This window comes from Pavona decussata, unplaced genomic scaffold (genome assembly GCF_977016875.1).
Source record: "Pavona decussata unplaced genomic scaffold, jaPavDecu1.1 SCAFFOLD_215, whole genome shotgun sequence".
NCBI classification, from domain to species: domain Eukaryota; kingdom Metazoa; phylum Cnidaria; class Anthozoa; order Scleractinia; family Agariciidae; genus Pavona; species Pavona decussata.
The window spans coordinates 2047675-2332518 of record NW_028145620.1 but is presented as its reverse complement, the minus strand read 5'-3'; the positions used below and the strand labels follow the sequence as shown (position 1 = coordinate 2332518).

Here is a 284844-nt window from a genome sequence, read left to right as displayed (position 1 = left end):
TCTCAGTTCTTCATCTTCTTCTTGCTCGGTGCTTTCTTTGAAAGTATCTTAAAACGTTTTCACTCACCACACAAGCTAAAGAAAGACGCATTTTTCCCGTTGTCTCAGTTGTTGCCAAAAGTTGAGCCATGTCCCGCTATTGCATGTACCATCGCTTCTTGCAAGAAAACCTTTCGAATATGTGATTTTTATGTATCTTTTTATCCTCAGCAAACTATTGCTATAATGCCACTAGTGGTGTACATGAGTGGACTGGTAACTACATTTTTCAGCAAACCATTGAACAAGTTTCTTGGAAGAAAGGTTAGTGGCTGTGTTATCTATCATGCGCGTACTGCTTCGACCAAGTGACAAAAAACTACATTTAGTCCCGATGTATAACGAGGGCGAGAAATGTTGTGTAATAGTAGTACTGAAATGCTTAGTACTGAAAATTATGGCTTTTTACCATTTTATTTTCACTAGAAGTAAGTTACTGCATTGTGACTGATTGGTGCACGTGTAAAAGGTTTAATTCCTTATGTTTTTTGTAGATTGTTTTTCTTGGAGGACTTATCATCGTAATGGGAACAAGGTGAGCTGTAAACTAACTGACCCGAAAACTATAATAGGAAAACTTTTGCGCGAACGATGAAATTCAGTAATGTAGGCCACCTTCTGACGGAGGGAAACATTAATTTGGCCCGCGTGAAATACGCCTGATTATTACATAGATCTTCCTTGCGTTTGACTAAGGAATCCCCGGAGCAATCTCGCTTTCTTTCTAGTACAAGGCTTTTAATGCATCAAATATTTTTGCTCGCACGCGATTGGTCTAAACGCGTCACGTGACTGAATATGCCCCTGCTAAAACTGGGGGAATATCCTAGTGATATTCCCCAGTTTTCAAAACTTCCCACTGTCTTGTTATCATGTCTGACGTTGAAAATACGTCCTCCGCCTGTCGCTTGAGAAGGAACTTGAACCTGCCAAGACCGCAATGATGGTGTTATTCTGTATCCAAATCTAACCTCTTTTTCAAATTATGCAGGTTCTCAGTGGAAACTGACTCCTCCTTACCATGCTTAGCTCAGATCAAGCGTGTTATTAAGCACTCCTTAGAAAAGCCTACTTCAACTATATTAATGTATCAGTTTTTGGTAATTTTTTTTGTTGGCGCACTGTTTGGAGCAACACTTCCAAAACAAAATAAATTTTACCACGGTCAGGCAGTGCAGAAATTCTCATGCCGTGAAGTAAGTGGAAACTGAAATCGGATCACATAACTCCGATGGCTTTAAACAGGCTATCTCGAGGAAAAACACGTTCAAACTTTTAAAGTTTTTTCCTTTTTTGATGTGATCAATAGTTTGTGGATGTGGTTCATTCCCCCGCACAGCAGTCAGATTTATGGCGCCAGTGCAACGTTGGGAATTGGTGGCTCAACGCTGTTGGTTACTGTATTAACAATGCTGGCTCAGGATCTGATAGGAGACAACGTGGTAAGAAAACTGTCAGCTTGCCGCGGAGCCGCGGCAAGAGTGGACGCGCTAACAGTCGCGGGTTGTTTGAAGGAACACACAAAATTCTAGATTGCATTTTCTTGCAAAATTTTTATCATTGTAAATTCGTCCTAACTTGGTTCAAACATTGTAGACAAAGAAAAATATTTCTAGGACAGTCGTGTGTTTTCGGCCCACTGCAAAGCAACCATTTGTCAGTGTTCGTGTTTACAGTTGCTTCTTACCATTTTTTATGTTGTTAAAATCGCCAATTCCAGGTTTCCTCTCATCGCAAAGTGGCTACCATTTTTTCAAAATTTATACTACGACTGTCGACAGCCTCGTAACACTTTCGCAAAAAATCCCCGCTGCTAGTCTTCTCTGAAATGAGCTGCACTTGTTCAAAATTGCAAAACATTTAGCATATGATAATATGCATCAATATTGAATGGCCTTGCCCACTGTCCTGTATTTTAGACGCCAGAGATTACGTTTGGTCTTGTTTTACTGGTTACAGATTGACATAACATTAAGTCCTTCGACTGAAGTAAACACTGCACCATGCTCGATTATTGAAAGATGCTTCTGGCCCAGAAGCGTCTCTCGAGACACTGAGCCCGGTAAACCGAAAACCTCCATGTCGCAAGGAATAGTTTACCAAGTCATAATGACTAGTTGTAGAGGTGTTTCATTCAGTAGTTTAACAGAGGTGTCTTTTAATTTTCAATATCGTTCTAAACATTTCAGGAAACCGGAGCCTTTGTATATGGAGCCATGAGTTTTCTTGACAAGATGTCAAATGGAATCGTAATACAGATCATTCAAGTGTTATATCCAAGGTCAGGCCAGTTAGTGTTTAAAATAATCGGATTCAAGCGGGTTTTCAGTGCCATTTAGTGTGACAAATACAACACAATGAAATACTATAAATGATAACTAAAAGAACAAAAAAACGTAACTACAAGACTGCTTAGAAACTTGTTATCTCGTTGTTAAACTCAAAAGAGTATTCTTTACAAACTCAGTTGTTATCTCTTTCAGTTTTAAAGTCACAAATTTTAGACTCAAAAAGTATTTTTTTCGTAATAGCTGGATAATGCAGATACAGTCTTATAAACAAATATGCATACACTACAACTTCAAATCACCAGGCTGGAGAAGAGATGTATTCTGATGCCTTTTATTTTAGCGTTTACTTATAGGTTGATTGCATGTGACGTCATGGCGACCATGTTGGTGGTATGGAAAAATGAGATTTTTCTCCTCTGGGAGTTAATTTCTATTTTTATGCAAACTATGTGAGCAAATTTTCTTTTGTTTTTACCACCAACGTGGCGGCAATGCAATCCACCTATAATTCGCCAAATTCGTGCGAAATTCTAACGCACTCGAAAAATTAAGCAACGCCATCATTACCTCATGACCAATCCACCTAGTAACGCTGAGGCACAAATGAATATGCACGGAACTAGCTACTTTATTACTTACTATTTTATTCTTTGATTTATACATGGTACATTGATACATTGGACTGGCGCGCAAATAGCCAAGCTAATCTAAGCGGGTCAGTCAAAGATTATGATATTATTAATAAATGATAAAGTACAGGGAAAAGAAGAACAAGGAACGAATTATTACTTACATTGCTTACGTACTAAGGATTGTAACTTACATACTAAGTAAGGATTATTACTTACTGCTATATACATACTATTGCTTATTACTTACTTTAGATTTAACTTTTGAAATGATTTGAGATATAATGATATAGGAATTTTCTTCCTTTAAAATTTCGTTAAGTGTAGTTCTGAGTTTTCTATTGAAGGCTTGTTTTGGCTAGTAATGTGCTTACTTCTTAGTTATGTTCTTCTGCTTATACTGCAAGCCCACTAACTCTTTGGGACAAATTATTTTCGTCAGCGCTTGTACATTAGCAAGCGCTTGTTCTGATTGTCTCGCATGCGTGCGACTCAAAACGAGAAAGAATTGCTTCTTGCGCGCTGATGTTTGTTTCGTTAAACAGGGATGATGCTGGCGGTCTGTACTACAGGGAGGTCATGGTGTTCGTATCAGGAATAGCAGCAGTCGTCGCTCTTTTAACTCTGCTCACACTAATAAAGAGAAACGTGGGCCAACCTCCTGAAGGTACGTACAGAACAAGTGATGACACAGGCGATTCATTATCCGGGAGGCCTATAATGGAACCATGTTTGACGGAAGTGCTCCTTAGCCCGCTAAAAATTATTTTTATAACTTGTCATGTGTGCAGTTTCCGTAGCCCCCTAATGCATATTTTGTAATCGCAATTGTTATTTTTAGCGTACACATTTTTTTTACTATTCTACTGTTTTGAACAGTAGTATATGAATCGTAATTTTTTTTTCTATTATTTTTTTATCACCGTGGTCACTGGTCTATACATAGCACGAATTCTCTGGTTTGCTGATCGTACATTTAAATGGGGAACTTTCGAAAGATAAATGACTCAAACCTCAGTTGACTTGAGCTCTCACTGCATTTCTCGAACCAATTTAAGTTTCCTTTGACCTGAGATTCCAGCTCTCCGTTTTGCTTTTTACTGAGTTCTGTTCTGTCCTTGTCTGCGGATTTCGGTGATGATCATTTTTTTTGTCGGTGTACTGCCCCAGGCCCAGGGCTTGTCCTGCTTTTCTTTTAAATCTGTATCGGCTTTCTATCTGACAGCCATTTTTCGATCTCAAAGAGCCCTGCAAACCAAGCTGGAGCATTGATTATACGTTTACGTCTTCAGGGACATGAATCTTGCAGCTTCAGTGCTGAGCCTTAAACCAGGGCTTTCTCTTTATCGAGTTTAGTTCCCTATATTTCAGTCTCACATTGTCTTTATTTTCGTCGTAACAGAAGGCCGAGCTGCAGCAGATACGTGGCTGCAATCTGGTTCGTGGTCTCTGGTTTGTTCCAAAGGTCCCTGTATTCCGTGCGAGGCCCCAGTTCATTTGGCCCCAGGAACAACAACCTCAGAGTGCCCCTCAGAGTCAATACCTCTCTATGGTTCAATGGACCTCAGTTGAAAGGGACTTGGAGAAACAGTTTCTGAAAACAGCGACCATCCACTCCTCTTAGAAGCAACGAAAGTGTTGGCTATCTCTCAGCGGATTCTACTTTCCCAAAACTGACACCTTAAGCTTCTGTGTTGAAAACAGTCGAGACATGTATTTTAATGCTGCGTAAACAACAAACAAACATTACTGGAAAAAAAAATAGAAAAAATCTTAAACCAGAAAAACTACATTGACTAACACAACAAAACATAAAGATAACTTCTGGGTCAAATAATAGTCAGTGTTATCATGATTTACTAGCAGCTTCCAAGTTTGTTTTACATACTTCTATTTGGAATCCTGGCAACCAAAACGGCTTGTAAGCCCTTTCATAAAAAATGGGGTCAGTAGTGGATCTCCAATACTGTTTGATTCGTTGTAATTTGCTAGTTTTTTTATATTTCCTTTCTTTCTACTCATATGAGTACAATAACATGCTCGAATTGATTTGCTCAGCAAGTCTAAGAACAACCTCGTTCCCAGGGTCTCTCCTCTTCCTGTCCTCCCTCGCCCTCTAGGAAGGACGGGAAGATGTGAAAACCTCAGAACGAGGTTGGTTTTGGTACTCTTTCGACGAACGGTGTGAGGGCATCCTGTGGTACAACATATTAAATAGTAAACTAATAACTTTCTCAACGACAGGGGGGAAGGGTTTTAGCATCAGAGATTTGGGTGAGCTGTTTGGAGATTTATTGCTGACTGACCAACAATTCCTCGTCCTCATTTCTACGTTACCCAATTATAAGAAACCTAGGGATAATATTTGCATATAGGTTTTACGAGCTTGTGTGAGACTTAGTAGACACAAGTGGAGCTCACAAATTAAAGAAAAAAAAGCGAGCGTGAAGATCTCAGGGACCGTCTGTACTTGACCGCGAAAGGAAGCGACGGACTTTCAGAAAGTCCAACCTACTGTAGTTCTCCTGGGCCCAGTTGTTCGAAGCCCGATTAAGCTAATCCTGGATTAACGTGAACTTTGATTCGAGTTTAATAACTGGTCAATAAAGATTCTTCCAAAAGAGTTTGGCCCTCAGTTTTGACATAGCTTTTTCTTTACCTTTAGCTTGAAATTAGGCTTCAAAATCACTTTTAAAGAGCGAGATGAAAACCTCAATTAACTTTTAATCGTAGATTAGCTTTAATCGGCTTTCGAACAACCGGGCCCAGGTCCCTCCTCTTCACTTACCGGGACGTGAAGAGGAGGGACTCTGGAAACGAGGTTGCAGAAAGTCCCGAAGGTCCCAGGGATGTTTAACTGACTAAACACACCTCGCTACCTTATGAAATCCTTTATGTGTAAGAACTACACTTCAGTACAAAATGAAGAATAAAAATTTCGGCAGTGATTTGAAAAAGAAGTCATTAAAGGAGAAATATTCTGTTCTTAAACGCAATGATGACACATACATACATGCATAAACTTTATTTTCACTCGAATTTGAGAGTAGCTGATAGCAAGTGTCTTCGAGCAGAATTAAAAGAAATACATATACAAAAACCAAACAAAAAAGGAAAATAAAATGTGAACTAGAATGCGGGAGATCTAAGAGTAATTAGTATAAATCTACTAGTGTTCTATCACGAATGCCGTTCTCTGATTGGCTACGCTACTCGCTATCTATTCTGTGATAGATAGTGAGTAGCGATTTTCAACAAAATGGCGCCCGCTTCTTCGCGTTTTCGAAGTGTCTGCGATGAGGAAATAGATCATTTACTTGTTTAGTTTTGAACGGCTAGTAGATTTATACTAAAACAATTAGATTATTCGCTCTCGATTTCTATGCGTGATAGTTGATTCGGGCTTCGCCCTCATCAACTATCACGCGATAGAAATCTCGAGCTCATAATCTAATTGTTAAATATAAGGATTAACATATTAAAATCTACAATAATAATAATAATAATAATAAATAATAATAATAATAATAATAATAATAATAATAATAATAATAACTTTATTATTGTGTCACAAAAGGAATGTAGCTGAGGGGAGAAGTCCCCTCTACTAATAGTGGACACCTAACTAAATAGCGTATTTTAACTCTAGCTAAAAAAGAAAGAAATACAATGTATTGAAATTTACATCGTAAACCATATTGAAATATTGAAAATTTTATATACGTTAGATGGAAAACTCGTGTAAACGACAGTCATTCTCGGCATAGGTTGCAGCCTCGACAGTTACTGACATTTGCAGCTAGGGCGGTAAGGTCCTGATTACGTGTGACTCTTTTAAATAGCTTCAGAGAGGGTTGATATCTTATTCTAGGAGTGAGATCATTCCACAGTTTAGGCCCTAGGTAACGAAGTGAGTGTTTTCCATATGTCACCGAAGAGAATCGAGGTTGAACAAATTCTCGTTTCCTTAAGTAATACGAGCCACTGTCTAATTGGAAAAGATTACAAAGTCTCTTTGGCAGTAATAACTTTGTTTATATAGCGCCATTCCTACGCTAGCTTGTGGCGCTTTACAAATATGTGTACTAAAACAATACTGTTCATTTCCGTACAAATTCGTTGTTTGTCTGGAATGGCTTCACAGTTTTGCAGTTAAAAAAAGAGTTCAAACCATCATGGCTGTGGTCCTAGGTTTAGGCAGGGCGAGAATATTGCTGCCCCGAAGGTTGTAACTAACAAAGCGGAGGCTCAGAAACAAGTTACCCTGTATCTTTGTGTTTTTGTAACGCTTTGGGACAACTTGTTTTCTTCAGCGCCTGTACATGAGCAAGCGCTTGTTCTGATTGTCTCGCATGTGTGTGAGCTCTGAGCGCTGTTAAGCTGAAAATGGGAACAGGAGTGCTTCATAGCGCTTGTGCTTGCAATATTGACCACGGTGATATTTTCGATAGTAAAATTTTCAATTTTCGGAAGGATCCGCTTGGCGGGACTGGACCAGTCTATAAAATGAAAGAATGCGCTTCTTCTTTCCTCTTTTTTTAGGGTATCAGTAAAAAGAGGGAAATGTTACTGCCAGCTTAAGTGCAATCGAAAGTCCCCAGTTATATTTCTCGCATCACAGTAAAGTGGTATCGAAAAAGGATTTTGAGTAGCTGACACGGGGAATTGGAAGCGGTATTGCAAAAAAAAAAAAAAAGAAAAGAAACCCTCTCTAATCTCAAAGCTGAAAATTATGTATCGAATTTCACTTCCTTGTCTGTGAAATTGTTCAAATCATTGCACCAAGACCCGTGTCTTCGAGAAGGTTTGAGCTCTTTTATACCAATGCCATTGCATTTCACCTCAAAATCAATATTTTGGAATATTAATTGGAAGCTTGATTGTGTACAGGTCAGAAGTTGCAGCTAGCTACCTCAGAACTGTAGCGGATCACCGTGAAAAACAAGCAAGCTGAGCTGGCAAGTGGTACAATAAGCAGCCGGCTGGTGTCACAGGACACACTCTACTGTATTTTTTCGGCTACGTCTCAGTTGGCGCAGGACGTAATGAGGAAGTAGGGCAGTTTTGTGGTATTTTAATTATGACTTCCCGTTTCAGCGATGCAAACAAATCCTTGAAGCTAAAACCGGGTAACAGGTCGATGATCTCTTTGTTGTATCAAAAAATTGCATTCCTAAGATCTTCCGTCGCGTTCCTGATTTGCTGATATCACTAGGGCCGAAAGCCGATTAACGCTAATCCACGATTAGAGGTTAGTCGAGGGTTTCATTTCGCTTGTTAAAAATGGTTCTAAAGGTTAATTTCGAGCTAAAGGTAAAGAAAGGTCGAAGTGAAAACCGAGGGCCAAAAATCTTTTGAAATAATTTTTATTGATTAGCAATTAGACTCGAGTCAAAGTTTGCGTTAATCCGGGATTACCTTAATCAGGCTTTGAACAACTGGGCCCTGGATGCTAAAACCAAACCCCCCCCCCCCCCCAAAAAAAAAAAAAAAAAAAAAAACAATAAAACAAATGATCCGCTCTTGTCGAAATATCAGGGCCGCTGGAGATATGGAGGCTTAGCTTAACCGAAGATCCCAAACGCATTCATTTTGTATGGACTGGCCACAATTGATCTTGCGCAATGATCGGACTAAAGCTATCCTGACTCCAAAATGACCAGCTTTGAGAAATTTAGCTTTCTGTTAATTTGCTTTAGCACGCTGCAACAAAAGGCGGGGGGGGGGGGTGGGGGGCCAGGGGGCCAGGGGGGGGGGGGGGCGGTGTATAGGCTGCAAAATAGTCGTAGGCCATCATAACAGCTACTGAGTAATATAACATTTCACTATAAGAGTAAGAAGAAAACAAAATGACGTTTACTCGTTGCAGTCCCGCCAACAGCTCCTTAAATTTTTGCATACTTGAATGGTATAAAACTTCTTTAGCAACATTAATTCTGTTTTAAGTTTGTTCTTGTTTTATAAGTAGTGTCTAGGATGCCTTGTAACGTTATAGAGCAGTTTGCATTAAAATTTTGTAGATTTCAGAAGATTTATAAGCAGTCAAAATATCGCACACAACGACTTACGGTAAAGCTCATGTTAGCAGGCTTTCCAGGTTGCACAAACTGGCGTCTCTCGATCACCATTATATCTTCTCGAATCTTCAAACTTCCTAGCTTACACCATTTGTATTTTATTTCTACCCGTAATAGAAGAGAAGAGAGAATTAGATTAGAATCAGTTGGGATGAAAACGAGGCTAGCTAATCACGAGTTTTGATCGGACGGCTAAAAGGGTAATTTTATTGCCCAATATAGCTGCAAAAAGCTAAGTAAAGATGGAATTAAACGGTTACAAATAATTATTTAAAATGATACTAATGAAAAGTCAAGCAGAAACGTGTACAGAAGCCATTCTTCACTGAGCCCCTGAAGAACCTGGAGAAGGTTAGCCGATTTAGTAACCAAAATATTGGGCAATAAAAATTACCCTTTTTAGGACCTTTTAAATAGCTATCCGATCAGTCCTTGTATTTCGTTTTACGTTTTACTTAATATTGCCTAGCCTGATCAACACAAAGATCCGGCTTCACTTTGCTGCTGTTTGTACAAGTTGTCCTTGCATTATTCAAGAATCACGAGTTTAATGTGTGAGCCGCAGACCACCAGATCGTACGATCCTTGAACAAAGAAATCAATGCTTCTCTTGATGATAACAAGTCATGTCATGTGAGAAGACGATTGACGCAATTTGTTTGTTCGTGTTGTGTGCATGCGGCGTTCGCGCAAAAAATAGCTTACCGTGACAATAGCCCCATTAAAAAAGAAACAGAAAGTGATTTTTTTATTAATAAAAAGGTAGCGAAAGCAGTATCTGATTACAGCGTGAAAAATGTAGCTGGGGTTAATTATGTGATCGCTCTTTGCAAGTCAAAAACAGAGGAGACTTCAGAGATAATTGTAAGGAAATTATACGGAAAAATACGTAGAAAGTCCCCCCACTCCCACCCCCCACGGGCTGTTTTTGGTCACCGTACTTCTGATCTTCACGTGACTAATGGCAGGATGATAAATAAAAGGGCGACAGCTCAAATATCCAGTTGTAAAAATATGTCCTGGAACAAAACTAAAATAGTGTATATAACTTAACTGAAACAGAAAGAAGTAGAGCGACTGAAGAAGTTAGTCGGCGATAGAAAGTCCAGGTAAGAAATTCTGTTGGGTAAGAATGATTTCGTGACACAAATTTCTTACGTAAGCTTTAAAATTTGAGAAGCGGGTTTATAGTTTTCCTTGTTTTTCGCAATTTTAAAACATTTTACTATTTCTTGGTAGAAACCTACTTCACTATGGCTCAGTGCATTGAAGGGAAGCGAAAAATGACATGGAGAACACGAATTTCCTACGGTGTCGGTCACATTTTAAACGATTTGTGTGCATCTATGTGGTTCACCTATCTTCTCGTCTACCTACACAGAATAGTCGAGTTTTCTAACGTGGCATCCGGCACCTTACTACTGATCGGACAGGTTGCCGATGCTCTCGCCACTCCGTTTGTTGGAGTGGAGTCAGATAAAACCGGCGACTGCAAATATGGCCGAAGAAAAGTCTGGCATCTTGTTGGCGTTTTGTGCGTGGCTTGTTCGTTTCCATTCATTTTCAATCTCTGCATTGGTTGCGAGAATGCATCAACTTGGGCTCTTTTTATGTATTATGTGCCCTTTATTGTGATATTCCAGTTTGGCTGGGCATCTACGCAAATCTCTCATTTAAGCTTGATTCCAGAACTGACAGATGAAGAAAGCGAGAAAGTCACTTTGAATGCAATTAGGTGAGCTGATCAATGTTTACTAACATCAGGAATTGTATATAATCCTTGTCTTGTCAGTTAAGTTACTAATAACACTATCAAGGTACACTTTTGGTAGGGAGGAAGGGCTGGGGGGGGGGGGGGGGGAGTGGGTTTTGCTAAAAGCAGGCCTTAGATGGCCCGAGGCCAACCTCAAAACCCACAACCCTGTGGCCCACGGAGTGTCTACATTAACCGAAGACTGAAGACCGAAGACCGAAGACTGAAGACTGAAGATCGAAGACCGAAGACCGAAGTTTTACCTGCCTCAAACTACAAAATGAAGACCCTCGCTAAAACGCTTTATTTGACGTTAAAACATTGAAATCAATGGGTTTTCGTTTTGTAGTTTTGCCCGCCTCAAACTTCAAACGAAGACCCTCGCTAAAACGCTTTATTTGACGCTAAAACATTGAAATCAATGGGGTCTTCGTTTTGTAGTTTTGCCTGTCTCAAACTACAAAAGGAAGACCCTCGCTAAAACGCTTTATTTGACGCTAAAACATTGAAATCCGTGGGGTCTTTGTTTTGTAGCTTTACCCTCCTCAAACTACAAAAGGAAGACCCTCGCTAAAACCCCTTGTTTGACGCTAAAACATTGAAATCGATGGGGTTTTTATTTTGTAGTAATATGCTCGATGTAACAAGCCTTTATACTAATATGCTGTAGGAGGAAGGAATCCAAACAGTATACAGAGCATACATTCTTTCTATAATGACCAACCTCCTATCCCCACGCGGTTCTTGGAAAAAGCGCCTACAAACGCACGGAACTGCCATGGGAACAAAAATGGCAGACTGAAGACAATTTTTTTATGGGCAAAGTTGAACCAGAACTCCTTCAAACCGCTCGTTTGGAAATGATATATCAACGATATCTTCTCCCTCTGGGATATCAGCAGAGAGGAGTTAAAACAGTTCATTGAACAAGCCAACAATCACCACCCTACCATCAAATTCACGGCTGAAATTTCTGAAACAGAAACTACATTCCTGAGGACACTGTGGTTTATAAAGGCGACAGATTCGTTACCGAATCAGTGCTCGATGTACGCACTCGCTACAAAGCTACTGAGACATTCCAGTACACACATTTCTCCTTGTGTCACCCACCAGGAGTAAAAAGAGGTTCATTAAAGGATAGGCCCTCAGACTTCTCCGGTCAAACTCAACAAAAGAACATTTGAAGAAAGAATCAAACATTTCGAATCGCAACTTATCGAGAGGTGCTATCCACATCTAGTGCAGAAAACTCTCTCAGAAGTGAATTTTGAATAGAAAACAGGCCCTTTAAATGGATAACTGGCATTTAATAGAACGACAACCATTGCTCAGAGAAATTTACAAAGAACCCCCTCTAATTTCATACAAAAGAGGTAGCCAAGTTCTCTCAAAGATATACTCGTGAGAGCAAAACTCTAAAAGCGGCTAAAAGCACGCACGTATGTGAGAGTCGTGCAGGCCTGTCACTATTTATAAAACGAAGACCCCATCGATTTCATTGTTTTAGTGTCAAATAAAACGTTTTCGGGGAGGATCTTTGTTTTGTAGTTTGAGGCGGTCAAAAATACAAAACAAAGACCCCATTGATTTCAATGTTCTAGCAGGGGTCTTCGTTTTGTAGTTTGAGGAGGGTAAAACTACAAAACGAAGACCCCATTGATTTCAATGTTTTAGCATCAAATAAAGCGTTGTAGCGAGGATCTTCGTTTTGTAGTTCGAGGTGGGTAAAACTACAAAACAAAGACCCCACTGACTTCAATGTTTTAGTGTCAAATAAAGCGTTTTAGCGAGGGTCTTCATTTTGTAGTTTGAGGCGGGTAAAACTACAAAACAAAGACCCCATTGATTTCAATGTTAGCGTCAAATAAAGCGTTGTAAGCAAGGGTGACTTCGTTTTGTAGTTCGAGGTGGGTAAAACTACAAAACTAAGACCCCACTGATTTCAATGTTTTAGTGTCAAATAAAGCGTTTTAGTGAGGGTCTTTATTTTGTAGTTTGAGGCGGGTAAAACTACAAAACGAAGACTCTATTGATTTCAATGTTAGCGTCAAATATAGCATTTTAGCGAGGGTCTTCGTTTTGTAGTTTCAGGCGGGTAAAACTTCGGTCTTCAGTCTTAGGTCTTCGGTCTTTGGTCTTCGGTTTGTAGACACCCGTCTACACTAAGTTCAAGTTCACAGCCTGGGAGCCTGCAGCCCAGTCCAATTGGACCACGGTCTGGTCTATATATTTTTTGGTCTGTGGTTAATTAAAAGTGCATGCTTAGATGTGCGTCAATGTGTGACTGTAGTTGACTGTGGTCTAAATACTTGTAAGCAATTCATTAAATAACATCATTTTGGTTTACTGAATGCATGATTTTTAAAAAGGTCTTGCAGTGACTGTATCAAGTTTTGCTTCGGCAAATTTAAGGCCACATTGCTGGAGCCCTCAAAGGCTAAACCCAAACCAAAAAAAGTCAAAAAGCCCACAACGTATCCACACATTGGCAATAAACATTAATTTGCAAAAACTACTTAATATAATAAACTGAGTTTTTTTGCATACGTTTTTTCTCGGAAACGAAGAGCAATCCAACGGAAAAAAATACAGGGCAATGTTTGTTAACTAAAACGAAGCCCACATGCAAAAATTGAGACAAATCCGAAAAAAAAAACAGCCCAACATTCGACATAAGGCGGTTATGCATCCAGCCCTTCAATTGATACTAGACAAGAGATACATGAGATAATTCATTTTGCAATAACTGTCAAAATCTCGCATGGTGATTTGGCTCGTAGCTATTGTATATAAGAGTACAGACAATAAAAAAATGACATCAGATATAATGTAAGCACTTTCTCAATGGAAAATAAAACCAATTCCGCCCATACTTTTGCCATGTTCTTGTAAAATCAAATCAATGGCAGTTTTCTATGGTCATACTCTTATAGACCTTCAAATGACACCATAAAATGTTCAAAATTGGCAGTAAAACCACTTGCCTGGGACTTGTGGTTGCGCTTGAGTTTTGAACATTTTATTCTGTAGGCCAATCTGTGATATCAACATAATTATGTATTTAATACAAAATTATTCCTACCAATGTACATGTAAAGAGGATCAAATGTGTTTTCCTGAGCAAAATGCAACTGATACAAGGATTGCAGAGGATTGAAATGATAATGTATACCACAGTCACATACCGATGCACATCTGAGCAATGCGCTTTTATTAATACAGGCAGTACCATTAAATTATGACCAAATCTTTGGACTGTGGGCTGTGGACTGGGCTGCGGGCTGGTGGGCCATGCACTGTGACATGGGTCACAGGTTGCTGGACCAAAAAAAGTGGGCTGCCAGGTCTCTGGTCTGCTTTGTTGGCTGCACATGCAGCTGATGGTCTTACCTTTTGCTTAAATTCATGCTGGTTAACTAAAGATGTGTTTTTACACTTGTTAAATTCTTGAAAAAATTATGACTGAAATGGCTGAAAATAGCATTTTCTGAGCATCTTGTTTTCAAAAATATCTGGTTCGAGGGGGGGGGGGGGGAGGTGTGGGGTGGGGTGGAAAATGTACCCAGACTCCCGTAGTGTTATTATGTAATGTTTAAAAATCGAGCAGGAGTGTTTTATTGGGATTTAAAACCAGGAGGCGCAGCCGAGTGGTTTTAGACCTGATAAAACACCTGTGAGTTTTTTGAACGGCTTCAAAAACATTCCTGGAAAAGCGTGTGTCATTACTGACAGTTCATAACAATTATGCTTTTGTGAACATTGGAAATCAGAATACGAGAAAAACACCGCATACTAAGGAGGGGTGTTTTATCAGCTGATAAAGCACTGCATACTAATAACCTGAGTGTTTTATCAGCTGATACTAATAAGGAAGGGGTCTATTGACATAAAGTCACTGCACATGATGTATTATCGACCATTTGATAGTTTTTGAAGTTGTTTGAAAAAAAAAGTATTTTTCTTGCAGTGGTAATAAAATAATAATAATTATTATTTTATAAGCACTACAAGAAAAAAACTTTTATTGAGCATTAATTTTCTCTGTCCCTGCAGGTATGCTTGTACAGTCTCATCCAACATTTTTGTGTTCCTGGTAACTTGGATTTTTATAAGTACAGTAGGCAAAGGAACAGAACAACTCAATCCTTCTGACTCAACAGCTTTCATGGTCAGTCAACTATTTGATCAAGTTTACTTAACTTACTAATTAGCTACCAATAAATCAGGGTCCGAAATTAACTTTCTGAAGCATCAGTGTCAAGTGGCGACTAAAAATATGAAATATTGATGTTTTGAGCAAAACATGTCATCGCCAGAGATGGCAATATTTTGATTAATTTTAATAATAATAATTAAAATAAATAATTATTGTAATAACCCTATGTACGTCGTGTGAGCTCGCTTGTAGAATTACCATTTCAAAAAAGGTGGTGACTGGTTCCAAAAATTCTTAGCATAAGAAAACCCTAAAAATGCTCATGAAAACACACAGAAAAATTCTAAAACTTCAAACCTACCAACACAATGTTGTTTGTACAGAGATCTATGGATTTCACAGGGGGAAAAAATGCTCTGTATGTGCCTATTGGCCTATAATTTGTTGTAAAATGTCAGTCTCCATCTTTTTCTGTACAGTGGATTGAAAATATTAACGATACGTACTGATCTGATAAACCCACCCCCAAGTACCAATTTCCTATTTCAAATTAAATTCTTAATAATTGAGAATTTAATTTGAAATAGGAAATCAAGTAATATGGTTTAAAAGATTGTAATATTTCTTTTCAGTATGTTGTATTTATTGTGGTGGGAACTGGTGTGCTCTTCATGCTGATTTTCCATGTTGGATTGAAAGAACCCCCAAGAAGTTGTACACATGCTCTTGCAAAAGTAGGAAGCAAGAGAAATGCCAGCAACTGGATCCACTGGTTTAAAGAGGTCCAGTTCTATCAGGTTTGTATCAAGACATAATCTGGGTTTTACTTACACTGTCTTAAGTCTAATGGACTAAATTGTCAAACCATGGTACATGTGTAAGCTATATGTACATTATGAAAGAAATGTGATGGTATATTTCCAGCCTGGTGAATGAATGAGAATGATGATTATTCCAGAAAGTGACGCAGGCATACTCGGTAAAAAGAAATCCAAGTGCTCCTATCAGGAGTCGAACCTAAGACCTTCCGATTACTAGTTCGGATGCTCTACCACTGAGCTACAGGAGACTGGTGGGACCTAAGGCCATTAAACTAGGTTCATGGGACAAACATCCTGCATACTGCTAGGATTTGAATGTCAAACGTGTGGTATATGAAAGAAATGTGATGGTATATTTCCAGCCTGGTGAATGAATGAGAATGATGATTATTCCAGAAAGTGACGTAGGCATACTCGGAAAAAAGAAATCCGAGTGCTCCTATCAGGAGTCGAACCTAAGACCTTCCGATTACTAGTTCGGATGCTCTAACACTGAGCTACAGGGGACTGGTGGGAGCTAAGGCCATTAAACTAGGTTCATGGGACAAACATCCTGCATACTGCTAGGATTTGAATGTCAAACGTGTGGTATATGAAAGAAATGTGATGGTATATTTCCAGCCTGGTGAATGAATGAGAATGATGATTATTCCAGAAAGTGACGTAGGCATACTCCGAAAAAAGAAATCCGAGTGCTCCTATCAGGAGTCGAACCTAAGACCTTCCGATTACTAGTTCGGATGCTCTACCACTGCTCTACATTATGTACATTACGCAAAGCTAAGCTCAGTTGCAATGTGTTTTCAATTATTTATTTCTCATATACTAAACATTCAAATTGGTAATTTTGGCTTGTTAAATGTGCAGTAGACCATTTCCTGAAAGAAAAAGGGGGGAGAGTTTTCCCCCCAGTAAGGTCAACCCTGACTGACGTTGTTGTATGGTTCTAATCAATTTAATTAATAATGGTTTGGCTGCTTGGGGCCAAGCTGTCAAATCCCATCTACAAAAACTCCTTGTGCTACAAAACCCCTCCCTCGGTTGATGTATTTCTCTGAACCCAGAGCGCATGCGGTGCCTTTATTTACGTCCTCAAAAATCCTCCCTTTAAATAAGTGATACGTTGAAACAGTTTCCGCAATAATGTTCGACGTCTCATGTTTAAGGTGGCTGAACACAGTTTTTTAGTGTACAGGTGTTAGAAGACGTTATTTGGAAACTATGTATTTCTGGATGCCCAAAATTGGTATGGTGTAAGACTAACTAAGAAAGAATGTATTTTCGTACGTCTTGTTGAGCTAAATACCATTTCCATGGCAACGCAGCAAACAATTAAATGTCCATAAATAGTAGGTTTCCTTTATTTTTAGAAAATGTACTCATTAGATTTTTTCCATTTTTTGTATCCAGAAGAACTCACAAAACACTGACACAGTTGCGCTATTTTCATGTAATTTTAACAGAGAGAACTCCTGTAAATATTGATTTTGCTTTTTAATGTTTTGGGAAGATACCCTCAGTTAGATTTAGGCTTCTCTTTGTAGGCGAGTTACGCTTTTAGGGAACTTTTTTCATGCCAAATTTCACGAAATTCTAATGAGCGGTTCCTTAGAAAACAGTTCATTTCCACGAAAACAACCAGTCGCAATGTTTTGGTCAAATGGGCATGCGTGGCTTTAATTGGGTTTCATGGCCAAGATGAAAAGCATGCAAAAGGTCTTGGTGAATGGCTTTTTAGCTCGGAAAGAAAAGAAAAAGAGTCCGGAAACGAGAAACTTAACCTTATTATCAATTTCATGTGAAATTGAGGGATCACTTTATCGACCGCCGTATTTGCGAACCACAACCCTAGCGCGCGCCTAATAGCATCACTAGCAGAATCTGTAAAGCGTGCGCAAACTGTGTTCGGCCACCTTAACTGTTCCCACTAACATTAGTAATCTCTTCATTAAAGCTAATGAAAAGCATAATCATGAGACCAGGTTCACTTCCTCCGACAATTTTTATATTAACCTGTCAAGACTGAAATATCAAAACCAAGGTTCTTTTGCTAGGTTCATAGCAGCTTTGGAATTCCATTTGCAATGAACTTCGTCAACTCCCCAAGAGAATTTTCAAAAAACTTTCTCTTTATTAGAGGCCGAGGACGATTATGATGAATCGCCCATACTGCTTAAAAAATAGCAAACTATCAGACGGACACACAGTTTAATTTATAAAGTATACTGAAAATCTTATTTAGTTTATAGTTTCGCAGCCAAATTTACTTGTTACAAGTGGTTGATTTTGTGAATGCTATTTATTTACATTTGTACATATTATTTATTTACGTAATTTATCACTGACTGTCGTACCCCTTATCTCCGCAATTTATCACTGACTGCTGTACCCCTTATCTGCGCCCGCCTCGACTAGCACCTGCTATTTGCGGGTGGAAATGGACCTTATGTAAATGACACTTACTGTTGTTAATAATTATAATAGTGTAATAATTATTGTTTATTGTCTGCAGGTTGCTGCTCTTTACATGTGTACTCGTCTTATTGTAAATATTACACAAGTTTATATTCCAATGTACACTCTGGAAACATTGTCTCTTAGCAAGGTTTGTACTATTAATAACTAAATTATTTAGGCCAATCAACTGTTGATATTATTTTTAATTACAAGTTTTCCAAGAGAGAGTTGTTTAACTTGCCAGGCAACCACTGGGCAACAGGTAACTTAAGCTTGGCAAAAAAAATGCTGATGTTCCTTACATACTAACGTACTAGGCTTTCAAACTTCCCATAATTAAGTGGACACCTTTGGTTCTACACTCAAGATGAAAAGGACTGGGCCTGGAGCAGAAAGGGGGCATTGGATTGCAATTTTTCAGAATTCAAAACATTTGGCCCCAAGGCACCATTTCCCTTGACAGAAAGGCAGGCCCAGACCAATGTTTGCCCACTGAAATCTTGATACATGTTTGTTCTCGAAAGTATGATTTGGATTGAAAACTAGGAAATTTCTAGTAGCATTCTAGCTATCACATGGCCAAAGAACCTACATGTAACTAAAATATTATTATCTGTTGTTTTTGTGTGTTCTAGGACACCATTGCCAAGATACCCCTTGTTGTCTACATAAGTGGTTTTACGTCAACATTCCTTTCCAAACCATTGAACAATTGCTGTGGAAGGAAGGTACTTGAATGTATATTTATTTACTAAGTTTCTTTATATTATACATGCACAATTTAGAACCCTCAGCTTCATGTGGGAAGCGGGAACGTGCACACTTGGCGAATGCCACTGAATTTAATCGCCGATATCTGATGTCGCAATCGCTGCACCGGGAAGACCTGGCAATTTTCTCTGATCATGGCGATTGGCGTATAAAATCGCCAAGTGTGTCCACAGGGGGCCCACACAAACTGTGTGACCGTTTGTATTTTGAATTTATAGAGGAAATGTATGGGAATGTCAAAAATCTTTGTATTATCGTATTAGATTGCGATAAATATGCTCATTTAACATCAAAATAAACGTATTTTAACCTTAAATGTTGTGTGTTGTCGTTCTTGAGGTTGAAGACGGCGATTTTAGCGATTTGAAGGGTTTGGCGTTGGACGTTCACTCGAGTGTTATAGTAGAGAGACAAGGGAGGAAAGATCCCAGTTGGACCGGTCCAGCGCCGAGCCGAAATTCATGAACAAATCATCATCGCACGGGTTCCAAACCACGCACCTTTCATCTCGTACCATTTGATATGAAATCCATCCAAAACTTTTATAGGTAGACCTAAAATGAAAACGAAAAATTCAGCAATCCAAGCTCGATGGATGCGTAGCTGGACTTTCGTGCGCCGACTGAAAACTGTCACGCTTTTTGTTCCTCGCTGATCGGATGATTTCAAAGGGCATTGATTTCAAACAGCGTGACAGTTTGCTGTTTGCTCGTCGCTGATTGGATGATTTTAAAGGGCATAGATTTCAAACAGCGTGACAGTTTTCAGTCGGCACACGAAAGTCCAGCTACGCATCCATCGAGCTTGGATTGCTGAATTTTTCGTTTTCATTTTAGGTCTACCTATAAAAGTTTTGGATGGATTTCATATCAAATGGTACAAGATGAAAGGTGGGACTTTCAACTTACCTGGTGCGTGGTTTGGAACCCATGCGATGATGATTTGTTCATGAATTTCGGCTCGGCGCTGGACCGTTCCGACTGGGAGCTTTCCTCCCTTGTCTCTCTACTATAACACTCAAGTGAACGTCCAACGCCGAACCTTCAAATCGCTAAAGTCGCTGTCTTCAACCTCGGGAACGACAACACACACGTAGTTACTAAAACAAGGAATGACCTAAAATGACATAAAATGATCTAAAATGATATTATTATTTTAATTTTATAACAAAGACTAGTGTGCAGCACAACGGAAGACTTCTTGTAGTTGTATACTTTTCGTTTATTTCTGACGCGTTCCGTCTCTATCGGAGACTTCTTCAGGGAAATTCCCGATAATTACTGTACCACAACCACGGCTTTGATTGATGCAAAGTGTCTAGTTTCTCCCCAGCAACATGGTTTTGATTGGTGCGAAGTTCCAAGTTTCGCTCAGCAATGTGGTTTTGATTGGTACGAAGTGCCTAGTTTTTCCCCAGCAACGTGGTTTTGATTGGTCGAGGCGAAGTTCTATGTTTCGCCCAGCAACGAGGTTTTGATTGATGCAGCTATTTTATATGGAACTGATGCAGAGTTATCTTTTATTCATGGGCTACCCTTGACTTGACTTGCGTGCGTGTTTATTTAAGGAGATTGATGCCCAGATATGCCTTTACATTGTTTACAAAGCATTTTATCAGTGTTTACACAAGAATTTAGCCTTGTCGTGTGGCTTTTAATGTGCGACCGGAAAACGAACCCGAAAAAATTGGTCAGTGCCGATATTTTTCGGTCTTTCGGACCGACCAAAAAAAAAAAAAATTCGCTCTAGTGCGGTTTGTTTACGCAACTTTGTCATCGAATCGGCTTACATGCAACCATGATTCGGTGCTGCAGTTCACAGCAGCTTTCTGGTATCAGCCTTTACTTTGGTAAGCACTCACTTCTGTAATTCTGTAATTTTATCTTGGTTTCACTTCATTTAGATCATTTAAGAATATTTCAGATTTATTTCAGATCATTTTAGGTCATTTTAGGTCATTTTAAATTATTTTGGTCATTTTAGATCATTTTAGGTCATTCCTTGTTTTAGTAACTACGCAACACACAACATTTAAGGTTAAAATATGTTTATTTTGATGTTAAATGAGAATATTTATCGCAGTCTAGTATGATAATACGAAGATTTTCAACGTTCCCATACATTTCCTCTATAAATTCAAAATACAAACTGTCACACAGTTTGTGTGGGCTCCCTGCGATTTGTTGCCGGCTTAAGTGGCCTGCAGGGCTGGCGCATATAAGCAACTAGGAGTATTATTGCTACTACCCTCACTAATCCCCCACCCCTGGATGGGATCCTAGTCCATTGCAGGGTCACCCCCAGCAGTATGTCATTGGCAGTGTGTGACAGTCTTTGTTACCCATTTTTACACCTGAGTGAAGAGAGAAAATGTGGAGCAAAGTTTCTTGTCTAAGAAAACAACACAACAGTGAAAAGACTACCCTAGTCTTGAACCACCAACCCTTACCACTCGACTGCATGGACTCCGTTTAAAATTTCCACCAACACTTTCTACACCCTCTTGGAGCACTTGGTTGTAAGTCTTTAGCCTAATTTTTTCACACATGGATCTTTCTAGACGAAATTTCACTGTGTGACCAGAAACTCAAGTGAAAGCTTCTCATTAGAGCACTACAAAATAATTTTAACAGTAATTATTATTATAATTATTTTTGTATTAATGAAGGTCAAGATTTAATGTTGACTTTGGGCAATTTTGGAATTAGTGGATTAATGGGAGTCTATTGTGATTTGGAAATTGAATTCTTCATAAGTCTGTAGTTAGCTAATAATAAATGTATTATTATTATGGTCCTAAAAATGGGCTGCTTGTATTTGGTTGAATATATTTTTAAAATGTTAATAAATGTGCCTCTTTATTTTTATTTTAAGGGTACTTTTTTCCTAGGCCTTATCCTGATTGCAGGGACAAGGTATGCCTGAGTGTACGAAAGCACTTCATTAATTTGTTGTATTTCTAACAATTTAAGTGTTTTTTGCTAGTCTTGTTGTAAGTGGCTTTTTGCCTTAAAATCCAAATTGCTCCACATAAGGATGATTTAATTATATTGTTGTTAGAAACTTAGATCTGTATGTTTGTGTAAAAAAACATAATTTTATTCTATTTCTGGATAATTTCTCTACAGTGTATGGATGTGGTTTCTTGGGAAACACGAACTCCCGGCTACATATGGTGCTGCTGTTTTGCTGGGTATTGGTGGTTCCACTCTTCTAGTTACAGCCTTGACGATGTTGGCAGATCTGATTGGACAAAATGTGGTAAGTTGGTTTAATTTACTTGTCATGTGGCTTAAATGTAGTTTTAAAGTGCTACTGTGATCAAATTTTCACCTCTTGAATTTTAAGTTTTATCACACAGAATTCTAGGAAAGATTGAAAACGCCTTTTACCATTTCTTAATATCTGCATTGGTTCCGCAGATATTTAACTCTGAAAAATGTGTAAAATATGTAAATGAGAGGACTGATGAGTGTCTCCTTGAAATGCTCGGCCCACCTTGCTCTCTGCTCTTCCTCTGTCGCGATGGCATTCCCGTTCTTGTCTTTCACAGGACGACTTGGGTTGCTGTTCTTTCCAGAGAGTGTCCTGGTGATCTCGTACAGTCGCTTCATGTTGCGCTGATATGCTGCAGTCTCTGCCTCTTCAGTGAGCTCCTCTATGAACTTTCTCTTGTCGCTCCTTGCGCTGCGCTTCACCTCCTTGTTTGTCTCCCAGTATCGCCTCTGCAGTTCTTGTTTCTCTGCTTGATCCTGCGTCTGGTTGATCAGGTCTTTCAGTTTCTTCCTCTCTGTGATGATGGCCCAGGTGTCTGTTGTCAGCCACTCCTTGTGTTGCCTTGTTTTCTTCCCCAGGACTGTCGTGCATGTTGCCTTCCAGGTCTCTCGGAGGCTGCTCCATTGCTCTTCTATTGTCTCTTCTTGTAGGTTTGTAAGTACACTGAACTTGTTTCTCAGTTCTATCTTGAACTCCTCTGTCTTTGCCTTTTCCTTCAGAGTGCGGACGTTGAACTTGAAGGCCGGTCTTCCTGCCTGATCTCTGTAGGCTTTCAGCTTTACTCTCACAACTGCTACAACCAGGTGATGGTCTGATGCTGCATCTGCGCCGCGCTTCACTCTCACGTCGTGTAGACTCCGTCTCCACTTTCGCCCGATGGTGATGTGGTCAATCTGGTTCTCTGTTCTGCCATCTGGGGAAATCCACGTGGTCTTGTGGATGGTCTTGTGTGGAAATAGAGTTCCTCCAATGACCAGGTCGTTGAAGGTGCAGAACTCGGTGAATATCTCTCCGTTCTCGTTTTGCTCTCCTGTGCCGTGTCTTCCCATAGTCAGCTCTCTGTCTGTGTTGTCCGTGCCTACTTTGGAGTTCAGGTCTCCCATCAGGATCTTCATGTCTCTTTTTGGTGCTCTGTCTATGACTGCTTGGATCTGGTCGTAAAACTCTTCTTTCTCCTCCATGTCTGCCGTGTTGGTGGGGGCATAACACTGGAAGATGGTGACTTTTCTGCCTTTTGAGTTGAATCTTGCTGTGAGGATCCTTGGTGACACAGGTTCCCAGGACAGAAGTGCTTGCGTTGCCTCAGGTGTCATCAGCAGCGCTATTCCGTACATGTGTGGTTGTCCTTCTTCTTGCCCCGAGTAGATGATGGTGTCTCCACTCGTAAGTCGTGTTCTTCCACTTCCATTCCACCGTGTCTCACACAGGCCTAGGATTTTCAGGTTGTATATTATTCATAATATTTGATTAAAATTCGGTTAATATTATGACGTCATCACTTGGCTAATTTGCATATTTTAAAAACTTGAATATCTCTGGAACAAAAAGAGATATTTAACAATTATTCCACGAGCGCGCGTTGGATATGAGATGATAGATAGCCAACGAGGCACGTAGCACCGAGTTGGCTATAATCATCTCATATCCAACAAGCGCAAGTGGAATAATTGTTTTATTAAAAACAATTGAGACATATCGCTAGATCTTACTGATTTTGCTGTGCAAGAACAACCAGCAGACAATTTAATGGTCGCCATATCTCGGCCATGGTATAATGGCTCATATACCATAGCCGCTAAGCCAATCAAATCCCTCGAATTGCATTATACAATGACCCAGTTTTTAATAATTGAAAATAGTAAACAGCATTCTTCATCTCGTGCAGACTTCTTGTTTATGTTTTAAAATGGCTTAGATTTGAAAGACGCGAATTTCGTCATAGTAGTACTTTAAAAGTTCATTTTATGGATGAAGGCTTACGAGGGAGGTCTTGAACTGACTGGGAATGTTGTAGCGAGTAACAGAAATCGTACCCAGAGTAGACAAAAATGTGTAACTTGTGATGAAAATCTGTTTAATCAGTTCTTTGAGAAAGGTGCAGACCGCCATAAGCTTGTGTTTTTTTTTTGTATTCATTTCTAATTTGAATGCTTATTGTTATGTACTTATGTATTGTTTTTTACTTCAGGAAACTGGTGCTTTTGTCTATGGTGCTATGAGTTTTACTGATAAGTTATCCAATGGGATCGCAGTGCAGCTGATTCAGATATTTCATCCATGCAATTCAAGTGGAAAGTAAGTATAATTTTCTGTTGTCATCTTTTCTCTGTTGATCTTGAGAACTGAATTTTCGCATTTTAGTGAGCAGCAGGTTACTTAAGGTAGAGGGTTGTAAACCTCAGTGTAGCTCTGGAATAAGGGGAGTACTGGAATGTTCATTGTCATGGAAACCTGCTGTGATCTGCTTGATCCTCAGCAGAAAGCATGGAGCAGTTGCAACACTCGGGCTTGGTTTCTGCAGAAAAAAATAATCAGATTGACGAAATGGATATGAGTCAGAAACTTTGTCCATTTCCCAGAAAAATTGCAATCGATTGCTGATACGGTCTTGTGGGAAGCCTACAAGAAACACAGACTTTTGACAGAAACAGTTTTGAAGACAAAACTGCAAAATGTGGGACAAAGCAGCCAAAAGAAACAAAGAGAGATGAATTCAAGTGAACTTGTTTGAATCATTTTCTCTTTAGTTGTATCATTACTGTCTCATCCACCAGCATTTTAAAAACACTTAACATTCATACCAAGGGATGTCTTTCTCGTCCTGTTTGATTGGGCAAATAATTTGTTTGCACAGCTGTATGAATTTGAAATATTTCCTGCTTGAACAGGAAATATCAGCCTGGTTGTCCATCAATTGCATCGTGCACTGGTAAATTTCCTCTGGACGTGCTGTTTGTTACATGTACTTGTAATAACTTGTAATTTCATTTCATCATGGTGGTATGAATTGAGCATATTAGTGGGGTGGGGTGGGAGGATCTGTTCAATCCTGGACCCCCCCCCCCCTTCCCCCTCCTTTCCATCCCCTCTCTTTGTACTTTTTCCATCATGACGATGCAATGCAGTGTTGCACAATTCATTGCCCATTGTTTCCCACGTTCCAGCCTTTCTATTCCTGTCTTCCTGCCTTGTTACATTACAAGGAGTTACTTGTTTTCTTGGCTGCCTTTCGGTATCTTTGATACGGCAAGGCCACCTCGACATTACAGTACAATGTGCAACAATTTGTGTGATCAGTAATTGCACGACAAAATCATATTGATTACTACACTCCGCAATTCCCCTTCAGGCTTGATACCGAGGGCTTTTAAGTATATATATGAAGTGAATAACAAAATGATTACGAAATAACTGAATGAGGTAACATATTATTTTAGAACGAATAAACATATCAACCAATAATGAAATATCTGGGTACATAATATAAATTTGAAGCACATAAATGAATTAGTTAAATTGTATAAAGGAATTAGTTAAATTGTATATTAAATTGTGTAAAGTGAAAGTACTTGCAGTTGCGATAAATGGGATAAACAAAATTAAACGGAGTCATCCACTGACGTTAAATCAGGTACCAGCATACATAACCACTGAAAGCTAGTTTTGTTAACTTTAAGCGCACTAACAACTTTTATATCCTTCCGGCTTTTGGTCCACTGGTACCTTTGGAGAATTCTGATATGCAGCTATATTTGTTAGCTTCCTTTTATAAACTGCCTGGAATGGCCGGAATCCAGATGCCCCTTAAGAAAATATGGTAACGAATAGAAACACTTACAGAATTTCGATTTGGGGGTTTTTCCATCATAACCATTATCGTTACTGCGTCAACTCCAGTCCTAGCACCACAGCATTTTTTCATCTTGGATGCAAAGGCTTTTTACTTGAAACCAAGGGCGACAGTGATCGAACTACAACATGTGGTTTTCAGTCCTCCCTCCTTCTCCGTTCACTTCCACGTAAACAAGAATAATCTTTGACTCCTTGGGAAGACGACTCAAGGTCAACACCCTGGCCAGTTGTGAGAAGAAACAAAGTTATCATCAACAGCTTCAGTGCTGATCAACCATCCGCGTTTGTTCCTGTGGCCTGTTGTTTGTTTGTTTGTTTGTTCGTTTAACTTGCCTTTATCTGTTTCGTATCAAGTCAATGTCAAGCTGCTAGTGCAAACAGTCGCCTTGTTAGAGTGAGAATGCTTGTCAAAGGACAAGTAAACTTGCCTCACCAGGAAATGTTACCTTCAATAGCTTTCGGTTCAGGGGTGTTCTGTCTATGACTGGAGCCCTTGGACAATACCCCCCTTGTTTTCAAATGTATTGATGGCATTCGAAAACAATCGCCTTAATCAATAATGCAATTGATAGAAATCCATGTTATCGAAATGATATTTTGGATTATCGATTGTTCATCGATTGGCCAGTACCAATCGTTTTCGATTTTCTATACGTCGTTGGAGATAGATTGATTGATTGATGGATCGATTGCTAATAATCGATTTTCATCAATTCGTCTCTCCTTCAACCTTGTCGTAAGAGTTAGAAACCGCGTCAGTGGCTTCTACAAACAATTGTTATTAAAAACGCGCACTTGTTTCCTGAGTATAGTAAAGAAATAGACAGTTTACAGACCAGATAGGCAGAGGTCATTTAACTCAAGTGGGATACCAAGTTATTGTATTGTGATGATGTTATTGACGCTACTTTGCTTGCTCTCTGCCTCTAACTTGTGACTCATGTCCAATCACCAATCACTGCTGACTAACTGGCGCAGATGTGTATTAGTTAATTCATGTTGCATTTTCCCGTTTTATCCGCTGTTGGGGTTCAAGGCATGGAGGATTACACGATTCCTGGAGTGGAAACTCTACAGCTCTACCCACTGGACATGCACATGGTGCAGTGCACCCTCACATGTACGAGTTTGTCAGAAAAGTTTATTTTGGTAGTTTTCGCTGTCATGACGGAATTACTTTGTGAGGTTTTCCGTCAATCCGTGTTCGGGGGGAGGGGGGGATAGCCTGCGAGCAAGCTCTCTTAGGGGTGGGGGGCGGGAGGGGGAGGGGGAATATGTGACCAACCCAGAGGGCGTCTGTGAAGGAGGCTTGTCATGATTTGGCTTTGCTTCAATTTGAACGTTGCGTTTCTACCATGGTAAATTTAATTCGACTTGCATGTTCCTCTGTCGCTTTGTTAGACTAAAAGATGCAGCATCGTTCTAATGCATCAGTCAATTCCAGCTGTGCCTCCCCCCCCCCCCCCCTCCCGGGCCGACCCCCGAGAATTAGGATATTTTGAAAATAAGCTGACAATGCCCCACAGCCGGGACAAAACGTTGTTCAAATGCCCCGGGGCAGGAGCTCAAAAATGTTTTGTTTTCTTCCTTTCGCGACTTACTTGCAATAAAATCTAAGGTAATTCAGGCCAAATGTAGTCCCAGCTAGGTCTTGTTTCCCGTGTTTAGTGCCAAACAGGTCATTCTGCAGCTCTAGCATCCCATTTACGTCCTATCTAGACGCATTCTAGAAGAACCTTTCTGAATTTGCCAATGAATTGGTCATTAGAAGAAGCGAAAATTTTATCAGGTAAAAAAAGTGAAATGGTCAGATGCTCCGGGGTAATTTGGTGGAAGGCTGATGCCCGACCCCCCGGATGGACAGTGCGGGAAAATGCCCCACTATTGCCCGGAGGGGATGGGCACAGCTGGAATTGACTGATGCACAAACGTCAAACTTCTGCTATGTTGGATCAAATACGATCTGCAAGAACGCATGCAATTTACAATGTCTGAAGCAGGCGACATTTTTTTGCCGAACGTAATTGTATTGCATTCTATATGATAGACATTCGACGTTTAAACTCTCACCCGACTCTGGTTGTCCGGCCAAATCGTAAGCTTTGATTGGTAAAGTAGTTTTCTAACGAAATAAACCAAAATTGACGTAACCACATCTCACCAATCGCGAGTCAAATAACGCAGATGGTGAACCAATCAGAAGTCGAAGCCAAAACACGAAGCTGGTACCTAACACGGTAAACGCGCATGCGCGACATAAAGCCATGTCTGGCTTTAAATTTACTTCTGGCTTCGGGTTTAATGAACAAAAACAACAGCGTGCATGCTTTGACTACTAAGGGTTTATTGCACAATAATTTAAGCGGTATTAAATCTCGATAAACGAAATGAGAGCAATGGAACTGGTTCTTAGTGAAGTGAGAAGAGCACCTTTCTTTCTCTGTATTGTTTGGGATTTTTGTCCTGGTCAGTATGATCTTCGCCTGTTTGTCTGTTCATTGTAGCATCTCGATTTTACGCACAGACATAAAAAGTCGAACAACTCGTAGGCTGAAGAGTACTGAAACCCTTCCATAACCATAGAGGTGCAAATTACGGAATTAGCGTATGCAGTGAAGGCCTCGGCTAAATACGCATTCGACTGCAGCAAGAACTATTTAATTAGCTAATTTATTCCCTTTTACTTCTGTTGATCTTTTCAGAGTCTGTTGTCCGGATTGTGATTTGTATTACAGAGAAGTGATGGTCTTTGTTACTGCAGGGGCGACCATTATTTCGCTACTGGTTCTTCTGACGATGTTAAAGACAAAAATCGGTGAATTTAAAGGTAAAATCACTGTTACCCTGCGTTATTCCTAGTTTCCTTCGTAGCCGTTTTTAGTGTCGTCACGCAACGTAGGAGGGAGGAGCGTTGCGGGACGACACTAAAAGCGGCTTCATTTATTATTTTTCATTCTTTGCTTGGAGGGACCCTGTCGCCCAGAATTTTCGCATGAGTGTATTGTCCTCAGCTCAACCCACATATGGCACCAAGTCCGAGAATCGAACCCGTGTCACTTTGGTGGGAGGCGAGTGTTCTTACCACTGTGTCTTTCCTGTGTATTTGTAACAAGACTACATTCTGGACGCAGTTAAAAGGGGGTTGTCTGTGTGTCATAGCCTGGAAATCCTGGTATAACATCAAGATAAATTAAGCTTATTCTTACAGTGCGGAAGGTAACTCTTAGTGAACGGAAAGTTCGTAGGTGATGAGTGTCACTTGAAAATGTATATCTGATTGGATTGATATTAAAATAAATATCAAAAAGTGTCACTAATGGTCAAAAAACCATCTGTTAACCATAAATGACACTTTTTGATGTTTATTTTAATATCAATCCAGGGTAATTCAGAAGGTTATTTTCTCCCTTTTTGGTTTTGCTTTGCTACACTGTGTGATTGGTTAAAGAGAGCGCGCCACTTTTTAAACCCTTGGCGCTTGGCGCTATTTATTGTGTTACTATTTAAGGAGGCTGGCGACAGTTTTTCTGGCTTCAGAGTGGATCTTTTCAAATTAAAATTGTCCACAGAAGGCACGCTTCGATTCCCTGCACTACTTTTACAACCTATGATCAAATTTTAGTTTTTCTTTGGTTTCCAAGTGATAGCTGTTACCATAGCAACGGTAACGCAAAGTCCTTTATTTTAAGCAGCGTCGGCTATCTCGAAATCTAGTCAGACAGTCAGACACTTTCCAACGAAACTAACATGAACTAGTCAAGCTAGACAACTTGTGGGCGAACTTAGAAAAGAATCTGTAAGAGCGTTTTCTGTTAGAGCACCTTCTCTCTTCCGCCCAGTTTTGTTTTATCATAGCAAAACAATCTAAACGTACTTTAAGCCTCTTTGGTGGTTTCGGATATAAAGATATTTGCGTCGTAAAAACGGTAAACTAAAGCACAGAACCGTGACGCTGGTAATTTGTATAACGTGGAGATATTTCAAAATGCCCTTATTACAAAGTTCTATTTTAAATTGTAAAGGAAGTTAAAATTGACGTTTGAAAACGGTTTAGGTTCAAGAAACTTTTCGGGTGTTAGTCGAGAAGGTTGAAACTCAAAAATTGTAAAAAGTTTTACTTTGACTATACGACTGGCAGCAAATGGATGAAATAGTTAACAATAATGGTCAATTACTTTTAAAACGGGAAAAATTAGAGTCAACAGAAAAGTTCTGTTTATTTATTTAATTATTTATTTATTCATTTATTTATTTATTGCAGATGGTGGAGAAGTAGACGGGAACGTTCAAGATGCGCTTCTTGGTAATTCATCATCGGTCAGTACAAGCGTGTCGAAGCCTGTTGGATCTCCCAGGACCCCGTGTCTAATGTATGAGCCAACGACTCCGCCTAAATACGGCTCAGTGCACAGCCTGCCCGCTGATTTACCATGTTCGATACAAGAGGACTTTTCAAACGATGAGAACTCTGATAGAAAATGCGAGCGGTGACACAGTGAACAATGTGTTAACTGAAGACCCACTCCGCCGTGGAGAAGTGGACGCTTTTTAAGGCCAAACGACGTAATTTCCACGAATTTTCAGAATTCTCGATTTATTTCCAGTAATTCCTCTTTGCTGTCACCGGACCTTCAACCCGTCCATAAAAAAAGGCTTGTCTGTAATACCGTGATGCCAGCAAGATACAAGAAAAATAGCATTTTGCGTAAGCGAAAACGTCAGCGGGGTCTTTGCCGTTTTTTGTGCGGAATATTGAGAGTATTTTCCATATTTGGATGAGATTGAATATATTTAAGGAGCGGGATGGAAGGGGGAGAACTCTTTCGCCCGCTTTCAAAATACAATTGAAATGATGGCACATTATTTAGAGCTATACAGCGCATTTATTAGCATTTTACTTTATGATAGACGAGAAATTGTAAGTAAGAGCGTCATGCAGGGCAAACTGAAAGTGTTCAACGCTTTTTCATATTCAAGCCGTCGAAACCGAAGTCGCGTCAAGAAAATTCGAAGGAACATCAGTCGTATACTGCATGCTGAGCGAATTTTCAACTTTGTAATGTCAGTTTCGTGAAAAGTTGTCGCGGTGGTCGCGGCCAATCGCGAAGCGCGTTTTTAATCTTTCCTAGCGTGCCTTTGCTTAATCTACGTGAAGACCTTGCCGTGTGCAATTGATTATCGCGTAGGTCGCTTTGTGACTACATGTGAAATGTGGGTCACTGCAAAAAGAGCCAGTCTGTATGCAGAATTGTTTTTACATCAGAAGCTGCTGAGTGGCACAATTTTTCTGGTAATGTTTTCTAACATTTTGTATGGAATCTTGTTCCTTGTTACAGAGCTTTTTTGATAGAAGTCAATTAATTTTTAAAACTGCGCGGGAAATTGCGCGAAAATTTTAAATATCTGCTGGTAAAATATAAAATGAAATTAAAATTATGAAAAAATTGTTATCAGAGGGACGACTGTAGCTTTATGAACAATGGGCGATTGTTACATTGTAAATTTAATGGAAGTGATATGGGCTTTAATAAAACAATAATAAAAAAGCGAAAGAAAACGATATGCTTTGACTTTTATCTTCTTCTAGCATAAGTCTCTCAATTCCGAAAAAAAGAAAATGGCCGACATATCACACAACCTCCCAAGAAGAGAAGGATGTATTATTCAGTGACTGACAGGCGCACTCGGAAAAAGGATAACCAGTGCCCCTATCAGGAGTCGAACCTAAGACCTTCCGATTTCTAGTTTGGGAAGTTACACGTTTCATCCTCAACCTACGTCGACTTAATAAAACTACCATGGAAGAAGGAGTTCAGTTGCACAGTTGGGTGTCTTGAGCTAAAGTCAAGCTAAAACGTTTTACGCATGGTTGGGATTTTTGTCAAATAGAACAGGAGGGATGAAAGAATCGAATTTCGCGACAGCATCCTTTCATTGAGCTGCGCATTCCCTAGAATGACTTCCCGAACGGCAAACTGGAGCACTTGAGCTCGGAAAACGAAGGAAAGCAAGTTACACAACGGAAACACTGTGAAACGTAGGCAGCCCACTTACTGGGAACAACCGATGACACTGCTCACCTCTATGCGGTCTGTTTTTAACTCTAGTCGACTTATTCCAGGAAATTTTCTTGACAGCTTCTACTTCGAGCTAGCGTCAACGCATTTAGGGTAAAGAGCGGGAAACAGGGGCGAAGGGCTTGATGGGAAGGATGCGACTGAAACGCCACAAAACCATGCGCACCATGTTCGACTTAAGAGAACCGGTTTCGCGTTTTTTGAAGGGCGATATTTCCCGACACTAGATTTTCCCAAATTCAGAGAATTCGTTTAGATTTTAACAAATATGAATAATTATTTTTATAGATTATTTTTTTCGCGTCCTCCAGTTTTGCCATGGCAAAGAGACGCGCAAAGTAATGTCTGGAATAGCGTAAGTTGCATTTGGGTGCATAAAATTGAAGCCATAGGAAAAAATTCATTTAACATATTATTAGAACAGGATAAAGAGGCTGAGGAAAGCCACAAAAAAAAAAAAACAACTCACCAGAAGAGGAAAAGGAGGAATAAGGGTGGGTAGAGGGTGGGGAAAGATGAGGGATCGAGAGATGGGGGAGGGGGGGGGGGGTGACAACACCCAAGAATGAAGATTTCCAGGATAACGTGCGTAGCAGGCACCAAAAAGGGGGAGGATGGTGGGGTTAGCGGGAAGAATTAAAGGACTCCACATAAGGTAAGTTGTACTAAAAACTACCACCATTCAACAACAATAACAACGACAACAAAAATAGATTTGAGAACAAAAGTACTTTATATGCTGTAAACTGGGGGTCAGTATCCCATAATGAGAGTCTGCATGGAGTTAACTGACAGCTGAGAATTGGCAAAAACTGTTTAACTGTCAGCAGAGAAATGATGGGATTTTTAACTGACAGCTGAGAGACGTCAAGGAGACTGTTTGCTGAGGTGACTAAACTTTGCCTAAGTGTCGTGTGAATTTTGCGCGATTCAGGGCACCTTGAGTTGGCTGTCTTGGTGGGGTTCTCACGGCGAGGGAGCCACGCCACCTACTGGGCGTTAGCGGAGCGGGGCAGCACGAAAAGGTGACTTTTATTTCTTTGTTCTTCGCTCCAATTTTTCCAATGACTTGTTTGGCTCGCCGCCTCCAAAACTGCTGCTTCGCCTCACTCGAAATTAAAGCCAAGCAAGTCAGCCCCGATCGAGGGTTCATTTAGAGAGTACACACTTCGGCTATTTTCAGGTGAGGGTTTCGGGCTATGGAAATTCATAGCAAAATATATTATTACATTTATTCCATTGCGTATATGTCACACATTCACATTCAAATCCTAGCAGTATACAGGATGTTTGTCTCATGAAGTGAACCTATTTTAATGGCCTTAGCCCCTACGAGTCTCCTGAAGCTCAGTGATAGATCATCCGAACTAAAGTAATCATAAGGTCTTAGGTTCGACTCTTGATAGGAGCACTCGGATTTCCTTTTTTCGAGTTTGCCTGTGTCACTTTGAATAATACATGATTCTCGAAATGAGATATGGTACAGCATGGTAATAGTTTGTTAACTCAAAGAATAAAACACTTATCAAACTGAATGAGTTCTTGTTTACTATTCTATAATGTTTTTAGCGCATGAAATAGCTTCCACCCTTGAATTGAAAATTCGAGAAGACACAGACTTAGCCTCCTGATTTTGCATATTTGACTGTCGTCTTTAAAATGAACTTGAGCGAACCTCCAGTACTGTCTAAAAAGTTGTCTATGTACAGAGTTTACATTCAGTCAAATATTACGAGCTAATTTACTAAAACCAATTCACAGATTTCATAACCACCATGAGCAATTTTTCTTTTTCTTTTCGCCCAACAGTAAAAATTGCGAACTTATTTGCTAAAAACAGTTCACAGATTACATAACCACCATCAATTATTTTTATTTTTATTTTCACCAAAGAGTAAAAAATTGCGAACTTATTTGCTGAAAATAGTTCACAGATTACATAACCACCATCAGTTATTTTTATTTTTCTTTTCACCAAAGAGTAAAAAATTGCGAACTTATTTGCTGAAAACAGTTCACAGATTACATAACCACTATCAATTATTATTTTTTTTTTTTCACCCAACAGTTCAACTACTCCGTTTATAACGCGAAGGCCCCCTGTTGATTGCTTAAAATATCCCCTCGCGTCGAGTTTGTAGTAAAAAAGGCAAACGAATAGACGACTTAATTCACTCTTTTCTGGCAAAGAATAACCGGGGCATATTTCAGATGTGCTCCAGGGTTTAAATCGCAGGGTAAGTCATTCCACTTCCCCGCTCTACTGTCGGCGCCAAACATGTGTCCACACTTCTCTGCCAATGTGTCAGGTTGCCCTCTCGCCCAAGCAGTGTATCCTTGGCTTAGTGGAGTATCGTCAATCCAGTAGAACTTTTTGTCGGCCTTGCGCAATGTGCCAAGCCACGCACCCCATGCTGTGAACGTTTTCTGCTTCTTCACCAAGTTAAATATGAAGGTATTTTCAGCGGCAGATCTGATTATTGCCAGGTCTCCGCCAAGCATCTGACAGGTTCTCCGAGCGTCGCTCCATTTCAAGGTTGGAATGTTGATGATCAGGAAACGCGAATTTCCGTAGCGAACCCATCCGTCTTCTCGACAAACTGTTGAAGGAAAAGTATCAAATCAACTCGAAAGACATACTAAGCTTGGCATGCCAGCATGTGAAGAATTTTGAATCAATGAATTTATCACCTCCAATAAAAAACAAAGTGGGAGTTTAACCCGGAATAAAGGCAACACTGAAATTTTGTAAAACTAATACTGTCGTTCATTATTTACCTTCAGCCTGAGATTTCTTATACAGAGAGTCGATTTTGTAGTTCATGTCGGTCAATAGTTTTCGGTCGACCTTTCCAAGACCCCAGTTGTTGATATTAAACGTTTGATCCATCGGCTGAGGCGGCTTATTACCAAGGACTGAGTTATTAGCCTTTCCGTTTTGAGGTTTGCCGTTTGCGAAACCAATTGAAACCAGGATATAAACGATGAAAACGAAGCTTGATTTTCGAAGCATGCTTGAAGGAATTGAAACCGTTTCTGTGAATGTGTTCGCTGAATGTGTGCGACTTTTGGATTGATAATGCAATGATAGAACTAATGATTTTAGCGGCGCCCAATAAAACTGACGTGTACAGGAGGTAGTAAAACAAGAACAATTTCAAGTCGATTAAGTTCACTAAACATTCATTCAGTGAAAATTAATTTTCTGATCAAAACTAATCGTTATATTTAGGTTTCATATTGGATAAGTTCATTGCATTCGTTAAAGAGGAAAGAAGATATTAAAGTGAAGGCAAGACCCACTGTTTTTCAACGCTGTTTTGAGCGGCGTGTAACAATTCACTCGTGATCACATATTTCAGTGATCAGGCAGGGATCACAAGCTGACATGGTTTGCAAATCGGTCATAGTCGAGTTGTTGTATAAATTAAAGGTATTTATTTTATTATGACAACAAACAATTTATACATGTATTGTTAAGATTACATTTTCAGGTGTACATGCAGATCGCCTTAGGAGGCACCAGGCGCATAAGTCGCGTGATTAAGGGCCTGTTTACAGTGAGGGAGGGTTACTCTCCTCAATTTTTGGGTTGTCCGCGGAGTAATATAATTTATTCGTTTCTTTTTGTTTCATAGACTATTGTCAGGGTTAGGTTTATTGTTGAGGATGTTTTGTTTCCTTTCTTTTACCTCAGCTGTGAGGAATAAATTATATTACACTGGAGATGCGCCCAATTTTGTTTCTCGGTTTCGTTTGCATGGGAGGTGGGGTAACCCTGTCTGCTTGCTATGGTTAACCTAGGAGGGTCAACTTTTAGTTTATGTGACTGAAGCTCAAGATAGGGTTACCCTCCTAAGTTTAATTTAGGACGATCAGAATGCTGTCACACTCCCGCCAACCGAATCCCGACCATAAAATAAGGAGGCGAAGCAACCCTCTAGCCCAGTCCCTCACGTTTTAACCTTCATGTGTCACGCAGCGCCTGTTGATTATCGGTATTCGTGGTGGTAGTTGAAACGCAATGTGTTCACTTTTGCCTGGAGACATTTGAATAGCAGCTGATCGGATAAAGACGTATATCAGAAAAACTTCACTGGAATATTCTCACTGGTTAAGTGAAGTAGGAAACTCCAGGATCTATGTAAAATTAGGTGAGTGCAGAGAGACAGACTCTAAGTTTACTTGAGTTTTATACTACCCTGCTAACAGAGGATTTTCCTTTTGCTAAAGAAGCCAGACTGACTACGGGAAATACCAGAGATGCGAACAACTTCATAGATGCTAAACGTTTTGCTAGAAAGAAGCGCTCTGCAAGCAGGGTGGCAGGACTGTTTTCACACAAGATTTGTTGGGCTTTGCAGTTCGATTCCCGGGGCCGGTTATGTTTTCTGACGTTTTGTCATATTTTCTATTGAATCTTGTTCCTTGTTACAGAGATTTTTGGACAGAAGTCAATTTTAAAACTGCGCGAGATATAGGGTATTGCGCGAATTTTTTAAATAGCTACTGGTAAAATATATAAAATGAAATTAAAATGGTGAGAAAATTGTTATTAGAGAGGGAGACTAGCTTTATATTTGATAGAAAGAGAGGAGGGATGGAATTGATATGGACTGAAATAAAAAATAACTTAAGAAAAGCTGAAGAAAACGATATTTTTTTTATTTTTACCGCCGTCTAGAATTAGTCTCTCAATTCCGAAAAAAAAAATGGCCGAAATATCACACAACCTCCCAACTCTAAGGGAGGAGAAGGATGTATTATTCAGTGACTGACAGGCGTACTCGGAAAAAGGAAATCCGAGTGCTCCTATCAGGAGTCGAACCTAAGACCTTCCGATTACTAGTTCGGAGGTTACATGTTTCATCCTCAACTTACGTCGACTTCAATGAAACTACCATGGAAGAAGGAGTTCAGTTGGGTGTCGCGGGAAATATTTCAGACAAGTATGTATATATATTTTTAATCAGCTTTATTGGACACATCAAAACTAAATACAAGAAACAAAATGAGTAGTCCCAAATATGCGGAAAGTCGAAGATTACTCATGGTATGACTGTTCTCGGGTCTCGAGGCTTCGAGTTTGATAACTAAAACATTTAGGTAAAGATATTGAAAATGTTTCGGAGGAATTTATTCGTACGCCGACTGATTAGTTTTCCTTAAAAATGCCGTATAACTTCGCGCCCTGTTTGGCTCAATGCAAAGCCGACGGGAACCGCTCCTCAGTTTAGGGCTGCTCAAATTTTAGCGTCATACTTTTGCCAGCTTCAAAATGGATCGGGTGTGTATGGAGTGTGTTTTGCGTGAGACCTTAACATTAATTATTAGCCAGCACTGATCGGCAAACCTCCAAAAGGTACTTTTGCGCTATTCAGGGCCCTTGCGAGCTGGCTCTCTTGATGGGGCTCTCATGGGAATCTCTCGGCGAAGGAGCCATGCCACGCAAAGCGACAAAAACACGTAAACTGTGTAAGCTCGTGGTAACGGCCTATGCCAAAATGTTTTGAGCGCATGAAATATTTTCCCTTGAATTAAAAACGCAAGAAGACACAGACTTAAGCTTCGGATTTTTCAGATTTGACTGAGAAAGAAAAAAAGAATTTGCATATTTTCAAAAGAAAATTAGCTGGCAATGTCAGAATAAACCAGAGAACTGAACTCTAAATGCAACATGTGATATGTATTGAAGTGAAAAGAATCGCAGTCAAATTTCATGTTGGCGGCTCAGGTCGGTGAGAATAGAAAATGAGAAAGCGAACCGGGTATTTTTGCTTCACGAAAGAGGAGAGAGTACTCTTTACTCCCTTTATAACTAATCAAATCGCGGAAAAATGCCAAAAAAAAAAAAAAAAAAAAACTGGACTGCCCGAAAGTCTGTGCTTTTGCCTGAAACTGAGGCCCCTGCATGGTGGAAACATGTCATTTGTCAGTTATTCTTTGTTCAGAATCACCAGGCTGAGAAAAACCGAAAGAAAACTCAACAGAAAAGGATAAAAATGAAACCGCTCGAATGGAATCGGAGGGGAACACACTAAAGCCAAGAAACCAGGATCCCTGAGATCGGATGTGATAAAAAGTGGAACGGGAAACCCACCGGAGGAGAGATCAGCAAATTGTATCCAATTTTCCCCCACACTGCGTGCGAACTGTTATGGTAAAAGTCAGTCGATTGGGAATAGCGTTTGTCGATAACCGCCAGAAGCATATCATTGGATTTTCAACTGCGACTGAGTCTTTCTTGTTTTCTCTCCCAACTTATAAAAACAACTAGATCCTGATAAATCTGTACAAATCAAATTGACTTATTTTGAAAGAGCCTAGAACTTTCTTTAAAGTTTGGTAACAATACTGAAACTTTTTCACTCCATCATCTTTAAAATGAACTTGAACGAACTCCTAGTAGGCTAAAAAGTTGTCTATCAGTAGAGTTTACATGTAGTCAAATATTACGAGCTAATTTACTAAATTCACAGATTACATAACCACCATCAGTTGTTTTTAATTTTTTATTCACCCAAGAGTAAAAGATTGCGAACTTATTTGCAGAAAACAGTTCGCATATTACATAGCCACCATCAATTATTTTTATTTTTCTATTCACCCAAGAGTAAAAAATTGCGAACTTATTTGCTGAAAACAGTCCTCGGATAACATAACCGCCATTAGGTATTTTAAATTTGTCTTTCTATTAACCCAACAGTTCAAGTACTACGCATAAAGTGAAGGCCCCGTGTTAATTGCTCATAACATCACGTCAAGTTTACATTAAACTTTCAACTTAATTCGCTTTTTTCTGGCAAAGAATAACAGGGGCAAACTTCAGATATTTAGGATTTTTATCGCAGTGTATGTCATTCCACTTCCCCGCTCTACTTTCAGCGCCAAACATGTTTCCACACTTCTCACTCACATCGCCAGGTTCCCCTCTCGCCCAAGCAGTGTATCCTCGGCTCAGTGGAGTATCGTCAATCCAGTAGAACTTTTTGTCGGCCTTGCGGACGAAACCAAGCCACGCACCCCATGCTGTGAACGTTTTCTGCTTCTTCACCAAGTTAAATATGAAGGTATTTTCAGCGGCAGATCTGATTATGGCCAGGTCTCCGCCAAGCATCTGACAGGTTCTCCGAGCGTCGCTCCATTTCAAGGTTGGAATGTTAATGATCAGATAACGCGAATTTCCGTAGCGAACCCATCCGTCTTCTCGCCAAACTGTTGAAAGAGAAGTATCGAATCTGAACTCGAAAGCTATACTACGCTTGGCATGCCAGCATGTGAAGAGATTTGGATCAATGAATTTATCATCTCCAATAAGAAACAAAGTGGTTCCAATAACCCTGAAATACTGAAAAATGTTGTTAAAATAATCGTTCATTAATATTTACCTTGACTGGGGCCTTGAGATTTCTCATACAGAGACTCGATTTTGTATTTCATGTCGGTCAATAGTTTTCGGTCGACCTTTCCAAGACCCCAGTTGTTGATATTAAACGTTTGATCCATCGGCTGAGGCGACTTATTACCAAGGACTGAGTTATTAGTCTTCCCGTTTTGAGGTTTGCCGTTTGCCAAACCAAATGAAACCAGGATATAAACGATGAAAACGAAGCTCGATTTTCGAAGCATGCTTGAAGGAATTGAAGCCGTTTAGTAAAGTGATGCGTTTGCTGACTGTGTGCGACTTTTGGATTGATAATACAATGATTTAGCGGTGCCGAACAAAGCTGACGTGTACAGTTGGTAAAACAAGAACAAATTTCAAGTCCAAGTTTATTAACAATCGGGGAGAATTTATATTCTGATCCAAAACATATCGGTTAGGCTTCGCATTGGATAAGGTTGTAGCAGCCGCTGGAAAGGAAAGGAGATATTGCACGTTAAAACGTGCAAGGCGTTACTGTGATTGCAACAACATAAACTTAGTTCCAAGCAGTTCTGAGCAGCGTGTAATAATTCACTCTTGATGGCATACTCACAGACATAATGATCACAGACGCGATTTGCAAATCAATTGACAGTCGAGTTGCTTGAACTTTGTAATTACATACTAATTAACAGTACTACATGTAGTGTTTACTTAATTCTGACAACAAACACAATACCATATTACCTAGTCAACGTTCAGGGGCGCTCCAAACACAAAATCTAGTACAAAAACTGAGGAAGTTGAATTGTCTTTTCCTTCCTGTTTTCGAAGATTGTTTTCTCGCCTTTAAAATGGATATTCGGTATACGCAGAAGTGTTAGTAGGTTTCATTGTCGTCCTCTCATTCACTATTTTCGGCGATCATTCTGAGAACCAAAATGTAGAATTACCGTGGCTAATGAGTGAAAATTATAATCTACTCGATGCTATAATCTTTTGCGCACCAATTATTGAAATTAATAGATTTGTGTTCAGGTGACGACTATATCAAATACTACGTAGGAGCTTTTTAAAGTAAATCAGCTTTAGTCAAACCCAATTCTGTTATTGAAGCGAATAGTTCTCCCTTATCGGGAAGACGTTCCAAGAACAAAATTGAGCACGCGATCCACCGATGGAATTCAGTGGCCAGCATCGTAGGTCGTTCTCACTTGTTGTTACCGGACATTGGGTCTTCCGTTTCCTAATGTTTACCACTCCTCAACCGGTAAATCGTACTCTAAAACGCCATCTTCCTCTGGTGTTTGTTTACTGAATTTTGCTGTTCGTCTTCGGAGAATTGAAAATTGGAGAAATTGGATCCAAAAGGTCTTGTTCAGACCAGGGCTTACGGAAAAGTGCAATAGATCGCCATAGGAGGCGCCAATGGAAGTGATAGACCGCGAAAGAATCGTGCATGATACTCTGGATAATACGCAGCATTCACGAAGATGACAGCTTATTTTTTTTTTCCGACACCCGTTTACTCAGGGAAAATTTATTTTAAAAACCCGCCGGGAGATCCAATCCCGCCTCGTAAAATCATACGAATCCCGTGTCCCATTCACAATTTTTATCCCGAGCCGCGCCTCCCCCCACCCCTTTTTACGCGGGATGCCCTGAAGGGGCATACCGTGTCTAAAAACGGGTCGATTTCTTTTTTTACGCGGGATGCCCTGAGGGGGCATACCGTGTCTAAAAACGGGACGATTTCTTTTTTTACGCGGGATGCCCTGAAGGGGCATACCGTGTCTAAAAACGGGTCGATTTCTTTTTTTACGCGGGATGCCCTGAGGGGGCATACCGTGTCTAAAAACGGGTCGATTTCTTTTTTTACGCGGGATGCCCTGAAGGGGCATACCGTGTCTAAAAACGGGACGATTTCTTTTTCCTCGTAGCCACAAATCTGTATATTAATTTATTCATTAAACTCTCCCCTCTCCTACTCGGGATGTATTGTTCTGATTGTCTTCAACAAAAGCAGGCCAATCAAAATCCATTCTTGTCGCTTATATTGCGAGAGAGGGGACCCACTCAGCCCTACCTGTGTGACGTCAACGCATCATTTGATATATTTATCAAAAACAGATTAAATTTGTGGCGCGATATTGTTAACATGTTGTGGACTCAAGTGTGCCGTTTTCAAACGGAAATTTCACCATTTTGAAGCGGTGAATCGAAAGAATAACTTCTAAGAAGCACCCGACCTTTAAAACGGTGGAAATTGGTGAGTTCCTGGCGAAGGAATCGTGCTTTGTTTGACAGGCTTAGACGACGACGCGAGACTGACAAGAGGTCATTGAGAAGCTTATGTTATCGTAATGAAATTTCACCAATTTCCGCAGATAGTCTGAGTCGCGTAACACAAGGAAAATAACGTAACGCGATCGTCGTGACTCAAACTGTTCCATTAGCAAGGATAGTTTTATCAATCGGCGAAGCATACAGTTGGAATGAATGAATCAGCCCCAGCATCACGCGTAATGCCAGTATAGCAGGCATCTTGTTTTTTTTTCTTCCTCGTAGCTACAAATCGGTACATTAATTTATTCATTAACCTCACCCCTCTCCTACTCGGGGTGTATTGTTCTGATTGTCTTCAACAGAAGCAGCCCAATCAAAATCCATTCTTGTCGCTTACATCGCGAGGGAGGGGACCCACTCACCCCTACCTGTGTGACGTCAACGCATCATTTGATCTATTTATAAAAAACAGATTAAATTTGACGCCATATTGTTAACATGTTGTGGACTCAAGTGTGCCGTTTTCAAACGGAAATTTCACCATTTTGAAGCGGTGAATCGAAAGAATAACTTCTAAGAAGCACCCGACATTTAAAACGGTGGAAATTGGTGAGTTCCTGGCGAAGGAATCGTGCTTTGTTTGATAGTCTTAGACCACGACGCAAGACTGAAAAGAGGTCATTGAGAAGCTTATGTTATCGTAATGGAATTTCAAAAATTTCCAGTGAAAGTCTGGGTCGCGTTATACAAGGGAAACAACGTAACGCGATCGTCGTGACTCAAACTATTCCATTAGCAAGGATAGATTTATCAATCGGCGAAGCATACAGTTGGAATAAATGAATCAGCCCCAGCATCACGCGTAATGCCAGTGTAGCAGGCATCTTGTCTGTCTAAAATCCCGAATCCCGGCCTCAGATATACCAGATCCCCAACCCGTAAACCTTTTATTGACCCTGAAATATTCTGAGCAGGTGGAAACGTGACTAACAAACCCTCTGGCCCAGTCCCTCACGTTTTAACCTTTATGTGTCACCCGGCGCCTATTGATTACCGGTATTCATGAGTTGTACAATTTGTTCACTTTTACCTGGAGACATTTTAATAGCAGCTGATCGGATAAAGCCGTATATCAGAAGAACTCCACTGGAATATTCTCACTGGTTAAGTGAAGTAGGAAACTCCAGGATCTATGTAAAATTAGGTGAGTCAAGGGACGCAGACTGTGAGTTTACTTGAGTTTTATACTACCCTGCTAACAGAGGATTTTCCTTTTGCTGAACAAGCCAACTGCGGGAAATACCATAGATGCAAACAAATTCAAACATGCTAAAAAAACTTGCTAGAAAGAAGCGGTCTGGAAGCAGGGTGACAGGACTGTTTTTGTATAGGATTTCTTGCGTTTTGCAGTTCGCTTCCCGGGGCCTGTATGGTTATGTTTTCTAACGTTCTGTCATATTTTCTATCGAATCTTGTTCGTTGTTACAGACATTTTGGAGAGAAGTCAATTTTAAAACTGCGCGAAATATTGCGCGGAATTTTTAAATAGCTACTGGTAAAATATATAAAATGAAATTAAATTTATGAGAAAATTGTTATTAGAGAGGGAGACTGTAGCTTTATATTTGATAGAAAGAGAACAGGGATGGAATTGATATGGACTGAAATAAAAGAATAATATAAGAAAAACTGAAGAACATGATATTCTTTGACTTTTACTATCGTCTAGAATTAGTCTCTCAATTTCGAAAAAAAAAAAGAAGAAAGAAGATTGCCGAAATATCACACCACCTCACAACTGTAAGTAAAGAGAAGGATGTATTATTCAGTGACTGACAGGCGTACATGGAAAAAAGAAAATCCCAGTGCTCCTATCAGGAGTCAAACCTAAGACCTTCCGATTACTTGTTCGGATGCTCCACCATTGACTGCAGGAGACGCGTGGGAAATAAGACCCAATAACCTATGCGGTTCATCATGGGACAAACATCCTGCTGCCAGGGTTGGAATGTCAATGTGTGTCATATGCGTAGTGGAATAAATGTGACGGTATATTTTAAGCCTTGGTAAATAAATTAGGATGATGTGTTATTCAGTGAGCGAATGGCAGGCATAGAGTACTCGGTAAAAGGAAATCCTATTGCTCCTATCAGGAGTCGAACCTAAGACCTTCCGATTACTAGTTCGGGAAGTTACATGATCCTCAACCTAGGCCGTCGACTTCAATAAAACTACCATGGAAGAAGGAGTTCAGTTGGGTGTCGCTGGAAATATTTCAGACAAGTAGATGTGTTTTTTTAATCACCTTTATTGGGCAAATCAAAATAAATACAAAGAGCAATACAGAAATACAAGAAACAAAATGAGTTGTCCCAAATCAGTGCGGAAAGTTGAAGATTACTCATCGGGTATGACTGTTCTCGGGTCTCGAGGCCTTGAGTTTGATAACTAAAACATTTACGTAAAGAGATTGAATATGTGTCTGAGGAATTTATTCGTACGCCGAGCAGGGCTGAGTTTCTCGAAGCATGGTTAGCGCTAACCATTGGTTAAGCTAGAGGTATTAAAACCTATAGGTTGTCATGGTATTAACCCGGGTTAGCGCTGACCATGCTTCGAGCAACTGGCCCAGGACTCCTGCGGCGACTGATTAGGTTTCATCCGGACTTCCTTTAAAACGCCGTATAACCCCTGTTTGGCTCAATGCAAAGCGATATAGGCAATCCGCTCCTCAGTAGGAGCTGATCATATTTTTAGCGTCATACTTTTGCCAGCTTCAAAATGGATCGGGTGTTTATGGAGTGTGTTTTGCGTGAGACCGTAAGATTAATTATCATGAGTGCATCAGGCAGCAGTGATCGGCAAACCTCCAAAAGGTATTTTGAGAGATTCAGGGCCCTTGCGAGCTGGCTCGCTTGGAGGGGCTCTCACGGGAATCTGTTGGCGAGGGTGCCAGGCCAAGCTATGCCACGTACGGGACGTTGAGCGGAGCCCGGCAAACGGTCAAAAACACGTAAACTGGGTAAGCTCGTGTTTACTATTCTATAATGCTTTGAGCGCATGAAATAGCTTCCCTTGAAATGAAAAATGCAAGAGGACTCGGGCTGTAATAGGCTCCTGATTTGCAGTTTTCACTGAGAAAGAAGAGAAGAATTTGCATATTTTGAAAAGTAAATAAACAGACAATGTCAGAATAAACAAGATGAACTGAACTCTGAATGCAACGTGTGATATTTATAGAAGTGAAAAGAATCGCAGTCAAATTTCATGTTGGCGGGGTCGGTGAGAGTTGAAAATGAGGAAGCGAAGCGGGCTCAGATCGCGAAAAAAAAAAAAAACAACGCAAAAAAAAAATGTATATATGACTACGCGAAAGTCTGTGCTTTTGCCTGAAACTGAGGCCACTGGAAAAATGTCATTTGTCAGTTATTCGCTGCTCAGAATCACCAGGCTGAGAAAAACCGAAAGAAAACTCAACAGAAAAGGATAAAAATGAAACGCGGCAAGGGAGGGGAACACACTAAAGCCAAGAAACCAGGATCCCTGAGATTTGATGTGATATGTAAAGTGAAACGGGAAACCCACCGGAGGAAATTGCATCCAATCAGTTCCCCACACTGCGTGCAAAATGTCGTGGTAAAAGTCAGTCCAATGGGAATAGCGTTTGTCGATAACCGCCAGAGGCATATCATTGGATTTTAAACTGCGACTGAGTCTTTCTTGTTTTCTCTACCAACTTATAAAAACAACTAGATCCTGATAAATCTGTAAAATCAAATTGACTGCATTTTGAAAGGGCCTAGAACTTTCTTTAAAATTTGGTAACAATACTGAAACTTTTTTCACTCCGTCATCTTTAAAATGTACTTGAACGAACTCCTAGTACTAGTCTAAAATGTTTTCTATGTACAGAGTTTACATGTAGTCAAATATTACGAGCTAATTTACTAAAACCAATTCACAGATTACATAACCACTGTCAGCTATTTTTATTTTTTTATTCACCCAACAGTAAAAAATTGCGAACTTATTTTCTGAAAACAGTTCACAGATACCATAACCATATCAATTATTTTTGTTTTTCTATTTATCCAATAGTAAAAAATTGCGAACTTATTTGCTGAAAAATTTTCCTATTCACCCAACAGTTCAACTGCTATGCATAAAGCGAAGGCCCAGTGTCGATGGCTTAAAATATCGCGTCGAGTTTACATTAAAAAAGGCAAACGAATAGCCGACTTAATTCGCTTTTTTCTGGCAAAGAATAACCGGGGCAATTTTCAGATTTGAAGGAGGTAAATCGCAGAGTAGGTCATTCCACTTCCCCGCTCTACTTTCGGCGCCAAACATGTTTCCACATTTCTCATGCGCATTATTAGGTTCTCCTCTCCCCCAAACAGCGTATCCTCGGCTTAGTGGAGTATCGTCAATCCAGTAGAACTTTTTGTCGGCCTTCCGGACGAATCCAAGCCACGCACCAAATGCTGTGAACGTTTTCTGCTTCTTGACCAAGTTAAATATGAAGGTATTTTCAGCGGCAGATCTGATTATGGCCAGGTCTCCGCCAAGCATCTGACAGGTTCTCCGAGCGTCGCTCCATTTCAAGGTTGGAATGTTGATGATCAGGAAACGTGAATTTCCGTAGCGAACCCATCCGTCTTCTCGACAAACTGTTGGGAGAGTAATTATCGAGTTAACTCGAAACTTTGGCATGCTGGCGGGCTTGAATCAATGAAAATATCATTTCCAATAAGACAACAAAGTGGTTTTAATTAACCCGGAATAAAGGCAACTCTGAAATTTTGTAAAACTACTGACTCATCGTTCATTATTTACCTTCAGCCTGAGATTTTTTATACAGAGAGTCGATTTTGTAGTTCATGTCGGTCAATAGTTTTCGGTCGATCTTTCCAAGACCCCAGTTGTTGATGTTAAACGTTTGATCCATCGGCTGAGGCGGCTTATTACCAAGGACTGAGTTATTAACCTTCCCGTTTTGAGGTTTGCCGTTTGCGAAACCAGTTGAAACCAGGACAAAAACGATGAGAACGAAGCTCGATTTTCGAAGCATGCTTGAAGGAATTGAAACCGTTTGGTAAAGTGATGCGTTTGCTGACTGTGTGCGACTTTTGGATTATAATGCAATGATAGAACTAATGATTTAGCGGTGCCCAATAAAGCTGACGTTTACAGTTAGTAAAACAAGAACAAATTTCAAGTCCAAGTTTATTAACAAAATCATAGCCTGCGACCACAGACGTGTTTCCGGCTGTCGCTTCTCTCCGCCGAAAAGTTCAGTTTCGACGGAGATCGATAGAAGTGACCGCCGGAAATACGTCTGCGGTCGCAGGCTACTGAAAATTAATATTCTGATCCAAAACTAATCGTTAGGCTTCATGTTGGATAAGGTCGTAGCAGTCGCTGAAAATTTTAAAGAGAAAAGGAGATATTAACGTGCAAGGCTTCCCACCGTTACTGTGAATGCAACATTACCTTAATTCCACGCAGTTCTAAGCAGCGTGTAACAATTCACTCTTGATCACATAGAAACAGACGTAATGATCATAGGGATCACGAGGTGACGCGATTTGCAAATCAATCGTAGTCGAGTTGCTTAAACTTTGTAATTGCATAAATTAACAGTGTTTATTTTATTCTGACAACAAACACAATTTTTTTATTGACGAGTCAACATTCACAGGCGCCCCCGACACAAAATCTACAAAAACTGAGGAACTTGAGTTGTCTTTTCCTTGCTGTTTTCGAAGATCGTTTTCTCGTCTTTAAAATGAATATTCGGTATACGCAGAAGTGTTAGTAGGTTTCATTGTCTTCCTCTTATTTACTGTTTTTCAGCGATCATTATGAGAACTAATTACCGTGGCTAATGAGTGAAAATTATAATCTACTCGATGCTATAATCTTTTGCGCACCAATTGTAATGTGCACCATTTATTGACATTAATAGGAAATTTTTCCAAGTGATGGCTATCAACTACTACGTACGAGCTTTTTACAGTAAATCAGCTTTAGTCAAACACAATTCTGTTATTGAAGCGAATACTTCTCCCTTATCGGGAAGACGTTCCAAGCATAAAATCTATTATAATACAGGTTTTATTTTCTACCAGTGTTAAAGAGAAATTAAGGCAGTCTGAACCTGGTGTTGGTTGCGGTTTTGGTTTCTTGAAAACTGAACAGTAACAGCAATTAAGTAATTAACCTTACTGCAAATTTTTACTTTCCTAGGTTTTGCTAATTTTATGGCATAATAAATGGTTTATACAGAGCTTTTACAAAAAACATTCAATTCTATTTGATTCTACTTTTATGCATGCTACATTTCTATTGTAGCCTGTATACATTTTGAAGACAAAAATGCAATCTATTTTGTATTATTACGTAAAAGCTGAATAGAGCAATGAGTTCTTGTAGTCTATTGCCATGGACTCAGTTCAATATTATGATACATTCAGCGACAATTGTTTTGCGGTGGGTTATAAATTCCTGCTAGCTAAATTTTTGCTTGGATAGAGAAGTGTCCTAATCTCACTGCCATTCATTGATGATTGAGTGTTGACTTTGTGAAGTGAGTAAAAGTTTTGTGTTTCATTTTTATTAGTTAATTTAATTAAGTTGATTAATTAATTAATTAATTAATTAATTACAACTGACTCATAAATTAATTGATTAATTAATTAGTTCGAACGTAAATTTATTTAATAAATTCAATTAATATTTAATTTATTAAAAGTTATTTAAGTTACACACTTCCTGGGTGGCGCAAAAAGTAATGTAAAAATTGCTTTGAAAACCAGCCTTTCTTTAGTTGTGCTGGCTCGGAAATAGCATCCCCCAAACGGTTCCTGGCTGGCAACTTCATTTAGCTATCTTCTACTAGCTGGCGGTGCGGAGCGGCTATTATTTTCCCACGGTTGTTAATTATTAACTATTTATGTCTTATTAGATGTCAATTAATAGTTTCGAGCAACAACAAGTCAATTTTGAAAATTTTCTCGTTGTGGACTCCTGGATAGACCTGACAGAATCGTGCAAAATGTAGATACTCTGGATAATACGCAGCATTCACGAAGATGACAGCTTAATTTCCTTTTCCAATACCGGTTTGCTCAGCTAAAATTCATTTTAAAAACCCGCCGGGAGATCCAATCCCAATCCCGCTTCATAAAATCGTACGAATCTCTTGTCCCATTTATGATTTCTATCCCGAACCTCGCTACACCCCCCTCCCCCTTCCCCTACCCCGTTTCCGTCTAAAATCCCGAATCCCGGCCTCAGATATACCAGATCCCCAACTCATAAAACCTTTTATAGACCATGAAATATTCTGAATATTGTCAGGAGTGAGCATGCGGAAGCGTGACTCACGAACTCTCTGGCCCAGTCCCACACGTTTTAACCTTCATGTGTAACGCACGCCTGTTGATTACCTGTCCGTGGTGGTGCTTGTATTAAAAGCAATGTGTTCACTTTTGCCTGGAGACATTTTAATAGCAGCTGATGGGATAAAGCCGTATATCAGAAAAACTCCACTGGAATATTCTCACTGGTTCAGTGAAGTAGGAAACTCCAGGATCTATGTAAAAAAAGGTGAGTGAAGAGAGACAGACAGTGAGTTTACTGGAGTTTTATACTACCCTGCTAACAGAGGATTTTCCTTTCGCTAAACAAGCCAACTACACGAAATGCCAGAGTTGCGAACAACTTCATAGATGCTAAAACACACTTGCTAGAAAGAAGTGCTCTGCAAGCAGATTGACAGGACTGTATTTACACAGGATTTCTTGCGTTTTGCAGTTCGCTTCCAGGGGTTATGGTTATGTTTTCTAACGTTTTGTCATTTTTTCTATTGAATCTTGTTCCTTTTTACAGAGATTTTTGGAGAGAAGTAAATTGTAAAACTGCGCGAGATATTGCGCGAAAATTTGAAATAACTAAGTACCGGTAAAATATATAAAATTAAATTAAAATTATGAGAAAATTGTTATTAGAGGCCGGGGGCGACTGTAGCCAGTTTTAAATTTGATAGAAAGAGAACACACTAAAGCCAAGAAACCAGGATCCTTGAGATCAGATGTGATATAAAGTGAAACGGGAAACTCGCCGGAGGATATTACATCCAAGTTTTTACCACACTGCGTTCGAAATTTCGTGGTAAAAGTCATTCGGTTGGGAATAGCGTTTGTCGATAACCGCCAGAAGCATATCATTGGATTTTCAACTGCGACTGAGTCTTTCTTGTTTTCTCTCGCAACTTATAAAAACAACTAGATCCTGATAAATCTGTAAAAATCAAATTGGCTGCATTTTGAAAGGGCCTAGAACTTTCTTTAAAATTTGGTAACAATAATGAAACTTTTCCTCTCCGTCATCTTTAAAATGAACTTGAACGGAAGAAGTCTAAAATGTTTTCTGTGTACAGAGTTTATCGTCAAATTTGCAAACTAATTTACTAAAAACCAATTCACAGATTACATAACCACCATCAATTTTTTTTATTTTTCCATTCACTCAACAGACAAAAATTGCGAACTTATTTGCTGAAACAGTTCACAGATTACATAACCACCATCAATTATTTTTATTTTTCTTAGTATTCGCCCAACAGTTCAACTACTACGCATAAAGCAAAGGTCCTGTGTTGATTGCTTGCGGCAAGTTTACATTAAAAAGGTAAACGAGTAGCCGACTTAATTCGCTTTTTTCTGGCAAAGAATAACCGGAGCATATTTTAGATTTGCAGGATTTACATCGCAGAGTAGGTCATTCCACTTTCCCGCTCTACCGTCGGCGCTAAACATGTTTCCACACTTTTCTGCCAGTGCGTTAGGTTCCCATCTTCCCTTAGCAGTGTATCCTTGGCTTAGTGGAGTATCGTCAATCCAGTAGAACTTTTTGTCGGCCTTGCGGACGAAACCAAGCCACGCACCCCATAATGTGAACGTTTTCTGCTTATTGACCAAGTTAAATAGGAAGGCATTTTCAGCGGCAGATCTAATTATGGCCAGGTCTCCGCCAAGCATCTGACAGGTTCTCCGAGCGTCGCTCCATTTCAAGGTTGGAATGTTGATGATCAGGAAACGCGAATTTCCGTAGCGAACCCATCCGTCTTCTCGACAAACTGTTGGGAGAGAAATTATCGAGTTAACTCCGCGAAACCTTGGCATGCTGGCAGGCATGTAAAGAGTTTTGAATCAATGAAAATATCGTCTCCAATAAGAAAACCAATTGATTTCAATTAACCCGGACTAAAGGCAACTCTGAATTTTTTGTAAAACTAATACTGACTGTCGTTCATTATTTACCTTCAGGCTGAGAATTTTTATACAGAGAGTCAATTTTGTATTTCATGTCAGTCAATAGTTTTCGGTCGATCTTTCCAAGACCCCAGTTGTTGATACATCGGCTGAGGTGGCTTTCTACCAATGACAGAGTTATTAGCCTTCCCGTTTTGAGGTTTGCCGTTTGCGAAACCATTTGAAACCAGGATATAAACGATGAAAACGAAGCTCGATTTTCGAAGCATGCTTGAAGGAATTGAAGCCGTTTGGTAAAGTGATGAGTTTGCTGAATGTGTGCGACTTTTTGATTGATAATGTGCACAAAGTTAGCGGTGCCCAATAAAGCTGGCGTGTACAGTTGGTAAAACAAGAACAAATTTCAAGTCCAAGTTTATTAACAATCGGGGAGAATTAATATTCTGATCCAAAACATATCGGTTAGGCTTCATATTGGATAAGGTTGTAGCAGCCGCTGGAAAGGAAAGGAGATATGCACGTTAAAACGTGCAAGGCTTCCCACCCTTACTGTGAATGCAACAACATTACCTTAATTCCAAGCAGTTCTGAGCAGCATGTAATAATTCACTCTTGATGGCATACTCACAGACATAATGATCACAGGTCATACGGAGCGGACGCGATTTGAAAATCAATCATAGTCTAGCTGGTTAAACTTTGTAATTACATTCTGATTAACAGTACTAGTGTTTACTTTATTCTGACAACAAACACAATTTTTTTATTGCCGAGTCAACATTCAGGGTCGCCCCCAACACAAAATCTACAAAAACTGAGGAACTTGAATTGTCTTTTCCTTGCTGTTTTCGAAGATCGTTTCTCGCCTTTCAAATGAATATTCGGCCAGTACACGTAGAAGTGTTAGTAGGTTTCATTTTCGTCTTGTCATTCACTATTTTCCGCGATCATTCTGATAACCAAAATGTAGAATTACCGTGGCTACTGAGTGAAAATTATAATCTACTCGATGCTATAATCTTTTGCGCACCAATTATTGTACACCACTGAGTTATTGACTGAAATTAATAGCTTTGTGTTCAGGTGATGACTATATCAAATACTACGTACGAGCTTTTTTAAGTAAATCAGCTTTAGCCAAACCCAATTCTGTTATTGAAGCGAATAGTTCTCCCTTATCGGTGGCACCGATGGAATTTAGCCAGCATCGTACGTCGTTCCGGCCTCCTTGTTGTTACCGAACATTGGATCTTGCGTTTCCGAATGTTTACCACTCCTCGAACGGTAAATCGTATTCTAAAACACCATCTTCCTCGGGTGTTTGTTTACTGAATTTTGCTGTTCGTCTTCGGAGAATCGGAAATAAAAATTGGATCCAAAAGATCTTGTTTAGACCCAGAGCTTACGAAAAAGTGCAACAGATCACCCTAGGAGGTGACAATGGAAGTGATAGACCCCGAATGAATCGTGCAAAATGTAGATACTCTGGATAATACGCAGCATTCACGAAGATATCGGCTTTTTTTTCCGACACGGGTTTACTCAGGGAAAATTCATTTTAAAAACCCGCCCGGAGATCCAAGCCCGCCTGGTAAAATCGTGCTAATCTCGTGTCCCATTCATAATTTCTATCCCGAATCTCGCTCCCCGCACCCCATCCTCCTCCCCTCCGCCTTCCCTCACTCCTTTTCCGTCTAAAATCCCGAATCCCGACCTCAGATATGCCAGATCCTTATGGACCTTGGAATATTCTGAATATGCCACGTCAGGAGTGAGCAGGGGAGGCGTGACTCACGAACTCTCTGGCCCAGTCCGTCACGTTTTAACCTTTATGTGTAACGCAGCGTTGATTACCGGTCAGTTGTGGCGGTAGTTGTAAAGCAATGTGTTCACTTTTGCCTGAAGACATTTTAATAGCAGCTGATCGGATAAAGCCTTATATCAGAAGAACTCTACTGGAATATTCTCACTGGTTAAGTGAAGTAGGAATCTCCAGGATCTATGTAAAATTAGGTGAGTGAAGAGAGACAGACTGTGAGTTTACTTGAGTAATATACTACTCTGCTAACAGAGGATTTTCCTTTTGCTAAACAAGCCAACTACGGGAAATACCAAATTCATAGATGCTATTAAAACACTTGCTAGAAAGATGCGCTCTACAAGCAGGGTGACAGGACTGTATTTACACAGGATTACTTGCGTTTTGCAGTTCGATTCCCGGGGTGATGGTTAGGTTTTCTAACCTTTTGTCGTATTTAATTTTCTATTGAATCTTGTTCGTTGTTACAGAGATTTTTGGAGAGGAGTCGATTTTAAAACTGCGCAAGATATTGCGCGGAAGTTTTAAATATAATAGCTACTGGCAAAAGAGAGAGGGAGACTGTATAGCTTTGTATTTGATAGAAAGAGAACAGGGATGGAATTGATATGGACTGAAATAAAAAATAATATAAGAAAAGCTGAAGAAAATTATATTCTTTGACTTTTACTACCGTCTACAATTAGTCTCTCAGTTTCAAAAAAAAAAAAAAGAAGAAGATTGCCGAAATGTCATATAACCTCACAACTGTAAGTAAAGAGAAGGATGTATTATTCAGAGACAGGCATACTCCGAAAAAAGAAAATCCCAGTGCTCCTAGCTGGAGTCGAACCTAAGACCTTCCGATTACTAGTTTAGGAAGTTACATGTTTCATCCTCAACCTACGTCGACTTCAATAAAGCTACCATGGAAGAAGGAGTTCGTTTGGGTGTCGCAGGAAATATTTCAGACAAGTAGATATATTTTTTAATCAGCTTTATTGGACACATCAAAATAAATACAAAGAACAAAACAGAAATACAAGAAACAAAATGAGTAGTCCCAAATATGCGGAAAGTCGAAGATTACTCATGGTATGACTGTTCTCGGGTCTTGAGGCTTCAAGTTTGACAACTAAAACATTTAGGTAAAGAGACTAAATATGTGTTTGAGGAATTTATTCATACGCCGACTGATTAGTTTTCCTTAAAAATGCCGTATAACCTCGCGCCCTGCTGATCATATTTTTAGCGTCATACTTTTCCCAGCTTCAAAATGGATTGGGTGTGTATGGAGTGTGTTTTGCGTGAGACCTTAATTATCATGAGCGTATCAGACAGCACTGATTAGCAAACCTCCAAAAAGTACTTTTACAAGATTCAGGGCCCTTGCGAGCTGGCTCCTTTGGTGGGGCTCTCATGGGAATCTCTCAGCAAGGGAGCCATGCCACGTAAACTGGGTGAGCTCGTGGTAACGGCCTATGCTAAAATGTTTTGAGCGCATGGAATAGCTTCCCTTGAATTAAAAACGCAAGAAGACACAGTCTTAGGCTTCAGATTTTGCGGATTTGACTGACAACCAAGAAAAGAATCAGTGCATATTGTCTAACGAAAATTAGCTGGCAATGTCAGAATAAACCAGAGAACTGAACTCTAAATGCAACATGTGATATGTATAGAAGTGAAAAGAATCGCAGTCAAATTTCATGTTGGCGGAGGTGGGTGAGAATAGAAAATGAGCAAGCGAACCGGGTTTTTTTTTGCTGTACCAAAGAGGAGAGAGTATTCTTTACTCCCTTTATAACTACTCAAATCGCAGAAAAACGCAAAAAATGATTGGAGTGCGCGAAAGTCGGTGCTTTTGCCTGAAACTGAGGTCACTGGAAAAGTGTCAATTGTCAGTTATTCTCTGTTCAGAATCACCAGGCTAGTTAAAACCGAAAGAAAACTAAACAGAAGAGGATAAAAATGAAACCGCGCGGCAATGGAGAAGAACACAGTTAAACCAGGAAACTAGGATCCCTGAGATTTGATGTGATATAAAGTGGAACGGGACACCCACCGGAGGAGAGATCAGGAAATTGCATTCAATTTTTCCGGCTTTTTCCGTGAAAAATTTTATTGTAAAAGTCAGTCGATTGAGAATAGCGTTTGTCGATAATCGCCAGAAGTATATCATTGGATAATCAACTGCGACTGAGTCGCTCTTGTTTTCTCTCGCAACTTATAAGAACAACTAGATCCTGATATATCTGTAAAAATGAAATTGACTGCATTTTGAAAGGGCCTAGAACTTTCTTTCAAGTTTGGTAACAATACTGAAACCTTTTTTACTCTGTCATCGCCAGAAGCACGCCATTGGATTTTCAACTGCGACTGAATCTTTTTTTTTTCCTAACTTATAAGAAACACTAGATCCTTATACTGAATGTGTACAAATCAAATTGACTACATTTTGAAAGGGCCTTAAACTTCAGTCTTTAGAGTCAGTTGGTAACAATAATGAAACCTTTTTCAGTCAGTCTGATCTTTAAAATGAACTTGAACGAACTCCTAGTAGTCTGAAATGTTGTCTATGTAGAGAGTTTACATGCAGCCAAATATTACGAGCAAATTTACTAAAACCAATTCACAGATTACATAACCAGTCAGTTATTTTTATTTTTTTATTCAACCCAAGAGTAAAAAATTATGAACTTTTTTGCTGAAAACAGTTCACAGATTACATAACCAACATCAATTATTCTTATTTTTCTATTCACCCAAGCCAGAGTAACAATATGAATCGCGAACTTATTTGCTGAAAACTGAGTTCACAGATACGCATAACCACTATCAATTATTTTTATTTTTCTATTCACCCAACAGCAAAAAGTTGCGAACTTATTTGCTGAGAACAGTTCACAGATTACAAAACCGCCATTAGTTATTTTTATTTTTCCCTTCACCCAACAGTTCAACTACCATACATAAAGTGAAGGCCCCCTGTTGATGGCTTAAAATACCGCGTCGAGTTTATATTGAAAATGCAAACGAATAGCCGACTTAATTCACTTTTTTCTGGCAAAGAATAACCGGGGCATATTTCAGATGTGCTGCAGGGTTTAAATCGCAGAGTAGGTCATTCCACTTCCCCGCACTACTTCCTGTGCCGAATATGTTTCCACACTTCTCTATCAGCTGGTTAGGTTCCCCGCTCCCCCAAGCAGTGTATCCTCGGCTCAGTGGAGTATCGTCAATCCAGTAGAACTTTTTGTCGGCCTTGCGGACGAATCCAAGCCACGCACCCCATGCTGTGAGCGTTTTCTGCTTCTTGACCAAGTTAAATATGAAGGTATTTTCAGCGGCAGATCTGATTATGGCCAGGTCTCCGCCAAGCATCTGACAGGTTCTCCGAGCGTCGCTACTTTTCAACGTTGGAATGTTGATGATCAGGAAACGCGAATTTCCGTAACGAACCCATCCGTCTTCTCGACAAACTGTTGAAAAAGGAGTTATCGAGTTAACTGGAAACCTTAGCATGCTGGCGGGCGTGAAGCCTTCACAAAACTCGGAGTTTTGAGTCAATGAAATTATCATCTCCAATAAGACAACAAAGTCAAAGTGGTTTTAATTAACTCGCAATAAACGCAACTCTGAAATTTTGTAAAACTACTGACTGTCGTTCATTCGCCTTACCTTGAGATTTCTTATACAGAGAGTCGATTTTGTATTTCATGTCGGTCAATAGTTTTCGGTCGATCTTTCCAAGACCCCAGTTGTTGATATTAAATGTTTGATCCATTGGCTGAGACGGCTTATTACCAAGGACTGAGTTATTATCCTTCCCGTTTTGAGGTTTGCCGTTTGCGAAACCAATTGAAACCAGGATATAAACGATGAGAACGAAGCTCGATTTTAGAAGCATGCTTGAAGGAATTGAAACCGTTTGGTAAAGTGATGCGTTTGCTGAATGTGTGCGACTTTTGGATTGATAATGCAATGATAGAACTAATGATTTAGCGGTGCCCAATAAAGCTGACGTGTACAGTTAGTAAAACAAGAACAAATTTCAAGTCCAAGTTTATTAATAAAATCATAGCCTGCGACCGCATACGTATTTCCGCCGCTGTCGCTTCTCTCCGCCGAAAAGTTCAGTTTCGACGGAGATCGAGAGAAGTGACAGCCGGAAATACGTCTGCTGTCGCAGGCGATGAAAATTAATATTCTGATCCAAAACTAATCGTTAGGCTTCATGTTGGATAAGGTCGTAGCAGTCGCTGAAAATTTTAAAGAGAAAAGGAGATATTAACGTGCAAGGCTTCCAACCGTTACTGTGAATGCAACATTACCTTAATACCAAGCAGTTCTAAGCAGCGTGTAACAATTCACTCAGTTGATCACATAGAAACAGACGTAATGATCATAGGGATCACGAGGTGACGCGATTTGCAAATCAATCGTAGTCGAGTTGCTTGAACTTTGTAATTGCATAAATTAACTGTGTTTATTTTATTTTGACAAGAAACACAATTTTTTTATTGCCGAGTCAACATTTACGGGCGCCCCCGACACAAAATTTACAAAAACTGAGGAACTTGAGTTGTCTTTTCCTTGCTGTTTTCGAAGATCGTTTTCTCGCCTTTAAAATGGATATTCGGTATACGCAGAAGTGTTAGCAGGTTTCATTGTCTTCCTCTCGTTCACTGTTTCAGCGATCATTATGAGAACTAATTACCGTGGCTAATGAGTGAAAATTATAATCTACTCGATGCTATAATCTTTTGCGCACCAATTATTGTACACCATTTATTGAAATTTTAAAATAGGATATGTGTTCAAGTGATAGCTATCAAATACTACGTACGAGCTTTTATAAGTAAATCAGCTTTAGTCAAACCCAATTCTGTTATTGAAGCGAATACTTCTCCCTTATCGTAAAGACGTTTCTGAGAAGAAAATTGGGCACGTCACGCGATCCACCGATGGAATTTGGCCAGCATCGTACGTCGTTGGCCTCCTAATGTTGCTACCGGACATTAGATGTTCCGCGGCAGTGCGAATGTTCACCACTCCTCGATCTGTAGATCGTATTCTAAAACGCCGTCTTCCTCTGGCGTTTGTTTACTGAATTTTGCTGTTCGTCTTCGGAGAATTGAAAATTGGAGAAATTGGACCCAAAAGGTCTTGTTCAGACCAGGGTTTACGAACAAGTGCAACGGATCGCCATAGGAAACCGCCAATGGAAGTGATAGACCCCGAAAGAATCGTGCATGATACTCTGGATAATATGCAGCATTCACGAAGATGACAGCTCATTTATTTTTTCCGACACCCGTTTACTCAGGGAAAATTCATTTTAAAAACCCGCCGGGAGATCCAATCCCGCCTCGTAAAATCGTACGAATCCCGTTTCACATTCATGATATTTATCCCGAACCGCGCCTCCGCCTCCCCCCCCCCCCCCCCCCCTACCACTTTTTCCCCTAAAATCCCGAATCCCGGCCTCGGATATACCAGATCCCCAACCCGTAAACCTTTTATGGACCCTTAAATATTCTGAGTATTGTCAGGAGTGAGCAGGTGGAAGCGTGACGCACAAACTCTCTGGCCCAGTCCCACACGTTTTAACGTTTATGTGTCACGTACGCCTGTTGATTACCGGTATTCGTGGTGGTAGTTGTACAGCAATGTGTTCACTTTTTCCTTGAGACATTTTAATAGCAGCTAATCGGATAAAGCTGTATATCAGAAGAACTCCACTGGAATATTCTCACTGGTTCAGTGAAGTAGGAAACTCCAGGATCTATGTAAAATTAGGCGAGTGAAGAGAGACAGACCGTGAGTTTACTTGAGTTTTATACTACCCTGCTAACAGAGGATTTTCCTTTCGGTAAACAAGTCAACTACACGACATAACAGAACAACTTCACACATGCTAAAAAACTTGTAAGAAAGAAGCGCTCTGTAAGCAGGGCGTTACAAGACTGTATTCACACAAGATTTCTTTCCCAATAACCTAGGTTCATGGGACAAACATCCTGCTGATAGGATTATTGGAATGTCAGTGTGTCGTATGCGTAGTGGAATAAATGTGACGGTATATTTTAAGCCTTGGTAAATAAATTAGAATGATGTGTTATTCAGCGAGCGACACAGGCATAGAGTATTCGGAAAAAGGAAATCCGAGTGCTCCTATCAGGAGTCGAACCTAAGACCTTCCGATTACTAGTTCGGAAGTTACATGTTTCATCCTCAACCTACGTCGACTTCAATAAAGCTACCATGGAAGAAGGAGTTCGTTTGGGTGTCGCGGGAAATATTTCAGACAAGTAGATGTCTATTTTTTAATCAGCTTTATTGGACACATCAAAATAGATACAAAGAACAAAACAGAAATACAAGAAACAAAATGAGTAGTCCCAAATATGCGGAAAGTCGAAGATTTCTCGCATGGTATACTGCTCTCGGGTCTCGAGGCCTCGAGCTTGATAACCAAAAAATTAAGGTAAAGAAACTAAATATGTGTCTGAGGAATTTATTCGTACGCCGACTAATTAGCTTCCATTAGACTTCCTTTAAAACGTCGTACAACCTCGCGCCCTGTTTGGCTCAATGCAAAGCGATGGGCAATCCGCTCCTCAGTTTAGGCCGGCTCAGTGATCATATTTTTAGCGACACACTTTTGCCAGCTAGCACTTTAAAATGGATCGGGTGTGTATGGAGTGTGTTTTGCGTGAGTTAATTACCACGGCGTATCAACCAGCATTGATCGGGATACCTCCAAAAGGCACTTTTACGATTCAGGTGCCTTGCGAGCTGGCTCTCTTGGTGGGGCTCTCATGGAAATCTGTCGGCGAGGGACCCATGCCACGCAAAGAGTCAAAAACATGTAAACTGGGTAAGCCGGCGTGGTCTATTATATAATACTTTGAGCGCATAAAATAGTTTCCCTTGAAATGAAAAACGCGAGAGGACTCGAGCTTTAATAGGCTCCTGATTTGCAGTTTAGACTAAAACAGAAGAGAAGAATTTGCATATTTTGAAAAGTAAATAAACAGACGATGTGAATAAACCAGAGAACTGAACTCTGAATGCAACATGTCATGTATAGAAGTAAAAAGAATCGCAGAAGAAGCGAGCGACTTCGAGAAAGTCTGTGCTTTTGCCTGAAACTGAGGCCACTCGAAAAATGTCATTTGTCTGTTATTCTCCGTCAGAATCACCAGGCTGAGAAAAACCGAAAGAAAACTCAACAGAAGAGGATAAAAATGGAACGCGGGAAGGGAGGGGAACACAATAAAGCCAAGAAACCAGGATCCCTGAGATCAGATGTGATATAAAGTGAAAAGGGAAACCCACCGGAGGAGAGATCAGGAAATTGCATTTAATTTTTCCCCACACTGCGCGCGAAATTTCGTGGTAAAAGTCAGTCGATTGGGAATAGCGTTTGTCGATAAACGCCAGAAGCACGCCATTGGATTTTCAACTGCGACTGAATCTTTTTTTTTTTTCCTAACTGATAAGAAACACTAGATCCTTATACTGAATGTGTACAAATCAAATTGACTACATTTTGAAAGGGCCTTAAACTTCAGTCTTTAAAGTTTGGTAACAATATCAGTCAGTCAACTTGAACGAACTCCTAGAAGTCTAAAAAGTTGTCTATGTACAGAGTTTACATGCAGCCAAATATTACGAGTTAATCCGTACTAAAACAAATTCACAGATTACATAACCACCATCAGTTATTTTTATTTAATTATTCACCCAACTGTAAAAAATTGCGAACTTATTTGCTGAAAACAGTTCACAGATTACATAACCGCCATAAGTTATTTTAAATTTGCTTTTCTAGTTACCCATCAGTTCAACTACTAACGAAGGCCCCGTCTTGTAACCCGTGTTAATTGCTGATAACATCGCGTCAAGTTTACATTAAAAAACTTTAAACGAATAGCCGGCTTAATTCGCTTTTTTCTGGCAAAGAATAACCGGGGCATATTTTAGATGTGCAGGATTTACATCGCAGAGTAGGTCATTCCACTTTCCCGCTCTACTTTCGGCGCCAAACATGTTTCCACACTTCTCATTCACATTATTAGGTTCACCTCTCCCCCAAACACCGTATCCTCGGCTCAGTGGAGTATCGTCAATCCAGTAGAACTTTCTCTCGGCCTTGCAGACGAAACCAAGCCACGCACCTCATACTGTGAGCGTTTTCTGCTTCGATCTGATTATGGCCAGGTCTCCACCAAGCATCTGACAGATTCTCCGAGCGTCGCTCCATTTCAAGGTTGGAATGTTGATGATCAGGAAACGTGAATTTCCGTAGCGAACCCATCCGTCTTCTCGACAAACTGTTGAAGGAGAAGTATCGAATCAACTCGAAAGATATACTAAGCTTGGCATGCCAGCATGTGAAGAATTTTGAATCAATGAATTTATCAACTCCAATAGTGGGAGTGTTAAGGTTACTTATGGGGAAGAAAGGTCGAATTTTTCTCAAATAATTTTTTTTAGATAATTGTTAAGAGAAGAAAGGGATGCAAAGTTTCGTGGAAACAGCCGTTGGAAATCTTAAAAAGAACGCGAGCTATCTGAAAAACAAAGTTTTGTAGGAAAAGCGGTGAGCGAGCGAAGGTGTCATAATCCAATTTATGCGGGACTGTGTTGAGATATTACGCGGCAAAATTTACCCGCGATCTTGAATTACCGGCAAATTTGCATATTTTTGTCTACATCGTGTTCATCGCGTGTCGCGGCGTTGTATGTAAACAGCGTTCCTTTTTGGATTCAAGCATTGCGTAAAAGGTTGTTATGAAGAAAGCGAAACTGGAAAAGTCACCTTGGGTAACAGTTAAGAAAAAACCCGGCCCAAAGAAGGTCGAAAAATCATTTGACGAAACCAAAAAACTTCAGCTTTCGGAGAGCGACAAGGGTTCTTGGTACAACCAGTCAGATTTTCTATGTCTGCCTCGGCAGTAGAGAAATTCAAGGACGAGAAATCGGATAATGGAGAGTCGAACATCAGTTCGGAGTCCGAAATCGAAGATGCCGGCGACAAACCAGCCACTTTTGCCGTTGTTGACCGGCTGAAAATAAGCAGCAAACCTCAGCACGCAGCCTCGTGTACTGATAGCGGTGAGAAGTGCGTGTCTCGTGTCAACTCCACTGGGGCTGCCAGTTTCATGTTCTGCGTCTATCTGCCGTTTTCTTCTTTCTTTTGGTTTAGCCAGTGGCTTTCTCGCGCCAGACTAAACTTTTCCCATAACGAAATCGCTTTATAATATTACAGTAACACTAAATGCTTACAGAACTCCCTAGGGAATGCTTCTTTGTGTTTGATTGGCCGGCGGCGTGAGCGCGTTGACAAGTATTTTAACGAGGTGCGAAAACTCGGAAAATGTTTCGAGGCCGAAAACAAGGCTTTTGTTTTTGCGCGAATTCCCGATCTTCAAATGAATTCATGGGGTATGTAGATTTGCCAGATTTCAACGAAATTTGGCCAAAATGGTCATCAGATATTAATGCATCAAAGTGTGTCAGGCTTTTACGAAATTCAAAATATTGTTCCCGTGACGTGTTAACACCTGACGGGACTACAAAAATTTTCCATTGTCCATCTTTAGGATGGGTTTTCTCTCAAACCAATAGGAATAAAGAAAAAGCCTGACACACTTTGTTAGCCTATTATCTCCTGATTGATATTGTGCAGTCTGTTTGGTTTTGCGCCTTTACGTGAGAGTGGGTAATTCAGTTAAGTACTCGTCGCTAGTATTGAGTTTGCAGGCCTCTGAGCGCTTATGTATCCAACAAAATAAAAAAACATTGATATTTTTCGCAAACTTCAATTTGTCAGCTTTACAGTGATATATAGTTTTCCGTGGTTTTATCGAAAGCAGCGCGCGTACGCTAGATTTCCCTGAAGGCACTCGCGAAACATGGAAGTAACCTTAAGTTAACCCGGAATAAAGGCAACACTGAAATTTTGTAAAACTAATACTGTCGCTCATCATTTACCTTCAGCCTGAGATTTCTTATACAGAGCCGGAGTCGATTTTGTATTTCATGTCGGTCAATAGTTTTCGGTCGACCTTTCCAAGACCCCAGTTGTTGATATTAAACGTTTGAACCATCGGCTGAGGCGGCTTATTACCAAGGACTGAGTTATTAGCCTTCCCGTTTTGAGGTTTGCCGTTTGCGAAAACAATCGAAACCAGGATAAAAACGATGAAAACGAAGCTCGATTTTCGAAGCATGCTTGAAAGAATTGAAGCCGTTTCTGTTTTCGTTTTCTTTTTGAGCGGCGTGTAACAATTCACTCGTGATCACATATTTCAGTGATCAGGCAGGGATCACAAGCTGACATGTGGCAAATCGGTCATAGTCGAGTTGTTGTATAAATTAAACGAAAAAAAAAAAAAAGGTGGCCGAAATATCACACAATCTCAATACTTTGTAATTAAGGGAAGTCAGACGGATGCATTCAGTTTAGTGACTGACAGACGTACTCGGAAAAAGAAAATCCCAGTGCTCCTAGCAGGAGTCAAACCTAAGACCATCTCGGCGATTACTTGTTCGGATGCTCTCAGGCTACTGAGCTGCAGAAGACTCGTGGGAGATAAGACCCTAAACTAGCAGATCATGGGACAAACATCCTGCATACTGCTAAGATTTAATTGTCAATGTGTGGCATATATGTGATGGTATATTTTAAGCCTGGTGAATAAATTAGAATGATGTATTACTAGTTTGAAAAGTTACATGTTTTATCCTCAACCTACGTCGATTTCAATAAAACTACCATGGAAGAAAGATTTCAGTTAGGTGTCGCGGGAAATATTTCAGACAAGTATATTTATATTTTTAATCAGCTTTATTGGACACATCAAAATAAATACAAAGAACAAAACAGAAATACGAGAAACAAAATGAGTAGTCCCAAATATGCGGAAAGTCGAACATTACTCATGGTATGACTGTTCTCGGGTCTCAAGGCCTTGAGTTTGATAACCAAAACATTTAGGTAAAGACATTGAATATGAGTCTGAGGAATTTATTCGTACGCCGACTAATTAGCTTCCATCAGACTTCCTTTAAAACGCTGTATAACCTAGCGCCCTGTTTAGCTCAATCGGCAAAGCGATAGGCAATCCGCTCCTCAGTTTAGGGCTGATCATATTTTAAGATTAATTATCATGAGCGTATCAGCCAGCACTGATCGGCAAACCTCCAAACAGTACTTTTGCGCCATTCAGGTCCCTTGCGAGCTGGCTCTCTTGGTGGGGCGCTCACGGGAATCTGTTGCTAAGGGAGCCATGCCACGCAAAGAGTCAAAAACACGTAAACTGGGCAAGCTCGTGGTTACTATTCTAAAATGTTTTGAGCGCATGAAATAGCTTCCCTTGAAATGAAAAACGCGAGAGGATTCGGGCTGTAATAGGCCCCTGATTTGCAGTTTCGACTGAGAAAGAACAGAAGAATTTGCATATTTTGAAAAGTAAATAAACAGACAATGTCAGAATAAACCAGAGAACTGAACTCTGAATGCAACATGTGATATGTATAGAAGTGAAAAGAATCACAGTCAAATTTCATGTGGGCGGAGGTCAGTGAGAATTGCCGGAGGAAGCGAAGAGGTGTGATTTGCTTCACAAATCATGCTTCTCGGCAAGGGAGGGGAACACACTAAAGCCAAGAACCAGGATCCCTGAGATCAGATGTGATATGAAGTGGAACGGGAAACCCACCAGAGGAGAGATCAGGAAATTGTATCCAATTTTTCCCCACACTGGGTGCGACATATCGTGGGTAAAAGTCAGTCGATTGGGAATAGCGTTTGTCGATAACCGCGAGAAGCATATCATTGGATTTTCAACTGCGACTGAGTCTTTCTTGTTTTCTCTCGCAACTTATAAAAACAACTAGATCCTGATAAATCTTTACAAATCAAATTGGCTGCATTTTGAAAGGGCCTAGAACTTTCTTTAAAGTTTAGTAATAATATTGAAACTTTCTTTTACTCCGTCATCTTTAAAATGAACTTGAACGAACTCCTAGTAGTCTAAAATGTTGTCTTTGTACAGAGTTTACATGCAGCCAAATATTACGAGCCAATTTACTAAAACCAATTCACAGATTACATAACCACCATCAGTTATTTTTATTTTTTTATTCACCCAACAGTAAAAAATTGCGAACTTATTTGCTGAAAACAGTTCCGACAGATTACATAACCACCATCAATTATTTTTATTTTTCTCATTCACCCAACAGTAAACAATATGATTTGCGAACTTATTTGCTGAAAACATTTCACAGATACTATAACCACTATCAGTTATTTTTGTTTTTCTATTCATCCAATAGCAAAAAATTGCGAACTTGTTTGCTGAAAACAGTTCACAGCCGATTACAAAACCGCCATTAGTTATTTTTGTTTTCCCCTTCACCCAACAGTTCAACTGCTATGCATAAAGTGAAGGCCCCGTGTTGATGGCTTAAAATATCGCGTCGAGTTTACATTAAAAAAGGCAAACGAATAGTCGACTTAATTCACTTTTTTCTGGCAAAGAATAACCGGGGCATATTTCAGATGTGAAGGATTTACATCACAGAGTAGGTCATTCCACTTCCCCGCTCTACTTCCGGCGCCAAACATGTTTCCACACTTCTCATTCACATCGTTAGGTTCCCCTCTCCCCCAAGCAGTGTATCCTCGGCTCAGTGGAGTATCGTCAATCCAGTAGAACTTTTTGTCGGCCTTGCGAAATGAGCCAAGCCACGCACCCCATGCTGTGAACGTTTTCTGCTTCTTCACCAAGTTAAATATGAAGGTATTTTCAGCGGCAGATCTAATTATGGCCAGGTCTCCGCCAAGCATCTGACAGGTTCTCCGAGCGTCGCTCCATTTCAAGGTTGGAATGTTGATGATCAGGAAACGTGAATTTCCGTAGCGAACCCATCCGTCTTCTCGACAAACTGTTGAGAGAGAAATTATCGAGTTAACTCGAAACCTTGGCATGCTGGTGGGCATGTGAAGCGGTTTTGAATCAATGAAAATATCATCTCCAATAAGAAAACCAAGTGATTTTAATTAACCCAGATTCAATAAAGGCAACTCTGAAATTTTGTAAAACTAATACTGACTGTCGTTCATTATTTACCTCTAGCCTGAGAATTTTTATACAGAGAGTCGATTTTGTATTTCATGTCGGTCAATAGTTTTCGGTCGATCTTTCCAAGACCCCAGTTGTTGATATTAAATGTTTGATCCATTGGCTGAGGCGGCTTATTACCAAGGACTGAGTTATTAGCCTTCCCGTTTTGAGGTTTGCCGTTTGCGAAACCAATTGAAACCAGGATATAAACGATGAAAACGAAGCTCGATTTTCGAAGCATGCTTGAAGGAATTGAAACCGTTTGGTAAAGTGATGCGTTTGCTGAATGTGTGCGACTTTTGGATTGATAATGTGCACAAAGTTAGCGGTGCTTAATAAAGTTGACGTGTACAGATGGCAAAACAAGAGCAAATTTCAAGTCCAAGTTTATTAACAAAGGGGGAGAATTAATATTCTGATCCAAACTTAATCGGTTAGGCTTCATGTTGGATAAGGTTGTAGCAGTCGCTAAAAAAAAGGAGATATTGCACGTTAAAACGTGCAAGGCTTCCCACCGTTACTGTGAATGCAACAACATTACCTTAATTCCAAGCAGTTCTGAGCAGTGTGTAACACTCATCACTCTTGATCGCATACTCACAGACATAATGATCACAGGTCATAGGGAGACGCGATTTGCAAATCAATCATAGTCGAGTTGCTGGAACTTTGTAATTACATACTGATTAACATTACTAGTGTTTACTTTATTCTGACAACAAACACAATTTTTGTTATCGCCGAGTCAACAACAACCAACACAAAATCTAGTGCAAAAACTGAGGAACTTGAATTGTCTTTTCCTTGCTGTTTTCGAAGATCGTTTTCTCGCCTTTAAAATGGATATTTGATATACGCAGAAGTGTTAGTAGGTTTCATTTTCTTCCTCTCATTCACTATTTTCGGCGATCATTCTGAGAACCAAAATGTAGAATTACCGTGGCTGATGAGTGAAAATTATAATCCGTACTCGATGCTATAATTTTTTGCGCACCAATTATTGTACACCATTTATTGAAATTAATAGGATATGTGTTCAGGTAATGGTTATCAACTACTACGTACGAGCTTTTTACAGTAAATAAGCTTTAGTCAAACCCAATTCTGTTATTGAAGCGAATACTTCTCCCTTATCGGGAAGACGTTCCAAGACGAAAATTGAGCACGCAATCCAGCGACGGAATTTGGCCAGCATCATAGGTCGTTCCTGCCTCCTTGTTGTTACCGGACATTGGATGTTCCGTTTCGTAATGTTCACCACTCCTTGATCGGTAAATCGTACTCTAAACCGCCGTCTTCCTCTGGTGTTTGTTTACTAAATTTTTCTGTTCGTCTTCGGAGAATTGAAAATTGTAGAAATTGGATCCAAAAGGTCTCGTTTAGACCAGGGCTTACGAAAAAGTGCAATAGATCGCCATAGGAGGCGCTAATGGAAGTGATAGACCCGACAGAATCGTGCATGATACTCTGGATAATACTCAGCATTCACGAAGATGACAGATAATTTTTTTTTCCGACACCGGTTTACTCAGGGAAAATTCATTTTAAAAACCCGCCGGGAGATCCAATCCCGCCTCGTAAAATCGTACGAATCCCGTTTCCCATTCATGATTTTTATCCCGAACCTCGCCCCCCCCCCCCCCCGCCTCCCCCCACCCCTTTTCCGTCTAAAATACCGAATCCCGGCCTCAGATATACCAGATCCCCAACCCGTAAACCTTTCATGGAGCCTGAAATATTCTGAATATGTCACGTCAGGAGTGAGCAGGCGGAAGCGTCACTCACAAACTCTCTGGCCCAGTCCTTCGCGTTTTAACCTTCATGTGTAACGCTCCTGTCTTTATTTATTCGGCGTAGCTGATCAAGTATGGCTTCGTCTGTCGTACCTTTGTGTTGCTCAAGACTTTCGCCAATTAATTGAACATCATCAGGAGAATGTTCTATTCAAGCCGCCAAGTTGCTGCCCTGACTGTTGTCCTGACTTGTTTGACGTTCCGGTTTTGGATTTCGCCGCTCTTGCCCGGCGACGCTTGTTACAGTTGTTAGCGTAGTTCTCCGAAATAATTTTCCAGGTCCTGATCGCCCAAGGAGGGCTACCGATACCTCGGCCTACCTCGAGCTTTCACATCCTAGCAAGCAGATAGGGTTTCCCTCCTCCTAGGGTAACCCTACCTCGCATGTAAGCGAAACCGGAAAAGAAAACAATAGACTCTCAGTAACACCCTCCCTCCACGTAAACAGGCCCTTAATCACGGGACCTCAGGGAGCTTCCTCCCTGACGGGACCTATAATGCGCCTGGTGCCTCCTATGGCGTATCTGCTTGTAAACTTGACAATATGACAATAAAATAAAGGCTGGTTTCCATATGATCGCGGATCGCAGATCGCAGATCGCAATAAGGTGCGATCATATGGAAACCAGCTTTTAGATAGGACATGGTTCTATCTTCTGCAATCGTCTGCGATCACGATCGCAGGATCGCAGACGATCGCAGAAGTAGTTTCCATATGATCGCAGACGATCGCAGACCTTATTGCGATCTGCGATCTGCGATCATATGGAAACCAGCCTCAAACAACGTTAATTTATACAGCAACTGGACTATGACCGATTTGCAAGATCATTATGTCATCACGAGTGAATTGTTACACGCAGCTAAAATTTGCGTTGAATTAAGGTAACGTCGGCGCAATTACACTCTTTTTTACACGAATTTGTTTTATAAGAATATCGAGGCTGAAATTTAAGAAACGTTAAGAATATTTTAAGAATAAACCCGAGGCTAAGATTTTGAAAAGAATATAATTATGTGTGTTGAAAATTTGTAAATACAATACAATTATGTGTTTTCAATTAAACCGTATAAAATTCGTCCTTTCCCTAAAAGGCAAAACTAGTCAATTAGACGATAAAAGCCTGCATGCACTAGCCAAATGTCCAATGCTAATGACAGTTCGATACAGATCTGGACACCAAACCCTTGTAATTAATACCCCAATACATTCTAAAACTGAAATGACATACGCTATAATCTAAGAACATTCACAAGAATATTTTCAGTCTAACATCGGCAGAAAAATAAGAATATTCAGCCCGGGCCGGAAAAACAACATTCTTATAAACAAAAAAAAAACCGTGTATCACTTTAAGGTGGTTCTTGTCTCGCTTTAATGTCTCCTTTTTAACGACTGCTATGAACTTATCCAATATGAAGCCTAAGTGATTAATTTTGATCAGAAAATTAATTTTCATTGAATGAATGATGTTTAAATAAACTTCGACTTGAAATTGTTCTTGTTTTACTGACCGTAAGTTTACGTCAGCTTTATTCGGCACCGCTAAATCGTAAATATCATTGCATTATCAATCCAAAAGTCGCACCAATCAGCAAACGCATCACTTTACCAAACGGCTTCAATTCCTTCAAGCATGCTTCGAAAGTCGAGTTCCGTTTTCATCGTTTATATCCTGGTTTCAATTGGTTTCGCAAACGGCAAACCTCAAAACGGGAAGGCTAATAACTCAGTCCTTGGTAATAAGCCACCTCAGCCGATGGATCAAACGTTTAATATCAACAACTGGAGTTTTGGAAAAGCCGACCCAAAAATTCTGACCGACATGAAATACAAAATCGACTCTCTGTATGAGAAATCTAAGGCTAGGCAAGGTAAATAATACACAATTTCAGAGTTGCCTTTATTCCCGGTTAATTAAAAAAAACACTTGGTTTTCTTATTGGAGATGATATTTTCTTTGATTGAAAACTCTTCACATGCCCACCAGCATGCCAAGGTTTCGAGTTAACTCGAACGAATTTCTCTCTCAACAGTTTGTCGAGAAGACGGATGGGTTCGCTACGGAAATTCGCGTTTCCTGATCATCAACATTCCAACCTTGAAATGGAGCGACGCTCGGAGAACCTGTCAGATGCTTGGCGGAGACCTGGCCATAATTAGATCTGCCGCTGAAAATACCTTCATATTTAACTTGGTCAATAAGCAGAAAACGTTCACATTATGGGGTGCGTGGCTTGGTTTCGTCCGCAAGGCCGACAGAAAGTTCTACTGGATTGACCATACTCCACTGAGCCGAGGATACACTAATTTTGGAAGAGGGCAACCTAATAATGTGAATGAGAAGTGTGGAAACATACTTAGCGCCGAACGTAGTGCGGGGATTGCAAAGTGGAATGACCTATACTGCGATGTGAATCCTGCACATCTCAAGCGTGTCCCGGTTATTCTTTGCCAGAAGAAAGCGAATTAAGTCGGCCATTCGATCGTTTGCCTTTTTGATGTAAACTCGACGCGATATTTTAAGCAATCAACACGGGGCCTTCGCTTTCATAGTAGTTGAACTGTTGGGTGAGTAGGAAAATAAAAATAATTGATGGCGGTTGTGCAATCTGTGAACTGTTTTCAGCAAATAAGTTCGCAATTTTTTACTGTTCGGTGAATAGCAAAATAAAAATAATTGATGGTGGTTATGTAATTTGTGAACTGTTTTCAACAAATAAATTTGCAATTTTTTACTGTTCGGTGAATAGCAAAATAAAAATAATTGATGGTGGTTATGTAACTGAATCCGTGAACTGTTTTCAGCAAATAAGTTCGCAATTTTCTACTGTTGGGTGGATAAAAAAAATAAAAATAACTGATGGTTATGTAATCTGTGAATTGGTTTTAGTAAATTTGCTCGTAATATTTGACTACATGTAAACTCTGTACATAGACAACATTTTAAACTACTAGGAGTTCGTTCAAGTTCATTTTAAAGATGACGGAATGAAAAAGTCCCATTATTGTTACCAAACTTTAAACGAAGTTCTAGGCCCTTTCAAAATGCAGTCAATTTCATTCTTACAAAGTTTTTTAGGATCTAGTTGTTCTTATACGTTGCGAGAGAAAACAAGAAAGACTCAGTCGCAGTTGAAAATCCAATGATATGCTTCTGGCGGTTATCGACCAACGCTATTCCCAATCGACTGACTTTTACGATAAATTTCGCACGCAGTGTGGGGAAAATTGGATGCAATTTCCTGATCTCTTCCCCTGTGGGTTTCCCTTCCACTTAATATCACATCTGCATGATCTCAGGGATCCTGGTTTCTTGGCTTAAGTGTGTTCCCCTCCATTGCCGCGTTTCATTTTTATCCTTTTCTGTTTAGTTTTCCTTCGGTTTTTCTCAGCCTGGTGATTCTGAACAGAGAATAACTGACAAATGACATTTTTCCATTCGCCTCAGTTTCAGGCAAAAGCACAGACTTTCGCGTAGTCATATTTTTGGCGTTTTTTTCGCGATCTGAGTAGTATGGAAGAGAGTAAAGAATACTGTCTTCTCTTTCGTGAAGCAAATACACGGTTCCCTTGCTCATTTCAATTCTTACCGACCTCCGCCAACATGAAATTTGAGTGCGATTCTTTTCACTTCTATACATATCACATGTACGTGTTGCATTCAGAGTTCCGTTCTTTGGTTTATTCTGACATTGTCTGTTTATTTACTTTTCAAAATATGCAAATTCTTCTCTTCTTTTTCAGTCAAAACTGCAAAATCAGGAGCCTTAGGCTATTAGAGTCTGTGTTTTCTCGCGTTTTCAATTCGAGGGCGGAAGCTTTTTCATGCGCTCAAAACATTATAGAATAATAAACACGAGCTTACCCAGTGTACGTTGCATAGCTTGGCATGGCTCCCTCGCCGACAGATTCCCATGAGTGCCCACTATAGCTAAGAGAGCCAGCTCGCAAGGGACCTGAATCACGCAAAAGTACCTTTTGGAGGTTTGCTAATCAGTGCTGGCTGATACACTCATGATAATTAATCTTAAGGTCTCACGCAAAACACACTCCATACACACCCGGTATTAGTCTAGGAAGGTTGTCTTAGTCCCCCTTTTTGAGGGGGAATCTCATTTACTTGAGGGGGAATAAATTAACACCGATGACGTCATGGCCTATTGTCTTGATCACTCATTATAGGATGACGTCATATTTTAGTTTAGTCTTACCAACAGGTTACGAACTGGTTGGACAGGTTTATCAATGATGTCATACTGTATTTTTAACTTATGGCAGTCATGGTATAGTACATACGTAAATACTAATCTCGTACCCAGATCTCCCACGATCAGGCGGAGGGGAGATCTGGTAAAGTTCGATTTGAGGCCCGGAATAGGGGCCTGCCCATCATCCTTTGTCCACCGTGCTGCTCGTGACTGTGATCATTCCTGGTGAGGTTTTCGCTTTCGAGGGTGCTCTTCGGAACGTTCTTCGGTCGAGAGGACAACAAAACTTGAAACTTAAACCAAAACGAAAAAGGCAACAGGAGAGATTGCAATCAACAAGCGCGGTAAATCACTTTTTTACTAAGATTAGTTCCTACCCTTTGTGACCATCTAGACCATCTTTGTAATGAAAACTGTTCCAAGAACAAATCCATCGTAATTGTGCTTTCTCCACTCAAGATCAACGTGCTTATCGACGATCAATTAAAAAGACTTTAGTCAACCGGAGTAAGCTGTACCAGTTTTCGCCTTAGATGGTAACTGTATTGAAGATACTGTAATTTACAGGCAGGGAAATGTCACATAATTTTTGTGCACCCCAAGGTAAAGGTAGCAACAGACAGTGCAGAGAGTTTTTGTTGTCGAAGCTTTATCAGAAAAATGTTGTGGTCGTTGTTGTAGATGAGGCACAATAGAGTTACTGATTGGCATCTTGGTGTTAAATTTCGCATTGGAAAGTCATATTTTCATTTGCAAAGTTTCAGAAATTGTGGTCTACCAGTGATACGTAAAAATTATTTCTTCTCTTTGTAGTCTTTCAGCTGATTTGGTCACACAAATTCTCCTTCTTCCATAAGTTAATGGTTTAAATTTCCAAACCAAATGAATTGTGTAAATGCGGCAGGTTTCTTTTACAGGCCAAAGGACACAGCTCAAGGTCACTGTAATAATATAATTTTATATGAACCAGCTAAACAGTGCCTCCTCCTAACAACTGTCCACTCCTATAACACCAGAAATTCTGCCAAGCTTAATTTCCACCGACCACAAGTTAGAACTAACATAGGCAAATTTACTTTTAAGTACTCTGCTTCTGTCATATGGGAAACTGTCCCCATGGCATTGAAAAAAACAAAAACTTTTAACAGGTTTAAGAAACTTTATAAGGCCCACCTGATCTCTTGTCAATCAAATAATATATGTTCTGTTTAATGATCAAATATAATAGTATGTAACTATCTAATAATAATAATAGAGTTAAAAATAATAATAATAATAATAATAATTGTCTGCTTATATTTTGATATTTGTTGTCGCTGCTGTTGCTGCTGCTGATGATGTGTTGTCCTTTTCCTTTCTTTTTGTTTGTTGTTGTTGCTGTTTGTTTGTTTGTATGTTGTTTTTTTGCTTTTTTTTTTTGTTTTTATTTATTTATTGTTTTGTTCTTCTTCTTAAGCTTGTCCTGTTTAAATTTCTTGCTTGGTTCAGTATGTCTCGAACATACCTTAATTTACACAAATGTAATTCTCTCTTGTACATCCTAGGCTCTACAAACATTTCCTACATTTTCTAATATCTCAATAAAGCTCAGTGTCATTTCTTTGTTTACTTAAAAGTAGGTGGTGGTCAGCTAGAAAGCCTTTGCTTCTTTGACCACCACACACATTTTATAATTTGTACTGTATTTATTTTTATCTTGTAATCATTTGTTGTAATACTTTTCTTTCTATGTTAATGTTGTGTAAATAGTGTGAAATAAATGAACCATGAACCATCCTAGCCCTAACACCATGCTACTGTCTTGGTTATATACCAGCAAACCAGAAAGACCTGTCCATGTAAATGGTAGGCGCCCAATTATGTCGAACATTAAAATACCGAGTACACCCTTGCTGTTTTAAAGGGGGTTTTTTATTCTCAAAAATGGAAGTTTGAATTTCTTTTGGGAAATGGAGGTACCACATCTGGATTTGGGATCTGAAGAATGTTTGGTTACTTGCAACCTGTGAGCAAACAGAGCAAGTCCCTATGAGTTTCCCATTAGAGTTTTATTTGGTAGTGATGAGCTTTCCATTTCAGTGGTTCTTGATTTACTTTTATCACATAACACTTGAAAAGTTTTCACCTGAAATTTATGTTAAGTTTAGGGGACATGCCCCCTCGACTGCTTCTTTGATGACAAGTTAATAAAGGTTATAATTTTACACATAGGAGTCCACAGACTCGAAAATTAGAACCACATAATACACAAGTCCAATAATATTTGACTCTTGATATGAAGAACAAAGGTCATTATCTGCATTTGATTTGCAAGGCACAATGAGCTGCTTAAATAATCATTGTTGTACTGAGCATTGCATTATTTGTACATGCATAGAGGATGATACACTAAGAATAATACAAGGTTCTTTATGTCCAAAGCAGCTATCTTGGTGCTTGGGCACTCACCTCTGATGGGATCCTTGATTTCAGCAAAAAAAAAAAAATAATAACAATAATAATAGGAAGGTGTGAAGGTCTTTTGGGCTCACAAAAGTAGCAAATGCCAGATAAATAGAAAACAAATAAAAAAAATATTTCCACTATTTGTTTTCCTGTGCATGTCTGTGTGTTCTAATGAACTGTCACCCATTTCTGCAGCAAAACAACAGCTTTCACAGTAAGCTGATCTTCAGTAACTATGAATTCCTAAGTATTCCTTAACCATGGCCTTCCATAGCCAGGAAACAACATTTAATCAAACTGTCAGACACAAACCCACTGCAGAGAAGTGGTGGGGAAAAGAAACTTTGAAAACAGTGTCTGTCTTGGATGAAAATTCCTTGTTGATGCCAATTCCTTGAGCAAAAAAAATTTTCTTGTATTGATATTTGCACCCATGTCAGGTCCTAACTTTTCTTAATATTAAGACCAGCAACACAAAATTATGTTCAAGGACTTTTCACACAAGTACACAAAAATATCAGAGCAGTGAACCTTGAACCTTTAAGCCCCAGTAGTGATCAGTATCAAAATTTCTCCTAATATTTATCAATACACAATCAAGGAGAGGTCATGAGATCACCAGTGGTGAAATTTCTTGATATTTCAACAACCTCCCTATAATGCTACTATGAAAAATGGACATGTAGAGACCAGTAAGGAGAAACTGTATGTTGACACGGAGGCTTAAAGGTTAAAAGCTAATAAATACAGAGCCATATTGTTGGTGATTATCGCAGCTTCTTTTATGCTTCGTCCTTCCACCACCCCATGCGTCAAAAAGGGCTTAGTTACTTAAGAATCCCTTTTTATTCAGCCTTCTCATTATCCATTTTCTGGTAATTATATTGTCTTATTCTAATGGAAAGAATAACAACATCCCAGTGAATGACTACAGCTTTTTCTTAATTAATTGCATCTTTGTTCAGGGGGCACAACTTCAGAGTACAGCAAACGAGGAACACTTTCCTCAGTATTCCCTACAGCAAAGATTGTTGTCATGACAACAACAGCAACAGAAAAACAACCAAACTACAATCATACAAAGTTTGAATATCAAAGATTTATGGAGTACTACAAAGGCCCTCCTATCTTAACACAAAGTAATGTTGACCAGTTTGATTACATATTTTCGCCCATAGCAGATGAACTTATCACCACCAATGTCAAAAATTAAGCCTGTCAGCCTATTATTTACTCATCATTAGTACTGTGTGGATTTGGGGGTGCCTTTTTGGGTGGAAAGCTTGGGGATCACCAGTTCTACCTTACTCCCCAAATTCCTCAAAATGCACTTTTGGCTCAGTCTCATTCTCTTATACAGACTGACAATAAATATTATTTGCCACAATCTTTGGGAATGGGGTTTGATTCTCGATGTGTTGAAAGGATAATAATTTATTCATTTTGGTCTTCCGCAAACCATGGAAAGTTTTTTCCAAGAAAGTGGAAGAGATGGGAAGCCTGCTATATCAAAACTTTACTTTAACAACAATCATATTGGTGCAAATATTGAAGAAATGCAACCCATCATGACAGATTAGTGTAAATACCCCAGAAATCTGTGCAGGGGAAAATTTTTGCTTATAACCACTTTGGTTTTGGCTTTTGTGTGAGAAATGCAGCTGTTGTGATATCTGTTGTCCGAAATGACTGTCATTGCTCTTAATTATGTGTTGAGCTGTGTCCAGCTGTTTTAGCCCTTGAAGATATTCACATCACTGATAGGAACTTTAGGAACTTGCTTCTCCCTAGAAATCAGGTGGAAGAAATTAAGGCAGAGTTAACAAGAAATAAAGGAGAAACTGAGGCCAGTAATAACCATTTGTATCAGAGAATGTGCTAAGGATTAACAATGGAAGTAGTAAATGAAGTGTGTTTAGTACTTCAAGGACTCCATACTAATGATAAAATAATGGAGAAATTCCCCTATCTTGAAGAAAAGAACAATGGCAAAAAGATTCTAAAAACTATAAGTGATGTCAAATCCAAAGAGGCATGTCCTCCTTTTAAAACTACTTCTTTTCTAAAGCCTATCACAAGCATAGACCTGCAAAACATTAGGTGGTGCAGACATGTAAACCAATGTCCCCATTTTTATTTTAGAGGAAGGCTAGTTTTATATTTTGGATCCAAATTTTTTTTTAACTCAGTAGGTGAGAGAGAGGGGATAAAATTAAACTAACTACACTTACATAAAGAGCCCTAATCGGTTCAGACAAGGTGTTCTCTGTTGTAGTACGGGTTTCATTACTATTATTTTGGCGGTCATAAGTCGGACATTTTTCATTTCTCTTAGCTGAGGGGTGGGAGGGATATTGATCTCACCAGCAGATGAATAATAATATTGTGTGGACACTCTATCAATTTCTCCAAAGTCCTATGAGAGATGTTGTATGGATCTTGAAGGAATAAGCACACTGGTCTGAAAGGACTAATATTATATTATGAAGTCTCTTACTCAAAGTCCAGTTCAATTTATAGAAGGAAAATAGTCTTTTAGCAGAAGACAAAAACTGAAAATATGCTAGCAAATGCGGCGCGCGTGTTCAGGAACTCAAGGTAAAGTATTTTGGGGAAATTAATTTGCGTTTACTAAATAAATAATCATTTAAAAAAAAATCATTTTTTGTCAAGAAATACCAAAAAAAAAATATATGACCTACCTCCATTTTATCCCCAAAAGTAAGCAAGCTTATATCCATCGTGTTGGAAACTTGTGTACATGTAATTTGGCAAGGCCGTTTGAACGTTACTGCAAACTCTTTTCGGCTAAAGTCGCTGTTGTCTTCCGAAAAAACAATTTCTCACTGTTCTCTCCCCACACAAAGGGCATGTATGTATTAAAACGTCGCATGACAATCTTAATCGGAGCGAAAACTTTTCCGTGTTTTTGTTTCTTCCCCGAACTGAGCGAAAACCAAACACAGAAGGAAAGAGCCAATCACAGAGCAGATTAGAATGAGGCATTCTTAATTCTGGTAACCAACCAGAAATGGCGTTATATCGAACTTTACCAGATCTCACATTTCGACATTCCCGAACCGACGACTGAGATCGGGGTACGAGATTACGTAAATACTTCATTGTATAGCTCCCCTTTGGAGGCTATTCCGCCATACGTGAAAATAAAAATAATAATAATGAAAACAATTAAATTTAGATGATAAAGTAGAGAAAAAAATTACGATAAAAAGATATATGAATCAAAAAGATTCTTAAAAAGTCTCTTTTTCAAAACGCTAAGACTTTCCTTGTCTCTGAAATGCTTCGATAAATTATTGTAGACTTTTGCTCCACGGAAGGCGAAAGCCCTTTGACTAGTTGCAAGCTCCAGGATCTACAATTTCTAAGCTAAAGAATCCTCATTCGGAGGTCTTTTTAGAAAAGACAAAAAACAAATACGCGCGACACCCACGCGTGTGTCTGAGAAAAATAATAACCTCTTACTAACCGAGCGCGAGGGCCGTACTGGGGAATATTGGCCCGAGGTCGAGGCAGTACGGACCGAGCGCGGCGAGGTCCGTACAAAAACGACTGAGGGCCAATATTCCCCAGTACGGCTCGTGCAAGCTAGGTTAGTAAGTAGTTTATTATATGGCACTCGGAGCAAACTTGTTTATTTATAAAAACGATCTCCGGTCACTTGAATTCAAAGGGTTTCCCGCGTGCCGTGTTTTTGATGACGCATTTACTGAACGTTTACATGTAATCATCTTGATTATAGAAAAGACTTCAAGAACGATTTGTAGCGGAATTTGACGAAAATCTTAATAGCTGCGGTTTGTTTTTGAAACTCACAAACTGGTTTCGTCGAAACTTTAATTACAAGCCCATCACAAAGTATTGAGAAAAGGTTGCTGTGAAAAACACATTCAACTTTAAAAGAAGCAGCATTAAGTCAATCGTCCTCATCGCTCTCATCTCTGGCTTGGAAACCCAAGTGTAGGGATAAAAACCACCACACAGTTCTTTGAAGTGCAACCGTATTGGAGTCGCCGAATTCTCCTGCCTCAAATAGAGCATCTTCTTCGTTTTCGTCAATCGCCTGAGCGGCTTGCAATTTGTTTCTTCCGTCGTGCTCGTGAACTAGTGACTTGTGCTTCGCAGCTAGAACTCTTCTCGATTTTTCAAACTCGTCATCCTTGAGTATGTTGAGTGGATATTTCTTCTCAGATAAGTATCGCTGTATATTGCGCTGAAAACTGGAAAACTTTTCCAGTTTTCAGCGCAATATACAGCGGCTGCTACGTTTTATCTCAGTTTCATATTCTTTATACGCTATGCTACTTTGAAAATGACTTCTGTTTAAAATTCGTGTTTGGCTAAATAATTATTTAACCAATTGCGTCTGGATCTACGAAAACGATGAACGAAAATCATGACTGTTGTCGAAAGGCAAGAAGACAAGTGTTTCTTTTGCACCTATTCACGTTTAAACGGCGATTTTGCATTTTCGCCAATTGTTTCACTGCTAAAAACAACTCAATAAAGAAAGAAAAGGATGGAAGAAATACAATGAAGACACACCGCTTTATGTCGAGAGTGCGCGAAAAGGCGGGTTTACTTAAGCTATTATTAGGCTTCGCTTTTTTTATTTTTTGGTCTATTGAAACAAGTAAACATTGCTGTTGAAGGTAAAACAATAGGTGCGATTTTCGCGCCTTCTCTATCTTAAACTTCGAAAACATTTGCTAGAAACTGAAACTTCTTCTTTCTCGACGATCTCTTCTGATTGCGTGAGCGAAATGGTTCAGTGTCAAGTGACAATAGCGGAATGATTGTTGTCAAGTGCACGCGTCTCTGTAACCATTTAGCATTAGCATAACTAGTACTCATTGACCATCTATGACAACAAGAAAACAATGGAGTCAACTAAGCGCGAATTTCAAAGAAGCTCAGTTGCGCTAAAAAAATGTTATACGTCGGTAACTTTTCTCTATAGGCAATTTGCGGAACAAGCTGAAGAAAGGTCATCGTTAGAATTTCATTCATGTTGCGTGCAAGACTTGACAAACGTTGGCGGCACGCGCTTCTACTTTGAAAGTAAAGTTTTTGTCAATTAATAATTTGTTGACGATTAAGAGACAAAGACGAGAAAACAATGCACAACGGCCATGAAAGCGTTCAAGTTAAACATACACTAGTGGAACTACTGCACATAATTAATAGTGGCGTAACTATATACGGTAGTTCTTCGCTGCAGGTAGGCTACTTTCCTCGCAGCGGCTTTGGCTTTAAAAGCACCTGGCCTATTGCCGCAAACCAGAAAAAAATCCTTATTACTTCTCATAAATTTTCAGTTTCTTATCCGATGACTGCGTCTCGCTTGTAGTTGTTTTGCGCTTTTTCATTTGTATTTTAGAATACAAACCCTAGCCCTTTTAGCGTGCTTCTGAACGTTCACATTCGCCGGTTTGCGCGAAGAAGGGAAATACATTGAAACGTCAACAGCCCGCGCGTCATGTAACAAATTTTCCCTTCCGTACCCCGGTAAAATTGTCGTTGTTCTGAGCGACATTTCCCTTATCCCACCCCCGAGAAGGGTAATATTGTCAACATCTGGTCATCAACGAAGATTTTGAATCTCGCGGTCGCAAATTTGCTAAGCGTCGGTTCTTTCAAGCTTTTATTCTAGGAACAAAAGAGCCTCAAAGCTGCAAACAATAAAAATGCCCATAAAAGGTCATAAAAGGAAGTTAATCCAGTGCCATTGTCTACCAAAAATTAAACACAAAGTTTGATATGTGTTGCTGGCTCGTTTTCACCTTTTCCTGCGTACGTACATAAAAAAAAATTGACGAAAGGTGGTCAAGCTCGGACGCAGGTAGGCTTTCAATTGTTTGACTATTTTTAAGCCATTAGCTTCAATAAAACGGAGTAGTGTGATCATATTAGTAGACGTCTTCCTTTTGTGTTTTCACTTCTCTGTTTGTTTACGAAATCGTCAATGGCTTCGTGGCCTTCGCTGATGCCTGTTTCAGAGGTTTCTAGATCTTTAGGATAGTAAAATTTGCTTTGTAAATGATATTCTTTTTCGTCCATGTTGGAATCATTCTTTTGCAAAGAATGGAAGTATTTTCAGATTTTCTTTTCGCAGTTTTAGCTGCAAATTTTCAAATTTGCCGCTTGTCCTAAACAAAATACACGGCTTATGACCGTTTCCACGGAAACGGTCCGTATGGTAAAATCCCGACCAAGAAAGAACCAATCAGAACGCGCGGATTTACCTCAAGACTACCTTGCCATATAATAAAGACACATAACTACAAATGGCCCGTTTGTCTCCTTTTGTCCTTTTTGGCGTGGTTTTGGCCGTTCAGGCCTGGTTATGGCCTTTCTGGCCTGTGTTTGGCCTTTTCTGACACTCTATATGACCTGACTTTTCCCGAAAACTCGGAAATAATGAAAATTATTAATTATGAAAATTATTAAATTTCTCGCTAGATATTGGATTTCTAGCGTTCTGATTGGTTCACTAAATCTCGATTATCAGCTCATATACCGTAGTTTGACCTTATATGGAAAACGAAAGCCCCAGGTGTCACTAAGCTAATTTTTTTTTTCGGCGGGAAGCAAAAGTTTCTTCGGAAAAATGTAGAAAAAAAAAGGAAAAGAAAGAAATACCAAACAGTGCCATCTCAATATAACAACAATAAAAGCCACAAAGTTCGGTATGACACTATTTAATGGTACGTATCTCTGAAGTTTCCTTTAAAATCTTCAAAATTGCAAGATTTTACGATTTTTTAGATCACATAACAACAACAATAACAACCGGTTACCTTCAAAAATTTCAGGATGGCTTGCAAACCCTGGCGGTAAGAGGGTAAAGCCAATCGAAGAAATTTCTCAGGAAGAGCTTCATGCCTGCCTTACGAATTTACGAGGACTTCAGGTGGTGCTAAATCGTCCGCGAGGAATTCAGTTCAGCACGATAAAAGCCGTCCTTGCCCTGATCTCTTCCTTCGCTCGGCACCAAACAGCAGAACATTTGCTCAAATGTGCACAACTATTACGCTTCTCGATGAGCTGGAACTTCAAAAGCACTTGAATGCTAGTCTCAGAAAGGTTATAATTTGTACATTTAAACGTTTCTTGAATTTGAGATGTCCGACTGGGTCCGATTTTCTTCGCCTTCGATTTTTCATTCAACTCCGTTTGCAAAGCGCTGCGCGTGTCATGTGATCATTAGGTTTCGCGCGCTTTGGTCGGAGGTTGCCTCAACATCCGGTCGTTTAAATTTGAAAGAAATTTTTTTCTTAAAATATAAAAATTCGGTAAACTTCAACAGCAATGCCCAAACGCGGAGAATTTAATAAAACAATTATTCCATTCGCGCTTGTTGGATATGAGATTAGTTATACGTTTTGTCGTATTTAATTTTCTATTGAATCTTGTTCCTTTTTACAGAGATTTTTGGAGAGAAGCTGCGCAAGATATTGTGCGGAAGTTTTAAATAGCTACTGGTAAAAGAGAGAGGGAGACTGTATAGCTTTGTATTTGATAGAAAGAGAACAGGGATGGAATTGATATGGACTGAAATAAAAAATAATATAAGAAAAGCTGAAGAAAATTATATTTTTTGACTTTTACTATCGTCTAGAATTAGTCTCTCAATTTCAAAAAAAAAAAAAAAAAAGAAGATTGCCGAAATATCACATAACCTCACAACTGTAAGTAAAGAGAAGGATGTATTATTCAGTGACAGGCATACTCCGAAAAAAGAAAATCCCACTGCTCCTAGCAGGAGTCGAACCTAAGACCTTCCGATTACTAGGTTGGGAAGTTACATGTTTCATCCTCAACCTACGTCGACTTCAATAAAGCTACAATGGAAGAAGGAGTTCGTTTTGGTGTCGCGGGGAATATTTCAGACAAGTAGATATATTTTTTAATCAGCTTTATTGGACATATCAAAATAAATACAAAGGACAAAACAGAAATACAAGAAATAAAATGAGTAGTCCCAAATATGCGGAAATTCGAAGATTACTTTTGGCATGACTGTTCTCGGGTCTTGAGGCCCTGTGTTTGATAACTAAAACATTTAGGTAAAGAGACTAAATATGTGTTTGAGGAATTTATTCGTACGCCGACTGATTAGTTTTCCTTAAAAATGCCGTATAACCTCGCGCCCTGCTTGGCTCAATGCAAAGCGATGGGCAATCCGCTCCTCAGTTTAGGCCGGCTCAGTGATCATATTTTTAGCGTCATACTTTTGCCAGCTTCAAAATGGATCGGGTGTGTATGGACTGTGTTTTGCGTGAGACCTTAATTATCATGAGCGTATCAGACAGCACTGATTAGCAAACCTCCAAAAGGTACTTTTGGGTGTTTCAGGTCCCTTGCGAGCTGGCTCTCTTGGTGGGGCTCTCATGGGAATCTCTCGACAAGGGAGCCATGCCACGCAACTGAAGAGACAAAAACACGTCAACCGGGTAAGCTCGTGGTAACGGCCTATGCCAAAATGTTTTGAGCGCATGAAATAGCTTCCCTTGAATTAAAAACGCAAGAAGACACAGTCTTAGGCTTCAGATTTTGCGGATTTGACGGACAAACAAGAAAAGAATCAGTGCATATTTTCTAAAGAAAATTAGCTGACAATGTCAGAATAAACCAGAGAACTGAACGCTAAATGCAACATGTGATATGTATAGAAGTGAAAAGAATCGCAGTCAAATTTCATGTTGGCGGAGGTCGGTGAGAATAGAAAATAAGCACGCAAACCGGGTGTTTTTGCTTCACCAAAGAGGAGAGAGTATTCTTTACTCCCTTTATAACTACTCAAATCGCGGAAAAACGCAAAAAATTGGACTGCGCGAAAGTCGGTGCTTTTGCCTGAAAGTAAGGCCACTGGAAAAGTGCCAATTGTCAGTTATTCTCTGTTCAGAATCACCAGCGGGCTAGTCAAAACCAAAAGAAAACTAAACAGGAAAGGATAAAAATGAAACCGCGCGGCAATGGAGGAGCCGCACAGTAAAACCAGGAAACTAGGATCCCTGAGATTCGGATGTGATATAAAGTGGAACGGGAAATCCACCAGCTTTTTCCGTGAAATTTTTTATGGTAAAAGTCAGTCGATTGAGAATAGCGTTTGTCGATAATCGCCAGAAGTATATCATTGGATTTTCAACTGCGACTGAGTCTTTCTTGTTTTCTCTCGCAACTTATAAAAACAACTAGATCCTGATAAATCTTTACAAATCAAATTGACTGCATTTTGAAAGGGCGTAGAACTTTCTTTCAAGTTTGGTAACAATACTGAAACTTTTTTTACTCCGTCATCTCTAAAATGAACTTGAACGAACTCCTAGTAGTCTAAAATGTTGTCTTTGTACAGAGTTTACATGCAGCCAAATATTACGAGCCAATTTACTAAAACCAATTCACAGATTACATAACCACTGTCAGTTATTTTTATTTTTTTATTCAACCCAAGAGTAAAAAATTACGAACTTATTTGCTGAAAACAGTTCACAGATTACATAACCACCATCAATTATTCTTATTTTCCTATTCACCCAAGCCGGAGTAACAATATGAATTGCGAACTTATTTGCTGAAAACAGTTCACAGATACGCATAACCACTATCAATTATTTTTATTTTTCTGTTCACCCAACAGCAAAAAATTGCGAACTTATACGCTGGAAACAGTTCACAGCCGATTACAAAACCGCCATTAATTATTTTTATTTTCCCCTTCACCCAACAGTTCAACTACTATACATAAAGCGAAGGCCCCGTGTTGATGGCTTAAAATACCGCGTCGAGTTTATATTGAAAATGCAAACGAATAGCCGACTTAATTCGCTTTTTTCTGGCAAAGAATAACCGGGGCATATTTCAGATGTGCTGCAGGGTTTAAATCGCAGAGTAGGTCATTCCACTTCCCCGCATTAATTCCTGTGCCGAATATGTTTCCACACTTCTCTGCCAATGTGTTAGGTTCCCCGCTCCCCCAAGCAGTGTATCCTCGGCTCAGTGGAGTATCGTCAATCCAGTAGAACTTTTTGTCGGCCTTGCGGACGAAACCAAGCCACGCACCCCATGCTGTGAGCGTTTTCTGCTTCTTGACCAAGTTAAATATGAAGGTATTTTCAGCGGCAGATCTGATTATGGCCAGGTCTCCGCCAAGCATCTGACAGGTTCTCCGAGCGTCGCTCCATTTCAAGGTTGGAATGTTGATGATCAGGAAACGTGAATTTCCGTAGCGAACCCATCCGTCTTCTCGACAAACTGTTAAGAGAGAAATTCGTTCGAGTTAACTCGAAACCTTGGCATGCTGGCGGGCATGTGGAGAGTTTTGAATCAATGAAAATATCATCTCCAATAAGACAACCAATTGATTTCAATTAACACGGAATAAACGCAACTCTGAAATTTTGTAAAACTACTGTCTGTCATTCATTCGCTTACCTTGAGATTTCTCATACAGAGAGTCGATTTTGTCTTTCATGTCGGTCAATAGTTTTCGGTCGACCTTTCCAAGACCCCAGTTGTTGATATTAAACGTTTGATCCATCGGCTGAGGCGGCTTATTACCAAGGACTGAGTTATTAACCTTCCCGTTTTGAGGTTTGCCGTTTGCCAAACCAATTGAAACCAAGATATAAACGATGAAAACGAAGCTCGATTTTCGAAGCATGCTTGAAGGAATTGAAGCCGTTTGGTCAGTGATGCGTTTGCTGAACACAGACGTGTGCGACTTTTGGATTGATAATGCAATAATTTAGCGGTGCCGAATAAAGCTGACGTTTACAGTCAGTAAAACAAGAACAATTTCAAGTCGAAGTTTATTAAACATCATTCATTCGATGAAAATTAATTTTCTGATCAAAACTAATCAGTAAGGCTTTATATTGGATAAGTTCATAGCAGTCGTTAAAAAGGAGACATTAAAGCGAGACAGGAACCACCTTAAAGTGATACACTCTTTTTTTGTGTGTTTTTAAGAATGTTGTTTTTCCAGCCCAGGATGAATATTCTTATTTTTCTGCGGATGTTAGACTGAAAATATTCTTGTGAATATTCTTAGATTATAGCGTATGACATTTCAGTTTTAGAATGTATTGAGGTATTAATTACAAGGGTTTGGTGTCCAGATCTGTATCGAACTGTCATTAGCATTGGACATTTGGCCAGTGTAGGTCAGTTTATCGTCTAATTGACTAGTTTTGTCTTTTAGAGAAAGGACGAATTTTACACTTTAGTTAAAAACATATAATTGTATTGTATTTACAATTTTTCAACACACATAATTATCTTCTTTTCAAAATCTTAGCCTCGGGTTTATTCTTAAAATATTCTTAAAATTTCGCAAATTTCAGCCTCGATATTCTTATAAAATAAATTAGTATAAAAAAGAGTGTAATTGCGCTGACATTACTTTAATTCAACGCAGTTTTGAGCTGCGTGTAACAATTCGCTCGTGATCACATAATGATCTTGTAAATCGGTCATAGTCGAGTTGCTGTATAAATTAACGTTGTTTATTTTATTGTCATATTGACACTGTTTACAAGCAGATAAGCCATAGGAGGCGCGCGCCAGGCACATTATAGGTCACGTGATTAAGGGCCTGTTTACGTGAAGGGATGGTGTTACTCAGAGTCTATTGTTTTTTATCCCAGTTTAGCTTACATGCGAGGTAAGGTTACCCTAGGAGGAGGGAAACCCTATCGGCTTGCTGGGGTTAACCTTTTGAATGTGAAAGCTCGAGGTAGGCCGAGGTATAGGTAGCCCTCCTTGGGCGATCAGAACCTGGAAAATTATTTCGGAGAACTACGCTAACAACTGTAACAAGAGCGCCGGGCAAGAGCGGCGAAATCAAAAACCGGAACACCAAACAAGTCAGGACAACAGTCAGGGAAGCAGCTTGGCGGCTTGAATAGAACATTCTCCTGACGATGTTCAATTAATTGGCGAAAGTCTTGAGCAACACAAAGGTACGACAGACGGAGCCATACTTGATCAGCTACGCCGAACTGAAATAAAGAGGGAGAAGAAAAGCGGCCAATTGACCCGAAAGCGAATAGTCCCAGGTAGAATCGTGGAAAAAGCGCATAATCTGCCATAATGCATTCACGAAGATGAATGAGTTTTCTTTTTTCCCAACCTCGTAAAATCGTCAACTCTCCTTTCATGCCCTATCCTCCCGTTCATGACTCGACCCTAAAATAGCAATCGAAGCATGACTCACGAGCTCTCTGCGGGCCCAGTCCCTCGAGTTGTGACCTCTATCGACCTCCATGTGTCACGCACGCTTGTTGACTACCGGTATTCGTGGTAGTTGTAAAACAATGTGTTCACTTTTGCCTGGAGACATTTTAAAAGCAGCTGATCGGATAAAGCCGTGTATCAGAAGAACTCCACTGGAATATTCTCACTGGTTAAGTCAAGTTGGAAACTGCAGAATCTATGTAAAATTAGGTGAGTGAAGAGAGGCAGACTGCGAGTTTTTTAGTTTTCTTGAGTTTTATACTACCCTGCTAACAGAGGATTTTCCTTTCGCTAAACAAGCCAACTACGGGAAATACCAGAGATGCGAACAAATTCATACATGCTAAAAAATTTGCTAGAAAGAAGCGCTCTGCAAGCAGGGTGACAGGACTGTATTTAAACAGGATTTCTTGCGTCAGTTTGCAGTTCGATTCCCGGGGTTATGGTTATGTTTTTCTAACGTTTTGTCATATTTTCTATGGAATCTTGTTCCTTGTTACAGAGATTTTTGGTCAGAAGTCAATTTTAAAACTGTGCGAGATATTGCACGAAAGTTTTAAATAGCTAAGTAGTGGTAAAATATATAACGAAATGAAATTACACTGTAAAATTATGAGAAAAATTGTTATCAGAGAGGGCGACTGTAGCTATACATTTAAAAGAAAGAGAACACAGATGGAATTGATATGGACTGAAATGATATAAAAGAACATAAGGAAAGCTGAAGAAAATGATATTCTTTGACTTTAACCGCCGTCTAGAATTAGCCTTTCAATTCCGAAAAAAAAAAAAAAAAAAGACCGAAATATCACACAACCGCACAACTGTAATGGAAGAGAAGGATGTATTATTCAGTGACGGACAGGCCGGTACTGGGTAAAAGAATATCCGAGTGCTCCTATCAGTAGACGAACCTTAGGCCTTCCGATTACTAGTTCGGATGCTCTACCACTGAGTTACAGGAGACTGGTGGGAGCTAAGGTCATTAAACTAGGTTCATGGGACAAACATCCTACATACTGCTAGGATTGGAATGTCATGTGTGTCATATGCGGAATGGAATAAATGTGACGGTATTAGATATTTTAAGCCTGGTGAATAAATTAGAATGATGTGTTATTCAGTGAGTGACACAGGCATAGAGTACTATGGTAATAGGAAATCCGAGTGCTCCTATCAGAATACGAACCTACTCCTTCCGATTACTAGTTTGGGAAGTTATACTTTTCATCCTCAACCTACGTCGACTTCAATAACATTACCATGGAAGAAGGAGTTCAGTTGGGTGTCGTGGGAAATATTTCAGACAAAATATTTCAGACTTTCAGACAGAAGCGAAACGGATATTTTGCTTATCCAAAGAGGAGAAAGTATTCTTTACTCTCTTCCATACTACTCAGATCGCGAAAAAACGCCAAAAATATGACTGCGCGAAAGTCTGTGCTTTTGCCTGAAACTGTGGCCACTGGAAAAATGTCATTTGTCAGTTATTCTCTGTTCAGAATCACCGGGATGAGAAAAACCGAAGGAAAACTAAACAGAAAAGGATAAAAATGAAACCGCGCGGCAAGGGAGGGGAACACACTAAAGCCAAGAAACCAGGATCCCTGAGATCGGATGTGATAAAAAGTGGAACGGGAAACCCACCGGAGGAAATTGCATCCAATTTTTCCCCACACTGCGTGCGAAATTTCGTGGTAAAAGTCAGTCGATTGGGAATACCGCCAGAAGCATATCATTGGATTTTCAACTGCGACTGAGTCTTTCTTGTTTTCTCTCTCAACTTATAACTGAGAACCACTAGATCCTGATAAATCTGTAAGAATAAAATTGACTGCATTTTGAAAGGGCCTAGAACTTTCTTTAAAGTTTGGTAACAATAATGAACCTTTTTCACTCCATGAAGGCATGTTAGCGAACTCCTAGTAGTCTAAAAAGTTGTCTATGTATAGAGTTTACATTCAGTCAAATATTACGAGCAAATTTACTAAAACCAATTCACAGATTACATAACCACCATCAGTTATTTTTATTTTTTCTATTCACCCAAGAGTACAAAATTGCGAACTTATTTGTTGAAAACAGTTCACAGATTACATAACCACCTTTAGTTATTTTAAATTTGTTTTTCTATTCAACCAACAGTTCAACTACTACACATAAAGCGAAGGCCCCGTCTTATTCCACGGGTTAATTGCTCATAACATCGCGTCAAATTTTACATCAAAAAACTTCCAACCGGAATAGCCGACTTAATTCGCTTTTTTCTGGCAAAGAATAACCGGGGCATATTTCAGACTTGAAGGATTTACAGCGCAGCCTATGTCATTCCACTTCCCCGCACTACTTCCTGTGCCAAACATGTGTCCACACTTCTCATTCACACTGCTAGGTTCCCCGCGGCCCCAAGCAGTGTATCCTCGGCTCAGTGGAGTATCGTCAATCCAGTAGAACTTTTTGTCGGCCTTGCGAAATGAGCCAAGCCACGCACCCCATGCTTTCAACGTTTTCTGCTTCTTGACCAAGTTAAATATGAAGGTATTTTCAGCGGCAGATCTGATTATGGCCAGGTCTCCACCAAGCATCTGACAGGTTCTCCGAGCGTCGCTTCATTTCAAGGTTGGAATGTTGATGATCAGGAAACGTGAATTTCCGTAGCGAACCCATCCGTCTTCTCGACAAACTGTTGAGAGAGAAATTCGTTCGAGTTAACTCGAAACTTTGTCATGCTGGCGGGCATGTGAAGAATTGAATCAATGAAAATATCATCTCCAATAAGACAACAAAGTGGTTTTAATTAACACGGAATAAAGGCAACTCTGAAATTTTGTAAAACTACTGGCTGTCGTTCATTCGCTTACCTTGAGATTTCTCATACAGAGAGTCGATTTTGTATTTCATGTCGGTCAATAGTTTTCGGTCGACCTTTCCAAGACTCCAGTTGTTGATATTAAACGTTTGATCCATCGGCTGAGGCGGCTTATTACCAAGGACTGAGTTATTAGCTTTCCCGTTTTGAGGTTTACCGTATGCGAAACCAATGGAAACCAGGATATAAACGATGAAAACGAAGCTCGATTTTCGAAGCATGCTTGAAGGAGTTGAAGTCGTTTGGTAAAGTGATGCGTTTGCTGATTGGTGCGACGTTTGGATTGATAATGCAATGGTAGAACTAATGATTTAGCGGTGCCCAATAAAGCTGACGTGTACATTTGGTAAAACAAGAAGAAATATCAAGTCCAATTTTATTAAAAAAAATCATAGCCTTCGACCGCAGACGTATTTCCGGCTGTCGCTTCTCTCCGTTTCGACGAAGAGAAGCGACAGCCGGAAATACGTCTGCTGTCGCAGGCTATGAAAATTAATATTCTGGTCCAAAACTAATGGCTAGGCTTCATGTTGGATAAGGTCGTAGCAGTCGCTGAAATTTTTAAAGAGAAAAGGAAATATTAACGTGCAAGGCTTCCTACCCTTTCTGTGAATGCAACAACATTACCTTAATTCCAAGCAGTTCTAAGCAGCGTGTAACAATACACTCTTTATCACATAGACTGAACAGACCGTAATGATCACAGGTTATAAGGTGACGCGATTTGCAAATCAATCATAGTTGAGTTGCTTAAACTTTGTAATTGCATAAATTAACAGTGTTTATTTTATTCTGACAAGAAACACAATTTTTTTTATTGCCGAGTCAACATTCACGGGCGCCCCCGACACAAAATCTACAAAAACTGAGGAACTTGAATGACCTTGAATATTGTCTTTTCCTTGCTGTTTTCGAAGATCGTTTTCTCGCCTTTAAAATAGATATTCGGTATGTGCAGAAGTGTTAGCAGGTTTCATTGTCTTCCCCTCGTTCACTGTTTTTCAGCGACCATTTTGAGAACTGATTACCGTGGCTAATGAGTGAAAATTATAATCTACTCGATGCTATAATCTTTTGCTCACCAATTATTGTACACCACTTATTGAAATTTTAAATAGGATATGTGTTCAAGTGATAGCTATCAAATACTACGTACGAGCTTTTTTTAAGTAAATCAGCTTTAGTCAAACCCAATTCTGTTATTGAAGCGAAAACTTCTCCCTTATCGGGAAGACGTTCCTGAGAAGAAAATTGGGCACGTCACGCGATCCACCGATGGAATTTGACCAGCATACGGTACGTCGTTCCGGCCTCCTAATGTTGTTACCGGACATTGGATGTTCCGCGGCAGCGCGAATGTTCACCACTCCTCGATCTGTAGATCGTATTCTAAAACGCCGTCTTCCTCTGGTGTTTGTTTACTGAATTTTGCTGTTCGTCTTCGGAGAATTGAAAATTGGAGAAATTGGACCCAAAAGATCTTGTTCAGACCAGGGTTTACGAAAAAGTGCAACGGATCGCCATAGGAAACCGCCAATGGAAGTGATAGACCCCGAAAGAATCGTGCATGATACTCTGGATAATACGCAGCATTCACGAAGATGACAGCTCATTTTTTTTCCGACACCCGTTTATTCAGGGAAAATTCATTTTAAAAACCCGCCGGGAGATCCAATCCCGCCTCGTAAAATCGTACGAATCCCGTTTCCCATTCATGATATTTATCCCGAACCTCGCCTCCGCCTCCCCCCCCCCCCCCCCCCCCACCCCGTTTTCGCCTAAAATCCCGAATCCCGGCCTCAGATATACCAGATCCCCAACCCGTAAATTTTTTCTGGACCCTGAAATATTCTGAGTATTGTCAGGAGTGAGCAGGTGGAAGCGTGACTCACAAACTCTCTGGCCCAGTCCCACACGTTTTAACGTTTATGTGTCACGTACGCCTGTTGATTACCGGTATTCTTGGTGGTAGTTGTACAGCAATGTTTCACTTTTTCCTTGAGACATTTTAATAGCAGCTGATCGGATAAAGCCGTATATCAGAAGAACTCCACTGGAATATTCTCACTGGTTCAGTGAAGTAGGAAACTCCAGGATCTATGTAAAATTAGGTGAGTGAAGAGAGACAAACTGTGAGTTTACTTGAGTTTTATACTACCCTGCTAACAGAGGTTTTCCTTTTGGTAAACAAGCCAACTACACGACATAACAGAATTGCGAACAACTTCACACATGCTAAAAAACTTGTAAGAAAGAAGCGCTCAGTAAGCAGGGTGACAGGACTGTATTCACACAAGATTTCTTTCCCAATAACCTAGGTTCATGGGACAAACATCCTGCTGATAGGATTATTGGAATGTCAATGCGTGTCATATGCATAGTGGAATAAATGTGACGGTATATTTGAAGCCTTGGTAAATAAATTAGAATGATGTGTTATTCAGTGAGCGACACAGGCATAGAGTACTCGGAAAAAGGAAATCCGAGTGCTCCTATCAGGAGTCGAACCTAAGCCCTTCCGATTACTAGTTTGGGAAGTTACATGTTTCATCCTCAACCTACGTCGACTTCAATAAAGCTACCATGGAAGAAGGAGTTCGTTTGGGTGTCGCGGGAAATATTTCAGACAAGTAGATGTCTATTTTTTAATCAGCTTTATTGGACACATCAAAATAAATACAAAGAACAAAACAGAAATACAACAAAACAAAATGAGTAGTCCCAAATATGCGGAAAGTCGAAGATTTCTCATGGTATGACTGCTCTCGGGTCTCGAGGCCTCGAGTTTGATAACCAAAAAATTAAGGTAAAGACATTGAATATGTGTCTGAGGAATTTATTCGTACGCCGACTAATTAGCTTCCATTAGACTTCCTTTAAAACGTCGTATAACCTCGCGCCCTGTTTGGCTCAATGCCGAAAGCGATGGGCAATCCGCTCCTTAGTTTAGGCCGGCTCAGTGATCATATTTTTAGCGTCATACTTTTGCCAGCTAGCGCTTAAAATGGATCGGGTGTGTATGGAGTGTGTTTTGCGTGAGTTAATTACCACGGCGTATCAACCAGCATTGATCGGGATACCTCCAAAAGGCACTTTTGCGCGATTCAGGTGCCTTGCGAGCTGGCTCTCTTGGTGGGGCTCTCATGGAAATCTGTCGGCGAGGGACCCATGCCACGCAAAGAGTCATAAACATGTAAACTGGGTAAGCTCGTGGTTACCGATTATATAATACTTTGAGCGCATGAAATAGTTTCCCTTGAAATGAAAAACGCAAGAGGACTCGGCCAGTTTAATAGGCTCCTGATTTGCAGTTTAGACTAAAAAAGAAGAGAAGAATTTGCATATTTTGAAAAGTAAATAAACAGACGATGTGAATAAACCAGAGAACTGAACTCTGAATGCAACATGTCATGTATAGAAGTAAAAAGAATCGCAGAAGAAACAAGCGACTTCGAGAAAGTCTGTGCTTTTGCCTGAAACTGAGGCCACAGGAAAAATGTAATTTGTCAGTTATTCTCTGTTCAGAATCACCAGGCTGAGAAAAACCGAAAGAAAACTCAACAGAAAAGGATGAAAATGAAACCGCGCGGAAAGGGAGGGGAACACACTAAAGCCAAGAAACCAGGATCCCCGAGATCAGATCTGATATAAAGTGGAACGGGAAACCCACCGGAGGAGAGTTCAGGAAATTGCATTTAATTTTTCCCCACACTGCGTGCGAAATTTCGTGGTAAAAGTCAGTCGATTGGGAATAGCGTTTGTCGATAAACGCCCGGCAGAAGCACCCCATTGGATTTTCAACTGCGACTGAGTCTTTTTTTTTTCCTAACTTATAAGAAACACTAGATCCTTATACTGAATGAGTACAAATCAAATTGACTACTTTTTGAAAGGGCCTTAAACTTCAGTCTTTAAAGTTTGGTAACAATAATGAAACCTTTTTTCAGTCAGTCATCTTTAAAATGAACTTGAACGAACTCCTAGAAGTCTAAAAAGTTGTCTTTGTACAGAGTTTACATGCAGCCAAATATTACGAGTTAATCCGTACTAAAACAAATTCACAGATTACATAACCACCATGAGTTATTTTTATTTTTTTATTCACCCAAGAGTACAAAATTGCGAACTTATTTGCTGAACACGGTTCACAGATTACATAACCACCATTAGTTATTTTAAATTTACTTTTCTATTTACCCATCAGTTCAACTACTATGCATAAAGCGAAGGCCCCGTCTTGTACCCCGTGTCAATTGCTGATAACATCGCGTCAAGTTTACATTAATAAATTTCAAACGAATAGCCCGCTTAATTCGCTTTTTTCTGGCAAAGAATAACCGGGGCATATTTTAGATGTGCAGGATTTACATCGCAAGTTGGGTCATTCCACTTTCCCGCTCTACTTTCGGCGGCAAACATGTTTCCACACTTCTCATTCACATTATTAGGTTCACCTCTCCCCCAAACAGCGTATCCTCGGCTCAGTGGAGTATCGTCAATCCAGTAGAACTTCTTGTCGGCCTTGCGGACGAAGCCAAGCCACGCACCCCATGCTGTGAGCGTTTTCTGCTTCTTGACCAAGTTAAATATGAAGGTATTTTCAGCGGCAGATCTGATTATGGCCAGGTCTCCGCCAAGCATCTAACAGGTTCTCCGAGCGTCGCTCCATTTCAAGGTTGGAATGTTGATGATCAGGAAACGTGAATTTCCGTAGCGAACCCATCCGTCTTCTCGACAAACTGTTGAAGGAGAAGTATCGAATCAACTCGAAAGATATACTAAGCTTGGCATGCCAGCATGTGAAGAATTTTGAGTCAATGAATTTATCAACTCCAATAGTGGGAGTTTTAAGTTAACCTGGAATAAAGGCAACACTGAAAATTTGTAAAACTAATACTGTCGTTCATTATTTACCTTCAGCCTGAGATTTCTTATACAGAGCCGGAGTCGATTTTGTATTTCATGTCGGTCAATAGTTTTCGGTCGATCTTTCCAAGACCCCAGTTGTTGATATTAAACGTTTGAACCATCGGCTGAGGCGGCTTATTTCCAAGGACTGAGTTATTAGTCTTCCCGTTTTGAGGTTTGCCGTTTGCGAAAACAATCGAAACCAGGATAAAAACGATGAAAACGAAGCTCGATTTTCGAAGCATGCTTGAAGGAATTGAAGCCGTTTCTGTTTTCGTTTTTTTTTTGAGCGGCGTGTAACAATTCACTCGTGATCACATATTTCAGTGATCAGGCAGGGATCACAAGCTGACATGTGGCAAATCGGTCATAGTCGAGTTGTATAAATTAAAGGTAATACAGTCTCTCCATTTCGAAAAAAAAAAGCTGGCCGAAATATCACACAATCTCAATACTTTGTAATTAAGGGAAGTCAGACGGATGCATTATTCAGTGACTGACAGACGTACTCGAAAAAAGAAAATCCCAGTGCTCCTAGCAGGAGTCAAACCTAAGACCATCTCGGCGATTACTTGTTCGGATGCTCTCAGGCTACTGAGCTGCAGAAGACTCGTAGGAGATAAGACCCTAAACTAGCAGATCATGGGACAAACATCCTGCATACTGCTAAGATTTAATTGTCAATGTGTGGCATATATGTGATGGTATATTTTAAGCCTGGTGAATAAATTAGAATGATGTATTACTAGTTTGAAAAGTTACATGTTTTATCCTCAACCTACGTCGATTTCAATAAAACTACCATGGAAGAAAGATTTCAGTTAGGTGTCGCGGGAAATATTTCAGACAAGTATATTTATATTTTTAATCAGCTTTATTGGACACATCAAAATAAATACAAAGAACAAAACAGAAATACAAGAAACAAAATGAGTAGTCCCAAATATGCGGAAAGTCGAACATTACTCATGGTATGACTGTTCTCGGGTCTCAAGGCCTTGAGTTTGATAACCAAAACATCTAGGCAAAGACATTGAATATGAGTATGAGGAATTTATTCGTACGCCGACTAATTAGCTTCCATCAGACTTCCTTTAAAACGCTGTATAACCTAGCGCCCTGTTTAGCTCAATGTAAAGCGATAGGCAATCCGCTCCTCAGTTTAGGGCTGATCATATTTTAAGATTAATTATCATGAGCGTATCAGCCAGCACTGATCGGCAAACCTCCAAACAGTACTTTTGCGCCATTCAGGTCCCTTGCGAGCTGGCTCTCTTGGTGGGGCGCTCACGGGAATCTGTTGCTAAGGGAGCCATGCCACGCAAAGAGTCAAAAACACGTAAACTGGGTAAGCTCGTGGTTACTATTCTAAAATGTTTTGAGCGCATGAAATAGCTTCCCTTGAAATGAAAAACGCGAGAGGATTCGGGCTGTAATAGGCCCCTGATTTGCAGTTTCGACTGAGAAAGAACAGAAGAATTTGCATATTTTGAAAAGTAAATAAACAGACAATGTCAGAATAAACCAGAGAACTGAACTCTGAATGCAACATGTGACATGTATAGAAGTGAAAAGAATCACAGTCAAATTTCATGTTGGCGGAGGTCAGTGAGAATTGCCGGAGGAAGCGAAGAGGTGTGATTTGCTTCACAAATCATGCTTCTCGGCAAGGGAGGGGAACACACTAAAGCCAAGAACCAGGATCCCTGAGATCAGATGTGATATGAAGTGGAACGGGAAACCCACCAGAGGAGAGATCAGGAAATTGTATCCAATTTTTCCCCACACTGGGTGCGACATATCGTGGGTAAAAGTCAGTCGATTGGGAATAGCGTTTGTCGATAACCGCCAGAAGCATACCATTGGATTTTCAACTGCGACTGAGTCTTTCTTGTTTTCTCTCGCAACTTATAAAAACAACTAGATCCTGATAAATCTTTACAAATCAAATTGGCTGCATTTTGAAAGGGCCTAGAACTTTCTTTAAAGTTTAGTAATAATAATGAAACTTTCTTTTACTCCGTCATCTTTAAAATGAACTTGAACGAACTCCTAGTAGTCTAAAATGTTGTCTTTGTACAGAGTTTACATGCAGCCAAATATTACGAGCCAATTTACTAAAACCAATTCACAGATTACATAACCACTGTCAGTTATTTTTATTTTTTTATTCACCCAACAGTAAAAAATTGCGAACTTATTTGCTGAAAACAGTTCCGACAGATTACATAACCACCATCAATTATTTTTATTTTTCTCATTCACCCAACAGTAAACAATATGATTTGCGAACTTATTTGCTGAAAACATTTCACAGATACTATAACCACTATCAGTTATTTTTGTTTTTCTATTCATTCAATAGTAAAAAATTGCGAACTTGTTTGCTGAAAACAGTTCACAGCCGATTACAAAACCGCCATTAGTTATTTTTGTTTTCCCCTTCACCCAACAGTTCAACTGCTATGCATAAAGTGAAGGCCCCGTGTTGATGGCTTAAAATATCGCGTCGAGTTTACATTAAAAAAGGCAAACGAATAGCCGACTTAATTCACTTTTTTCTGGCAAAGAATAACCGGGGCATATTTCAGATTTGAAGGATTTACATCACAGAGTAGGTCATTCCACTTCCCCGCTCTACTTTCGGCGCCAAACATGTTTCCACACTTCTCATTCACATCGTTAGGTTCCCCTCTCCCCCAAGCAGTGTATCCTCGGCTCAGTGGAGTATCGTCAATCCAGTAGAACTTTTTGTCGACCTTGCGAAATGAGCCAAGCCACGCACCCCATGCTGTGAACGTTTTCTGCTTCTTCACCAAGTTAAATATGAAGGTATTTTCAGCGGCAGATCTAATTATGGCCAGGTCTCCGCCAAGCATCTGACAGGTTCTCCGAGCGTCGCTCCATTTCAAGGTTGGAATGTTGATGATCAGGAAACGTGAATTTCCGTAGCGAACCCATCCGTCTTCTCGACAAACTGTTGAGAGAGAAATTATCGAGTTAACCGACGAAACCTTGGCATGCTGGCGGGCATGTGAAGCGGTTTTGAATCAATGAAAATATCATCTCCAATAAGAAAACTAAGTGATTTTAATTAACCCAGATTCAATAAAGGCAACTCTGAAATTTTGTAAAACTAATACTGACTGTCGTTCATTATTTACCTCTAGCCTGAGAATTTTTATACAGAGAGTCGATTTTGTATTTCATGTCGGTCAATAGTTTTCGGTCGATCTTTCCAAGACCCCAGTTGTTGATATTAAATGTTTGATCCATTGGCTGAGGCGGCTTATTACCAAGGACTGAGTTATTAGCCTTCCCGTTTTGAGGTTTGCCGTTTGCGAAACCAATTGAAACCAGGATATAAACGATGAAAACGAAACTCGATTTTCGAAGCATGCTTGAAGGAATTGAAACCGTTTGGTAAAGTGATGCGTTTGCTGAATGTGTGCGACTTTTGGATTGATAATGTGCACAAAGTTAGCGGTGCTTAATAAAGCTGACGTGTACAGATGGCAAAACAAGAGCAAATTTCAAGTCCAAGTTTATTAACAAAGGGGGAGAATTAATATTCTGATCCAAACTTAATCGGTTAGGCTTCATGTTGGATAAGGTTGTAGCAGTCGCTAAAAAAAAAGGAGATATTGCACGTTAAAACGTGCAAGGCTTCCCACCGTTACTGTGAATGCAACAACATTACCTTAATTCCAAGCAGTTCTGAGCAGTGTGTAACACTCATCACTCTTGATCGCATACTCACAGACATAATGATCACAGGTCATAGGGAGACGCGATTTGCAAATCAATCATAGTCGAGTTGCTGGAACTTTGTAATTACATACTGATTAACATTACTAGTGTTTACTTTATTCTGACAACAAACACAATTTTTGTTATCGCCGAGTCAACAACAACCAACACAAAATCTAGTGCAAAAACTGAGGAACTTGAATTGTCTTTTCCTTGCTGTTTTCGAAGATCGTTTTCTCGCCTTTAAAATGGATATTTGATATACGCAGAAGTGTTAGTAGGTTTCATTTTCTTCCTCTCATTCACTATTTTCGGCGATCATTCTGAGAACCAAAATGTAGAATAACCGTGGCTGATGAGTGAAAATTATAATCCGTACTTGATGCTATAATTTTTTGCGCACCAATTATTGTACACCATTTATTGAAATTAATAGGATATGTGTTCAGGTAATGGTTATCAACTACTACGTACGAGCTTTTTACAGTAAATAAGCTTTAGTCAAACCCAATTCTGTTATTGAAGCGAATACTTCTCCCTTATCGGGAAGACGTTCCAAGACGAAAATTGAGCACGCGATCCAGCGATGGAATTTGGCCAGCATCATAGGTCGTTCCTGCCTCCTTGTTGTTACCGGACATTGGATGTTCCGTTTCGTAATGTTCACCACTCCTTGATCGGTAAATCGTACTCTAAAACGCCGTCTTCCTCTGGTGTTTGTTTACTAAATTTTTCTGTTCGTCTTCGGAGAATTGAAAATTGTAGAAATTGGATCCAAAAGGTCTCGTTTAGACCAGGGCTTACGAAAAAGTGCAATAGATCGCCATAGGAGGCGCTAATGGAAGTGATAGACCCGACAGAATCGTGCATGATACTCTGGATAATACGCAGCATTCACGAAGATGACAGATAATTTTTTTTCCGACACCGGTTTACTCAGGGAAAATTCATTTTAAAAACCCGCCGGGAGATCCAATCCCGCCTCGTAAAATCGTACGAATCCCGTTTCCCATTCATGATTTTTATCCCGAACTCCCTCGACGACGAACCCGTAAGAACGTCTGCGTGGGAGGCTACTGAGCTAGCTACCTAGCTATTTAATACGGCGATTCAGGTAGCTATAGTTCAGTTACGCGTTATCGAACTAAACATATCCGTCTTTAATTATGGTCTTTCAGTGCCGGACGTCCCAACCTAAAATGAGATTTAAAAGCGAAAAAGCCCTAGAGCAAAAAAGCAGATGACAAGTATGGTGTCTAATTATCGACACTGGTTGTGTGAAAGGTTGTGAAACTATTTTATTATCACAAATGCATTTTGGTCAAATTGTTGTTCATTTTCCCGCTCATGATATTTATGAATCATCGAACATACAGGGTATGAGAATTGATCTTTTAAGGCTGGTTTTCACTAGCGACGGAGTCGGAGTCGTAAGCGGAGTCGTAAGAGCGCTTATGACCTAGTGAAAATCAAAAATCGGAGTCGTAAGCGGAGTCATAAGCGCGACGGAATCGGAGTCAGAAGAATCAGAACGTTTCCATTTTCTTCCGACTCCGCTTACGACTCCGTCGCTTACGTTCCGGAATCGGAACGCTGTTTTCACTAGATCATAAGCTCTACGCCTCTGATTACGAAAATCAGCCTTTACCGAGGGTTTAAAAAAAAAGAAAAAAATGTTTATTATTTGCCCTAGGGTCCCCTAGGTAAAGGATCAATCTTTGTCCTGAGAAGACTTCACGCTGCCACGTTATTTTTGTCAACCGGAAGTCGCATGGAGTAAAGTGAACATGAAATTTAATTTACTACGGATTTACTCATAGTTCCTTGAATGCGAAAACTGTAAACAGTTTTCGTCGCTTTCTTTACCCTCACTTTTTCCTAATCAACAATCAGACGATCAAATCCTCGAATTGTTGTTAATATTTAGCAAGAGTCCGCAGCATCAAAAAAGCCGGCTGCTCTTATAAAATTGGCGCCAAAACATGACGCGCTCTTCAGTTAATTTATTTCCCACGTAAATCGTATTTCGCATAATTATGCCATTCCGCACGCCATGCCACATGCCATTCCGCAAACTCTTTCCGCCTTTTACCCTCACCGGATAAAAAGGTATTCTATCAATTTATGCAATAAAACTTGTGGCACAACGCGATTCAGACTTGAAGGTTTCGACTCAAATTTACATATTGATGCAGAAATCGCGTTGCGTGACACCGGCTGCTTTCTCCATATACTTGCCGCTCGGAAGTAAAATATGTTTTTTTAAACGAAAAAAATTATTTTTCTTCGTCTTCTTCCTTTTTCAATAAATAGATCTTCAGAAATATAATTATTCCTAAAAGTTCAGCAGCCAAACCTCAATTTTCATTTACTAAATAAATCGTTTTAACGTTTTCATTGGAAGCATAGTCACAGGCGAGACTTTAGAAAGGTCATCGCATTTGCTTGTTGTAATATTTTGTTGTAATTATTGATATCATTAAGCTTAAAAATAATAAAAAATGCCATTAGGCAACTTTTTTTGTACTTTATTTACAAGAAAACTGAACGGAAGTGTAGACCATTAAGTTCATTTACCTTTGCCACTAACCTTTGTTAGTCTCGCCCTTCCAAACGTGCTTTACTCGACATACAACAGTTGCGTTTTTAGGGAACATTTTTTTTACCAGTAAAATTAAGTATTTACATTCTACAGCGGGCAAGTCCTTCACGAATTGACCTTTACGCTGTATGGGACGAGAGTACACGGTAGTCCTTAAAGATAAGTTGTGAAAATGAGGATTGGACTCCAAAAGCCGAGGAATCGAAAACCAGAATATGGCGTCTATTCACGTCTAGTCCACATTTTAATTAAATGTTTATGAATTCCCATCACGACTAAACTGATTGCTATTTTTGCTTGAAAACGGTGAAATGTGTACAGTCAATGTCTAGATACCTTAACTTAAGCAACTTTAGTAATAGTAGGTCATATAGTACATTATTAAGGCGTGATGAATCAACCAACCACTAATCGCAAATATACTAGGCCGTGCTACATGTTGTCAGAAGCTTAAGTTCGATATATGAAAATTCTAGCATCAGTCATAATGGTCATATTTCAGTCTGTATTTGGTTTGTTATTCTATGTGCTTTCTCTTCTGGGAATTCCGAGACAGACTGGACAGTTGAAGATCGAGCCTTGAATTCTAGTTGGAATTTTGATTTCTCGAACTTTGGTTATTCCTTGATGGAGAGTGAGTTAAGTGAGCTTGGCAGTATTCGATTGGCGGGTTTATAAGAAAACAATTAGATTATTGAAATATTTTATCGAATTAAGCGTCTCCGTTTCGTGTCATCGGGTAAAAGTCACATAACAAATACGAAAAAACTCAACATGCCAAAGAATTTTCGGAAAAAAAATTAACTAAGACTTGCACAATAAAAGCTTAATTGATTCAGTTACAAGAAGAAATATTGTTGTCCCTTTTGTCTGATAAAAGGGACAGTAGACTCTATTCAGCAGTTGCATTCTTGGATAACCTCCGTTAACAACCTAATAAGGTCTGCCTTTCTATCTTTTGCTCGGAAAGGTACTTCAAAGTGCCGAAGAATAGTCTTGAGCATTGCAACATTGAAGGCCTGTAGCTTTCCTTCCTTGTGATAGACGCAAAGATCATATGTGTCATATACTATCGGATGCTCTAGTCCAATTCTGCTTTGAATGTCGTCAAGCAAATTGTTGCGATCAGAGTCTCCAATGAGGGCGTCGATGTCGTCATTCTCATCTGCTGTAATATCAAATGTCTGTTCCTTTGATGTAGCTTCCTGACCGCGAGTTCTCTGCCGTGAAGCGAGGCGTGAAAAAAAACCCATTATTTGAGTCTTGGTGAGCCACTCCTCTCTTCGAAACAATCTTTCATTCCGTTCATTTCTGGCGTTGCGCATTTGACGTTCGATCTCTTCTGGATTGGCTTTTTTGCCCGTTTTTTCTCCCATTTCAAACCTTGTTGTAAGGTACCGTCTCACGTTCTCAGAAAAACGAACTCCGCCAGTTCTACCTTTGTTAAGAGCCCATCCGATACTTAGACTAGAATTTGTGCTGTTAACAGTCAGACCAGTGGAGAATTTGTTGCTTGTTAACTTCTGGTTCTCAATGGAAGAAGATTTTTCAGCCCAGTTTTTCCGTACTTTATCATAAAGACTTTCCGACTTCCTGTTATCATGTATTCCTACGTCTGTATGCAACTCAAGTTCGGAGAAAGAGTCAAAAGTGCAGTTACAGCCTTCTTCAGGGCACACAAACATTGATGGCTGATCATCAATTTCAACGTAGTCTTTCCTTGCTTGACACTTTCTTGGGCGATGAAGGTCTCTTATTTCTGTGTTGGTGAAGAATCCTTTTCCCTCCATTAATGATATATTTGTGCAGCCCTGGTGCCGTATGTACAAAGATTGCTAAGGGATAAGCTTGCCGATCCCAACAGCGTAAGCTTTCCACACTCTTATCCCACTCTCTTCGTATCTAAAGTTGTGCAACTCACTAAATTGTTTTATCTTCTGAACCTCAAGAATTTTGGATGACTCATCCAAAATGGCTACAGCCGCTGTCGTTCCTTTGACAGGCCGTTCCTTAAGGGCCTCGTGCATTGCTCCTACGTTCATGATGTCATGGCCTTCCGCGCAATACTTTCTTATGGCTGCTTTCATGGGACAAAGCAATCTGTCACAAACATCCTTTCCTTGCTGGGGTTCTGAAAAATCATAACGTGCAACTGTAATTCCCACTCGATCTCCAATATCTTTGACTGCTGCTATTAGGTGATTGCAATGGTAGCAGCCAGCCTCGTCAGAACGTAGAAATGAGTGCTTAACATTTGAAAAATTTATTTTGATGTTTTGAAAAAGGTTTTCTAAAATAGATACCACCGCATACCAATCTTGACAACACGAATCTAATAAATGGGCATACGACAGGACCTTAGCTTTCTGCGTTTCTTGGTCTTTTGAGATCACACTGCTTATATGCCAGCTAAGGCCTCTTTTAGCAAACCATTCACTTTGTTTTTCTCTGTATTTCATCTGAAGAAATTTCATGGCCCAGTCAATAACAACAAGGACTGACTGACTGTCAAGACTTTGGAGGGCTTCTTGTTTAGCAGATTCTTGGTTGACAGAGCGTAAAGCATGAGATTTCCAAAGAAAAATGCAATTCTTAGATCTTTCAAAATCGTGAAGAAGATCATGCTTTTGTTCTTGGCTGTAAAGATGGCTGGAGTGTTTCTTTATACTTTCTTCCATCTCGTCTAACGTTGCCTTCAATTGTTCGCATTGTCCACACACTATATTGGGTGAGTGTGAGCACTGATGGTTGAAGCATGGATCAACTGGATCGCTTAACGCAAATTTTCTGGAGTGGTCGGCGCACTCACTCTCCTCTGCTGAACAGTTCACTTTAAACTCCGGCTTCAGGTATCTTTTCCAATTGTTCAATTTCTTTGCCAGTTCCGTAACTCTTCTTTTGTCGGCACCAGCCTGATTCAGCTCTTCTAGAATACTCAACAGCCGCTCAAAAGATGCGACCCCTTCTGCTGCAATGTTGTCCAGACCACTGAGAGACTTCTGCTGTGAAGCCTCTCTCACTTCAAGAATGCGACGAAGGGTTGAGCGGCTAGCCGGTTCAAATGATTCTTCTTCGCAATGTTGAAGGTATCATGGTCGATCTAGTCACGGTCCGGATTACGTTGGGCATTGTTATTTTGCCTCCCCCATCTAAGGTCAGTGTTCGCGTTTCAAAGGCCACGTCTTGGTAGAAATAAGGACGATTTACAAAATCTATAAAGTGGTCGACTTTGTTTGTGTCCAGACGTACTCGATGGCTGAATACTTTCGGGACATTTGACCCCGGCCCTCGTTTTCTTGCATGCAATCTCGCCCTTTTTATTTGTCTCAAACTTATCTTTTCATAAGGCTCGTGGAATTTCTGTAACAGCTTCATGGTATACCGATAAGCATAGATGCTGAGTATTTGAATCTTTACATTTTTTGTCATGGCATCTCGATATGCGGACATCAAGGCAATAAGATCCTCTGTTGGTTCATCAAGATCGTTCGCGGTAGGCTGGTGTATCGCTTGAAAAAGTTTTTCGCCGTCTTTCGGAGCTATAACACTGCAGATTACTTCACATGCTTTCGTTGCTTTCTCTATGCAAGTTTTTCTTTCATCCGGTATTGCTTCCTCCCATGTCGTGGACAGTTGGAATGTTAGTGGCGTGAGGTCTTCCCTTTTTGAATGTCTAGCTATTTTCGCCATTCCCTCGTTAAAATCAGCAACGACGTCATCGGATACTTCAGGAATTTCGTCTGTATGTATGTCTTCCTGCGAACTACCACTACGTACCCCACTCCAACATCCAGGCGTCCAGTTCTTAGCGCCAGCAAGCCTGTCCGTTTGTGGGGTCTCAGGCGCGAAAGTTTCATTTAGCAGCCTGATAAAATAAAAGGCGTCTTTAAAATTTGTTTTGTTAACACTGCACTACAGTTCGCCAAGAGTTGGAAACAAAACATTTTTGCACTTTTTTAAGTAAACCGACATATGTTATGGACGCAATATTGCACTCTTCCTGAAACAGTGTGGGAAACTTATTTTTGTGCCTAGCACTGTTTTGTAGTTCGGAACGGCGAAAGTTAGCAAGCCCATTTTTTCCGCCAAAAGTAACCATTTTTTTTATAAATCTTTGAGGATTTTTAAGTAAACGCCGCCCTCAAAATAATCGCATTCCGCAAATGAGTGCAGCAGTTGAGTCGCAAAATCGGAATGATATATGCCGCAGTGCGTAATTTAGTAAACCCGGTGTGTACCTTTGGTCCTGAACGGGCCGAATGCGGATCTTTCAGAAAAGTGTTTAGATATCCCAAGACCTTTAAGGGGTTTGTTCAGAGGTCAATTTTTTACATCATCAACACGGAGAATGGAGGCGTCCACAAGGAGAGGTAGATAGCCACCAACAACGATCGTTTACCTGTTTCTTAAGCCGTAAGCTGCAGCACTGTTATGCGGATCACATTCTTCTTCCTTATCAGGATCTAACTTAAGCCATTTCCTACTTTTGTCCATCACTTCCTTATGTTTGCTTCTACACTTCCCACATATTGCTGAATAGAAAAGATTGAGTGAATAACTGAGTTCATCATGGTCTTGCAATTTTTATGACAACAGTAACAATTACAGTACTTCGTCATCATCATCGTCGTCGTCATTATCTTTATCATCAAAAATTGTTCCCTTTTCCCTTTGTCTTCTCAAAGAAGAAAAACACTCATCTTGATAAAGAATTAAGTAATTAAATTACCGTAAAATTCCGAAAATAAGCCTCTCCGTGTATAATTAAGCCCCGCCAAATATAAGCCCGCCGGGGCTTGTACTTGGAAAATTGCCCTTAAATACAAAGTAAAACAAAGCAAAAACGGTAAATGTACTTCTATGGCTAGCCCAATCGATTTTGACACCCAAATTTTCCTCCGTATATAAGCCCCTCCAAAAATAAGCCTCTTAAAAACGGTCTTTGAAAAATATAAGCCCCGGGGCTTATTTTCGGAATTTTACGGTATTGCTGGGCCCAGTTGCTCGAAGTATGGTTAACGCTAACCCGGGTTAAATACCATGACAACCTATAGGTTTTAATACCTCTTAACCAAAGGTTAGCGCTAACCATGCTTCGAGCAACTGAGCCCTGGTTGGCACGTGACGTCACGGCGGCCATGTTGGTGGTCAAGAACAAAAGCATTTCTCTCCTCTGGAAACTAAAATCTATTTTCATGTAAATTCTTCGAGGAAATATTCTTTTGTTTTGACCCCCACCATGGCCGCCTCGTCACGTGGTATTTTTAATTCTTACGTGATCCTATTCCCACGGTGACTTTGAAACCGACTGTATGTTCTTCGCAGTCTCCAAACCAATTACATGCCTTTCGTTACAATGTTTTTTTCTTGGTCCACTATGCGATGGATACTGGCAAGAACGAGGTGGCCGCCAAAATTTTCCGAGTTTATGCCGATGTTGTGGGCAAATTACCATCTGTTGTATTTGATCTTTCGTAAGGTCAAAATGACCGGCCCTTGACAGTATTAGCTCCGCTTCACTGAGTCCAGGACAGGTTTCAAGCTGAGTCGTAATGGTTTCCTGACATTCATCTACTTTAACCATTTGGGACAAATTGCGCGAACTTCCACACGCTATTTTCTTAATTTGCCTAAAGCTACACGATTCGAAATTCATGTTGAAGTTGTGGTATCAGTGCCGTAGTATTTGCACGTGCCAACTTCGCTGCCAACTGGCTGTGTAAGTGGAGTAGTGTAGTAGACTGTGGACCAAAGAGCGTGTGCAATATAGCTGACCACTCTCAATAGAAGAAACAGACAGTGACAGGACGAAACCATCTTATTGAAATTTCACTAGAAAAGGTCTTTAAATTAGATAAAGATGTGTGCTCCTGTTAAGTGATAATGAAATAAAGCAAAACTATTTATTCGCGGTCTGCATTCCAGTTCTTGTAGTCCTTGTCCAGAAGTTTCTGACCTGTTTGCGCATATTTAATAACGCTGTGGGAGATTTACTTTTTTAACATCTAACGTTCATTTTTAAAATGTGCTGGAGATAAAGTCGTATCAAATACTGGGTAATGCAGCTGCTTCACACTGGACCACATTATAAAGTAAAAGAGGTTTGCTTCTGAAAAGAAATTTGAAATCTGCATCTTGACAATTTAAAGAACACTGCACTTTCACACAAATGTTGGGATTTATCAAGCTTAAAACTGCATCTTACGTACGCCTGTGGAATTTTGGAACAACAGGTATCATTGAAGAAGGAAGAACTAGAGAGATAAAGTTTTTGGTTGGAAAATAGAAGACGTGGCAAATATTTGAATAACTGGACGAGAAATTAGCAGCCTGTGTCACGCAATGAAAATTCAGCATCAATATGCAAATTTGAATCGAAAACTTTAATCCTGAACCGCGTTGTGCCACAAGTTTTATCTCATAAATTGATAGAATACCTCTTTATTTTTAACTAAAACATGTTTTTAAGTCTAGGTTAGATGCCACTTTTAAGAATTTTGTGAAATTTCTGAGGCATATTTTGGTGCAGTTTGCTTACTTAATTGAATTACTAGAATAACGATAACCTGTTTTTGCTGATTACAGAGAAATACGGCTAAATTGTATTGGAACAGTAAGAAGAAGCAATATACTTCCAAATGAGTACAAATGGTCTAGGCTTTAACGGCCCGCAGTAGCTTTTAACGATCCTTGAAAAACCTGAATAACAGCGTCTAAAATTTGCATATTTTAGCCGGTAACGGTCGTTCAGAGATGAAATGCTGATAATGGCAGTAAAATAAACTATTTCCTCATTCTAACTGCATTTTCGTTATAACGATGGATAGTGGCATTGATGATATAACTATGAGGCAAAAGTGTTTTCTAGTCTGAAATCGAGTGGAACGCTTTTAGGGACATTGCCTTTTAATTGAACATCATCAGCAGAATGTTTTATTCAAGCCGCCAAGCTGCTGCCCTGACTGTTGTCCTGACTTGTTTGGCGTTCCGGTTTTGGATTTCGCCGCTCTTGCCCGGCGCCGCTTGTTACAGTTGTTAGCATAGTTCTCCGAAATAATTTTCCAGGTTCTGATCGCCCAAGGAGGGCTACCGATACCTCGGCCTACCTCGAGCTTTCACATCCTAGCTAGCAGATAGGGTTTCCCTCCTCCTAGGGTAACCCTACCTCGCATGTAAGCGAAACCGGAAAAGAAAACAATAGACTCTGAGTAACACCCTCCCTCCACGTAAACAGGCCCTTAATCACGGGACCTATAATGCGCCTGGTGCCTCCTATGGCGTATCTGCTTGTAAACTTGACAATATGACAATAAAATAAAGGCTGGTTTCCATATGATCGCGGATCGCAGATCGCAGATCGCAGATCGCAATAAGGTCTGTGATCGTCTGCGATCATATGGAAACCAGCCTTTAGATAGGACATGGTTCTATCTTCTGCAATCGTCTGCGATCACGATCGCAGGATCGCAGACGATCGCAGAAGTAGTTTCCATATGATCGCAGACGATCGCAGACCTTATTGCGATCTGCGATCTGCGATCTGCGATCATATGGAAACCAGCCTTAAACAACGTTAATTTATACAGCAACTGGACTATGACCGATTTGCAAGATCATTATGTCATCACGAGTGAATTGTTACATGCAGCTAAAATTTGCGTTGAATTAAGGTAACGTCGGCGCAATTACACTCTTTTTTACACGAATTTGTTTTATAAGAATATCGAGGCTGAAATTTAAGAAACGTTAAGAATATTTTAAGAATAAACCCGAGGCTAAGATTTTGAAAAGAATATAATTATGTGTGTTGAAAATTTGTAAATACAATACAATTATGTGTTTTCAATTAAAACGTATAAAATTCGTCCTTTCCCTAAAAGGCAAAACTAGTCAATTAGACGATAAAAGCCTGCGTGCACTAGCCAAATGTCCAATGCTAATGACAGTTCGATACAGATCTGGACACCAAACCCTTGTAATTAATACCTCAATACATTCTAAAACTGAAATGTCATACGCTATAATCTAAGAATATTCACAAGAATATTTTCAGTCTAACATCGGCAGAAAAATAAGAATATTCAGCCCGGGCCGGAAAAACAACATTCTTATAAACAAAAAAAAAACAGTGTATCACTTTAAGGTGGTTCTTGTCTCGCTTTAATGTCTCCTTTTTAACGACTGCTATGAACTTATCCAATATGAAGCCTAAGTGATTAATTTTGATCAGAAAATTAATTTTCATTGAATGAATGATGTTTAAATAAACTTCGACTTGAAATTGTTCTTGTTTTACTGACCGTAAGTTTACGTCAGCTTTATTCGGCACCGCTAAATCGTAAATATCATTGCATTATCAATCCAAAAGTCGCACCAATCAGCAAACGCATCACTTTACCAAACGGCTTCAATTCCTTCAAGCATGCTTCGAAAGTCGAGTTCCGTTTTCATCGTTTATATCCTGGTTTCAATTGGTTTCGCAAACGGCAAACCTCAAAACGGGAAGGCTAATAACTCAGTCCTTGGTAATAAGCCACCTCAGCCGATGGATCAAACGTTTAATATCAACAACTGGAGTTTTGGAAAAGCCGACCGAAAACTTCTGACCGACATGAAATACAAAATCGACTCTCTGTATTTCTTTGATTGAAAACTCTTCACATGCCCACCAGCATGCCAAGGTTTCGAGTTAACTCGAACGAATTTCTCTCTCAACAGTTTGTCGAGAAGACGGATGGGTTCGCTACGGAAATTCGCGTTTCCTGATCATCAACATTCCAACCTTGAAATGGAGCGACGCTCGGAGAACCTGTCAGATGCTTGGCGGAGACCTGGCCATAATCAGATCTGCCGCTGAAAATACCTTCATATTTAACTTGGTGAAGAAGCAGAAAACGTTCACATTATGGGGTGCGTGGCTTGGTTTCGTCCGCGAGGCCGACAGAAAGTTCTACTGGATTGACCATACTCCACTGAGCCGAGGATACACTAATTTTGGAAGAGGGCAACCTAATAATGTGAATGAGAAGTGTGGAAGCCGAACGTAGTGCGAGGATTGCAAAGTGGAATGACCTATACTGCGATGTGAATCCTGCACATCTCAAGTGTGCCCCGGTTATTCTTTGCCAGAAGAAAGCGAATTAAGTCGGCCATTCGATCGTTTGCCTTTTTGATGTAAACTCGACGCGATATTTTAAGCAATCAACACGGGGCCTTCGCTTTCATAGTAGTTGAACTGTTGGGTGAGTAGGAAAATAAAAATAAATAATGGCGGTTGTGCAATCTGTGAACTGTTTTCGGCAAATAAGTTTGCAATTTTTTACTGTTCGGTGAATAGCAAAATAAAAATAATTGATGGTGGTTATGTAATTTGTGAACTGTTTTCAGCAAATAAGTTTGCAATTTTTTACTGTTCGGTGAATAGCAAAATAAAAATAATTGATGGTGGTTATGTAACTGAATCTGTGAACTGTTTTCAGCAAATAAGTTCGCAATTTTCTACTGTTGGGTGGATAAAAAAAATAAAAATAACTGATGGTTATGTAATCTGTAAATTGGATTTAGTAAATTTGTTCGTAATATATTTGACTACATGTAAATTCTGTACATAGACAACATTTTAGACTACTAGGAGTTCGTTCAAGTTCATTTTAAAGATGACGGAATGAAAAAGTCCCATTATTGTTACCAAACTTTAAACGAAGTTCTAGGCCCTTTCAAAATGCAGTCTATTTCATTCTTACAAATTTTTTTAGGATCTAGTTGTTCTTATACGTTGCGAGAGAAAACAAGAAAGACTCAGTCGCAGTTGAAAATCCAATGATATGCTTCTGGCGGTTATCGACCAACGCTATTCCCAATCGACTGACTTTTACGATAAATTTTGCACGCAGTGTGGGGAAAAATTGGATGCAATTTCCTGATCTCTCCCCCTGTGGGTTTCCCTTCCACTTAATATCACATCTGCATGATCTCAGGGATCCTGGTTTCTTGGCTTTAGTGTGTTCCCCTCCATTGCCGCGTTTCATTTTTATCCTTTTCTGTTTAGTTTTCCTTCGGTTTTTCTCAGCCTGGTGATTCTGAACAGAGAATAACTGACAAATGACATTTTTCCAATAGCCTCAGTTTCAGGCAAAAGCACAGACTTTCGCGTAGTCATATTTTTGGCGTTTTTTTCGCGATCTGAGTAGTATGGAAGAGAGTAAAGAATACTTTTTTTCTTTTTCGCGAAGCAAATACACGGTTCCCTTGCTCATTTCAATTCTTACCGACCTCCGCCAACATGAAATTTGAGTGCGATTCTTTTCACTTCTATACATATCACATGTTGCATTCAGAGTTCAGTTCTTTGGTTTATTCTGACATTGTCTGTTTATTTACTTTTCAAAATATGCAAATCCTTCTCTTCTTTTTCAGTCAAAACTGCAAAATCAGGAGCCTTAGGCTATTAGAGTCTGTGTTTTCTCGCGTTTTCAATTCGAGGGCGGAAGCTTTTTCATGCGCTCAAAACATTATAGAATAATAACCACGAGCTTACCCAGTGTACATTGCATAGCTTGGCATGGCTCCCTCGCCGACAGATTCCCATGAGTGCCCCACTATAGCTAAGAGAGCCAGCTCGCAAGGGACCTGAATCACGCAAAAGTACCTTTTGGAGGTTTGCTAATCAGTGCTGGCTGATACACTCATGATAATTAATCTTAAGGTCTCACGCAAAACACACTCCATACACACCCGATAGTAGTCTAGGAAGGTTGTTTTAGTCCCCCTTTTTGAGGGGGAATCTCATTTACTTGAGGGGGAATAAATTAACGCCGATGACGTCATGGCCTATTGTCTTGATCACTCATTATAGGATGACGTCATATTTTAGTTTAGTCTCACCAACAGGTTACGAACTGGTTTGACAGGTTTATCAATGATGTCATACTGTATTTTTAACTTATGGCAGTCATGGTATCGTACATACGTAAATACTTCATTGTATAGCTCCACTTTGGAGGCTATTCCGCCATACGTGAAAATAAAAATAATAATAATGAAAACAATTTAAATTTAGATGATAAAGTAGAGAAAAAAATTACGATAAAAAGATATATGAATTAAAAAGATTCTTAAAAAGTCTCTTTTTCAAAACGCTAAGACTTTCCTTGTCTCTTCGATAAATTATTGTAGACTTTTGCTCCACGGAAGGCGAAAGCCCTTTGACTAGTCGCAAGCTCCAGGATCTACAATTTCTAAGCTAAAGAATCCTCATTCGGAGGTCTTTTTAGAAAAGACAAAAAACAAATACGCGCGACACCCACGCGTGTGTCTGAGAAAAATAATAACCTCTTACTAACCGAGCGCGAGGGCCGCACTGGGGAATATTGGCCTGAGGTCGAGGCAGTACGGACCGAGCGCGGCGAGGTCGGTACAAAAACGACCGAGGGCCAATATTCCCCAGTACGGCTCGAGCAAGCTAGGTTAGTAAGTAGTTTATTATATGGCACTCGGAGCAAACTTGTTTATTTATAAAAACGACTTCCGTTCACTTGAATTCAAAGGGTTTCCCGCGTGACGTGTTTTTGATGACGCAAGCAACCCTGAAACTTCGTACCACGAGTTTGAAAGCAAATTTACTGAACGTTTACATGTAATCATCTTGATTATAGAAAAGACTTCAAGAACGATTTGTAGCGGAATTTGACGAAAATCTTAACAGCTGCGGTTTGTTTTTGAAACTCACAAAACTGGTTTCGTCGAAACTTTAATTACAAGCCCATCACAAAGTACTGAGAAAAGGTTGCTGTGAAAAACATATTCAACTTTAAAAGAAGCAGCATTAAGTCAATCGTCCTCATCGCTCTCATCTCTGGCTTGGAAACCCAAGTGTAGGGATAAAAACCACCACACAGTTCTTTGAAGTGCAACCGTATTGGAGTCGCCGAATTCTCCTGCCTCAAATAGAGCATCTTCTTCGTTTTCGTCAATCGCCTGAGCGGCTTGCAATTTGTTTCTTCTGTCGTGCTCGTGAACTAGTGACTTGTGCTTCGCAGCTAGAACTCTTCTCGATTTTTCAAACTCGTCATCCTTGAGTATGTTGAATGGATATTTCTTCTCAGATAAGTATCGCTGTATATTGCGCTGAAAACTGGAAAACTTTTCCAGTTTTCAGCGCAATATACAGCGGCTGCTACGTTTTATCTCAGTTTCATATTCTTTATACGCTATGCTACTTTGAAAATGACTTCTGTTTAAAGTTCGTGCTGGGCTTAATAATTATTTAACCAATTGCGTCTGGATCTACGAAAACGATGAACGAAAATCATAACTGTTGTCGAAAGGCAAGAAGACAAGTTTTTCTTTTGCACCTTTTCACGTTTAAACAGCGATTTTGCATTTTCGCCAATTGTTCCACTGCTAAAAACAACTCAATAAAGAAAGAAAAGGATGGAAGAAATACAATGAAGACACACCGCTTTATGTCGAGAGTGCGCGAAAAGGCGGGTTTACTTAAGCTATTATTAGGCTTCGCTTTTTTTATTTTTTGGTCTATTGAAACAAGTAAACATTGCTGTTGAACGTAAAACAATAGGGGCGATTTTCGCGCCTTATCTATCTTAAACTTCGAAAACATTTTCTAGAAACTGAAACTTCTTCTTTCTCGACGATCTCTTCTGATTGCGTGAGCGAAATGGTTCAGTGTCAAGTGACAATAGCGGAATGATTGTTGTCAAGTGCACACGTCTCTGTAACCATTTAGCATTCGCATAACTAGTACTCATTGACCATCTATGACAACAAGAAAACAATGGAGTCAACTAAGCGCGAATTTCAAAGAAGCTCAGTTGCGCTAAAAAAATGTTATACGTCGGTAACTTTTCTCTATAGGCAATTTGCGGAACAAGCTGAAGAAAGGTCATCGTTAGAATTTCATTCATGTTGCGTACAAGACTTGACAAACGTTGGCGGCACGCGCTTCTACTTTGAAAGTAAAGTTTTTGTCAATTAATAATTTGTTGACGATTAAGAGACAAAGACGAGAAAACAATGCACAACGGCCATGAAATCGTTCAAGTTATACATACACTAGTGGAATTACTGCACATAATTGATAGTGGCGTAACTATATACGGTAGTTCTTCGCTGCAGGTAGGCTACTTTCCTCGCAGCGGCTTTGACTTTAAAAGCACCTGGCCTATTGCCGCAAACCAGAAAAAAATCCTTATTACTTCTCATAAATTTTCAGTTTCTTATCCGATGACTGGTTCTTGCGTGTAGTTGTTTTGCGCTTTTTCATTTGTATTTTAGAATACAAACCCTAGCCCTTTTAGCGTGCTTCTGAACGTTCACATTCGCCGGTTTGCGCGAAGAAGGGAAATACATTGAAACGTCAACAGCCCGCGCGTCATGTAACAAAATTTCCCTTCCGTACCCCGGTAAAATTGTCGTTGTTCTGAGCGACATTTCCCTTATCCCACCCCCGAGAAGGGTAATATTGTCAACAACTGGTCATCAACGAAGATTTTGAATCTCGCGGTCGCAAATTTGCTAAGCGTCGGTTCTTTCAAGCTTTTATTCTAGAAACAAAAGAGCCACAAAGCTGCAAACAATAAAAATGCCCATAAAAGGTCATAAAAGGAAGTTAATCCAGTGTTGCTGCCTCGTTTTCACCTTTGCCTGCGTACGTACATAAAAAAAATTGACGAAAGGTGGTCAAGCTCGGACGCAGGTAGGCTTTCAATTGTTTGACTATTTTTAAGCCATTAGCTTCAATAAAACGGAGTAGTGTGATCATATTAGTAGACGTCTTCCTTTTGTGTTTTCACTTCTCTGTTTGTTTACGAAATCGTCAATGGCTTCGTGGCCTTCGCTGATGCCTGTTTCAGAGGTTTCTAGATCTTTAGGATAGTAAAATTTGCTTTGTAAATGATATTCTTTTTCGTCCATGTTGGAATCATTCTTTTGCAAAGAATGGAAGTATTTTCAGATTTTCTTTTCGCAGTTTTAGCTGCAAATTTTCAAATTTGCCGCTTGTCCTAAACAAAATACACGGCTTATGACCGTTTCCACGGAAACGGTCCGTATGGTAAAATCCCGACCAAGAAAGAACCAATCAGAACGCGCGGATTTACCTCAAGACTACCTTGCCATATAATAAAGACACATAACTACAAATGGCCCGTTTGTCTCCTTTTGTCCTTTTTGGCGTGGTTTTGGCCGTTCAGGCCTGGTTATGGCCTTTCTGGCCTGTGTTTGGCCTTTTCTGACACTCTATATGACCTGACTTTTCCCGAAAACTCGGAAGTAATGAAAATTTTTAATTATGAAAATTATTAAATTTCTCGCTAGATATTGGATTTCTAGCGTTCTGATTGGTTCACTAAATCTCGATTATCAGCTCATATACCGTAGTTTGACCTTATATGGAAAACGAAAGCCCCAGGTGTCACTAAGCTAATTATTTTTTTTCGGCGGGAAGCAAAAGTTTCTTCGGAAAAATGTAGAACAAAAAAGGAAAAGAAAGAAATACCAAACAATGCCATCTCAATATAACAACAATAAAAGCCACAAAGTTCGGTATGACACTATTTAATGGTACGTATCTCTGAAGTTTCCTTTAAAATCTTCAAAATTGCAAGATTTTACGATTTTTTAGATCACATAACAACAACAATAACAACCGGTTACCTTCAAAAATTTCAGGATGGCTTGCAAACCCTGGCGGTAAGAGGGTAAAGCCAATCGAAGAAATTTCTCAGGAAGAGCTTCACGCCTGCCTTACGAATTTACGAGGACTTCAGATGGTTCTAAATCGTCCGCGAGGAATTCAGTTCAGCACGATAAAAGCCGTCCTTGCCCTGATCTCTTCCTTCGCTCGGCACCAAACAGCAGAACATTTGCTCAAATGTGCACAACTATTACGCTTCTCGATGAGCTGGAACTTCAAAAGCACTTGAATGCTAGTCTCAGAAAGGTTATAATTTGTACATTTAAACGTTTCTTGAATTTGAGATGTCCGACTGGGTCCGATTTTCTTCCCCTTCGATTTTTCATTCAACTCCGTTTGCAAAGCGCTGCGCGTGTCATGTGATCATTAGGTTTCGCGCGCTTTGGTCGGAGGTTGCCTCAACATCCGGTCGTTTAAATTTGAAAGAAATTTTTTTCTTAAAATATTAAAATTCGGTAAACTTCAACAGCAATGTAAAAACGCGGAGAATTTAATAAAACAATTATTCCATTCGCGCTTGTTGGATATGAGATTAGTTATAGCCAACTCGGCGCTTCGCGCCTCGTTGGCTATTTACCATCTCATATCCAACGCGCGCTCATGGAATAATTGTTAAATATTTGTCGTGTGTGTTTCTCGCCTAAATTAACTAAGCACCTTTCCCGCCTAATGACTAAAAAAGATTCGTTTCAGGTTGAGCTTTGTTGAGGATTAAAGAGTTAATAATCCGCACACAGAGATTTTACAATATGTACATCACATATTGTATCACATACGGGAAAAGTCTGTGTGCGGAATATTCAAATTTCATGTTGGCGGAGGTCGTTGAGAATTGAAAATGAGGAAGCGAAACGGGTACTCTGCTTCACCAAAGAGGAGAAAGTATTCTTTACTCTCTTCCATACTACTCAGATCGCGAAAAAAAGCCAAAAATATGACTGCGCGAAAGTCTGTGCTTATACCTGAAACTAAAGCCACTGGAAAAACGTCATTTTTCAGTTATTCTCTGTTCAGAATCACCAGGCTGGGTAAAACCGAACAGAAAAGGATAAAAGTGAAACGCGGCAGGGGAGGGTAACGCACTAAAGCCAAGAAACTAGGATCCCCGCTGAGATCAGATGTACGATATAAAGTGAAACGGGAAACCCACCGGAGGAAATTGCATCCAATTTTTCCCCACACTGCATGCGAATTTTCGTAGTAAAAGTCAGTCGATTGGGAATAGCGTTTGTCGATAACCGCCAGAAGCATATCATTGGATTTTCAACTGCGACTGAGTCTTTCTTGTTTTCTCTCCCAACTTATAAAAACAACTAGATCCTGATAAATCTGTACAAATCAAATTGACTGCATTTTGAAAGCGCCTAGAACTTTCTTTAAAGTTTGGTAACAATAATGAAACTTTTTCCCTCCGTCATCTTTAAAATGAATTTGAACGGAAGAAGTCTAAAATGTTGTCTATGTACAGAGTTTACATGTAGTCAAATATTACGAGCAAATTTACTAAAACCAATTCACAGATTTCATAACCACCATCAGTTATTTTTATTTATATTTTGTTATTGACTCAACAGTAAAAAATTGCGAACTTATTTGCTAAAAACAGTTCACAGACTGTACAAAACCGCCATTAATTATTTTTATTTTCCTACTCACCCAACAGTTCAACTACTTTACATAAAAGCGAAGGCCCCGTGTTGATTGCTTAAAATATCGCATCGAGTTTACATTAAAAAACGGCAGTCGATCGAGTAGCCGACTTAATTCGCTTTTTTCTGGCAAAGAATAACCGGGGCAAACTTCAGATGTGCAGGATTTACATCGCAGAATAGGTCATTCCACTTCGCAATCCCCGTTCTATATTCGGAGCCAAATATGTTTCCACACTTTTCATTCACATTATTAGGATGCCCTCTTCCAAAATTAGTGTATCCTCGGCTCAGTGGAGTATCGTCAATCCAGTAGAACTTTTTGTCGGCCTTGCGGACGAAACCAAGCCACGCACCCCATGCTGCGAAGGTTTTCTGGTTCTTCACCAAGTTAAATATGAAGGTATTTTCAGCGGCAGATCTGATTATGGCCAGGTCTCCGCCAAGCATCTGACAGGTTCTCCGAGCGTCGCTCCATTTCAAGGTTGGAATGTTGATGATCAGGAAACGCGAATTTCCGTAGCGAACCCATCCGTCTTCTCGACAAACTGTTGAGAGAGGAATTCGATCAAAGAAAATATCATCTCCAATAAGAAAACCAAGTGTTTTTTAGTTAACCGGGAATAAAGGCAACTCTGAAATTTTGTATTATTTACCTTGGCTAGCTTGAGATTTCTCATACAGACAGTCGATTTTGTATTTCATGTCGGTCAGAAGTTTTCGGTCGACCTTTCCAAGACCCCAGTTGTTGATATTAAATGTTTGATCCATCGGCTGAGACGGCTTATTACCAAGGACTGAGTTATTAGCCTTCCCGGAGTTTTGAGGTTTGCCATTTGCCAAACCAATTGAAACCAGGATATAAACGATGAAAACGAAGCTCGATTTTCGAAGCATGCTTGAAGGAATTGAAGCCGTTTGGTCAGTGATGCGTTTGCTGAACACAGATGTGGGCGATTGATAATGCAATGATTCAGCGGTGCCGAATAAAGCTGACGTTTACAGTCAGTAAAACAAGAACAATTTCAAGTCGAAGTTTATTAAACATCATTCATTCGATGAAAATTAATTTTCTGATTAAAACTAATTATTTAGGTTTCATATTGGATAAGTTCATAGCAGTCGTTAAAAAGGAGACATTAAAGCGAGACAAGAACCACCTTAAAGTGATACACTCTTTTTTTTGTGTGTTTTTAAGAATGTTTTTTTTCCGGCCCAGGAAGAATATTCTTATTTTTCTGCCGATGTTAGACTGAAAATATTCTTGTGAATGTTCTTAGATTATAGCGTATGACATTTCCGTTTTAGAATGTATTGGGGTATTAATTACAACGGTTTGGTGTCCAGATCTGTATCGAACTGTCATTAGCATTGGACATTTGGCCAGTGTAGGTCAGTTTATCGTCTAATTGACTAGTTTTGTCTTTTAGAGAAAGGACGAATTTTACACTTTAGTTAAAAACATATAATTGTATTGTATTTACAATTTTTCAACACACATAATTATCTTCTTTTCAAAATCTTAGCCTCGGGTTTATTCTTAAAATATTCTTAAAATTTCGCAAATTTTAGCCACGATATTCTTATAAAAAGAATTCGTATAAAAAAGAGTGTAATTGCGCCGTTATTACCTTAATTCAACGCAGTTTTGAGCTGCGTGTAACAATTCACTCGTGATCACGTAATGATCTTGCAAATCGGTCATAGTCGAATTGCTGTATAAATTAACGGTGTTTCTTATTGTCAAGTCTACATGCAGATACGTCGTAGGAGGCGTCAGGCGCATTATAGGTCACGTGATTAAGGGCCTGTTTACGTGGAGGAAGGGTGTTTATACTCAGTTTTTCCCGGTTTCGCTTAGATGCGAGGTTGGATTACCCTAGGAGGAGGGAAACCCTATCTGCTATCTAGGGTTAACTTTTTGAATGTGAAAGCTCGAGGTAGGCCGAGGTATAAGTAGCCCTCCTTGGGGGATCAGAACCTGGAGAATTATTTCGGCGAACTATGCTAACAACTGTAACAAGCGGCGCCGGGCAACAAGAGCGGTGAAATCCAAAACCGGAACGTCAAACAAGTCAAAACAACAGTCAGGGCAGCAGCTTGGCGGCTTGAATAAAACATTCTCCTGATGATGTCCAGTTAATTGGCGAAAGTCTTAAGCAAAACAAAGGTTCGACAGACGGAGCCGTACTTGTTTAGCTACGCAATAAATCAAAAGGGAAAAGAAAAGCGGCCAATTGACCAGAAAGCGAATAGACCCAGGTACTGAAGCGTAGAAAATGTCCATAATCTGGAGAAAGTATTCACGAAGATGAATGAGTTTTTTTTTTTTTTGTTCCGACCTCGTAAAATCGTCAACTCTCGTGTCCTCCCTTTCAAGACCCGGCCCTAATATAAGCAGTCGAAGCGTGACTCACGAGCTCTCTGGCCCAGTCCCTCAAGTGTAACGCAGCGCCTGTCCCCGGTATTCGTGGTGGTAGTTGTAAAGCAATATGTTCACTTTTGCCTGGAGACATTTTAATAGCAACTGATCGGATAAAGCCGTATATCAGAAGAACTCCACTGGAATATTCTCACTGGTTAAGTGAAGTAGGAATCTCCAGGATCTATGTAAAATTAGGTGAGTGAAGAGAGACAGACTGTGAGTTTACTTGAGTTTTATACTACCCTGCAGCTAACAGAGGATTTTCCTTTTGCTGAACAAGCCAACTACGGGAAATACCAAATTCATACATGCTAAAAAACTTGCTAGAAAGAAGCGCTCTGCAAGCAGGGTGACAGGACTGTATTTACACAGGATTTCTTGCGTTTTGCAGTTCGATTCCCGGGGTTATGGTTACGTTTTCTAACGTTTTGTCGTATTTAATTTTCTATTGAATCTTGTTCCTTTTTACAGAGATTTTTGGAGAGAAGTCAATTTTAAAACTGCGCAAGATATTGTGCGGAAGTTTTAAATAGCTACTGGTAAAAGAGAGAGGGAGACTGTATAGCTTTGTATTTGATAGAAAGAGAACAGTATGGACTGAAATAAAAAATAATATAAGAAAAGCTGAAGAAAATTATATTTTTTGACTTTTACTACCGTCTAGAATTAGTCTCTCAATTTCGAAAAAAAAAAAAAAAAAAGAAGATTGCCGAAATATCACATAACCTCACAACTGTAAGTAAAGAGAAGGATGTATTATTCAGTGAGAGGCATACTCCGAAAAAAGAAAATCCCACTGCTCCTAGCAGGAGTCGAACCTAAGACCTTCCGATTACTAGGTTGGGAAGTTACATGTTTCATCCTCAACCTATGTCGACTTCAATAAAGCTACAATGGAAGAAGGAGTTCGTTTTGGTGTCGCGGGGAATATTTCAGACAAGAAGATATATTTTTTAATCAGCTTTATTCGACACATCAAAATAAATACAAAGAACAAAACAGGTCTAAATACAAGAAATAAAACGAGTAGTCCCAAATATGCGGAAAGTCGAAGATTACTTTTGGTATGACTGTTCTCGGGTCTTGAGGCCCTGTGTTTGATAACTAAAACATTTAGGTAAAGAGACTAAATATGTGTTTGAGGAATTTATTCGTACGCCGACTGATTAGTTTTCCTTAAAAATACCGTATAACCCCGCGCCCTGCTTGGCTCAATGCAAAGCGATGGGCAATCCGCTCCTCAGTTTAGGGCTGATCATATTTTTAGCGTCATACTTTTGCCAGCTTCAAAATGGATCGGGTGTGTATGGACTGTGTTTTGCGTGAGACCTTAATTATCATGAGCGTATCAGACAGCACTGATTAGCAAACCTCCAAAAGGTACTTTTGGGTGTTTCAGGTCCCTTGCGAGCTGGCTCTCTTGGTGGGGCTCTCATGGGAATCTCTCGACAAGGGAGCCATGCCTCGCAACTGAAGAGACAAAAACACGTTAACCGGGTAAGCTCGTGGTAACGGCCTATGCCAAAATGTTTTGAGCGCATGAAATAGCTTCCCTTGAATTAAAAACGCAAGAAGACACAGTCTTAGGCTTTAGATTTTGCGGATTTGACTGACAACCAAGAAAAGAATCAGTGCATATTGTCTAACGAAAATTAGCTGACAATGTCAGAATAAACCAGAGAACTGAACTCTAAATGCAACATGTGATATGTATAGAAGTGAAAAGAATCGCAGTCAAATTTCATGTTGGCGGAGGTCGGTGAGAATAGAAAATGAGCAAGCGAACCGGGGTTTTTTTTGCTGTACCAAAGAGGAGAGAGTATTCTTTACTCCCTTTATAACTACTCAAATCGCAGAAAAACGCAAAAAATGATTGGAGTGCGCGAAAGTCGGTGCTTTTGCCTGAAACTGAGGTCACTGGAAAAGTGTCAATTGTCAGTTATTCTCTGTTCAGAATCACCAGGCTAGTTAAAACCGAAAGAAAATTAAACAGAAAAGGATAAAAATGAAACCGCGCGGCAATGGGGAAGAGCACAGTTAAACCAGGAAACTAGGATCCCTGAGATTTGATGTGATATAAAGTGGAACGGGAAACCCACCGGAGGAGAGATCAGGAAATTGCATTCAATTTTTCCGGCTTTTTCCGTGAAAAATTTTATTGTAAAAGTCAGTCGATTGAGAATAGCGTTTGTCGATAATCGCCAGAAGTATATCATTGGATAATCAACTGCGACTGAGTCGCTCTTGTTTTCTCTCCCAACTTATAAGAACAACTAGATCCTGATATATCTGTAAAAATTAAATTGACTGCATTTTGAAAGGGCCTAGAACTTTCTTTCAAGTTTGGTAACAATACTGAAACCTTTTTTTACTCTGTCATCGCCAGAAGCACGCCATTGGATTTTCAACTGCGACTGAATCTTTTTTTTTCCTAACTTATAAGAAACACTAGATCCTTATACTGAATGTGTACAAATCAAATTGACTACATTTTGAAAGGGCCTTAAACTTCAGTCTTTAAAGTCAGTTGGTAACAATAATGAAACCTTTTTCAGTCAGTCTGATCTTTAAAATGAACTTGAACGAACTCCTAGTAGTCTGAAATGTTGTCTATGTAGATAGTTTACATGCAGCCAAATATTACGAGCAAATTTACTGAAGCCAATTCACAGATTACATAACCACTGTCAGTTATTTTTATTTTTTTATTCAACCCAAGAGTAAAAAATTATGAACTTTTTTGCTGAAAACAGTTCACAGATTACATAACCACCATCAATTATTCTTATTTTTCTATTCACCCAAGCCAGAGTAACAATATGAATCGCGAACTTATTTGCTGAAAACTGAGTTCACAGATACGCATAACCACTATCAATTATTTTTATTTTTCTATTCACCCAACAGCAAAAAGTTGCGAGCTTATTTGCTGAGAACAGTTCACAGATTACAAAACCGCCATTAGTTATTTTTATTTTTCCCTTCACCCAACAGTTCAACTACCATACATAAAGTGAAGGCCCCCTGTTGATGGCTTAAAATACCGCGTCGAGTTTATATTGAAAATGCAAACGAATAGCCGACTTAATTCACTTTTTTCTGGCAAAGAATAACCGGGGCATATTTCAGATGTGCTGCAGGGTTTAAATCGCAGAGTAGGTCATTCCACTTCCCCGCACTACTTCCTGTGCCGAATATGTTTCCACACTTCTCTATCAGCTGGTTAGGTTCCCCGCTCCCCCAAGCAGTGTATCCTCGGCTCAGTGGAGTATCGTCAATCCAGTAGAACTTTTTGTCGGCCTTGCGGACGAATCCAAGCCACGCACCAAATGCTGTGAGCGTTTTCTGCTTCTTGACCAAGTTAAATATGAAGGTATTTTCAGCGGCAGATCTGATTATGGCCAGGTCTCCGCCAAGCATCTGACAGGTTCTCCGAGCGTCGCTACTTTTCAACGTTGGAATGTTGATGATCAGGAAACGCGAATTTCCGTAACGAACCCATCCGCCTTCTCGACAAACTGTTGAAAAAGGAGTTATCGAGTTAACTCGAAACCTTAGCATGCTGGCGGGCATGTAAAGGCATGTGAAGCCTTCACAAAACTCGGAGTTTTGAGTCAATGAAATTATCATCTTCAATAAGACAACAAAGTCAAAGTGGTTTTAATTAACCCGCAATAAACGCAACTCTGAAATTTTGTAAAACTATTGACTGTCGTTCATTCGCCTTACCTTGAGATTTCTTATACAGAGAGTCGATTTTGTATTTCATGTCGGTCAATAGTTTTCGGTCGATCTTTCCAAGACCCCAGTTGTTGATATTAAATGTTTGATCCATTGGCTGAGGCGGCTTATTACCAAGGACTGAGTTATTATCCTTCCCGTTTTGAGGTTTGCCGTTTGCGAAACCAATTGAAACCAGGACATAAACGATGAGAACGAAGCTCGATTTTCAGAGATGCCAACCTCTGAAGATCTGAAATCTGGAGATTTTTTTCTTCTGAGCACCCCCCCCCCCCTTATTACCCTCCCCTCCCCCCTAAGCAAAATTGATGCACCTACCCCCCCCCCTCCCACCTTGTGGGCAGAATTCGCACAACGCAAGAGCTTTTTTTGTCCTGCTCTTTAATTGGTTGAACGTTTATCCAATCAGAAAGTCGTTTAGATTGCAATGATGACAAAAACCGTATTTTCTTTGGTTTCCGTCAAAGCTTGTGGCAGACTGGGTAAAACAGGTATGGGAATGAAGCCATGACACAATATTTCTTAAATTTATGGAACATTTGAGTTGAAATACTGGCCTATTATACAAATAAGACGCCAAGTCGCTTTTATCCGGGAGGTTTAGTCACCCGTACGGGAGACCGGGAGATTCGTTCCGTATCCGGGAGACTCCCGGATAATCCGGGAGAGTTGGCATGAGTGGATTTTAGAAGCATGCTTGAAGGAATTGAAACCGTTTGGTAAAGTGATGCGTTTGCTGAATGTGTGCGACTTTTGGATTGATAATGCAATGATAGAACTAATGATTTAGCGGTGCCCAATAAAGCTGACGTGTACAGTTAGTAAAACAAGAACAAATTTCAAGTCCAAGTTTATTAATAAAATCATAGCCTGCGACCGCATACGTATTTCCGCCGCTGTCGCTTCTCTCCGCCGAAAAGTTCAGTTTCGACGGAGATCGAGAGAAGTGACAGCCGGAAATACGTCTGCTGTCGCAGGCGATGAAAATTAATATTCTGATCCAAAACTAATCAGGTTAGCAGGGCCGTACCTAGCGCGGTGGCAGAGGGGGCAGCTGCCCCCGCCAGGAAAACTCAATTTGTTTCTAACATCACACTGATCACAAGAAAATCGACTAATTGACTGAAAAAATATTCCTTCAATGTGAATTCCAAATAATTATTTTGGAAAATCTTTTGAGGCAAAAGCCAGTACCGGTTTTCTTATGAAAATAATGATTTTGTCAGTTTGTGCTGCCTATGGTTTAGAATTTGGTGTGTAAATAAAGACTGACAAGCCTACGCCACTTTCTGGCGCGTGTTTTAGTCTTTTTAAATCTAGGTTATACAAGTATATTTTTTTTCAGAGATAAATTGGTTTTAAAAGCCTGCCCTGCTCGCAAGTATTTGTAGCGGGTTTGGATTTAACCATCACATGTTCATCATCCGACAGCTCATTTGCGCCTAATGATTTTTGAGTTTCCTCTTTTGAATTCTGTAGCCGCTGCTAATTACACTCAGCTCTCTACTTTATCACTTTATTCGAAAACTTCACCATTCCAAACACATCCCGACGGTAAACAAATCCGTACCAGAACGGTTCTTGAAATACAAAGATTAAATAAAAGATGTTAAAAAATACTACAAGCAACGACATGGAATAAGCAACTGAGAAACAATAGAAAACGAACGACTAACATAAAAACGGCGAAACACAACTTTACAACACTGAAAATGACGCGCACACTAAAAACTTAAAAGGAGGGTAAAAGGAGTGTCAGAAAGGCTCTTTACATACATAATAATCTTTAAAGGTGTGGGGGCGAAAGGTATGAAAGATGTAGCACAAACAAATACAACAAAAGTAGGTGTAAATTAGGCGCGCAGAAAAAGCTATAACTCGCTGTAACAAATTCTCTTCCTTTTGAATATGATCTCTTATTCCGCGTGTTCGACGACGGTGTTTTTATGCCACATAGGGCATTTCAGCTGGGTTTGGCTTGGATCTTTTAAGTGCTTGATAGTTTTAACTGCCTTTCTTGTTGAGATTTGTGTAATGTTAGAACAGAAATTAATCATTGCCTGTATCATGCAATGAGCTTCATTCTGTAATTGTTAGAATGCCGGGCCCGACTATTAGTGTTTGTCACAAGGAGTTGTGTTTCTTGGCACGGCTATTTGGTTTTTTGGTTCTCTAGTAATCGTTGTAGCGTGTTATAGAGCTATGCAACGTGTCACAGTAATACTGAAAAGGCTTGAATTGTATTTAAATAACGACTGTGTTTTTGCAAATGCTTCGCTCCACTGATATAGTGCGTTTGTATTGTGGAAGCTCAGTGATTTTCTCCCTTTGTTTACAGCAGTGTATCGACTGTGTTTTAAAATGAGAAAAAATATTTACTTCAAGCTAAACAAGATGTTAACTCCATAAGAAGTCATGGCAATTTAAAAAAAAAAAGCTTCGGTGTGTTTTTTTTCTCTAAACGTCGTAGAGGCAACTTTCTGTGTAGGGGTGAAAACAAAATTAATGTTCAACTAGAAACCCTGTCTACATAAGGTAGACCCCTGTGAGGGGTGTGCGGAGTTTGCCCCCACAGACAAAAAATCCTAGGTACGGCCCTGTCCGTCTTCACGACAAACTGTTGAGAGAGGAGTTCGATCATCTCCAATAAGAAAACCAAGTGTTTTTTTTTAATTAACCGGGAATAAACGCAACTCTGAAATTTTGTATTATTTACCTTGGCTAGCCTGAGATTTCTCATAAAGAGACTCGATTTTGTATTTCATGTCGGTCAATAGTTTTCGGTCGACCTTTCCAAGACCCCAGTTGTTGATATTAAACGTTTGATCCATCGGCTGAGGCGGCTTTCTACCAATGACAGAGTTATTAGCCTTCCCGTTTTGAGGTTTGCAGTTTGCGAAACCAATTGAAACCAGGATGAAAACGATGAAAACGAAGCTCGATTTTCAAAGCATGCTTGAAGGAATTGAAACCGTTTGGTAAAGTGATGCGTTTGCTGAATGTGTGCGACTTTTGGATTGATAATGCAATGATATCACTGATAGCGGTGCCAAATAAAACTGACGTGTACAGGAGGTAGTAAAACAAGAACAATTTCAAGTCGAAGTTTACTAAACATCTTTCATTCAGTGAAAATTAATTTTCTGATCAAAACTGATCGTTATATAAGTTTTGAGAAGATATTATGGTGAAGGCAGGACCCGCCCTTAAAGTGATAATTGCACCAAGCATTACCTTATTCCACGCAGTTTTGAGCGGCTTGTAACAATTCACTCGTGATCACATATTTCAGTGATCCGGCAGGGATCACAAGCTGACATGATTTGCAAATCGGTCGTAGTCGAGTTGCTGTATAAATTAACAGTGTTTATTTTATTGTGACAACAAACAATTTTATGTTGTCAAGATTAGATTTTCAGCGCCATAGGAGCATTAGCCGCGTGCACTTTAGAGGCCTTACTCTCCTCAATTCAGTTTTTCTCGGTTTCGTTTACATGGGAGGTAGGGTAACCCTATCAGCTTGCTATAGTTAACCATCTAGGAGGGTCAACGTTTAGTTTATGTGACTGAAGTTCGAGATAGGGTTACCCCCGTTACCCTCCTAAGTTTAGAACGACCAGAGCAGTCGGAGCGTGACCTGCAAACTCTCTGTCCCAGTCCCTCAGTTGTGACCTCTGTCGACCTCCATGTGTCACGCACGCCTGTTGATTTACTGTCCGTGGTCAGCAGTGTAAAGCAATGTGTTCACTTTTTCCTGGAGACATTTTAATAGCAGCTGATCGGATAAAGCCGTATATCAGAAGAACTCCACTGGAATATTCTCACTGGTTAAGTGAAGTAGGAAACTCCAGGATCTATGTAAAATTAGGTGAGTGAAGAGAGACAGACTGTGAGTTTACTTGAGTTTATTTTATACTACCCTGCTAACAGAGGATTTTCGTTTTGTATTTCTCGCAATTCTCGGCCGTGGTAAAAGTTTTTCTCGGGGACACTAAAAAATCCAACTACGCGAAATACCAAAGACGCGAACATTAACTTCGTACATGCTGAAAAAGTTGCCAGAAAGAAACGCTCTGCAAGCAGGGTATATTTAATATAGTTTGTGACCTGCTGTATTCAGGCTGTATTCACACAAGAAATTGGAACCGCTCTCCTACGCTTTACAGTTCGTTCAACAATTTATCCTAGCCATGAATCACACAACTATCTAAAAGCATGATCCACCATCCATCAGCACAAGCTAGGCACTGTCAAATAATAATTATTACAACAGCAGACTGCATGTGGAAGTACTAGTGAATATAATTATTATGACATTCATATACAGTGAGGAACCGGTCATTATTTAGAGGGTTAAGACACACAACTTAGGGTTTGCCAAAATATCAGAAGGTACATACACGTTACGTACACTTTATTTAGGTGTCTTGTTGTTGCAGCTAAAGTTGTAGCTATAGTAGGTAAACATCCCGGCCCCTTCCTGGGAAATTACATTGACGGCAGACCCGTAGCAAGGCTAAAACAACTGAGGGGGCTTAGCAAAATTGTGAATGGTGAAACAAAATTCTCCCCCCCCCCCCCCCTGTCACTCAAAAACAGACTGATTTGGGAGTTTAAGATGCAACGAGAACATAAAAGACCAGGTAGATTTAGTAAGTAAAACAATAACTTTACACCTACATCACACTCTTAGGTACATGTTTTTGCCTTTTCTTTAACGTGGACTACTACGTGAAGTTTCCTAATTTCACGTTTGAAGGAGGACGTAGACAAACAACGACAAATTTTTCTTTCTCTTTTTAAATTTGGAATCGGGCAGTAAGAATCCGACTGCAGGAGAATTTTTTTTTTCTGGTCTTGAGGACATATTTGTGTGGCTTTTTTGTGTGACAACGCGGGAACACTAAATTGTTATAAACTAAGGACATTTGTATTTCTTGAAATGAGCGGATATCTTAGCAAACAAGTAGTTCATTTCGACAGCTTTCACGGCTTCAGATTGGTTGATTTCAATCCATTTTGATTCTTATTTCCGATTCACAAGATAGGAGTGCCTGTTGGCGAAGGAAACTGACAGGTAGTGAAAAGACACTTGCAGCGTCAGAATTCAAGATTATTTCGTTTTAATTATATATTTTTGGGCGCATTGCTTTTTAACTTCCAAAAATTCTGGGGGGGAATCAAGCCCCCCCTGCCCCTCCCCCCGCTACGGGCCTGGATGGTTGGTGCGAGTCATCATTCATACAACTACAATAGTTTTTATTTTCATGCTAGTTAAATACTTATTTTCACAAATGTTGCATACAGACCATAAACTTTTAAACTGAGGGTTTCTGCAAATCAAAGAGGCAGTCATCTACATTGCTACAACACTGTATTACTGTTGTTGTCATCGATTCCATCATCGATCTGTTTCCTCTTCCTCTGTGTCACTTTTTCTGTTGCTTTAAACTCTTCCTCTGTGTCACTTTTTCTGTTGCTTCAAAAACGTTCTACAGTTTACTGCTCTTGAATGAAGAAACAGACAGCAATCACTGGACAGCGGTTCTTCTCATGAATCAAATTCTGAAGATACTTAATTGAGAAATTGTGTAATAAATTTAAAAGAGCTTTGCACTTTTAATAATAATTATACTTTTTGATTACTTGAGAGAGGAGAGCATTTGAAATAAGCTGTTGAACCTTTGTTGCTTACATTTCTGAAAGCTTTGCATTTTTTAGCTTTTCTTCAGTTCTGTATTTGAGGCCATTTATTTCTTCCTTAATTGCATATTTCCGCTGATGGGTGTGTTTGAACATGACTCCGTGGTCATCAAACTTCTTGGAATTCTTGAAACTTCTAGCAATCTCTGTTAGAATCTTTCCAGATGTAGAAAACTAGAAGGTAGAATTTTTTTTTGCATCTTCCTCCTCCCTCTAATTTGTAGATAGACTTCTTGATATATGCAATCAGTTTAAGGTTGTTTTTCAATACAGTCTAATGTAGTCTAAAATAATTTTATCTAATATCCAATTTAGTCATACAAATTATGGTACTTGTGTTGGTTACGTGTACTTATCTAGCTGGGTAAGGATGGGTTGTGGGGTGGGTCAAAACAAATTGCATCTCATGAAAAGGGGGTGGGGATCCGAAGGGGGTCAGAGAAAACGAAACAAGGCATACCCATTGTTGCACCAGCCCTCATCCCCACCCTCTAAATAATGACCGGTCCCTGATATATACTGTTTTATGATTCAATTTGATTCAAGAACAACATCAAGCAGTATCAGAAAACAAAACCAGTAAATGTAAAAAAAGATCACGAGCAGGGATCATATAACAGGTTAATTTAATTACATTGCTGTCAGCTTCTTGTTACGTCATTGTTTTCCTTTGAAAGAAATGTGATGGTATATGGCTTATAAAGAGGCATTAACACGCAAAGTTGCACACACGCTGAGCACCCTGCTACGCCACTCAATAACTGAAAAGTTTAATTAGCCTAAATTTTTCAAAGTTGTCACAAAGATCAGTCTGATTCTTATATCTTTCTTTGCCTATCCATCATTGTAATCTTTCTTTCCCTATCCATCATTGTACATGTACAATGTATCCTTAGCCTCAAACAAATGTTTACTTCATTTAGGATTCACAGAATATTGACCTCTGTTGATGTTTTTTGGCAAAAATTAACTTAAGTTTGTATAATTTAAGCTTTTGTTTTCATCAACAATTCAGTGGATGTTTTCCTATGGCGATCGTAAGCCAATTCCAATATAATTTGGAATTGTAGGGTGGATTTGCAGGTTTCCAAAGGTATGCACACATCTGGCAATGTAAACATTCATGGATTTGGCTTAATCAATAATGACAATATTTTATGCTTTTTTTTATTGACTTCAAGGAACAGTTTTGTAATTTAATGTGAGTCACACATTTGATCACGGGAGAGGAGAGTCTGATCAGCTTTAAGCAAGTTTTCTTTGAGGATTTGACTCAGAATATTTTGGAGGATATGAAATCTTTTAACATTTCAAGTTGCTCAAGGCAAACAAAAATTTAAATACGAAAAACATCTTATTGATTCAGAAGTTACCTCACTGAAATGCATTGGCATTACAGATTACTAAACAAATGAATAGAAATTAATATTCAACAGACAATCCTACTGAAAACTAAATCACCATTCACCATTATAGGAGCCAAATATTGACTGGATAAGGCTTCATGCAACTCTCATGTGCAAATTTGACAGGTTTCCTTATAATATTTTGTAAAATGTGTCTCTTAAATGTCATATTTTTGTTTTTTTCTCTTTGCTTCCAGCTTTTTTCAAGCGATTGTCAAATTCTCACATGCCAGACAAATTGATAAAGTTTAAATCCTGCAATCAAAATTCAGCTACTGAGAGAGTAGCAGTTTGAAATTTGTTTCAATCAAGGGTGGAATCTTGAAAAGAGGAATGAAATAGACACCACAAGCTTTTTAGCTTTAAATTTTTATCAAGTTGAAATAAAGGTTACTTATACTGTCTTACTTACTCAAAAAATCTATCACTATTGCAAAACTGAAATTGGACTTTTATTGAATTCAATTCAATTCACTTGATTTATTTAACTTCTTTTGCCTATTTACAACATGGTAATGTAGTAAATTTAAAGCAAAAGTCTCTACTAAAGGGTAAATTGTAGCCTTTTCCAACTTCACTGTAAAGTTACAGTTTTAAAGGTGGAATATGTATACCTACCAACTCTCACGCATTATGCGTGAGTCTCACGCCTGGGGACTTGAGACATCAATCTCACGCATCAAGGACAATTTCTCATGCCTGACTGACACAAATCCGGACGAGTTGTTCTAAAAAAACTTCTTTTCATTTCACATTTTCTTTGCTCCTTATAACAATCGCAAAAGCTTTCAAATGTCTACAATCCGTTTGAATCGTAAGTGTTCAAAGGTCGTCGGAATATCGTCGTCCATTTTCGGCACGTTCGGAAGTCTTCGGAAAATCATCGGAAATCTTCGGAAGTGGCTCGGAGGTTTCTGGAAATCCCAGTCATGTCGACGAGACAAAAATCTCACGCGTTTGACTCAGAAAAAGTTGGCAGGTATACATGTAAATATGGCATGCAGCTGCAGGCTTTGCTAAAATTATATAATTATTAAGTTTCCTAACTAGTCAGACCCTGGTTTTCTAAATAAATGTTTCATTTCATATCAAATCCTCTCCATAATAAATTACTCCGTATAAATTATAGAAAAAAACCAGCTCATTAATATTAGACAAAGTTGATTTATAATAGTTTTTAATATTCATATGTTTTTACAGAAAGTGAGCAGATAACAGGTTCATTCAAACTCAGAGGAGCTTTCAACAAACTTCTTTCTCTTAAGGAGTCAAAGGATGAAGTGTTTCTAACAAAGGGAACCATCACTGCTTCCACTGGAAATCATGCTGCAGCTACAGTAAGTGTTTGATATCAGTGCACTTATATAGTCATCATCACGCTCCCACTGATCATCACAAAATTAACCTGCTTAGATAATATTACATATAATTAAAAGAAGACTAGCTACTCAGTAGCTCATAATTTATTTAGGACTATAGTGATTCTAAACCTGTTTCTACATCAGGGTCTTTGTATGATGATGGCAGCTATATGCAGCACAAGGTAGCCCTTTTTGAGACTGAATAATGCTAGTTAAAAGTTGAAGTTTTAGCAAAGTCATGTGGCAGTGAATGTGTTAATGTCAAACTTAGAGATGTACAGTCATGCATGTATGTAACTTAGTAATACATGAATTGTGTAATTGTTCAAGAACTAGAGCACCCAGTATTTGGTTGATTCCTTTTGTTTCAGTTCAAACAGATTAAGAAATGAAGTCATTCATGAGTGCATGTTCTGGTATCTTTCACTGATTAATTTTACAAAGCAAAATTAAATCCATAAGCCACTGATAATCCACTGGATAATGCATGTAGCTTTAAGATAAAAAAAAAATCATGGCAGAGCTTTGATTCTGACATGATATGAATGCCAAATAAGAGATAATTTGAAGAAACTGATTTGGATTCTGAAGCCTAATAATTTTACAGTGACGGTGTTTATCCTCTGAGCCTTTCACTTGCGCACCTGAGGAGGTCCCACTGTATTGTTGGTGGGGTCCCCTCTTTATGATCAAATTAAGCTGTGAAGATATGCGATTAGATCAGGTTGTCTGTGACATTTTATTCTGACGATATAAATCCTTAAAAAAATACTAAAATTAATAGATCTGGGTTTGGACATTTAACAATTGAAAGTGTTTTGCTAACTACTTGTAAACTCGCTTGAAATACATCAGAAAATTCAACAAAAATGGAAGATCACATGACTCTTTTTCATACAAAAAAGGGAAAGTCCCTAAAATGATATAATTATTTTATTCTTTTAATAAATATACTTTACTTACCACAGTGTTACTTGATATCAAAAATAGGTACGCATTGCATCATGTGGGTTGTGCTGTGCACGCACTGCGGACCTGTTTGTTTACGTACACAAACTCACTCACTCTTACATGCCTGTCGACATAGTGGGTAGAGCACTATCCAGTGCACTACCCACAAAACTGTAGCTTTCGTCCTTTGTCATTAATTATGCAGGCATATGCTTCCAAGAAGGTTGGAGTTCCTGTTACGATATATGTTCCCCAGACCGCTTCTCCTGCCAAGTTGAAGGTAGTGAAACAGTTGGGTGGCACTTTAAAGTATCATGGGGAAGATTGTGTTGAAGCAGAAGTGAAAGCAAGGACTGTCTCTGAGGTAAATCATATGTGTTTCATTTAAACTCAACCGCAGGGCTTGAAGATTTAAATTCCGGTGTTCCAATTCTTGCCAATGAAACAATTCCAAAGTGGATTCGGAATTGAGCAAAGATGGATAGCCAGCCACGTGCACTCTCATGTGGCGGCAACATTTTAACTCCTGGGTGTCCTTAGGCAAAACTACAAACTGCACCTGGCTGGTCCTAAGAGCAAACGAACCTACTCAATAACAATCGGCCTACGGGCCTGTGCCACTCATCGATATTCAAATCCAAGTAGTATGCAGGATGTTTATCACATGAACCTAGTTTAATGGCCCTAGCGCCTATGAGTCCCCAGAAGCTCAGTGGCAGAGCATCTGAACTAGTAATCGAAAGGTCTTAATTTCGACTCCTGTTAGTAGATTTTTTCCAACTATGCCCGGCTGTGTCTCTGAATGAAAAAATACCTCTATTATGAGATGACATGGTTTAAATTCTTCTTTATTGCAGGAAAATAGATTACACTTTGTGTCTCCATATAATGATCTGGTTGTTGCTGCTGGACAAGGGACAATAGGGTAAATACAGTCAACTCTCTCTAACGGCGCCTTCACGCGACAAAAAAAAGTTGACAAACTCGAGTTGGCATGTGTGAACTTCGCAACAACAGTTGACAAACTGTTGGTGATAAAAAAGAACTTGTCTCTATTCTCCAGCTTTTCTCTGAGTTGGTCACTTGTGATGAACTGTACAAGATGGCAGCTGAATACGAGAAAACTGCTGAGTTCAAGTTTATCGTTGAAATTCAAAACGTCATCGCCAACTTTTCTGTTTGGTTTTCGCCGACGAAGAATATACAGCAACTGACAGGAAGCCGCAATTCTTTTTGCATGTCACTGCGACACCCGCATTGCTCGAATGAGAAGCCATGTTACTATGAAAGCAAGAGTTTGCGAACTCGAGTATGTCAACTTGTGTTTGCCGTATGAAGGAGCCTTTAGGCAGACGGCCCCTGGCACCAGTCTCTGAGCTGTCGGTGTTTATAGAGAACATCCTGACACTAGAAATCACTGATGTTACAAAAAAGATCGGGGTGTTTACCAAAATAACTTATGTATAAATATTTCAGTACCGCTCCTTTTCGGAAACTGACCCGTATACAGAATACAGTAAATATTAGTTTGAGTCGAGCAGGGCTTCGTTCGAAGTTAAATGCTGGTAGTTTGAAAATACACATTGGCTATGTTCATCCATCACTAGAAAAAAAATTGAGACTGAGTTTTTACTGAAACAAACTACGATGTACACGATTAGAACTCCGTTAGACGAACAAGATAAGAATTCTCAGACTTAAGTTTAGTGACTCCCTTTCTTATCGTGGCAGTGTGGAGATTTTTCAAGACTTACCTGAAGTCGATGCTGTGTTTGTGGCTGTTGGTGGAGGAGGGCTTATAGGAGGAATCGCAGCTTACCTCAAATCTGTTAAATCATCAGTGAAGGTAAATCAAATTGAATGTTACATGTATCACAATCCACATAACTGTCGTTAACAACATCGTGCCAATCGCAAAAACATTCGCACAATTTTTACTAAAAGGTTGCTGTTCCAATAAAAAGCGTAAGGCACGTATGCTAGGTTTGAAGTTTTTAGAACCTTTTTTTTTTCTTTGAGCGTTTTGAGGGTTTCGCACGCTAAGAGTTGTGGGCAAATCGGTACAATGGTTCATCAATGACAGCAAGCTCCAGCGATTACTTTCTTCAGCGTAACATGACTTGAAGCGTTACCACTCCCACCGCCCGGATGGGATACCAGTCTATCGGGGTGTTTTCTCCGGCGTTTGCTTACGTTTCAGTTTAGTTTAGTTTAGTTTTACTTCCACCCTTCGGCTATTTAATTACATGAGCAAAATCAGGATTGAGACAGGTGAAGATAAGCAAAGATAAATCTCACAGAAATCAAGAACGTTTAAAGACCATTCCGTGATGTTACTAAGATACGTGCGTCGAAACTCCCCTAACGTAACCAGACACCAAACCACCCACATACAAGCGCTACATTTGAACCTCCTATAAGTGGTCGCCTGTCGTAAATGGACACCTGAATGTGCTCATAAGGGTGTTTATTTATGGGAGGTTGAACTGATGGGATGGATGAGTTCAAACGTTCACTTTTGTTGAACAAAAATGTTTCGAAAACTGGAAAAGAGTTCAAACACTTATCGACTTTCCTTATTGTTTGACCTTTGTGTGAAGTTTTTTTTTAAGGGAATATGTACATTTTAATTTGCTGTTTAACCGTGTCCTTATTTTGAACTCTTGCTCTCGCGACAGATGATTGGCTGTCAGCCCTCGCAGTCTGCAGTGATGTCAGCCTCAGTAAAAGCAGGCAAAATTTTGGACATTCCATCAGGTGACACCCTGTCTGATGGTACAGCTGGTGGAGTCGAAGAGAATTCGGTGAGTCTACTGTTCAGGCGATTTCCTGAACATAGAGTTCCGAAAAGTCCCAGTCCTAAAATTCCCCGAAGGTCCGAAAAAACCCTCAATAAAACCACGCAACCACCGAACTTCTATCCAAAATCCAACTCTGTTTATTTTGCTCGCGCGATTGATACACTGCGCTGTCAATTCCATTCAAAAAGTTACAAATTAGCCAATGCGCGCGCGCTTTTAAATAAGGCAATCAAAACGAAATCTGTCACCCCGCGCTCTGAAAAGCATAAAATTAATAGTAAGTTTCTCAAAGTTTTCTTAAAAGTCATCATAAAGGGCACAACATCTACAATGTATATTTTGGAGTTATTCGTTACGTTAGTAGTGAATTGTCAAATTTTCTGCGTTCTGTCTGACCGTTTCTTCCGCACTTCCTTTAATAATGTTATTAGGTGACGTTTGATCTCTGTAAATCTCTTGTTGATGAGTGGATTCTAGTGACAGAGGAGGAAATAAGCAAAGCAGTCTACCACTTCATGGAAAATCATCACAAAGTAAGTAGGGACGAGGGGAGGAGGGAGGGGGGTAGCTTCTTTTCGGGTCGTGTTTTGTGTCACTGAAAAACATAAAGGAATTTCCTAAATAACGTGTGACGTACACTTTGGAGGGTGGGTGTATTTTTTGAGTCCTTTTCCGATCAGGAAAGTGGTAACTGTAATTTTGAAGTTGGAGCAGTTTGATTCCTTTGACATTTGATATAGCCGGATTTTGATTAGCTTTTGACACAGTTTTGGTGTTTAAAATTTTCTGATGCTCTGGTTGTTGAAATGTTCGTGAGGATGTCAAACATTTGCCCCCCAAATAATCAAAACATTATCAATTGCTCATGATGAGATGTGTTACACAGACAGGCTTTTCTATTCTTTAGTGTTTACAACATAACTTAGGGGTTACTCCTCGGAATTTTTGGTGGGTCGGGGCGCGGCACAGTTCTCCAAACCCCGATCCTATTTCAGAGCAAAATAAGTAATTTTCCGGTGCCCTTTGTCAGACCTGCCCTCCAAAATCCCTACCCATTTTCAGAACAGGTTTCCAGAAACTACACCCGTTTTCAGACTCTCAGACTAATATGGTTAGAATTTATACCCTATGTCAGGCCACAACGGCTCAAAAACCTTTGGCGCCACACATACGTGTATAGCTTATATAGGGGAGTACCCCCCCCCCCCTCACCTCCTCAGTCTGCAACTTAACTATATGTGCTCAAGTTCTCCACACTACTCGGCTCATGCACTGAAACAGTAATTCAACATTGCCTGCGCTGCGGTTGTCGTAAAGTATTAAAACTCAATCAAAATCCTACGACATGTTACCTATCGCGCGCGCCAATCGTAAGGAAGTCGTAAGTTTGATTTAAACGACACAGTTGATATGGCAGGTGAAATGTATGAAGTCCAAAAATTGAAACTGCGGGTGAAAGGATTCATAAATGAAAGATTATCGCAGTACACAACTTGAGCAGGTGCGAAAAGAAAAATGTGAAAACAATTTAGACTTTCCGCTCCCAGCAGCTTAAGTTTATCATTTATAAACAGTTCATATCGTAAGATTATTGCCAGTCTGTCGCACGCAACAAAAGTCATACAGTCTCAACCTGCTTTATAGTCACAAGTGAGTTGGATATTTCGTTGTTTCTCGCATTGCTCAGAAGGCTTCTCCTGGTTCTGTGGTTTTCTTTTCCCTTAAATCTGGGCGTTTTCAAATTCCAATTCAACCTCGTTATAGTTTCAGAGCTCCGAAATTAAATAGACTGTGTGTAGACTGCTTTAATACGAAGCTCCACATACCATGATCAATTTATTGATCATGACTTGTTTGTTAGCAGCCTACGTGACAGGCGCAAGAAAGGCGGGGGGGGGGGGGGGGGGAGGGTAGAGGGTAATCCGCTGTACGGAAAAAGATAGCGGCTGTTCACTTTACCACAATACCTTGCGAGCCTAACACAGCCACTAGGCACATAGCAAGCCATATTGTTTTGCGAAATTCGTCGCTGTACTTAACAATATTGTGTATGCTAGGTTTGAAGTTTTTAGAACTTTTCTGTACGTTTTTATGAGGTTTCGTGCGCTTAAAATTATGGGTAAGTGTACCAGTCGCTTTTTTGTCGGTACGTTGGATTGGACGCGCGCTTCCCTCGCTTCGCGCGTGCGAATGATTTGCCTCTTTCGTGTCCCCCTAGTAGGCTAGTTTGTTTGACTAACCGACAAACTGATTAGCTGTTTAAGCTGTTTATCGATTTTCTTTTTCAGATCGTCGAAGGCGCGGCTGGAGTAGCAATTGCAGCTTATTTGAAGGAGCAGGAAAGATTTCGTGGACAAAATGTAGTGATAATTTCATGCGGAGCAAACATTAGCATGGAAAAACTCAAGGAAATAATTTTACGATGGCATTGAATTAAAATATATCGAGAGATAGGAATAAGTTTAATTTTTTTTTTATAATGGTTTTATATCCCTATCTAACCCATGGTTGTGTATTGTGGGGTAATATCTATGAGGCACCCTTAGCACAACTGGTAAAGTTACAAAACAAAGCAGTTAGATTCATTAATGACGTCCCGCTTCGCCATCCCTCTGTTTGTCGGTTCCGGTCTTTTGCCTCCGAATATGCTCTATTTTAAACATATTGCTACTCTAATGCATGATGTTTTTAGCAATTGCGCTCCTCCAAAAATCTCTGAACTGTTCACTCGTTCTGACCAGATCCATTCTCACTACACTAGATTTTCAGCTTCGGGTAATTTTCATGTCCGACTTTCAAGACTCAACCAACAGGAGTGCTGTCCTTTTCTAGAACTGGAACGAGAATTTGGAATAAAATTCCTCCTCAACTACGTGAGTTACGTAAAACACTTTTCCAGCGTAAACTGCATGAATTGCTCTAAAAGGTTTTGGAGACTGAGGAGGTGTATGTTGATATAAACGCTGTTACTCGTATCAATCTTATGTCACTACTTAGTTAGCTTGCACTTAACTTTCTAAATAATAATTAGTCATTTAGGTGATTTATTTATTCATTTATTTTCCTAGTTAATTCTTTTTCTCTTTGTTTAATGAATCTATTTTGTGTTAATAATTTTCTTTTCCTTTTGAGCATGTAAACAACTATCAATGCTACCCACCTCGAATAGCCCTTGCTAATTGTGGGTAACTAATATTGTAAAAAGTGTCTTCTCTTACAATAAATTGTTCTTATTGTTGTTGTTGATCATATCACCCCTCATTATGTAAATCTTGGTCTTATCAAGCTTCCTGACATCGTTAAATTTTATACCTGCCAACCTTTTTGTGATTATATTGTAGATGGAAAGCCTTCCAATTTCACCCTAACCCTAGTACCTGAGCAACATAATTACGCCACACGAATTGCTTCCCTACAGCCTCTGAATCTTAGTCCTTTCACAGTAAATATTAGGAAATTTTGCCCAACAATTATTGGATGCTATTACTGGAATGATATTCCTATATCCATTCGTCAAAACCAACAAAACAACTATTTAAACGAGCTCTCTTCCAGAATTATTTTGCTCAGTATTAATCACTGCCACACAACCTTGGAAAACGTTATTTGTCTTTCTTCTCCTCTATTTATAATTAGTTTTCCTTTTTCTATTTTTATCTTAACAAATATTGTATCGTAAGTTTAAAGGCCATGTAATTAGTTTTGATGATGAAAATTACGGGTAGAATCATATTTAAGACAATGTTTCGGTGTCCTCATGACACCATCATCAGGTCAAAATGTAATATTCAACAGATAACAAGAATATTAATGTTCAAGTTCAAGTTCTTAGTCTCTTGGGGCTAGGTGAAGAGTTTTGCTTTTTTGCTGTCCTTAAGCCATTAATTCCTCGCGTGTCAATTGACAGGCCGTACTGCCTCCGATCAGGCGAACGTGAGTCCTGTATGGTTTGTCCCCAAGACAAGCGGTTCGCAGATTTCTGCACTATCAAGTATCAAGACCAGTTGTAATCCTTTTCTCTGTTATGTTTTCTCTGTTATTTAGTGCTTCTAATCATATTTAAATATATATTTATTTGGCTGTCTTTATACCGTAGTGTCTTGTACTATTGTCACTGACCATCCTTGTAATTCAGCCTTTTGGGCTGCAAGAGGGATATCAGTAAACTATTATTATTATTATCGAGTCACTTTGAATATTTAGACACGGTTTGTGCTCACGAATAAGGAACATTTAGTACAGAAGACAATTTTTGACCTGATGATGATGTCATGAGGACACCGAAACGTTGTCTTAAATACGATTCTACCCGTAATTTTCATAATCAAATCGATAACATTATCATGCCTGATATAATTAGTTAACTATATTATGCCCTTCTCCACTCCTTTCTTACGCACTGTAACGTATGTAATACGATCATGTGGAGTAAATAAAAAATACAAAATACAAAATATAATGGTTTTCTGAAACTTCAAATTTTCAACAGCACCTTAACGAACAAATGGTGTCGGTGCTGCAAACTCAATAAGTATATATTTTATATCTGTATCGGACTCCTGGCGACGTTTGTTATCATTTTCGGAAAAGCCTTTTCATCGTGCGAGCAGCACAGCTACATTTCCACTTCCGGTGTTTTGCGCGTGCGAATTTGATAGAAAGTTTGAATCATTCAGCTGACGCGCGCACCTTAGCTATGACGTGGGTTGGTTACGCGCGCGCACACGGCTTAAAACTCTTTCAAGCCTCCACCAAAACCACCAGAGAGAGGGTGAAGATCAAACGAGGTAGTGCTTTGCCTGTGTGGTGTGGATGTGAATCATGCAGAGAGTCAGACAACAGAATGACGGGAATTCGATTCTTAACTTATAGCTACACGTTTTTTCCTTTGATCTGTTGGTTTCCGGGTGATCTGAAAGCCTCCTTACATCTAAATGGCTTTTGATACCTTAGGATATCCCAGTCTGCTTTAGGCTACCTTGGAGGGGCCTGGCCCTACATCCCAGTATGATTTGGATACTTTGGAGAGCCGGGCCTGAATAAGCAAAGCCCTCGATACAGTGCATTCTATGATTATACATTTGCCTCAAAATAAAGTAAAAGAAGAAAAAAAGCAGGATTTTTTTCGAGTCATTGTTCTCCTTCAGTGACCGCTGAAGAGTTTACGCTGGCAAAAATAAAAAATAATAATAGAAAAAAAAACGCCGAAGGCCAGAACTCGAAAAACATTCTAAATAATCCTAGCCTTGGTGAAATCTCGATACTGAACTAAATGAAGATTTAGCCGCAAAGGCCTGGGATGGAATGCACGAGACTAGAATAGAACGATTTGACGTAAACAATGACAATCCAGCAAGAACTCGTCATTTTTTACTCGCAGAGGTAATAGAGCCGGGGCAGTTTGTCGGCGATGGTTGTCAGCTTATCAACTGCCCTTAGGTGCTTTAATCACCCTGAAAGAAACGCGTCTTTTCAATGCTTCGATTGCAAACTGGGTAAGTTTTCTTTCCTAACATCAAAAACATTTCTTAGGAAAAAAAGTATGAAGAACTTTCATATCTTCTATGTGACTTGAAATTAAAGGTAATGAAATGAAAACTGCGTCGTAACATCGAGCGCGTATTAGAATGTACGCTTATCGGGGACACCTAACTACTTTACATTATAAAGTATACGTAACTATCAATCAATACTACTTATAAAACTTATAAAAATAAATACAGAATTAGTTGTTGCCGAGAAAACAGTCTCTACAAGTATTGTCGATCAGTTGGGAGATTCTGAATTTCAGAGAGTATACCAACTGTTTTTAACTACAAACATGAGACTGCAATATAGGGTGGCATCAGATTGTTTTTAACTTTGTAGACCTTTGTGTACATTATGGTAAGTTCCAGCTTGTTAGCAGGCATCGTGTGATGTGGTACAGAACTGTAACATCAATTCGATTCTGAATGGCATTGATAAGCTGCTTCATAAGTTTAATACCTTTGACTGACAAATTTTATTGTTTTCTGAACAACGAAATCTTGCCAACGAGGCTGGTCTTTGTTTCACACCAGCAAACAACTCGTTAAACCAGAATAAATAATCATGGAAGACTTTTTTACCCTCTACACGCGACCAATGTTTTTTTCCTATGGCAGTGAAACTTCATAAGTTTAATACCTTTGACTGACAAATTTTATTGTTTTCTGAACAACGAAATCTTGCCAACGAGGCTGGTCTTTGTTTCACACCAGCAAACAACTCGTCAAACCAGGATAAACAATCATGGAAGACTTTTTCACCCTCTACATGCGACCAATGTTCTTTTTTACGCTGCGGCAGTGAAATTTTACTGTTACATCATAATGTTTACTTGGAACTTTACTAATCTTTCAGATGACATCATCAATCTTTGCGCAGCCTGCAACGTTTGCGTCCATAGTTTGGATTACTTCAAGGACCATAAAGTTAAACCATTTGAACGAAATGTAAGATACATTTATTTAGTTTATAACAGTAGAATTGCGGAATTGCCGAAACACCCAAAGATACCAACGAACGACGTCGCATGCATGTGGATTAATTATTGAAAGGCAATTTTTATGTTATTTTATTCCTTACTTCCCTGCCTGACTTTTTGTTTTGGATCACAATTAGCACTTTAGTTGCATTTAAATTAAAAGCATCGAGCTTAAAGTGCTAATTGTGATCCGAAACAATTATTAGTGAGAAGAAGAATGTATTTGTATTTTCGTGTGATTGATGAATTATAATGCCGTTACTGCAAGAATTATGGATAAACTTAGGCCGATAAAATTTCATTTATGGTGCAAACGATGTACTTATTACAGCAGTTTCAAATTGAAATAAGTGATAGCAGAATTTCTGAAAACTTTTACTGTAGATAAATTACTCCAATTGCATCAACCTCATACTTCTTTGGCTGTTTGAAATTCACTAGATTCTATTTAATCTGATACGATTTTTGTTGAGCTTATGAAACTGCACTAAATTCTCGCATTTTGCTTTCTTGCCTGCTTAAAAATCTCTTGACGGCTCTTGCAAACAAAATAATAGAACGAGTCTACCCTGACTGGGGAGAAGTTTGTCGTGTCTAGTGTAGTCACGTGACCAGACGTAACCAAGGTCCTTTCTTAAGAGAGGAAGAGAGAGGAACCTGGGAACGAGGTTGACGCGACTTCGAATGCATGTTAACTTTCGGAAGGGAAAATCTATTTTTTGAACTTTCAAAACAGCATTGGCGGAAACATGAAAACTCACGCTAATTCAGCTAAGTCTTGACCGCGCATCACTTTGTTACTAACGTACTGTGCCACATACTGCAAAACCAGAAATACGACTCGACTTCAGAAGTGCGTTGGTTTGGAATTCGTGAACCAAACGACTTCAACTACGATCCAGACATACTGACGTTAACTAAAACTCAACGAAAGTACTTCGGCGATAACGTGAATCATAGTTCTACTGGCTGAATCGGTTAAAGAATCAGTTTGATTTGAAAATGTCATCAGTGAATTATGCTGATAACTAGTGAGGTTTTATTCCTTGGAAATCTGTGGTACACGGCTAGCCTAAAGGCTCGTTGTATACCACTGAAGCAATATTTAAAATTGTCGATGAAATATTCAGCAGTATTCCATATCCATGGAAGAGCCAGTCCAAACAGGAAAACTGACTGTTTTATGCCTTTTTCTGTCCAAATGTCTTTACAGAGAAGTTCCCGTGGTATTGTGGAAGAGGCTAATAATACAGAGTCCTCAACACAGAAACCTGAAGACAACGTCGAACAGATTTCATCTGAGGAAGAATTTCTGGGTAAGATTCAAACCATGTTAACGTATTTTGAAAAGATTTAGGACTAGGCGACACAGAATAATTATCACTATAATATCGAGTTTAAAGAGCCGTGTAATACTTATTTTTAAATTAAAATCTGGTGTTGTTGATGACTAGTGCAACATAAAAAAAACAATTGAGCAACTTGTTGTACTTTATTTTCTGGCTTCCTTTTTCCAGATCGATGAAGGCACGTCTGTTAAAACCGATCGAAGTCAAAACGTCGTGGAACATCACTCTCTGGTTCTTTCTGTGGAATAGCTGTCTAAATTGGACATATTTTTTCACTATCATGAACTTACTAAGTTTAAGGAAGCAAGTTTCCTAACGATACACAAGGAAAACACCTGTTTACAGCCTGTTTTTGTAATTTAAATAAAACCACTGAACATTACAATAGAACATCAAACAATAAGTTTTCACAGTTTTCCAGTCTTTTTCTTTAGATTCTCATACCGTGATGGTGCCTTAATTTTCATAAAAATTCGACGACATATCCAGCGAGTATGATCGAGCTGGCGGACGCTCCTTCACACGAGCTTCTCTCTGCAAAATGGCATTCGCGTGGTTCACTTTATTGATCTATGTCAATGTTTCTTTACAATGTTTCGTCGCAAAAGTAAGCTAAATTATAAAGGAATTGAAGAGCGTTATTTTGGAAATCGACATTTGGTTCCGTGCAAGAGGTCACTTCTTATTACTGGTTTTGTAGCGCGTCGTCAGCTCATTCCTGTGGTTGTTTCCGTGAGCTTTCGTGTTTTTTCGTTGGTCTTCGACAGCTCCTCGCCATTCCCTAGGGAGAAAAGTCGACGTAATATAGGGCTAAGCCGGATAAATTGTTGTTAATCCGTCAGGGAAGTCATTGGGAGTTAAAATCTTTTGTTCAGGGCTCATGCTTGTTGATTGCAACCAGGAAACGATTTGTTTATTTTCTCTTACTCTGGGCAAAAACTTCAACTATTATTCTCAAGGTATAACATTTATAGCCGTTGATCCTAATATACACGTGGAGAAAATTTTCAGGCGTTCACTCGAAGAAGTTCGTCGCAGCTTGGCAAGAGATTCTTGATCAAATACGCCGAGCGAAGCCTGGAGAGAGTAGCAAATTCCAGAGGTCATTAATCGTATGAAACACAACTGCTGTAAGTGACTCAATCTTACGTTTCGTCCGAGTTAGGCAAGTAAGTACCTACACTTTGTTCGGTACAATACTAACTTGAAAATTTACGATGGATTGATAAAGAATTTTTTGAACGAAAATCCAACTGAAGACATCTTTTACACACGAAATAGACAAATCCGGTTAGTTAGCGATACCTGTTTAGTCCGAGATATGCATCAAGTTAACAAAACCTCGAAAAATATTGCAGTAATCTCTACACAAACCCGTCACTTTACACTTGATCGAGATTGATTTTTTGACGAACTATCTCGTGGTGAATGCTGAAAATAGCATTTCGTAACCTCTAGATTTCAAACGTTTGCTGGGGGAGAACGCCCCCAGACCCATCTCCTTCCAGACGCTCGCGCCTCCGGCGCTCGCTTCATCCCACTCCCCTTTTCAGTTACAAAAAATCTAGCTATGGCCTTGCTATTCACGTAAAATGTGCTGGCGTTTTAGGGAGAAATTCAGTCTTAACAGCTCAGGCTTGATTTGAACCTACATGGTAACGCCAACTCATTTTCCTGTTAATTCAGTGCACCGTATGTAATTAAACTGAGAGTTAAAATTTAATGCAATTTTAAATTGCCATTTTTACCGGCTGCTTAATGACTGATAAGAAATTAAATGCAAAAAAACAATAATCGTGTTTTTACCCAAGTAACGTGTATGAGCTGAAAAGCTCGTTTCAAAAAAGGCGTACAATATTTAAGGGCCTTTAAACTTTTCAAAGTGACACAAAATAAATGACACAGCAGTATTAAAACATTTTACTAGTACTCATGGGGCTTAAATTTTATCTGGCGTTAAGGGTAGGAAAAAAATTCTAAATAAACAAAAACATTGCTCATTAAATACACCTTTTGCTAATAACTTAATTATACAAACGGGCAATGATCACAAACATAAGTTATATTTTGTTGCTTTTATTAATAAAATCTGCTAAAATTCAGTCATAAGTTGAAGCGGATCATGGAAGATTTGGCAAGCAATTTTACTCTTTTACGAAAGTTTCTGCTTCGAACACAATAAACGAAAGGATTTAAAGCCGCGTTCACAAAGTATATGGTGTTAATCCAGTTCTGTAAGTGTGGATATATAGGATCGTCTCTCTGCACGACAGCATAAAACACAACAGCTGGTACCCAGGCAGCTATGAATACACCCAAAATAATCGCCATAGTTTTTGTTGACTTCCGTTCGTGTAAAAAGTTTGACACTCGTCTTATGTTTGATACTTGTAGCGCAGCTATTTGTCTTTCCTTTTTCAAAGCAAACAAGAAGATGTGGATGTAGAGGAATGTTGTAACCAAGATCAAAAGAATACAGTACGCTGATTGAATGTAGAACAATTTTAAGTACTTGAAGGTAAATGCTATTAAAGCTGCGACAATCCAGGATAGGAGAACGCTAAATACGACACGACGTTTTGTCACAAGTGAACTGTATTTAAATGGAAAAGAAATGGCTATGTATCGATCCACTGCGATCGCAAATAAACTGAAGACAGCGGCTGCGACCACAAACTGCACAATCCCACCTTGCACCAGGAGGAAGGTGTTGGGCACGTGACATAAACCCATTCCAATGCAGAACAATTTGTAGGTTGCACCTGGGACCAAGTAGGCCGTGCATAATAGGTCAATGAGGCCCAAGTTTGCGAGAAGCAGATTTGACACTGAAGCTAAACGAATGTTGATAAATATGACCATGAGAACGAGAAGATTTCCCAGTGTTCCCAGAACAATTAAAATTATGTTGATAGTAGCGCCTGAGATGACAGAAGCAAGGTTAATATTTAGTGTCGTCATTGCAGCTGTCATCGGAAGGTTTGTCGTTATATTTCCTTGCTGTGGAATGGCTGGTGTCGTCATGTTTGGTGTCTGAGCCTGAAATTATGAAAGCAAAGACTGTGAAACTAAAATATATAACAGTTTGGTTTTAAGGTGTAATGAATACATGTTAAAAGCTTTCAGGCTTGCAGAGGTTACTTTTGGATAATGTTGGAAATAATATTTTTTTTAGAATGATTCCACAGTTTTCGTGAAAAAAAAAAAAAAAATCAACAGTCAATATTTGTGTACTAGTCAAAATTCAATACATTCAACACTCGCTGGAATTTACAGTGCCTAAGGGTGTCAAGGTGACGTGTGTGATATCTGTTTTACAGGTTGTGTTAAGTTACTTTAACAAATAACGACAATAACAGGGACACTTTTTGTGTTTCCAGAAGTCGAATATTGTAAAGTAAAACCCCGTTATTACAGACACCGTGGGGACCAGAAAGAGTGTCCGTATTACGGAGTGTCCTTATTAAGCGGGTTTATTTTATTTAAGGAAAATGTATGGAGCGGGACTAAGTTTAATAAATGTGTTCCTAAAAATACTCAGAAATATGTTGATGGCTGCCGCTGAGATGACAGAAGCAAGGTTAAATGATTTGTTGTTATATTTGTTGTTATATTTCCATGTTCTGGGACCATGTTCACGAACCCTCCCAAGTTAAACAGGAAATTCCGGTATAAAAGTGGCCTGGCTTGGCAGTCCCACTTTCAGTAATCAATCAACCATTAGAGCGTAAACAGCTGACAAACGACACGCGTCCTTTTCTGCGACCCTTACTGGTAAAATTGGCTTAGTTTTCTGAATAAACCCTGTTTACCTAACAAAAGACTGATGTTTTATATTGCTGTGGTGTTAACGCATATTTTTCCAATATTTTTTCATATTTTTTTCAACAACTTGTCACGACTGAACGGCATCCTAATTTGCATTTGGCACCCACAAAGGCGTGGGAGGAAGGAAGGGCTTTTCCTTTAGTGTACAGCGGAACTTCTTGTTTAAGAAGTCCTACGTGCGACGGTTGCTAAGCAATTGTTTATTGTTATGCCAACAAAAGAGGCGTCGATAAAACCAGGAACATGGAACATTCCAAAACATTCTGGAATATCTCGGAACATGAAATAGATCGAAATAAATTAATGAAATAATATAAAAATATATGGACCAAAACTGAAAATGAGACAAACGTAATTTTGAAAAAAATAATAATAATAAAATAAAATAAATCAGATTTACTAGAATAAAAGAAAATCTCTGTATAAACAGGTTCTTCCTCTCGGAAGGACAACCGGCCACAGTGTGAAGACTCAATTTTTCTCGCCAATTCAATCGTCCGCAAGCATGGACGAAGATTTACCGAGGTAACTTTTGCTTCTTTCCTTTGGACAGCTCCGTTTAAACAAAGTACACAGTTCACCTGCGAGCGTGACTGAACAAGGGAGGGAGCTGAGTATCCACGCTTTTTATCAGTAGCCCTTTCAGTCCTTTTTTCAGTCCTTTGCTCAAACACAGGCAAACAACGTACGTTGGGCCAAAGTTACATCCTCTGATTGTTCCTCAAAATCCTAATCAAATTCTAGGCAAACGGATGATACGCTTCACGGGAAACCGCATCGGACAATTCGAGCATTTACGATAAAAAGCATCCACACTGATTTCGGATATGATTGATATAAAAATAAATATCAAAAAGTGTCAAAAATCAGGTTTTGAAAAAAACACACACTGATTTCTTGTGTTATCCATATTTCACTAGCAATATCGCTAACCTATCCAGCCATTGCTTCACAAAACGGTAAGAAAAACTGCTACCTAAAACATTCAACACATAAGGTCCAAAAGAGACTAAAACCACACTTGGTTTAATTTTTTAAAAAAAATTCCGTTTAATTGATCACACGGAACGTGGTAACAAAAGTTATCACTCCGGCGCGGAGCTGTCGACCGTATGAATAACATTTTAACACAGAGATATTTCTTTAATTCATCGTATATTCTACTTAAGCTGATTCATTTTATATTTTTTTATAATTTAGTTTGTCTCATTTTCAGTTGTTATACGCATTTTTGTATTACATTTTTAATTAATTTATTTTGTTGTATTTAATTGTTCCCCAATGTTCCTGAATGTTCCATGTTCCTGGTTTTATCACGACAACACAATAGGCAAAAACCAAACAATACACAGTCAGGGCATTGTGGACCTCGCCCCCGAATAGTTGGTAGCAACATGTTTGGTTTTGGAACCTGAAAAAATCTGAAACAATGAGTGTGAAAATACTATATGTAAAAAATCGTTTATTTTGAAGTTACCAATATCAGGGAGTGGGTACGACTACGAAAAGAGTGTAGGATCGCGGAAGTGTTTCTATGAATAATATCAAGTTCTGTTTTTTACAATATCCGTGAAGTAAAATTATAAAAGTCGATGACTTGTATTCAAAACTAAACCCTGGAACTAACAATATCGAATATAGTGTGTAGCATCTGCTATGTTATACCACGTTCACAAGTACTGAATGGGAATAATAGACACAAATCTTGTATATTCCAAGAAAAACATAGTAAGAATTCTAAAAAGCAAATGGAATTTCCCCTGTTGTATTACGGACAGTTGACTTAAAAGTCTATTTTTTTCTAATCTTTCTTTCTTTCATTTTTTTTTTTTTGGGTGGGGGGAGGGGGAGGTGGGTGGATTGTGGTTGGGGGCATTTAGGCTGATTCATAGAATAAAGTTACGCGCAAGAGCGAAGTACCTTTGGCAGCTCATCATTCGAATAGCTTAATTTTTGGAGAATTAATGATGTCAATTTGAACCATCAAAATACGTTACATTTATTAGTCAAAAATATTGATTTATTCTTTTAATCTTAATTCTTTGCTAGCCTGCGTAGCAGTGGTTTCTTTTCGTGCGCGTGGGAGGCTCGCCAAGACATCCGGAAGCTTTGGTTTACTTCAGTCACGCTTGCTTGGAAGAATTCCTAGTACGAAGGCCAGGTCGTTGCCTGTCCTCTCGGCTGCTTCGTTTTTCTCAGTTGCTTTGTCTACATCTGATAGTGATTCTAACGTCTAAGACATCCTCATAACGATCATGACTTTGAATGCATTTTTAGGCCAGTGAGAGCTGCTCACTGCAATAACAGCACTCACTGAGACGTTATATGTAATCCAGACTCGCTTGGAAATTTATTTATTATTATTATTTCAAGATTCTATTCTTTCGAATTCTGTTCACAAAGGAAAGGGCGATGGCAAAAGAGCATTGTGTGGTGATGACCTAGCGGGAAACATTCGGGAACAAAGTCTAGTACAACGATACACAAATTCCTGAATAATTTGCTCAATACCACAAGCATAAAATTCACAATATTTAATCTTTTACGGTTAAACCCAGCCCACATGTATATAGAACAACGGCTGTTTCCTGAAAAAACCATGTCTTATTTTCATGCATGTAAATTTCCAACAAAAAGCATGTTTTTCCATAGAATGTGTTTTAGTCTTTTTTAATTTTCTCTCCCTCTGTTTTTTTTTTTTTTTTGGCTTAATACAGTACTTAAGATTGCTGTTTTGGGTTTATTTTTCTTGAGTCATAAAGCGGCGTCATTTAAAGAGTTTATTCAGTTTTATTTCGTCTAGTTTGCTGATGCAACAGTATGAGTCAGTTGCAGCACGACGTCAAAGCCCCTGTAAGTTGCTAGGAGACAGGATGATCTTACTACGTCGAAAAAAATGTCCCGTTTATGGTGATAATATTGAGTCGTGCGGATTGTTTCCCACGAATCTTTGAGGTGACTCGATGTCCGGAACCAAGTATTCAATTGCAAATATAGCCTTGAGTCTGTTTTTAGTACACTATAAATAGATCCCCTAAGTCGAGTTAAATCGCTCTTTTTACCTCTGAAATTTGAACATAAGTCAAATAGGAAACTAGAATTAAACGCTTTTGTACTTACATCAAACATTTAGAATATTTGAATCTGGACGAACCGAAAAACAGGAGGCCTTTTTCCCGAAGTGCTCGGCTAACATATTCAAGAGGTTTTTGCGGTTCACCACCATAATATCCATTTGTTGTTCACGTTTTTGTTCCTTTTTCAGCGAATCTTTGTTTTAGAGTTTTTTCTAAAGTGTACAAATTAAATCTTGTTCAGGCAGCTTCGCCGAAAATTAAACGTACAGTGTTTTGAAAATGTCTCCAACACGTGCGTTGAATTGAACAAGCCGCAGATTTATATGTATTTTATAATATGTTTTCGACAAACGTGAAACAATTGTTTAGAACATGAAACAGAAAATTAAAAACTCACTGATTAAATTGAGGTAGTGGCAAAGCCGGGTATCCTTTTTAAAACATTCTAGTTGTCCCTTTGAAAATGATCATTTCTAAAGAACCGACAGTGCCACACAGGAAGCCGTACTCAGTATCTTCCATATGAATGGTAATACTCAAAAATTTCAGGTATTCTTGAAGAACTACTGAGCTATACACGCATGACCCATGATTTGTTTCTGGGAATAAAGACGTTACTTAGGCAAGGATTTATTTATTATCAAGAAAACATCACGTTTGCTGTCCTTGCCAGTATCTGTAAGTAGTGACGCTGGAGTCACTGAGTCATGCCTCCAATATTGGTACATACAGCTTGTTGGGACAGAACAGGCAACAAAAACATTCCAACATCGATAATTTCGACCAAATTTTCTTGTTTTACCTTTTCATTGTAGCACAGTGTCTTTCGTGTGATCTTCTTTTATCGTGTAATGGCTGTTTTGTTCTTCAATACTCAAATAAGTTTCGTCCGTATTTTTATCGGTGACACAAACTCACAACAAAAGAATCAATCACGCAGAGACACATGCATCAAAACGATCCGATGATAAAGGCAGACAAAAAGAAATAAAAAAAAAACTTACCGTCCAGTGTACCCCAATCCTATCGTGTTCTTTCAGTCCTCTGAAACAGCCAAAATTCCGCTCAACTTATTATTGAAACCAGACAAGGCGGCGGACTCGGGATTCAAACAACCGAGAGTTTCACAGCCAACAACCAAAACCCCTGATTCTGGATCTTGTATGGTTTGTTTAAGGCATTGCTAAAGTCGATTTCTAGCCGTAGACCAAACTGACATGGAACGCAAATCTCTACGATCGATCAATCCGTTGAAAATTGGCTGTGGTTAATATTTTGGGCCTCTCGGTTGGCTAAAATATAACGATTGGTAGCCGAGATTCTATCCAAACTGACATACCACTGGACCGTGCCCTGATTAATAATTCAGTTACAATCTCTAGCTTCATATATTAATTCATTAGTGTTCTTTTAATAGGTTATGAAGCAGAGAGTGTTACGTGCAAAGGAAATACGTGAGATATTGGCTTCTTCGATGGAGGTTGGAAAATGGGAAGTCGTCTATTGTTCAGTGTTATGTAACCTTAAGTTTGTATCGCGCGCGTGAGTTCTAGAAGTGAAAAACCCGGCATACTTCTAAAATTATCACGTGTCAGTCAACTTACTAATTTGTTATTAGTTTAAAAGCATGGTACATCTTAGTGAAATGCTTTAGTTCCTAAACCGCAGCACAGAAGCGTAACGTTTGAATGTTCTTGACCTTACGGCTGAAAACAATTATGTACGATAAGTAGTGTGGTCGATAAACATTACGATATTATGGCACTGTTCGTTAACAAGATTTTACGAGCCAAACAAAATGCTTCAGTGATTTAATTGCCTAAATATCAGTACTATAAAAATGGTCTCCGTCCCTTAACGAATAGTATTTGAGGAAATGGCATCAACATGCTAAAATTGCAGAGAACACGTGATTAGTATTGACAAGTTACTTGAATATTATCGCTTTCGATTAATATTAGTGTTTTACGATATGGGGCCTGTATCCCTCCAACGACACTTTCGCGTGATTTCAGCCGAGAGCTAAAACTGAAAGCTCTTGTTTGAGTTTTAGGGGTAAAGGAATCTTGCGAAAAATTTTGATTGGCATAAACCAACAGTGACAAGGCTATTTTTAACTCGTAAATGCGTGCATGCGCATTGAACGAGTTATCGTAATGTGGGGAAATGTCACTCCTTCGTTCGATCGATGGGCCGTAAACTTTCAACAAATATGGCGTACTCCCTCGGGTCGCTTAAGTTTCTCTCCCCCTTCAATTAAATTAAACGTTAATAGGATTTGGAAATTAAAAGAAAAAGCCTAAAGAACACTGGACTGTGCGTTTTTATACCACTTTAGCACGAGTTTAAGGATAATTGATAACGATCTACTCATCGTTAAGTGTGTTTCTCAATTTTACACTTCGATAAAGTTCTGTTATAAACAGTTCTTGGTTGGTTCGTATCCTTCGAGAAACTTCTGTCGACTTTTATTTTGATGCTAATTTTATTCAAAACTTTGAGCTAAAGGTTTTTTGTTGGTAAATTTAGAGACGGCAACATGCACCCAGCCGGGCACAAAAATAGCCACCCTTGAGCCTCGAAAAAACAAGATGATGTATCTCCCAACTAGACGAGGACAGTTCACGTAGCATGTCTCTCTAATCCGTCATTGAAGGAAACAACAACCGGAAATTTTAATTCTCTTGACACCTTCAAACTGTGCATGGTGCCCGCTTAAAACCACGGCAATTTTCTGTGCGAGCCATGAGCATCGGGATGTCGATTTTACTGAAAATTAGAAGCTAAACTTCTTTTCGAAGTCACAATTAGAGACAATATTTCTTTAAAATTTAAAAGTGATTGAAACGTTTGTTACATTTTTGGGAAAGATTGGTAATATTGGCGAAAAACGTACGTCTGTTGACGATGTGTTGCGCGGAACTTGAAACAGTACCATATATAACCAAGAATACATAACGCTTCTCGTGCAGAAATATTGCTCTACTACTGAGGGTGTTTGTTAATTGTTTCAGAGCTTTCGTTTCCATCACATTTGTATTCGTTGTTCTATTTTTTGTTTGCGAAATATCATGAAAAACAGTGACTGGTCCAACCGGAAACAAAATTTTGTTGGTTCTCAAGTGTGTTTCCTCTCAACAATCCATCCTCAGAAAATATTGCGGCTCTCGGGGAAACAGAACTTGCTTTTTAGTCTTGGTAAAGACAGTATAAAAAACCTGCTAATTATTTCACATACTATTAGGGCAAACCTGATGTTTGAATTGGATATCCAGTCTGGCCGTGTTGGTAACAAGTGGATCACATGTATCGGGTAGACTGCGCATGTCACTGTTCAACAAGCTCGTTAGCTGGAAATGGGGCTCTATTTTTGTCTTCACTGACGAGGCAGTTAAGCCGATGTCTAGCTACAATATCGCAGGAAATTCCTTGAATAATATTTTCTTTCTCAGTTAGTCTTGATATCTGATTTTCAAAACATTCATCAATACAAATTGAGAAAACAGACCCCGGAGGCGCCATCAAACACGATCAATCGTGTCATCGCAGACCACCACTTCTTATTGTTCCAATCAATAATTGAATACCTTGCAGGCACTAAATTGACCGTCATTTTGAACTGTGGAAAAAAATGGTAAAAAATGCACCAGAATTTGTGTGCGCATGGAATATGATGAACTCTTTTAAAAAATATCCGCATGGAAATTGTTTGCAATCGTTAAGTAATGAACAATAAAAAAATAAACTGTGAAGATTACTTAAAAGAAATGTCTCAGCGAGTTCTGATTTACACAGATATCTTGTGTCAGTGAGATCCTTTCTGCTCAATACTAAAAGTATGGATGATCTCTGACCTTCGGATGTCCTCAGCCGGAAAAGCGGGTCTAAGATTTGGGTCTCTGGACGAAATACTGAAGTGTAATGAACCGGCACTTAAATGAAAGCAGCTTTCTTTTGACCTTTTTGAGTGTGTGGACGAAATATTAAAGCGTGGTCATTTAAATGAAGCCACTGCGCTTCTGTTTATCATGTTGTACAAGGTCGATGATTCTCATTACATGGGATAAAACTGAAATTTGCACAGTACTTTCCTGCGGTACTGTTTTTTGTGCTGTAACAGCTAGTGGTTTTAACGTTTGACTTTAAAGGTACTTATTAAGTATGACCCATTCAAATGTAAGCCGTTGAATAGTACTATCCTATGGTGCTGTTTATTCTGATATTCTATACTCCCCGCAAGGTGGTTCTAATTTTTACGAAATCCTGAAGTGTGACCTTTCACGATGTGGTTTTAACATAGGAGTTTGAGGTTAAAGTTCTAATGTGGGATCATTCAAACGAAGGCTGTTGAAAACTGCTTTTTTGGTGCTTTTTTTTTATGCTGACAGGGGGTGGTTTTAACTTGTTAGTCTGTAGATGAAATCCTAAATTGTGACCATTAAAATGAAAGCTTCTGAGCAGTACTTTCTTGTAGTGCTGTTTATAATGCTGTTCAAGGTAGTTCTACTTTTAAGTTTGTGGATGAAGTTCTAAAGTGTGACCATTCGAATGAAAACTACTGAGCAGTACTTTCCTACTGTGTTGTTTAATACGCCGTACAAGGCGGTTCTTAGTTTGAAGTCTGTGGATAAAATCATACAGTGTAACCATTCAAATGAAAGCTACCGAGCAGTACTTTCCTGTGGTGCTGTTTATAATGCTGTACAAGGTGGTTCTAACTTAAGTCTGTGACCATTCGAATGAAAACTACTGAGCAGTACTTTCCTACTGTGTTGTTTATTACGCCGTACAAGGTGATTCTAACTTTTAAGTCTGTGGATGGGCCTAAAGTGTAACTATTCAAATGAAAGCTACTGAGCAGTACTTTCCTGTGGTGCTGTTTATAATGCTGTACAAGGTGGTTCTAACTTAAGTCTGTGGATGAAGTTCTAATGTGTGACCGTTCAAAAGAAACCTACTGATTAGTACTTTCCAGGGGTGCTGTTTATTATACTGTACAAGGTGGTTCTAACTTTTAAGTCTGTGGATGAAGTTCTAATGTGTGAGCATTCAAAAGAAAGCTACTAAGCAGTACTTTCCAGGGGTGCTGTTTATTATACTGTACAAGGTGGTTCTAACTTTTAAGTCTGTGGATGAAGTTCTAATGTGTGAGCATTCAAAAGAAAGCTACTAAGCAGTACTTTCCTGTGGTGCTGTTTATTATACTGTACAAGGTGGTTCTAACTTTTAAGTCTGTGGATGAAGTTCTAATGTGTGAGCATTCAAAAGAAAGCTACTAAGCAGTACTTTCCAGGGGTGCTGTTTATTATACTGTACAAGGTGGTTCTAACTTTTAAGTCTGTGGATGAAGTTCTAATGTGTGAGCATTCAAAAGAAAGCTACTAAGCAGTACTTTCCTGTGGTGCTGTTTATTATACTGTACAAGGTGGTTCTAACTTTTAAGTCTGTGGATGAAGTTCTAATGTGTGAGCATTCAAATGAAAGCTACTAAGCAGTACTTTCCAGCGGTGCTGTTTATTATACTGTACAAGGTGGTTCTAACTTTTAAGTCTGTGGATGAAGTTCTAATGTGTGAGCATTCAAAAGAAAGCTACTAAGCAGTACTTTCCAGCGGTGCTGTCAAGGTGGTTCTAACTTTTTACTCTGTGGATAAAGTCCTAAGGTGTGACCACTCAAATGAAAGCTACTGAGCAGTACTTTCCTGTGGTGCTGTTTATTATGCTGTTCAAGGTGGTTCTAACTTTTAAGTCTGTGGATGAAGTCTTAAAGTGTGACCATTCAAATGAAAGCTACTGAGCAGTACTTTCCTGTGGTGCTGTTTATCGTGTTTTAAAATGTGGATTTCGGATGAAATCCTAAAGTATGACCATTCAAATGATAGCTGCTTTCATTTGATAGCGTTATGCTCTATTATATTGGGAAATAAAACATGCGTTGTTCAACTGCCAGTTTCTTCCATCTGAAACTTCAGTAGAATGATCGAACTTTCATTTTTTGTGTTGGCTAACCGTTTCACATTTTGGAATAAAACAAATAAAGTAAGTTTATTCGTAGAATCTAGAAAAGTCACTTTTTTGAACCCCATCAGACCATTTTTATTGTTGAAGAAAATACTCAGTCAAAGACAAATTTTATCACACGTTTATTTAAAGCAAGACTAATTTGGTTCTTGAAATTACTCTTTAGAAGGACGACAAAAAATTTCGCACAGTCTAAGGGATCAGTGACATGCAAGTTCACTTGTTTTCTTTTCCACTGTACACATAACTATTAAAAAGCAGACAAATAGATATGAGACAGTAAAACGTCGTAGATAATTTCTTGCATGGATCAGCAAAGTAGCCTAACTTTACTCAAGACCTGTTTGACTGACACTTTAGTGGCCAAATAATAACTGAAATGAAAAAATAAACAAACAAAAACAAAACGAAACAACAAAAATAAAATGAAAATAAAACAACTGAAAACAAAACAAAATGATAGATTTTATGCAGCTTTAAATGCCTGTAGGCAGTGAACTTTACTGCTCGTTTAGGTAAACCCCCGTAGTATTAAAAAAGGCAGAACAAATTGCAGCGATTTCTCCTAGCCCAAATTTGTTTCCAAGTTCATGACAAAAACGCTTTGGTTTTTAGTCAGTTAAAGTGTCCAAAGTTCGGTGTAAAGTTAGGCTACCTGCTCTTTCGGTTGCTATGTATGAAAAAGTAGTTTGAACGATACTCCAGAAGTTCTAAACGCAGCCTTGGGAAAACGAATAAGGAAGTCACAAATTACTATTTTGATATCGTTCTTGTCTGGATTTTGCGAATTCTTTTTCCGTCTGAGAGCTGTAAACGTTTTTCCACATAGCAAGCATTTGATCAAGATAAGACCTGTCTTACTGAGACCTATTCAGTTACTATCAGCAATCTGAAATCCACTCTCAGTCAAATACAGAAAAAGCGACCAAAAATAATGAAATCACTAGACTTCTAAATAATTAGGTAGGACTGTGCAAAAAAAAAAAATAATAATACTCCATTTAGGGCGGTGCCTCCTTTGTTACTGCGCATACGTTTTACGCATCTCGAGTTGGTATAGTTCCGAGAGATACGGTTTTTTGTAGGACAGTGCTTAGTAATAAGCCGTTTATGACTATACGGGAAAAGGGTATCTTAGCAAGTGTTACTGGAATACAAAAAGAAAATTAGGGGTAACCACGCATTCTCAGAAATAATAAAGCTTCAATTTCGACAAAACTGTCTTGCGTTGTTATGTATTTCAGTTAAATCTTTTAGGATCGTTGTTGCTTAAATGCGTGGTTACCTCCAGCTTTCTTTTTGGATTCCAATAGCCCGTACTAAGATCCGCTTTTCCCACATAATCATTAGCCGCGCCAAAATATCTCGGTATTAGGAGGCACTGTCCTTAAAAGAGGTATCAAAACTGTACTCAGTGTCGAAAACGCCTTTTAGACCCTTGCCTCAACGATTGCTTAGGACGGCTTTCTAATAGCTCCTTGAAGTAAAGAAGCAAAATTGCAGTCATCAACAACTGAATCATTGTCAATAATAAGTAGGGAATTTTACGTAAAACAAAAAATCAATTTTAAAAACCCATGAAGATAGCGTTCACAATCATGCAAGTGATCGTACAATAAGCTATCTGAAAATAGAAATACGATTTTAACTGAAAGGCGTTTTAAGTTTTTCTTTCCGATATTGGCATGCACGTTGAAAGACTTTGCAAGTTCATCGAGAAGCGCTAAAAAGTCGTCCTTTGCAAAATCAAGCAAACCGTTATATTTAAAGATCAACTTTTACCTAATGTACGGTCAATGTTTGTAATCATGATGAAGTTCAGTGTCCGTTCTTTAGGATAGACAGTTCCTTAGGTATGATGATCGTGTCACTCATACCTGAATTTGTACTCCACGACCCGTCCGGTATAGGACGCTCCCTCTTCTCCAAAGAAGACGGTGTTACCTTGCATTGTGATCACGCCCAACTGGGATCCTTCTGGTACGACCTCTTCAGTCAACAGGTGTGCCCCAAACATCAGCTCCTTCTGCTCTTTCAGGAAGCGCAGTGCGGTGATCATGCCGTTTCCGAATCCTTCGTGGCCAAGTTGTGTTCCCAAGACCACAACAGTATCGCGGTCATCTTTGATCATGTCGTTGGCGTACAGCGACCCTGACATTGTAACTGTTGTGATGTCGTCTTTGTAGCACATCTCGTTGACCACTTCCACCACCTTTACCATATCGTTCAACTTCGGAGAGTGCAAGGACAAAACAAACAAGTTGTCGTTGAGGTGAAGAGCGGATTGGATGAAGTAGTCCACGTTGTCCATGTTCAGGATACGCTTTACTGTGACATGCGCACCAGGCAGACAACTGTTTTCGATCTTCAGCAGCTCGCTATTAGCTCCTTGCTTCACCAACAACATTCCGTGGACATCAGCATAGTAGGAAAGACTGTTGGTAAACAAATGCTTCAAGTCCTCCATTTTCATTCCGCTGCGGAGGAGGTCAATTTCTTCACGTTTGGTTATCACCCTGCCGTCTTCCCTGACTTCATGCATTTCAATGCGGCCAAAAGTCGAGGCATCGGTGATGAGAACGCCCAAACGACGGCTGCCGCGGCACACAACCAGGTCTAAAACCACATCCTTTTCGGTCAGTGTCTTGGAGGTCAGCTCTTCAGAGTGCTTACGAATGGCAAGTTTAAAGCCTTTGTTTTCGTCGCCGTGAACCAGTGCCATGGTGTTCTGGTCGAGCATGTCCATACCAACAACTGTGCTGTCCATGGTAATCAACGTCTTCAGGCTTGGACCATTCGTGACAAATTCTAAAAAGAAATATAACAAGAATAAAATTAAACATTCGTAAAAGGGACGAAGATATTATAAGACATCGTAAGAACCCAGATAGCTTACAATTGCATCTGGACTTTCCAACCAATATTTGGCCTCTGTAGTAGTTATGAGAGATTTTATTAAATACTTAGTCATTGGTGTATTGTAATATTTGCTAAGAGAATGTTTGAAGTCTTCCCACAAGCAATAGTCTATTTTACAGTAAAAGATCACAATCTAGTTTCTCCTCACAATAACAGAATGGCGTCAATAAAGCCGGTAGATTTTAAGGAAATTTCGTTGTTACTGAAAAGTAAATCATTGTCGTCTTCGTGTTTATGTCCTTTTTTCACAAAATTCAATGTATGGCAATCAGTAATATATAAGGTAAACGAAAGCAAATAATAAGTTTCATTAAAATAACGAGGGCAAAAAAACTCGAATGGCAATTAGCTAAGAAACCCGGCTCAATTAAACTAAGTCACAACGTTTAAGATATTCGAACTTCTGACCCATTAAATTGTGTATAATCCACAGCCTTTAATTCTCAAATGAGGTTTTTAATATTTGAGTCCATGAAAAAATCCTAAAGTGTGGCCATCCAGGTTGAGCCGTGATTTTCGTGTGATGATGTCACGTTTAGTTTGCACATTTTTGGAGTATGAAATTTAGCTGAATTTACATTGACAAATACCTGTTGGTGGCTTGCAGTCTTTCACTTTGCCTTCATCTACCAGCTTTGTGCAGTACTTGGAGAGGAAAACTGTCAGACGCTGCTTCAGTTTCTTCAAGTCGATGTCTGTGTCTCCAAGGAAGTCTTCAGTGAGAAGTTCCGTCAGTGATTTCAATTCTACTTGGATTGGCATTGGGTCATCAATACTCTTTGCAGCCCAAGTGGACGCATCGCCATCAGGAGGGATATCGGAGCCTTGTTTCACTGTGGTCTTGCTTGTTCGAACTGACTCAAACCTCTCTCTCTTTTGCTTCTCAGAACTTGTCTCTGTGGTTATACCAGCAGCAAAGCGACCGGAAAGCCCTGCAGCTGTGGCCATGTCCAGACCTTCGGAAATCATCTTTTCGTACTCATCAGTTGGTATTTTGCTTTCCTCGCCAAACTTGGATCCCATCACCACACCTGGTACGAAGTGCGTGCCATACTTGCTGACCAAAATTCTTAAATTCTCATCTGAGAGGTCTTTATCGCATTTCTTCAGCGAAGCCATGAATTCATCTGAGAACTTTGGAGGACGGTCCATGGAGATCTTGCCAGTGTAGATGCTGCAGGCAGTCTGAGCATTAATGTAAGAATAACCAGCTTTTCTCAGTTCTTCAGTCTTGTGTTGAACTGTTGTGCTTGCTTTAAACGCCCATTTCACGGAACTCACTTCAGGTACCACATTGTTTGTTAATAAGTCATTAATGTAAGATGCTTCATTCCGATTCTCTGAGGAGATGAAATCAATCTTGCAGCTGACAATTTTGAGGAACGACATGCCGTCTGGAATCAAGTACTTTTGGTCAGATGTAGTTAGGCCTCTGTCGAAGGTAGACTTGAATATCGGCAGGCGAGAAACACCCGGATCACGTCCGTCTTTCGGGTCTACGATCGGGTTGCCATACAGGAGGTTGTAGCCATGGAAAAGGTAGTCCGTGTGTGGTATCACTTTGATGTCATTCACTTTAGACTTGGGTAGTGTGATGGGAAGTCTGGGTGGGATCTGGAGCACTTCGGTTCCACAGTTGGTCAGAGTTTTTCTTGCTATTGCCATGTCTTTTCGTGGCAAGGAGAACAAAATCATTACAGGTATCTTGAGGATCTTTTTAATCTGACAAATCAGCAAAGCTCCTTGTTTAGATGGGTGTATGTGGGAAAACATGAGCATAGACTTCGCTTTCTTGTAAGAGCGTAAAGCGCCGTTGAGTGTGACTTGTTTGTGAATGGTGTATTCTGGGGTATCTCTGGTGTCCATTGAGCGCGCCACAATGTAGTTCTGTGCCTTTGTAGTAGGTGGCGTTACAATACTGCTGGGGTCGAGGAGAGGGCTTGATGGTCCTTTGGGCCCCTGCGGAATGTACTTGAAGTCTGTTGTCTTCACATCTGGTAACAACTCATCGAGAATCCAAACAGCACTGAATTCTAATTCTGAGCGGCTTTGTGGGACAATGTTTGGGACCTGTTCCTTCAGAAAGTCGAGAATGTGGCGAGGGACCCTTGAGAACATGGGACTTGGAGGAGGAACTAATGTCTTCATTTCGCAGGCTGAAAAATACGTAATCAATCCATTCAACATTTGTGCTGTCAGGGTTAATTTATTGCCAAGAAGCTCTGCTTATTGTCCTACCTAGTATTTAAGATGTATGAAGACAGTGTAAAAGCCGATCAAGGTTTTGTAGATAGCATATTTGGGCCAGTACAAGGTGGTTGATGAAGTTAAAAATGGCGAATTTCCTCCCCCTACATCCGTCTCAAGAAAATCCAGTATAATTTTGTCCCCACTCTTTATCATCATCATCATCATCATCATCATTATTATTATTATTATTATTATTATTATTATTATTATTATTATTATTATTATTATCATTTATTTTGTTTTGGAGGGGCAGTGTAGGACATGTAGTTGGTTTTTGTTACGTACATAGTGAATGCCATTTTGACCCACCACACTTCGTTTTGGAATCTTATGCGCAGTTGCCTTAATGCCTACCATATGCTTTTGTTGTGATTTTTCGTTACCAACCCAGGTAAAAATAATTCAGAGCATTTTTCCAAAGGAAAACCAAACACATAAAAAGACTGTTAGCTTACCCAGCCCCTCTCCCCTTCCAAAAACCGAAAATACTCTTCAAATTTCTTCAATCATTGTTCACACAGAGGTAAAAAATTTTTGGCAGACAAGCGATCACTAAACAGAAAAAAAGTCGAAAAATTGCTAACATACCCACCACGAAACGAAAGATTCATTTTAAAATTGTTGCACTTGATAACATTAACAAGTATTTTGTTCAGTCGGATTGTGATTATAGCTTCTTCACTTTTTGGAAAAATTCGTGATCATGTGCTTGCTCTAGATTCAGTCTGATCATGCAGACTGAACTATATTTTGCAGGGAAAATAAAAATATTCAAACCGAAACTCTTTTCTTCATCCAGCTCAGACTTATTTTAAATGTAGCTACAGATATATTCAAGTTGTACTTACCGCCAAATGTGCAGGCCTTGAAGTCTCTACCAAACTGATCCTTGATTGACGTTGTGCTCCCATAACAAATGAACAAAACTAGCAGGAAAGGCAACTTCGCCATGATGACCTGAAATAAGTTGATTAAATCTTAATGAAATGCTTGAAACCTTGAAACACATTACACAAAGTTGGTTAAACTAAGTAAAGAATTTTTACTGATATTAACTAAGGTTACGGCGGAATTGTGTTCTTGATGATTGTTTACAATGAATCGTTAGGAAAAAAAAACAAGAGTAAACTCTGTTTCAACGTGTAAAATAGCGCGCGACATATCACAAGTGAAAACCCTATTTAGCCATTTATTACAATGACTATCAGTAAGTATTTGCAATTACAAATTTCTCAGGATAAAATAAAACAAATTAAATTGACCGTAAAAAGCCTTTTGCCTCGGTTGCGCATGCGAGGGAATAACGTTCCTCAAACATGAAAGATCTCCATTTTGGACAAATAATTTTAACCGAAATAGAAAAAGCATAGCACTACCTTTTAATCATAAGCTGTAGACGAATGCTAATGAGCAATACTTTCCTGTGGTGGTGTTTTTTATGCTGTACAAGGTGGTTCTAGCTTTTGAGTCTGCGGATAAAATCCTAAAGTGCGACCATTCAAATGAAAGCTATTGAGTAGTACTTGAATCCTGTACAAGTAGGTTCTAACTTTTGAGTTCTGCGGATAAAATCCTAAAGAGTGACCATTCAAATGAAAGCTACTGAGGAGTACTTGGATCCTGTACAAGTGGGTTCTAACTTTTGCGTCCGCGGATGAAATCCTAAAGTGTGACCATTCAAATGAAAGCTACTGAGTAGTACTTGGATTCTGTACAAGTGGGTTCTAACTTTTGAGTCTGCGGATGAAATCCTATAAAGTGCATTGACCATTCAAATAAAACCTTTTCGTCAAGTTGCACTTACGGTGTCCGTGTTTAGGCTTTTCTGTGGTATTTTACAAAATGAAATTTGGGATTTTTCTGGATTTCTATCAGTAGCGCTCTGGCGGGAGTGAAACGGTAAAAGAAATTCTTGTTTTACAACAGAAAGATGTCCAACAGGGGGAAACGGAGAAACTGAAGGCAAAACTAGTTGGACTTAAACGATAAGGAGGATGGTTTCTAAAGAAACAATGGTACTGCCTCGGTGGGGAGTGGAAAACAGACCAAAAAAAGTACATATACTGTACTCATTGCTTCATAAAACATAGCTATTTACCTTGTTGCGATGGTTTCTTGAGCAGTTTTCTTTGAAAGACAATCAGCTTAATGTGAGAACACCTGAAAGTAAATAAACGAATTAAATGGAATCATTCTACTACAACTATTAACGACAAGCGAAGAGTTAGGGTAAAAGTAAAGCAATGATATTAAATCATTTAAAATATTAAATGATTGTTATTAAAATACAAAATATTTTAAAACACTAAAATGCTCAGGATTTTTTTTCGTCTCAGTACTAATGAGGCTACTGTTCTGTTACATTGGAGTTGATGATTTTGATGATCTTTGGCACCGTTTCAAAAGATTAAAAAATTTTCTGGAACACCAATTCCTGTTATCAACAGAGAAAGAACTATGTTTCTTCGTAAATAAATGAAAAAAAATAAAAATTATCAACCTTCAGCAAGGGAACCGTTTTGAAAGTCGCATGTATATGTTGAATGCATCTTTGAACATCAAATGGAAAATGGCTAACTTTAATTTCCCTTGTGCGGAAGCGTCTCCTAACTAAGTCATAACAGAGAACAGAAAAATAATCGAAATTTTGACATAAATGTTTTGCACTGTATTTTGGCCCTCAAAATATTCAGGAATTTCGCGCGAATCAGTTTGTCTTCTATATCGTCGATGCTTTTAAAGATCAGTTAAGAACAATTTGAAAAAAAGGTAAAACAAAATTGGGAATGATATTACAATGATGAGAGAAAAATAGCAAATAAAATATTATACAACTTATTACATCAGTAATCGAAATGCAAGAAGAGAAGTAGGTTCTTATTTTGAACAAAATAATATTCTTATTTCTAACGAAATTATAGAGTCTATTTAACTTACCAAAGATGATCTCAGAAGGCAACCTTAGCAGAATGATGACAAGCTCATCTGTAAAGACTTAGTGGAGTTCATGAATTTATAGCTGGTAAAATAAGATCATGTGTAACGGTACGTGCAACATTTCATTAAGTCGCGATTGCGAAATTGATAGACTAAGGCTTTAATCTACATTTAATGCGATTTATCGATAATAAGATTGGTCATAGAGTCATCATCGCAGTTAGTTAAACATTCCAGAAGCATTCTAGTAGAAATTGAAAGCTTTTGCTAAAAACAAATTGAAAATCGAACAACACTCGAGGAAGTTGTGCTCATTAACTTTTTTTTTAATTTCATCCACAGAGTCAAAGTTACAACTTAATTTGCATTATCTAGGAAGGAAGGAGAGAGCGTTACTTGTCAAATATCGCATTAGACTCCGTGGGTTTTGTGAAGTATTTGGGGGAAGGGCTTGGGGTGTGGAGAGGGTCGATACAGGAAACGATGAAAATTCGTCTCTACAGGAGGTGGGGACGGGAATTTTTTTCTAGGGTCAGTATACGGCTGTCATGTTACGGCATCGAAAAGTCTCAGAAATTTCTTGTTTATTCCCCAATAGAACAAGAAAATAGGTTATTATATAGCTTTTCTAATCCGTGCCATGCGAAGTTTCTTGGGGTTATCATTTACATAGTGCTGTTCAAATACGGGCTGAGAATCCAGGGAAACCTTGTAGCATGATCAAATGAAAACTGTTTTTTAGGGGAGGAACCAGTTTCGGTCATGAAATCTTTCTCAGATCAGACAATTTTGTCTGCTAGAGATTAAGCTTGACGGAAAATCGAAACCCGGGCAGACGATGAAATGAGTGCTGCAAGGGTAGAACATTACATGATACACTTATTTCTCTCTTCTCCTCCCCGATCTAAGCAACCTTTTCAAGTGGATTTATTAAAAGGTTATTAACAGCTGTTTACGCTCCCATATTCTATTCCCTTCACGATGTTCTCAGCTTACGTATTAGTTTTAATCTCCGACTAAATATTGGACGGTCCACGCGACCCAACCTCCAGCTTCCTTCCAATGCAGTCTCGCCTAGTTCACTTCTAACATTCCAATGGCCTTTCATTCCTCTCTGGAAAAAAGCACTGCGCTGTAAACAATTTCCAAAACACTGTTGTCTTGTTTCGTGTTTCTCATGACATACCCTAAAGTAGTGATTGTCTATTAAGCAGTATTTTTTTTAGGTCATGGCTATTAAAAAAAAATTGACAAAACGTGCGCGTGTGGTTATCAGAGTAACTGCAAAAATTATTTGAATAAATAATAGTTTCCAAAACTGGTCTCAGAGCTGTAAATAGTAACAACAAAATTAGAAATTAAGTTAGTTTATACATGATCAGCAAACAGTAGTGTCTTTAGCTAAACATGCCAAGAACGTGCCGTGCTAGGGCTTCAGTTGTTGTTCAGTGCTAACAATAGAATGGCATAAGTTATTTTTTGCGCACTTTAGTCGTAAGGGCCTATTTTTTTTCAAAGTCATTGTAGCTTGGAGCTATTGTCGTAGTATCTGGTTGTTCTGTGAATCTTTCATAGTCACGAACTATTTTCTTGCCATTGTTAGCGCTCTTGATGTTATCGCTCCATTTTTATAGCCACGCTACGTTACATAACTGTTGTCTATTTATTAACGCTTCGTGTATTCCATTTTTTGTACATTTTTTCAAAACTTCCATCACGATGTGCAGGCCTGAGCATGTCTATGTGAGCCAGGCCTCCAAGGTATCATTTTCTGAGGAAACAAATTGGTCTAAAAAAAAGTTTGTTTATCAGCTCTTTAGCTCACTGTTCTGAAATAGGGTGAAGGGTTTGCAATTTTGGACCGTAATTGATAAATATTAAACTAAACGAACGAAAGGCTCTATTAAAAATAAAAAGGCTTTGGGGTTGCGAATGCTGACAACTCACACCTATGCCCCACCCCCTCTGAACCGTAACGACATTGGAATAATCGGTGATCCATATTAGCTGGGTAATTCACACTGATTCAGTTTGTACTTCAATCCTAATATGCATAATCAAGATATTTTCAGCGTTTTACCCCTTTATCGGATATATTACTTCCACTTCTCTAGAGGAACAGCACGCCTGTTTGCCAGACGAAAACTTGCAAACAATTTTGCTGATCAAATAGCAAGTTTTAACAACGGTGGGTCACTGGAGGGTGGGCGCCTTATCAGAGAAACATGGGGAGGGGGAAGGGGAATAATAGAGGATTCGCGGTATTTCGTATTCTAGTGACTAAAGTGGTTTCAATTGTGCCGTTCTGTCATTTTTAAACCAAAATAAGGCCAATAGAACTAACGTTGTTATAACTGACTCGCACCTCAAAAGGTAAAAATGGATTTGGTGCTCGTCCACAGTAATATCTCCAGAGACCCTTTATCTACCCTTCTTAATCTTTACGAGCATCCCCGTCATTTTTATATCAGAGATCCCTTATGATCCTGGCGTTCGCTTTTCTTGAGCTCGCTATTGAAGCCTGTAATTCTGACATCTAATGAAACTACCACTGTTATTTCAATACAAGGGTATAGTGTAATTCAATTTGCATCTTTGTAAGACGGATTGAATAATTTCAACCCTCTGTCTTGAGTACCATCCTCAGCCTGCGGCCATGGACCGCACTCAAGACCTCGGGCAAGTTTTAACCAATACGGACCTCCCGGCCGGTGAATAACATATATCTATGTGAAAATATGCTTCGCCGGCGAGGACTCGAGCCTCGGTCCCCTACATGCATTCAACCGCTACAACACCAAGCGAACCTAACCTTTTTTGGTCCAAGATGTGATATTTTGATTAATGAAAGCTTCTGAAACAAAACACAGTTAAAAACTGAACACACTGCGGACAAATTTCCACCAGCTACTTGAACACGTTCGCCACTATTTCTCGTACCAATGCCTCGCCGGCAAAGATAATCGGAGGGCTATTGGGACGAGAATGCGTTCCTCCGCGTCCTGTACTTTGTGTGTAGAGGAGAACCGTATGCGTGTTAGGCTGTGGAGCCTAGAGCATTATACGGATCTAAGCTGAGTCAAAAGAACAGATAGAACACATCGTTGTAAAAATATTTCCAGTTTACTTTAATTTAAAAACACCGCTAACAATTTAAATATCTATTTCACTTCACACTAAATATATTTTTCCCTGGAATGTACACAATGCCAACGTATGTGCTGCTTTTGCATGCAACTAAATGAAAAATAAAGCCAACAAAACCCAGAAAAATGCTTAAGATCAAAATTTCTACGCTCGATTTATACAAGTTGAGAACAACCCTTAGCTAAGTTTCTCAGAATCACTCAGTAAAATTCTCCTAAAGAAAGTATTGGACAAAATTCTCCAAAGTTGCAAAACTTTATTTTTTACGAATTACGACGCTTACAAATTTGTAAAATTCTAAAAGTTGAGGCAAAAATTCTTGTAATAAAGTACTATTTTCCTAAAACATCAAAAATTAAGAGTTTTATATCTCCTTTCCAAGTCCGTTTTAAAAGCAGGCAGGAAAAATATCTCGTGCGCTTTTAAATTTCTAAAATCGTTTGACGATAATTTTTAAATACTGCAATTATGTTCAATTAGATACTTTCATTATTCCAAGCAATAGCTACTTTTTAACTTTATCAGTAGTAATCTGGAAACACGTTCGAGAAGATAGCGACATGATGTCCAAAGGTGGAAAACTCCGCAGTGGAAACTGTGTCAAGTACTTTTTCGTTTGAAGGTGTGGTTCGTGAAAAACACAGTACCTCTACTTGGCAGTTTAAACTAGCTGCAATTGTCTTGCCATTTCACAAAGGTGTGATTGCGTCTTTGACGAATGGTGCGGGGGAGGGGGTGCGGGGGTGTAATTTAAACATGTTTGCGTTGTGAGTAAAAAGCTTGTTAAAGTCCCCTTGAACCGGGGGGGGGGGGGGGTTGAAGATTGAAATCAACATAGACTTTCTCTGCTAAATAAAGCTAATCTCACGGGCACGAGAAAATCTGGATACTGTTAATGAGGCTTAAAAACGCTGATCAATTCGTAATCTCGAATTGCGAGCGTAGAGGACTTACTTACTTTTAAATGTTTCACATCTGTAAGGATGGTAAGGTCATGAATTGATGTAAGGTAACCACAAATTAGAGTAATTGTAATGAAAGGTCTTCAGTAGATTACTCAACTAGAGAGTTAAAATTATCCAAGCGATCTTTAAACCTTTTAAACTCCGTATCACCCCAGGCCTCCCACACCACCAACTGGTAACGCTCTGTGAATCTCTCCTCGTTGCTCTGACTTCCCCGCGCGGACTCCAGCCGACGGAGACAAACAACTTTGTTTGAGCCGCTGTTAACAATCTCATCCACCTGTCCGTTTTCATAACCCAGCTGATTGTCGCTCTCGAGCTGCGCAAATACGTAACCTAGCGGAAGATCGTTATTGGCTGGATTCACGTTAACTGTGAGAACATCGCCAACACCACGTCCCACCCATAAGGTGCCATTGACCAATAGGAGTGATGTCACGCGGTTTATTGAGCCCGCGAGTACGCGCAGACGCGGTCTCCCAGCCCAAGGTTTGGTGGTGGTAGGAGGCGATTTGCTGTTATCTTCGGCGGTTTGCCGTCGCTGCGACTTTCTTTTCTGCGAGCTCATTAGAGAAGGCGCACGAGCTGACGAGGTGAAACGTATTTGCAAGGTATCCATTGAGGGGCACTGTTGAGTGTTTGTACTTTTAGAGGGAACATTTTTTCTCGTACCTTCGATGAAGGCTTGTCGTGTTTCTTCGCGGTTCACGAGCTCGAAATCTGCTTCATTTTGTTTACGGACTTCATTAGCATCATCATCTTTGAGACTGTCGTCGCTTGCGATCACAGAGTTATCCTCATCTACAGCTTGCTGGGTTTTTGCACTGTCTTCATCCTCACTAGCCGAAGATTTGCATTCAATATGTACGGTGTCACTGACGCTTGGCTTGCTTTCATCACAAGGAAACGTAGACGAACTTTCACTCGTCTTATCCTTTGAATAAACCTCTTCATTTGACTTTATTTCCTGCTCAGTCACATTTTGATTGCCATCAAGAGGAACGGTTCCTTCTGCTTCGCTAAAAACGTTTTTGGACGTCTCCGAAGCAACAACCAGGTCAGCTCGTGAATCTTCGTCTTGACCCCGAGCTGCATCCAAAGTAGCGCTCGTAACTGTACTTCCTGTTGTCCGTGTGCTGCGAAAAGAAGAAACCCCACTGTCAGCAGAAACGACCGAGTCGGACTCGCTTGGAAGGGTACGCTTTGCTTGCGAGCCGGGAATAGTAGCAGGGGATGAGAACGAATTATCCAAATCTTCATGGTCAGAATTCTCAGCTCTTGCGGATGATGTGATGTCGCGCGGAAGTGATTTATGACCTTTCTGGTTCTTTTCTCGATCCATGGCTTCTCTAAACATGGCTTCTGTGTAAGATGGCTCACCAACACTTCCCGTTGGGTCGCTTATGGTTCTTGCACGCGAACGGTCAATACTTCCTTCTTTATCTGCAAAACGGCGTGGCCCCGTTAGTTCGCTACACAGGACTACTCCGAGAGGGTTATCAACATCACAGTCGAAAATATGAGTGAGCTGACGTGTGCTGACTTCCCACTGCAATATTTTCGTCGACCTCCTGTCGGCACTCCACACCCGCACACCATCCGTGACCATGATTCGGACATGTGTTCGTTGTGTCTGGTACACTGCAATCTCGTCCAGGATGACCAAGGTGCTGGTGTCAACAATGACGATCTTGTTACCGCACCCGACCCACAGCTCCTTGTTGTCAAGCACAAGGACCATGCTTTTGGCTGGCATACCATTTTGGCCAAGGTTCACGACCTAGAAAAAAGACGACAAGATATTGATAAATAGAAGCAAAACTTGATGAATGGATGTGTGTTTCATCTTCTTGGGCGAGGGACTAATCACCCTTCCCCATAGAAAACAGTTGATTAGCAAAGCCTTGAAGCCTTATGTGCCACTTGCTACGAAGACGTTCGGTGAAGTTGAAGGTGAATCTTAAGGTTGCAATGGTAATACTTTCATGAAAACTGGTCTTGCTTATCCTGGAGATCAATTAACTTTGTTTCTGCACCATTGCAGTCGAGCCAAGTCAAGTCAAATTTATTTGCCAACGGTTAATCCTTCATGTTACAGACATAAAACAAATCTACCTATAGTAATCCACACCAGCTGTTACGATGATAATTTACAATATAAAAAACTGCTCGCCTTGAGTGTGGGCAATTCCACACCCAGAAAAAGTAAACGATGTGTGACTGGGCAAGGCTGCTAGCAAGCAAAAACGTGGAAGTATAGAGGGGAAGCGAGTAGCCTGCAAAACAGGCGTTGTTTTTATACGTTGCAAACCACCTCCCGCCACGCGTCACTCACGCTTCGCGCACGCATGTGAATGACATAAAAAAATAACGCTCGTTCTGTAGACTAGGTTTCGAGCGCAATCGACTTCCCTGCTGCTCGAGTTTCAACTTAAACAGTGCAACACAAGCAAGCATGAACCAAATGTTAAAAAAATACGAACCTGTACATTAGACCACTTCGTGCTTTCTTTATTCAATGATTCGTCGTCTTCTTTCGACACCAGTGTGACGTCAGCGTGTGAACACCTTCGTGCAAGGCCGCTTTGTGGAGTAAACACGACCAGGGTACCATTGGCAAGGGAGGCGTACACGTTTCTAACTCTTGCAGCACCCTGAAAGAGAAGACAATTCACCATTCACTAAAATGATTTCAATATACAGCCAAACCTCTCTAATTAACAAATCGACGGCAGTTTTCTATGGTCTATACTCTTATAGACCATAAAATGACGTCAAAAAATGTTCAAAACTCAAGTGGAACCACGAGCCGCAGGCGAATGGTTTCACTGCCAAGTTTTGGACATTTTATGGCGTCATTTTATGGTCTATAAGAGTATGGACTAAAGAAAACTGCCGTCGATTTGTTTTTTACAATAATATGGAAAAAGTACGAGCGGAATTGGCTATTTTTTTCTTTGAGGAAGCGCGCGCGTTACATCTGACGTCATTTTTATTGTCCGTACTCTTATAGACAATAGCTACGAGCCAATCAGCACGCGGAAATTTGGACAGTTATTGTAAAAAGAGGTTTAGAATTTCATCCTTTAATACCTTATATCAAAGACAAAATTCCCCTATCTTGTCCCCATACTTTTCTTACAAAAGTACTGGGGAGAAGTTTTTAAAATATCAAAAGACCACCTTGGGTGATCACATCCTTACTTCTAATGACCTCAGAGATTGAAAAACATTGATATTACAGGGAGACATTTGATACTGATTACTGTTAGGGCTTAAGGGGTTAATGCAAGTTTTTATCAGTTCTAGACAAAGGTAGATGACAGCACATTACGAAAAAATTGTACCTTTGAGATACACACTGATAAATATTTTCGATCGAAACGTCTGGTAATTTTAAACGTCCGCTTAAACGTTTTAGCCAGTTTCAAACCGTTCATTTCTAGACTTTTATTATGAATATACCTGGCTGTCATTTTAACATTTTTCGACTAATGACAATTTTAGTCGCAATCTCAAAATCCTACCTTAGCGGACTGTGAGTTATCTACATGAAGTGAATTATCTGTAATGTGAAAAAGACCCGCATTATTGAGGAAATGCATATCTACAATCGTGGACAAAAATCGTTAAGAAAACCGAACCCGGACAAAAAACACATTGTTTACTATTCCTCCCTTCTGAATTCTACCAAAGGTACTTCTCCCCCCCCCCCCCCCCCTCCTCCTTATACAATGTTGACTTGGGAAGTGCTGATTGTCAGGAAACTGTTCGTGACCCAAAACTGAAACAACATTGAATCGTGGGAGGGGGTGGGGAGGAATATGGTCGTTCGGTAATGTTTACTAGTAAAAACGCTTGGAAGGTTAATTTTCTTAACTGTTTTGTCCACGATTGTACATAAATTTCGCTTGCTTAGGGACCACGTTAGGAAACGCCGGATTCTATAGTATAAAGTAACTGTCTTCGTTTGAGCTACGTTATGCAAAGCCCACATAAATGCACTCATACCTGACTTACACTTGGTTGAGCTGCCTCAGATGTGGAATCTGAGGAGACGTATTCTGTCAGTAAGGCCAGCACTGGGGCCTTCGTGATGTAGGACCACAAGGTTGAGGGTGAACGCCAGGACCTTCGTCCGAACACCTCCACTGTGCACCCCTGAAAAGACCAACAACGAACATTCATTTTACCTCACAGTATGAATTCCTGGAATCTCTCTCGAATCCTGCTTCTCCTGAATTATGGATACGTAGATAATAACCGGCAGGTGAACGTCGTAAACGCTTTTCTTTTCTTTTTTTTTTTGCATTTTCGAACATATCTATAGCTCTTCCAAAGGACATACCAGTATCTCTGATCATCCGAAGGAAGATACAAAGATGTTTCGATTAAATTCAACGTTCAATGTTGAGACTAAGACGTTGCAAACCTTAAATATCGCTGTCATCACTCTTCACTGTAGGCAAATATGTTGACGGGAAACAAAACCACAATTACGTGGCATAGAAAAATATTTTGTCCTTTAAGTTTGCCATGCCCAATTGCCCATAATAATCGCAATAACAACAACCACCATTAAAGACACAATAATGCCCTAGCTGTAACGCAATGCACAATGTTTGTCACGCAATGCTCATTCCAACCAAGTAGCGCCACGGTAAGAGACTAATTCGTGCCCTGTACCGACCTCAGGCACTGTAATTACTTATTACTTAACTGTTACCTCAGTTCCAAGCCAAGTCCGATTTTCAACTCTTGTCATACAAAGTACTCTGTGTCCTGCACATTTTTCTTCGTGTGCGTAAAATACTCCTGTTTCACAGTTAACCATACTGTAGCGCCGGTTTTCTCGTTCACGACTCCACAGCAACACAAAGCTTGAAGAATTTTCAGAACCTCTGTCGGAACTCGGGGAAACCATAGGGTTTCCTAGGAAAAGAGGAACAATGAAAAAAAAAAAAAAAACAGTTCAGAGAAAATGAAGTATTCATTAACAGGCAAACACTGGCCATTTTGTAGCTTGTATTTAATACGATAAAATAAATAGTAAACCCAGGGAGGTATGTAAAATAAATAAAGGAAAAAGAAACGAAGGATAAAAAAAGACTATTTCTGCTTACTGACAATAGCGGCAACCATATGACATCATAAAATCCAAAATGGCGACGCCCGGGAAATTTAAAATTCAAAACAGGCGATAATCATATTTAATTTTTAGCACACTTGAATGTCATTTTCTGCTATTTAAAGTAAAATTTCTAGTGCTAAGGAAGAAATGAAACAAAGCGAAGAAAGGATAGAATGGAAGGGAGGGAGAGGAACTAAGAAGGGAGGGGAGAGAAAGGAAGGGAGGGAGGAAGGGAGGGGGGAAGGAGAGACAAGCCTGTGTTTGTGAGTGGTCGAATGAGTGAATAAATGGCTTCCTTTTGCCTTCCCACTTACTCCTACAACTATTAATTAACGTCTTTACCAGTTCCAGAATATGATAGACCATGAATTGTCGTAACTTTCTCCAACAATCCTTCGTTGGTTTGCGGTACGATCCGGCACTGGCAAAGGAATGCTGGTTCTTCCATCTGTCGGAGGATCTCACTTGCAGGAGGTCGCTTCTCTGGAATTTGATGCCAGCATGATCTACAAAGGCGAATAATTTGACTATTAGAGTTAACCCTGATAAAATAGGATTCTAACTTTTGAGCCCGTGGAAGAAATCTTGAATTTAGTCTTTGTATTTCCCGTTCTGAAGTTCAAATGGAGACTGCGGACGAGTTTTCAAATTTTCATTTCATCAGAAATTGGAGTCCGTCACAAGAACAATCACATTAAAATTAGTCAGTTTACCAAGTTTGAGGTTCTGTCGTTAGATTCCAACCATGTAGAAGGCTTTCAAAAATCGGAAAAATTAGAGACTTTTGGATGAATTTGGCCGGGGGACGCCATCTTTGAATTAGAGACAATTGAATGGAATATGGGTAACCTTTTTCAGGTCACAGCCTGTTTACTACGCATTGAAACAAAACCAAACTTGGTGCACTTACTAATTTTTACGTGATCTTTATGGCAACTAGGGGGTTCGTTTCTTCATATGACGCAATTTGAACAATATGTAAACTGGGGCCTAGTCCGTTTATGAACTTCGGAACAGGCAGCTGTGTCACGAAAGGTATCTTCAAGGTCTGGTTGTCTTATGATACAAGATTATTCTATAAAATTTTAATCAAGACTGCTGCCCACACTCAGTTTACAAATTTTGTTTACGATTATTCCTGAATTATGCGCTGGTCGGGTTTCAAACAACAAGGCCGGCCTACAAAAAAGGAGCCCGTTTGTTTCGATCTTAAAGGGAACCTCCACTCCGACAACAAATTGACGGTGAATTGTCGGAAATAGTGCCTAAATTCTAAATTTTACTTTAAATAGCAGAAATGACATTCAAGTGTGCTAAAAATTAGATATGATTATCGCCTGTTTTGGATTTTAAATTTCCCGGGCGTCGCCATTTTGGATTTTATGACGTCATATGGTTGCCGCTATTGTCAGTAAGCAGAAGTTCTTTTGTGTGAAACGCCCGGGAAATTTAAAATGAAAAATAGGCGATAATCAAATTCTGTTTTGTCCGACGCAGAAATACTATTTCCATGTTTTCCAACGAAATTTGAAATTAGATTGTATTTTCAACAATTTAACGTTAATTTATTTCAAGGGTGGAGGTTTCCTTTAACGAGGCCTCCACATAGCAAACTAAAATTTTCAGGCTAGTGTTCGCTGAAACGAGTTGGTGTTTTTGCACCAATCCAAGAACAGTTTGCTTGCAGGCGCTTTTACGCTTTCGAAGCTCCATAAATTCGTCAAAGAATTTCGTGTTGCGTTACGTGCAGTGCCTTTGTTCCGAATTCTGATCGGTTTGTAATCTGAGTCACTTGTTATTGGTCAGAAATGACTCCTCAAGCTTTTGTTATACGACACTCAGTGGAAAACTGCATTATAAGGATAGAAAAAGAAATCAGGTGAAGCGCTTGCCTCATGAGATCTTCCAGTCGTGGCAGCTGTGTATCCAGGTCACTGGATTCAAGGGAAGGCCGCACCCCTCGGCGAATCGCCTTCTTTATGTCCAGTACGTTGCGATATCCTCCAAAAGGGCGGCAGCCAGACAGAAGCTCGTACACGAAGATTGCAAAGGAGAAAATATCCACCTAAAGGGAGAGGAATGAACGATACATAACAAGAGTAACTCAAACATAACAGCGACGAATTAAGGGTTTGGATTATAATTTATCTACTCGAAGCAAAGTGAGAGGAATTTGGCCACGAAACATTTGCCAGGCGTGTTAAGACTGGACATATGATCAAAGTCGATGCAACGTCTCTAGTCAGAAGAGATAGGCGCGACGGGGATGATGGGGGGGGGGGGGGGGATACTATTCTCACTTTACCTACGTACAACCCACCCGCCCGCATAAGAGTTACTTACTCTTGCCATAGTCGTTCCAACCCGGAACAAAATTCTTAGTAGTGGCAACGCAGCAAAAGATCCGAGCGCTGCTCAAAGGTTCTTTCATCTTCTTGGAAACTACGCAACGCAAGAAAACTGAGAAAAACAAGTTGCACGAGACTACTTTTATATCGGGGTCACATAAGGTAATGCTACTTTGTTACATCATGTACGCCATTGCACACACCATTGTACACCTGGTTGCGGGTGATCGTTTGTGATTCCTTTACTGACCTTTTCGTCGTACCCAACCCCTGTTCGGATCTCCGGAGCTTGGTAGCCAGGGGTCCCCTCCTCTCCGGCAACCCCCTGGGGGGTGGCAAAACACGAAATCCCGTAGTCTGACAGCTTGACGTTCAATAGACTGTTCACATCCAAGGACCACACCAACACATTGTCAGCTTTGAGATCTCGATAAATGATGTCACAATCGTGCAGATACCATATCGCGCTGGCGACCTAAAACGAAGTCAATGAGAAGATGATACACGTGTCACAGGTTACCCACCCGGCCGGAGATTAACCCTTCAGCATGAAGCAATAGGCCAAGTCCATGGAATGGTTAGCTCTATAATTTACTTGTTTCCTTGGCTGTTTGCAGATCCCCATCCCACGTATGCGTGATTAGAAAAAACAATTAGGCCACAATGTTTCGTCTAAGGATAAAACACGCCAACTAACAGATCGAAAGTCCAACATACGCGCAAACAACTTCTACATCAAGCTTCCACCTCCGCTACTGGCCACCTCTCATACGTGGACAAAGACTCAACTGCAAACACAAGTTAATTCACACAAAAACTTCCTCGCATCCTATTGTTGCTTTCATGTGTCAACAAATGATAAACCGCCATGGATAGCGGTTCTCCGCGTACAACATTATCCAGTCCTACCAATTTTCAAATTCGCGAGTCAAATTTGGCCGCTTTCCTTTTGTAAGGACTGGCCGGCCAGACCAGTCAGTTTGTAAACGAAATGTACCAATTTGAAGGATAAATTTTATGCTAGTCCTTCGAATTTCTTCAAAATAGCGCGTGCCATTTTCGGAGTGTTTATTTTTCACGTTTTTGCGGTACCATGCCTTTACAATGACGCATTCGATTTACAGACCAATTGAAAGCGCCCAAAGTGAAAAAGTGACCATTCACATTAGAGCTACTTGTCAGTCTTTTCATTTAGTGCGGCCTGTTTCTCGATAAGCTGTATTCTATGCGCTTTCCTCAAAAATAAAACTTAAGTCGAGATCTTCGACTATTCCGTACAAAGGATAGAGTTAAAAAGAGAGTTACGCTCTTTATGTCTTTTGAAAACCATCCCTTTCATAAACATTAATTTATTGATTTAATTGATTTCTTCAATTCTCTCGAATTTTAACCTTCCATCCGATATATCTCACAAATTCACCTGAAATGCGATGTTGTAAGACATCTCTCGTCCAAGTATGGATTCCCTAGTCGCTGAGGCACCGCTTTCCTGTTGCTGTGCTCGGGCTTCACGCTTCGTTGTAAGCTCATCGATCACAGCTGCTAAGCTGCCATGTGGCGCAAGTTCCAACACAAAACACAGAGGGTGTAAGGAAACGCCCAAAAGGCGGACAACACAGGGATGGTTCAGGCGGCACAGGACGGCAACCTAAACAAACAAAAAACGAACAAACAAATAAATAATGTGGGTGACAACTCACATATTGTGACTCTAACGTTTTGTGAGTCGAAGGACATAAAAAAAGTATATACTCACTTTTAGGTCGCTGGATGAAATCCTAAAGTGTAACCATTCGAATGAAAGCTACTGAGCAGTACTCTCCCGTGGTTTTGTTTATTATGTTACACAAAGTGGTACTAGCTTTTGAGTCGCTGAACGAAATCCTAAAGTGTGACCATTCAAATGAAAGTTATTGAGCTGTACTTTCCTGTGATGCTGTTCGACATGTTGTACTACGTCAATATATGATCAAATCAAAGCTATGGGTCCGTACAAGGTAAAATCAACATTTTTGTCAGAGGACAAAACTCCTAATTGTGAATATTTACACTAAATCTACTGGGCAGTATCCTCAAAGGTATGCTCTTGTTTGTTTCTTGACATTTTCCAGGATTAAATTGGTATTCCTTTTCATGATTCGATCGGGTGTAGTGGTGGCGGGGGTAGGGGGGTGGGGAGGGTTAGAATTAACCCAGTTTTATATGGCATAAGGCGGCTAGGAAAATTTCTAATACCTCCTTGATGGGATGATGGGATGCGAAAACATCTTATATTCCTTCTACCCAAGAGCTCGCTCTGGTTTCCGTAAGGGTTAGAAACGTAGGTGTTTTCAATTACAATGGTTTTGACCTGTCCAAACATTAACACTAAATCGATTGACAAGCTGTTTAAAAACTGAAAGACTGCACATACACCGTCTATTTTTACACCTCACGTGCTGTGGACTGACTACGTAAGGTTTATTAGCAAAATTGCCTTTTTCTGGAGCCAATGGATCCCTTTCCAGATTTTTGCAGTCTTTTCTCATGAAAGGGGATCGAAGATGCTACAACTTGTCATACAAAACTTACAATTTAAAATAAATTGATGATGTAAAGTTGATATTTTCAGACATCGATTTTTTTATGAGTTGCTCCAATAATAGGTTTGAAGATTCACTTGTAGAGAAACAACTGCAAAAGGATTTCAAATATAATAAAAAAAAAAGCTCTTCAGCCATCATCATCAAACCTCTTTTTGGGTGCCAAAAATTGAAAAACGTAGCTTTTTGGGCGAAAATGTACGCTGGCGCAAATTTTATACGGCACTATATTTTCAATTCTTTACAGTCATTTTATACGGCAATATATTTTCAATTATTTACGGTCATCTGTTAAGTTTAGTTAAACCATTAGTGTCTGGGCATAAAATAACTTTGTATTTTCTTGTAGTTTTAGATAGAGGGCTACAGGTGTGTTAGTGTTTCTACACTATTTAGTGTTACCCTCTTAAAATAAAGAGCTTATCAAACAAAAATGTCGCATTCCGAAAAACACCCTTTTCCGAGTTTTATTTTTCTCGAAGCTACAAATTCTATCAATTTCTGGCGTCATCCACTCCATAATGTCTCCATTAAAAAAATGACAAAAGTAAACAAAAGTTGAAGCAAAAAAAAAAAAAAAAAAAAAAAGAAAACAGATGCACGCGGACTGGGTATAACATAACTTAACAGGCGAACGAAGTTTTGAAATTCGCCGAACAGGTTTGGTGAAGCACTTCTTCTTACCTCTTGTCTTAAGTCCCAGAATGCTTTGACAACCTTGGTTTTCTCCAGTTCCTCTTCCATGTCCTCAGAAAATGTTTGAAACACATCTGATCTGCGCACGCTTGAGCCCTCGCTACGATGCGATCTCCGAACGCCCGAGCCTCCAGATGTCTTGGACCCAGTTTCTCCCAATCCACTATCAAGGCGAAACCTGGGAACGAGTGAAAAGAGAATAAAATATGTAAATTCTTTCGTCATTAGCACAAAGTTTTTCTGTAAGACTGAACTCGGGAAAGGAATTATTGGTCGTTTTCTTCTACACGAGCACAGTTACTCCGCCAATGTTAGTCCACGCATTTTAACAAACTACGAACCTTCACGCTGTATCCAAATTCGACGAATTTTTTTCAATTTTGAAATATTCTTATGGAATCACTATCAAAATGATATGTTTTGTGGAGTTTCAGTGGAAGCGCGCAGATGCTCAAAATTAATTGCCCTATTATTTCATTAGGTTCCTTTTTCGGAAACTTCGAGGCATTTCACCCTAACATTGCACTACTGCAATAATATAATACTACATCTCACTTCCAGGAATAACTTTCTGGCAACAATGGGTGTCTCTCGCTCAAACTAGGATTTTGTTAATGGGAGTTAGTTTCTTAAGAAACTGTGGTGCTGCGTCGGTGGGGAAAGGAAAGAAATGTTTGGTTCATCAACAGAGTTCATAAGGTAATTTGGTCACCGTAGAGAAATTTGAGTCGTGGCGTGTAGCTCTTTGACAGAGCGAATCACACAGTTGTGTCACTGTGGCATCTGGATTCGCTCTAACAAAGGGTTAACGCTCGAAAATAAGCACTTGAATCTCTTTACAGTGACCAAATTGCCTCATCAACTCTGTTGACAAAACCAAACACAGGTTTTTGCAAGACTGTTGTCACAAATAGCAAAGCAGTTGTATACTACAGCCTTATAGACCTTTTTCATAAATGGCGGCCGATTTATTATTCTTTTCAATATATGTTAATTAGCCCTACTAACCTCGTTTCAGAGTAAAAATTCTTTTGAATTTTGCACATGCTGACGAGGCTAGTAGGGCTAATTTTCATGAAAACAAAAGAATAATTTATCGGCCGCCATTTATGAAAAAGGTCTATAGTGTGAAAACAGCATGATGAGCCCCCTATTTTATTTTACTTTATTTTATCTACTAGATGTAATGAATAACTGTGCAAAGTTTAAAAACATGTAGATAAATAGAGTGTTTTCATTCACGTGACTACCGGCCATATTGGTTTACTGAAACAAAGGAAAGTATTTGCATAAAAATAGAGTTCAATTCCCAGAGATTTAGTTTGGGACACCAACATGGCCGCCATTTCTTTGTTTTGGGACACCAACATGGCCGCAGTGACGTCATGTGAAAACACTCTATAACGTCTTTTTCAAAGAAGCACCGTAAAGTAAACAAAAAAGATAATTACCCAGTCATTTTCGTGGAGTGAAACGTTTTAACAGCCACAGCCTCGTTCCGGTACATGGCGATATACACCTCGCCAGAACCACCACCGCCTATTCTCTGAGTTTCCCGCGCTTCAAACGTAAACTTGCTTTGATCCACTAAAAAATGGGGCGGCAAATCCGCCATCAGCAGGTCCGGGATTAGATACCGGAGCGACACAACTTTATCAGGGTGGTAGGGACAGGTGATTGTGGAATAATCCAGCGCGGTTGCCGCACATGTTGGAAGGGTGAAGCTGTAAGGCCGCGGAGGGTGCAGGGCGTGAAAAGAAGCGGGAAACTCCATGGAAACGGAACGCTTCATTGATGGACGATGTGACGTCATTAAATCGGTGCAGAGCGGACATGGGATTAACCGCCGAACTAATGGCAGCCCGTACATGTCCGTCTCGTCTAGACCTATCAACGAAGGGAAAAAAAATCAATCTTTAACAACTGCTATAAGAAGAGCATTTCAAATCCGTTGTATCGGACAAGCCGATAGCGAGTGTTTCTGAGGGGCCGTTCCATTAACCAGTAAGATCGATCTCGATACCAATCTGGGTATCGATCTCAATGGGAGCGATCTAAATAAGAGCGACCTGAGTAGGAAAGGTGCCACTGTTTATCATATGCTCGATGGCCGGCAGGATGAGGCGGTCACTAAGCTTGTGTTTGAGGCGAGATAAGCAAAGCTGCTTATCACACGGAACAAGTTAGATCTCTCTTTCAGAGCACCTCCTAAAGCAATCCAAGTTAGATCGATCTCGGGACGGTCCAGCAAAATTCCGACTATTCACACTCAGCTCGCATTACGACACGACACGAGGAGATCGATCTAACTGGTAAGTGTGAACGCCTTTTAAATAAACTACAACTGTCGTTTAACCGTGGAAAGCACTTTTATCACCTCGTGCGCTTTCGCGTGTAAATATGTTCAAGATTTCATTAGAATTGTATCCTGTGTAGCTGGCTGTAATGTTTGCACGTTTAGAATTCACGAGTTTAAGATCTTGTTCTCGTTCGATTGGCACCAACTCTAAGACATTCACTGTTAGTCTTACGTGCCCTCGCTGTAACCTTCGTCGCCTCACGCATCAGGGCTTACCAGTATCACTTCATTTCTTTACTTATTTCAGATACATTTTGAACGGTGTTCACAGGGTACGTGAAATTTCTGCAAAAAGTTGACGATTTCATAAGAGAAATCAAACAGCGAGCTGGCGTGTGCTTTATCAATGTTTTAATATTCACCTGGATACCATTCGGAGATCAGAGCGTCAATCTGATCGACAATAAATCCAACGGCAGCAAAGTCATGTTGATCTGACCACACAGTGATGGCAACGCCGTTTATTTCTTGAAAAGCAGTCTTCCTTTGACTCACAGGAATCTAAGAGGGAAAAATAAACAAACCAATAAACTAACAAGTCACACTAAGGAAAGTCAGAGCGCCTTTCTTCCTTTTATCCGATGCGATTAATAAAATTCCTTTGACAAAAAAACCAACCGACTTCAAACTGCGAAGGACGGTGCCTCCTAATACAGGAGAATTTTTAGACAGTTTATGACTATACAGGAAAAGCAGATCTTAGTATGGGCTACTGGAATCCAGAAAGAAAATTGGGGGTAGCGGGGCATTTTTAAAGATAATTAAGCAACAGTTATTCTAAAATCCAGTAAAATACAAAGCAATGTATGGCGTTTTTTGTTTCCAAATTCAAGCTTTACTATCTCTGAAAAACGCATGGTTACCCCCAATTTTCTTTTTGGATACCTAAAGCATGCGCACTTGCTAAGTTCTGCTTTCTCCGCATAGTTTTAAACCGCGCAAAAATATCCCTGTATTAGTAGGCACCACCTATAGGAAACCCGAGTATCTCGAGATGCGCAGAACGTATGCGCAGTAACAAAAGTAGGCACCGTCCTAAACATCACCTGCTAGTGTTTTAAACGAACCACATTCAGGGTAGTATTGAATGTTGTCTTTATCTCTCAAAGCAAAGTCTCCGCTTAATACCTAACTCTGTTCACAACAAGCAGGCAAGACAAAATAATACTTACAGAAAACGCAAAAGTACTTATGTGCGAGGTCTATCGTAAGCACCAAAGCACTTTTGTATCACTTGCCAGAAAAGAGCATAACGTACTAGGCAGTGTTTGATCAACATTGGGGGCGAATTCGAGTCGGAGTCACACGACGCAAATTACACAAAAACGTCACACAACCTACCATCTCTTTGTAAGATTCCACCTGGAAGTAACCGCCTTCGTACACCACTCCAATGCCCTCTCGCCAGTAAACCAAGGAATAACTCTCTTCTTTAATATGCTCAATAGTGCGCCACCTTTGGACAGACACTATGAGTCTGGTAAGTAGTCGACTCCAGAAGCCACTCGGTGTGTACGCCATTTGGTAATTCCTGCATACTGTAGTAACACCTCTGCCCTCCTCAGGAAGAGTAGCACTACGGCCACTCCGAGCCCTCAGCTGAAAAATCAAGCAAGGGTTTATCTCGGCTAAGTCAGGTAAGATTTGTTTCAGAGTTATTGCTTATCTTTTCATAAAACAAGTTATACACATAGAAATGAAATTGGAAGTGAAATATAAGAAGCACATATATTCCAACTGCAGGGCCCGGTTGTTCGAAAGCCGATTAACGCTAATCCCAATTTAAAGTTAACCGAGATTTTCATCTCTCTCGTTAAAAACTATTTTAAAATGCTAATTTTAGGCTAACGGTAAAGAAAAGTCTAAGTCAAAACTGAGGGACAAAAATCTTTTTGTAATTAAACTCAAATCAAAGTTCCCGTTAATCCAGGATTAGCTTAATCAGGCTTCGAACAACTGGGCCCAGATTACTGAAGTAATGAATGGGAGACCATTGCAGGTATGTTCCCAACTTAAACAGCTACGAAAAGAAAGCCCGAAAAATTCAATCCATGACCTCTGCGATACCGGAGCAGTGCTCTACCAACTGAGCTATTCAAGTAAGCCAACTGGGAGCCGGTGTCATTATGTGAATTCGTGATGTACCTGTAGAGGTGAAACCGATGAAAGTGAAATAAATAAAATAGCTCCCAGTTGGCTTGATAGCTCAGTTGGTAGAGCACTACACCGGTATCGCATCGGTCATGGGTTCGAATCCCGTTCAAGCCTGAATTTTTTCAGGCTTTCTTTACACAGCCACTTACGTTGCGTACGTAACTGGGATGGTCTCTCATTTATTAAGAAATGAAATTGAAGTATTTATAGCCAGTTTCCGTGTTAGGTGCATAGCAGAGAACAGCGACTATCTTTCAACATGCTAGACAAACAGCTAAAGACCGTTTTAACTCTCATGTGGAAAGATTTTCCACTTTAATATTGGCAAAAGAGACGACAAATTAACTACAACTACTGACCTAAAATGGCTGGTAAATGTGTTAACCTGTTAACTTTGCAGAAAAATCCAAATCATTTGACTTCTTTCGATCGGCTCTGTTCCGTAACGTCCAGTAGAATTCGGCCGTTGTGTTCGCAAGTCGTTAAATTTCAAAACCGTCGATTTATCGATCTCGGATTAACTTCTAGATATTCCTCCACGTCAGTCATCTTCATTGCCCAAAGTTGATTTCAACCGTAAATAAATCAGTTGCGCTTACATTAAAAGGGCAGTGTCACCCATTTTTGGTGCGTCTTTGAATGGCCAAAAAATATATTTTCATCACTGGAAATGTTAAAATAATGGTCCAGTTTTGTTAACAATTACCTTGCTACTGCACAGAAACTAGTATTAATTATCTGTGGCTGCGGATGGCTAGGATGGAAAGGATTGCAACTTAAAAAAATTTGCGTTCTTGTGTATTTTAGAGAAGTTGCTTTATCAACTGGTTGTAGTTAGTTCTTCCTTGGAAAAACCCCTCTATATTTTCTTCCCAGTGTTCTAAGAGCAATTTCATGTCAGCAAAAAGGTTTTTCACCAAATATTTTAGAAGTTTTGACCAAAAATATAGCAAAATAGTCGTGACACTGCCCCTTTATAAAGACTTAGGGCTGGTTACGTGGAATCTCGAAAGATGGCACGTCGAAAGATAGTCATTATGCACGTAACATTGAAAATAGCCTGATTCTCAGACGGTCCAGGTCGCTCGCGGCCACACACTCTCTCCCTGAGAAGAGAGAGAGAGAGTGGGATAGAGTGTGTGGCCGCGAGCGACCTGGACCGTCTGAGAATCAGGCTATATTGAAAATGGCTGTAATTAGTAACGAAAAACAAGCATAAAAAGTGGCAGAAGAATCTCAGTCAAGTTCTTTCTCAAAATGCGTAAAGCACTGGGTCTATCCTTTTCGATTTGGTCGCGTGTCCCAATTCTCATATTCAGTCTTTCCTCGCACACAAACTATACAATAAATCTCGATTGGGTACAAGTTTGGATCTGCAGAATAAGTTGTGTCTTAACTTGCTATGCTATTTCTTTGTTGGTTTAGGGCTGTTTTACAATATTATTACAAATCTTCGGAGACATTCTATGGAATGCTCGAAGTTGCATTACTTCTTTAAGGACCAAAATAACATTGAGCTAAGCTTACAATGTTCGAATTAAAGCAAACTGGAACAAAGATCTCAATAGCTTTGTCCAAAGACTGTATATTAAATATACGGTGGCATTATGTCTTACCTTTTCAACAGAGTTTCGCTTGATCAGCTTTTGCATCTGATGGAGTTGCATTCCCGGTTTCTCCCTCGGCAACATGGAAGGAATCAAGAGTTGTTTATCGTTCAAGGACAGAGCGATCTCAAAGCGTTCCATAAGTTGAAGATACTAAAACAGTTAAAGGGGAAATCAAATCAAAAACAAGGAAACAATGTAGCCACTAGCAGTCTGTCAATCGTTCGTTTGTCCGCCCACCGTTTGTTCGTCTCCGTTCGTGATCATCATGGCATTTTACCTGTGGGATAAAGTCCTGGGGAAACTTAGGGTCTCTGAGAACCAGCTCCAAATCTTTCATCTTCATGACGCCTTCCATAATGAAGGGATTTCTCTCTCGGATAGTGACGAGTGTAGCGATCAGATCACATACCCAAGAGGGGTCGATAAAGTACAGATGATTCAAACCGCGCAACTGGTCGTTATAATGAAGAAGAACGCCATTCTCGTGTAAGAATCTGGTCGCTGAAGGAAACAAAGGTAAATGATAAAGTGACTTTTAGAAAAATTTTACATCCCAGGTCGTAGACCACACTTCATGAACATGACGCTTAAAGTGACTATGTCAGCTGGAGCACTTGCGCAGTAGAGTAAGGTTGAGACTAATCTGCATACAACTCGTTGCGGGATTTTTGCTTTTCCGCCATTGCAAACGTTTTCAAAAGTATTGCAACAAACAGCTTCTGTAATTACTAAAGAACGTTTGTAAATAAAAAATTCAGCTAACTTTTCGAAGATGAACGCGATTCAAACAGATGAAAACCGCTTCCTGAACTCTCCGAAGGTATTTGAAAAATTTGGGCCAACGGTTTCAAAGTTACATAGTTAACCTTAAAATGTTGCAATTCTGTTTGAATACATTAAATTGTATTTAAGAGGACTATTTAAAATTGTAAATGCTAGCTAGATTCATGCCTCAAAAGTCATTATGTAAAATCAAAGCTGCCAATGGTGAAGCATTCCGATTAGTTTAGGCAATAACTACTTTCTAGCTAACAGATCAGAGTTCAAATCACTTGCAAGGTGACTCATCCATTGAACACTGTTTTGTTAACTGACGTCATATGACGTTACTTTGCGAACTAAAGGACAAGCATCACAACAAATCGATGTATTCCTGGGCAGAGCGAGTGATAGATACTGTCGATGTTTTCGCAGCACGGAGATCTTACGTGTAGTTTTTGGCTGCTTTGATCGTTCAAATAGACTCGAAAAATGCCCTCGCAAAGTGGTGAAAGCACTTGTCTCCCACCACTGTTGCTCGGGTTCCATTTCCGGATACGATCTCATGATCAGATGTGGGTTGAATTTTATTGTTGGTTCTCGTCCCCTCTCTAAGGATTTTCCCCTCAGTTGACCGGTTTTCATCCATCCTCCAAAACCATAATTTCTAGAAACAGTGATTAAAGCCCTAATTTTTCGAAAAAAAAAAAAAAACGTTGCGTAAAGGAGGTTCAAAAATCTTCGGCCGCCTTTCGTGAAAAAACAAGTTTCTCTTAACTCTCTCCCGTGGGTCCACTGGGATTTTGTAACTCAATCTCTTAAATAAGCCCAGGGCCCAGTTGCTCGAAGCATGGTTAGCGTTAACCCGGGTTAAATACCATGACAACCTATAGGTTTTAATACCTCTTAACCAATGGTTAGCGCTAACCATGTTTCGAGCAACTCAGCCCAGAATACCAACCTAAAGTCAGTTCCTCAGTATCCAGGATGTCATTCTGCGGACTGGATTTAGCGAGTTGTAGGATTTCATCTTCCAGCAGTATGGGTGGTTCACCTGTGGATCTTCTACGCTCGGCTTCCTGTATAACGGCTTGCTGAAGGTCGGTGTAACTTTGAGGTACCTGAGCACGTCAATAGAAAACCCAGTCAAAAACGAAACCCATCAAAAGAGATCACATTTTACACAATAACTGTCAAAATTCCCGCGCACTAATTGGCTCGTAGCTATTGTATGTAAAGCAAATAAAAATGACGTCAGATGTAACGTGCGCGCTTTCTCAAAGGAAATAAAGGCAATTCCGCTTGAACTTTTTCCAATTACTGTAAAGAACAAATCGACGGCCGTTTTCTATGGTCTGACCATAAAATGAATGTTCAAAACTTGGGAGTGGAACCGCTCGCCTGCGGGTCGTGGTTCCACTTGAGTTTTGAACATTTTATGACGTCATTGTATGATCTATAACGGTACAGACCATAGAAAACTGCTGTCGATTTGTTAATTGTATTATAGAGGTGGAGTGTTGCGCTACTGGTAGCGATCCCGAAGCAAATACAGTGCTTATAAAATCGAACGAACTTAAAAATAAGAGCTTTCAACTGTAGAGGAACATAAAAGACACACAGCTCAACCTCCACTGGGTCCAAGGCCGCCTCGGACAACAAAATGATTTGCGTTTATCCCTCACTAGGACCCCTACTGTTTGTCCACTTAGGAGAGGCGTCCGATTCTCCGATTGTAGAAATGTAGTAATTTTTGCCTGGTTCAGCAATTGAGTGCTCATTTAGAAAGAGGTATCCCCTTATGGGAGGTGAAAAATCTAGGGGAACAACCAAGTGTCCAATTTGGAAACGTGTGGGATGAGTTAAATTCCAGTCGGTATAAGTATTTCGGCTGTCAATTTTGTCAAATATTTTTAATCACATGTACATTTTTTGACAAGAGGTTCTGCACTTCATTTAGGGTAAAGGTGACGCATTGCCTACGAAAACTGCGCGCGCAAGGCTGTTTGAAGCCTTTGGCGCGCGCTTTAAAACTCAATTGTTACGTAATTGTATCAAACAGTAGAGAGCTATTGGTTAGCAACGTTGAGTAAGAAAACACTTTTGTACGAGTTTAATCAAGAAGGGATCATGTCTGCTGTTATAAATAAGCACGCGCAAGTAAAGATAGCCTGTCAGAAGGAACGTGCAACCGAGAGACGGGAAAGAGATTTAAACGAACTGAAAGAACGCGTACAACAGTATCAAGCGCACTTGTATCGTGTTAAAGAAATGTACGAGGACGCAGAAGTGAGTATCAAACGATTCCAGTCAAAGGCAGAGCAGCGGTGCGAGAATATGAAGCAAGATGCAGTAAGAGAAGCCAAAATTATCTTAAAACTGACAGAGATGAACAAAGAGTTGGAAAGACTGAAGGAAAAGCACGCAACACCACCGCGAAAAGCTGAAGCGATGCCTGATGCGGCAAAACGGGCGGAAAAACACACCGTTGCATATCAAGTAAAGCGCTTGGTCAAGCGATGATTGGTTGCGTTTTGGTGTTGGACTCTGTAGCAGCGTATGCACTCATTAATATCACAAGACCTTTCATTTTCTAAAGCATGGATTGTCCGTGATAACGAAATGAAAGAAAAATCGGCGAGCGAAGAAAGTAGTGACAAGACTGGGTTGCAACTACTAAGATTCTGATGGATACACAATTTGATGCAGAGGGGTTTTCGTTGGTGTCAGTTTTATATAACAATTTAAAGTTAATCATGTTAATTGATTAAAAGAAGAGCGAACGTAAACATCACAAAACCTTTCTTTTTGTTCAGCCTGGATAGTCCATAACAAAGAAACAAACTAAAGAGAAATGGCGGGAAAACAAGCGGAGAAGAGACTGGGTTCCAACTGTTTCCATATGGTTCCAATTTTGAGGGACAGTGTGATGAACATAGACTACCACTCTTGCCATTTTTGGGGGCAATCTGAAATTAATTTGTATTAACCGATTAATTAAAAGAAAATCTAGAGTTAATTGAAACATCTGTTTACGTGTTCAATTTATTTGGGGCCAATTGATTTGCAGCACAAATGTACTACAACTATACTTGTCGCACTTTCTAAAAAAAAAAACCGAAAACGCTGAAAACTTGCTGCTCACAGCAAAGTCCTTCAAACTGTGAAACTTCACTGCAGGTAGCCAAAATTAAGTATCAAATTGATATAAACATAGAGTATTCCTCGATTCCTTGAAACAACGAAACTTTCCGCATCCACAGAAATTAACTCATTATAAAACGAAATAAACAAAGAAACGAAACAAAGCAAAACAAAGACAAAAGGGGATACCACCGGTGTTTTGGGCACCGTTTAACGGATTAACAGTGAGTTTGCACAACAGGACGTCTAAGGAATGATGACGGCAAATTGTCATTGCGTGACCAACGTGAAAGTTTGACTACACATGTTTCGATAATACCTTGCCGCCGGTCAAACTTACTTTGACATCATCAATAATCAAAATAAATAAAATAAAAATACTTAAGCAACTTAGCATTCACGTTGATCACGCTACGGCTTTTGTCGTCCTGTTCTTTCAGTAGAGACCTTTAGATTCTAGTACGAGTACGAGTACGACTACGAGATTTGACTTCGAGTTTTTAGCGAAGTACTAAGAACAGATATATCACAGAAACTTTCATTTCACTCTTTACGAACAACAAACTTGACGCAGTTGGCTTGAATGATGAAAGTTAAGCCCTTTCGTGTTTCCAAAAAGACGAGATCACCTACGTTTCGAGGACTCGTTTTCGCCACTACGAGATTCTTACAAAATCTCGTAGTAAAATGACGTCAGCTATCTCGTTTTCCCGCCAAAATGACACTGCTTCACGCGCGCGCACTCTTTGTTTATTGGAGAAACTCGTAGTCGTACTCGTACTCGTAGTAGAATCTAAAGGTCTCTAGTGGTCCTGTTGTGTAAGTCCACCGTTAAATCTCTGGAAGCTCCCCACTTACCCTTCGTCCAATGATATTCTCTCCGTTGTCCTTAACCTTAAGAGCTTTGCTGTAGATCAGCTCTTTCAGCTCCACGATATTTTCACCTGTCACCGGAGATACCATAATATTACCCACAATCCTGGGAAAGCCTTGGTTGTCCAGATACTTCTGCGCAATGCTGTGTTTCAGTGAGTCTACACGAGCTTGTCGGTTATTCTTCGGCAGTAAATCGAGGTGTGTTCCGACGATTAAGACTTCGGAAAAGGGCGCGCGAGCCTAGAAACGAGAACAGAGTTAAAATATGTTAGAGAAAAAGTTGTTCCTTGATCCTGTCATATTGTATCAAACAAAAAAGTTTCGTTTACAGGATGGAAAATTTATATTGAAACACAAGCTTTCGATTCCGTCTCGGAATCTTTGTCAAGTGGTGTAGGACGTTTTGTCACATGATTAAGGTGATAAAATATCACGTGACAAAACGTCCCGGTGGAAATCGCCGGGAGCTCGTATCCCACGTCGCGATTCAATGTCGGAGCCTGCCAATGAATTTCAATAGCCTCTCTAATCACCTACCGATTAATGGTCTGATTAGGCTCAACTTGAAAAAGAGAATGAGTGAGCAGACGAAAATCGATCCATCCACAAAAATCTGTGGTAGAGCTACACATTTTTATAAATTGGGCCGATTTTCAACCCGCGTTACACTAACACAAAAAGAAGTCGGCCTACAAATCGACCGACAAATTGCCACTGAAACTACTAATTGGGCCGATAATAAAATCGGTGCGTGTAAATTAACCTTGTACCACTGACGTGGTTTTTGCTTACCTGTATATTGAGGAGCCATCGCCTGAGTGTCTCTACTCCTTCCTCTCCATGTGTCACATTCCACACGGCCAAGTAAAGAGTGTTAGGAGACAGAAACAGTTGATGTGCTGCGTAATAAACGCTTTGACCAGCCAAGTCCCAAGTGCTGAATGTTATCAGTGGCTCATCGCTCTAAAGGGAAAACAAGAGGTCGGCAAGATAATTTGAAGTTTAACATCTGAAAAGAGCAGGACTTTCTGGCTTAAAGTAAGCCGGCTATATCCATTTATTCGACTATCAGAAAATTTTCCTGACAACGTTTTCTGACTTAAAGGTGTGATATTTTTATCCTGGGAGTGCCAGGATTTCGAAGACGACAGGACTATACCCAAAGACTTCCGAAGACGCCCGAAGACGTTCCGAATAATTCTGAAGTTCTCAAGAAAATGATTATGCTGATTTCGAAAAGTATCGTAATTTACTCGTTTTACATGGACTTTTCGTTTCTCGCATGTGTTTGAGTTTACATATTTTTGGAAAGTGTGTCAGTTAAGGCTGTAATAGTTCACATTTTCAACCAGGCGTGAGAAATTGGTACGTAAGCGTGAGATCGATCGATCGATCGCCGCAGACGTGAGAGTTAAAAGGTATAGGAAAACAACAGTATGTTTTCCATTCATTACAAAGAGGATTTGTCCTGACACGAAGAGCATGATTATCGTCCGCTCAGCCGGAGGACAACAAAACGTACTCGCCACCTTTACCGATAAGCGACGGTAAACAAAACAACAAAAGCAACAAAACCAGTTTGTGTACAACGCGATCTAAAGGTAAACGGCACACGTTAAAGTGCATATGGCCGACTAACTTGTAAAATTTGCTTGCTAAGAATCACGTAACCACACTCTGCACACTGATAAACAGCAACAACAACAAAACAGCTTTCAAAGTATTACTAACGTAACGGTTATGACGTTTTCCTTCACCCAAGTAGAGAGAGAGTAGAGAATGAAAAGTTTCTTGTCTAAAAAAATAACGTGACAATGCAGTGACCAACCTAATCACGAAAACAGTGAAAAAAAAGGCGGGAAATTATGATCGTGTGGTTATTCCGTCACTCGTGCTTGCCATAAAAGTGAAAACAGCGGGTAATCATGATCATGTGGTTGTTTCAGTCACCCACGTTTGCCAGAAAAGTGAAAAATGGCGGGAAATTAAGATCATGCGGTTATATTTAAGTCACTCGTGTTTGCCGTAAAGGTGAAAATGGCGGAAAATTGTGGCCATGTGGTTATTTCTGTTACTCACGTTTACCATAACCCTTACTGCAATCAAAAATAGCGCGGCTATTTGGCTCCTTCCCACCTGTGTTAAGAAGCGTGGTAATGAGAATCTGGAACCGGAAGACAACTGCACCTGCCACTCATCAATCACAATCCCCACGGTGGACAGGTTGGGTGGTAGCTTTTGACCCTTGAGTGCTGACAGTAAGGTTGTCTTTCCTCGACCCTAGAGAGGCAAAGGTATAGCTGACACAGCGTTCAAACGAAAGGGGACAACAACAACAACAACAACGTCACTTCCAGTTGTTGAGACTTTGCTGTTTACGGGCCTAAAGTTTGTGAGAAAACATTAGGGAGCTTAAGCAACGACGACAGCGACGGCAACGACAACGTCGCAAAGCAATAGGTTTAATGAGCAAAAACAATCGCTCTGCAAGTGCGTTTTCATGTTGCTACGTCTCTTTGCCATCCTCTGCAAAAACAACAACGTGAAATGAACACATAAGGTTTTGTGGAGAACGTGAACGCACGACGGTGAATTTTTTATTTTCTTTCTTAACTTCTACGCCATTTCTACCAATTTGGTTCCTGGATAGTTCGCCATTTTTGTAAAATTTGAGCGAGTTGAAACAATCGCAAAGTAGCACCAATGAAAAAAAGATATATTTTCGGGTGACGTTTTCGTTGCCGTTGCCGTCGTCGTTGCTTACATGTAAGCGCCCTATTACAAGAAGTAACAGTGGAAAACTGAATGTCAAGACGAAAAAAACTTATTAGTGAAAGGATACTCGGTGTAAAAAGCGAAAACAAACAAACAAAAGAGAGATCACAGATCTCGGTTCTTCTCGGCTGAACTGGAACTTGGAGGGCCATCTTAGCTATACTTGAAAACGGTCTTACGGATTGGTCTCTATCGCAAGCTGGTTCCAGTCCTTTGCTACTTACCTGTAGTCCGACCACCATCAGTTTCATACGGTAATACGGAACTGACTTGCGCAGAGTAGCTCGTAAGTACGCCAGAGTGTCTTTCGGTCGAACACCATTTTCACCTGACAACAAAACGCATCCAAGTTAGGTCAGCGCAGTAAAACGAGAGGTCAGTGATTGGCTGTCAAAAATGCAATTGTCGAGTTTTTCATCTGGATTTGCGGTCGCTAAGTTTTAGCGCGCTTTCTATTTGCCAGAACCTGTCGGCCAGACCGGTTAGTTCGTAAGCCGAATGTACCAATTTGAAGGATAAGTTTTATGTTATTCCTTCGAATTTCTTCAAAATAGCGCGTACCATTTTCGGAGTGATTATTTTTCAAGATTTTGCAGCACCATCCCTTCAAAACGACGCATTTGATTTACAGACTGGCCGATCTGGCAAATAGAAATCACTCTACATAGTTTAGTTCACCAGTGATCACAGAATACGCCGTTGAATTGTCTTGTCGTTGCTTTTAGCAGTGGTTTTCTTGACCAACAAAATGGTAAAAAGAGCTGTAAACCGGGCGTCAAATGACTCGTACCTGGTCTCACGTGTTTGGGAAGTCCAGGGAGATTCAGCCGGTTGAGTCTGAGTTGCCAGCACTCGCGTAAATTGCCGAGTTCAGAAGGAAGAGTTCGCAAGTCTGGATTGCTGAAAAATCAAAAGAACATCGACCAGTGTGAGGGATACATCCAGCGACGCTAGAGAGATTTAGCATCGCGTTTACGTGAAACGGCAAATGTCCCCTTGCCGTTTCACGTTTCACGTAAAATAGCGTTAACCTTTTGACTTTAGCTTCGCGTGTACTTAGCTTTTGCGAATTTCAATGAAGCTGTTTTACGACTCACTGTGGTGAGTTCATGAAGAAAAGTACGGTAAGGTGTGAGTTATGAAGGATTTTTAAACATGAAACTTAATTTGTCCTATGAAAGAAATGTGATGGTATATTTCCAGCCTGGTGAATGAATGAGAATGATGATTATTCTAGAAAGTGACGCAGGCATACTCGGAAAAAAGCAAATCCGAGTGCTCCTATCAGGAGTCGAACCTAAGACCTTCCGATTACTAGTTCGGATGTTCTACCACTGAGCTACAGGAGACTCGTGGTATGACTTGCCGGAAAAAATTACTTGGGTACTTGTTTTCAACAATTAACTACTTATATGTATAAGAGAAAAGGAAGAAATACTTACGTAGTTCTCACGTAGACGGCAAACGCCAAATAGCCTGGTTTTTTTTAACAGCTTTAATGGCCATTACACATGTTACATGCAGCACGTAGAAATGGCAACAGGCAACAGGCAACAGGCAACAGGCAATCGGCAAACGCGAAAAATCGTGGTCACGCGGTCATTTTTGCCGTTCGCGTTTCACATATACGCGATGCTAAATCTCTCTGCTGTCACGAAATTTTACCGCACAATTAACATAGCAATAATGCGTTCTGATCATAAATACAATGTCATTTTTACTTTTGCACAATGATACTTCTACCCATACCCTGGCTCCAGAAGCCCGTTGTCTATAAATCAAAATGAACAAACAGCCGCATCGGCGTTACAAAGAGGCGAGAAACGGGCCTCTGGTCACTCGAGTAGTGAAACTCATTTCCCATATATCGAATTGGGACAGAATTTGTCCTAGCTCGCTGATTGGTTGTCCTAAAGAAACAAAACCTGTGATTGGCTAAAGGAAAGCGCAGTGTCTCAGCCGTCAAAACCAGTTTTCAAGACGATACTAAACCAAAAACAACATATGGCGATCAAAATTTGATCTCTAAACGAGGGACTTATTAGAGAGGGGGTGGGGGGTTAATAGAGCTTTTAGGGTACGCGAAGCCTGTAAATTCTTACTTGCTTAAATCCAGTTCGATGAGGCTCATCAGTCTGCACACACTGACGGGAACCACCTGTAAGGTATTGTCATTCAACAGAAGCGTTTCCAGCGTCGGAGAGAACCGAGCGGTGGGAAGTTCACAGTCTGTCTTAACATCCTGAGCTTCATCTGGACTGGCAAGCTTGAAAAACGGAAATCGCTTCTGCGATCCGGCTTGTGGGTCAATTAGAGGCTTAGCGGCGAGCTGGATAAAATCATATGAAAAATACATCAACTTGGTCCAAACAGCGGAAAAACCAGCCCATTAATTCAATAAGTTATTGGTTTGTAGCAATCTCTTCTCTGACGATTCAACGCATTGAACCAATTATTACACTGTACACAGCGCCGTTCAACGGATAAACCTTTGCAGTGCATCACCAAACCCGTGTTTAGTGCTTTTCGAACGCTCTGATTGGCTAATCAACTTCCAGATGGCATTTGCTATTTCTCGTTATTTCACCAGTTCATCAGGAATAAAGTGACCTTTAAAGCTGGGTTTGTCCACTGGTAAGGTATACACTAAGACAATTATTCACCTCATTTTCGGTTGACAGTCGTAGATATTTGCCTCGCGAATATCCACCTGTTACTATTCAACACACTGTCCAAATATGGTAATGTTGTCTTCAATATTCGTTGCCTGCCAACAACAGATATTATACGATACACGTAATTTCGCGCGTGTAACAAATAACCACCATCTCCAGCTTTTCTGCAACAAAATTGTCCTTCATTATCAATGTGAATTTTTGCAAATGCTGTATGCCGGAGCGCCTTTCTATTCTCACTCCGGGAAGTAGGGAATATTTCAGTAGCCTACTCGGGCTACGGCATCGTCGGCTAAGTATCAGGCGACATTCCGGCGATTTCACATGATAATTGTTTAACGATCCAGCTTCACTTCGGAGAATAACATTAATCTGCTGGAGGCGCTCCGGAATACAACATTTGTAAACTGAATTCAGTGATCGATTACCTTGTTGTGAGAGAGGTTTAACTTATGCATGGTAGTTGACGTCCAAAATTCTTCATTCGGCAGACGTTTAATGGCGTTGTGGCTAACATCCAGGTCGTGAAGACAGGACAGTTGACAGACGTTCCATGAAATGGTGGCAAGGTTGTTATTTGAAAGGTTTAAACGCTTCAAAGAAGACGCCCAAACCATTTCAACGTTGCAGGAGAAATGAGTAAACTTGTTGTGGGAAAGATCCAGGATTTCCTGAAAACATAAAAGAAAAAAATATATATTTGTTTAGCAGACTACAAGGAGCGTACTTGAAATGGAAAACCATAATGGGTCGTGAACCTTACCTTGACACAGTAATATTTCTACACATTGAAGAACAATTTTTTTATGAACAAACTGACTTATGTTTTGACCAATGGTATGACTGAGATTTGAAGTACAGTCGAAGCTCTCCTTGCGATCACTCTCGTAAGCGACCAGCTCTAGTTACGACCGCTATTGTGAAACCCCGTTTGAATTGTCACTTAAACTCTGTAATCAAAAGCTCTCGTAAGCGACCGCTCCCATAAGGTCCCATAAGCGACCCCGACCACTTTTGGGACTTACCAACTGGTCTTTTCCTTTGTTTTTAAGCTCTCGTAAGCGACCACTCAAAGATTGTGATACGTATTACGGCAACTCTTCCAGAAAAGTATACACTTCGTGATCACATTTACAATAATGTAGCACTGCCTAATAATGTTCGTAGATAAAGATCTCGAATCAAAAATTCCAGGTGATTTACGCCTGGATCAATAGTGTTACTCTGAGACTGAGGTAGTAGATAGCTTTATGCTGAAAGCTCTGGTCAGTGAACAGCTTCTATTGTTCCAGCTTTTGGTCGCTTTCGAGATTGCATATTCGTAAGCGACCAGCTCAAGCTCAGCTAGTTACGACCACTTTTTCCAATTCCCGAGGTGGTCGCTTACGTGAGCTTCGACTGTATTCCTTTTGTGTTTTCTAACATGGAAACGGGACGGGGCTGATAAAAAATCTGACCTTCAAACGGGGAGCTTAATAGAGAGAAGAGGTTTAATAGAGCTCAAATCCATGCAAAGTAATTGCAACATACGCTAACGTTATATTTGTGTGCATTTCTTCCCCTGCACACAAGCTTGGTGTATAATGCTGTATACGTGTATAATGTGACGTGGCATTGCAACAAGAATTGCGTGGCTGCACCGTAAAGACAATAAAAAAGCAATTAGTGCAAATGTCTTTAAAGGACTTGTCGACTAGAGTACCGCTCGAAACTATGTGTGCATTTATGATGATTAGTGCACTGTAAAACCTCGTCTTTGCCGATGTTGGTTGCCGCAAATTCACTGCGGTGGGACAAAAACCGGGGATGCGACACAGACGAAAGTAACGGAAATCCGCGACGCATAAGGTGTGGTAATACCTCGGTATGGGTACAATAGTAAGCAATTGCCATTCTTACAGTATCCGTTAAAATTAACTTTACCTCAAGCGGTACTGTACCTTTCTCATCTTACCCAGGGAGGTTCAACTCAAGTTTTAAACTTACCAAGGGACATTTCCAGGGCATTGGAAATTCTCGCAAATTGTTATGATCTAGCAAGAGCTTTGTCATGGCAGCAGCCCCTTGAACACCTCTCGGTAAATACTGTAGGTTATTGTGTGACAGGTTAAGGACCTTCAAGGCAGTACAGCCCCATGTCTCACTGTCGGCCACGCTGGAAATGTCGTCACTATCATCTGGGTCTCCGTATAAGGATGTGATATTGTTCCGTGCAAGGTTCAGTTTTGTCAATGTTGGGATTTGCAGGAGTGAGGACGGGACAAACTTGATCTCGTTGTCAAAAGCAGACAGTTTTTGTAATCTGATTGACGAAACAAAGCGACAATAAATTAACTTTTTGATGTAAAATTCTAAATTGTAAATTTCCAAGCGAATTAATTGCGCAAAAATTTTGAAGAAATTGATCAAGTCGAATTTTCTACAATTTCTCCAAATCAAAATGGCCACTAAAATCTCCAAACTTTGGCAAGCCCAAAGCCTTTTGCTTCAGGAAAATGGCCAACTGACCACTGTTTTTAAAAGTGTGAAGACAAGCCCTGTAAGGCTATTGTTTGCACCGAACTTTACTGAGTTGGAGATGAGGTCCTTTTACAAATTTGCAGATACCACTCACTGGTCTGTGGTAACAATTTATGCAAAAACAGGAAAGATAATAGCAGTGTACTGTATTCAGACATCATTCTTTCACTCCACTATTGCAGAGGTTTTGTCAAAATTGTTCAACTGACATGCTATACCTGGTAAAGGTGCTTGTAACTTCAGGCAAATTTTGCAGCTTATTTTTGGATACGTTAAGGACTTCTAACAGCGGCAGGGTGTTCAAAAGCTCATCTGGTAGTTCCTCTATGTGGTTTTCTGACAAATCAACACTCACAAGTTGTGCCGACAAGTTTACAAACCAGGCCTTGTGCAGGGCAAACAAGTTTTTTCTGCTCCAGGTGGCAGAAAACATGGTGACAGATGGATCCACTTCATAAGAGAGAGATGCCCTCCTACTGTTTTGACTTTCCCTAGTGTATCTGCCAACAAATAATATTGCAGCAGATGGTTTAAACCCCTTTATAATACTGTCTTGAGTATCTATCTAGACCAGGCTTTTTTTGTTAACTGGGGCATCTGCACCACTCCTCCCCCCATACATGTAACTTTGCCAGTATAAAACCTATGACATTATACCACAAGGAGGAGAAATAGTTTGTCAAAAGATGTTTCCTTTGAGGTCCGCAACAAGAAGTGATGACATCACAATTATTTTATGATCAGATGATACAAGTAAAATGGGCTTAACTTCAGTTTTGTCTATTTGGAAATAAGTACATATATTGAATGAAAACAGATTATTCCTCAAAGGTTCCACATTGGTCAAACCTAGCTTCTTCAGTACACTTTTGGTTGCCATCTTGGATTATTTAACTAACCATGTAGATTGTGGGCCCAAGTTATTTGTTCCTCATGGTTTTTGCTTCATTTTTTAAAACAACATGGTGCAGCAAAAGGTAGACTTTAGCTTAAGTTGTAAGGTACCTAGGCTCAAAGATAGAAGAGAAGCTGAACAAAATTCGGACAGAGATGATGATGAAGTGGACAATGGGAAAAGCAAGGACGAAGCAGCTGTTTCAGTGAAGAAGGACTGCATTTTCTAGGATGCATGGCTGTCAATTGAAAACAAATGCTGAAGGATTTTTTTTCTAAGCCGGTCATGGATCAAGATTACCTTTGACCCCCTTAAGTTCCTGCAGGGTCCCTAGTTTTTAGGCAGGAGAGCCCTGGAACCCCCCTCCCCCTCCCACCCCCAAGGTACAATCCTGGTAAGAACACTGGTATAGTACTAGGGAGGTAGGGAGCAGGGATGGTGCAGTGGTGAGAGCACTCGCCTCCCATCAATGTGGCCCGGGTTCGAATCCAAATTCTAATACGACCTGGAAAAAGTGGATGAATAGCCACTCTGTGAATGTGCCCCTGAAATTCCCATTTATTTTTATTATTTATTTATTTATTTAAATAACTTTCCCTATGATCATGCATGGAAAATTTTAAATACTAATGACACTCAATTTTGCTTGCTAGGTTGTTTCCATTCAGCTATTACAGCTATTGTCATTAATTTCCAGTCGATTTCCAGGGAGTCAAGGTGGTTTTGACACCTACATGTACAGTGTACTTTAGAAACGACTGAAAGATAGGATGAGTCTAGATGTATTTCTTACCTCATCAATGCTTCTCCGATGAGTTCCCAATATTTTTCTACAATGTCAAGTGTTACTTCAGCACCATTTTCAATCAGATAATTAACAACACCAGTTTGTTGTCCCACACAAGCACCTTCAAGTGGAGTCCCTGGCACCCTACCCTGAGCATCTGTTGTTGTCACCAAGAAAGGAGGCGGATTGACATCCGCTCCCTTCTTGATTAATAATCGTACTGTTTGCACATGCCCAAGTCTACAGGCTTCATAGAGAAGCAACTGTCCATGTGTCCGTAAGAGAAGAGGTTGTTCTGAGAGTAACAGTTCAACAATGTTATGATTTCCAGATTTACAGGCCAACAGAATGGGTGATGAGGGACCTAGTGCTGGATCATGCACAAGGGCACCTTTGGATATCAAAAACTTTGCAATGCTTGCATGTCCTTTCATGCACGCTGCACATAAAGGTGTCAGGTCATCATATGATGCATGATTGACATCTGCTCCAAACTCTACAAGCTGATGCACAACATCCAAGTGTCCATTTTCACAAGCCACAAACAGAAAGTCTCTTCCTGTAGGTGAGTAATGATCAGCTGATTCACCTGCGGGACTCTCCTCCCCACAAATCAGATCCTGTGCAACATCACGGTTACAGTAAATTGCTTGTAACAGGGTGTCAAGGTTGCCTGTTCTGCAGGCCTCAGACAGCAGTTTGATAACACCTGGATTCATGAAAAACAAATACTGACTTGATAATAAAGGAAGTCAAGCAAAGTTAAGTGTAAGAAGGCCCACAGCTTTAATTTGGCACTTAATTCCACTATTTCTGCAGCATCAGAAATTTCTCATCCCTTTTAAGTTATTTTTTTCCAGAGTATGATCTATACAATCATCCAGGGTAGACAAATATACAAGTTCTTAAAAATGTTTCATAGCAGTTAATGTGTCCATAAAGAATTTTATAGGACAAAACATATTTATAACCAATAATTATTATTATTACAATATTATTACTGTTAGTGCTAGACTGGTTGTATTTCAACCCACAGCTTTTTTCATGTGATCAGATATATATATAGTCAACCCTCCTAATAAAGACAGCACTGTATGTGGACCCCTCTGGATAGTCTGTCAGTTGAATTTCACTGGTTTGTCTGCAAGGTGGACATGTACATTCTCTATATACATGTAAAAGCAGACAGATATACATGTAATAGCTATTCTCAAGGGTTTCCGCCAAGTACTGTCATATTTTTTTTGGGCAAGGACAAGCTGTAATTTCTCAATAAAGGGTACTCGCTGGAGAAACAATCATGACAGACAGTCAGTTCAGTCTTCAATGTTACAGTCACCACACTTGCAGGGCAGTCTGAGTCTGATATTGAGAGCTTGCAAATGGTGATCATGACCTTCAACTGTTTCTTATTATAACATTATGTTTGCATAATGCCTATGAAATCATGAACTGTAAGTAAATGTGTTGATCCACAACCAGTCAATGGCTGTTATGGATCACATGCTCCTCATTTGTTTTTAATTAAATTGGCTTTTTGGACTTTAATCAGTTGGCCATGGCACAATACAAACTGAAATACAGCATTTAGAGCGATCTTAATTACGTGTAGCTTTAAATGTGTAGTGATATTCATTTTAAAGCAAGTGAAATTAATAATTACAGTATTCAAAGGGTTGGTTTATGAAGAAGTCACTTACGTATACGGTCGTGTGGACCTGGAGCGTCTTTGTCGATCATTATAGTAAACCATTAAGTACAAATTACCCAGCTAGAATGCAGAGATGGAGTAAGCTACACTCCCACGAAACTGAAGCACAAAAAGCATGCTTAAAAAGGGCTCAAAATTTCCCTTTGTGCGATAACGAAACTCAGAATGTGTGCAAATAACACTCACTGATCGAGTCACACTTTAAAATTAGGCTACTTAGAAGCAACGCGGAACAAGAAGAATGATTGTGTGAAAAATCGGTCAAATATCATTTGTCACGTTATCACATCCTTTATACCTTTGCTCATGGCGTGTTCTCGTCCATTCCGGGAATTATTGCCTTATTAGGAGAGTAATGAACGCCTGAATCAACGTAAACAACCAACATCACCTGCATTGAAAATCCACAACCCGACCTGACGCTTGAGGTTTCCAGGATAATTGACATGTGACAAGTTTCCTTGCGTGACACAGTTACTTCCGTCATGCTCAGAAGTATGTATCTGATAGAGAACTCCAAATATGGCCTCCGCTTTGCCTTTATTTGGTTATTGAAAAGTCCCGTATGCTAACACACGTTTAGCGGGAAATTTCACCAACATGGCGTCGAAGCGGCCGAGCTCTAGTGTGAAAAATCATTTTGGATCCAGCAAGAAAACTAAATCTATCGCTGGTGGAAGCAGTGATGGATACGAAGAAAACGGCGGCTTTGTAGATGGTGCAATAGTACGTGTAAAGATGCGGAATTTTGTGTAAGTGAAGGGATAATAGTTTTGCATCTGGACGCGCGATATGCTCCAAAGTCGGATTCGCGTCCCTGATTCCTGTTCTAATCTCTGCCATCGTGTTATTTCCTTTGTACATTTTTTCTTTCCAACTTGGCACTGACGGCGACTTTTACCTTTGTACCTCTATGGAGATCATTCTGTTCTCGAAAGTGTTCACGTTCTCAAATTTTGTAGTAAGTTACATGTATGAGGTTGGTAGTAAGCAGCCATCGCCTATGCGACGCACTTCTTCTAGTATAAATGTCCATTATTTTTTTTCTTTTTCACTATTTCCTGTGTTGGCCAGCTACCTCAGACCTCCAGGTTTTGTTTGCTCAAAACTTCACCCCAGAGGGGCACCCAGACAACTTCTGGTATATTATCAGGATCTTTCCTAGACCATCCATGCACAACTGGACCGGTCAGTATAAAATGCAGACTGCAGATTGCAGACTGCAGACTGGGTATAAAATGCAGACTGCAGACTGCAGACTGGGTATAAAATGCAGACTGAGACTAAAACCGCCTCTTCATCAAATAGAGGATACATTTTGAATTTTTCAACTTAACTTACGCTAGTGTGATACAATCGTCTTTCGAGATTTTTTTTTTAAATAAAAAATTCAATGATCTCTTTATTAAAATATTCCAAGGAAAATCGATATCCACAAGTTTTCGTCTCTCAAGATCTTGAGATAAACAACTCCAAAGCATGATGAAAGCAATAACGCGGAAACATGACCTTTACTTCGCTCGTGGTTGACCTTTTCGCCGCTTTGCGTCAACATGATCATGATATCGGCGACATCGGTAAGTGGCAGTCAGGGTGGCAGTAAAATAATGTTTTGTTTTTTTTTAATAAAATATGTGTTCATGTGTTGCTAGAATACTGAAGGTATTCAATTTGTCTTTGACAAACTTCGTTAATATTCAAAGAAACGAGTTAAAATCTGTCGATGTCAAATTGCTTGCCCCCTTGGAAATCAAGTCTGTTTTCCTCATAATAATTATGAAAACCGTCGTGGGCGTAATTGTTTACGAACTATAAATGCAAAGCGATTAAGCTCGAGTCTTCTTTGTGAAGATAGGGCCTCAGGAAATGAAAGCTACCAAATTGAGATAAAGAAAACAAACTGTTAAGAAAGGGGCCTAAAATAAGGTAAATTTCATGGGTGATGATCTCGAAAATGTGATTGCGCGACATTAGGGTAAGTTGAAAATTGAAAATGTATCCTGTATTTGACGAAGAGACGGTTTTGATATCAGTCTGCATTTTATACCCAGTCTGCAATCTGCATTTTATACCTAGTCTTCATTTTATACCCCGCAGTCTGCAGTCTGCATGTTATACTGACCGACAACTGAACTTATAATTGTACCAAATACCAGAAATAGATAATGCAAAAAAAGAACAAACCTGATTTCGTGGTCAGGGTTCAAATATGTTTTTCCAGTATTTCAAAAGGTGCGGCCTTTCTTCTTTAGGGATTTTCAGAAATTGACCGTGTGGTGAAAGACATTTACAACTTAAAACAGGAGAGGATGCAATAATAACATAGGCTAAATGCAATGGAGTTTGTATCCAACGTACATGTACTGCCAAAAGCCCAGTATAAGCCACCCCCCCCTCCCCCCCCCCCCCCAAAAAAAAAGAGAAACTAAAGTAAAATAAAAATAATTTCCACATCCCTCTTCCCTCAGTTTAATAAGTTGGGGGAGGTGTGCCATTGGTGCTTTCAAATCTGATACAGATTGCTTGTCATATGCAATTTGTACGATCTTGAATTGCATTTTGTGATCAGAAAATTGAAAAAAGACAGTTTTGGCTTGTAAAACGGTATCTGCTAGGCAGCATAAGTGTTGATAAATTTTAATAACCATTATCTTTGGACTGTAACTTTCTACTGTGGCTACCACTAGGTTTTAAGCCAGAAGTTGAATAATAAGCACCTAGGAGGCTTGGCACCTGATTAGGTCCAGTAAATTTGGGGGGAATTTTCTTTGCATTTCTCTGACGCCCTAGCTAGCTCTCTAGCCATAATTTACAAGTTAGTTACTGTACCACTAAGAACGCCTGCTGCACTCCACCATTATCACTGGCAAGAATGTGCACTTGGGCAATTTATGTTTATATTACAGTAAATATAAAAATAAATTATTCTTTGCTTAAATTTTATGCAAAGGAGCAGCTCTCCCTCTGCAAGATGTGTAATGTTTTTATTTTCAACTTGTCTTGTAGGACCTATGGAGACTGTGAATTCAGGCCTGGGCCTCATTTGAATGTTCTCTTAGGACCAAATGGTATGCATATCAAGTTCTTTTGGCACAGAAATGCATCTACAAACCATGCTTTTGTTGCATATTTTAGTGCTGTCTAGGACATCTGTTTCAAGGCCACTATTAATATATTTCGTTTTTCCTGCTTTTTTATTCAACAGGTACTGGTAAATCTTCAGTTGTGTGTGCCATCTGCCTTGGACTTGCTGGTCCTGCAAGGCTGCTTGGTCGTGCAACAGAGGTGTGTTGTATATATTTCGACAAATAATTTATATTTGTACAAATGTTTAATTTCATTAACTGGGTTTATAAGGTGATTTGGCCATGTAAAGATATTAACAAGTTGATAGATGGAGCAGTAGCCATTTGCCAAGCTTGGATGTCAGCTTTTTAATTCCTTTAATACAGTGGCCAATTTCCCTTAACAAATCAGTTTGTAAAACAAAACATTTATTTTCACTATGCTACTGAGACTTACAGCATCACAGTTTCCTTAGAAACTAAACTCCTTTGCCAACATGTTGTAAATACATGGCATATGCAAGAGATCTGTCTAGTCTGAGAAATTACATGTACAGTATAAAGGCTGAAAATAAAATGGTACAAAATTTGCACCATTGTAGCTACTGCGACATGAAATGGAAATACTGAATTTGATCATTACAAGTTCAGGTATGGGTTATTTTTAAGAATGAGGAGTTTGTTGTTATTAATGTATACATGGTTTGTGTGAGAATTATCATAAGATTTATCCTTGGACACAAGGGTGAGATGGTGGGATAAGTTTTTACGTGCACATTCCCTGTACTAAAAGTGTGTACAAATATTTACACCTTTTGTTGTACACCTAGGTGAGGGATTTTATCAAGCATGGACATTCTCAAGCAATGATTGAGATTGAACTGTAAGTATTAAACTCAGACCTTTAACAATCAGGGGTTTCGTTAATTTAAGAATTAGGAGGGTGTAGGATTCCAAGTAGGCAGGTAACCATGAGACTTCTTTGGTTTGTCCTTTTCAATGTCTTAACAGCAAAGGTGGATGCTGTGTTCAGAGTATACTTTAGCCTGTGAATACAGCCGCCTCTCATTCGCTACGGCTACTACGTGCGAAACATAATAGCGGGAGCAAATGAGAGGCGGCTGTATTCGCAGGCTAAGTATACCAGTACCAGTACCTGGGTCCCTGCTTCTAAAAACAACCCTGACAACAAAGGCCAAATGGTTTCTGTGATATACGCATAGGGCTATGATAAGTTCTCACAGTTAGTGAGATCTCGTAGGATATGTAGATTCTCCTCTGCAGCTCGGTTGTAAAGTAACAAGACTTTGAGTTTTCCATATTCATTCTGATGTTTGCATGAAAATATTTACCTGCTTATGAATTCTGAGAGTAAACTACTGACTGGTTCGATGAATTGGTCTCTCGGGAAACATGCCATGGCCAAGTTTTTGCATTGGTTCATTTCAACACCAAGTTACCCACGACATTGAAATATGCTTTGTCTTAAGTAAAAGTTGTTTTCATTGGGTAACCAACTGAACAACTAGCCAAGAAATGCTTGAATGGAATGTTTGAACAAAGGAAACAATTCCGTCTGGTATTACATGTATTTACATGCAAAATTTTTTATTTTTATTTATTTATTTGTTTATTTATTTATTCAATTGACAGACATAATTCAAATGGCAGGAATCATGTTATAACCAGAGATATATATAGGAATGAGAATCGCTCCAGCTGGAAAATTAATGGTAAAACTACCTCAATGAAAGAGGTATGTGTACTATGAACAAAACTTTTGATGTCATTGTTTTATTGTTCTCATTCATCTTTTTCTTAGCATTTTTTAAAGTACGTTTACTTATTTCTCCTTTGTAGGTTCAAGAACTAACCAAAACACTGAATGTGCAAATTGGCAACCTTTGTCAGTTCCTCCCTCAGGTACATGTATGAATGATTGCTGTCTGTTTAAAAAATAATGCTCTGAGCATGGGCAATGTTGGGAAAACATTGTGAGCTCTGCAAGAAGTGAGTCCTATTTTCTGAAAGTGTACTCTCTCTACACATAGCCACAGTAGTCCTCACAACCTTTTTTCGCTACTCACTATTTTTGCTCTACTTGCCACAATCTGGACTGACAATGCGGTGAGGCAAACTGTACCTGTAGAAGGTGGTGCATTTTTAAAACTATTTTTACAGATGACCAGCCCAACAGTCCAATTAATTACATGTAGTTTATTGGATAATAATTTTATTGCACTTGCATAACAATTTAATGTTCCACTGTAAACAGAAGGTACAGTTCTCAATGTTTTTAAATCATAATTTTTTAGATAAAAAATCCCAGGAGTGAGGACCCTCTCAGCAGAGAAAAAAAAACTGTTTGCTTATGATACTGTACAATGTACATGTATGTGTACAAGTATATGTAATTTCTGTATTGTTTAACAGGACAAAGTAGCAGAATTTGCAAAGATGTCTCAGCAACAGCTCCTAGAAGCCACAGAGAAAGCGGTAAGAAGAACAACTTTGTGGTTATTAAATAATTTTTTGTTTTACAACCCAAGTTTTGTTTTTAAGTCTTTATTCTTTGCTGATTGGATTGTTGCTCTTGTTTCCAGGTTGGTTCACCAGACATGTTTGATGACCACCAAAAGCTCATTGAACTAAGAAAACAAGAAAAAGAACTTGAGGTATTTGATTAGGAAGTTACTAATCATGGAGAATACATGTATTTTGATCTAGTTGTATTCAAACCTCACAAAAGAGATTGTTTGGTTACCTGTACATGTAAGTACATGTCGATGACTGAAAATTTGTTTGGATATTCATTTCAGTTTTACTCTTAAAGGGCCCTAGTCAGCCACACCTTTGTTTTTGTTTATATGCGAGAGTTTGGCTATTATATTTAATTCGCAGCGTGTCGAAATGAACGAAATCACTGTGAAACTACTAAAGATAACGAAACATACTTTCAGGAACACAACTTACAGTAAAGGAATAAGATTTCGCTTCACCATGCAATATCAATAATTTCGATGGTATCGAAAATGGCACAGGCTGACTAGGGTCCTTTAAGCTACACTTTATATCGAGTTGCCAGTGTCTTGAAAGAGACTAAGTCAAACTGCAGGATAACTGTACTTAGAACTTAATATTAGAACTAGAATATTTTTTATTTCCTTGGTCAAATCTCATGTTGTTCTCAAAAGAAAATTGAAAAAAAAAGTTTCCTGGTCAATTTTTCTTCCCCATGTTTGAGACATATAACAGCATCAAGTTAATATTTTCTCTTTTGGTGGAATGCAATGCCACTCAAGATTTGAGACTAAGGATAGTATAGCTGTTACGTCAATACAGGATCGCTTCTTTTGCAGTTTCTCTATTCCTCAGTTGTTCCATTGTGAGCATTCAACATTCCTATTCATAATTTCCTCCACACAGTTTTCTTCCTCTGCATACAAAAAACAACTGAGGAATAGAGAAACTATATAAAACTATTGATTGTGATATCAAAGCCCTACTTTCCACAGACTCCCATCTTGTGCGGTATTGTACTGTACCCAACCAGAAGTGAAATTTGACACTTTTACACACCTCAAATGTGAAGAAGAAAAATAGATGTTAAGGAATATTTTTTATTTTCATATGAGAACAGCATGAAGATTTGATCAAAGAAAAAAAATTCTGTCACAGACACGTTTAAAAGTATTATTTCTACAACTTACCTTCATGTAACAATGATCGGTATTATTCTTGGTTTTTAGGTTTCTCTGAGGAACAATAAAGAACACCTAGAAAAGCTGGAACAGCAAAACGAACGGCTTGAACAGGATGTCAAAAGGCACCAGGAGAGGGAACGACACTTGCAGAAAGTACAGATACTAGAGAAGAAAAGACCTTGGGCAGTAAGGCATTGATTGAATTTACTTAAACACAGCAAATGTGTGAAGGGCTTCTGGGAAAAATAGTGCAAATTACCAGCTCTTATCTTATGTACAGTCTTACGTACAGACAATGACAACTTTATTCACTAACAAAAATTACAAAATTTTATTGAATAAATTTGAGGACCCAGAGGTAGCTTTTGAGCTACACAGGTATATTCAAGACAGGTTCAAAGAAGAAGGGGTCATAAATTTTGTAAAATAAAGGAACAAAACATGTTGTTATGTAAATTATTTTTTGACCTTAGGGCTTCAACAAAATGGTTTATCACTTTCTCATGAAATGAGAACAAATTTATTGCCTTTAAATTGTTTCAAATTGCATTGCATGGGGTCTTCTGTTTCTCTGTCAGGGCTGTACAGCTTTTTTCCAACCTTTCTCATTAATGGATACAACCTCCAAATTGGTACATGTACAGTATTTTCTCAACAGCTTTTTTAGTGAAAATGCATGGGGGACCATACGATAAATGGCAAAAATTATGTTAATTATTTGTTGCATTAAGGAATATGAGGCAGCTCGTAAACAGTTTGTGGAAATCAAAAGCAGGAAGGATGAGATAAAGAAGAGACTAGATGAAGTCCGGCGCCAAAATGCACCAATGCAAAAACGTCTAGATGAAGTAACAAACAAAGCCAAAGAACTTGAAGACTCTACCAGGGAGCTGGTGAGTGGACATTACTTTTTTCATTCAGTTAAATGACGTTTATGGTATTTGGATTTCCCTTTACTGACGTCCCTTTACTCAATCATGTACAACTCAGGACAGTTATACACATCATAGAAACAGTTACTGATTGTTGGGCTTTATGAACATGCAAGTTTGCTTGAATTCCACAGATACAGAAAGGCAATGACGTGTTGAAGAAAGCGAAATCAAAGAGTGAACAGATTGAGAAGAGAGGAGATAAGGTACCAAAATATGCAGAGTTATAATATTATAACAGAAATATTGTTAGAGAAATAATTGTTCCTAGATCCTGTCATATTAAAAATCAACCTGAAATTCAACTCAGTCAACCTTATGCCCCCAACTCCTCATTTATGGATCCCCTTGAGTTCATTATAATTAGAATTAAAAAGTTGTTGACACTGGCTAAAAAATATATATATATTGGACGTTTCGGCCACTACTGTTGCCTTCTTCAGCAAAGATAAAAATGCAAATATAACGGCGTCCTGCTAGAAATATATACAACGATGTGTGATAAATAAATAAATCACACCTCGACGGAATTTAAAAGTGTAACAGTGGTGTAAGGGTATTGTGAAGACTAAAAAAGATTAAAAAAGGCTAAAAACTCTTAATGTTATTGTATATGTTCGGAAGCGTTATATGTTCATTTATGGAGTTCTTATCGCGCACGGAATGCCAAGCCTCAAGAATCAGTCTTTGTCGCCACGCCGATGACCTGTCAATGATTTCAACATTCTCCAAATCTATTTGGTGACCGTGAAACACGTGGTGTTTGGCTAACAAAGAGTTTTTATCCAATGTTGCTATGGCCTTTGTGTGTTCTTTCACGCGTGTTTTCAGCGCGCGCGATGTCTGACCAACGTAAACAGAATCACAGTCTTTACACTTGATCTTGTATACGACTCCTCTGGAAGCCTCTTTCTCGATCTTGTCTTTTGGCTTTTTGAGTATGTTGGAGATGGTGCGGATAGGCTTATGGGCAACCTTGATGTTGAAATCTCGAAGAACTTTTGTGATTCTCTCGGAAAAACCTTTGGCGTAGGGCAGGATAACAAATCCATGCTGGTCGGTATCATTCATTTGTTGTTGTCTATTCGGTTGGCAGCCACTGTGAATGAAGTTAACAGGGTAGTTATTAGCGGCGAGGGCTCTCGCTACTCGTTTAGTTTCCCTTGTGACCTCCTCCTCAGTGGAAGGAATGTTCTTTGCGTGATCCATAAGGGTGCGTGCGACCGAGTGTTTATGTTGGGTATGGTGGTGTGATTTGAAAATAAGGTAACGGTCGGTGTTAGTCGCTTTCCTGTAGACAGATACGGTGTTCGAGCCATCTTCTTGTCTGGTTGTTTTAGTGTCGAGAAAGGCAATGGAACCTTCAGATTCTATCTCGATTGTAAATTTGATGTGAGGGTTGATGGAATTGAGATGTGCGTGGAATTCATCGACGTGTTCCCTTTTTACACACACATGGCTGTCATCTACGTACCTAAACCACCATTTAGGAGGGTGCGGGGCCGACGAGAGAGCATTCTCTTCGACATGTTCCATGACGAGGTTGGCTAAGATGGCCCTGACTGGGGATCCCATTGGACAACCGAAAATTTGCCATCGAAGTTGTTAAAGAGAGACTGGACTCCGACCAAACACTAATGGAGAGAACCAACTTATCTATCCAAAATATTATGACACTTCTACATTTCGTCCTTGACAACAATTTCTTTGTATTTCAAGGCAGCCATTTCCAACAAATTTTCGGTTGTCCAATGGGATACCCAGTCACGCACCCTTATGGATCGCGCAAAGAACATTCCTTCCACTGAGGAGGAAGTCACAAGGGAAACTAAACGAGTAGCGAGAGCCCTCGCCGCTAATAACTACCCTGTTAACTTCATTCACAGTGGCTGCCAACCGAATAGACAACAACAAATGAATGATACCGACCAGCGTGGATTTGTTATCCTGCCCTACGCCAAAGGTTTTCCCGAGAGAATCACAAAAGTTCTTCGAGATTTCAACATCAAGGTTGCCCATAAGCCTATCCGCACCATCTCCAACATACTCAAAAAGCCAAAAGACAAGATCGAGAAAGAGGCTTCCAGAGGAGTCGTATACAAGATCAAGTGTTAAGACTGTGATTCTGTTTACGTTGGTCAGACATCGCGCGCGCTGAAAACACGCGTGAAAGAACACACAAAGGCCATAGCAACATTGGATAAAAACTCTTTGTTAGCCAAACACCATGTGTTTCACGGTCACCAAATAGATTTGGAGAATGTTGAAATCATTGACAGGTCATCGGCGTGGCGACAAAGACTGATTCTTGAGGCTTGGCATTCCGTGCGCGATAAGAACTCCATAAATGAACATATAGCGCTTCCGAACATATACAATAACATTAAGAGTTTTTAGCCTTTTTAATCTTTTTTAGTCTTCACAATACCCTTACACCACTGTTACACTTTCAAATTCCGTCGAGGTGTGATTTATTTATTTATCACACATCGTTGTATATATTTCTAGCAGGACGCCGTTATATTTGCATTTTTATCTTTGCTGAAGAAGGCAACAGTAGTGGCCGAAACGTCCAATATATATATATTTTTTAGCCTGTGTCAACAACTTTTTAATTCTTTTTAACATGCCTGGCTACACACCCAACATTTTTAACCTCATTATAATTATATTATTAATAACCCCACTCTCAATTTTGCTCTCCTTTTATTCTTAAAAAGTTGATTCATTCATCCATCCATCCATCCTTACATTCATAGATTCATTTATTATTCTTTCATTTATTTGATGTGAAGAGGCTGTTTGAACTGCAAGTCCACTTTCTAGGTGTTCAGTGAAAGAAAATTAAAAAACAAAAAATATTAGAAATTTAGATACAATTGCCATGTACTGTAATTATCCTCATCAATTGATGTTAAATAAAACACTAGGTTGCTTGGTGATTTCTCCTTTTATGCCATGTGATAAGAATTTTTATGTTAATTGAAATGTTTGTTGCTGTACAGGTTGAAGAATTGCAAGGAGAATTGAAAGATTTGAAGGATGAAGAAAAGAAGAGACAAAAAAAGTAAAATTAATTAATTCAGGGAATTACTGGCAGAGCTGCTGTTTAACAGTAGTTTATTAAGTCTGATACGCTACGCTGTGGTCAATATTATTAGGGAGACACATAATCGATAGCAACATTGAAAATGTCACTTAAAAATCCAGTTCTTTTTCTTTTAATTAAAGTATTTAGCAAGTTGTCCAACTCATTCCATTTCCCTATAATTTCTGGCTAAATTACCAAGGAGCTCAATTTTAGTGTAGTAGTGGGGATGCTCAAGTCCAAACAGAAAGGAAAATTAACCACTGTTTCTTCATGTTCTTCATAAAACCTTGAATTTGGCCATTTTGTGTTGTAGTTGTGCAGAATTGAACACAGTAGACAAATGCGACATGATGGACTGCACATTTGCTGAGAGCCATTTCAACTGAATTCAACTTAATTAAATGGAGACCACACAAGTAACCACCTGCAAATAACAAAGAATTGATGGAAGCAAGTGGTCAAAGAGACTGTATATTAGTTCTCATTGCCATGATCATACATGTACAGTCATGTAATTTAATAAATGAGGTCCCTAAAGAAGTGCATTTGAAGAGGTAATACACTGTAATAATTACAACCAAACCCTTATTTGGGGTTGAAGGGTGGGTTGTAATGGTAAACCTATTAATTAGATAACCTGTTGGTCAGTGTAACAAATTATTATCATTTTTCAGCTTATAATATTGTTCTCTTCATTTCTGGTTTTGTAGTACAGTCCTGAATTTTTTTAGAATCCATGGAAAAATGAGCATGGCTATTACTTACGATGGACACTTTTTAGATGAAAATAGAGGTTGTGATGTAAACAATATTATTTTATTTTATCTTTTGAGGATGAATGAGCTTGAAAGAGCAATACAGGGATTGCAGAATGAATTGGACAATCTCCCAGACCCATCGGAATTACAGGTCAGTATAAAGGTGCCCTGCAGTACCCTCGTCCTGACCCCCACATTTTGTCCAAATAAGGAAAAACGAACAAACATATCTAAAAGAGATTAAAAAGTTTCTCTGTAGATGTTTCCCAGTATTTTATGACTCCCCCCCACCACTTCAAAAAAAAGCAGCTTCTCTGCTCCTTTCCAGCATTGAACAGTATGCTCTATTAGTTTTGTTTGTTTATACATTTTTACGTTTGATGTACGTAGAAAGAATGCACTCCTAATGCATGTGCAGATTGGAGTCGATATTGTATGGGACAACGTTGACTGAATGAATGGATCTTGGGATGCATACTTGGCATCCCCTGCAGATTTTGCAGGGGTGGATGATATCATCACCAACTTGGCGAAGGAGAGAGAGCCTGGGATCGAGATCATTGAACACACACCCTTATCTTTGATCATTACCAGTTGTAGTTGTTAATAATAAGTACTGTTATTAACATATTTCCCTGGTTAGGGGATGTCGGGATTGAGTTTTTATTTTCACAGTTTTGATGTTTGCATGATAACCTTTTGATAGTGGACTTGTGATTATAATAATTACTGTGTTTCTCTTACATGTATCTTGCATCCCAGCCTTGTATTGAGGAACTCAATTCCCAGGCTCGACAGAAAAACCGTGAAGTGATGACCATTCAAACTCAAGCTCGTGGAATCAGAGATGACTCTGACCGTTTCAAGGCACAGATTCAAGGTGATAATGTATAACATTACACTATATCTGATTACAGTGTATCTCAAATTATAATTACTACAAAGTTCAAAACACAAGTCCCTCTAAAAAAAAACCCTCCCTCCTCTCTATCTTATAATAAATTGCAGCTGTTACAGTGTACATGTATGTTCATTTCTAGATATACATGTAATTACAAATTTCAGATGTACAGTAACATCTTTCCATGAATAAGCCCTAATTCTAATGAAAAGTTCATGGACTGAGTTGGCTGTTATGAGCTTTTTCAGGTTGTTAGCCTAGTGTTTCAAACTGTTTTTATTGTCAAACCTTTCCCACTTTGAACTTTAAAAAAAAAAATGTCCTCCATTTAAACCAACCCTCCAAGCCCGCCCTAAAAGTAACTCTTCAGTACAGTGCCTCAGATGAATATAACTTCAAGTCCAGAGCTCTTAGCTTGTTTAAAATTCTATGGCATAATTGGTATATGATAAAGCTACACGATTCTGTAGCTTTTGTAGAGATTCTGTGTGGAGTAAATTTTCTTTTTCAAGTACCTAAACAACTCGACAGCTACAGCTACATATAACAGCAGCATTTCTAGATTGTCAAGTATTGCTTTTACCCAGTGTCTAAGGATAAAATGCCATGGGTAATCTTCCAACATTATTTTGTTTGGAAACATTCAGAAGTATGTCACAAAATTAATTAATTTGGGTGAATAGAATGCCATGCATGGGCACCTGCAGGAAACCTGCTATTGGAGCCTGGACTACAAAATTAACAACAACAAAAAAAGATAGGTTGATATGTGTGCACATAGAAATGTTTTCCTTAAAAATTTTGTCCATTTACCCTAAAATCTACAAAATAGTTGTTTATCATTGCTATAAAAAAAAATGTATACATGTATAACAATAAGATATAAGCCCTGGATGTATGCCTGTTGAAAGTAAAATATTAATATATTTTGTGGCTTATTTTCATGGAGGGCTTTTCTTCTGGGGGGTAGGGGTAGGTAATTTGCATTTCAAGATTGGTTGGGTGTACGAAACATCTTGAATCCTAAGTCAGTCTATCATAAACAATCCATGACCATATATAGGGAGTGGGGAAGGGTATTATGGGTAGGATGTTTACATTTGAGATTAATTTTTTTAGAGAGTTGTATTTTTAGGGGTGGAGGGAGGGTCTTATATTGGGGATGCCACAAATTCTGAATTTCTAATGGCAGCTTTATACATTTACCTGTCCAGTAGTCAATACTTGAAGGGCTCACCGGAAGAAGGCAACAAATGATGATTTGGCCTTAGAATCTAACTTCTGCAAATAATTATGTAGTATTAATATTATGTAGTGCTATAATTTGGCATTCAGACTCTTGGTGAAGTAGTTCTGTATTAATTATTTTATTCAAGTAGTAAAGGATGAAAGGATTTTATTAGTAATTAATAGTTTGGTCTTCTTTTCAAGTCTTATAAGGTTTTAGCAAAAGTTAAATCGATTTATTTGTTAATTTTTACAGAAATCAAAAGCAAAATTGCTCAACTTGAAGATATGAAAAATCGCCGGCTAGAGTTTTTGCGCAACAGACACCGAGACACTTACAATGCAGTTATGTGGCTCCGAGCAAACCAGCACAGGTTTAGTAGACCTGTCCATGAGCCGATAATTCTTCAGGCAAGTTACACAATTTTTTTTTAACGTTAGACCTATCAGTGTTTTTCATTTATGTAACGCTTGTATTGAAACAATACATGTAGTAAATACATATATACAATACAAAATCTTACAGTACTCTACTTACTCGTGACAAAGTAATAAAGATTAAATGTTACCTATCGGTACTTATAGTATTTTGTCTTACATTGGCATTATGATATTTAATGCTATTGTTTTGGAATTAATTGACAAACTTTATTTAATTGGGAAAAAAGGGTAATTGATTCATTTATATTACACACACTGTAACAGGAACCACGGTGTCATTATGTATCTAAGTTTCTTGGAGAAAGAAGATATCTGCTTTCTGGTTTTTTAGATATGAAAATATTGATCTCCTTTATTCACAATCCTCAAACATTAAGAGTGCCTGACTGTAACTTTTGAGAATCGCTGGCCAAGCTTGAAAAATCGAAACTCCTGATAATTTGCCTGAAGTTTACTTTTGGGGAACTATCTTCGAAAATATTATTTGAATGTTCTGGAAATTTATAGTTTTCGAGAATTTTGGAGAAAAAGAAATTACGGGTTTTGCCTTATTAATTATGCAAAAATCTCACTCAAAATTAGCCAAGTTCAATACGCTTGTATTGAAACAGTACGCAACGCTAGAAAACGAGGTCGGTTCTGAATAAGAGCGTAACTCACCTACTTTCTATCAATGGGACCTATGTAAACTTTTGTAGAACTTTGGAGGGTTTATGGCTCTTTGAAAAATTGACATTTTGAGGACTTTGCAATGAGGCGAAAATTAAGTAAGTTTGAAGGTTTAGAATACATCTTGGTTTGTCAGGTATCGACTCGAGAGGAACGTTGTGATGAAGCTTGGGTCTTCGTTTTTAATAATGCGGAATAAAAAATCTGGGCAATCAATGCACGCGCTGACGAAAACTAAAGTTAGCGAGGCTTCGTTAACAAATTTGCATAATTTGCAACTGTTGAGAAAATGCTATGTTGTGACGACTGGGTGAAAACATTTACCCAGGCTATCTTCAGATGGTCATTTTATCTCGTATTGCATTTGCCTGTTTCTCTTTCTTGTTTAATAACGTGAGAGAAAAGGTCTGGACGAAAAAAAAAGTGCGTGATCGGTAAAAGAACTGTATTCGTCTAATTCTGTTGGGAAATATTTTGCATAATGCATATCTCCCAATAAATCTTTCTGCAAAGGAATCTGATTGGGAAGGTTTCATTAAGAGACTATTTGACCAGGTAGCCGAAGCTCTATGACCTTTGTTTGATCTTTGTATAATTTGTCATGTCACGATGAGTGTTACACAAATTATGGCGTAAATTATAAGGGTTTTTATGGGATGTTACAAATGTGTTTTTATTATTTTAAAGTAAAAAATCTTCATAACTTTTGAGTAAAGTTTCTTTGACTGCACTTGATTGGCATAATTTACAGTTCTCTTAGGTTTCACACATCCTTTGAACAAGCCCGCTTGCCATGTTGTTAGCTTAACACGTTTTCATGACCAAAAATTGTGCTTTTTGCACCCATTATGCTGAAATCTGACCTGTGGAGATTATGATATGCGCTATATAGTTTACTTTTAATGCTGTAGCTTCTAAAAGGTACAATAATGGGTCAGGGTAGGTTTCTACCTTTCGTCTTTCCCATCAGTAAATGTGCTAATGGAGTAGCTGGGCGGTTTGTAAACAAGGAGACATGTTAGTCCTTACCCCTTTAATCATTGTCCCCACTGTACTTGCCTTCTTTTTTTGTCAGGTTGAAATGAAAAATGTGAGGGATGCTAAGTATATTGAAAGTCTGATCAGCCAAAATGATCTCAAAGCCTTTGTCTGCAGCAACAGAGATGATCTGAAACTCTTCTTAGATGAGGCATGTCTGTATTGATTTGTATAATTATTTTTAGACAGTATTATTTTATTAAGTGTCTGTCCATGATACAACCAGGCAGGACCAGGCAGGAGGTGATAATACTCAAATCACCGATTTGGCTCAAACTTGGCAGAAACATTGAGTATCATGAACATATTCATGTGCTAAAACATCAACTCAAAATATTCCATTTTACCAGAGTTATGGGTAAAACCTGAAAAATGGCCATTTTGGCACAAATTTATGCATATTAATTAGTCAAACTCAATTGAGTAGTTAGACAAATATAATTGTGATCTGGAAATAAAACCCACTGAATTGTCTTGCCCACTGACCAGGCTTGTAGCACAGTGCTTAATTTCAATCGGTACCTTCGATTTTGTCATTTGCCTGAACCTGAAGTAAGAGGCTGTTTTAGACATTTTCACGAGAACCTCAAATTCGGCTTTTTTGTACCCAAATATCTCTAATGGCCAACAACCTAACTACGTAATTTAACTATAAGATTGAAGAGGCATATCATAACCTTCAAAATACGGAATAAATTTTTGGGCAAATGAATAGTTTGTTTGTATGAAGCAAATATGTATTACCACCTGAACGACTTTTGTCGATTTCATCGAAATTCATGTTGCAAAAAAATATATATATATTTTCTGACTGAACATGAAGAGACACGTAATGTTTAGTTAAGTATTTTCTGACAATAACAATGACAAAATTTGACGATATAAGTGGGTAAGGATTCAAGTTTGACCAAGCTATTAACAGCTAGGTTTCCCCTCTTTTCATACAAATATTTGCCTCCAAGAAAGCCTATCTAAAGAGGTAATCTCTTTCAAACAATTGCCACTAAGGCATAGTAAGAACTTAAAATGCTAGTGGCTGATACATACATGTCTTCTCAGTGCACCAGACTCCATCCTAGCTACCATTTTGTATCAAGCCATCGTCAAATTCAATGAGCCGGCTCGATCGTATCGTCTATATGCCTCGATTTTTTCAACACGGATCCACCATTACCATCAACTGATTAAAATTATCAGAATATACCATTTTTGTTTCCAAAATAAACAGAAATCAAGGTAAATAACTACATAACTGACATCTAAGCTTGACAGGAGAGGATTCGCTGTTTATATCCGCCATCTTGATTGCCAAGTTATGAGCCTGCTTCGCGGTCAGCGGCTATGGCACAAGTTTGTCGCTGTTGAGAGCGCCACGAGCTAAAGCATTGTCTTTTTAATACAATTTATAAAACTTTATCACATTTCCTCCGCTTAACGAAAACAGGATAAGCCTAGAAGGGTTAGAGGACGTAACAAGAAAACTGAAAGCTATTTCAGCTTGTTGATATTCAACATGAAAGGTGGCCCAACACAGTTTTGTACCTACGCCCCAATATACCATCAGTCTCAAATCATTCAAAACCGAATGCTCAAGACTAACAAGAAAAAGGATGATAAAAAATAAAACCACGGAGATCGTGACTTTGGCAGTTAGTTGCCTTGTTTGTGCTCGCAACGTTGCTGGTTTTGAACCAAAGGCAAAGACAGAAGACAATGAATAGTCCGGCCTTTAAGCAGCAGAAACATTGACGCCCCGGACGTCACAATGGCAATGTTTCCCTTTTCACGCTACGACATCACCAGTTCAACCATTCCATTCGTCCAGCCTATCGTCTGTCCGTTTGGTCGTTTTGTCGTTCGTTCAATAAGTCCGTCAGACAGAGTGGCAGACTGACCGACCGACCGACTGCCTAACCGATCATTCATTCGTTCGTTCGTTCATTAGTCATTCATTCAATAGATCTCCTTGACAGACTTACTAATTTTGCAGTGCTACCATAATCTTTTTCTTCCCTGGGCGTTTCCGCTTTGAATATATCCATCTGATGCTGACGGCAACGTCTACAAAGTCCTAACGAATTATGCGAAGAATAAAACAAACAACCAATTTACTTACAATAAACAAAACAATACAAGGTTTAGCTTCCTTCTCTTCAAATCGCACGGTACGGCGGAAGGCATGAATCGCATCGAGCGTAGATTCGTGAGTACAAGCGTCGCACATCGAACGCTTATCACTTGCATATGATTTTCGGTGAGAATGGTTTACTCTGTCTCATTACATATTGTAATCATTAGAACGTACACAAGTAAGGTCTCATGAAGAAACAAGTGATGAATCTCAACACGTGCAACACGTCGATGACTAACATACATCTTCCAATTTGAAATTAATCCAGCACATCTTCTGACAAAAACTAGTTTGAAACGAAACAAATTCTCAATAGACACGCTAACGCAACAACGAGGAAAGCTGCCCGCAACAGCGCAGTCAGAAGTTGATCGTTCATTTTGCCGCCAAAAAATATTTCCCGCCAAAAAATGTCCTCAGCTGAAAGGAGCGCTTTTATTGACTGAAAAGTTCACTGCTTATCATAACTTTTTGCATACATGAAAACTTTCATCTTTCATCATATTTTTGCTTCTCATATAAAAGAATTACATCAAGTAGAATAGTCTGCTAAAAAATTGTTTGGCTGTCAGTTTTCACGCGAAAGCGGAAAGTGCCATGTCACGCATCAGCGCAGTCGTAAACAAAATTATGCAAATTTTTGGCGACATAAACATTTTTACACCTTGTCAGCTTTGATAAGGTTTCAAAGGAAAAAAGTTTCATTTTAGCAATTTTCATCTGATAATTTATGGGAAAGCAAAAGGACCTTATCGATAAATCTCCATCAACTGTTTATTACATACCGTGTAGAATTTATTGAAATGCACGTGACAATGCAAGAACCACAAACGCAACTGAATAACTTTCTTACCGGACGATCAAAACCTTTTTGGTACGTCCATTGAATAATGAAGCATAACACAGACAAATAACTTTCTTTGAAATAATTCTTATTAAGCAAGAGTAATTCATATTTCAAATTATTTTTACTTGAAGATTGCGTGGACTAGACTACAAAGGAAACATTTCGGGCCTGAAATGTAATTCGATACTTTTTTTTCAAAAGATTTCCCTTTGTGAGATCAGCTTGAAAAACGGCTTTCGGTTCACTCAAATCTACCTGAAAGTTAAAAAAATCGGACATGACTTTCTCTGCACGCTGAATTTCACTACTACTACGAAAATTCGAATGATAATTCTCCACTAACATAGAAATGTTGATGATATTTTCGAGCGACTGTTTTTAGCTAATGTGTCTAAGAATTTCCGAGCCATCGCACAATTGCGTCGAACGAGTGCCGCAAAGTCTGCTATTGTATACCTGCCAACTCTCACGCATTATGCGTGAGTCTCACGCCTGGGGACTAGAGACATTGATCTCACGCATCAAGGACAATTTCTCACGCCTGACTCACAAATCAGGACGAGTTGTTTTAAAAAAACTTCGTTTCATTTCAGTTTTGTTATGTATTATTTCTTTGCTCTTTATAACAACCGCAAAAGCTTTCAAATGTCAACAATCCGTTTGAATCTTAAATGTTGAAAGGTCGTCGGAATGTCGTCGTTTATTTTCGGCAACGTTCAGAAGTCTTCGGAAAATCGTCGGTAATCTTCGGAAGTGACTCGGACGTTTTCAGAAATCCCAGTCATGACGAGACAAAAATCTCACGCGTTTGACTCAGAAAAAGTTGGCAGGTATACTATTGTTACTTTGCACAGTGCTGAACCTATATAATCATGATAAGGAGATTAACTTTATGCTTTACCTGCTCCTACTGGAACAAGTTTCTTCCACCTCTTCATTATTTCCACAGAAATTTTCTTTGATACGCCCCTGTCGCATTTTCCTTTTCTTGATCCATGCAATGGGTGCAAACAAAAGCGAGAGGGGCGCCAGTTCAGTCCAAGGAGGTCTCGATACTTTAGGCAAACTGTCATACCTTCCCCTTGTTCATTAAAGTGCCTTGTCCTCAGGAGTATCAGTTCACTTTCTGACGAAACGGATTTTACAGATTTTTAAGATGGAGTTTGATATCTCTCTTACATGAAGCTATGGCCGGGGATGTATTCTTTGAGAAGGGAATATTTTGATGACAATCCACAGTATGTGGATTCTCCTCTGCCTATAGAGCATTTGAGAGGCCTCGGTGTTCGAGGTGGCATGTTCAAATTTTAACACGCTTGTTAATTCGAATCCAATCTAAACTCGTGCGAAAGACGCGCGAAAACGCGAACGACACGCGAACACAAAACATAACAGGTGTTAGCAACCGCAGACAGCACGCAGGCTCACAAACGCTTTTCCAAAATGGCGAAGTCAAAAGAAAACATACTCTTGCCAGATTTTGATGTCAATTATATTCTAAATGGATTTATGACAGCTTATTTACCTTACTTCCTGGCACGTTTTTGGAAACAAAATCGTTATATTCACATTTTTCATCAGTTGATGACAATAACGGGTGGCTTGTTGAAATAATCGAGGTATGCAGACGATACGAACAAGCCGGCTAATTGGATTCTATGGTGGCTGTGAGATAAAACGCTAGCTAGGATGGAGCCTGAAGCACTGAGAAGACATGTATGTATCAGCCACTACCAATTTTAGCACTTGCTATGCTTAGTGTGCAATTACTTCAAAGAGATTACCTGTTTCGATAAGCTTTTTTGGAGGTAAATATTTGTATGAAAAGAGGGGACCCCTAGCCGTTAATAGCTTGGTCAAACTAATCGTAACCCTCGGATATCGCCAATTTTGTCATTGTTATTGTTAGAAAACATTTATTGAACATTCCGTGTCTTTTCATGTTCAGTCAGAAGATTGAAGATTTTTTTTTTTTGCAACATGAATTTTGATGAAATGGACAGAAATCGTTCAGGTGGTAATACATATTTGCATCATACAAACAAACTATTCATTTGCCCAAAAATTTTATTCCGTATTTTGAAGGTTATGATATGCCTCTTCAATCTTATGGTTAAGTTACATCGTTAGGTTGTTGGCCATTAGAGATATTTGGGTACAAAAAAGCCGAATTTGAGGTTCTCGTGAAAATGACTTAAACAGCCTCTTACTTCAGGTTCAGGCAAATAACGAAATCGAAGGTACCGATTGAAATTACGAACTGTGCTACAAGAGTGGTCAATAAAAAAGACAATTCAGTGGGTTTTATTTCCAGATCACAATTATATTTGTCTAACCACTCAATTGAGTTTGACTAATTAATATGCATAAATTTGTGCCAAAATGGCCATTTTTCAGGTTTTACCCATAACTCTGGTAAAATGGAATATTTTGACTTAATGTTTTAACACATGAATATGTTCATGGCACTCAATCTTTCTGCCAAGTTTGAGCCAAATCGGTGATTTGAGTATTATCACCTCCTGCCTGGTCCTATCGTGGACACGCACTTAAATAGTAACATTTTGTTAATATTCTCTCATTGTCAAGCTACCTTATGCTGCCTTGTTGCAGTTATTAATAGTACTATATAGATATTACAGCTGTATAATTGTTTGTTAATAGTAATTTTGTGTGTGACAATCTTGAAAGTTTGGTGATAATTATTTGTCTCAATAAAATTAATAGGTGCGTGATAACCAAGGATTGAGAGTCAATGGTGTGGCTCCACCTGATGAACCTTTAGAGAGCTTTAAACCATCACGATCGATGAAGGATATTGGGTTTGTTCATGATGATAATTATGTTTTACATATACCCAAACTAATTTAAACTATGAATTTTATGTTCATTGTCATCAGCAGTCTCACCTTCTGGGCGTGAAGTACATGTAGTATCAAGTAAGGGCCATGCTCAATTGGCGATGGTGTGTCCATGTTGTAGCACTGTATTTCTGTCTTTCAAGTTAGAAGTGTGGCATTGATTTCTGGCAAGTGTTTGGCAGGGGAGGGGAGCAGGGCGAATAATTATTATTCGCCCTGCTCCGATCCCCTCCCCTCCCCCTTCCCAGTTGATTGTTGCCTGAGGTGGGGCTCATGGCTGGTTGCAGGTTTTGCTTACCGCCTAGAGGCTGGCTGGCTGGCTGGCTACAACAGAAGCCCTTGAGGTACTCATCCTCATCTTGGCAAGGCAGTTTGTGAATAATTGTTTGGAAAATGTTGTTGTCAAAACCAAGTTTAAAACGTATGTGTCGCAAAAAAAGTTGAAAATTTGAATACTTTTGGATGGCATACATGTAGAATTATAATATTATTACTGTCAGTAGCAGTGATGATGAAATCTTACATGCAGTTGATTGCTCTGTGTGGATTCTAAATACTGAGTGGTCTCCAAGGTCAGATTGCTATTCCACAAGCATACTATTGCACTGTCTTATTATTTTGCTTTTTACGGTGTATGTTTTATGTGTTGCAGACGTTGGGGCTTTTATGGTTTCATGAAAGACTTGTTCACTGCACCTGACGAAGTGATGCGGTATCTATGTCAAAATTACCATTTACATGACATTCCTTTGGGAAATGACTGGACTGACAAGAATGCAGATAAGGTTGGAGTTGATCTTGGTACAGTAGTTTCTTTATCTGTAGTGGTAGATGAACTGATAGAAAACACTTATTACAACAGAACTGTTCAAATCCTTTCAGTATGCAGGATGTTTGTCCCATGAACCTAGTTTAATGGCCTTATCTCCCACGAGTCTCCTGTAGCGCAGTGGTAGAGCATCCGAACTAGTAATAGGAATGTCTTAGGTTCGACTCCTGATAGGAACTCTCAGAATTTTTTTTTCCAAGTATTCCTGTGTCACTTTCTGGAATAATACATCATTCTCAGAACTGTTGTTAATGTTTTTATGACTATGGGAACTGTAAGTTCTGTTTTGTAGGTTCACAGAACAAGAGCATTAATTTTCTGATCCCATTTTATCACTGTTTGGTCCTATGTTATTTTTTCCTTATAGTTGTTACTGTGGTTCTGTGTGTTCTGGATTGAATGCTACCATGTATTCCAAAAGTAACTTGGGCTAATTTTGGGGATCATTTTGGAGTCAATATGAGGATCATTATTTTAAATTTCTGGGTAGTTTTAAGGACCATTTCGACTTGTTCAACCTTTTTCCTTAAAAATCAATTTATGCATGTTTAAATTTGCAATATTTTAGGTGATTGAAGAATCAGGCTTAAGGATGTTCTATACTCCATCTTCAAAGGTAACACTGACTAACTGACATTTCTTGAGATGCTGATACAATAATTGTGCATTTCTTTGACTATGATCCTATTATTATTTTCATCAAGTTAAAACTACAATGAAAAACAGTGATTCTTTCTCAGACAAAAATGCCTGCTTTCAAATTAAGTTTTATGGAGTGGAGCTTCAATTCATTGATAATAACAAAACCTTGAGGCTAAGATTAAAATTAGCATTTTAACATAAGCTTTTAAAAAACAGGCACCTGATGTTTATAAGTACCATGTTTTCTGAGAATTTAAATGCCCAGGGATGTGTATTATTGAGAATTGAAGGGCTCACTGGGAAAAGAGCGCAAGTGATGATTTGGGCTTCGAAATCCAAATTCTCCAAAAATGCTCTACTTTGGCTTACAGACTGGTTGTCACTATTTAGAAATGCCTGTAGTTCCATGTATACAGCTATTTCAATTAACTTTGTTGGATCAAAGCATAAAACTACAAGACAACACCGTAAGGTTATATGGGATTTTTTTATGAATTACAAATTCATCAAAATCAGCTATGCCTCGCCCATTCAGTGAAGATCTATGCTGGTGAGCCATTTGGATGAAAGAAATGACCAGTTGTTAGGATATCAATTGGATGAGGTGGCAGCTGCTTTAAGGATGCCGCCAAGAACTATCAAACATTATGTCTCAAAAGTTTTAAATTTTCGGAGAAGTGAAAGCAAACACCATTGGAAGACCAATTAAAAGTGTCTCCATGCACCTGCACGTGGAATTTTTTATTATGGAAGCAGTGCTTAAACACCCCGAGAAGACACTACAGAACTTACAATGTAAGCAACAGCGATGGCAATGGCAACAACAACGCCGCAAAATGATAGGTTTAATGAGCAAAAACAATCGCCCTGGATGTGCGTTTTAAATTTTGGTACATTTCTTTGCATGCGTCCTCTGCAAAAAAACAACTTGAAATGACCAAATTTAAGTTCTGTGGAGAACGTGAACACATGTTCTCTTTCTTAACTTGAATGACAAAATCAAAATCATTTGGCTCAAAGCCAAATCATCACTTACATCATTTTTTCAGAATAATTGTTACTTTTTTGTGCCTCCATGTTGTCAATCAAGTGTAACTGTAAGTTGACCTGTCATTAATGTACATGTAATAAGATGCTGGCACTTAATATTGCTTCTGTTTTCTTTAGTACACTGTGAAAAGATCACTTTATGGCAACAGAGAAAGGTCAATAATGGTTGATCACATCAGGTAATTACAGTACTACTGCATGCACAAATATATGTTATACTCAAGCTTAAATGTTTTAGTCCAATACTAAATATTTGCTTGTAATATTTCAGACAAGTAACCAGACCACAAAGGTCAAAATCTACCCTACCCTACATGTTATTTACTCTCTCTATCATACTCTATGCTTAACTCTGCTTGTGCTTATGACCTCATGTAAAAACTCAGAATGTTATACAACTCTTATCATTCAATAATTATTGTCTCTGCCGGTGATTGTCCTAGGGTTTTAAACAGGTTTCAAAATCCTATGACATTATAATAATTTATTATATATGTATTGTAATGACAATCATGAATAAACAATAACGTAGGTTTGATTTACAAGAAACAATATTCTTCTTTAAATCATAGGCTTACTGTTAGCGTATCACATGCGACAACGATCAACCTTTATAAACTTGTACCCTTCTGTGGCCAACGTACCTTGATTATATCACAATCTTAGCCTTGTAATTGAACAGCTCAGGCCTTACCAACCTATAGTGCTTTTTAGATCTTTTTTTTTTTTTGTTCCTTGTTGTTTCAGCTCAGATTTGCTGTATTTTTTGCATGCAGCCTGCAGTTCCTTCAGGAAACATTATTGCCCCAGTGTTTTAGCTGCTGCGCTCTGCTTTGTTTGCAGTAAAAACCCATGATGATGGGCACAATTTCAAAACAAAACGAAGCACAAAGCAGTGGATAAACATTGCGGCATTTTTTTCTGAAGGAATTGAAGGCCACATACAAAACTTGGGGAATACAATATAGTTCACTTTCTTGTATAAATTATCTTCCATGAATATGATGTGAACTCACAAAATGACCATGTATACTATAACTACCGGTAGTAATAATCGTAGATTAGAGAGTGCGTTCGATGTCACCAGGCTCTTTGTCCCCAGGCCAATCTCAATCCCAGGTTCTCGACTCAAATCCGTATTAGGAAGCGTTCTTCCCGCGTCGAATGCAGAAAGACATCAAAATACCTATTTCCATCTTTTCCTTCTTAGAGAGGCCAGGTTGTTCAACATTGCTGTTGATACAGAGAAGAAGAAACAACTTGAACTGGAACAGCAGGTACACTACGCATGAATTCATCATTGATTTTGGAAGGGGGCCCGGGGTTAATATATTTTTTTAATTCTGCCAAAGATTGTAGGTCGACTCATTCTGTTTATCATGTGGCAATACTTATTGACTGTTCCATTACTTTATTATAAAATAAGTCCTGTGTTTTTAGTGTTGGATGAGACCAGTTTGCTGCAACATTTCAACACATTTACAAATACAGTTCCAATAAAGCTGAGCAAAATACAATATGTTCCATAAAGTTTTGTGATATTTAGTTAAGGTAAAGAGGGATAGTTAGAAAAACATCAGCTAGCACACTGTAGGTACACAATTATGCATATATGTGACAATGGCAAGATGACATTCCCCTTTCTTTCCCATTCATCCATTTAACACATAAACAGAAAATGTTTTATTTGTCAAGCTCCTTTTGTGAAGTGTGCAAATGCATGATCACTTAAATCAAGATTTTTTGGTCTAAACAGATTACTGTACACAGTTACTTCAATTTGTCATTTGTTTTTCCTTGGGTTTTGGTCTGCAAGGCTCTCCAATGATGCTCAAGCCACCAAGTAACTCAAAAATGAATTGATACTATACCTTAAATGCATGTGCGTCAGCCAGTTTCTAATCTCCTGAGGGCTGAGGGCATTGCATCAGTATTAAAACCTAGCCAGCCACATAAGCCTACGTTATTGTACCTTTATCAGCACTGCACAGTTACAACCGCTTATTATTGGTTTGACTGATGTCTGATAAAAAGTTAATAAAACTATTAATAGATTATTACCAAGTCTGCTACTTATGCATGCATGCATAAACATACATGTACTTGTAAAGGTTCCTGCTAAGAGTCTCGGGATTCTTCAATGCAGGACATAAATCAACAAATGCAAGAGAAAAATGAAGAGTACAAACATTTGAGTGAGAGGGAGAGGGTTTTGCAGAAGGAACAAGAAGCAATGAGGAACGAAAAGGTTGGTAAATGCTGTGATAGCACTTACTGATTTCTTTTTGGTTATACATGACTCACCACAAAGTTCGGCAAATTTTAATCTTAATAGTTTAATTAATACTTAAGGAAACCTCCATGCAACAACAACCTGGTGTTAAGTTGTTGCAAACAAAGTCGAGATTCCAGTCCTTTAACAAGTAGTAGGAGCATTTTAGTGTACAAAGACATAGTTATTGAGTGTCAGCCATTTTGGATTAATTTTTATGAATTCGCACAGTTGGTGCCATAGGTCAGTTTAGTAATGGCATCACACGACTACAACTACCAGAATTCATTTTGTTTTTCATATTATTTAAATTTTGTAATCCCAGTGTGGAAAAAAAAACAAAAAACACTGGCTCTTGTTAGCATGATAAGCAAAAAACTGAGGGATTCTCGTAGTTGTAATTAAAATAATTAATGATAGAAAATGTTGTATGAGTTCTTTTGTGTGCAACAACTGGGCATCTGTATGACATCAAATAAAAATTAATCTGCTTATTCTGATTTCAATACATTATTTTGGAAAATATTGACATCGGTATCTGTCTGTTTTCACTTTTAAATTTCCCACACATTGCCATTTTGGATTTTACAATAAATATTTATTAAAATCCAAAATAATAATAATTTATTAAAATTTATTAATAATTTATTCAGTAATAATAATAATATTTATTGAAGTCCAAAATGGCAATGTGAGGGGAATTTAAAAGTGAAAATAGGCAATGATCATAAATAATATATTTATAATCATTATACTACTTCATCTGATACTGAAATAATCATTTTGTCAATATTTTTGAAATGTATTTGAAATCAGATTTTATTTCCAACAATTTAATGCAAGATTATTTGAAGAGTGGAGGTTCCCTTTTATCAATCTCACTGGTGTTCAATTTACTGAACTTGTACTACCAACAGAAAGAGCTACAATCAAAGACACAAAGAAGGCGAACACTTGAGAACCAGCTAGGAACCAAACAAAAGAACCTTGAAACAGCACAGAAAGCAGCTCCAAACCTAGAGGAACAATCTGCAAAAATACAGCAACAGATAGTGAGGATAAATCAGCAAAGAGCACAGCTTGCTGTGGAGTACAAAGAGTCTGTACAGGTGAGTGACATGGACTATTAATTTTCATAATTATGTGTTGTAACTTACTAAACTAGCATGAGGTCTGTATTGGGAAATTATGTATTGGTCAAGTTGCACATTTACATGTGTGGAGTGATTTGAAGGGGTCTATACTGTAGGTTTGCAAAAAAAGATGTGAGCAATATAAACCAAACAAGCTTGTTCAATAAAGATAAGGGGTTAGTTACTAAAGAAAGTGGGTTGCTGCATCGCTGGGGCAGTGGAAACTATTTATCAACAGAATAATTATTGATAAGATAATTTGACCACCATAAAGAGATTCGAGCGCTGACGTTTCGAGCGTTAGCACTTCGTCAGAGCAAATCAAGGAATTGTGGGTTGTGTATGGTAGATACAGTGAGCAGTGGAAGTGCAACTATGGGAACATGAAAAACAAGAAAAAATAAGTTGAATGAAAAGTGTGCATTGATTTCGTAGGAAGATGAATTTTTGCTCTGTAAAAGTTTTGTGGCTTTCTGTGTTGCTATGATGTACTATATGCTGTCATGTGTTTGTAAGAATGGTTAGGCAGGTTAAAGTGTCAAGCGACTGGTTTGGATGCATCTTTGCCATTTCTTTCAACATCTAGAAGACGTTTGTGAAATTGGTCACCTACAGTAGTCTTCCTGTCTCACCTTCTTGACTCACCATGTACAAATTAATGTTTGCATAAAGTGCATTTAATGTGATAGATAACTTAATGGAGTGCAGACAGTGAGTGATTTTAATAGATCTCACTCAAATCTCTCTAATCTCTTTGCAGTGGTCAAATTATACCTTTTAAAATTACTTGATAAAACCAAATTATTATAGTTCAATAAAGGTTTTAGAAATTTGCTAACAACAACAAAGCAGATCTCTGTAGCTATTAGCAATTATGTGCCCTATAAAAGATGCATAGTTGAGTAAGAATTTTTTTTCCATAATTTTATTTATTTATGTAATACTAAGGGTTTGCAAAAATTGTAAGACACTTGGGAAGAGCTTTGATTTCAGCCAAACCAGTGTTCCTTTCAATTCAGTGAATTTGCTGCTCCATCTTAGAGGTAAATTAAACCAAAATTTTGATTGCTCAGATAACTTTATCCTGGACAGAATTATCTACATGTATATGAAAACAGACCACAAACCCATTTATGCCAAAGATGTATAGGTCATGAAGACATTCAATTTGGGTTACCTTGCTACTGATATCACGCTCATCGTGGGCTGAAAGCATTGGGAACTTTTTTGTGATCATAGAAAATATCTATGCTCCCCTCCCCAAAGGGGATTTTTGGTTTTAACCGGGAAATCCCCTTTTCCCTCTCTCATTGAAATTTACAATGTTTTCTGGAATGACACATTGCTGTTGGAGAGATCTTCATCAAGCATTTTTTATAGTCTGACATTTATTGCAAAATTCTTGTTATGATATACACTGTATGTAGGCTATTAATATTATTGTTAAGGATTTTGTTGTGTGTTTGTGGTATTAGCAATGTACTAAAGTAGCCAAGGAGAGGATTATGCAGAGCTTGCAACAGGTGCAGATAACTATAGAGAGATCCAAGGTGGAGGATATGTTCCGTGAATCATCTCAGCAGCTGAAAAATCACGAGGTATGAAAAAAACTTGAAAGGTTATGTCAAACCTTCGTGCTTTACAAGATGCTGACAATCTAGTGTCTTTGCCGATATTATGGAATTAACGGGCTTGGTGGATAACTGATTTATAGTGCATTTTAGATAGTTTTCTTCTTGTTTTAGCTCATGTTCACTGGATCTTTTTTCGTGTGGCCTTCAATTCCTTGAGAAAACATTGCCTTTTATCCACTGCTTTACGCTTTGTTTGCAGTAAAAACACATGATTATGGGCATGATTGCAAAACAAAACAAAGGGCAAAGCAGGGGATAAAACATTGGGGCAACATTTCCTGAAGGAATTAAAATCTGGCAAATCTGAGCTTAAACGGGAAAAAGCAATCTAAAGTGCATTGCAACTGTATAGGTTATGCACTGAGCTCTTCAGCATCGTGTGGTAAATTAATTATTCTTCCATGTGATGCTCTTTAGTTGTTTCAGTAAATTTTAATGTCAAATTGAAGAGCTCCTCTCCTGCTGAATTTTAGGCAGAGTTTCTGAGAATTAACAACACACTAGAAACACAGAAAAAACTGGCTAAAGATCTGAAAAAAGTTGCTCATGAGAAAACTGGCATTCCTGAAGGAGCAGATTTACCTGATGAACTTAAAGAGGTTGGTTATTAAAGTTGATTGTATGCACATATAGTTTTTATATATTATTCTTTGCCTGCTATATTTTCCTGATCAGTTGATCTATGAGGCCCATGAATGGGAGGAGTATAGAATGGTAAAATATTAAACTCACCGAGACCCTCATTTAGAATCCGAGACCGAGACTTACAGTGTATAGACCAATTTACTAGCAGACTTTATCCAAGGCTACATTCACAATAATAATTGTAATATTGAGCCATTTATCAAAATTACCTGTAGTCTTTGTTTTGTTGTTGCTGTTTTATGACGGTTCATGTCAGACTAAACTTTCGCTTGGTCGTGCACGAGACTTTAATTTATTATGAGCTTTAGATTCTGAGACTCTAGTTTGAGACAATGAGATTTTGAGACTCACCAAAAATTTGCCAAGACTCATCATTTTTCAAGGACCATTCTATACCCTAATGGGAAGTAAAATGATTAAATTTGGGAGGTGTCATTACATGTGACTACGTGGACATTTAAAATTCAAGTGTGCTTACAGTATGTCTATTTCAATGGCAGTTTTGTACATGTGGCTTTGAAGAGGCCCATTTTGTTGTCATTGTCATTTATATTTTTGAGTGTGCATTTCATATTCATGTGGCTTGTTTTTAATTGTCTTTTAGTTTCCTTTGACAAGTTATCACAGCACATTAGAACTGCAAAGTGGGTCCAACATTAAAACAATAGAAACAAATTAAAGCTTGTATACTAAGGTGAAGAGAAAAGCAACAACACCATCATGCAGGAGTTGAAGGTGGCATAGACAAGAAACAAACTAGACCTCCATCAAGATTTCTAATTATAATGGGGCCCCATTACAACAGTTAGTTCAATTTTTAACGTTTGATGTGCTGTTACTAGCAATACACGTAATGTTATCTAGAATATAAAATTTAATCCATGTATTTTACAATTACAATGTATCATTTGCTGTCATTCAAAGGCATTTAAATTGTACCCTAACACACTGGAAGAGCTGGATGAAATGATTCATGACGAGAAGGCCAGAATAGAGTGTCAATACCAGAGCAATCCACAGGTACAGATTCTTAACAATGGCCATGCTCCTTTTACACTGTATATGTACTTGTAAAAAACATTATTATTCCACAAGTGCATATTAATGTTGTAATATATCACGGTATTATTCTTTAGTCCTGTTTTTAACAGACATCATAATTCCATAATCCACAGGAAATTATAGTGGTGAACAATCAAGTACATGATTGGATATACTAATCTTTAATCTTCCTTCATTGTAGGTGGTAAAAGAGTATGAGAGACGCAAAAAAGAAATAAATGAACTAAGTGTTCAGGTACGGTATGGTTCCGGAAAATATCCAAAATATACTGTATATATATATATACAAAATATATTGGTACTTGCAACTTGTTGACCCCTCTCAAGTTTTTTATGTTGTCCCTTAACTTAAACAGGTCATTCAAATACTTAAGTGGGAAACTGTTAATAGCCTTAAAGACAAAAAATAAGAATGTTCTGGATACATCTATCTTCAACACTGTAACCAATATGTTAATTTACAAAAGTGTTGTATCTGGAGTTTATACTTTTAAGAGAAATTTCAAGTCAGGGAATATTTATGTTTTTTTTTTTCCCAAAAATCCTCTGAGAAGCTAGATTTGATCTATAACTTCACAACTTCTATTACATGAATGCGGGGCAGTATTTTCTTGCTATATGCTGTTAAGTACAGCTTTACAGAAATGTGTGTTGCTTTTTATTAGGTTGAGGGACAGAACAAAGATTTGGAGAGTGAGCAAAGAGAAATAGCAACCCTCAAAGAAAGGTGCATGATTTCATGTCTGTTTACACAAAGAGAATTTTACGATTTAACACCTGGTGAGATGCAGTTGCTAGGTAACTGTATTAGCTTGTAGGTACATGAATTTTTAAGTGACAAAACATGTGTAAAAGAAAACTGAATGCTAATTTTCATTATTAAATTGTCAGATGTCTCCATAGTACACTGTAAGTATTATATATCATTAGGATCTAGCAGAGTCTAGCAATAGAGAGGCACGTATTTGAGGATAGTTTCAGAGATTGGAATTATTCAATCTTGGCCTGAGTGTGGTAGCTGTATCTGTCAACCGCTGCTACTTCAGATTAAAAGAAACTGAAGGCAGTGAATCTAAAGCCATCCAGGAAATTATGTGTTATTGCAATTTATAATAGTTATTGTTACTCACCATACCTTTTTCTGCCATACATCTATTCACTGATTTCTAGGTGGCTGACACCTCTACAGGAGTTGGTTTCAAGTATCAATGAAAAGTATGGCGAGTTCTTCAGAATGATGGGTTGTGCAGGAGAAGTGGCTCTTTCATCAGAACAGGTTTGGTTCATTTGTTTTTCTAACCATCCAGAGACATACACCCTTACTTTAGACAACCTTTTCATGTACCAAAGAATGATTATTTTGAGAAAGAAGTTTCTCAATTGTGAAAACAGAGATGTACAGGAGAAAGAGCATTTGAACCTACATAACAAAAATAGGAGTGGGATTAAATCTTTGCATGAAAGGACAACACATTCTCACCTGCAACCCTCTACCATTTTGGAGCATGGTAATGAGATAAGGTTTTATCCACTTCTATCGACTGAGTCTCTTATTGGTACACTCCTTATGAGAGCACTCAGTTAAACAAATACATCACCAGGGATTATGGAATTGAAATTCCTAAAGATCTTGCTGAGGATTAGATAACAGCAGTTTAATTCTGAGAGAACAGTTTCTAATTCAAATAATGATCATCATCTGATAAAGAAGAGCATTGATTGGTCAAAAAGTTGTGATCCACATCAAATACTCCATTATTGCATACAGAAGGTCAAAAATAATTAGTTTTTAGATGTTGCTTGCTGCAGAAAAAAATAATAAAAAGGCTTGGGGAAACACACATCAAAATACCCAGACTGTAGTTGTGAATTTCCATTTTCTCTATCCTACAGGGTGAAAATAATTTTGATAAATATGGCATTCAGATAAAGGTGAAATTTCGTGCAAAGGACAGCCTCCATGTGTTAACACCATTCCATCAGAGTGGTGGAGAGCGCAGTGTGTCGACCATGCTATATATGATGGCTTTACAGGAACTTACCAAATGTCCATTCAGGGTAGTGGATGAGATTAACCAGGTATGTGGTGTAGAAACTGATTTTTTTCCTTTTGTTTTAACTACCTTCTCACGTGCTATCTTTGGGTGACATTGTCTTAACATGTATGAGAAGATGTCACTGACATTATTTTGTAAATCAGAGTACTTTCTTTTACACATAATTTATTTCTTAATTACCTGTAAATCCTCTCCTTAGGGGGCTTATTTATTTCAAGCATGTTTGAAGGAGGTGGGAGGGGGGCTTAATAGAAAAAGAGAGGGGGTGGGTATTAACAAGCTTCTTCCTTTAAATAGGGGTCTTGTTAGAGAGGGAGGGCTTAATAGAGGATTAATATTATTACAGATAAACAAAAATATGTTGAATGAAATCTGTCATTACATGTGCATTATGTGCAGTAATTAGGTTCTTCATTTTTTATTCAGGGAATGGACCCCAACAATGAGAGAAGAGTGTTTGAACTTGTTGTAGAAACGGCTTGTCGACCCAACACCTCCCAATATTTCCTGATAACTCCAAAGGTAAGTCATTCATGTACATGTGACTATGGCCAGTTTTGTTCCGTTTCAACATTATTTTTTGTATGCATGTCGCCGCATGCAGTCATCAATAAAAGCAGGTGAATTAATGTAGGTTGGCATCTCTAAAGTTTTATCAATGAAAATGTAATAGTAAATTAAAAAGTATTATATTATGTTATTAATTACATCCATTTTGAAATCACTGGTGATCCTTGGAATCTGATTGGTCCAAAATGATGCAATTTATTCCCAAATTGCACCATTTTTTGCTCTAAATTGCATCCTTTCTTTAGCTCATCAAAATGGAAATGAAGTAACAAAAATAGAATATTAATATTGACAATGATACTCTGTGATTTCAAAATGGATGTAATTAACTGGTAATTGAACTTCGTGTCGTGCAATTTTGGTCTGAAATCATACTTGTGATTTCAAATCAAACTCGCGCTGCGCACTCGTTTGATTTTGAAATCACGCGTATGATTTCAGACCAAATTGCACTCCACTCAGTTCAGTTACCAATAATTATTGTATTATTTTCATTTTGTTATAAAATTTATTGTACAAAATTTTCACTCCCTAAATCTAGGCTTTCATGTGCTTCCAAAAGGCCACAGCCAGGAAATACTGACATGCAATAATTTGTTTTATAATCATAGGGAGGCTTATTTCACCAAACTTTGTGTACTCTTTGCATAAAATTAATGAGATCTTTGATCAACCCAAAAAGGAAAGAAGGGAATAGTATTTGATTTAGGTTATTTGGATGCTCTGATGCAGATTACGTGTACATGTACTTCATATTTAAAGAACCTAACCCCATTGAAAAACTGTAGTGTGCAACAACTGGTGTTAGCATTGACTGTTGTTTAACAAAGTATTTATTTATTTGTTTGTTTCATTTCAGTTGTTGCCGGATTTAACATACACAGACAAAATGACTATTCTGTGTGTCTTTAATGGACACTACATGATTCGGCACACTGAATGGGACATTGGAAAATTTATAGACAGGAAGAAAGCGTCACAAATGTAAATCAAGATGTACGGTGCCTTGTTGTATGACTATATTAACATGCACTTATTTTGTTTAACTAAGGGGCTGTTTGCATGGAGGGAGGAAAATCCTAGCACTAGGAAGATCCTAGAAGGCGGAGCATCCTAGCGCCATTTGTTTTCTGTATGCAGTTTTCATACAAAAGGTTGTCTCCAAGCTGAGAGATAAGGAGATCCTAGCACAATGTAAACTACCTTTGCTGACATTCAGCTTCTAAAGTTTGACAAAGTTTCTTTTTCTTATAAACCAAATGAAAAGTTGTTTCATCTTCTAGGATCTTCCTCCCTGCACGAAAACGAGCCTAAAACAGGGTTTTGCACAAAACCAAGATGTATAAATAGGTTAATACTGGTAATAGTTACAGGATAATCTGGAAAAGAGATACTCGGATTGAAAAAGAATCAGACTTGTGACACCTGTGTTTATGTGGGATGTGTTGTGATTGGAAATAAAAATTAAGATAAATTTTAGGTATGGCTATATCAAGTGCAAAAACATAATGGTTGCAGACTTGGGACATAACGAAAACTGATGTCTTGCACAAACTCTATTATTTTTGCATGTTTGCATAGGGGGATGAATGTTATAGTTATTATTGTGGAAAGAAATTCTTCTATTTCAAAACTAATCCCAGCGAAGACACTTGTCATCCATAGATTTGTTACAGTTATTTTGTTATACAGATGTTCATGAAAAAAAAACCCAGTTACAATTAAATTCTATTCATTGTTGTTGGTAATAACAATAATCTTACAGTAGATTGAAATTATCTTTATTATTATAAGCTGATGGTGTTTTACACTACTGTTATTGTTAATTAATAAACTATTTAAATTGGAAGAAAGTTACAGTTATAATTATATTGAAATGCTTATAAACAATCAACTGCGAGCTGTCTTTAACTTTATTAAACTGCAATCTCAAGGTTTGTATAGGCTGACAATTGGCAAGGGGAAAGACGGAAACTGACAACAAATTTAGCAGGACTCAGTGACTAATTTGTTCAATTGTGTGTAGTGAATGAAAAGATGGGAGGGGGGGTGGGGGAGAGAAAGGAGAAATTACTCTTGTGGGTGAAGAGGGGAAAGGTGGCATGTTCTCTCCCCTATGTGGCTGAGTCAGGCTCTTTTTATCCCTTCTAGATAATATACCTCTTACTAATGGAGTTGGAGGTCTGTACTGTAAGTTATGGACCAAGTTTTTTCCCATTGATTTATGGCCTGCGCGCTTCGCACTTGGGCCATAAGTCAACAGGAAAAAACAACAATCCCTAATTGACAGTACGGACCGAGAAAACAAGGTTAGTAAGATGTTCATCATATCTCTGAGGTTAATTAGGTGCACAGGAAAGGAAACCAGTTGAATTTAGCTGGCCATACAGTGAAATACGGCCCGCAAAATTGACCAATCACATCACTCGTACTAACTGAAAGATCTAATAAAGAATATCATGAGCGCAAGATTTCTATCGCATGATAGCTGATAAACCTACGGCCTGAATCATTCATTGCTGGTTAGAAATCTTGAGTGAATAATCTTATAATTATTGGTAAAGGTTATTGATTGATACACCACTGAAATGAGAACTTTTTTCATCACATTGTTATTGTTTTGAAAGTTGAGTACCTCTTCATCGCTATCTGCAAGATAATAGATATAGTAAACAGTTCAGCTAATCAGTATTATTGTAAAATAAATGTACCAGCATTCACAGATGCTGGATCCAAATGACCATGCTGTCTTGGTAGTGAGAATTTGAAAAGCACTCGACTTGTAAAATAACAATACAATGAATTAAACCTTTCATTTCAGTGGGTAACATTCAAGATTTAAAAAAACAATTAGGTTATTCCCTTTAGATTTCTATTGAACTATTATGCAATAGAAATCTTCATCTCATTTCAAAATAAAAAACGTAGATGTTTTGGAGAAACAAAGTTATTGAAGTGTCCTTTTTAAGAGTTCTCCCCATCTTTAACTAGCAGAATGACATTAATTAGTTTATTTTTTTGAATGTGAATGATATCTTTTACATCTCTGCTAGCAAATAGGAAATAATCCTTAGAAACCTTTACTGTTTCTTTGGTGTAGGAACTGTCTTTTAAGTTTTGTTGAAGAGTGTTTGAAATATCGATCTACAAATTAAGGACAGTGCCTACTAATACCGAAGTATTTTTGTGCGGCTTATGACTATGCGGGAAAAGCAGATCTTAGCAAGGCCTCTTTGAATCCAAAAAGAAAATTGGGGGTAACCACGCATTTTTCAGAGATAATTAAGCAATATCTCTAAAAAGCGCCAAAATATAAAGGAATGTATGGGATTTTTTTCCTAAATTGAAGCTTAATTATCTCTGAAAAATGCATGGCTACCCCCAATTTTCTTTTGAGATGCCAAAAGCACTTGCCAAGTTCTGGTTTCTCCGTATAGTTTTAAACCGTGCAAAATCGTCCCTGTATAAGTAGGCACCACCCATAGAAAACCCGAGTATCTCGAGATGCGCAGAACGTATGCGCAGTAGCAATAGTAGGCACCGTCCTTAAGGGACATGACTAAGCCCATCAAGTTGCACATCACAACTTCTTGCACTAAAGGAAACCTAGACTCTATAAAAGCCCTTTCTAAAGGAAACCTTGCCCATTTCCAGGGTTAAAAGAAAGCCCATCATTTAAGGGGCTACATGACACAGAAATTGGGAATTTAGACGTGTACAATTACCCAAAGGAACTACAATACTGCTGACTGTTGTCTTGTGTTATTTAACCCATTGAAGCAAAATGACCTTGAACAAGTAACAACAACAATTTTATACCCTTTCAATATTATTTTATTTCTCAAACCCCTACAGTGCTTTCAAGTACAAAAGGTTACATTTTTTTTTTGATATAACGACAGCCAAACAATCCCTATTTTGATTAGAAACACGATTATACATGTAGGTGTATACAGCAAGACCTCAATACAATGCAAGCGTAGTTAAATACTTGAGTAATACAGATGATTATTATATTTCTCTAAAGTTCTAAAATCTGACCACTGATTTACATGCAGATGATAAAATATTGACATGCTATGGAAAAAGCAAAGTATTTTTTTTGTTTTTGTTTTTTTTTTTGTTTTGGCCATATAATAGACCATTACACTGGACAAGTAACTCCACTCAATTTTTCAACAAGAACTTTTCTTAGAGAACATGTAAGCAATTCAAGTTCTTTCAACTGCTTGCGCAGCTCAGCATTGTCCTTTTCCAGTTCCTCTTCCTTTTGAAACAGCTCCAGTTCCTTTTGCTTCCTGGAAGCACGAGCATGTTTTGATGCAATGTTATTTTTCAATCGCCTGACTGTTCGCTTATCAAGTTCTTCATGACAAGAGTTCACATCAACACCATCATGCTTGGCTTTCTTTGCTGGTGTATTAGATCTTTCTGATGAACAGGTTTTTTTCCTCTTTGGCTGGGGTTTAGCCTTCACAGCAACTTCTGGCAGGCCCACCATGCTTTTATTACTGTCAGCTATACCAGGTAAAACTGCACAGTCTGAAAGTCCAAGAGGAATGGGAAGAGAGAATAGTTCATCAAGATCAACTGTCAGGGTTGAAGGAGTAAGCTCATTGATTTCTGGCAAAGAGGAGGAATTGGTCAGTTCTTGTGTTAGAAGAGTTAAGGGATCTGATGTTTGAACGACTGTGATCTCATCAGTCACTGGTTTGACACATAGTTCATCTTGGTCACAGTCAAGAAGGACTGTTACTGATTCCTTAGAGACACCGTCTTCATCCATGGCAGCAATATCTAAGATGCTGTCTGGGGAGAATGCTTCATCAGACAAACTGCCACTTGGCGAGGGTATCTTGATGCTGCCTTCATCCATGGTAACTATATCTATAACGCTCTCTGGGGAGAATGCTTCATCAGACAAACTGCTCCTTGGCGAGGGTATCTTGATGCTGCCTTCATCCATGGTAACTATATCTATAACGCTCTCTGGGAAGAATGCTTCATCAGACAAACTGCTCCTTGGCGAGGGTATCTTGATGCTGCCTTCATCCATGGTTACTATATCAATGATGCTCTCTGGGGAGAATGCTTCATCAGACAAACTGCCACTTGGTGAGAGTATCTCGATGCTGCCTTCATCCATGGTTGCTATATCAATGATGCTCTCTGGGGAGAATGCTTCCTCAGACAAACTGCCACTTGGTGAGGGTACCTCCAGATCACTTCCTAGTGAAACCACATCAATGATTTCACTGCAGGGGGAGGCTGGTTCAGTGCACTTGGTAGTACCCTCGGTCTCCAATGTCACTTCATCTGATTGGCAGATGTCTGAAGGGACGACTGACAAGGCCTGCTCCACTTCAAATTCCACATTCAGAGAGTTGACAAGGGGAAGGTCTGGAAATAGCTGGTCAAGATCCATGAATTCCTCAAAGAATGGATTGTCCAATGAGCTTGACGACTCACCAAGGTCTACTAGACTTTCCAAGGGAAGTGTCAGGACTGGCAATTTGTTGTGAAACTCGTCAAGGAGGCCTAGTGGGCACCTGTTCTCATCAGGACTTGACTGGTCCAAGCTTTCAGCGTCTTCAAAGGATTTTTGCAGTAAATCTACAATTAAACAAGAGAATATAATTCAGTTTGCTTATTTAACTAAATGGGAGCATATGCCCCTGGTTACTGAGGAACAGTTACCCCAAGTGAAGTAGATTACAAAAGCAATGGCGTACTCATAGTGCAGATATTAAAAACCAAAATAAAGCAACGCTGATTTCACGGTTAGGGAAATATATTGTTGGGGATCCTATGCTCTGTCTTTGTTTTTATTGTTGTTATTATTTTTCCTATCCAGTGTGAGGAATTCGTCAAATTAGAAGAATTTGAGGGGCTAATAGTGGGGACAAGGAAAAAGTCGAAACGGATGAGAAAAAAGACGAAGACAACCATGGAGGAAAAGTAAGCTCACTTTCCTCCCTACTTTACTTCGTCGAATTCTTTGAAGCCCGTTTCGACTTTTTTCTCGTCCCCACTATCTACCCCTAGGTCTTCCAGACCTTTCGAACTACAACTTTCAACGAGCACTGATCGCAGGCAAAATTTGGAAAGTTACACAGCAAACCACTACATCGGTGATTGTCCCGTTTGTGTTAAGAACAAAATGTTGGCCTAAAGTTTTAATTTAAGAAATTACTGTCGCTTACCAAGATCATCAAACCAGCCACTTGTATTCAATGTTGGGTTTCTTTCGGTCATTAAGCAGTCGCTTCCCATTGTTGTTTCGATCTTCAGTTCGCCGATGTCTATTCTCTTCTGCTTTACCTCTACTGAGTCGACCTCTCGGTCGACTCCTCCGAGGTATTGGTTGGCACGGGTTGGCTTCAAGATCGTTGATGTACACGTTGTTAGACTTGATTGCTTTGAAATCTTCCATTTTTTGTTGTAAAATGAGGAGATGTCGTGTGTCAAATCTGCCGTTGTGTGGCTAAGCCTTGAACTGGGGGGAAATTCTTCCTTTGAGCACCGATTTAAAAGTAATCGGCGCCAACGTTGTTGACTTTAAGCGCTGACAACCTTGTCAATTGCAAGAACTTGTCCAGTTCCCCGTTTGCCGATCGAGGAATTTTCTTGATAAGATGAACTTCACAGCGAATGTTGCACTATTTCAACTGGTGGTGGTGCAATAAACCAAGCTAAATTTTGCGTTGACGTCACCTGTAGCCAATCACAGAGCAGCTATCCTTGGGCAATGATGTCAGTTTGGACCTATCAAAGTTGTTTTGCATAAAGAATTAGACGTTGCCACAGACAACGGAATAATTACCAACGCTTTATATTTTTGTTTCATGAGTTTCAGCTGAGAGTAAGTGCAGAGTTGTACGAGTCCAAAATACAAAAACGCCTCCAAGTGAATTGGTTATAACTGAGATATGGCTGAACTTGCTACGAAGTTAGAAGCAGCTACAAATACAGTTTACTTCAATTGCTTGAAGAGCACGTTCAAAAGAATAACTTAATCGAAAACACTGACACGGGAAGACACACGGAAAAGAGTAAAAAAGTCTGCGACAAAACGCGCTTAAATTTTGCCTCTGTAGTCTCCTCATGAGCGGAAAAGAGGCCTCAGCAGAGAAAAGAGCTGGTCCCCCAGTGGATCAGAAGAGGGTTGTGGGGTGTGACCACGAGTAAAACATTTGGCGTCGACTATTCGAGATAATTTGCTAGGAGCAAAAAGCTGACTTTTATCGGCATTTGAATAGAGTTACGATCTTACCGTCTGATCTGTATCACTGTGTCTTTGATTTCCTCTTATTCCTCTGCATTTCATACCGTCCATCCGAGCTTTTCTAAGCCGCCATTTTGAAAATCTACTCGGTCCAGTCCTCAGTCCCAGGGTTTCAGTGGGCGGTGTAGAACTGGGAGTGAGTAAGAACTCAAAATGGCGGCGGCCGGCCTTCGGCCGATTGACATCTCGTATTTCTTTGTCCAACCAAAGTTAATAAAGGCAATGGCTATGAAGTTTGACAAATAAAACGACTTTGCTACAGTCGAACCTCGTTATTTCGGACACTAAGGAGTGAGGTTTCCGTAAGGAGAGGTTTTACTGTATATGTTTTTGTTAATTAGCGTTTTTGACCTTGACCGTGCACAAACCACAATAGATTTTAAAAGTGTTGGGGATACCGGCCAACAGAATCGTTTTTGTTAAGATATTCAGGTCTATGGCAGTTTTAGGCTTTCCATTTCCGGGGGAAAGGGGAGGGGGATACTCCCAAATGTGGGCTTGGTAGGTATGTGCCGCCCGATAGGGTATGGTTTAGAGAGTCTCGATCCTTCAATAGGGTATCATTTTTGCACGTGTTAGAATTGTGTTCCCGGTGTGACCCTTAGATAGGGTACCTAAAGGCCGATCTACACGGCACGACTTGGTCGCATGCGACAAGCTTACGACAGGCCTACGACACGAATTGTTTTGTGTAACGAGCGATTTACACGGTACAACTTTGTTGCATGCGACAAGCTTACGACAGGCCTACGACACGAATTGTTTCGTGTAAATCAAACCTACAACTCGCTTACGACTGCCGTGTACGTCACAAAAAATGTCGTAGGATTTTAAAACATGTTTTAAAAATCCTAGGACAATCGTAGGTATAGGCAATGTTGAATGAAGAGAGTTGTGTGCGACTTTTTGCATGACGCGAGCAGCGTGCGCTCTAGAAGTCGCATGCGACAGTGGTAAGCAAAAGTTGTACCGTCTAAATCGGCCTTTAATCAAACCTATAACTCGCTTACGACTGTCGTGTGCGTCACAAAAGATGTCGTAGGATTTTAAAACATGTTTTAAAATCCTACGACGATCGTAGGTATAGAGTGTGTGCCTTGTTGGAGGACTAAAACAATAGCAGATATTTCCATAAAAACTTATATTTCCCAAAGGAAAATCATTGTATTGTTTCGGTCCTCCAACATGGCCGTCGTGCACACACTCTATAGGCAATGTTGAATAACAAGAGTTGTGTACGATTTTTTGCATGACGCAAGCAGCGCGCGCTCTAGAAATCGCATGCGACAGTCGTAAGCAAAAGTTGTACCGTCTAAATCGGCCTTTAAAAAACGCAAAAAATTTTTTACTTCATAGGTACTAAGTTTTGTGTTATCAGTGTTCAGTTTAGGACCTTTAAGATAGAAAAGTGATTTACTCCATTTCAGCGAGAACGAGTCATGGAATTTCTTTACTAATAATTTCTCGGGTACTACGGCGTATTTTTATATTTTAGCCCGCTGCTCTGAGCCAATGAGAAACAAGAAAATAACAAAGCCAGCTAATCAGAACTTGAAATCATTCAACTGCTCGCGCCGTGTTTTGGCTTGTTTGACTGGGAGCGTTGCCATCTGCAAAGATATTGTTTTGTGCTACAAAATGGCTGAAAAACCTAAGAAGGAGCAAATTCTCAGTCGTCTCAGCTTAGAAGCCACAGAAGGGGACTTACGGAAACTCGTAGGCAATGGTGGAAATAATGCCTGTAGTAGCTCCATGGCTGGCAGCGAGGTGAAGGTAAATTGGTCTTCGTCGAGCGAAACCCGCTCGGTTTAGCAATTGCACAATTAATTTTAACACTTGTAAATGACAATTTCTTTGCTGTTTACAAAAATTTGTTATTTTCCCTTTAAAAATTTGGAAGCAAAGATTCTTTTGACAAATTTTGGAGTGATCTACCGAAGTTTTAAGCTTATGCGACAATGAATGCTTTTGTACAATAAAATAACTTAAAATAAACACCGACGCAACGCCGGCAGCGTTTACGACATCGCTTACGGTATTGTCTTTGATTCCTTTTGTGGATGCCTTCAGAAATTATTTTAATAGGAATAGTTGATGTTCTTGGGCGTAAACATGTATTGGCCCTTCTCAGAACATATATTTCAAGTAAGGTTTAGATGACGTCAGTCCGAAATGGATCTAGCCCAGACTGGGTCTGTTTACACTTTTTAGGATATATTCAAACGGGACCGGTCCGGTAATTGGATCAACGTGAGTAAGTCAGCTGTTTTTACCAGTCAAACAAACGCAGAAAGGAAGAAGCCACTTTCAAACCGGAGTTTTATATTTGTCTTTGTCTTCTGTTTTGGACGCATCTGTATGTTTTGGACAGCTAGTTATCTCAAGACAGTTAATCTCGCTAAGCAAATTAACTAAATGGCCATTTACCTTCTATGTCATTGTTGTCGATGTTTTGCTCTGAGCCAAAAAGAAAGTCAAACTCTTACTCATGGAATATATTTAACAATTGGCCACGAGCGAAAGTCGGATCAGTGAGATGATAGATATCGATAGCCAACGAAACGCGTAGCGTCAAGTTGGTTATAACAATTTCATATCCAGCAAGCTTCCCAAGACCAACCAGAAGACAATTTTATTGTCTCTATTTTTCGGGCATGGATAATACCATGCCCGCTAAGCCAATTAAATTCCTGGAACTATATAAAACAATGATCCACTTTTTAATAATATCGGTTATTGATATTATAGCTAATTGCTATTTGACAGCAATTACAAGTGCATCTAAAACAGGCTACTATTAAATGAATTATCTCTTCCCAATTATATTTTCAACCTTGTCAGTAGTTCTAGGCCATCCACTCGATTAGCCTTACAGCCAATTGGATAGTCCAAACTTAGCTAAACCTCTTGCCAAATTTTTAAGCTTAGCTTTTCTTTACATTTACCCTGCAATAGAGATTGTTGTTTAGTTTGAAGAAGAAGTTAAATAAAGTTAATTGAGTTGTCCTTGAATTAATTTATTCAGATGATAGCGACAAAACGTGAGCTCCTTGACTGCATACTAACGTATGGTGCTCACTTCTTAGCCTTGGGTACTTTCGTGTTTTTTCAATACAGGTGTATGGTATTTTCTTCCTTGCCTTGCAACAAGAATACACTCTATTAAATCCTCGCTGGCTTTGAACGGGATTTTGTGTACAAAGATTTTATCTGACATTTCCTCTCCCAGTACCCACTGCAAGTCCTCGAAAGTGATCCAACACAACTCTCGAACCCAGGTCCCGTAACATTTTTTTTCCCATTTTATCCGATTCAATGCACGTGGTATCCACACTGTTTGTTCGCCTTGGATACCACCTGGGACCAGCGGATGCCGTTGTAGAGATGAGTACAGCGTTTCATCCGGGATTTTGGTATCCTTTAAGAATTTAATGAAGTCCTTACCTATTTTGCTGTAAAGTACAAACTCAACAAACTCTCGTACTGCGACAATATGCGTTGATCCTTTATAAATTGTAATGTTGTGCGGTGGTGGTGGTTTTAGATTCCCCATAAAAAATCCATTTCCTGTAAAAGTATGGACGAACTGAGTTCTATTCTTGAACTGTTCGGGCACTTCATAACTCTCTGTGCTGTTGTTGTTTTTAAGACTTTGTAATGCTCTTACAATTTGCTTGTTGTCATAAAGTGGAAAATCTTGTCCAACCAAACTAATGTAATATTTCCAGTCAACTGGTGCCTGCAACAGCTCCTCCATACAATTGAGCTGAGCTTGAACTACTGAAAAATGTCCCCAGATAACGTTAGCGCTCTTTGCTGGGATGAACACATTTGGCAGACAGCGTATCATAGCTTTTATGGCTCTACGGAAAACCTCTGGCGCTTTCTTGTCGATGTGAATGCAGTAAACATTGTTAGGCATGTAGATAGCTTGGAGAATGCGCTCAAACAGACGTACACTCTTGTATATTGTAAAAGCATAAGCAATTGGCAGCTGCATCTCTTCTTTTGTGACTGGAGGGTGACCAAAACGAGCCTGTAGAACATGGGCGCACTCCTGATCTGGCTTGTAGATTTGAAGGATTTCCGAGTAATCATTCGATGGGGCAAAAGTTCTGTTCAGTTTTTCTTCGCCAGATATAAGCCTTTTGCATCGTTTCCACTTTGTCTCCTTCCGGAAATAAAACGACAAGTTAGTCCAATTTAGGTCAACTTGCTTCGCGAGAATATTTTCGAAGACAAGAAGCAGGCACCAAGGTAAACAGTACATGAACTGTTGATGTAACCTACGATCAAGCTTCCTTTTTGTCGGGGAGCGCGAAAGTGTGGCAGCGCGAGAGTCGGCAGCCGGGAGAACGAAGAAAACAAGAAGCTGTTTCCAGCTTATACTCGGGGCATATTTGACTGTGTGGTGCGTTAAGCCTACAATCTTTTAACAGTGATAACCTCCAGCATCGCCAATTCCCCCAAATAGATAGCCTGCGAGCAAGCTCTCTTGAGGGTGGATCCTCTTTCCCCCTCCCGTCCCCCACCCCCAAGAGAGCTTGCTCGCAGGCTACCAAATAGATAGGTACAGAGATATAGTGAGGCAATAAGTAACCACCAGATAGAATTGCATTTCTTGCCGTCAGAATGAAATACAGGGGAAAACAACATTTGTCATACGAATGCTTTTTGTAATCCCCGGGCTTTAATCCTTACGTTTTCACCTTTCGTTTAGAGACAGAAACCATTTGTACGGTCCTAATATGTATGTGACGCCGGGTCAATGACGGATCGTAATTTTCGGAATGATCTAGACCCGGGGGGGAACTCCCTTATGTGACCTTAGCGGGGACGTGCGGCCAGATAGAGAATGGTTTTCAGGGTGTTTTGTCTTGAACGGGGTACCTATTTCATCACTTAAACAGGGTATCCCTACATGGCTAAGGGCTTAAACAGATTGTGATTGCCAATGCATTAGTAACACTGACTAGTGTATTTTTATTTCATTCTAGTCTTAAACTGGATGTGATTTTGGGTTAAATGTCTTAGAGAGGGCCTGAAAATTTTGAATTCTGTCTTAAACGGGATAGGGAAATCGGAGAATTGTGTCTTAAACATGGTCAGGGTTGTGAAATTGTGGAGCAGCATATTGTTGTTTTTGATCGAACGGTGAGTTTGCTTCGTGAGCTCCGAGACAGCAGTTCGAATATTAACGCTTATGACAAAGAAACCTTAGACAATCTCTCATCAGCTTTCAGTGAAGTCTTATCCGCCCTGCAGCAATGTTTAGCCATAGCATCTACTAATTCGTCTAACTCGTCATCAGGCAGTTTACTAAACGACCTGAAATCTTCTAAACCATAATCTTTGATCCTCCTTGATGTAGTCCAACGAGATACTCCCAACATCTCCGCAATTCTAGTGTGTAAGTAAAGCCCAAACCCAGGAGGTCTTCCAGGAGCTCTGCAGTGATGTGGAAAGCTGGTTTACCGGGCTCATCACTTTTTAGCCTGGAACAAACATTCTTTGCCACTGAAGTTGGAGACAAAGATGCTATGGCTAAACATTGCTGCAGGGCGGATAAGACTTCACTGAAAGCTGATGAGAGATTGTCTAAGGTTTCTTTGTCATAAGCGTTAATATTCGAACTGCTGTCTCGGAGCGCACGAAGCAAACTCACCGTTCGATCAACAACAACAATATGCTGCTCCACAATTTCGTTATCTTCTTTTCACTGGGAAATCTGGTCAGTTCTCTGAAGGATCGAGGAAAGAAACCTTGGCAAGTCAGACTCCACATCGAATTCGAGCCTTGTGTCATCATCTTCATAGGCTGCCATTTCCGTAACCGGCATTGCCGCCATGGACGCGCCGCCATGTTTGCAACAAGCAATGCTATGCGTCACTGACCAAAAATAGTGAGGGCTCAAGAGAGTTGAATTGAATGAATAGTTGAATGTTGAATGAAGAATTGAACGTTGAATGAATAGTTGAATGTTAAATGAATAGTTGAATGTTGAATGAAGAATTGAATGTTAAATGAATAGTTGAATGTTGAAAGAATAGTTGAATGTTAAATGGAGAGTTGAATGTTAAATAATGTGTTGAATGTTAAAAAGCGTGTTGAATGTTGAATACAAGTTGAATATTAAACACATAGTTGAATATATAATACAAAACTGAATATAAAATTAGACGAATTGAATATTGCTACATTTGGCTTGCCATAATAGAGCTGACTATCAAACCATACCAAAAACTTTGAAATAAAATAAATTGTCGAATTTTTCACGGCCTCTAATTGCGAGCGTCCGAATCACCTTTTTAAAGCTACAAGTCAAAGTGAATTTTGTTTTTTGCTAATTTAATTTGCTCCTCAGTTTCCAGACCCAAAGCGCTAAAAAAACGTGCCTGCGTTTTGCCATATTCATTCGCAGTGAAAAGTTATAGAGCATTTTCGAAAAAGGATGGAAGAAATGTGGAGTAATCGTACAAAAATCGCTCTCGGAGAAAAAATATTTCGAAAGAAAAAATTCGCAGACACTCTTTTGTTGTTTATATGTTAAACTAGCTACTGTCCAAATTTGAAGACAAACGAACAAATTCCTTTTGCGTTTTAGCTCTTTGAAGTGGCTCCTCCAAGTGAAAAAAATGTATTCGAAAAAACAGCGCTAAAAATTCGGCAATTTACTTTATTTCAAAATTCTTGGTTTAGTTGGATAGCCAGCTCTATAAGCTTTAATTTGATATAAGGGTTTAGGTATCTACAGTTTAAACCGGACGCGCTACATTGCTTGGACGCGAGACACCTCTGAAGGTACCGGGTAACCTTAACTCGGTTCGGCTTACGGCCCGAGTAATCAGGCGCCTAATACAATTATTGTACGAGTCTTCTGCCGCCAGTCCAGAATCTGGACTCTTGTCTATAATTGGTCCAAAAACAAAAGATTCTTTGAGTCATGTTCCAATTGGTTACATGATTGTATGTTTGAGCACAGGTAGCCCAAGCTCTATGGGCATTTATAAGACCTTCGTTTAACCTTTGTAACATCACGTCACGATGAGTGTTACACAATGGGGTAAATTATAAGGGTTTGTATGGGAATTTACGAAAGTGTTTTCGAAGTCGAAAATAAAGGGCATCAGAATTGAACAAAAATGGCTTACCTTGTCTCCTTGATCATGTCTTGCCAGTGTTTGTGTGCCATATTTTGGCCATTTCAGCGCGATTCAGTAGGTTTAAGGAGGGCCCTGAAGGGGTAAAATGAGAACTGGGATTTGCCGTTTTTTGGACTGGGAAAATTTGATTTACTCAGTGCACTGGGACTTGGAATTAACCACTGAGAAAGGGATAGACAATTTCAAAAATGGAAATGGGATTTCTCTTCTTTAGCGGTATCCGACTCTATTATTTGACAAAACTTCCCAAATGGGCCTATTTCTTTAATAGAGAAATAAAATTTAGTCTCTATAAGTAAACCTCAGGCTCCGCGCCTCATACCGCATGCCGCATACCAGGCTTCACACCATCACGTAATGAAGTCCTCTCAGTTTTACTGCTCAGCGGTTAGTTGTAGATGGAAGGGCATGCGCAAATTTGCAGGCGAGGCATATCTTCAGAGCGGAAAAACGTTCCGCGCAATTTTTCTGCTCGTGTGCGTTTGCGGGCGCAAGTGAACTGAAAACGCTGCCGTTCGATTCCAACCTCGTTCCCAGGGCCGTCCGCGGGGTTAGCCACGACGAACAATAAACATCCTGTTTGAGAGTTCATCGTCTTCAACCTCAGACTCAGTGGTTGCAACTCCTACCTGCACGAATAACACAGCCAATGACTTTGGTAAAACACCAAAAAAGCCAACAAAGACTACTAGAACGAAAAGTGGGCACGAGTTGCCTCAAACTCATGAGAGACTCGAGGAGTTACTTGACAATGTGAGACTGGGGAACGATGGTAAAAGCATGAAATGTTTGCTTTGTGGCAAAAATCAAAAATTGGATAAGAGTGAGAGATCAAATGTGTGCTCTGCAAGGGTCACTGAAGAAGCTGTAGGTTCAAATTAAAGACATGGAGAATTGACGAGTTTTATGGTACTGTGGAAAAGCGACCAAGGGTAGCCGCCCCACCTGATGCTGACTGTCATAAATTACGTAATTATGACGTCACAATGCTTGCGATGTACTTCTAAGTTATAAAAAATAAAACAACACAGCTGTCCGACCATCGCGTGATACTTCGTAGTTACAATAGTTGTAACATTGGTGCCGAGACCAGGATGACAGAGGATATAACCAAAATGATATCGATCCGAGGAGCCTACAAAGGACACTGTACGCAAGACTTTAAAAAAGCAGAAAAACTCCTAGCTGCAAAGGATTCAGATCCTGCTGAATTAGAGGCACTTGTGGACAGACTCACACGAAGAGCTGGGGAAATAGCGCACATGGATGCTAAAATTGTAATGGCTTTGGAGACAGAGCCAGAAATACTAAAAGACACAGAATCAGCCCTATTGTTTCAAGACAATATATCGGACTGGCAATTCCGAATCAAACGATTTCTCAAGAGTAAACAAGAAACGCCGGTGAGTCAGTTCCATAACAGTAGTTTCAAGCAAACACCAACGCCTCGAATGCACATTAATCTACCCAAGATAAACATCAAATCCTTTGGAGGAGATCCACTTGAATGGCTCACATTCTGGGATAGCTTTAGTGCAGCTATCGATAAAAACCTTGAACTAAGTGATGTTGAAAAAATGAATTATCTTAATGGAATGCTTAAAGGAGAAGCAGCGCGCGCTATCTCCGGGCTTCCATTGACTGAAGCCAATTATAGAAAAGCAACTGAGCTATTAAAAGAGCGCTTTGGCAAAACCCAAAATTTAACCAACGCTTACATGGAATCATTATCCAAGATCCGAGCGCCATCAAGTGACATTAAAAATTTAAGGGAATTTCACGATACATGCGAAGCCAATATTCGTGGCTTAGAAACTCTTGGCGTAATGACAAAATCATATGGTAGTTGGCTAATTCCCATACTCCTAAAGAAAATACCCGAGGACATACGCTGCTTGATATTCAGAGCGGATCCTTTAGCGGACAGCTCCCTGGATAGATTGAGGGTAGCTATAAGACAAGAAATTGAAACACGAGAGAAAAGTCACATATCCTCTCAAGAAGATTCCACATCTGTTGAAATGGACGGAGAAGTATTCGTACCAACCGCTGGCACTCTATTAGCCAATGCTCAGCAAAAACAAAGAATTTTCAACAGAAAACCGAAAGTAACACGCCCATGCACTTACTGCGCGGAAACACACCGCCCAGAGAAATGCGATAAAGAAGAACGTAGATCTATCCTTCAACGCCAACAAAGATGTCTAAACTGTCTTGGACTCAAACACACGAAAAGTCAATGCTACTCAAAAGGTCGTTGTATGAAATGTAAGAGCAAACACCATACTTCAATCTGCGAAGAAAAACAAGAGAATCCAAACCAAAGTTCATCGTATCAGATGAAAGAAAACAGCAATTCAAACCGTAGTCAGCCACCTACACATACCACAGCAAAAAACACAACCCACATGGGAGCAACACATTCCCTTCATCCTACCAATCATATCCTGATGCAATCCGCCGTCACAAAGATACGTGGAGCCGGTAAACAATATCGTCAAGCTCGCATCCTGTTCGATACGGGATCACAAAGAACCTTTATTACTCAAGATATGACGCACAAACTTGAACTGACACCAACGGGGAAAGAACTCCTGGATGTAACTACTTTCGGCTCATTTCAAAGTACCAGGAAAACATATGATATTGTCTCATTCTCGATATCGACAGAAACAGAGAATATCACAATAAAAGCACTAGTAACTCCAATTATTTGCCCACCGCTATCAGTCATGGAAAAACTTAAGATACCTCCTGCATTGAAAGGACTCAAACTTGCAGATCGACTGCAATCACCAGAAAATCTTGACGTTGATATTATCATTGGAAACGACTATTACGGTCAGCTGATTACTGGAAAAATCATCAAAACTGAAAACGAAGCCTTGATTGCTATAGAAAGCAAATTCGGATGGCTCCTGTCCGGACCCGTTCAAAACGAGAGCAACCACGGGAACGACTTAAACACACTGTGCCAAAGGATCGAAATAACGCCAGTACAAGAGTCAAAACTCGATAACCTATTAACCAAGTTCTGGGAAATCAGCAAGATACCAGAAGAAAGCGACAAAAACGACGATATCACAACAGACTTTCAGAAAACCATCCGATTTAACGAAGCGACCGGTAGATACAACGTAAGACTCCCATGGAAACAAAACAAACAAGATCTACCAACAAACTTCATTTTAAGCAAAAGACGGTTAAACAGTCTACTAAACAGCCTCAACAAGAAGGACCCAGGACTTATTGAGAAATACAACAAACAACTCCTTGAACAAGTCAATCTCGGTTTCATAGAGAAAGTGAGGAACCTCAATCTTCACGAAGGCATTTTACATTACATCCCGCACTTTCCTGTTTTTAAAACGGAAAGCGCGACAACTAAGATGAGAATAGTCTATGACGCATCTGCCAGAGTGTCATCAGAAGCATTGAGTTTAAATGACTGTCTGCATACAGGTCCAAATCTAATGCAGGATCTAACTGGTATCCTATTAAAATTCAGGACCCACAGAGTTGCCTTTACGGCAGACATAGAAAAAGCTTTCCTTCAAATCGAACTAAACAACCAAGACAGAGACGCTACTAGATTCTTATGGCTAAAAGACACGAACAAATCCGTTAACAGTGCGGACAATTTGGAAGCTTACAGATTTTGCCGCGTTCTATTTGGAGCAGCTCCCTCACCCTTTCTACTAAACGCGACAATACGATATCACCTTAACGAAAACGATAACTGGATAATGAAAGACTTAACAGAGAATATGTATATGGACAATGTGGTCACAGGAACTAATTGTGACGATAAAGCCTTAGAATATTATTCTTTGTCGCGAAATTATCTACAAAAAGCAGGCATGAATTTACGACAGTGGACCTCTAACTCAATCGCCTTAAATCGCAGAGCACAAGATGATAATGCACATGCAGCTCAAACAACAAAAATTCTAGGACTCACGTGGAACTCAACGAACGATACGCTATCCCTTTCACTCGAAAACATGATTAAAAAATCGGAAGCTATCACAAAACTTACTAAAAGATCCACGATCAGCTTTGCATCAAAGTTGTTTGATCCCCTGGGATATGTTGAACCCATTACAGTCAAAGCAAAGATCATGATCCAAGATCTATGGAAACAGAACTTAAGCTGGGATGAGGATGTCCCAAGCGATCATGAGAACCAATGGCTAAACTGGATCAGCGATATCAGCAATTTGACGTCGATTGAAATACCCAGACCATACTTCCTCACAGGCATTTCTACACGGCAACTTCATATATTTTGCGACAGCAGCCAACTAGCTTACGGAGCAGTGGCTTACCTAAGAGGAGAATCAGGAGCTGAAGTATCCACTGCGTTCGTTATGGCTAAAACCAAAGTTGCACCTATTAAAACACAGACCCTTCCACGACTGGAACTGTTAGCAGCACTCTTAGGAGCGCAGTTATCTGAATATCTGACCAAGACACTACAACTTACAAAACCCAAGTGCGAAGTCACATACTGGAGTGATTCCCAAATAGTATTATCGTGGATATCGTCTACTAAACAATTACCACAATTTGTTAGTACACGAGTCCACAAGATAAAAGAAATAACATCCTCGAATACATGGCGATTTTGCCCAACATCGATGAATCCAGCCGACTTGTTGACTCGGGGACTTGATACCAAAATGTTCAACGAGAAGAAACAGCTATGGTTTCAAGGGCCTCCATGGCTGAGAAACCCAGAGGACACATGGCCTCCACAACCCGAACCATCATCAATCCACACAGAGTACGAGAACCCACAATTGGCAGTTACAATTATGGCAGATATTAAAGGAAATCCCAACATGCTGAACATCATTGAGTTAACAAAATACAGCACCCTAACGCGTGTAGTCAGAATTACCGCCCTTCTTGTCCTTTTTGCAAGAAAGTGGAAAACACCTGAAGCGTATAATGATAACATTCTCACCACAAAAGAAATGCTGGAAGCCAGAAATTTGTTACTCAAAGCAATTCAACAAATAACTTATAAAAAAGAAATATCATACCTAAAGAACGGGGATAAATTCAAAGAACCTGCCATCGTGCGACAACTCAACCTTTATCTTGACGATGAGGACCTACTTCGCTGTCGTGGACGGTTACAGTACACAAATCTACCCCACGATACAAAGTTTCCCATTCTCATGCCAAAAGACAATTATTTGGCTTCACTGATAGTCCAATCTATGCGCAAGACGGTTATGCATGGTGGAGTTTGTGAAACATTAACTCAGCTAAGACAAACATATTGGATTCCACAAGGTCGACAGTTGGTTAAAAGAATCATCTCCAAGTGCACAACATGCAGAAAAATCCAAGGACCACCATTTCGATCTGTACCTACACCACCTCTACCCAAACCGAGAGTTCTACAATCACAGGCCTTTCAATTTACTGGCATCGATTACGCAGGTCCTCTTTATGTTCGCGACCAAGGAAATCGAACTTCATCCAAAGTTTACGTTTGTCTGTTCACTTGTGCCGCAATACGAGCCGTACACCTCGAGTTAGTAGAAGATCAGACAACCCAAGCCTTTCTTAGGGCATTCAGAAGATTTATCAGTCGACGTGGAGTTCACGAATGTATCGTTTCTGACAAAAAAAACGTTTAAAGCTGGAGCTCAAGAACTCCAAACGTTGAAAAATCAAGTCTTCAAGCCAGATGCATCACAACAGTTCCTCGCCAACCATAACATAACATGGAAGTTCATAACAGAACGAGCCCCGTGGTGGGCAGGATTCTACGAAAGACTTGTTGGACTAGTAAAAAGATGTCTCAAAAAAACTATAGGCAAAGCCTGTCTAAACATTATTGAACTTAACACAATACTCATTGAGGTTGAGGCAGTGTTAAACAGCCGTCCCTTGACATACCCTTACGTGGATATTAACGATGCCTCTCCTTTGACCCCATCACATTTCTTATGTGGACACCGTCTTCTGGCATTACCAGACACAAGAGTTAGCGTCCAAGAATCAGATCCAGACTATATTCTGCCTGATGTTTCTACAAAAGAGCTAACAAAGAGAGCAAAATATCATGAGAAAACGATACAGGCTTTCTGGACACGTTGGCAAAAGGAGTATCTGACAAGTCTACGTGAATATAACGCTCATCAAAGGAAAGTGTCAAACAACACCACAGTTTCTATCAGGAGACGTTGTTCTCATTAATGATAATATGCCACGTAATCAGTGGAAAATAGGTGTCGTTACTGATTTACATAAAGGGAAAGATGGATTTGTCAGATCTGTATCTTTAAGAATAAGTTCTGGTAATACACTGTTAAGACCTATAGAGAAACTTTACCCTTTGGAGGTATCCAGCGAGAACAATACACAAAGTATTGAAAAGGAAGACAAAGAAGCTATAACCGACAAACAACGCCCCCCAGTACGACTTGCCACTCAGAAAGCAATTCACAGAATCCGGGAACAATCAAAGGAATACTTGACCTGAAAGATATTTATTACGAAACTATTTTTAAATATTTCTATTTTGTTAATCATTCCATACTATTTCTTATCTAATCGGCCCGGGAGAGTGTCATAAATTACGTAATTATGACGTCACAATGCTTGCGATGTACTTCTAAGTTATAAAAAATAAAACAACACAGCTGTCCGACCATCGCGTGATACTTCGTAGTTACAATAGTTGTAACACTGACAATGTGGTCAATGTAGAAAAGAAGACAGTGCCTTAAAGTGACACTAATACACCAGAGGAAGTGACTGATACAGTAAAAATTGAGTGAGTATTTGTGTCTTGCATGGCCATTCCTGCATAATAATTTGTAAAGGCTTCACTGTTTTTCACATCTAGTACTCTGCCTAGGAGAGAACAATCTGTGTGATCATGATAAATTACTCAAACTGGAGCTGACTTGAGTTATTGTTGATAATTTGTTAAGGTTCTTCTTGAAACTAGCAGTATGGACTCTCTAGGAGTTCACAGACATCTGTCTTTCTGTTTAAGATTTTCATCAATATTTGGAAACATGACAAGTGAAGGAATAAATGTTATATCAGAAGACTCTCTAATTGGAAGTCCATTACACAGATTATAATATGCTTCCTATATGTGTTGAACAAGCTGATGAAGTTGCTTTTACATTAGCAAACTCATTAAACGAGGGAAAGTATCAAAGCAAGAATATTTCTATAAGTACGTCAACGGAGTCCTACAGGTGTAAGTGACCCCTTCAGAATATTCATGGGATCCTGAAATCATTGAGTTTTTTAAAACTCTCAAATGGCTAGGTGGCCAGAGTACTGTTAAATAAATATGATACGAGGTCCAATATTGCATGGAGTGGGAAGAGGGGTGTGTTCACCCCAGATACAATGAAACCAAACTTAGGCGGGCCTTCAGACAGAACTTTAACAAAACACAGTAGTGGGTACACAACAGAGAGTGGGATCATAAACCCATTACTTATACAATTTCATGATCTTGCTCTAAAATCTGATTCTGTAATCATGGACAGCCAGATAGTCAAAGTTCTCAGCGTGCATGCAGAGAAAGAAGTTGGTCTAGCATATCTGGCAACGTTGACATAAATTACGTCAACGCCAACAAAGATCCTACTCCTGAACTGACTAGTCATTGCAATTGAAAGTACAATATTGCTACTGAGGCTACGGTTACGGTACTTACTAATTCACCCAAAACATCAACTTTAGCAGTGGGGGTTTGATATTACAGCCAAACAGGCAAAACGGGAAACACGTTGACCAAGAAGCTTGTTCAAGAGGTTACACAATTACAAAGCTGCATGGCCTGCCTAGAAAAAAATGCTGCCATAGTGGAAACTGACTGCAGTGAATCCAGTTTTTGCAAGGCATGTACAAAACTACAGTCAGTTTGTAGAGGATATGGGGCTGTTGGCCAAGTGAGTCACCTGACACGCTTAAGGGCTTGCATCAAAAGAACGTCAAGTGCACAAAATGTCTTGTACTCACTTGAAGTGTGGATTGCGAATCTGGAACCCGGAAAATGGCCGACATTTACAGCAACGAAGACAACTCAAATGTAACTTACTTAGTTGTGGTACCCTATACTGTTCACCTTGGCAAGACATACAAATGTTCTTGGAGCAACTGGTTTCTTATTCTTGATGAAAGGTGACAGAAGCAGTCTTGCAACTCTAAGAATGCTGCAAAACGACACCGATCCTGCAGGAAGTGAGATACTTCACAAGCTGTTAATCGCTGAATCAGTGCGAATCAAGGACAGGATGGCAATTGAACTTCTGCTGGAGCTAACTAATTAGCAGTTGTTGAATCTTCCTCACAATGAACATTTTTCCAGATAGGAACGAAAAAAGAGGACTTTACAACCATCCCTTTGCTATATGCACCGCTAGCAGGGGAGACCTTGTCTTCCTTAACTGGAACCCAAAGACCAGCAGATCTGACCTTGTTCAGCTACGCCTTCACAGTCCAGCTGAGACAGCTGTATTAGAGAGGAGTATTCAAACCACTGGGATAAGTCTGTGTTTCATGAATTGCATCGCACTGTTTTGCGGACAACAAGGAATCCTATTTCTTGACATTGAAGGTAAGTTATACTAAAATACTGACAACGTTTTTACCTTTAAGATCGTCTAAAGATCAAGCACTTTGATATCTGCATGTGCTGCGTATTTTACGACACTCGCATTGTGCAGTGTGTAAATAATTTTACCTTCAGGTAGAACAAGGGTGAAACCTTCAAAATTTAGAACCAAAGCCGCTGCTGCATAGTTTATCCAACAGCACATAGATTCCCGTTGTGATGTCCAGCATCATAGTCTTAAATCTCTGCAGGAAAAGATCCAGAGTTATCTTGAAATCAAGAAAAACACCCACAAAATGCAAGGTTCTCTGGGCATTGTAGCTTTTGACGACGACGTTCAGTTCTCGTCAATATGTCTTAGAAGCGATAACACGTTAATTGGTACATCCAACTCTGCAAGGACTATTTACTCTATCAAAACTGATTTTGACTGGGTAGCTGTTCTTGGAGCGTTGAATGTAATGTGTAGGTATGCCGACGGTTGGATAAATGTTGGTTCTTTGATACTGTCATGGGACTAACTTGCTGTTTGTACGGATGGTGTTCTTTATGTATTTGTTCCATCGCAAGGTGTAACAAGAATCGTAAGAGGGAGTGATGGCTCACCCATATCATCACGAGCAGTGAATGTTGCATAACTTGGTAAGAATATTTTGCTCTGTGAAGAACACTCCGTTAAGCTCTTTGGATGTGGAGCAGTTGCTGTGATTGCAGAACACGGTAAAGGCAATAGTGATGACTCACAATCACATTCGAAAACTGGGCCAACCGTTGGGGATCTGCGTTGAATTTGATCGCAACATTTATGTGGCACACTCTGGTTCTGTTTTGTTAAACTAATCAATAGCAGAGATTCTTAATTGGAAAGTAATAAGTCCTGTTCAAGGCTTTTAACATTCATTCAAAAAAGAGCACCTTTAGAGGTCCACGAAGGTCAGTTAGTGAACCAACTGTGATGGTGGATGAGGTGCTGGAGTACGTCAAATCTTGCTCGCGCAGAAGGCAAGGGAAGTACAGTCCTTGACGAGAGAAACCACAGACTGATTTTGACGGGGTAGCTATCAAACACTATCAAACACTATCAAATAGGTGTTTGAAGTCATTGGAACTGATGACAAAGTCGCTCCGCAAGGAAGAAAACAATATCAAAGATCTGTCTTCATATCCAGGTTTTGCGATGAACTTGAACTTGGAATCACTGCTGACACACTTCCCAACTCATACTACCCTGTTGAAACTTCTGCTGCAGGCCAGTTGGTCCGTGTTGAAATTCCCAAGCCAGTTGGAGAAAGATTGTCTAGAAATGAGGAAGCTGAGATGTGATTGTAGGCAAAACAATACAGCAAGTGCGTAAGGCACCGCAGTCTAACAAGACAAACACCATGGACTGAGCTGGAACACTGCCTTTGAATTTGTACGAAATACAGTCATCGCTTAATCCATTGTATTTGCAGTTTGTATTTTTTCATGAGCAAATCTCGGTGCCGGGTAAAGTGCAGAAAGTCCAGAAAGTGAGTCTGATAAACAGCCTGTGGAGGTGCTCGCCTTCACTTATCAACGTGACTACTACAGCGGCAGCGAAAGTCAAGACAGTGAGTCGGATGACGATGGTGCAGATGGTAGAAGTGGTTTCATTCAGTATGGTTATGCCAACAAGGGTTGGGAGAGAAAGAGTGCTCACGGGAAAATATATATTTTCTTCAGTCCAGGTAAAGTGCTGGCCCACCAGGGTGTCCAAGTGATTTGAACCTAAAGGCCGGGCTGCTAAGGCGCTTTTCCAACCGTCGGTGCACGGAACATACGAATAAAGCATGTTGCGAAGGTCTGCGATAGAAAAAAGCGTCTTGAGGTTTGCCAAATGAAATTCCCGTTCCGCGGACGTTTTCGTCCGATGAAGGAAGCGAGTGGTTAAAGGAGCTATGGTGTGAGCTCTATGTCGAATTTCGAGACGATTGGAGCTTTGGAAGAGAATTAACGGCTATTTTATTATTCGGAGATCTGGCCCCAGTTGTTCAAAGGGCGGATAATTTTATCCACTGGATAGTTTCCTATCCGGCGAATAAAATGTGTGCAAGATTTTCCCGATAGTCCTATAATTTATGAATAGAAAATATGAAAAAGGATTGTGGAGTCACTGCTGCTAAAGTTTTTCACGCTCGCGTGGAATGAAGCTAAAGCATTTAAGGACGGTGCCAACTTTTGTTACTGCGCATACGTTCTGCGCATCTCGAGATACTCGGGTTTCCTATGGGGGGTGCCCACTAATACAGGGATATTTTTGCGTCTCATAAAACTATACGGAGAAAGTTGAACTTAGCAAGTGCCATTTGTATCGAAAAAGAAAATTGTGGGTAACGATCAGAGATAATAAAGCTTCAATTTGGAAAGAAAATTGCTTACATCGCTTTGCGTTTTACTGTTTTTTAGAATATTTGTTGCTTAATTATCTCTAAAAAATGCGTGGTTATCCTTAATTTTCCTTTTGGATTTTATTAGCCCTTGCTAAGATCTGTTTTCCACGCATAGTCAGAAACCACACAAAAAATACTTCTTTATTAGTAGGCACCGTCCTTAAGATGTTGAAGCCTTCGCGCTTTCCATGCTGTATTCATTTCCGGTAAAATCTGATTGGCTTACATAAAAGCATGACACAAGATAACACCGCGTAAGCAACAAGGGGCAACAGAAGACCCGCGCAGTAATTGTATCAGGCGTTCTATTTTCTTCCTTCTCCCGACTGCTGACTCTCGTGCTGCCACACTTTCGCGCTCCCGCGAAAAAAAGAACGCCTGGGCTGAGTTGCTCAAAGCATGGTTAACGCTAACCATTGGTTCAGAGGTATTAAAACCTACAGGTTGTCATGGCATTTAACCCGGGTTAGCGCTAACCATGCTTCGAGCAACTGGGCCCTGATCGTAGGTTATGTTTAACGTTACTGAACAATGAAAACCTTCATGATGTACAGGGAATTATGCGAATAAAAACTTGATGTCTGTGAGGCTGGCTCTGCTAACAGCTAAAAATGAACCCTTTAAGCTGTTATAGAAAGAAAAAAAACGCTTAACCAATTTTAAGCCACAAAACAATTTACATAATAAAACAATGATAATTTTAACATCAAGTGTAATCGCTCATGTGCATCCCACTACTAAAGGGTTCCATTGTGTTCGCAAGGCTGAGACAGAAACAGGTGACGCCAGCAACGTTTAAAGATAGAATACCGGTCGACTCTAGTCTCCCTCGCAGCCGTTCTGTGTCTCGTCACTCAACGCTCCTCCCCACAAACGGAGCCACATTCCTTTCCCACAGTTTTTTTGCGGTCTATTGAAGGGGCCAATCATATATCAGCGAAGCGAGAATGACGTACGTTTTCGCACGAAAAAATGACGACGGGACAACAATGACAAATGAGAGACAACAATGAACCATGTTATTAAACAAACATCCTGCAATCTTCCTGCAGCGAGATACAACAGCATAAGCGAAATCACGAGTATAGAAATACACGGATCCTGTGTCTTCCCAGATAACATTTATTTAGCACTACCCACTTGTAAAAGCAAAACTGAAAAGGCTTTTATCAACACAACGGAAACACAGAGGGAGTCGCATAGTTATGTCAACCCTATTTTAACGTGATTCTTATCAAATTATCTGACGATAAAACACGAGCTATGATAGGGCGAGTAGTCAAGAGATAATTTGGCGCGAGGCAGTTCCAGAAAATGGAACTCTAGCTGTGATTGGCTAAAATCAGGAGAGGAATGTTGTTAGAATGTGAGCAGCCGTTTGAGGGGAGAAGCGTTTCGGACGAGACACAGAACGGCTGCGAGGAAGACCACGGACGACTCCGGTTAAAGAAGCCGTGAACGCATGGCGACTTAGCGTGGTCATATATATATGTTAATTATCTCTTCACGTAATACCTTCTCTTCAGACGAATAAAACCATTGATGCATCTAAGAAAGAAAACATATAAAAACCTGAATGAGTCACCCCCGCGGTTTCTGTATATTTTTAATAGTATAATTTGGGTGCTCCAAACGAAGCGTAATGAAAGTGGCTTTGGGGGACGGGGGGATGGGGGTGTGGGGGGGGGGGGGGCGGTTAAAATTCAACCTACTTCATTTTTATGTTATGTTCGCTATTTCGTACCTCGCGGTGCGTGTTAATGGGATAATAATAATAATAATAATAATAATAATAATAATAATAATAATAATAATAATAATAATAATAATTTTTAAACAGGGTGTGTTCTCACAAAAGTGGTTTTCAGAACGGCCCTGTATAAAATAAATAAATAAATAAATAGAGAAGAATAAAATAAATACATTTTACAGACATTACTACTACAACAATATGAATATAATAGGATAAAATAGCTACATTACTATAATTAAACCTTGAGTGGATAGTCACTATCTGTCCTTTTTTTAGCCTATAAATTTTACAAACGGCCAAAATATGCCTTCCTGTGGTCGTTTACCCTTGCGACCGTCTTGGTGATCACATTTGTGGCATTTGGGTCAAATTTGTCAGCCATTGTCTTATGGCAGTGAACAAGGATACAGCTGTTCAACCAATAGAACAGCAACACCGATTAGGAGATTCCAAAATAAACTCCATATATAAGTCTAGCCCGTGTTTCAGTAAACTTTGAGAAAGTCAAGATCGAAGCATTCGACCATCTTTTTAATTTCAGGAGTATGCCATCTGTTAAAGAATTAATTTAGAGACTGATTCCAAATAGTTCTAAGCAGTTCCAGTCTCCATAGACAACATTATTTTAAGGTTGTATTGTAATTGAGCACAGTGATCTTGTTTGTGTCTAGTGATCTCGGAACACTTGTTACCTTGGGCGTCCATGACGAGTTCGGAATTGGTGTCATCGTTGAAGGACCCTTTACTTTTGGTTGCAGCATATTCAGACCGCCTTTTGCTGTTTGTATTAGCGTATTCAGAAGGCCTGTCACTTCAGGACTCAATGTCTCCCGAAGACCTTTGACTTTTGGCTCTTTATTCAGCAAGTTTGACCAGTTGTGGAAAATCACAATAGTGGCCACAGTCAAAACCGAACATAGCAATAAAAGAAATTGTGTCCTTGCCAAAACCATGGCCTAAAGAAGAAAACGAAAAAAGGCAGAATTAGTGATTATAGACCATTAAGAAACGTAAATAACCAGGGAAGAGTTGCATAAAACTTAACGGCGGGCGTAAATGCTATTGTCAGACGTTAAAATACTGAATGTGACTGGGCTGAAGGTCTGGCGTTAGCAGTTACGCCCGACGTTACATTTTGTGCAATTCACCCCAGATGAGTTGTGATCAGTGGGTGAAAACAGTGGCGTGTAAAAAAGTTTGAAAGTATACCATGAATATAGCTCGTCGATTAGCCTGAAACAATACAGTGCCAGAAATTTTATGGCGGATCGGGGCCGAGAAACTGAGAAAACCTTACGACGAGTCCGGAGAAGATTCTAAGGTGTGTTTCCGCACACACTGATTTGGCTGGTGTAATCTTCGTCCGCCGCCGACGATTACAGTGCCCCTGAGACTCCAAGGATGTTTTTGTTGATATGCAATTACATATTATTTATGTCTAAAAACTAATCTATGGCTAATGTCACAACTCTCAGAGCATAAATTTATCATATGACTTTCTAAGACAGCAGATCTGTAAAGAAAAGAATATTGGCCAGATATAGAACTCGGCACCTGGGGGCCAGACACAAACAGGCCAAAATGGCTGAAACGGCTTGAGCTGGTAGAATTTTGTCGGATTAACTGGTTGGCACTGTTGGAAGCAGTGCGGATGGCATTAAGAAAGTTCCATTTGTTCCTCCTTGTCTCCTTCGTGATAGTCGTCTAGGGGTTGCAACTTTCAATCAAAACATTGTTACTGTTTTCAAATCTGTCCGCCAATGAGTTGGAGTAAACTTTTTGTCCCCAATTTCAATTTTCTATACTGTTTGGATTTATTGACATGCCTGCTTGTAATAAGAATGCAAAACATTTTTGCATACATCGTACTAAATTTATGGTATTAATAACCCAATGCGTAAATAACCATTGGGAAGAAACGCTAGTTCTTAATCGAGATAACGTTGGTTATATCGTCCTCTGTTTCAATTTCTGTTACATTAGCGAACTTTATGAAAAATATACCTTCAAATCTCAGTCTTAGTCGTTTCTGGCTCAAAGATAGGATAGTTTCATTTTAGTTACAACTGTGTGCCAATTTACCGAGTTTCCATATTTAAACGGGCGGAGAGTTGACTCGCAAGAACTCTTTTAATTCGACAACAACGACAACAACAAACTTTATTATTCGTGCCCAGAAATTATACAGTGATACATAAATTCAAGAAAGAAAAATGACTAAGGAAGAGGGCACAGCCACTTACAAATAGCAAGCTAATCGACCTAAGTGGTCTCCTTTCGGTATTTTCCGAAGTAAAAATAATTGAACCGTAAAAGCAACCATTTCGTATTTAGGACCCTTAAAGGAGTTTGCATGCCAGATTTAAACAAAATCGGCTACATGTCGTGGCGCACTATGTTGATGACTCCTCAAAATGAAATTAGTGTCAAATAAAGCCCCTTAAAAAAATAAAACACGGCTTAATCCTTATGGAACAGTACTGTAGACATTCATGACTTACAGTTTACACTAGTTATTTCTTAAACTAACCTCTAAAGACGAAGGTTACTGGATCAATATCCTCTACGTAATGTTATATTCCAGTGAGTTTACTTTAGCCAAGGATGCCACATGCATACAATTTTAATTGTACAAATTCAATATGAAAATTTAAGTATCGGGAGCACATTTCTAAGGAGACAACAAAGATTTTAATCAAGATCGTGTAATTGAATTATACCCTCCAGATGCTACTGTCAATCTAATATAAGGAATTGTCATATTTTTTGGAAAAGAGGAACAACTTTCTTGGTGAAAATTTTTATTCCATTTGATCTCATTCTTGTAACTAGAAAGAATGTTCACTATAGAGCTGCCCCAGGTATTGACGATTTGTATTGAATATAAATATTGTAAATATACGACTGTTTAAGTTAATATTCATAGAAATAGTCAACATGTTGCTTTGTAAATCTGACAATGAGAGGTCTTATCACGGTTTTCGACGCCATATTGACGAGTAGGCAAACAGGCTTGAAATAACAGTGTTTGTATAAAAATCCGATGTCAAATAATTCTCATAAAACGTCACTTCTGAAAAATTCATGAATTGGAAACTTTTGGCACTAGGAAAAGCAGTTTAAGAAAAAAATTGGAGGGATGTAGCTGGGACAGAAAGCGTTCAGTCGTGTTTTGAACTTTCTATACATTTGTCTGTAAAGCGAAACAGCCGTGACTGCTACTAAAAATAGTTCGCGGGAAAAAATACAGGGAAATGTATGGAAAGTTCAAAACACGACTGGATGCTTTCTGGGACAGCTACATCCCTCTTATTTTTTTCTTAAACTCTTTTTCTTAGTGCCAAAAGTTTCCAATCCATGAATTTTTCGGAAGCGATGTTTTATGAAAATTATTTGACATCGGATTTCCATAGAAACACTGTGATTTCAAGCCTGTTTGCCTACTCGTCAAAATGGCGTCGAAAACCGTGATAAGGCCTATTATACAATATGTGACCTTTCACGGGAAAACGTACACTAACGGCTTTCCGTAAACGGGTAAAACGAACGGCTGCCGAACGGGTCACCAAGCCCTTTGAAACGGTTCCAATGAACGTTCGAACGGGTAAATGAGTATTCCGAACAGGTAACCAAAGTAACGTTTGAACGACTCATAAAACATTTCGAACGGGTAAACTAAACGTTCAAACGGCTCATGAAAATCTCAAATGGGTGACCTAAACGTTCGAACGGCTCAGAAAAAATTTAGAACGGGTAGTCAATGATTCAAGTAAGCCAAACGACTTGATATTATCATTCGTTTCGTTCACTTCGAACAAATTCCGTGCCGTGAACCGCCAAACAGCTCACTTAAATTAACTTTAAACGGATAGCTATAAAATCGTTGAAACTAGTGGTATTTCTGCTTTATTTTACTGCTGAAATTCATAGAAAGTAGACTTCAAAAAGGCAAAGAGCATTCGCTGACGGGTTTAGTAAAGAATAACTCGAAGGAAATCAAAACCCGTAAATTAACAAAGAATTAATGCATACCCTAGTATTCGGAATTTGCCTTGATGTGTTTATTCTCGCTATTTTACAAACTAAATACACGACTTTTTGTATCTAGCAGCTTTTGATACATTTCCACGCTAATCTTTCTGACTTTTGACTACAATCAAGCGCACATTCCCACATTCAGTTTGGTTGCGTGCAAATACATCGATCTCGCCAAATCTGCATAAAAGAGTTATCTTGCGAGCAAACTGAAAATTACCCGCTACCACCTTGCGCGCTTGTTGAAAATTAACCGGTACCACCTTGCGCGCCTAGCTTCTTCAAATCGAGATATTTTCCGCACTACCAAACCAAAAAATATATCAGATTTCACTAATTCAGAATTTTACTAAATACGTGCGGAGTGCTATTATGCCTCCTCGGGTCCTGGGCCAAAACCTTGCAGAGTCAATTAATCACTTGACGTTTTCAGAAATGTAACATTTATCTTATCACCTTGCTCGTTGGCGAGCCAGAGGTAACCGGATGTGGAAATATTCGCCAACTGGCAATCTCGTACCCAGAGTCCTCAGGCTCTTTGGCCAGCGGTTGGTCGCCAGGAGAGACTCTGGGGTACTGTGAGGTTTATTCATCACTGTTTTCATGTTCTTGTTTATATCTCGGCGGTAACAAATTTTCAATATAATTTGCTGGTAAAATGTTCAAACCTACTAGCTCGTCTATTTCATCAATAGTAGGTGCTTTATGGACTGTAAATTTTTTCTTTTAAGTCCATGGGCCAGAAAGTGAAACCCTCCCCCCATCTCGGGATTTTTGCAGAAATGTATCATTTTAAACCTCTACCCAAGGGTATTCCAAAAATCGATGTTTGCACTCGATCGATTGGTGGGTGTGGCCGTACGGCGCCATTCTTTATTTTAATCAAAGTGCCACAAGTTACCCAACCCGAAATTTTATAAGCAATCTTCTTAAAAGCTATTATCCATGGAAACTACGCACACTTACTCTTCTCCATCCCCTCTGTTAGATGATACCTCAACTTTCACTTTTAAGCTTCAAAGTTGACTACTGCGTATGTCACAAAGTTCATTCAGCCTGTGCAAGGGGTATATGTGAAGTGAGCATAAGAATTACTCATGTTTCCTTGCTGTAAATAAAACAGAGCAGTTACGCACCTTTACTAGATTTAGTAGATTGCAATCTCTTCAGATTCACTGGAAATAATCAGTATGAGTTGCTTGTCTCACGATGTAGTCACTGGCTGTGGTCCGCAACGTATTGACTTCTTACCGCTAGTCTTCATCAGGTGATGGGGTCGACAGGTTACGCGTCACCATCGTCAACAGACCATTGTGCTACAAGTAGTAAAAGTGATTAATGTTCGTCACCCAGTTTCTCCATGGTAAATTTAAGAACAGATCCGCGCTTTTAAATACAGCATCAGACATGCTGTCGTTATCGAGACTGCTGTCATGTTCATCTTCGGGCGTGACCAAGGGGCTGGCTATTATATCTGCCAGTTCTTGAGGCATCAGATTGCTGGCAGTCCAGAAGATTTCAAGTTGTCTGTTATTGTCAATGGTCCAGCCATGCCGATCAGGTCCAGTCAGGGGAATACTTGGTGTTGGGTCGTCTGCTTTTCTTCCATTTAAGAGTTTGATAGTTAGCTCTTTGGATATGCATTCGTAGGCTCTCGTGACTAGGAGGAAGAAGACTTATATCCACTCCATCGTAGCTTGTCAGCACCATTCCTGGCTTCGTACTGAACCTCTCAATAAACTTATCATGTCTTAGGTAGCTGATGTCAGCCGACTTGCTGCCATACATTAGGCACGTAAACTTCTCCAGATCTTCAAAAACACTGTTTTCTACATCAACAGATGTTCCCAAAGCATGGAATGTGAGAAGAAACTCGGGTTCCTTTTTAAGGAGTTTCAGGGGCGTCACTTTCCCATTTCGTACGAACGCGCTGGTAGTATCGCAACCAGTAAATGCGTGCAGGGCTGTGAGGGCAAGACATCAACTCCGAGATCTCTTGCAACTGCATGGATATTCAAGAGACGTCGCTTGTCACCCGTCGCTTGTTTACTTCGTTGCACAAAAACCTCTTCCAGTCGCGAGGCACTTTGGAAGACGGTCCTTTCACTAGGTGTGCCTTAGCAGAACCACTTCAAGATCGTTCTACTCCTTTAATTGAACAGGGATGATAGGAGTCCGTCACAAAGTCAACACGCTTTGCCCGTGCGGAGCTGATCAAAAACACTTTCAGCTAGCTCTCCAAATGTGCTTTGAAGAGAAATCATTGCCTGCTGAACCGCATTCCCGTCTATGATGTAGCAATCAAATGCCGCGGTGGATCTCCGTACCAAGTGCAATTTCTCTTCTAGGGAATGCATCAACTTCGACTTGTCAGTCTTTATCAGAGCACCATCTGCAGTAGCCAGTGCCCAAGGGACCTGGCCCAACTGATAACTCAGCACGTTTTCCAAGGTAACTTGATGCTCTAGCGCCAGTATCACCAGTTGCCCAAACACGTTTCTCTCTGCTGTTATTTCTATGTTTCTTCTTTCCTTTCCGCAGACCATTGATGATTTTACTTCCCGGGTAGCAAACGTTTTGAGATTCTCTTTCTTTACTGGAGAGTGAAAGGTGGTCTTCTTCTCTACTAGTCTTTTCTGGACAAACACCCGATGGGCCTTCTTTCCGATGTCATCAGCCATCAGTATGTCACTTTCGACATCTTGGGGCACAGGAGCGCCGAATGAAAGACAGTATAGCGCATCTTTGTCTTCGACCTGTAAAACACTGCATGTGTCTTGCTCGCTCTTCACAATTTGCGATCCTCTCACCTCCTTGTGCGATGTAGCCTCCTGGCTGTCCATACTTGCAATCTCTTTGGTCGCTTACAGATAGCTCGCTCTTGTGTGCGGTGTACGACACCATCTGTAGTACGCCAAATGATTCCTGCTAAAACCAGCAATGCCACCGTGAGACTTGGCATGGCGGTTGATCGTTTGCTCGATGGTGATGTCAACATCGTTCCTGGATGATGGTACATCCGATCTGTTGACACTGAAGTCATTGCGTTTCAACAATTCCTCCGCTCCGGGATGTGAATTTTCCAGGTTTAACATAATTACCAGGTAGAGTGTGGAGTACCTTGCATAGTTGGGATGATCGAAGCTGAAGAACAAGCTGCACATCTTCTGGAGGTTTGCAAGATGAAGTATTAGATTGTTCTGTTTAGTAACAAAAAATTATATAATGGAAATAACGCCTTGAAGTTTGTTAGAAACCTCATACGTCATGTCGGTTGTGTGTACTCGATAGTTTTTTTCTGCCATTCAAATGATCTCGAGAAACACACTTTCCAAAAAAAATCATATGCATTTCAAGACGTTGAAAAGGACTGATTTATCGACTGAAGTGAGATTATTTGCTGTAATATCTAATTGTTACATAGATGTAATATATTTAATCAATCATAAAATTTCTTAGCAAATGAGGGAAAGCAGCGTCGGAGAACAAAAACTTACCTGTCCGCTTTTCCAAAATGGCTGATTAGAAATCCGAGGGTGAAAGGATTATTGGATGGCCGAAAACTGGGCAATGCATCTTGGGAAGCCGCATGAAAAGTACTTGAGGAGGGTTTTGTTAGAGCAGGGACACAGGAACCATTACTTGCCTATTTTATGCTTCATCCTGGTTATTTTTACATTGTATATAAAACGTTTAGAGCAAATCAACCATGTGGTCCCTGCTAAGTTATATTTGGCCCCTCCTAATCAAGTACTTAACAAAATCCCTGCCCGGGCGAGGTGTTTTTTGTGCCAGATCTCCCCCAAATCCCTCGCAAACCTTGAACAACTGTAGTTTTGTTTAAATTTATTGGCATTCCCTAAAAAGCGTAGTAATCATCTCGGGTGCATATTTAAGACACCAATAGCGACGAACTATCGTGGAAAGCAGTTGCGGTGCTTAATAATGCCGCGTTGTTTATGAAATTCCCACATCTAATAAAATTGAGTGATTATGCAAAGTTTCTGTACGACACGATCGTATACATAATCTTCTACAGTATAGGTATAAGCTGAATGAACTTTGTGACATGCGCAGTAGTCAACTTTGAAACTTAAAAGTGAAAATTGAGGTATCATCTAACAGAGTTGATGGAGAAGAGTAAGTATGCATAGTTTTGTATGTTAATTCCATGGATATTAGCATACCTCAGTGACCGACTATCGCGTAACGCGCAATCTGATTGGCTACACAGGTGCCGTCTATCGATCGATAGACGGCAGTTTGTCAGAGCGCGCGCGATTTAGCATGCATCATTGCACAAATGTATCAAAATTAATGAAACAAAAAGTTTTTTTGCTTGATAGATCGATCACTGGGGTATGCTAAAACAATTAGACGACTCGCTCTCGGTTTCTATCGTCTTTGATAGTTGGCTCGGGGCTTCGCCCCTCGCCAACTATAAGCCGATAGAAACCTCGAGCTCGCCGTCTAATTGTTAAATAGCTTTTAAGAATATTGTTTGTAAAATTTAGGGTTGGGTAACCTGTGGCACTTTGATTAAAATAAAGAATGACGCCGTACGGCCACACCCACCAATCGAGCGAGTGCAAACATCGATTTTTGGAATACCCTTGGGTAGAGGTTTAAAATGATACATTTCTGCAAAAATCCCGAGATGGGGGGAGGGTTTCACTTTCTGGCCCAGGGACTATTTGTTTTGATGTAAAAATTCAAATAACCCGCACCGAGAAAAAAATTCGCGCACGGATATTACCATGGCTACAGTTTAACTGAAGTAAGAATTTCTCTTTCAATCAGCGCAAGATTTGTACTTTATTCGTTTACTCTCTCCAACAAAATGTCAGTATCGCGATAAAAAACTATATTGGATTTTGAGACGGCATTACGACTTTATATTGACGGCGTTGGGAGAAAATATATTTCGTATTGGGTTCCGTCGCTTCGCGACTCCGCCCAATACGGAATATATTTTCTCCCAACTAGCCTCCGGCTCGCCAACGAGCAAGGTGATAAGATAAAGTCGTCATGCCGTCTCAATCGAATTTAGTTTATAAAGTTTAACTTCTGTTTGAGTTGGCCATTATATGTGAAATAGACTCCAAGAATCTTTACTGACTTCTTGACTTTAATATTTCTGAACGTGTTGTTTACTGTTTGCATGGAGACTTGGTTACCAAGCAGCAATATTTCTGATTTGTCAAAATTAATTTTTAGGCCTGAACACCGTGACACACGTTTATTGCAAATACAAAGTGATGCCTTGGACTCGCAGCGAGTCTTTTATCGTTCACCTGTCATCAAAGACTGAACTAACGTACATGCTCAGAAACTATCTATCTATCTACCTACCCCTAATCAGTGTCCTAATACAACGACGCCCAAGTATACGCTCCGACAGCGTCTTGTTTCAATATAAAACTGTACTAGTAAGTTCCAACAATGCAGCCGGAAATCGAATACGATGACGGCTCCTAAGCAGATTTGTGACGTCAGCCCTTAGCCACCAGAATTGCAATCTCGTACCCAGAGTCCTCAGGCTCTTTGGCCAGCGGTTGGTGGCCAGGAGAGACTAAAAGGGCTAATAAAATCCAAAAAGAAAATTAGGGATAACCACGCATTTTTTAGAGATACTAGAAAACAGTAAAATGCAAGGCGATGAATGGCGTTTTCTTTCCAAATTGAAGCTTTGTTATCTCTGAAAAACACATGGTTACCCACGATTTTCTTTTTCGATACCAATGGCACTTACTAAGTTCAACTTTCTCCGTATAGTTTTACAGCGGAGCTCCGCGCGCCGGAGGCGCGCTGCGGAAGCCCATAGCTAAGAGAATTTTGTAACCCGTGAGAGTGAAAAATTTTGGTTTGGTTATGACGTCACTTGTCCATCCGTACGACCGTCCGACCGTACGCAATCCCACAATGCTAATGCGCCCGTGTTTGTTTGGCGGGAAGTTGCATGGCGAGGTGCGTTTACAACAGAAATGATAAAGAACACGAAATACAAAGTCAATTTATATGTTTTCGTTGGATATGTTGACAAACGTGGAAAGAAGAGGAAGAAAGAGTGAAAGAAATCAGAAAAGCGGGGACGATTAAGCAAAGTTCAACGTGAAAGCGAGCGATAGATGGCAAGTTAGAGCAGGTCGGCCGGAAAAGTAAGTTTAAAGAAGCCTCACATTTTTCTATATCACCCGTTTGTGATCAGTTATGGCAACTTTCAGAACTCTAAAATAGCTTTACATAGACACTTTAACCGCTTTCGATATCACTAATATTCGAGGAGAAGTTAATTTTTGAAAAATACATTTCGTGGCCGTGTTTTTCATTTGCATCGCACGGCTCTCATGTGATTGTAAACACACACAAGTTTCAAAGTTCTTAAATAATTCTACCAAACGCCAAAGAGTATTTTTCTGTATTCTCCTTTTGTTAACGTTTATTTAGAGACTAGAATTATTAATAATTAGGAGCAGAATGGACACAGTTTTGAATTTCCAAACACTTTTCCCCGGGAGCTATTTTCAGGGGCACCCAACGACAGGTTTCTCTCAAATCCTTTGAAACGCAATTTTAGGCCTTCTGGAGTGCCTCTAGAGCTTTGTAGGTTCATTTCAGGCCGCACTATAACATTTTTATCTGTTCGGTCATTCTAGGGGAACTTGAGTCTTTTCAAAATTACTAGGCCATTTTTGTCCATTTCTTGAAAACCTTAGCAGTCTTATTTCCTTTTCGAAAATCTTAGCTGACCTTTCTTTAGTACCTGAAACCAAACTTTTATCAATCCGAAAACAATAGGCCTTACATTTCCCATATCACGAAAGCTCGAGGTGAAAATTTCCTTCAGAAAATTGTTGGAGATTAAGGGTCTTTCGAACAGATAATATACCTAAACGATCCGTTGGGTGCCCCTGTATTTTAATAACTTGCTCTCGCAAAAAATACCATGTTTACGTAATTCCGACGGCCGTTTAAACAGATCATTTGTAAATTAAAATAATTTCTTCCAAGCAAAAATCGATAATTTATTGTGCTACGTGTTTCAAGCTTTACACAGATACTTTAGTCGTTTATTAAATTCTCGATACCTTTGAACATTTTGTTTCATGACCATTTTTTTTTTCATTCGCTCCGCACGGCTCTCATGCGTTTGTAAACACACACAATTTAAAAGCTCTGAAATAATTGTACCAAAAGCCAAAGACTATTTTCCCGTATTTTCCATTTGTTAACGTTTATTTAGATACTACAACTATTACTATAGGAGCAGAATTGACACAGTTTTGAATTTCCAAACATTTTTTCCCGGGAGCTACCTTGCTCTCGCAGAAAATATCATGTTTACGTGATTCGACGGCCGTTTACAGGTCATTTGTAAACGAAAATGCTTTCTTACAGGCAACAATCGATAGTTTTTCTTTATGTAAGGCTTTACTGACAGATGCTTCAATCGTCAATTACAGTGCGACGCACTGTAAATTCTCGATGCCATCGATATTTGTGTAGAAATTATAAATCAGTTTTGAAAAATACTTTTTCGTGGTCGTGTTGTTTTCATGGCACCACACGGCTCTCATGTGTTCGCACGCACGTTTAAAAGCTCTAAAATAATTCTACCAAACACCAAGGACTATTTTCCAATATTTTCCATTCGTTAACGTTTATATAGAGACTAGAATTATTGCTACAGGAGCAGAATTGACACAGTTTTGAATTTCCAAACATTTTCCCCGGGTCGCTCAGTTGCTCAGTACACCAAAAATATTATCATGACGTGTAATTCGACGGTCGTTTACAAATCATTTGTAAACGAAAATGCTTTCTTCCAGGCAACAATCGATATTTTTTCTTTATGTTATGTGCTTCAAGCTTTACACATTTTACCCGTGATACCACCAATATTCGCAGAGAAATTATTTTTTGAACATTTTGTTTTTGAGCCGTGTACATGCAATGCATTTGCGCCGCTCTGTCTTCATGCGCTTGGACTGTATAAACACGCACAAGTTTTTTTAAAAACGCTCTGATGTTTCTCTCTACAACCAAGCGTTAAAGTATTAAAATTCTTCTAAGGTCCAGAATTACTTTAGTAGGAGCGATATTGACTGAGTTATGATTTTTCAAACATTTTTATCCGAGCGCCAAATAAGTCTGGGAACCCTGTTAAGCAACGACGACGGTAGCAACAACATTTGAACAAAAACAATCACTCCGCAATTAAATTTTGATACATTTCTTTGCTGTCCTCCGCAAAACAACAACTTGAAATGACCTAATTTAAGGAATTTGTGGAGAACATGAGCAAACGACGGTGAATTTTTTTTTCTCTGTTAACTTGAACGCAACTCCTACCAATTTAGGCAACTTGTTCGCTGTTTACTAGTCTAATGAGTTTCTGAGCAACAATCAATGTTTTTTTTCTTTATTTAACGTGTTTCAAGCTTTACAAATATACTTCAATCGCTTCGATGGGATAAATATTCGTAGAGAAACTAATTTTTGAACATTTTGTTTCGGGGCAGTTTCGTTCGTACCGCACGGTTCTCATTCAGTTGTAAACACACTGAAGATCTGTGCCAAGCAACCGAGAGTGATTTCCCCGTGTTCTCCTTTTCTTGGCGTTTATTTGGGTTTCAGTGGGAGCACTATTGACTGCATGAGTTGTAAATTTTACACATGCAACGAAGACAGAATATAAGTTTAATTCAGGAGTAAACTAACAACGATAAAACTTAATGTCAGGCATAAATTTATTGTTCACCTGCGCTGTGAAGCTTCCTACCAGGAGTATGTAATTTTGCCCTCTGTATTACATTGTTGTTGTTATTGTTGATGGACAGTTTTTGCTGCATATGCACTAAAAATATATATAACTGCAGAAAGAATGAGAAAGTGGTAACGTTATTACGTTCATACGCTAAGCAGATTTCTATAAATGCTATGAAAAAAATTGGAGCTCCGCTTTTTGGCTTGGCTAAATATGTATTAAGACGCAAATTATCCCTGTATTAGTAGGCACCTCTCATAGGAAACCCGAGTATCTCGAGATGCGCAGAACGTATGCGCAGTAACAAAAGTTGGCATCGTCCTTAAATGCTTTAGCTTCATTCCACGCGAGCGTGAAAAACTTTAGCTGGAATGTCGACATTATCATGCTGTATTAAACTTACCAGATTGCTACTCTGTGAACTTCATCGACTACCAAAACGTTCGTCTTCACCCTGCCGGAAGATTGCCACACCGTAACGCCTTTCCCCATCGATCACTCAGCCAGTGTTCAGCACTTCCGTAAACAATCTCGACTTTCCCTGTCTGCATTCCGTCTCCAGTTGATCTCGACAGATTCACCAATTGTGGCAGCAGTGACTCCACAATCTTTTTTAATATTTTCGATTTGTTTTCGTATGTACTCGAGGGGGCTCACTACAAGAACAGATGTTTTGAAACCGCTAGAAGTTGCAATTTTTCATCACTTTTGGAATCAACTGATATATGACACTCTTGCCAAATCCACTTGGAAGTACGGATAAAAAGATCTTCTTCTAGGCAAACGATCATTCGGATGCAATCTGTCTGCTCATCCTTTTATGATTTGTGGATGAAGTCTTCAAGAGACGAAGTAAGCGCAGCGGAAAAATCGGTGTTAGCATCTTCCTTGACCATTGAAAAGCAATGTACGATACCTATTTATTAATTTGAAAGTTATGCGTTGTAAATAGGGGGACTGCCTTGTAAAAGCCTGCAAGGGTTTCTTCAGTTTCCCTCCCTAATAGTTATCTTATTTTGTCACATCTCACATTGTAAATGATTTTAAATATGGGTAAAATAAACAATCAATCAATCAATCAATCCCTCGCCTCACTCGCCGGCCGCCAAAATACCTTCTTGTCTTGAAATTACACCGGTAGAAAGGTAGCCCAAGCTCTATGGGCGTTTTTAACCTTTGTAACGTCACGTTGTAATTTGAGTGTCACGATGAGTGTTACGCAATGGCGTAAATTATAAGGGTATGTATGAGAATTTACGAACGTGTTTTCGAGTCGAAAATAGAGGGCTTGAATTGAAAAAAAAAATGGTTAACCTTGTCTCCTTGATGTCTTGCAAGTGTTTGTGTGCCGTGTTTTGACCGTTTTAGCCAGATTCAGTGAGTTTTAGGTTCGCTGTTTTCCTCCCTATACTCAGTGATATCCCCAAAAGGTTGGTCAGTGGCAGCGCGAGGCTCGGCAGATGTCCCAATAATAAAATAGCCGTTAATTCTCTTCCAAAACTCCAATCGTCTCGAAATTCGACATAGAGCTCACACCATAGCTCCTTTAACCACTCGCTTCCTTCATCGGACGTAAACGTCCCGGGGGGGGGGTACTCCCCTATATGGGCTATACGGGGACGTGCCGCTGGATAGGGTATGGTTTTTGGCCCCTCTGTCCTGAACAGGGTATATAATTTCAAGCGAGTCTGTCCCGGACCCGTCCTAGACAGGGTATCGTTGCAAGACTGTCGTCGAGTATTTGGCAATCCGAAATCAGAGACGTTAGTCTGCATTTATTTTAGTGAACAATGCTTCACGTCAATTGAGTTTCCACTTAAGGTTCACCGCTGTTAATGCGAAATTTTGGGATTTTTCGCCATCACTTCTAGGAAGTGTATTATTTTATCGGTTGTAATTGGTATTCGCGTTTCAATGCGTGGAAAATCACGTCCGGTAAGTGACAGTCGGCCTTTAAATGTTATTACTATTGCCAATAAACACTTGTGTAACACAAGAGCTAGATGTTGTCCTCTGTCCTAAATAGGGTCTTAAAATTGAGGACATTGTCCTACACAGGGTAGGGATTTAAGGTTATTTTCGTCCTAAACAGGGTCAGGGTTTCAAGCCCCCAGCGGCACCCCTACACTCAAATATGGGTCAAGTGCCCCCCCCGGGGTAAACGTCCGCAGAAAGGGAATTTCATTTGCCAAAACTCAAGACGCTTTTTTCCATCGCAGACTTTGGCAACATGCTTTATTCGTACGTTCCGTGCACCGACGGTTGGGAAAGCGCCTTAGCAGCCCGGCCTTTAAGCTCAAATCACTTAAATACTCTGGTGGGACAGCACTTTTCCAACCGTCGGTGCACGGAACATAGGAATAAAGCATGTTGCGAAGTTCAGCGATAGAAAAAAGCGTATTGAGTTTTGCTGGGTGAAATTACCGTTCCGCGGACGTTTTCGTCCGATGAAGGAAGCGAGCGCTTAAAGGAGCTATGGTGCAAGCTCTATGTCGAATTTCAAGACGATTTGGGCTTATGGGGCGATTTTACGGCTATTTTTTTATTCAGAGATCTGCTGAGCCTCGCGCTGCCAGTGACCGACCTTTTGGGGTTATATATAGAGAGGAAAAATGCGCACCTAAAAAAGGGGGTCCTAAATGGGGGGAGAGGATACCGTATCTCATTTTCCCGCCTAATTTTGGTCCAAATCCCAGTTCCCAGCCTAAGGTTGGTCCTAATCCCAGTTACCAAAGCTGAAATTCCATACTCAGTGCTTGTTGCAAACTTGTAAGCACTGATTGATGCCGTTTGGATACACGTACCTTCACGTACCTGGACTGAAGAAAATATATTTTGCTCGTGAGCACTCTTTCTCTCCCAACCCTTGTTGGCATAACCATACTGAATGAAACCACTTCTTCCATCTGCACCATCCTCATCCCACTCACTGTCTTGACTTTCGCTGCCGCTGTAGTAGTCACGTTGATAAGTGAAGGCGAGCACCTCCACAGGCGGTTTATCAGACTCACTTTCTGGACTTTCTGCACTTTACCCGGCACCGTGATTTGCTCATGAAAAAATACAAACTGCAAATACAATGATTAAGCGATGACTGTATTTCGTACAAATTCAAAGGCAGTGTTCCAGCTCGGTCCATGGTGCTGTCTTGTTAGACTACGGTGCCTTACGCATTTGCTGTATTGTTTTGCCCACAATCTCATCTCAGCTTCGTCATTTCTACACAATCTTTCTCCAACTGGCTTGGGAATTTCAACACGGACCAACTGGCCTACAGCAGAAGTTTCAACAGGGTAGTAAGAGTTGGGAAGTATGTAATAATGTTGCAGACTATGCTGTCACTCTCTTTACTCCTTCTTTAACGGATGAACCAAACATCTTTGCATATTCGTAGAGAGTAAATGTTTCCTTCTTAAAATGAGTGACTGCATGTTGGTTGTCAACATTTAATGTCAGCAGTGATTCCAAGTTCAAGTTCATCGCGAAACCCTGGATATGAAGACAAATCTTTGATATTGTTTTCTTCCTTGCGGAGCGACTGTGTCATCAGTTCCAATGACTTCAAACACTTATATGATAAAATACTCTCCGGGCCGTCTGTGGTTTCTCTCGTCAAGGACTGTACTTCCCTTGCCTTCTGCGCGAGCAAGACTTGACGTACTCCAGCACCTCATCCACCATCAAAGCTGGTTCACTAACTGACCTTCGTGGACCTCTAAAGGTGCTCTTTTTTGAATGAATGTTAAAAGCCTTGACCAGGACTTATTACTATCCGATTAAGAAACTCTGCTATTGATTAGTTTGACGGTACCAGAACCAGAGTGTGCCACATAAATGTTGCGATCAAATTCAACGCAGATCCCCAACGGTTTGCACAGTTTTCGAATGTGATTGTGAGTCATCACTATGGCCTTTATCGTGTTCTGCAACCACAACAACCGTGCCCCAAATTCAAAGAGTTTAACGGAGTGCTCTTCATAGAGCAAAATATCCTTACCAAGTTAATTATGCAAAATTCACTGCTCGTGATGATATGGGTAGGCCATCACTCCCTCTTACGATTCTTGTTACACCTTGTGATGGAACAAATACATAAAGAACACCATCCGTACAAACAGCAAGTTAGTCCCATGACAGTATCAAGGAACCAACATTTATCCAACCGTCGGCATAGCTACACATTACATTCAACGATCCAAGAACAGCTACTCCGTCAAAATCAGTTTTGATAGAGTAAATAGTCCTTGCTGCAGAGTTGGATGCACCAATTAACATGTCACCGTTTCTAAGACATATTGACGAGAACCGAACGTTGTCGTCAAAAGCTACAATGCCCAGGGAACCTTGCATTTTGTGGGTGTTTTTCTTGATTTCAAGATAACTCTGGATCTTTTCCTGCAGAGATTTAAGACTATGATGCTTGGCATCACAATGGGAATCTATGTGCTGTTGGATAAACTATGCAGCAGCGGCTTTGGTTCTGAATTGTGAAGGTTTCACCCTTGTTCTACCTAAAGGTAAAATTATTTACACACTGGACAGTACGCGTGTCGTAAAATACGCAGCACCTACAGATATCAAAGTGCTTGATCTTAAGACGATCTTAGAGGTAAAAACGTTGTCAGTATTTGAGTATAACTTACCTTCAATGTCACGAAATAGGATTCCTTGTTGTCCGCAAGACAGTGCGATACAATTCATGTAACACAGACTTATGCCGGTGGTTTGAATACCCCTCTCCAATACAGCTGTCTCAGCTGGACTGTGAAGGCGTAGCTGAACAAGGTCAGATCTGCTGGTCGTTGGGTTCCAGTTAAGGAAGAGAAGCTCTCCCGTGCTAGCGGTGCATATAGCAAAGGAATGGTTGTAAAGTCCTGTTTTATTTGAATCATTACTTCTGTTCCTATCTGGAAAAATGTTCATTGTGAGGAAGATTCTGCCCTTGACTTTAGAAAGTTTAACAACTGCTAATTAGTTAGCTCCAGCAGAAGTTCAATTGCCATCCTGTCCTTGTTTCGCACTGATTCAGCGAGTAACAGCTTGTGAAGTGTCTTACTTCCTGAAGGATCGGTGTCGTTTCGCAGCATTCTTAGAGTTGCAAGACTGCTTCTGTCACCTTTCATCGAGAATAAGAAACCAGTTGCTCCAAGAACATTTGTATGTCTTGCCAAAGTGAACAGTATAGGGTACCACAACTAAGTAAGTTACATTTTAGTTGTCTTCGTCGCTGCAAATGTCGGCCATTTCCGGGTTCCAGATTTGCAATCCACACTTCAAGTGAGTACAAGACATTTTGTGTACTTGACGTTCTTTTGATGCAAGCCCTTAAGCGTGTCAGGTGACTCACTTGGCTAACAACCCCATATCCTTTACAAACTGACTGTAGTTCTTTATATGCTATGCAAAAACTGGATTCACTGCAGTCAGTTTCCACTATGGAAGCATTTTTTTCTAGGCAGGCCATGCAGCTTTGTAATTGTGTAACCTCTTGAACAAGCTTCTTGGTCAACGTGTTTGCCGTTTACCTTGTTGGCTGTGATATCCAACCCCCACTGCTAAAGTTGATGCTTTGGGTGAATTAGTTAGTACCGTAACCGTAGCCTCAGTAGCAATATTGTGCTTTCAATTGCAATGACTAGTCAGTTCAGGAGTAGGATCTTTGTGGGCCTTGACGTAATTTATGCCAACGTTGCCAGACATGCTAGACCAACTTCTTTCTTTGGGTTGGGCCAAACTGCAAACTAGGTTTCAGTGCCGTTCCATCCTTCTCTGCATGCACGCTGAGAACTGTGACTATCTGGCTGTCAATGATTACAGAATTAGATTTTAGAGCAAGATCATAAAATTGTATAAGTAATGGGTTTATGATCCCACTCTCTGTTGTGTACCCATTACTGTGTTTTGTCGAAGTTCTGTCTGAAGGCCCACCTAAGTTTGGTTTCATTGTATCTGGGGTGAACACACCCCTCTTCCCACTCCATGCAATATTGGACCTCGTATCATATTAACAGTACTCTGGCCACCTAGCCATTTGAGAGTTTAAAAAACTCAATGATTTCAGGATCCCATCAATATTCTGAAGGGGTCACTTACACCTGTAGGACTCCGTTGACGTACTTATAGAAATTTTCTTGTTTTGGTACTTTCCCTCGTTTAATAAGTTTGCTGATGTAAAAGCAACTTCATCAGCTTGTTCAACACATATAGGAAGCATATTATAATCTGTGTAATGGACTTCCAATTAGAGAGTCTTCTGATATAACATTTATTCCTTCACTTGTCATGTTTCCAAATATTGATGAAAATATTTAACAGAAAGACAGAAATACATTTACAAAATGTCTCTGAACTCCTACAGAGTCCATACTGCTAGTTTCAAGAAAAACCTTAACAAATTATCAACGATAACTCAAGTCAGCTCCAGTTTGAGTAATTCATCATGATCACACAGATTGTTCTCTCCTGGGTAGAGTACTATATTAGTTGTGAAGAACAGTGAAGCCTTTAAAAATTATTGCGCAGGAATGACCATGCAAGACACAAATACTCACTCATTTTTTACTGTGTCAATCACTTCTTCTGGTGTATTAGTGTCACTTTAAGGCACTGTCTTCTGTTCCACATTGACCACACTGTCAGCATCAGGTGGGGGGGGGGGGGGGGGGGGGGCTACCCTTGGTCGCTTTTCCACAGAACCATAAAACTCGTCAATTCTCCGTGTCTTTGAACCTACAGCTTCTTCAGTTACCCTTGCAAAGCACACATTCACACGCCTGAAATACTTTAGATAGCCACTGCTTGATCTCTTACTCTCATCTAGTTTTTGATTTTTGCCGCCAAGCAAACATTTTCATGCTTTTACCATCTTCTCCCAGTCTCACATCGTCTGTTTTTTCAAGAAACTCCTCGAGTCTCTCATAATTTTGAGGCAACTCGTTCCCACTTGTCGTTCTAGTGGTTTTTGTTGGCTTCCTGGGTGTTTTACCAAAGTCATTGGCTGTGTTACTCGTGCAGGTAGGAGTTGCAACCACTAAGTCTAAGGTTGAAAACGATGACCTCTCAAACAGGATGCTTATTGTTCCGTTTTGAAAAGACGGCACTCGCTGGATTACTCGTATGAACGAGGAACGTGATTTACTCTCTCTAAGCATTTCGATTTGCTCATTAGTTCGCAGGACGAATAGCGCTTTTTTTGGGTTACCTGGTTCAATGTAATGCATGGTCCGCTAATCCCCTCTTCGCAGTAGAATCTTCGATTCCACAATTCTGCAATTCTCTCGGGCTGCAGTTCAAGCTCAAAATAAATTTACAATTTTCTGTGTGGATTACTCTATTGTTTGCTGAAAAATACTTGATTTCGATTACCATAGTACGCGAAACATTTCCAGAATCGGACGCCATTTTGATCTCCCTTCAGAGCGGAAAAACGCAAAAAGCATGCGCGAACTCTGCGTGAGCGAAGGGCACCCAAAGTTTCAAAAATGGCAATTTTAATTTTCTTATTTTCAACAATTTACTATGCTACCGCAGATATCCCGGACCGACTATATAATTTTTTGCCAGAGTTGATTTTTAATTTTTTCGCAAGGATCTAATTATCAGTGTCGAGGGAGCAATTTCATGCGATCGATGCGTTACTTTCGATCTCTTAATATATTGCACTGCTTTGTTTCCTTTAGTTTAGTTTATGTCTCTTCAATATATTGCATATTTCTTTTTGACTTTCACTGCCCGCCTCGATTAGCTTTCGTTACTTGCGGTCCAGTGTAATTAGCTAATAGTTGGTCATAATAAACACAATAAAAAAGTTTGTTTTTGACACGGTGTGTGTACATCTATCTAGTAGGCTCAGGTCAATTACACAACTGATGTGTAACAGAATTTCTCTGCACAGGTCAACTGAAGGCAAGAAAAGTTTCTTTAGTTAAGGTAACTTCCTAAATAATCCCTTTTGTCACTGTGCTAAGCTGGGATTTTGAATTTGTTTCACAAAGCCTTCCGTGGTTGCACTCTCACCATCATTCACTCGTCGCGCAATTTTGTTTGCCTACAAATTCTAAAGGTCTCTGAAGAGTCTCTTGGCCGAGACGAAACGCCGCGTCGGACTAGCCACGAACAATTCACAAGTATTTGACAATTTTTCAATTCTTTATTGAATAAATAAATAAATAAATAAATGAATAAATAAATAAATAAATTAATTAAAAAATAAATAAATAAATAAATAAATAAATTAATTAATTAATTAAAAATGAATGCAGTAAGCAGAGGTTGACCAGCTGCAAATTTTTAAATATAATTTTATTTCAATTTCAGTTGTGCTGAGGCCAAATATGATTTATCTTGTAACGAGGAACATAGAGAATTAAATAGAGATGAAGCTCGGGTAGAATAGTTACCAGAAGTGTCCCTTTGCTGTGTTTATAGTCATGTACCGGAACCTGTACCGCAAGTCTAGTTTACGTTCTTGACAAACACGGTTGTTGTACACGGTCCGATTTTATAGCATATTCGATGAACTTGGACAAAACATAGGTGGTAATTTTTTTTTATCACAAACTCCACTGTTCAACAATACAACAGAATCGAACGGCAGCGTTTTCAGTTCACTTGCGCCCGGAACGTTTTTCTGCTCTGAAGATATGCCCCGCGCGTGTTCAAATTTGCGCATGCCATTCCATCTACAACTAACCGCTGAGCAGTAAAACTGAGAGGACTTCATTACGTGATCGTGTGGAGCCTGGTATGCGGCATGCGGTATGCGGTGCGGAGCCTGAGGTTTACTTATAGAGACTAAATTTTATTTCTCTATTAAAGAAATAGGCCCATTTGGGCAGTTTTGTCAAATAACAGAGTCGGATACCGCTAAAGAAGAGAAATCCCATTCCCATTTTTTTGAAATTGTCTATCCCTGTCTCAGTGGTTAATTCCAAGTCTCAGTGCACTGAGTAAATCCCATTTTCCCAGTCCAAAAAACGGCAAATCCCAGTTCTTATTTAACCCCTTCAGGGCCCTCCTTAAACCTTCTGAATGGCGCTGATATGGCCAAAATATGGCACACAGACACTGGCAATACATTGGGGAGACAAGGTAAGCCATTTTTGTTCAATTCTGATGCCCTTTATTTTCGACTGCGAAAACACTTTCGTAAATTCCCATACAAAACCTTATAATTTTCCCCATTGCGTAAAACTCATCGTGACACCCAAATTACGTGACGTTAGATAAAATAGACGATAAAACATCTGACCGCAGTAGAGTTAACTTTGGAGTGCCACAGTTATCGATTATGGGACCTCTATATTCAACCTCTACGTCGCAGATCTTCATGCCCACGTTAACATGCAATGTCACCAATACGCGGATGATACAACATTGTATGTGCACTGCAAGCCAACAAACCTCGAAAGTTGTAAACGTGACTTAAACAAAAACTTATATAATCTTGAGGAGTGGTCTAGAAATGCAAATTTAGTAATTAATCCACCAAAAACCAAAATGATGGTCTTGTCTACAAAACAATTGTCATCTGCTCGTGCCTTGGAAGACTTAAATATGAAGATCGCACTAAATAACGAGAACATT

The 284844-nt window shown here is 39.5% G+C and overlaps 20 protein-coding genes, 3 long non-coding RNA genes and 4 pseudogenes across 31 annotated transcripts in view; 7 read left to right on the top strand and 20 right to left on the bottom strand.

The window, feature by feature from the left end:
* LOC146459992 (major facilitator superfamily domain-containing protein 12-like) overlaps positions 1-5626 on the top strand; it is a 15132-nt gene extending 9506 nt beyond the window's left edge. Inside the window, exons 5-10 of one of the 2 annotated variants that reach the window (XM_085088598.1) lie at positions 211-303; positions 534-574; positions 1349-1481; positions 2229-2320; positions 3505-3626; positions 4365-5626. In XM_085088598.1, the coding sequence (XP_084944724.1) occupies positions 211-303; positions 534-574; positions 1349-1481; positions 2229-2320; positions 3505-3626; positions 4365-4531 (648 nt within the window). In that variant the 3' untranslated portion in view covers positions 4532-5626. Of the gene's footprint in view, positions 1-210; positions 304-533; positions 575-1348; positions 1482-2228; positions 2321-3504; positions 3627-4361 lie in introns of both variants that reach the window. The other variant, XM_085088597.1, reaches the window with a different exon arrangement.
* Positions 5627-9985: 4359 nt separating this feature from the next.
* LOC146459990 (major facilitator superfamily domain-containing protein 12-like) lies at positions 9986-31685 on the top strand. 2 transcript variants are annotated; one of them, XM_085088622.1, is made up of 12 exons: positions 9986-10145; positions 10276-10771; positions 14846-14960; positions 15581-15745; positions 18282-18374; positions 18862-18954; positions 21872-21912; positions 22126-22258; positions 24462-24568; positions 27162-27245; positions 28828-28952; positions 30387-31685. In XM_085088622.1, exons 2-12 carry the CDS (start codon positions 10290-10292, stop codon positions 30614-30616), a joined length of 1668 nt encoding a protein of 555 aa, XP_084944748.1. In that variant the 5' UTR covers positions 9986-10145; positions 10276-10289; the 3' UTR covers positions 30617-31685. The 2 variants fall into 2 exon arrangements, with proteins under 2 accessions (XP_084944748.1, XP_084944749.1); XM_085088623.1 differs by lacking the exon at positions 27162-27245.
* On the bottom strand, positions 22396-23715 carry LOC146459991 (uncharacterized). The gene has a single exon (XM_085088748.1). The coding sequence runs from the start codon at positions 23605-23607 to the stop codon at positions 22396-22398; it is 1212 nt and encodes a 403-aa protein (XP_084944874.1). The 5' UTR covers positions 23608-23715.
* Positions 31686-34050: 2365 nt separating the features above from the next.
* Positions 34051-35268, bottom strand: LOC146459989 (perlucin-like protein). The gene is made up of 2 exons (XM_085088850.1): positions 34981-35268; positions 34051-34802 (listed from the first exon to the last, which is right to left on the bottom strand). Exons 1-2 carry the CDS (start codon positions 35213-35215, stop codon positions 34369-34371), a joined length of 669 nt encoding a protein of 222 aa, XP_084944976.1. The 5' UTR covers positions 35216-35268; the 3' UTR covers positions 34051-34368.
* Positions 35269-38687: 3419 nt separating this feature from the next.
* On the bottom strand, positions 38688-39904 carry LOC146459988 (perlucin-like protein). 2 transcript variants are annotated; one of them, XM_085088848.1, is made up of 2 exons: positions 39591-39904; positions 38688-39417 (listed from the first exon to the last, which is right to left on the bottom strand). In XM_085088848.1, exons 1-2 carry the CDS (start codon positions 39829-39831, stop codon positions 38987-38989), a joined length of 672 nt encoding a protein of 223 aa, XP_084944974.1. In that variant the 5' UTR covers positions 39832-39904; the 3' UTR covers positions 38688-38986. The 2 variants fall into 2 exon arrangements, with proteins under 2 accessions (XP_084944974.1, XP_084944975.1); XM_085088849.1 differs by having other exon boundaries at positions 38688-39405.
* A 5934-nt stretch (positions 39905-45838) lies between these two features.
* Positions 45839-50460, bottom strand: LOC146459986 (uncharacterized). The gene is made up of 2 exons (XR_014857807.1): positions 50329-50460; positions 45839-45974 (listed from the first exon to the last, which is right to left on the bottom strand). It is a non-coding gene; the product is annotated as an uncharacterized LOC146459986 (long non-coding RNA).
* Positions 45982-46964, bottom strand: LOC146459987 (perlucin-like protein). The gene is made up of 2 exons (XM_085088853.1): positions 46691-46964; positions 45982-46524 (listed from the first exon to the last, which is right to left on the bottom strand). The coding sequence occupies exons 1-2, from the start codon at positions 46923-46925 to the stop codon at positions 46094-46096; spliced, it is 666 nt and encodes a 221-aa protein (XP_084944979.1). The 5' UTR covers positions 46926-46964; the 3' UTR covers positions 45982-46093.
* A 79-nt stretch (positions 50461-50539) lies between the features above and the next one.
* On the bottom strand, positions 50540-51425 carry LOC146459985 (perlucin-like protein; annotated as a pseudogene).
* Positions 51426-55760: 4335 nt separating this feature from the next.
* Positions 55761-56952, bottom strand: LOC146459984 (perlucin-like protein). The gene is made up of 2 exons (XM_085088855.1): positions 56609-56952; positions 55761-56409 (listed from the first exon to the last, which is right to left on the bottom strand). Exons 1-2 carry the CDS (start codon positions 56835-56837, stop codon positions 55976-55978), a joined length of 663 nt encoding a protein of 220 aa, XP_084944981.1. The 5' UTR covers positions 56838-56952; the 3' UTR covers positions 55761-55975.
* An 8116-nt stretch (positions 56953-65068) lies between these two features.
* Positions 65069-66379, bottom strand: LOC146459983 (perlucin-like protein). Its single transcript, XM_085088852.1, has 2 exons — positions 66079-66379; positions 65069-65893 (listed from the first exon to the last, which is right to left on the bottom strand). Exons 1-2 carry the CDS (start codon positions 66311-66313, stop codon positions 65463-65465), a joined length of 666 nt encoding a protein of 221 aa, XP_084944978.1. The 5' UTR covers positions 66314-66379; the 3' UTR covers positions 65069-65462.
* Positions 66380-69460: 3081 nt separating this feature from the next.
* Positions 69461-70668, top strand: LOC146459982 (perlucin-like protein). The gene is made up of 2 exons (XM_085088811.1): positions 69461-69740; positions 69903-70668. The coding sequence occupies exons 1-2, from the start codon at positions 69503-69505 to the stop codon at positions 70337-70339; spliced, it is 675 nt and encodes a 224-aa protein (XP_084944937.1). The 5' UTR covers positions 69461-69502; the 3' UTR covers positions 70340-70668.
* A 13295-nt stretch (positions 70669-83963) lies between these two features.
* LOC146459981 (perlucin-like protein) lies at positions 83964-85271 on the bottom strand. The gene is made up of 2 exons (XM_085088856.1): positions 84981-85271; positions 83964-84800 (listed from the first exon to the last, which is right to left on the bottom strand). Exons 1-2 carry the CDS (start codon positions 85207-85209, stop codon positions 84367-84369), a joined length of 663 nt encoding a protein of 220 aa, XP_084944982.1. The 5' UTR covers positions 85210-85271; the 3' UTR covers positions 83964-84366.
* A 3623-nt stretch (positions 85272-88894) lies between these two features.
* LOC146459980 (perlucin-like protein) lies at positions 88895-89916 on the bottom strand (annotated as a pseudogene). The gene is made up of 2 exons (XR_014857806.1): positions 89645-89916; positions 88895-89466 (listed from the first exon to the last, which is right to left on the bottom strand). The product of XR_014857806.1 is annotated as a perlucin-like protein (transcript).
* Positions 89917-93733: 3817 nt separating this feature from the next.
* Positions 93734-94841, bottom strand: LOC146459979 (perlucin-like protein; annotated as a pseudogene).
* Positions 94842-97003: 2162 nt separating this feature from the next.
* LOC146459978 (perlucin-like protein) lies at positions 97004-97974 on the bottom strand. Its single transcript, XM_085088854.1, has 2 exons — positions 97725-97974; positions 97004-97537 (listed from the first exon to the last, which is right to left on the bottom strand). Exons 1-2 carry the CDS (start codon positions 97957-97959, stop codon positions 97107-97109), a joined length of 666 nt encoding a protein of 221 aa, XP_084944980.1. The 5' UTR covers positions 97960-97974; the 3' UTR covers positions 97004-97106.
* Positions 97975-109279: 11305 nt separating this feature from the next.
* On the top strand, positions 109280-110056 carry LOC146459977 (perlucin-like protein; annotated as a pseudogene).
* Positions 110057-117249: 7193 nt separating this feature from the next.
* Positions 117250-126450, bottom strand: LOC146459974 (perlucin-like protein). 2 transcript variants are annotated; one of them, XM_085088846.1, is made up of 3 exons: positions 124162-124255; positions 117931-118197; positions 117250-117822 (listed from the first exon to the last, which is right to left on the bottom strand). In XM_085088846.1, the coding sequence occupies exons 2-3, from the start codon at positions 118169-118171 to the stop codon at positions 117386-117388; spliced, it is 678 nt and encodes a 225-aa protein (XP_084944972.1). In that variant the 5' UTR covers positions 118172-118197; positions 124162-124255; the 3' UTR covers positions 117250-117385. The 2 variants fall into 2 exon arrangements, with proteins under 2 accessions (XP_084944972.1, XP_084944973.1); XM_085088847.1 differs by lacking the exons at positions 117931-118197; positions 124162-124255 and adding an exon at positions 126157-126450.
* Positions 122378-123633, bottom strand: LOC146459976 (C-type lectin domain family 4 member A-like). The gene is made up of 2 exons (XM_085088857.1): positions 123429-123633; positions 122378-123217 (listed from the first exon to the last, which is right to left on the bottom strand). The coding sequence occupies exons 1-2, from the start codon at positions 123532-123534 to the stop codon at positions 122784-122786; spliced, it is 540 nt and encodes a 179-aa protein (XP_084944983.1). The 5' UTR covers positions 123535-123633; the 3' UTR covers positions 122378-122783.
* On the bottom strand, positions 124797-126021 carry LOC146459975 (uncharacterized). The gene is made up of 2 exons (XR_014857799.1): positions 125820-126021; positions 124797-125452 (listed from the first exon to the last, which is right to left on the bottom strand). It is a non-coding gene; the product is annotated as an uncharacterized LOC146459975 (long non-coding RNA).
* A 719-nt stretch (positions 126451-127169) lies between the features above and the next one.
* Positions 127170-138113, top strand: LOC146459973 (uncharacterized). The gene is made up of 8 exons (XM_085088808.1): positions 127170-127308; positions 131750-131886; positions 133067-133225; positions 133719-133786; positions 134593-134707; positions 135540-135665; positions 136094-136195; positions 137951-138113. The coding sequence occupies exons 1-8, from the start codon at positions 127179-127181 to the stop codon at positions 138092-138094; spliced, it is 981 nt and encodes a 326-aa protein (XP_084944934.1). The 5' UTR covers positions 127170-127178; the 3' UTR covers positions 138095-138113.
* A 2872-nt stretch (positions 138114-140985) lies between these two features.
* On the top strand, positions 140986-143904 carry LOC146459972 (uncharacterized). The gene is made up of 4 exons (XR_014857800.1): positions 140986-141157; positions 142047-142138; positions 143384-143486; positions 143688-143904. It is a non-coding gene; the product is annotated as an uncharacterized LOC146459972 (long non-coding RNA).
* A 1677-nt stretch (positions 143905-145581) lies between these two features.
* On the bottom strand, positions 145582-151569 carry LOC146459971 (beta-2 adrenergic receptor-like). The gene is made up of 2 exons (XM_085088701.1): positions 151429-151569; positions 145582-146558 (listed from the first exon to the last, which is right to left on the bottom strand). Exon 2 carries the CDS (start codon positions 146541-146543, stop codon positions 145623-145625), a length of 921 nt encoding a protein of 306 aa, XP_084944827.1. The 5' UTR covers positions 146544-146558; positions 151429-151569; the 3' UTR covers positions 145582-145622.
* Positions 151570-158190: 6621 nt separating this feature from the next.
* LOC146459970 (uncharacterized) lies at positions 158191-164595 on the bottom strand. The gene is made up of 5 exons (XM_085088629.1): positions 164551-164595; positions 163712-163773; positions 162462-162570; positions 159954-161519; positions 158191-159252 (listed from the first exon to the last, which is right to left on the bottom strand). Exons 3-5 carry the CDS (start codon positions 162562-162564, stop codon positions 158312-158314), a joined length of 2610 nt encoding a protein of 869 aa, XP_084944755.1. The 5' UTR covers positions 162565-162570; positions 163712-163773; positions 164551-164595; the 3' UTR covers positions 158191-158311.
* A 3058-nt stretch (positions 164596-167653) lies between these two features.
* On the bottom strand, positions 167654-202124 carry LOC146459969 (leucine-rich repeat serine/threonine-protein kinase 1-like). 3 transcript variants are annotated; one of them, XM_085088819.1, is made up of 26 exons: positions 201983-202124; positions 199980-200682; positions 198510-198791; positions 197758-198073; positions 196200-196442; positions 195199-195425; positions 193887-193996; positions 193321-193424; positions 192458-192601; positions 191114-191284; positions 190304-190561; positions 187263-187422; positions 185820-186043; positions 185549-185692; positions 183120-183377; positions 182141-182279; positions 180871-181306; positions 179408-179597; positions 177562-177789; positions 176392-176616; positions 175686-175858; positions 174136-174299; positions 173389-173594; positions 172674-172823; positions 171146-171316; positions 167654-170442 (listed from the first exon to the last, which is right to left on the bottom strand). In XM_085088819.1, the coding sequence occupies exons 1-26, from the start codon at positions 201990-201992 to the stop codon at positions 168751-168753; spliced, it is 7128 nt and encodes a 2375-aa protein (XP_084944945.1). In that variant the 5' UTR covers positions 201993-202124; the 3' UTR covers positions 167654-168750. The 3 variants fall into 3 exon arrangements, with proteins under 3 accessions (XP_084944945.1, XP_084944943.1, XP_084944944.1); XM_085088817.1 differs by lacking the exon at positions 201983-202124 and adding an exon at positions 201674-201906; XM_085088818.1 differs by lacking the exon at positions 201983-202124 and adding an exon at positions 201674-201906 and having other exon boundaries at positions 172683-172823.
* A 147-nt stretch (positions 202125-202271) lies between these two features.
* Positions 202272-237096, top strand: LOC146459968 (structural maintenance of chromosomes protein 5-like). The gene is made up of 32 exons (XM_085088820.1): positions 202272-202436; positions 204691-204752; positions 204890-204969; positions 205580-205632; positions 206403-206505; positions 206610-206672; positions 207183-207245; positions 207353-207424; positions 208499-208639; positions 209185-209346; positions 209520-209591; positions 212391-212452; positions 213310-213385; positions 213997-214114; positions 215619-215773; positions 217548-217661; positions 223216-223310; positions 224002-224134; positions 224747-224794; positions 225988-226049; positions 227081-227147; positions 228017-228118; positions 229060-229251; positions 230751-230873; positions 231383-231508; positions 232479-232574; positions 232798-232851; positions 233282-233343; positions 233787-233892; positions 234510-234695; positions 235100-235195; positions 236103-237096. Exons 1-32 carry the CDS (start codon positions 202285-202287, stop codon positions 236229-236231), a joined length of 3225 nt encoding a protein of 1074 aa, XP_084944946.1. The 5' UTR covers positions 202272-202284; the 3' UTR covers positions 236232-237096.
* Positions 237097-239375: 2279 nt separating this feature from the next.
* On the bottom strand, positions 239376-241919 carry LOC146459967 (uncharacterized). 2 transcript variants are annotated; one of them, XM_085088827.1, is made up of 3 exons: positions 241447-241919; positions 240459-240856; positions 239376-240368 (listed from the first exon to the last, which is right to left on the bottom strand). In XM_085088827.1, exons 1-3 carry the CDS (start codon positions 241514-241516, stop codon positions 239388-239390), a joined length of 1449 nt encoding a protein of 482 aa, XP_084944953.1. In that variant the 5' UTR covers positions 241517-241919; the 3' UTR covers positions 239376-239387. The 2 variants fall into 2 exon arrangements, with proteins under 2 accessions (XP_084944953.1, XP_084944952.1); XM_085088826.1 differs by having other exon boundaries at positions 239376-240856; positions 241447-241918.
* Positions 241920-245595: 3676 nt separating this feature from the next.
* LOC146459966 (beta-1,3-galactosyl-O-glycosyl-glycoprotein beta-1,6-N-acetylglucosaminyltransferase 3-like) lies at positions 245596-262839 on the bottom strand. The gene is made up of 3 exons (XM_085088778.1): positions 262783-262839; positions 262220-262252; positions 245596-246699 (listed from the first exon to the last, which is right to left on the bottom strand). The coding sequence occupies exons 1-3, from the start codon at positions 262837-262839 to the stop codon at positions 245611-245613; spliced, it is 1179 nt and encodes a 392-aa protein (XP_084944904.1). The 3' UTR covers positions 245596-245610.
* Between the last annotated feature and the right edge of the window lie 22005 nt (positions 262840-284844).

Coding starts and splice junctions, on each gene's coding strand:
- LOC146459974 (XM_085088846.1), bottom strand. CDS start 118,171: ATGCTTCGAAAATCGAGCTTCGTTTTCATCGTTTATATCCTGGTTTCA. Junction 117,823..117,930: donor GAAATCTCAAGCTAGCCAAG/GTAAATAATACA, acceptor CTCTCTCAACAG/TTTGTCGAGAAGACGGATGG.
- LOC146459987 (XM_085088853.1), bottom strand. CDS start 46,925: ATGCTTCGAAAATCGAGCTTCGTTCTCATCGTTTTTGTCCTGGTTTCA. Junction 46,525..46,690: donor TAAAAAATCTCAGGCTGAAG/GTAAATAATGAA, acceptor CTCTCCCAACAG/TTTGTCGAGAAGACGGATGG.
- LOC146459990 (XM_085088622.1), top strand. CDS start 10,290: ATGGCTCAGTGCATTGAAGGGAAGCGAAAAATGACATGGAGAACACGA. Junction 18,375..18,861: donor AAACATTGTCTCTTAGCAAG/GTTTGTACTATT, acceptor TGTGTGTTCTAG/GACACCATTGCCAAGATACC. Junction 28,953..30,386: donor AAAAATCGGTGAATTTAAAG/GTAAAATCACTG, acceptor TATTTATTGCAG/ATGGTGGAGAAGTAGACGGG.
- LOC146459991 (XM_085088748.1), bottom strand. CDS start 23,607: ATGTACGGAATAGCGCTGCTGATGACACCTGAGGCAACGCAAGCACTT.
- LOC146459970 (XM_085088629.1), bottom strand. CDS start 162,564: ATGGCGAAGTTGCCTTTCCTGCTAGTTTTGTTCATTTGTTATGGGAGC. Junction 161,520..162,461: donor CAAGGCCTGCACATTTGGCG/GTAAGTACAACT, acceptor CGTATTTTTCAG/CCTGCGAAATGAAGACATTA. Junction 159,253..159,953: donor AGACTGCAAGCCACCAACAG/GTATTTGTCAAT, acceptor ATTTCTTTTTAG/AATTTGTCACGAATGGTCCA.
- LOC146459989 (XM_085088850.1), bottom strand. CDS start 35,215: ATGCTTCGAAAATCAAGCTTCGTTTTCATCGTTTATATCCTGGTTTCA. Junction 34,803..34,980: donor TAAGAAATCTCAGGCTGAAG/GTAAATAATGAA, acceptor TTCCTTCAACAG/TTTGTCGAGAAGACGGATGG.
- LOC146459976 (XM_085088857.1), bottom strand. CDS start 123,534: ATGGATCAAACATTTAATATCAACAACTGGGGTCTTGGAAAGATCGAC. Junction 123,218..123,428: donor TCTGTATAAGAAATCTCAAG/GTAAGGCGAATG, acceptor CTTTTTCAACAG/TTTGTCGAGAAGGCGGATGG.
- LOC146459969 (XM_085088817.1), bottom strand. CDS start 201,713: ATGATCGACAAAGACGCTCCAGGTCCACACGACCGTATAC. Junction 193,425..193,886: donor TCCCAAACACGTGAGACCAG/GTACGAGTCATT, acceptor TTTTGTTGTCAG/GTGAAAATGGTGTTCGACCG. Junction 183,378..185,548: donor AGCGAAACTCTGTTGAAAAG/GTAAGACATAAT, acceptor TTGATTTTTCAG/CTGAGGGCTCGGAGTGGCCG.
- LOC146459984 (XM_085088855.1), bottom strand. CDS start 56,837: ATGCTTCTAAAATCGAGCTTCGTTCTCATCGTTTATATCCTGGTTTCA. Junction 56,410..56,608: donor TCTGTATAAGAAATCTCAAG/GTAAGGCGAATG, acceptor CTTTTTCAACAG/TTTGTCGAGAAGACGGATGG.
- LOC146459982 (XM_085088811.1), top strand. CDS start 69,503: ATGCTTCGAAAGTCGAGTTCCGTTTTCATCGTTTATATCCTGGTTTCA. Junction 69,741..69,902: donor GAAATCTAAGGCTAGGCAAG/GTAAATAATACA, acceptor CTCTCTCAACAG/TTTGTCGAGAAGACGGATGG.
- LOC146459966 (XM_085088778.1), bottom strand. CDS start 262,839: ATGGCTGACAAATTTGACCCAAATGCCACAAATGTGATCACCAAGACG. Junction 262,253..262,782: donor TCACCAAGACGGTCGCAAGG/GTAAACGACCAC, acceptor TTTCTTTCTTAG/ATGCATCAATGGTTTTATTC. Junction 246,700..262,219: donor TTTATTCGTCTGAAGAGAAG/GTATTACGTGAA, acceptor TATTTCCGGAAG/GAGACAAAGTGGAAACGATG.
- LOC146459971 (XM_085088701.1), bottom strand. CDS start 146,543: ATGACGACACCAGCCATTCCACAGCAAGGAAATATAACGACAAACCTT.
- LOC146459978 (XM_085088854.1), bottom strand. CDS start 97,959: ATGCTTCGAAAATCGAGTTTCGTTTTCATCGTTTATATCCTGGTTTCA. Junction 97,538..97,724: donor TAAAAATTCTCAGGCTAGAG/GTAAATAATGAA, acceptor CTCTCTCAACAG/TTTGTCGAGAAGACGGATGG.
- LOC146459967 (XM_085088826.1), bottom strand. CDS start 241,516: ATGGGAAGCGACTGCTTAATGACCGAAAGAAACCCAACATTGAATACA. Junction 240,857..241,446: donor TGGCTGGTTTGATGATCTTG/GTAAGCGACAGT, acceptor GTTTAATTGTAG/ATTTACTGCAAAAATCCTTT.
- LOC146459988 (XM_085088848.1), bottom strand. CDS start 39,831: ATGCTTCGAAAATCGAGCTTCGTTTTCATCGTTTATATCCTGGTTTCA. Junction 39,418..39,590: donor ATCTCAAGGCCCCAGTCAAG/GTAAATATTAAT, acceptor CTCTTTCAACAG/TTTGGCGAGAAGACGGATGG.
- LOC146459973 (XM_085088808.1), top strand. CDS start 127,179: ATGTGTTCACTTTTTCCTGGAGACATTTTAATAGCAGCTGATCGGATA. Junction 134,708..135,539: donor CTGTTAAATCATCAGTGAAG/GTAAATCAAATT, acceptor CTCTCGCGACAG/ATGATTGGCTGTCAGCCCTC. Junction 136,196..137,950: donor TCATGGAAAATCATCACAAA/GTAAGTAGGGAC, acceptor TTTCTTTTTCAG/ATCGTCGAAGGCGCGGCTGG.
- LOC146459983 (XM_085088852.1), bottom strand. CDS start 66,313: ATGCTTCGAAAATCGAGCTTCGTTTTCATCGTTTATATCCTGGTTTCA. Junction 65,894..66,078: donor TAAAAATTCTCAGGCTAGAG/GTAAATAATGAA, acceptor CTCTCTCAACAG/TTTGTCGAGAAGACGGATGG.
- LOC146459981 (XM_085088856.1), bottom strand. CDS start 85,209: ATGCTTCGAAAATCGAGCTTCGTTTTCATCGTTTATATCTTGGTTTCA. Junction 84,801..84,980: donor TCTGTATGAGAAATCTCAAG/GTAAGCGAATGA, acceptor CTCTCTTAACAG/TTTGTCGAGAAGACGGATGG.
- LOC146459968 (XM_085088820.1), top strand. CDS start 202,285: ATGGCGTCGAAGCGGCCGAGCTCTAGTGTGAAAAATCATTTTGGATCC. Junction 217,662..223,215: donor TGAAACTCTTCTTAGATGAG/GCATGTCTGTAT, acceptor TAAAATTAATAG/GTGCGTGATAACCAAGGATT. Junction 233,344..233,786: donor ATAGCAACCCTCAAAGAAAG/GTGCATGATTTC, acceptor ACTGATTTCTAG/GTGGCTGACACCTCTACAGG.